We start from the raw sequence: 243,157 nt of genomic DNA, 5'->3' as shown, positions 1-243,157 counted from the left end.
ATCTGACAAGAAAATAACAGCAAAAATCTGATTATTCTCTCTGTTTTTACTGTTTCTGGATGAAAAATGATGTCATTTTTGTGATTGCTTCAGAGATTTCATCAAAACATCTGAATTTCTTCAACATTTTTCTGGTTCTTTTGTTGTTCTGCCGTGATAAACAGACGGTTTAGCTCCAGGTTTGGCATGCGGGTCCAATAACTTTAATACTAAATATGGTTCTAGTTTGGTTTGTCCACAGAGTGCTGCAGAAATAAAAACAAATGTCAGTCAGGAAGAAAGACACAGAGAGAGTTTTAATCTGAAGTAAACTGAGACGGCTTATATTTGACTGTTTTTAACCATAAACATGCACTAGAAAGCTAAAAATCTGATGATTCTGTTTTTAGAGTTTCTTGCTCAAAACAAAAGACAAAAAACTGCAAAAACGAGACTAAATATTACAAAAATGACACACAAAATGACAAAAATGAAGCACAACACGACCAAAAAAAAAAATCAGACAAACGACACGAAACAAAAAAGACACAAAATTTTGACAAAAAGTTACAAAGCAACAAAAAAATGGACAAACGACAAAAACGAGACAAAACCCCCACAAAAAGACAAAAGCTAAAAATAACAAATAAAGCAAACAAAAAGAGAAAAACAAGAAACAAACTGAGAAGCCAGACAAAAAAGAACAAAAGATGACAAAAACAAGACAAAATTTTACAAAAACGAAGTTACAAAGCTTTTAAAAAATGGACAAACGACACAAATGAAAAAACAAAAGCGATAAACAATCCATAAAACAAAAGACAAAATGACAAAAATAAGACAAAAAACACACGCGAGACAAAAAGGAAACAAAACAACAACAAAAAAGTTTAAAAAACACAAAAAAGACAAAAAATTACAAAAATGAGACACAAAATAACAATGAACAATCTAGTATTTTACTTTATGATCAAAACAACTTGTCATGGTCTACAAATTATTTTATATTTATAGTTTTAAATCTACAGTTAATGTTTTCTCTGGAAAATTTACTCTTTACAAAGTCAGGCTGGATTGGACCCTCTGGAGGACCGCTTTTGGCCCACGGACCACATGTTTGACACCCCAGAATTAAAGCTTTAAATCTGTCTGAGTTTTGGGCCCCAGAGAACTGATCAATAACTTTTATTGCTTTGACATTTGCTTCTTCTGCTCTGATAAACACACGGTTTGGTTCCAGGTTTTGCATGTGGGTCCGATAACTTTAATATAAAATATAAATTCTAGTCTGGTTTGTCCACAGATTCACCAGTTTGAGCTGCAGAAATAAAAGACAGATGGTTTTAAATCTGACTCAAACAAAGGCAGAGACGGTTTTATTATATCTGAGACAAACCTGGTTTTGTGTGAGAGAGGAACAAAGCCAGAATAAACGCCCGAACCGGTTCTTCTGGTCTCAAACTGTCTGGACTCGTCTCTATTTATCCTCCACATGTCTGGACTCTCTGCTTCCTCCCCCGGTGGCGGGTCGGTGCAGCGGCGCCCCTCTCTGGCCTGCTGCAGTACTGCGGCTTGTTGATGCCTTCATGCTCCAGTTGCTGCAGTGATTGGGGCTGAAAGCTGCAGAGACGTTCCTCTGACACAGTTCCCATCAGCCGGCGGCTCCATTAAACTTCTCTGGTGTTCAGCAGCAACTTTACAGCTGTCATCAAACGTCTCTTTGTGTTTGTAGAGACGAAAATATTCTACAGTTAACTCTCTGAACCCGCAGGGACAGCTCTGTTTAACTAACCAAGGTTCAGTTTAACTCACCGAGGTTCAGTTTAACTCACGGTTGGTTCAGTTTAACTCACTGTTGGCTCCGTTTAACTCACTGTTGGCTCCGTTTAACTCACTGTTGGCTCCGTTTAACTCACTGTTGGCTCCGTTTAACTCACTGTTGGCTCCGGTTAACTCACTGTTGGCTCAGGTTAACTCACTGTTGGCTCAGGTTAACTCACTGTTGGCTCAGGTTAACTCACTGTTGGCTCAGTTTAACTCACTGTTGGCTCAGGTTAACTCACTGTTGGCTCAGTTTAACTCACTGTTGGCTCAGGTTAACTCACTGTTGGCTCCGGTTAACTCACTGTTGGCTCAGGTTAACTCACTGTTGGCTCCGGTTAACTCACTGTTGGCTCAGGTTAACTCACTGTTGGCTCAGGTTAACTCACTGTTGGCTCAGGTTAACTCACTGTTGGCTCCGTTTAACTCACTGTTGGCTCAGGTTAACTCACTGTTGGCTCCGGTTAACTCACTGTTGGCTCAGGTTAACTCACTGTTGGCTCAGGTTAACTCACTGTTGGCTCAGGTTAACTCACTGTTGGCTCCGTTTAACTCACTGTTGGCTCAGGTTAACTCACTGTTGGCTCCGTTTAACTCACTGTTGGCTCCGTTTAACTCACTGTTGGTTCAGTTTAACTCACTGGGGCTCAGTTTAACTCACTGTTGGCTCAGTTTAACTCACTGTTGGCTCAGGTTAACTCACTGGGGCTCAGTTTAACTCACTGTTGGCTCCGTTTAACTCACTGTTGGCTCAGGTTAACTCACTGTTGGCTCCGTTTAACTCACTGTTGGCTCCGTTTAACTCACTGTTGGTTCAGTTTAACTCACTGGGGCTCAGTTTAACTCACTGTTGGCTCAGTTTAACTCACTGTTGGCTCAGTTTAACTCACTGGGGCTCAGTTTAACTCACTGTTGGCTCAGGTTAACTCACTGTTGGCTCAGGTTAACTCACTGTTGGCTCAGGTTAACTCACTGTTGGCTCAGGTTAACTCACTGTTGGCTCAGGTTAACTCACTGTTGGCTCAGGTTAACTCACTGTTGGCTCAGGTTAACTCACTGTTGGCTCAGGTTAACTCACTGTTGGCTCAGGTTAACTCACTGTTGGCTCAGGTTAACTCACTGTTGGCTCAGGTTAACTCACTGTTGGCTCAGTTTAACTCACTGTTGGCTCAGGTTAACTCACTGTTGGCTCAGTTTAACTCACTGTTGGCTCAGGTTAACTCACTGTTGGCTCAGGTTAACTCACTGTTGGCTCAGGTTAACTCACTGTTGGCTCCGTTTAACTCACTGTTGGCTCAGGTTAACTCACTGTTGGCTCAGGTTAACTCACTGTTGGCTCAGGTTAACTCACTGGGGCTCCGTTTAACTCACTGTTGGTTCAGTTTAACTCACTGGGGCTCAGTTTAACTCACTGTTGGCTCAGTTTAACTCACTGTTGGTTCAGTTTAACTCACTGTTGGTTCAGTTTAACTCACTGTTGGCTCAGTTTAACTCACTGTTGGCTCAGTTTAACTCACTGTTGGCTCAGTTTAACTCACTGTTGGTTCAGTTTAACTCACTGTTGGCTCAGGTTAACTCACTGTTGGCTCAGGTTAACTCACTGTTGGCTCAGGTTAACTCACTGTTGGCTCAGTTTAACTCACTGTTGGCTCAGGTTAACTCACTGTTGGCTCAGTTTAACTCACTGTTGGCTCAGGTTAACTCACTGTTGGCTCAGGTTAACTCACTGTTGGCTCAGGTTAACTCACTGTTGGCTCAGTTTAACTCACTGTTGGCTCAGTTTAACTCACTGTTGGCTCAGGTTAACTCACTGTTGGCTCAGTTTAACTCACTGTTGGCTCAGTTTAACTCACTGTTGGCTCAGGTTAACTCACTGTTGGCTCCGTTTAACTCACTGGGGCTCCGTTTAACTCACTGTTGGTTCAGTTTAACTCACTGGGGCTCAGTTTAACTCACTGTTGGCTCAGGTTAACTCACTGTTGGCTCAGGTTAACTCACTGTTGGCTCAGGTTAACTCACTGTTGGCTCAGGTTAACTCACTGTTGGCTCAGTTTAACTCACTGTTGGCTCAGGTTAACTCACTGTTGGCTCAGGTTAACTCACTGTTGGCTCAGGTTAACTCACTGTTGGCTCAGGTTAACTCACTGGGGCTCCGTTTAACTCACTGTTGGTTCAGTTTAACTCACTGGGGCTCAGTTTAACTCACTGTTGGCTCAGTTTAACTCACTGTTGGTTCAGTTTAACTCACTGTTGGTTCAGTTTAACTCACTGTTGGCTCAGTTTAACTCACTGTTGGTTCAGTTTAACTCACTGTTGGTTCAGTTTAACTCACTGTTGGTTCAGTTTAACTCACTGTTGGTTCAGTTTAACTCACTGGGGCTCAGTTTAACTCACTGTTGGTTCAGTTTAACTCACTGTTGGTTCAGTTTAACTCACTGGGGCTCAGTTTAACTCACTGTTGGCTCAGTTTAACTCACTGTTGGCTCAGTTTTACTCACTGTGTAACTGTGTAAATTCAGTTTCAACTGAATGATTTTACTTTATGATCAAAATGACAAAAGACAGACAAAAAACAGCAAAACATTGCAAAAATGAGAAACAACATGAAACTGAAAAAAATGAGAAAAATGTCACGCAGTGACAAAAGTGGACAATCAACAAAAATGAGAAACAAAATCACACAAAACGACAACATGAGACGAACAACAAAAGTCAGACAAGAAAAGATAAAAAAAACAACAAAAACAAGACAAAATATTACAAAAATGAGACAAAACGATAAAAGAACAATGAACAATTTAGTGTTATATTTTATGATCAAAACGTCAAATGTCAGACAGAAAGACAAAAACAGACAAGACAATGTTTGTGTGAATGTTATTAAGAAACGTTTTTAACATTTCTTTTTTTTCCCAGCCAAAAAATGTTCAGAGTTCCCAAAAATGTTGAAATTGTGGACATCAGAAGTTTCACTGTGAAAATATTTTCCTTTTCCACAAACTTTTTCTTTTTCAAACTTGGAAACAATTTTTGTTTCCTTGTCTGAAACAGACACAAAAATTCAGCAAAAAAATTCCCCAAATTAAAAAAACTTTGCAAAATCTTCAGGAATAAAATTCTAAAAATTCCATAAAAGTTTCCCTTAACATTTTATTTTCTTTTTAAAAAATCCCCAAATTTGGCAAGAAATATATTTTTTTTAAATCTTGTAAATATTTTCAAAAAATATAATCAGTAAGATTCTGAATATTTTCTTGAAGAACATTCCCAAAAAAATCAACACAAATCCAGCAAAATTCACTGGATTTTGGCTGATTTTTTTGTGAATGTTCTTCAAACATTTTTAACATTTATTTTTTTGAAAATGTGGACATCAGAAGTTTCACTGTAGAAATATATTTTCCCCACATTTTCATTTTCAAACAGGTCAATTTGACCTGCAGGACAACATGAGGGTTAATAGAAGATTTGCTCAAATAAATGCCCCAACACAAAACATACACGATCAATAAGACAAAAACATAAAGAAGTAACTCAGACTTTCCCCCCAAAATAAATGAATACTCTTTTGTCTGTTCAGATAAACTTTGTTGGTCTCACCCTCAATTTGTCCTCAAATAGTTCTAATGACAACCATTTACAAACAGAATCCCCTGCAGCTCTAACCCCCCAATCACCATGTCCAAAACAAACACAAAAACCAGGAGGTCACCACTACAATACGACTAATGGCGCAAACTTCGTCTCACACGTTAGAAGCGCAATGTTGGGCCCGCCTGCACGCACACACATACACCAGCCAAGTGTACTCACGATCCGGAGCTCAGTCTGAACACAGTGCAGGCCTGTTTGGTCCAACAAAACATTGAGTGCTGTGAAATAACGGCAGCAATAAAAAAACAAAAAAACCAAACAAACATTGAGTGTGGTGAAAGATAAACGGTCCAAAGGCAAAAGTGGAATGCTAGCTGCCGCGCTAGCATTAGCCGCGCTAGCATTAGCCGCGCTCGCTGTCCACTGCTCTGGTGGTCGGTCCTCCAGCCTCAGACTCACCACTTCTCCGGCTGCGGAACTCTGAGCTTCCTGCTCGTTGTTGTTGAGTCTGTGCTCCCTTGCTTCTGCTTTGCAAGCCACAAAATCCGCCACATTCTGCTTGCTGCTCAGTGGAGAGACCACCAAAAAAAAAAACATTCCCGCACATTTCCTTCAGTGTCACTCCACCGGGTCAGGAGTACCCGCCCCCAGACACACTAACAGCCAATCCCCTTTCGCCATACGGACGGCAGTGACCAATAGGGACAACGTAACACAGCAGGAGTAAAATAATGCAGTGATCTCAAAACAACTTGGAGCATTACTTGCATTAATACTTTTGGATTCACTACTCTAGTTCAACACCGGGCTACACAACAAAAACAACAATGACACACAAAACGACAAAAGCGAGAAACAAAATGACAAAAACAACAGACAAACGGAGCAAGCGAGACACAAACGAGACAGAAAATGGCAAAAACGAGAAACGAAACGATAAAAAAATATAAGGCAAACGACAAAAGTCAGAATGACAAAAACAATAAAAACAAGACAAAAATGAGACACAAAATAATAATGAACAATCTAGTATTTTACTTTCTGATGAAAACAACTTGTCATGGTCTAGAAATTATTTTAAATTTATAGTTTTACTAATTTACAATCTTAAATTACTTTCTTCTCTGGATTTTTTCTGGAACGTTGGACACCCCTGGTTTAAAACCAGTGAGTCTTTTGGGTTCAGAGGAATATTTCTGGTATTCAGAAATCTTCAAAGTTTGTCTCCAACTTCTCAAACATTCTTTGATTCTTTTGTTTTTCTGTGTTGGTAAAACAGACTGTCTATGTGCATCCCATAATATCAGAACTATGTGTCCCAGTCTGGCTTGTCCACTGATTCCTCAGTTTGTTCTGGACTTCACTGGGCTGAAGGTTGAGCCTGTTATGTTTTATAAAACCCAGCAGCAGCCCAGTTTGTTCTGTTATTCAGTCAAATCTGATCAAACAAACTCTGATTTTGGATTCAGTGTGAATCAATGACAAATGAGCTTCTTAAAAAATATCTTCAGTAGCAGAAATCAGTTCATCCAAGGTTAAACTGCAAACAGAAACTACTTTAAATGCAATTAATATTGAAAAAAATAAAAACATTCCACAGATCCCAAATGGATTAATGTGTTTTCTTGCTGCTTTAACTGAAGTAAGATAAAGAGTTATAACAGGACTGACCGATTAATTTACTAAATGCATTCTAATAAATAATAAAAACAAACAATAATTGAAGCTTTTAGTGTTCTTTTTAAAAGATAAATAAACCCAGCATCCTCTGAGACGCAGCTCTTTTGGATCAGAGCCTCATAAAGCAGCAGCAGAATGTATTTCTGAATAATTCCCTGCATGGAAAACATCAACACACGCGCAAATGTATTATTTAAACCAAGTGAGCAGCAGCAGCAGTAGAACTAAAGTCTAACAGAATATTTCAGGCTGTTGATCAACAAACACTGACTCGCTAACGGAGGTTTGAGCAGCTGGAACCAAACAGAAACCAGACAAACTGAATTAAATCACATTCAACAAACATCTGGATCGATGAGAAGCCGACTTTAAAGTTTCATGTGTACAAACTGGGGACTAAACGACAACAAAAATGAGTTTCCTTTAGAGGAATTATTCATATTTATGTCAAAGAACACTTAAAGAGACAACTTTTCTATAACTATGATGACATTTTATATCTTAAATAACCAACTGAAGCCCTTAGATATAATCCTGATTGCTGTGTACTCTGGAAGCAGAGTTTAATTTATTTATGAGGCTCTAAGTAGGTTTTACTTTACTGCTATTTATAGATTCACTGCTGTTTACGCTGAGCCAGTTTAACACACACTGTGTAAGATATAATGCAATTAAATCCTAATTTTTATGGAAAATAAATTCAAAATTAAAGCTACGAGCGGCGTTGGTTGGATCCTCACGTCCTTACTGGTCACATTATGTCACATAATTCAAAATGGCCGACTTCCTGTTGTGTTTTAGGTATGGGTTTCAATTACATTTTTGTGCGTCTTGACGAGTTACGTATTCTTACCAAATTTCATAGCTGCAGGAGACACGTACTGGTCGTTATTCCTGTTTGAAATTTTCCAGGTGGCGCTATTGAGCCATTTTAGCTGTCTCCTGTCTATCATTTTGCATCTTTTTTCTCATTTTGTGTCTCATTTTCTGTCTTGTTTCATTTGTTTTGTGTCTCATTTTGTTCATTTAATGTCTTTTCATGACAGTTTTGTCTCTTTTTTTGTCATTTGGTGTCTTCTTTTTGTTTTCGCCTCACAGTTTTGTGTCTTTGTCATCTTGTTATGTCTTGTTTTTATTTTTTCTGTCTCACTTTGCTATTTTTTCTTATTTTGTGTTTCACTTTCTCTCTTTGTGTCTCCACATGTTGAAGATATTTGATTATTTATATTTTTAATTTGCGTTTTTTATTCCTATCTCGTCTCCTCGCTGCTCTGTGGAAACACTGCCTGCATTAACCTGAAAACTCTGAATTTTTATTAAATGACTGATGGTCACAGCTGAGCCATTAATGGCTTAATTGATGCAGCAGGGATCACAGAATTTTTTGTTTTTTACAAAATCTGATTTGAGGAAATGATTCATTTTAGGCACATTTTTAAATAAGACACGTAGAATAACCTTATCTTGCTGAAAAAATCATGATTTCAAGGTCAGATTTGGTTCATTTTATAGACAGAAGCATCGTAGATAATTAGTTTAAAACATTGAAAATCCAGTATTTTTTTCAGTTTTTACAGTTTCTGACTGAAATAGGTTTACTGAGGGGTTTTTAAAATATAGCAAACACTGATCAATGAGAGTCATTAGTCACATATTTAATATTTTACAGTCGCTGTTATCAAAGCGTTTCATTTATGTGCTGATATCTTTTACTTTTGTTTTTCTTTAATGAAGCATCTGTTTGTTGGTGTGTTCTGAGTTTAAATAAAGGATTTATGAACAGAAAAACTTCTATTTCTGCTCATGTCAGGTCAAATCTTTCCTGAAAACATAGAAAGCTTCTTTTTAGCTTCTCAAAGCGAGACTGGCTCAGAGAGAATCAGAAAAAAAAAGGAGAAAAGCAGCAACTGGACGTGACTTCTGTTTATTTACAACAACCAAATATACACAAAACAAAAGTGAACATTGTGGAGATGCAGAGCGGCATCAGTGCATCAGACGGAGAATCAGAGGAACCAGAACAGAAGAAGAAACAACCAGAAAGCGTATTTACAGGAAACAACAGAATCCGTCGTTAGAAAGACGTCAAAGTGCAAAAACGAAGCAAAGCTCAGACATTCCCATCAGCCACAAGAACATTCAGACAACATTAATGGAACGTTACACTGCTGATATCATTTCACACCATTAGACACAAGAAGGATGTATTTTCAGCTCAAATAAATACAGATCACTTAGTGTTTTCAGCACCAGAAGCCTCAGATACAGACACTAGTTTAGAGATGTAAAGGAGTTTTACTGGAGATGTCGAAGGAGCTTCAAGTACATGATGGATGGACAGATGTTCTAACAGCTGGAAGCTTCATGCAGCTTCACATTCGGCCTCCTGAGGTTTGAATCCAACTCTAATATTCGCTGTAAACAAACAAAACCTGCAGTGAAATCCTAAAACTGAGGAGGTTAACTTTCTGTGGCGGCGTCAGACTCACACAAAGCCATCGCGGTTCTTTATCAACACAAATAAACAGAGAAACAAACTGCAGCTAATTACTCGGAAATCTCAATTTAGAAAGACTGAATCACTCTGGAATGATTGCAGGGGAGCGCATGTGCAGAGAACATTAAAAATCATTTAGAAAAAAGCTTTTCTCACGTCATTCATTCAGATCTTTGCTCAGAATGTTTTTATCCGTCATCATCGTCTCTGCAGCTGAAATATTTTCCTACAACTGGTTTGTTTTTGCAACAAAATCTTCTTTTTCAGTTTTTTTTTACTATTTCTGCTCATTTTATATCAAAACAAACCGCAATATTTAGTTTTTCTGTGATAAATATGGAAAAAAAACTGCAGCAAATTACTTGAAAATCTAAATTTAGAAAGATTGAATCGCTCTAGAATGACTTCAGGCTGGCACACCTGCAGAGAAAATTAAAAATAATTTAGAAAAACCTTTAAAAAAAAGAATTTAGTTCATTCCGATCTTTGTGGTGCCAATTTAATGGTCAAACCAACAACAGCTGCAGACAGAAAACTTGTTTTTATTAAACATCTTTTCACGCAGTTGGTTTTTTTATGCAACCAAATCTTTCTGTTTCTGCTCATTTTGAAGAACATGCTCAATTTATTGTACGAGTAAAGCTGGATGATGCTGGAGTAAAATGATATTCAGATCGTTTTGTGTGTTGTTTTTGTTGTTTTCTGTCTCGTTTTGTTATTTTGTATCTAGTTTTTGTTGTTTTCTGTCTTTTTTTGTTGTTTTCTGTCTTTTTTTGTTGTTTTGTGCCTTGTTTGGTCGTTTTATGTCTTGGTTTTGTCGTTTACATCATCAAACAGTTTTCCTAAAGAATGTGTAGAGCAAAGCTATGCCCTCTCTTCTATTTTTTATATTTTCATCCATTGTCAGCCTTGATTGAATGTCTCCCTCTACCTCATATTATCAGGATCAGACTCATTCTTTGGACTGTTTTCCATCAGTCAGTTTGTCCTCTTGGTCAGCAGTAACAGCTAGCTAAATATCTAGCTTCTACTGCTGAGAAAAAGATCACATTAGCATGGATTAGCAACCCTGTTACTGTGATTAGAGTAGGGTTAGCAAACAAGAAATAAAACATGGAATAAAAATGCTACCATTGGTGTGGAAGCTGAGCCAATCAATCTAGTGTATATCTAGTTTTTCTGTAATATATGCTGAATAAATACAGGAACTTTTAGCAGATGGCTCGATTAACTCTATTTAGAAAGAACAAATCATTCTGGGATGATTGAAGTGGTTTTATAGGGGAAATAAAAAAAATGTTTTACAAAGCAAAAAAGCCTTTTCAGAGTTTCTCTCATGTTTCTACTCAAAAAACTCTTTAAATAAAGTGAAAAATGATCTCTAAGAAGCCGTAAATCAGAGTAAACAATGTCCTCTTGATGGGAAATAAGAATTGTGACGGTTTTGTTTTAGAACAAAGGAGCAGAAAAGCTGCAGCCGGATGTGTTTGAGTTCACTTTTCTTCTTGAACATAGAAGCTAAAAAGACAAATCGTGTAGAAAGAACACAAACGCTGCAGAAACCCAAACATCCGGAGGTTTCTACAATGTGACAATACTTTAAAAATCGTCTAAATACTGAAATATATTTGTTCTAAGGTTCTAAGTTTAGTGCTTTTTCCTGCTCCTGAGTGTCAGAGATCCTCCATGTTGGTTCTATTGTCTCCATGTTGGCTCTACAGCCTCCATGTTGGTTCTGCAGCCTCAATGTTGGTTCTGCAGCCTCCATGTTGGTTCTGCAGTCTCCATGTTGGCTCTGCAGCCTCCATGTTGGCTCTGCAGCCTCCATGTTGGTTCTGCAGCCTCCATGTTGGCTCTTCTACCTCCATGTTTCCCTCCAGCAGCTCAGAGGGCAGTTATTCAGTCTTTTTGGGTCAAGCTTTGGGCTCCAAAACCGGCTTTTCAGGCCTGACCTCATTCCATGAAAGCCCTAAATCCTGCGACCTTCCAACACTGAGGGGAGCTGAGGAGCTGCGACTGAACATTAAACCCGTTCTGATCCTCTTACGGGGCAGAACCAGGAGCTGGCCTGTCAGCAAACACTGTTTAAAGCAGATTACTGGGAACTCTGTCAATTCTTTAAGCATCTCTAAGTGAGGATCTTTTAAAAAAAGGCTGTTTAACTTTAAAAACGGCTCCTAAGAACATAAATTAATAAAATCTCGTTAGTACACTGAGTCGTGCTTCCAGTGTTCCAGGTGTAGCTCTGAGGTTCTTCACTGTTTCTCTGGAGGCAGATCCACCATGGGGAACCTCTCTGTGGGGGACATGGGCGCCGGTTCTTTGCTGTCCGGTAGAGGAACGGTTACCGATTCCGGCACCGTGGACGGAGACGACTTCCCGGCGCTGGCGGCGAATCCCTGAGCGATGTCGTCGAAGGTCCTGCCTTTGGTCTCAGGAACCCTCAGGTAGGTGAAGATGAAGAAGAGGATGAGGAGGACCATGAAGATGAGGAAGACGTACGGACCGCACAGTTCCTGAGAGGAAGAAGAAGAAGAGATGTTCTTTATCACTTTCTCTTTCACTATTACACTTTACAGCTTCCGTAAACAGTTTAGAGACTTTAGTGTGTCTCCATTTTTTTTAACCTTTTTATCTCTTTTTGAGGCAATTTGTCGTCTTTCTATTGTTTTGCATGTTTAAATTCTCATTTTGTGTCTCAGTTTTCTCATATTATGTATTCTTTGATTATATTTTGTGTCTTTTCATGACAGTTTTCTCTTTTGTCGTCTCATGTCTTGTTTTCTGTCTCACTTGTTTCATTTTGAGTCTCTTTGAGACATTTTGTCTCTTTTCTATCGATGTGCATCTGTATTTTTTCTCATTTTGTGTCTTGTTTTGTTCACTTGGTGTCTTTTAATCACAGTTGTGTCTCTTTGCGGTACTTCTGTGTCTTGTTTTTGTTGTTTTCTGTATCACTTGTGTCGTTTTGAGTCTTTTTAAGGCAGTTATTTCCCCTTTCTATTGTTTTGCACCTTTTTTTCTCATGTTTTGTCTTCTTTGGTTACTTTTGTGTCTTTTTTTGTTCTTTTAGTGTCTTCTAATCACAGTTGTCTCTTTGCAGTAATTTTGTGTCTTGTTTTTTTGTTGCTTTCTGTCTTCCTTGTGTCATTTTGACACATTTTAGGATGGTTTTGTCTCTTTTCCATTGTTTCTCATTTTGTGTCTTATTTTTGTCTCTTTTCGTCTTGTTTCATTTGTTTTGTGTCTTGTTTAGTTCATTTTGTGTCTTTTATGACAGTTTTGTCTCTGTCGTCTTATAATGTCTTGTTTTATGTTGTTTTCTGTCCCACTTGTTTCATTTTTTTTGTCTTTGAGACAGTTTCTTTCTACCGTTTTGCATCTCTTTTTCCTCTTTTTGTGTGTCATTTTTCTCTCTTTTTGTCTCCACATGTTACAGATATCTATCTACTTCCATTTTCTCCTCTCTGCTCTGTGGAAACACTGCCTGTAGTTAACCTGAAAACTCTGAATTTTTCTTACGTGGCTGTTGGTCACAGCTGAGTCATTAATGCCTTAATTATTGCAGCAGGGATCATAGAATTTTTAGTTTTTTACAGAATCTGATTTGAGCAAACGGTTAATTTTGGGCAGATTTTTTAGAAGAGACATGTAAAATAAAATGATCTTGACAAAATATCTGGATTTCAAGGTCAGATTTGGTTAATTTTATCGGTAGACGCTTGCGACTGAGAAGGTTAAAAAATGGAAATCCAATAATTCTTTCAGTTTCTATAGTTTCTGACTGATAAATAGTTTAATTGTGGTGATTTTTAAAATACAGCATGCCCTATAATATCAGTAAACCACAGTCTAAACAACCCCTGAAAGTTGAAAGTTGAATTCCTCCTATAGGGTTAAAACGTGAGATAATTACCTCCAGTTTGGGGAAGCCGAGCCCCACCAGGAAATTGGCGGTCCAGTTGGAGCAGCCGGAGATGGCCATGGCGGCCGGTCGGGGCCCCTGGGAGAAGAGCTCGGCCACGATGAACCAGGGGATCGGACCCGGACCCATCTCGAAGCTGGCGACGAAGCCGAAGACGGCCACAATGGCCAGGTAGCTGAGGGACGGGGTGGCCTTCTGCTCACAGGAACAAAAGAGTCAGAGGAGGGCTTTTATTTTGAAGGAACGGACCAACAGGAAGCCCACTTACCACCAGAGACAGGGAGATGGTCATGACGAGGGCGCAGATCGCCATCCCGGCCAGACCAATCAGGTGCAGCGTCCGACGTCCGGCCCGCTCGACCAGGAAGAGCTGCGATCAGGAGGATAAAACCAGTCAGAAAAATAAAAATAAAACGGGATTAAAACTCCCAAAGAGTCAGAAACTCACAGAGACCACGGTGAACACGGTGTTCACGACGCCAGCACCGATGGTGGCGTAGATGGGCTGAGTGACGCCGGCAGTTTGGAAGATTCCAGTCGAGTAATAAAACACCTGAAAGCAGAAGAAACAGGAGTCAATACTGTCCAGAAATATCATTCAACCGCTTCAACTTAAACCTGCATTCAGGGAGTTATTAGCCTCTAAAGGGAAAATCAATAAGCTCAAGATCAAAACCAGCGATAAGCAAACATCTGCAGGAATCCTGCTTCACTGTCAGGACGATGCATTCATTCTACTGTCACGTGATTTTAAACTCATAAATTCAGTCATTTTGGACAAATTCTGAGTCATTTTTTAAAATATTTCTCTGATTTTGGACACATTTGTAGTCAGTTTTGGGGACTTTTAAGTCAATCTGGACAAACTTCAGATCATTTTAGAGAAACTTTGAGTTATTTCTCAAAATTCTTTACAGATTTTGAGCCATTTTGGACAAATTTTGAGTCATTTTGGACGAGTTAAGAGTCACTTTGTACATCCTGGTTTCCTCTTCTTGTTGCATGTTTGGTGTGAACCTGACCAGAACTACCGCAGTGGATGCATAGCCCTGACAGAGAAGCAAAATGTGTTGAAGACATTTCTAGATGCAGCATGAATGTCTGAGGATGAACCAAAATACTGGCTGACCAGATGAGTCCCAGTCTGCACAAGCTGGAAGAAGAGGAAACCAGAAAATGACTCTTAACTCATTCAAAATGATTCAAAATTTGTCCTAAATGACTGAAAATTTGCGAAGAATTCAAAGAAACGTCTCACAATTGTTCTAAAATAAGTTGAAGCTCGTCCAAAATGACTCCAAAGTGTCCAAAAATGATTCAAAAACTGTCCAAAATTAGAGAAATATTTTCAAAAATGACTTAGAATTTGTCCAAAATGACTGAATTTGTGAGATGATCATTAGAGTGAATGCATCGTCCTGACAGTGTAGCATGGAGGTATTTCATGTCTCTTTATGTTTTGCTGGACTCTCTTTATTTTCACTTTGGTTCATTGAGTTTCTACTTGGGATCTTGAATTTTTAACACCGTCTTTGTAAAGTGTTTATTTAGCCGCTGAGCTTCTCTCTGCTGCTGGTGTGTTCTTTTCCTTCCTGACTCTCCGAGGATTCGTTTCGCTGCACAGCTTGAGGACCAGCTCTGGTTTGTTCCTGCTGCTCATGTGGGTCATGACTGTGGAAGCGGAGTTCAGTCGATGCTGCAGCTTCTGGCCGGAGGCTGCAGCTGCTTCACTCCGGTCAGACGCTGACGAATGTGGGCAGCGGGGTTTACGTGACCTCATTAACCAAATATCTGTTAAACACCAGAGCCGTCTCCTCCGCCGACCCCCGGCGTTTGTTCCGGTCGATCGGCTCGGCTCGTCACAAACGCCGGCATCGTCTCAGTGAATGCTCCTTTACAGGTTCAGACTGATTCTACTCACGGCGTTGATGCCGGACAGCTGCTGGGAGAGCTGCAGGATGATGGCGATGATGATGGGCTGCCGGTAGTTTGGAGACCTGAAGATCTCCAGGACGGTGACCTTCTTCTCCAGGGCCATCTTCATGCCTTCCTCCTTCATCTCCTGGATGTCGTCGCTCACGTCTTCAGAGCCGCGGAGTCGCACCAGAGCTGCAGAGACGAGAAGGAGTTAAAAGGCAAAAAAGCAACAAGAAAAAGGCAAAACATTACAAAAGTTAGACACAAAACGACCAAAAAGGAGACAAGTGACACGAAACAAAACAAAAAAGAGACAAAAAATTGCACAAATGACACAAACGATACACAAAACAACGAATAAAGCAAAACTTAAAATGACAAAAATAAGACAAAAAAACACGAGCGAGACAAAAGGAAAACAATAAAACAAAAAACATAACGACAACAATACACGAAACAAAAAAGCGACAAAAAATTTGACAAAAAGTTACAAAGTGACAAAAACATGGACATAAACGAGACAAAAAATGTGAAAGAAAGAAACAAAATGACAGAAAATTGACAAAAAAAGAAGTGAGACAAAAAGGAAACACAAAACGACAAAAACAAGAAACAAAATGACAAAAATCAAACAAAAACAAGACAAAATATTACAAAAATGAGACACAAAATGACCAAAAAGGAGACAAGCAACACAAAACAAAACAAGAGACAAAAAAATTTGACAAAAAGGTTACAAAGTGACAAAAAAATGGACACAAATGAGACAAAAAATGTCCAACAAAGGAACAAAAAGACACAAAAATTGACAAAAAAAACTCTACAAGCGAGACAAAATGGAAACACAATATGACAAAAACAGGAGACAAACAACAAAAATCAGACAAAAAAGACGAAAAAACAACAAAAACAAGACAAAATGTTACAAAAATGAGACACAAAATGACAAAAGAACAATCGACTATTTCACTTCATGATCCAAACAAGTTGTCACGGTCTAGAAATTATTTTAAATTCATCGTTTTACTAATTTACAATCTGCAGTTAATGTCTTCTCTGGAATTTTTACACTTTGAGGGCCGGATTGGACCCTCTGGAGGACCGCTTTTGGCCCGTGGACCACATGTTTGACACCCCCAGTGTAGAAGAAGAACGGACCTTTCCGGGCCTCCTCCTCCTGGTTGAGGACGATCAGCAGGTATCGAGGACTTTCAGGGCAGAACGGCAGCATGATGCTCTGCAGGATGGCAGGAACGATGGTGAGGGCCAGAAGAAGAGGCCACAGGGAGTCTGAACCCAGCAGGAACTCCAGACCGAAGATCTGAACGCAGAAAACAACAACATTAATATTCAGAATAAACATTCGGATATTCGGGTCCAGCCCTACAAAAATTTTTCCACTTTAATGACTACTTTTTAACCATTATCACTCCTGATCATAATTACCAAACATGAATTCAGTTTCAGGATTTCCCTCCTTTAAAGTTTTAGCGTTGTTGTTTTTGTTTTATCTTTGTTTTGTTGTTGTGATTTTGTATCTGTGAAAGGTGCTATATAAATACATTTTACTCACTTATTCTACTCGTACAACATTTTGTTTACTGTTAAAAGAAATGCAAATAATAAAATATTTTCCATGAAATGACAGCGGCACGACGACTCCTTCTGCACCCCCTGTCAAAAGTTTTAGGACACGTTCTCATTCAAATAAATGAGAACCTGTCCTAAAACTTTTGACAGGGGGTGTATTTCATTCTTTTTTTTGGACGATCTTCTCCTACCTGAGCCACCAGGATGCCGATGACGACGCCCAGCTGGTGCAGCGTCCCGAAGGCCCCTCTGACGGCGGTGGGGGAAATCTCTCCGACGTACATCGGCGTCAGACCGGTGCACAAACCGCAGAAGATGCCGATGACCAGCCGGCCCACGATCACCATCTCAAAGGACTGACTGAGGGTGGAGAGTCCCATCAGACCTCCACCGATCAGAGCCAGGATGTTGGAGAGCAGCATGGACTTCCTCCTGGAGACCAGAGAGAAAACACAGCGTCGGTCTGATTCTTCATTCATTCTGCAACCTACAGCTTAAAAATGACCGTTTCAGCTCAACATTTAGAGCTATTTCCTGTTATTTTACAGATTTTCAAAGATTTGTTCATTTACAAATAAGATAAAGACGCAGAAATATCACAAAAATTACCCCCAACTCTGAATGTCCACATCAAAAATCTGCATTTTTATGAATCAGACTTCATTCTTTAAAATGCTTGACCATAAAAATACACACTTTTACTGTATTTAAATCAACAAAAACATCATTATTTTACACACATTTGCTACTTTTGGAAAGATAAAATCTGCATAATAAGAATTTAAAACATTTTTTTCCTATTTTTGTTAAATTACGAATAATAGTAAATAGTAAAATCATAGAAAAATAAATTATTATTTCCTTGTTAACCATAAATGAAAAAGCAAAAACTGTAAATAATGTCTATATGTATAGTTTTATAAATAGTAAATCATTAAAATTGCATTTTTTTGTGGTTTTAGATCAGCAAAACTATCATTATTTAACAGATATTTGCAGTTATCTGAAAGAAATACTGTGTGTAATAAGGATTTTAAAATTTGACTGTTATTTGGTTAAATAAAAGATAACAACCGCTAAAATCACAGAAAAATGAACTATTATTTTCCTTGTTAACCATAAATAAACAAGAACAAACTGTAAATGTCAACATTATAATTTAAAATAGCAAATCATTCTTTTACAATGTTTGACCAGAAAATTGTCCCGCTTTACTGTATTTAAATTAGCAAAAACATCATTAATTAACAGATATTTGCAATTAAATGTCTGGTTTTGTTCAAACATCAGTCCAGATGTTTTTCTGAAGTGTTGAAACGACTCAACGTTTGAGAATTTTAAAGGAAACGAATCCTTCACTTTCAGTAGAAGTGTTAAATAATGAACTGTTCTTGCTGGTTCTCCTCCAGAACGTCCCACCTACCTGCCAAATGTGTTGACCATGGTCCCCACGGAGAACGATCCGATCATCCCTCCCACGCTGAAGATGGCCACGGCGAAGCTCCACACCATGGTGGTGGTTCCAGGACTGAACGGTTCCCCGTAGCGGTCCATGGAGACGTTCTGGAAGAACTTACGCAGCTTCTGGAGAGCCAGAACAAAGAAGAAAAGGTCAGGAACCACCTGAGATCTGGAGCTGGAGGTACTACTACTACTACTACTACACCTGTACACTACCGAATCTACTCTATGATTCGTTGCAGTTTCTCTTTCCTCCACATGGGGGCAGTGCAGCTTCTCTGATGAGTTTAAAAGAAGAAGAACTGCTGGTTCAGGTCAGAATATTACAGAATAAACACAAAACGTGTCTTTAACTGTGTTAATGATGAACTGATTCATCATTAACACAGTTAAAGACACGTTTTGACTAACTTTTAACTAATATAGAGCAACTTTTTCTAATATAGGGCAACTTTAGCTAATATAGAGCAACTTTAAACTCCTTTAGAGCAACTTCAACTAATGTAGAGGAACTTCAACTAATTTTAAATCTACTTTAACTCATTTTAGAGCAACTTTAGCTAATATAGAGTAACTTTAATTAATATAGAGCAACTTTAAACTCCTTTAGAGCAACTTCAACTAATGTAGAGCAACTTTAATTAATATAGAGCAACTTTAAACTCTTTTAGAGCAACTTCTACTAATGTAGAGCAACTTTAGATCATATAGAGCAACTTTAACTAATTTTAAAGCTACTTTAACTCATTTTAGAGCAACTTTAGCAAATATATAGAGCAACTTTAACTATTATAGAGCACCTCCACTCTTGAACCAAACATCACAGATGATATCTTCACCAGAAACTTGTAAACTTGATCATTCCTTGTGTTTTCATGGTTTGTGGCTGATAAATGGGGTCGTTCTGGGTGGTATTTCCTTCACACACACACCTGCTCAGGTGCATTGATGACTCCGGTGTTGTATCCGAACTGCAGCGATCCGATGACGGCCGTGGAGACGCAGAAGAGAAGGTAGAGCGTCACCTTCTTCTTGGGCTGTTGGGGACAGAGACAGGAGTTTAGTGGTCGGGTACAGCCGGTTCCTGCCTCCACAAGGCTCCCGTTGTTGCTGCCACTCTGATCATTAAAACACAATGAGCCTTGTTTTGTGCTGCTGCCGTGGAGCCGAAGCGTTACGACACAACCACACGGGGGTATTTCACATAAGGAGCTAAAGGGAAGCAGTCAGAATCCCGTTGTTTACTCCCGCTGCTCTCAGAATTAAAGCGCTCTGGGCTCACCTGACGTTAATCCCTCTGCAGAATGCAGAGGTGTTAAACTCATTTTAGTTCAGAGCCACATTCAGCCCAGTTTGATCTAAAGAGAGCAGTAAAAGCACGGCATAATAACCTATAAATAACCACAAGTTTTCCCTTTGTTTTAGTGCAAAAAAAGTCCACTCTGACAATGTTCACATTTAAGGAATTATTTTTCACAAAACACCATGAACGATTTGAAATTTCTGAAGAAAAAAAGTGAAATTTCAACAACATTCATCCTCAGTTTATCATTTCCACATTACAACTTCCAGATCACAGAGTGTCTACAAACGAACACAACACTTAATCATCTGGAACTGAACCACACAGGATTTACTTTATGATCAAAACAACTAAAAAAGACAAAAAATACCAAAAAAACCCCAAAACAAGACAAAATATTACAAAAATGAGACACAAAATGACAAAAAATTATGCAAATGACACGGAACAAAACAAAAAAGAGGCAAAAAGTTATAAAGTGACAAAAAATGAACAAAAGACTAAAAAGAGACAAAAAACAACAAATCGATACACAAAACAACAAATAAAGCAAAACACAAACTGACAAAAATGGATGGATGGATGGATGATGGATGGATGGATGGATGGATGATGGATGGATGATGGATGGATAAATGGATGGATGATGGATGGATGGATGGATGATGGATGGATGGATGGATGGATGATGGATGGATGGATGATGGATGGATAAATGGATGGATGATGGATGGATAAATGGATGGATGATGGATGGATGGATGGATGATGGATGGATGGATGGATGGATGATGGATGGATGGATGATGGATGGATAAATGGATGGATGATGGATGGATGGATGGATGATGGATGGATGGATGATGGATGGATAAATGGATGGATGATGGATGGATGGATGGATGATGGATGGATGGATGATGGATGGATAAATGGATGGATGATGGATGGATGGATGGATGGATGGATAAATGGATGGATGATGGATGGATGGATGGATGGATGGATAAATGGATGGATGATGGATGGATGGATGATGGATGGATGATACATGCACACACGCAAACAGGCACACACATTCATACACACACTGCACTTTATCTACTAAACATTGCACTAACTGATGGTTCACTGCACATATATTTATGTTGTAGGTTTGTATATATTAGTGCGTCTCTTTATACTTATATTGTCTTTATGAAAGTGTTTTTATTTTGTCTTATGGCTGAAACCGGGACCAGGGTGTAGTTTTGTATTGTTTCATGTGCAAATGTGGAATGATATAACAATAAAGAACCTTTGACCTTTGAATACGATAGTATAAAGGAGTAGTACTACACATATTATAGTATAAAGGAGTAGTACTACACATATTATAGTACACAGGAGTAGTACTACACATATTATAGTATAAAGGAGTAGTACTACACATATTATAGTATAAAGGAGTAGTACTACACATATTATAGTACACAGGAGTAGTACTACACATATTATAGTATAAAGGAGCAGTACTACACATATTATAGTACACAGGAGTAGTACTACACATATTATAGTATAAAGGAGTAGTACTACACATATTATAGTATAAAGGAGTAGTACTACACATATTATAGTACACAGGAGTAGTACTACACATATTATAGTATAAAGGAGTAGTACTACACATATTATAGTATAAAGGAGCAGTACTACACATATTATAGTACACAGGAGTAGTACTACACATATTATAGTATAAAGGAGTAGTACTACACATATTATAGTATAAAGGAGTAGTACTACACATATTATAGTATAAAGGAGTAGTACTACACATATTATAGTATAAAGGAGTAGTACTACACATATTATAGTATAAAGGAGTAGTACTACACATATTATAGTATAAAGGAGCAGTACTACACATATTATAGTATAAAGGAGCAGTACTACACATATTATAGTATAAAGGAGTAGTACTACACATATTATAGTATAAAGGAGCAGTACTACACATATTATAGTATAAAGGAGTAGTACTACACATATTATAGTATAAAGGAGTAGTACTACACATATTATAGTATAAAGGAGTAGTACTACACATATTATAGTATAAAGGAGTAGTACTACACATATTATAGTACACAGGAGTAGTACTACACATATTATAGTATAAAGGAGTAGTACTACACATATTATAGTATAAAGGAGCAGTACTACACATATTATAGTACACAGGAGTAGTACTACACATATTATAGTATAAAGGAGTAGTACTACACATATTATAGTACAAAGGAGTAGTACTACACATATTATAGTATAAAGGAGTAGTACTACACATATTATAGTATAAAGGAGTAGTACTACACATATTATAGTATAAAGGAGTAGTACTACACATATTATAGTACACAGGAGTAGTACTACACATATTATAGTATAAAGGAGTAGTACTACACATATTATAGTATAAAGGAGTAGTACTACACATATTATAGTACACAGGAGTAGTACTACACATATTATAGTATAAAGGAGCAGTACTACACATATTATAGTACACAGGAGTAGTACTACACATATTATAGTATAAAGGAGTAGTACTACACATATTATAGTATAAAGGAGTAGTACTACACATATTATAGTACACAGGAGTAGTACTACACATATTATAGTATAAAGGAGTAGTACTACACATATTATAGTATAAAGGAGTAGTACTACACATATTATAGTATAAAGGAGCAGTACTACACATATTATAGTATAAAGGAGTAGTACTACACATATTATAGTATAAAGGAGTAGTACTACACATATTATAGTATAAAGGAGTAGTACTACACATATTATAGTATAAAGGAGTAGTACTACACATATTATAGTACACAGGAGTAGTACTACACATATTATAGTATAAAGGAGTAGTACTACACATATTATAGTATAAAGGAGCAGTACTACACATATTATAGTACACAGGAGTAGTACTACACATATTATAGTATAAAGGAGTAGTACTACACATATTATAGTACAAAGGAGTAGTACTACACATATTATAGTATAAAGGAGTAGTACTACACATATTATAGTATAAAGGAGTAGTACTACACATATTATAGTATAAAGGAGTAGTACTACACATATTATAGTATAAAGGAGTAGTACTACACATATTATAGTATAAAGGAGCAGTACTACACATATTATAGTATAAAGGAGTAGTACTACACATATTATAGTATAAAGGAGTAGTACTACACATATTATAGTACACAGGAGTAGTACTACACATATTATAGTACACAGGAGTAGTACTACACATATTATAGTACACAGGAGTAGTACTACACATATTATAGTATAAAGGAGCAGTACTACACATATTATAGTACACAGGAGTAGTACTACACATATTATAGTATAAAGGAGTAGTACTACACATATTATAGTACACAGGAGTAGTACTACACATATTATAGTATAAAGGAGTAGTACTACACATATTATAGTATAAAGGAGTAGTACTACACATATTATAGTACACAGGAGTAGTACTACACATATTATAGTACACAGGAGTAGTACTACACATATTATAGTATAAAGGAGTAGTACTACACATATTATAGTACACAGGAGTAGTACTACACATATTATAGTATAAAGGAGCAGTACTACACATATTATAGTACACAGGAGTAGTACTACACATATTATAGTATAAAGGAGTAGTACTACACATATTATAGTACACAGGAGTAGTACTACACATATTATAGTATAAAGGAGTAGTACTACACATATTATAGTACACAGGAGTAGTACTACACATATTATAGTACACAGGAGTAGTACTACACATATTATAGTACACAGGAGTAGTACTACACATATTATAGTATAAAGGAGTAGTACTACACATATTATAGTATAAAGGAGTAGTACTACACATATTATAGTATAAAGGAGTAGTACTACACATATTATAGTACACAGGAGTAGTACTACACATATTATAGTATAAAGGAGCAGTACTACACATATTATAGTACACAGGAGTAGTACTACACATATTATAGTATAAAGGAGTAGTACTACACATATTATAGTATAAAGGAGTAGTACTACACATATTATAGTATAAAGGAGTAGTACTACACATATTATAGTACACAGGAGTAGTACTACACATATTATAGTATAAAGGAGTAGTACTACACATATTATAGTATAAAGGAGCAGTACTACACATATTATAGTACACAGGAGTAGTACTACACATATTATAGTATAAAGGAGTAGTACTACACATATTATAGTACAAAGGAGTAGTACTACACATATTATAGTATAAAGGAGTAGTACTACACATATTATAGTATAAAGGAGTAGTACTACACATATTATAGTACACAGGAGTAGTACTACACATATTATAGTACACAGGAGTAGTACTACACATATTATAGTACACAGGAGTAGTACTACACATATTATAGTATAAAGGAGCAGTACTACACATATTATAGTACACAGGAGTAGTACTACACATATTATAGTATAAAGGAGTAGTACTACACATATTATAGTACACAGGAGTAGTACTACACATATTATAGTATAAAGGAGTAGTACTACACATATTATAATACACAGGAGTAGTACTACACATATTATAGTACACAGGAGTAGTACTACACATATTATAGTACACAGGAGTAGTACTACACATATTATAGTATAAAGGAGTAGTACTACACATATTATAGTATAAAGGAGTAGTACTACACATATTATAGTATAAAGGAGTAGTACTACACATATTATAGTACACAGGAGTAGTACTACACATATTATAGTATAAAGGAGTAGTACTACACATATTATAGTACACAGGAGTAGTACTACACATATTATAGTATAAAGGAGCAGTACTACACATATTATAGTACACAGGAGTAGTACTACACATATTATAGTATAAAGGAGTAGTACTACACATATTATAGTACACAGGAGTAGTACTACACATATTATAGTACACAGGAGTAGTACTACACATATTATAGTATAAAGGAGCAGTACTACACATATTATAGTATAAAGGAGTAGTACTACACATATTATAGTATAAAGGAGTAGTACTACACATATTATAGTATAAAGGAGTAGTACTACAAATATTATAGTACACAGGAGTAGTACTACACATATTATAGTATAAAGGAGTAGTACTACACATATTATAGTATAAAGGAGTAGTACTACAAATATTATAGTACACAGGAGTAGTACTACACATATTATAGTACACAGGAGTAGTACTACACATATTATAGTATAAAGGAGCAGTACTACACATATTATAGTACACAGGAGTAGTACTACACATATTATAGTATAAAGGAGTAGTACTACACATATTATAGTATAAAGGAGTAGTACTACACATATTATAGTATAAAGGAGTAGTACTACACATATTATAGTATAAAGGAGTAGTACTACACATATTATAGTACACAGGAGTAGTACTGCTAACTAAAAAGTAACTATCTTAAATGTAAACTTGTTCCACTGTTGCTCCAGCAGAACGTAGAGCTTCATAATACTCATAGAACATCATCTTCTGTCTAGTTCCAGGTTCTCTTATATATTTATGTATTATTACATGATCGACTGCAGTTATTACATTTTCAGCAGATTTTTTAATGCTGGACCTTTAATAACCAACCAATAACTTCTGACATTACTGGTTGCTGCTCGTTCTGTTTTAGTTCGTCATGTTTCTGTCTGATTAAACCATCAGCTCTGACTGTTCTAAAGTATTCTCTCTTATCATTTTTTCAGAAACTTCTCACTTCCTCCTCCGCTCTGTTTCATTCTGAGCTGAGTGCTGCTTTCAGATAACTCGGTGATCAGCTGACAGGAGGAAAACGATGCACATTTCGGAGAGGAACGCCGGGTTCTGGTGACTTTATGAGACGGGAGGAGGAAAGAACGGACGGCTAGTTCTGCTCCTTCGTGGTGATAAATCGGTCCGGGGTTAATGAGCGAACAACGAAGCGAACAACAAATGAATTATCCCATCAAAGCGGTGAAACAGCAGCAGCAGAATTTAAAAACTGCTGGATTAAAGTGGATTTCCTCTCATTAATGAGGACGTTTAAATCGGTTCTTACAGGTTTAAAGGAGACGTCCGTTCTGGAGTCAAAGTGAAACTCTGACGGGGTTTTCCTCGTCTGGCCGCACTGAACACGTTTTTTTTGTGTTGGCACGAATTACAGTTGATCTAAATGAAGTAATGTTCAAAAATAAGGACATTTATTAGTTAACCTTTAAACTTTCTCATTTACATTTTCAAAGATTTGTTATTGCGAGGCCATTAACGCGATAATTTATGATATTGTAGCGTTCCTCTCAGTGATGCTACGAGACGTTTCCCAACTTTTCATGGGCTTTATTAACAGCTTAACACAAGCTACTGTAGGCCGTAGCCAACGCCAGCGACACAACAACAGGGTCTAACCTCAGTTCTCGTCCTGTCTTTTTCCGCCAAAAACAAACTCTCCCACACACGCGAGAATATAGCCAGAACATGGCCACAATAACGATAATCTCACCCTTTTCCAGCCGGTGCCTTCACTGACCTCACGTAACTCCATAACTCCTCAACTGTCTTTAACTTAACACATTTCTAACCTGAAATTCAGTCCGTTACAATATTTTTGGATTTATTACATTTAAAATGGCCAAACTGATGACAGTATTTGCAGGTTTTTACGTTTTTATCGAACGTTACAAGAAACACAACCTGCAGCTCCACAAAGAGACGTGAATTTATGGAACAAATCCACAGAAGAGGTGATTAAAAAGACAAACAGTGCAAACATAAAGCTAAAACTTTAAGCTGACACCCCTCCATCGTGCTGCTTCATCTTAACCAGGCGTGAACTAACCGTGACGTCACCCGTTGGTTTCAACGCCGAGAAAATGAAGCCCGGATTTTGCTACTTCCTGGTTGCCGTTTTGGATTTTTTGGAGCCAGTGACGTAAAAAGCGTCATCAAACAGACTGGACCGGAGAGCAACTCGGGGCAGGATTGGCTGAGGACTCTCTTATCCCGCCCACATTTTACCGCAGAGGCTTCTGTTGCTGTCAATCAAGTATAGCCACGCCCCCTGGCTCCGCCAACTTTAATGATTTATTTAAAATTCAGTATTGATTTATTTTAAGATCGGCCACCTGATCTCTCATTTTGACCATGAAAACTAACGGGAAAAAAATCCTCAGCTGCAGAAAATCAGTCTATCAAATTTTATTTTTTCCGGTGATGAATTGGGGTCTATGGCGAAAACGCTTTTTGGAGCCAACCCTATCGGACGGCGTGATATTGCAAGTTTTTGACACTTCCGGGTTGGCTTCAATTCTGGAGCCAGATGCTACGTCCACTATATATACAGTCTATGATCTTAACCTGTGGTGCATCTGGTCGATCAGCTGAGCAGAGCGGATGCGTTTAGGCGTGAGGTTGTGAAACAGAAATTTTAATCTCCAGGATCTGCTGCTGTTGACTCAGGTTGAGGATAGATGTGGCTCTAACTGGAGGGAGTGTCCGGCTGAGTAAGAATGAATCCTGCAGCGTGACTCGGTGTTGCACCGACACGCTGAAGCTGCACAGACACGCTCTTATTGTGCAGCATCCTCACAGCCTCAGGCTTCACTCTGTTTATGCTGCATCGTGTAGGTTAACGACTGATTCCTCAACAGGACACATTTCACAGCCGACAGCGGATCGGGCTCATGGTTGCACAACTCAGAGAGATGCATGAGGATATACAGACGTATGTGGAAATAATCAAACTCTGAATGTTTAGTGAATGTTTTTAGAATTGAGCATGCAGCTGTGATCGACTATCAACTGCTTTTCTTAAACTTCTACATGAAATTAGTATTGAAAAGGTTTAAAATACCCAAAAATGACTTGAAACGTGTCATCTTTTAACTGTTCTCTGTGTCTCAGATTATGTCAAAACCTAAAGAAACCTGCAACCAGCGACATTGTACTCTTACATGAGGCTGTTTGAATGCATTAATCTGTCTGCAGCGTGTCCTAACGAGTTAAACTCTTTAAAAAATGAACTGAAACGTGTTCAAAATGTCTCACATGAGTACTAAATGAGTTATAAACGACCCAAAATGACTGAATGACTGAATGAATGTGTCCAAAATGAGCTGAAAACTGTCCAAATTGCCTTAAAATGTGTCCATCTGTGCAGCTTTGCTCGACACACGCCTGTCTTTTCTTAACCTTCTACATTCATGTCATCTTTTAACTGTTCTCTGTGTCTCAGATTATGTCAAAACCTGAAGAAAACTGCAACCGGTGACGTTTTATTCTCATATGAGTTTGTTTAAATGCATTAATCTGCCTGCAAGCTTTCCTAAATGGTCTGACATGTGTCTAAAGCGAGTTATAAACGACCCAGAATGACCTGATGTTTGGCCTAAGTGAGCATAAAACAGCTTAAGATGACCTAAAATTTGTATTTAGTGAGTTTAAAATGCCCAAATTGGCTTTCAACTTGTCCAGATCACTCTAAAAGTGTCCAAAATGACTGAAAATACGTCCATTCATGCAGCTTTGCTCAACTGACACCTGTCATTTCTTAAACTTCCACATTCATGTCCTGTTGCAACTGTTCTCTTAGTTTCAGACAAAGTCAAAATCTGATGAAATCTGAAGATGAAGCAACTGCAAGAGATGTTTTAATCTCATATGAGACTGTTTAAATACATTAATCTGCCTGCAAGTTAAACCAAAATGACTTGAAACTTCTCCTGAATGAGTTCAAAACAGCTTCAGATCATATAAAAGTTGTGTCAGATGAGTTTAAATACACCTAAAGTGACTTGAAGTTTGTCCAAAACACTCTAAAAATGTCTGACAGACACCTGTCTTTTCTTAAACCTCTTCATTCATGTCCTGTTGCAACTGTTCTCTACGAAGTCAAAACCTGATGTAACCTGAAGATGAAGCAACTCCAGGAGATGTTTTATTCTTACCCAAGGCTGCTTAAATACATTAATCTGCTCACAGTGTGTCCTAAATGAGTTAAACTTTATCAGAAATGACTTGAAACTTGTCCAGAATTAGCTTAAAACTCATCAAATAGGATTGAAACTTGTCCAAAATACTCTAAAAGTGTCCAAAATGTGTCCATCCATGCAGCTTTGCTTGACTGTCAACTGCTTTTCTTAACCTTCTACGTTCATATCATCTTCTAACTGTTCTCTGTGTCTCAGTCTATGTCAAAATATAAAGAAACCTGCAACCGGTGATGTTTTATTCTCATGTGAGGCTGTTTAGATGCATTAATCTGCCTGCATCGTGTCCTACATGAGTTCAACTCTGTCAAACATGACTTGAAATTTGTCCAAAAGACACAAATTTGTCCAAAATAAGTTATAAACAACTCAAAATTACTTGAAATTTGTCTAAAGTGACTAAAAATGTGCAAAAAAGTTGTCCAAATTAGTTAAAACAGCTCAAAATGACATAAAACCTGTATTAAATGAGTTCAAAATGCCCAAAATGACTTCAAATTTGTCCAAAATTAGCTAAAAACTGTCCAAAATGATAAACCGGTGACACTTTATTCTCAAGAGGCTGTTTAGATGCATGAGTCTGCCTGCAGCGTGTCCTAGATGAGTTAAACTCTGTCAAAAATAACTAGAAACTTGTCCAAAGGGTCTCACATGAGTCCTAAATGAGTTATAAACTGTCCAAAATGGCTTGAAACTTGTTCAGAATGGCTGTAAATGTGTCTATTGTTTGACAGACACCTGCCTTTTCTTAAACCTCTTCATTCATGTCCTGTTCCAACTGTTCTCCTCGTTTCAGACGAAGTCAAAACATGATGTAACATAAAGACGAGGCCACTGCAGGAGATGTTTTATTCTTACGCAAGGCTGTTGAAATGCATTAATCTGCCTTCAGCGTGTCCGAAATGAGTTAAACTCTGTCAAAAATGACTTGAAACTTGTCCAGAAGATCTCATGTGAGTCTTAAATGAGTTAAAAACTGCTCAACATGACACAACACTTGCATTAAATGAGTTTAAAATGCCCCCAATGACACCTGTCTGTTCTCAAACTGTCTTGCAGCTACTCCTCTCATTTCAGACGATTTCCAAACCTACAGAAACACGAAGATGAAGCAACTGCAGACGTTTTTCTCAACCCAAACCACAGAGAAGTTCAGTTCGGAGGCGGCAGACGAGTTCAGCCGATTGTAAAACGTTGAATGTTGCAGCTCGCTCTGCTGTTTCCGCCCTCTAACATGTCAGTTCTCCTGATCTCGCCCTCATCCCACCTCTCTGCTCCAGGAACAGAGTCAAGTCTAAACCTGCCGGTCCCACTCCACCGCCTGAGTCATGTCCTGAACTGTTCCTTCATCCTCAGTGGAAAAATACAGGAACCTGCAGCAGGTGAGCTTCTGTCAGAGAGAAGCTCCTCTGGAACAGAACTGTTTGAAGAGTGAAACTGGTTCTGAGAGGAGGAAACGAGTGGAAGGAGAACCAGAGGAGCAGAGGAAGTGCTTACCTTGTCGTCCTCCAGCTGCTGCATCCTGCTCAGGAGATACCAGAAGAACAAGAAGAAGCTCTGAATCTTTAACCTGAAAACAAGCAGGAAGCACGTTATTAATAAACGTCCAGAGCACTGAGGGGTTATTAAGGTGTGAAAAGATCCTCAGTGATGGTTTGAAGCTCACACCTGTGAAGCTGTGAAGGTCTGATCTGTCTGAAGCTCCTTCAGCTCTGAGTCCAGTCGACGCCCAGACAGACAGTAAAGCAGCAACTCCTCCTCCTGTCGCTGCTCCAATTATGAAATTATAACAGAAAAGTGACGTAACTTCATCTGATCTAATTAAATTACAGCCGCTTTGCTTCTTTTCGTGAATGCAGAGAACAGAAGGCTGATAAAAGCTCAGTGCGCAGCAGCAGGTGCACGTTTGGAGAGCTTTTACGCAGCAAATCCGGAACTCTGCCGCTCACAGACACGTTTCTATCGAAGCTGTCAAATTAGAAATAAAAGTTACCTTAATGTGGAGTCGGTTCAGCCTCGGTGCGTCCAGCTAACGGTCTGATCCGGATCTGAGATCAGCGGCGCGTTAATAAAGAGAACAGGACGCGTTGAGCTGCACGTTCGCTGTTAGTCACTGAAGCATCTCCGTGCGTAAAAGTTTCCCACCCAGCCGACGTACTTCGGTTCCACTCGTGTCTCTACGTGATGTCAGCTTCCGACTCGGCAGTTAAGGGAAAAGTTAAGGGAGACTTAACTTAAAGCAGTTTAAACTACATAAAGTTTTGCTTTAAGGACTGTTTTAGAGCTGGGTCTGGTCTAATGTGGTGCCTAAACCTAAAAAGAGAAGTAAAATCTTTAGAATTAAAGCCTCACAGATGTGAAAGTTAGGATTAAAAGTTCCCATATGTCTTAAATGCTTTCACATCATTAATGTGGCTCAGGTTATTTTCACGAATAGAAAATGCAAAAAAAAAAAAAAAAAAAATCTGTCTAAAATAAGTTAAAATGGGCAGAATTAGTTACTGTCCAAAATGTTTTGAAATGTGCCCAAAACAATTCAGTTCTGTTCAAAATCACTTTATGTTTAAAAATAACTTAGAACTTGTGCACAATGAGTTACAAATTGTCCAAAAGTCTTGAAATGTGCCAAATATAAGTTACAACTGTTCAAAATGACTTTAAACGTGTCCTAAATTAGTCAATAGCAGAACAAAATATCTAAAAAGCCTCCCAAAATGAGTGACAATCTTTCTAAAATACCTTAAAACTTGAGCGGAATTAGGTAAAACCTGTCCAAAATGTCTTGAAATGTGTTCAAATTGATTTTTTATTTAAAATTATGCACCATAAAATGACACTAAAAGTGTCAAAAATGACTTGAAACCTGTGAAAATAGAGTTAAACCTGCCTAAACGAGTTCAAAACTGTCCAAAATGTCTTGAAATGTGCCCAATGTAAGTTACAACTGTTAAAATTAGGTTAAACATGTCCCAAATGAGTTAAAACAGAACAAAGTATCTAAAAATCCACCCAAAATGAGTAACAATCTGTCTAAAATAACTTAAAACTTGTGCAAAATTAGTTAAAAACTGTCCAAAATATCTTGAAATTTGCCCTAAATCTCCCATAAATGACTTTAAAAGACTTTGAGATTCGTTCCAAGGATTCAAATCTGTACTAATTGAGTTTGAACTTTTAAAAGAATCATACAAAATGACCCAACTTTGCCCAAAGTTTGACCTTTGACCTTGCATAAAATTATTTTAAATTATTCAAAACGATCAAAAATGTGTTAAAATGTATTTTAAAATGTCCAAAATGACTTAAAACTTGTGCAAATATAGATAAAATCTGTCTAAAAAAGTTTTAAAAAACTGCCCAAAATGTCTTATAATGTGCTCAATATAAGTTACAACTGTTCAAAATGACTTTAAATGCTTAAAAAATAACCTCAAACTTGGATGTTTAAGTTTCCCTGAACCAGACTTCCGGGTTGTGCGTCATGACGTGTCGCCTCTCCACCGGAGCGCTGGCGGAGAACAAACAGAGCCGGTGAAAGGAGGCTCTGTGCCGCCGCTGCCGGCCGGCGGAGGCCCACCGGGGGCGGAGAACAAAAGGCCCGAGTGGCCGCAGCAGCCACACAAAGCTCGGTCACGCAGGAATCATGAGACCGACTCAGTGGGAGGCAAACAAACCGGAGAGCCGCTAATCTCCAGCGTGGAACAAATCTCTGCAAATTCTGCAGAAAAATGTGAGACTTTAAAGCCACTCGGTGGTCTGACAAGTTCCTTTAATTTACACTTTTATTAGAAGTGTTTTACTGACAGCACAGGATTTAGAATAATAAAATACAACATTTAGTCTGACCTGGAGGTTAAAAAAACATTCAGATGCATTTTAATAAAGTTAAATATTGGTATAATTAAAAAAGTTCATATATTATGTTTTTATTCTCCTTTCTTTATTCCTAGAGTGACACCAATGGCTGAAACCAAATTCCTTCTATGTTGTGGATACATTAAAGCTGATTCTAAAAAGGATTCAAAAATAGTTTCAAAATGACTTTAAATTTGTTCAAAAATCACCCTCTGTTCAAAAGTAGCTTAAAAAATCTCACAAAATGACTCAATTTTGCCCAAACTGTCTTTGACCTTCCATAAAACTATTTAGAATTATTCAAGACGATCAGAAATGGACTAAAGTGTGCATTAAAAGTGTCCAAAATTGCTTTAAACCTGTGCAAATACAGTTAAAATTTGTCTAAAATAAGTTAAAAACGTTTTTAAAAGTCTTGAAACGTGCCCAAAATAAGTTACAATTGTTCAAAGTGACTTTAAATGTTTTAAAATAACTCAAAGCTTGTGCACAGTTAGTTAAAAACTGTTCAAAACTATTCAAAATGATAAAAAAAATATGCTAAAATGTACATTAAAAGTGTCCAAAATTACTTAAAACCTGTGGAAATAGAGTTAAAATCTGTCTAAAATAAGTTAAAAGCTGAACAAAATGTGTTGAAATGTGCACAAAATAAATCAGAATTGTTCAAAAAGACTTTAAATGTTTAAAACCAACTCAAACCTTATGCAGAATTAGTTCAAACCTGTCCAAATGTGCCCAGAATAAATTCATTCTGTTCAAATTACATTTAAAGAACTGCACTGTCAGAATGTTTCCATAATTTTACATGACAGTGAAGGAGGAACGTTCTCAAACAAACTAAAAAATGTTTTCAGAACGTTTCCAGGCCTCAGGAGACCGGGCGTTTCTTTAGAAATGTTCCTGTAAGCTGATAAATGTGGAAATATTCCTTCTGCAATGTTCTGAGGATGTTTTTGTGATTTATTTATTTTTTGGTAACACATTATAGAACGCTCTTTCATAAAATATTCTGATAAACGAAGAACGTTCTCTGTGCAGCTTTCAGCAAATGAGAACATTCTGGGAACTAAAGAAAGAAAGAAACGCCCCTCTGAAGTCATTACCCGAGCGTTCCAGAACTTCTGCAGAACGTTTTTAAAACAGCAGCGTTCTAGGTGAGAACTTTCAAACAGAACGTTAAAATGAGAGCAGAAAGGAGAAGGAAGTGGAGGCTGACCAAACCGAAAACAAACCAAACCGTAAATCATGAGGTTTGCAGGAAACAAATCTAAGCCAGAGAGACGTTCCTCTGGGTTCTCTCCCTGATAATCACATCCTCCCTGTCAGACCAGGAGATGCTGGTTTCCGTGGCAACGTGACGGAATCCAGACGGATGCTGAGACCAGAAGAAGACCGTCGGTTCTAGAAGAATCTGCTGCTGTGATGCGTTCAGGGCCTGAACTTCTGCAGCTGGTTTCCGTTTCGAGGTTTGACGTTTTCAGCTTTGATGAAATGACGGTGATTCCCCTCAGAGACGAAGGAGGAGGAGGAAGTCGCCCACATTCGAGGGAACCTGAAGCTTCTGATGAAAAGTCTATGACACAACCGACATCCGGACATTATCCTCCTCCAGCTTTTTATTCGTCAGATTCAGCAGCAGAAAGAAACAAAATGTAGAAATAAATCCAGAAACTAAAAACACTGAAGCATGCAAACTTGTACCTTCTTCTTCTTCTTCTTCTTCTTCTTCCTGTACACAGTCTGTTTGGTTTTTTTTTTTCCCTGAGTTATTCTAAAAAGTAAATAAGTAACCCACGTTCTCCTACGCTGTAAAAATAAATTATTTTTTAAACAATATTCAAGTAATTTCTTAAACAATTTTCACTTATTATAGAGATTTCTCTGTTCATTTGTTGTCTTACAATGTTTAGCTACAAAATAACGCTATTTTAACAGTATTTAAACAATAAAAATGTATTTAAATGCTGTATTTTGATCAACTCTGGCTCTTCTCTGACTGTAAACGTCATAATATAAAATTAATATGATGAAGCTTCAGAGTCGCTGAGGTCAGAAGGTCGTTAATTTATCTCTAAATCTGCAGGACTGTGGAGCTCTGAGCTGTTTACTGATGGAAACTCTGTGTGACAGCGCCGCCTCATGGTTCTGGTCTGTCATTGATCCAAACAGGATGGAAGAAGGAAGGAAGGAGGACAAAGAGAATGAGAAGAAGGAGAAGAAGAAGAAATGGGAGGAGGTGGAGAAAGGGGAGCAAACGAACTAAATTCATTGATGAATTTTGACAGTTTTTTTTTTACATTTTTCCGACTATAAAACTGGTTCCTCTTGTTCCTCAGTGATCAGAGTCTTCATGTCCTCCATCAGTCCACCACTAGTTCTAGTGTCTAACAGTCTTTCTCCAGGTCTCCACTGGGATTTGGTTCCTCCAAGTGTCCGTCTCCGGCTCTTTTAAGGCTTCCAAACAGCTCAAATTCATCATTAATGTCCAAAACAAACCTGCGGGTTCAGATAAAACTCACTCTGATGGATAATTTTTGGTTTCACTGTGTGTTGAACCAAACTGGAGCTCTGTAACAGTCAGAGCTATAAAACATGTTTCAGAGCTAGAAGTAAACATCAGGAGCAGAACAAAAGCCTGAGGAGGATTTATTTGACCTACATATGGATGCAGAGGAAGAACACACCCATCCAGACGTGTCAGGACTCACAGCTGGTTTACGAGGATTGGCAAAGAGGAAAAGTGTGAAGCAACACGGGATGAATTAAATTTGCGTAAGAGTGAGTCAACAGCTGCACATGTTGTCTCTTAAACATGTGGGTATACACCAGTCTGACTGAAGGAAGAGGAGAAAGAAGAGGAGGAGAAGAAGAAGCAGAAAAAGAAAGAGGAGAGGAAGGAGGAGGAGAAGACGAAGATCAAGACAACGAAGAAGAAGAGGCACACAAATCTACATATTTAATGTTTTTCTTATTTATTGTCATTCATTTGGTGTTTTTTTTATTCTGTTGCTCATATGTTATTATTTTCATTTCGTTTTTAAAAAAAATAATTCACCATCCTTGATGCTTTGACGACTTTCTTCACCTGATAAGATAATCCTTTGAAGGGTATTCGTTCATGTCAACTAAACATCTTCAATTAAACTGAGAAGTCAGTACGTAGGTTGATTTTTATACATCTTATTTGTTTTACTTTATTATCTGTACATTTTGTGCGTGTGTACACAAAAGAGGAAGAAAAACTTGGGGTTTGACTGTTTTTTTTTTCATTTTCTTTCGCTTGTTGGGTTTTTTGTTATTTATTTTGTTGGATTTGTTTTTGCATATGTTTAGTTTGCTTTGTTTATAATGTTTTGTTTGTTGTTTTGTTTATTTGTTGTATTTTTGCTATGTTTGTATATATTTGTTTTGTTGTTTTATTCGTTTTATTTAAATAAATTCAGACGTTGTACTCTTCTCTCCCACCAGCAGGGGGCGGGATCACATGAGCCGCCGTGACGCTAAAAACAGGCGCAGAAGAAGAAGGGAGGCGTTAAGGGGCGGGGCCTGGCTGGAGGTAAAACCAGATTCTGTTGCTTCGGTACTTTTTAAATCTTCATTCCGCGGCTCTGAGCGGAATAAAAACTGGAGCTGTAGCTGCAGACGGACAAAAGAAAAGGTATAAACTGAAAACACGGAGAAGCTTCACCCGCTGGCAGCAGCTAAACTCAGCTAACTGCTAATTCTGCTGCAGAAAGCTGCGAGCTTGCTAACAGTTAGCTGCAGCTTTTCCACTGAATAAGTCGTTAAATGTTCTCAATAAACCAACAAATCCGCTGCTTTTATCCACTCCGTCCTCTGCTTCCTCTCTGCTACGGACGTTTTTATTCGGTTTAATGTGTCGGACTGCCGCTAGGTTAGCCGGCTAGCTCTGATCCATTGTAGTTATCCTCCGTTGGTGGGATTTTCAACTTTTTCCTCCATGTTGTTCTTTCTCTCATCCATCATGTTGACAGCTGCTCTGTTCAGAGAAAACAGCAGAAAAAAACAGAAAGCTGGAGACAGTTTGGTTTTTACTGCACAGACGAAGTGTTAATGTTAGCTTGAATAAGTTAAAGTTGTTCACAGCAGATCTCTGGAGGCCAAACTGCTCATTTTCTGCTCTCAGTCCTTTAATTTACTGGGTCAGTATAACATTGAGGGACTTTTGAAGAGACTATTTGTGGTTGTTTTGTGTCGATTTGTTGTTAATTTTGTTTCTGTTTGTGGTTGCTTTGTGTCTATTTCTGGTTGTTTTGTGTCTATTTCTGGTTGTTTTGTGTCGATTTGTGGTTGTTTTGTGTCTGTTTGTGGTTGTTTATGTCTATTTCTGATTGTTTTTTTCTATTTCTGATTGTTTTTTTCTATTTCTGATTGTTTTTGTCTATTTCTGATTGTTTTGTGTCTGTTTGTGGTTGCTTTGTGTCTATTTGTGGTTGCTTTGTGTCTATTTGTGGTTGCTTTGTGTCTATTTGTGGTTGTTTTGTGTCTATTTGTGGTTGTTTTGTGTCTCTTTGTGGTTGTTTGTGTCCATTTCTGATTGTTTTGTGTCTGTTTGTGGTTGTTTATGTCTATTTCTGATTGTTTTTTTCTATTTCTGATTGTTTTTGTCTATTTCTGATTGTTTTGTGTCTGTTTGTGGTTGCTTTGTGTCTATTTGTGGTTGTTTTGTGTCTGTTTGTGGTTGCTTTGTGTCTATTTGTGGTTGCTTTGTGTCTATTTGTGGTTGTTTTGTGTCTGTTTGTGGTTGTTTTGTGTCTGTTTGTGGTTGTTTTGTGTCTGTTTGTGGTTGTTTTGTGTCTGTGTGTGGTTGCTTTGTGTCTATTTCTGATTGTTTTGTGTCTGTGGTTGCTTTGTGTCTGTTTGGTTGTTTTGTGTCTGTTTGTGGTTGTTTTGTGTCTATTTGTGGTTGTTTTGTGTCTATTTCTGAATGTTTTGTGTCTGTCTGTGGTTGTTTTGTGTCTGTTTGTGGTTGCTTTGTGTCTATTTCTGATTGTTTTGTGTCTGTGGTTGCTTTGTGTCTGTTTGGTTGCTTTGTGTCTGTGTGTGGTTGCTTTGTGTCTGTGTGTGGTTGCTTTGTGTCTGTGTGTGGTTGTTTTGTGTCTATTTCTGATTGTTTTGTGTCTGTTTGTGGTTGTTTTGTGTCTGTGTGTGGTTGCTTTGTGTCTGTTTGGTTGTTTTGTGTCTGTTTGTGGTTGTTTTGTGTCTGTTTGTGGTTGTTTTGTGTCTGTTTGTGGTTGTTTTGTGTCTGTTTGTGGTTGTTTTGTGTTTATTTGTGGTTGTTTGTGTCTGTTTGTGGTTGTGTTGGGGTTTTATCATTTTCTGTCTCGCTTTTGTCATTTTATATCTGGTTTTTGTCGTTTTCTTTCTCGTCTGTTTTGGGATTTTCAACTTTTCCTCCATGTTGTTCTTTCTCTCATCCATCATGTTGACAGCTGCTCTGTTTGAAGAAAACAGCAGAAAAGACCAGAAAGCTGGAGACAGTTTGTTTTTTACTGCACAAAGTGTTCATGTTGTTCACAGCTGATCTCTGGAGGCCAAACTGCTCATTTTCTGCAGACAGACCACAACATGAGAAGTCATAGACAGAATAATAAGCTTTTTGAGAAAACCCTCAGCTGATTAAGAAACCTGGACCAGTTTGTTTTGCTTTTTCTATCATTGAGTAAACCCTGCATTACAATTTAAATTGCATACATTTTTCTAGTTCTGCTCAGGACCTCAGATTAGTATTTCATTTTCAACATTTTTGAGGTGATTTTAGTTTGATTCCTCTCATACATTTTTTTTTTTGTCACGTGAAACACTTCTTGAGTAAGTTTGGATGAATTTGAAGTAATTCTGGACACTTTTAATTCCCCTTGAACACATTTCAAGTCTATTTAGACCAATGCTGTGTGTGTTTTGAGAAGTTTTTGCCCCTTTGAACAAGGTTTGAGTCATTCTGGACACATTGTAGTCTCCATTTGTGTCTTACTTGTGTTATTGTGTCTCATTTTTGTCATTTTGTGTCTCATTTCAAGTCTCTGATTATTTTTTTTAAGCATTTCTAACCCGTTGGATGAGGTTTGAATCATTTTGGACACGTTTTGCTCTCCATTTGTGTCTTACTTGTGTTGTTGTCTCATTTTTGTTCATTTTGTGTCTCGGTTTTGTTGTCGTGTCTCTTTTTGTCACTTCGTTTCTTGGTTTTGTGTCTCGTTTTAACTCCTCTTGAACACACTTCAAATCTATTTGGACAGATGTTGTGCGTATTTTGAGCAGTTTCTGCCCTTTTGGCAATAAAATCTTAAAAACAATTCTGAAGTAGACAGGAAGCCAGTGGAGTGAGGCTAAAACTAAAATACTTCTGTAGACGTTTCTGAGCAGATGTGGAGCCAGACCAGCCTGCTACAGGAAGAACATCCTCTGCTGGGCTTTTTGTGTGAGTCCATCCTCTCTGCCTCTTCTCTTAGACCCTCCAGAAAAACGTGATTATGCGATCGCATGAATTCCCGCATTAATCACCAAAATGCCGCTGATTATGCAGGGGTCAATTATTTCCCAAAAGGCCGCATAATACCCGCAAAACAGCACATCATTCCCGCAAGAATCTCACATTTCCACAAAAAAAAGAGAAATATGCGGGTCCCGCTTGATTTCACAATTTCCGCATAAAATGAGAAAACTATAACCAAAATAAATGGAGTTGTGAGTTTTTATGTGATGCCCGGCCTGACGTCATCAGTTCACGCATTCACACCAGGCGTGAACTAACCGTGACGTCACCCGTTGGTTTCAACGACGAGAAAATGAAGCCCGGATTTTGCTACTTCCTGGTCGCCGTTTTGGATTTTTTGGAGCCAGTGACGTAAAAAGCGTCATCAAACAGGCTGGACCGGAGAGCAACTAGGGGCAGGATTGGCTGAGGACTCTCTTATCCCGCCCACATTTTACCGCAGAGGCTTCTGTTGCTGTCTATCAAGTATAGCCACGCCCCCTGGCTCCTCCAACTTTAACGATTTATTTAAAATTCAGTATTGATTTATTTTAAGATCGGCCACCTGATCTCTCATTTTGACCATGAAAACTAACGGGAAAACATCCTGAGCTGTAGAACATCAGTCTATCAAATTTTATTTTTTCCGGTGATGAATTGGGGTCTATGGAGAAAAAGCTTTTTGGAGCCAACCCTAGTGGACGGCGTGATATTGCAAGTTCCGGGTTGGCTTCAATTCTGGAGCCAGATGCTACGTCCATCTTTATATACAGTCTATGATTCACACACACACTAGAAGCACGAGCTGATGCGGAGCGCAGTGCCAGTGTTGCCAACTTAGCGACTTTCTCGCTAAATCTAGCGACTTTTCAAAGCGTCCTAGCGACTTTTTTTTTCAAAAGCGACTAGCCACAAATCTAGTGATTTTTTTCTGCCGTTTTGGAGACTCTGACAGGAAAACTGGGATCATTCTGCAGTTACTGTTTTCAACAAGCAGCAGGTGCTGCTGTGAGCTCCTCCCCCTCCCAAAGTCCAGTAACCCCACAGCAGTCTCAGTGTCTGATTAGAGGACACATCACTCCGCGGCCAGACGGCAGGTGAATCGCGCATATTTTTGCATATTTCACAACTGTTCGCATACTTTGCAACTTTCCGCTATATCCTCGCATAAAATGGCATAAAAACCCTGCATATTTATTCGCATAATCAAGGATTTTAGCCCGTGTTTTTCTGGAGAGTCTATTCTCTACTGATATGGAGTGGGGACTGTACGACTCTCCTGGTCCTCCTGAAGTCTATGACGACTTCCTTTGTTTTGATGCTGCACAACACCCTGCCAGATGTTGGACCTCCTGCCTCATTGGTCTCATTGTTGTCCCTGATAAGGCCTACCGCTGTAGTATCGTCGGCAGACTTTATCGGGGTGTTGGAGGAGTGGGTCCAGGGTGAAGAGGGTAGATGAACAGATGTGTAGGAGATGGAAAGTCTTGATGCTGCTCGGTCAATCTGTCTGTGTGTTTTTTGGTTGTTTTTGAGCAGAAACATGGACGGAGGTGAAGAACAAACCACAGGCAGCACCACTAATGGAACTCCTCAGACCGGTGGGAACTCTCGTGCACCTCAGATAGCGCACATGTCTCTGTATGAGAGGCAGGCTGTACAGGTGAGTTAAAGCTGTGATGATGACCAGGTGAAAGTCGTACGCTGCAAGTAGCATTTAAATGAAAAGCCTCGTTGTTAAAGCGCTGTGTGTTTGTTCAGGCCCTTCAGGCTCTGCAGAGGCAGCCTCAGGCAGCTCAGTACTTCCAGCATCTGATGCTGCAGCAGCAGATCAGCAGCGCACAATTCCACAACCTGGCCGCAGTGCAACAGGTAACCAGGAATACGACGCAAACTTAGAGTCAAAATGTTAAACAGAAGCATCACAGCCTGTTCTGTCCGTTATCTTCTGAATCCAGGCCACGCTCGCTGCCAGCCGCCAGTCCAACACTCCCAGTAACAGCATGCCCCAAGTCGCCACCACTGTGAGTCTCATTATTTTCTCACTAAGCTGGCCTTTAAAAGCAGGAGATCAGTTTTAAACAGAATCCTGCTCCTCTCAGGTGAACATCAGCACCACGTCAGCAGGAGGAACAACGAGCAGCCCTCGTCCTCACGGTCCGGCTACGTCTGCTACGACCACCGCCCTGAACCAGTCGGTGCTGCTGGGAGGAAACTCTGCAGGACAGGGACCCATGTTTCTCAGGGTGAGTTAGAAAGTAGCGTCCATTTAGAAGTACTAAACCATTAAATACCTGCATGTTGCATGAATTCATATCACAGATTTTTGTGCATTATGTTGATATTTTCTGTTATTCATAACTAAACATTTGCATCCTACAACTGTTAGAGTAGAGTACATTTCCATCTTTCTCTGCTGTTCTCTCCAGGCTCTCAGGGCTCCTCTCGCCTCTCAGCTCATCTTCATGCCCGGTGGAACGGCAACGGCTACCGTGGCAACGGTTGCTCAGACTCCGCCACAGCAACAGCAGCAGCAACACGAGGGAGCTTCTACCACCACCCAGTCTGACAACGACCAGGTCAGAGTTCTGGTACCCTTAAAGTGGCATAAAGCTATTTAACCGTCTGAAGTTTATGTCTCACCCTTCTCGTATTAATCTTAGCATTAGTATTAGCATTGGCGTTAGCATTAACAACATTGATTTTGTAAGACTCATTTTATCAACAAAGCTCTAAAATATTAGTCCATGGCATTGTATTTTCAAGGCAAAAACTGAAGTAAATATCAGTGTTGTTAACGCTAATGCTAATGCTAGTAAGACTCATTTTGTCAACAAAGCACTAAGATATTAGCCCATGACGTTGTATTTTCAATCCAAAAATTGAAGTAAATATCAGTGTTGCTTATGCTAGCAATAATGCAGATGTTAACACTAACACTAAGACTGATTTTGTCAACAAAAACACTAATATATTCGTCCATGACGTTGTGTTTTCAAGTCAAAAACTGAAGTAAATATCAATGTTGTTAATGCTAAGGCTAATGCTAGGTTAGTGGGACCTGCCAAAGTAAGACTCTTTTTGTCAACAAAGCATTAAGATGTTAGTCGATGACGTTGTGTTTTCAAGCCAAAACTGACAGACATTTTCTCACCATGACGTCCTCCTCTCAGGTCCAGAACCTGGCTCTCCAATGTGCGTCCACTCCTAAAGCTGCCGCCGTAAAGTCGGAGCTTCCAGAGAGGAAGGACGGTTTTGCGGTCGGCCAACAGCAGAGCTTCCCTCAGACGGCTCAGCAGCAGCAGGTCCAGCCTCAGCAGCAGCAGATCTCCAAAGCCAGCTTCCCCCAGCAGACCAGCTCCAGCCCCCTGACCGTGAAGACCGTCACTCCTGCCGCCTCTGTAGCTCCGTCCTCCTCCTCCTCCACGGCTCTGCCCCTCTCCCAGCTCCTCCTGTCCTCCTCCGCCGCCCCTGTCATCCTGGTGCCCACCTCCAGCGTGCCCACCTCCACCCAGGGCTACCCCATCGGCTCGGTGGCGCCCAAAGCCAACGTCAACACTCAGACCCTGGTGGTCCAGCCGCTGCAGCAGGCCAGCGCCAACGTGGACAAAGGTCCGGTCCCCATCCAGCCCAAGACGGCTCAGGGACACCGGCTACCGGTGCAGCTGCCCCCCCGACACCCTCCCCCATCCTCCCGGCCCCTCCCAGTAACAGCCAGGTGACCTCCGGGGGCCACGGCGCTCCTCACATCCCTGTGCAGCTGGTGGGAGCCAGGCAGGGCCTATCCGGCAGCGCTCAGGCTGTAGCTCTGGCTCTGGGTCGGACCACCACCAGCAGCAGCAGCCAGGACGGTCCGTCTGGAGCTCCAGTCAACAACACTGCTGTGGTAAGACTGAAGGATGTGCTGCTTTAGGACAGATTAATACCTTCATACACTACCATATCCGTTAAAGTTGCTCTATATTAAAGTTGCTCTATATCACAGCGCTCGATTTAAGGCCGAGAGGTCCGGTCGCCCAAATGACATTTTTTGGGCCACCAATATACGTCAATTTAGACATTTTTAGAAGCCAAAATCAACTTCTAGTGGCCAAAAAAATTAATCCTACTTTTTTTGGGGGGTGGGGGGGTGGGGGGCGATTTAATTTGAAATTAAATCTGCGGATCTGCGGAAAATTGCCATCCCTGAAACTTGGATTTGGAGGTCAGTAGCCCAAATCAAAATATTTGGGCCCCTAACCAGCGTGTTTTTTGGCATTTTTGGTCGCCAAAATCGGTTTTTAGTCGCAAATGGCGGCCTGGCGACTGTCTAAATCGAGCGCTGTATCAGTTAAAGTTGGTCTGCATTAAAGTTGCTCTATATCAGTTAAAGTTGCTCTATATTAAAGTTGCCCTGTATTAAAGTTGCTCTAAAGGGGTTAAAGTTGTTCTTCATAAGTTAAAGTTGCTCTATATCAGATAAGCTGCTCTATATTAATTAAAGTTGCTTTATATTAAAGTTGCTACAAATTAGTTAAATTTGCTCTGCATTAATTAAAGTTGCTCTATAGTAAAGTTGCTATGTTTTACTTAAAGTTGCTATAAGTAAGTTAAAGTTGTTCTAAATGATCTAAAGTTGCTCTAATTGAGTAAAAGTTGCTCTATATTAGTTACAGTTGCTCTATATTAGTTACAGTTGCTCTAAATGATCTAAAGTTGCTCTATATTAGTTACAGTTGCTCTATATTAGTTACAGTTGCTCTAAATGATCTAAAGTTGCTCTATATTAGTTAAAGTTGCTCTATAATAGTTACAGTTGCTCTAAATGATCTAAAGTTGCTCTAAATGATCTAAAGTTGCTCTATATTAGTTAAAGTTGCTCTATATTAGTTAAAGTTGCTCTAAATGATCTAAAGTTGCTCTAATTGAGTTAAAGTTGCTCTAAATGATCTAAAGTTGCTCTATATTAGTTACAGTTGCTCTAAATGATCTAAAGTTGCTCTATATTAGTTACAGTTGCTCTAAATGATCTAAAGTTGCTCTAATTGAGTTAAAGTTGCTCTATATTAGTTAAAGTTGCTCTAAATGATCTAAAGTTGCTCTAATTGAGTTAAAGTTGCTCTAAATGATCTAAAGTTGCTCTATATTAGTTAAAGTTGCTCTATATTAGTTACAGTTGCTCTATATTAGTTACAGTTGCTCTAAATGATCTAAAGTTGCTCTAATTGAGTTAAAGTTGCTCTATATTAGTTAAAGTTGCTCTAAATGATCTGAAGTTGCTCTAATTGAGTTAAAGTTGCTCTAAATGATCTAAAGTTGCTCTATATTAGTTACAGTTGCTCTATATTAGCTAAAGTTGCTCTAAATGAGTTGCTGTAAATGTGCTGTCAGATGAAGCCTGCTGTTGGCTCTCTGAAGAGGAAATCTGACTGTGATGCAGTGAATGAGATGACGGAACCTTCAGACTGTGCAGCTGTGAAGGATTCTGCTCCTCCTTTGTCTCCAGCACCCACCAAGGACTCAGGTTTGTGTTAAAATGTGTAAAAAGCGACACATACTTACTGTAATGTGACTGTAACTGCCTCCATCACACCTTAAACTCTCCTTTAACTGCAGGTATCTGTTCTCCATCCTCAGCTCCTCCGGTAGAAGCTGCCTTCTCCTCTCCTCCCACCCTCTCACTGCCTCTCCCTCTGTCCAGAGTTGGAGATAAAGCTCCGGTTCCTCAGGCGGTGGTCAAACCTCAGGTTCTCACTCACCTCATCGAGGGCTTTGTGATCCAGGAGGGAGCCGAGCCTTTCCCCGTGAGTCCCTCTAAAACCTGTGGATGAAGGCTTTAAAGGTGAACGTCTCCTCACTGTGTCTCCTTCAACAGGTCGCCGGACTCCTCAAAGACAGAGACTTTGCTCTGGTGGGCCGAACAGAGAACGGACCTCCCTGTAAGTTCTGCTTCATTGCCTCAGTCAGTTTGGTTCCTTTAAACATGTGGACGACTTTCCAGGGTGGAAAAATTACAGCGTTGTTCATAATGCAGGGTTCCCACGGTCCTTGAAAATTCTGAAAAGTCCTGGAAAAAAAAGTGATCCTGGAAAGTCATGGAAAAGTCCTGAAATACTGCCACAAATCAGGTGGTCCTGGAATTAGGATTATCAGCTAAAAAAGTCATTGAAAGTCCTTGAATTCAGTGTTGCATGGATGTTGGTTGTGCTCAATATTCTACAGTGTGTCATGTCTACACCTATCACATGGCTATGGCAGCCATGCACGTGCACACATAGACCTAAAGTTACTGATTATGAATGTCCCATTATTCACTTTGTATTATGTTACATAATGTATATTAGTAGGCTATTACATTACATATATTAGTAGGCTATCATAGTATCATGTACAATTTATGTGGCCATGACTCTGGAAAGATTGGTGCATTGTTATGTAGTTGTAGAAACGTTCCCTTAAGGTGGTGGTCTGCTTTCTGTTCTGCTGAAATAGCATCTATAGCTTAGTAGTGTGCACAATAATTTTGCTGAATTTTTGTAGTTGGTATTTTACCTGACACTTTAATGTTGTTCTCTAACACAGGTAGACTATATAGCATAATAAAGTGGGTGCAATCGGCTGGCTGTAAGGGGTGGAGGAGGCCAGAAAGATTAGTTTGTATGAGAAAATTGTTTCAGAAATTCCGTTCAAAGTCCTGGAAATTGGATGATTTTTATCCTGGAATATCCTGGAAAAGTCCTGGAATTTAGTTTTCAAATTTCAGTGGGAACCCTGATAATGGTTTACAAAGAGACAGTTCATTACATGTGAACATTACCAGAATGTTTTTTTTTTTTCACTAAAACGGAGGGAAACGTTGGTTATCGATCAGTTTCTATGCTGTGATTTTCCTGATCTGAACTGATTGTGACTCCTCTGGTTGAGCTAAAGCGTCGTTTTATCGTTCAATCAGTGTTGAAGTGTGAGTACTGTGGAAGCCTCGCTCCTGCCAGCCAGTTCAGAGGATCCAAGAGGTTCTGCTCCAACACCTGCGCTAAGAGGTAACGTCTCCATTTCCATCAGTGTGGAGAACAGAGCTTCAGGAGAATGGGACCAGAGTTTGTGTCTTTGTCGTCTTCTTGTGTCTTTTTTTTGTATGTGTGTGTCTTTTTGTGGTCATTTTGTGCGTTTCTCGTTGTTTCGTGTTTCTCTATGGCGATTTTTTTTGTCTCTTTGTGTTCTTGTTGTCTCTGGTGTTGTTTGTTTTGTGTCCCTGCAGTAATTTTGTGTGTTTCATGGATGTTATGTGTGGTTTCTCTGGTTGTTTTGTGTCTCATTTTATCCGTTCTGTGTCTTTTTGTGATTGTTTTGTGTCTCTTTTTGTTTATTTTGAGTATCTCTGCGGTTATTTTGCACATCTTTCCTGTTTATTTTTTGTTTTTTGACATGTATTGCTGGTTGTTTTTGTCTCTTTGTGGTCATTTTGTGTCCCTGCAGTAATTTTGTGTGTTTCATGGATGTTATGTGTGTCTTTGTGCTTGTTTTGTGTCTCATTTTATCCATTCTGTGTCTTTTTGTGGTTGTTTTGTGTCTCTTTTTGTTTATTTTGTGTGTCTTTGTGGTAAATGTTTCTTTTTTTGATTATTTGTGTGTCTCTGCAGTTATTTTGCACAGCTTTCTGTTTATTTTTTGTTTTTTTGACATTTATTGCTGGTTGTTTTTTTCCCTTTGTGTTTATTTTATGTCTCTTTGTGGTCATTTTGTGTATTTAATGGATGTTATGCGTGTCTTTGTGCTTGTTTTGTGTCTCATTTTATCCATTCTGTGTCTTTTTGGTTGTTTCGTGTGTCTTTTGTTTATTTTGTGTGTCTTTGTGCTTGTTTTGTTCCTCTTCGTGGTCATTTTGTGTCTCGTATTTGTTTTGTGTCTCTTGCTGGTCGTTGTTTATCTCTTCTTGTTTATTTTGTGTCTTTCTCTTTATGGTCTCCTGACTCATGACGACATCGGGGTCCAAACAGTCTCTGAAGTTTTTCCAAAATAAAACGAGAGTAAAATAAGACTTCAGGAACTGTAATAAACCGTAGCAGGTGAACAGGTGACAGTGTGAGGTCGATCTTTAATGAATGTTTGACCTTCCAGGTACAACGTGAGCTGCAGTCAGCACTTTAAGAGCAGCAGAGGAAGAGCTGCAGGTCAGACGGCGGCGGCAGCTCCAGCTCCTTCAGAGAGTTCAGCCAGAAGAAGAGGTTCATCACGCAGGAGCAGCTCCAACATCTCCTCCAGCAAGACGTCCAGCAAGCATCTACCGGTCAAGGTGAGCGCCGTGGATGATTCAGCTGATGAAGGCAGTCACATCAGGGGCTGGATGGACGAATCCGTCAGCTGTTTGGTCCCGAAAATAATGAAACCTGTGGATGAGAGTTTCCTCAAATGTCCAGAGATCTTCAGTTTGCTGTCACAGAGGAAGGAAACCAGAAAACGGTCACATTGAAGGAGCTGAAGTCACAGAATTCGTTGTCGTATTTTGTGTTTTAGTGTCACTCCGAGTCCAGTCGCTCTGAGGACGCCTCCAGCGACGGTGAGGAAGAGGAGGACGACTCTCCTTCGCTGTCTCCCAGCTCCTCCCACTCCTGCCGGGCCGACCTCAGCGCCCCTCAGTCCGACAGCTCGGCGCCGGGAAGCCTCCCACCAGAGGGCGCCAGCTTCCTGTCTGCCACGCCGGCCCAGTGGAGCGTAGAGGAAGTCTGCAGGTTCATCTCCTCACTGCAAGGTGGGAGAACATAGACGAGGATAGATTAGATACTGGAATATGTTTTTGTTATGTGATTAATTCCATCCAGATAAATGCTGATCACTGCTGATTTTTAATGAAGAAGAGCAGAAAATGGTTTAATTTGAATTTCTAATCATAATTTATGTTAAAACAACAATTAAAAACATGCATGAATACAAATATCTGAGGAAGAAAAGCACTCAGAGAGCAGTACTCAGCTGTAACAAAACAACCAAAATGAGCAGCAAAAGGACACAAATGTGGTGCAAAATGACAGAAAAGGACAGAACTGTCTTTTTTTGTGTTAATTCTGTCATTTTGTGTGTGTTTTATTGTGTTTTGTGTCATATTTTTATTTTTTTATGTCATTTTCTGTCTGGTTTTGGTTGTTTTCTTTTTTTTTGGGACGGTTTTGTCTCGTTTTGGTTATTTTGCGTTACGTTTTTCTTGTATTGTGTCTGATTTCGGGTGTTTCTTGTCTCTTTGGAACAGTTATTTTCTCTGGTTTTCTTCCTTTTTTGTTTTTGTATTGGGCTTTTCTTTTCAGATAGTCTGTGTTTCTTTGTGGCCATTTTGTTTTTCTTGTGGCATTTTTGTGTAACTTTGTCTTTCCAGTCATTTTGTGTCTTGTTTGTGTGGTTTCATGTCGCTTTATGACACTTTTGTCTGGTCTTTGTCATCATTAATCTCTTTTTTTCTTGTTTTGTGTCTCTTTTTTTGGTCATTTTGCACCACTTTTGTGTCATTTTTTGTCTCCTTTTGGTTGTTTTATGTCACATTTTTCTTGTATTGTGTCATTTTGTGCCTGATTTTAGGTTCTTTCGTGTCTCTTTGGAACAGTTTAGTCTCTTTTCGGTCATTTTTGTCTGGTCTGCGTCCTGTTTTGTGTTTGTTTTATTGTGTTTTGTGTCATTTTCTGTCTAGTTTTGGTTGTTTTATTTGTCTCTTTCTGTGGTCGTTCTCCGTCATTAAATCTCAGACTCGTCAGTTATCATATTTTCTTCTGATTGCGTGTCGTTGCGTTTCCGTTGCCTCCAGGCTGCGAGGAGCTGGCCGCTCAGTTCCTGTCGCAGGAGATCGACGGCCAGGCTCTGCTGCTGCTGCGAGAGGACCACCTCATCTCCACCATGAACATCAAGCTGGGACCCGCTCTGAAGATCTGCGCCTCCATCAACGGCCTGCGGGAGTGAAGCTGAGGGGCACTGGGACCCTGAAGCAGCCTGAGGTCCTGGAGGACGGTCAGGTCAGATGTTTACTGTCAGGACTGTGAATGTGAGACTGGAGCTCCTCGCTGGTTTGTTCTCGGTGCTACGTCGGTTCCTCCAGATCGGGAACGTTGCCTTCTTGCTGTTCTCCAAACGGTGCTTTGACTTCAGCGACCACGTGGAGGTTCAGTCCGTTCATTTCTTCTTTTAGCTGTGTTTTGTTTTTGTTTTTTCAGGAGAACCGGACTCTCTCTCCGCCTGGTGGTTTTTTAGTTCCTTTAGCAGCTGTTGAAGTTTAGTTTTTTGTGGTTTTACCATTTTCTACTACAATCAGAATTATTTTTCCATGGATACGGTGTAGTTTTAGCAGCTTTAATCAACCTAACTACCTGAAATAGGTGTTCCTCATGGCTGGCTCTGTAAGGGTCTGTACATGGATGCAGTACTACCAATAAATAAAACCAGTTACTGCAGGAATCTGACTTTATTCCTCTCACTCACAAACACACAAACGGTTTATTTACACTTCAGAGATGAACAGAATTCATGTCGGCACATCTTCTTCATTCAAACATGAATGTAAACCTTCATATATTAACAGGATTCCTGTACATCGGTCAGATTTACACATTTCAAAGTCTGTTAGTGCAAAATTAGTGGAGCTGCAACGGCTAATCGACCAATCAGATTGTTTGTTTTTGCTTTAGTCACTTCATTCATCATCAGTTTGTTGGAGGTTGAAGTTCTTGAACCCAAAAAGCTGCAAAATTTGAGACTACAACCAACAAATGTTTGGCATTTCTCATTTAGAGACGGTTTAACAGTGTTGTCCGGATGATTTCTCGGGTGTTTATCGACATATTTTTCACCATTTTCTGTCTTTTGAGAGACCAAAAAAATGACGGATCAATCCAGAAAACGATCAACAATCTGAATTAAAATCTTATTCACAGTCCTGATGTGGAAGACGTGAGGACAGTTGGTTGTTTGGCTGTGAAAATATTCAGTTTAGTGTCATTGAGGAGGAAAGAAACCAGAAAATATTCACAAGGAAGAAGCTGCAGTCACAGAATTTGGACTTTAGAAATCTAAATTGTGTGATTTCAGCTTCTTCATTTTGAATATTTTCTTTACTCTGTGACAGCAAACTGAAGATCTCTGGATTAAACAGACATTTGCTCCACATTTTTAGACCCTTTAGAGACAAATGATCCACATATTCCTCTACGATAACACCAGTCTTTTGTTGCAGCCAGATTTAGCTATCCTGTTCTTTATCAAAGGAAAACTTAATGCGCTGGAAGAAACGCCCCTCTCAAAACAAGAAAAAAAAAACACATTTCAAGGAACTTTCACCTTGAAATAAGTGAAAAATCTGCCAATAGAACAAGTGGAAAACGGCTCGGTAAGATTTCTGAAATAAGATGTGATATTTAGAATAATGAGATCTTAAAAATTAGCTGAGGAAACTTGTTTTATACTTTATTTTACCAGAATTGTCACGTTTAGGTGTCTTAATCTTCCCCTTGTTCTCATTTACGGCACCAAAAAAATAACGTTTCCTTGTCTGAAAAAAATACAAAAATTCAGCAAAAAAAAATCCCCAAATTTATAAAAAAAAAATTTGCAAAATCTTCACGAAGAAAATTCCTTAGAAGCTTCCATCAAAAAAATTTTTTTTAAAGAAAATCCTCGAATTTGGCAAGAAATAAAATTCAAAAAACAAAAAAATTGTAAATATTTTCAAAAAATGAATAAAAATCTTCCAGAAAAAAATCCTAAAAATATCTAAAGTGATTCTATATATATCAGTAAAACTTCTTATATTTTCTTTCAGAACATTCAGAAAAAAATCAACCAAAATCCAGCGAATTTCGCTGGATTTTGGTTGATTTTTTTCTGAATGTTCTGAAAGAAACACTTTTTGTAACATTTCTTTTTTTCCATTAAAAATGTTCAAAAATTTTCAAAAAAAAAATGAAAATGTGAAAGTTTTCACTGTGAAATATATATTTTTCCCCACATTTTTAGAATTTAAAACGCATCAATTTCACCTGCAGGACGGCGCGAGGGTTAAAACAAGATATTTAAGATGTGTCGTCTTAAAACGAGTCCCTCCATCTGCTGAAATGTCACTTGTTTGTTTTCTTTAGTGAATTTATCTTAAATCAAGCGGGATGAGACGAAAAATAAGACAAACAGACTTGGTGAGATTTTGAGTTTTTGCAGTGTGTGCTTAACTGTAGGTTTAGGAAGAAAGTCTGAATTTCAGAGGCAGTGTTTAGGAATCTAAGCAGATGAACGCGTATGAAGACGGGTTTTACCTCCCGGCTCGGCTGCTGATTGTCAAGTTTAGGAAACAGAAACTAATTATTAACACAGATGAGATTAAATCCGGTGATTCCCAGAGTTTTTCCTGAGGTGTGAATCTGCAGAAGAACAAACATGAAACGTCTCCGCTCCCGTTGGAACAGTTCCGACAGTTTCTTGGTGCGATCACAGTGTGGGACCTTCGCGCTCGTCCGTAGCGACCTGAAACTCGGCCGGACGACTCGTCATTACGATGTCTACATTCTTGCTCGTCCGCTCGGACGACCGCCGCTCAGAATGACATATTAAATGATTTCTTACCAATTTAAAACAACGAATAACTTCTCGGTTCTCAACCTGCAGGAGGCCGCCATCTTGTGTCATTGCGCATCAGGTTTCAGTTTCCGGTTGGGGTTCGTGTGGATGTTGAGCGATGTCGATTCCAACTCTAACCATTTATTGCTTCGGTTCCCAACTTTCCTTAGGGGTCTCGCTTCTGATTGACAGTACAGAGGGGGCTATAATGGATAATGAAGAGTTTCATTTCCGATTTTTCTTATTATTCGATGTTTGGAGGTTCGATTCCCACATCTCTCCACACAGGTCTCCGTTTGGATCACACAGGTTATTAGGGCAGACGCTTGGGTTTTGTAACCAGGAATATTCTCAGGGATGATGTGGTCTTAGGACTTTTTTGGTGTGACATTTTTGTGATATTTTTGTGCTAAGAGACTTTGTGCTAACTATGTGGAGATACATACAGGGGGTGAAAAACCCCAAAGCTGCCAAGGACAGCAAATTACGGACGACCAGAAATTTGTACGGACGACCAGAAATTTGGATTTTGCAGGAGTTGGTCGTCTGTAATTTGCTGTACGGACGACCAAGGATTTTGACGAAGGTCCCACACTGTGCGATCAGAAGACGGTGTAGCTGTTGGTTTCTCCGTATCCGGCCTCCTGCAGGTACCGCTCGATGTTCACCGGCCCGCCGGCCTTCAGGACTTTATCCGAGGCGCTCTTCTCTGCAGACGCCAGCTTCCTGCCGGCCTCGGCCAGCGTGGGTCGGTCCTGGTCCTTCCACTGGCAGCAGCCCTTGATGACGGCGTATCTGAGGAGGAAGCAGAAGCTTCAGAGTCGGTTTGTTAAAGAGGAGAAGCTCTGATCTGCTTCGGTTCGGGCTCTTACAGCGCGTTGGAGCAGTTGGACGGTTTCTTCAGAGTTTTTCCTCGTTGGTGAAACTGTAGAAGTTCATTGACGGAAATCTCTGCAAACGGAGCTTCACCTGGAGACAGAAATACAAGTTTATCATTCACACCACCGTTCAAAAGTCACTCAGATGTTTGTCTGGTCTTTGTCGTCAGTTATCTCCATATTGTCGTTTTGTGTCTTTTTTTCTTGTTGTGTGTCCGGTTTTCATTGTTTGATTTGTGTTTAAAGCTGTTTTGTCTCTTTTTTTTTTCCCTGTCATTTTGAACTACATTTGTGTTATTTTCTGTCTCATTTTGGTTGTTTTGCGTTACATTTTTCTTGTATTGTCATTTTGTGTCTGATTTCGGGTGTTTTGTGTCATTTTCTGTCTTGTTTTGGTTGTTTTATTTTTGTTTGAGACAGTGTTGTTTTGTGTCTCTGCAGTATTTTTTGTGTGTCTGTGGTGATTTGGCATTATTTTGCGGCCATTTTGTGCCTTCTTGTGGTATTTTTTGTGCAATTTTGTTTGTCTTTGCAGCCATTTAGTGTCTTGTTAGTGTGGTTTCTTGTCTCTTTGTGACAGTTTTGTCTGGTCTTTGTCATTTATATCCATATTGTTGTTTTGTGTGTCTTTTTTTTCTGTCATTTTTGCATCTCATTTTGGTTGTTTCGTGTCTTTTCAGCAGCTTTGTTTCTTTTCGGTCATTTTGTTTGGTCTTTGCCCTTCTCTGTTTGTTTTCTTGTGTTTTTGTTGTATTTTTCTAGTTTTGTGTCATTTTTCTGTCTGGTTTTGATTGTTTTATTTTTGTTTGAGACGGCCTTACCTCTTTTTGTGGTTGTTTTGTGTCTCTTTTCTTTCATTTGATATCTTTTTGCAATAGTTTTGAGCGTCTTTGTGGACAGTTTGTGTATTTGTGGTCGTTTTGTGTCTCTTTGCTTTCAGTTTGTTTGTCTTTGTGCTCATTTTGCATTATATCGTGGCCATTTTGTCCCTTCTTGTGGTCTTTTATGTGTAATTTTGTTTGTCTTTGCAGCCGTTTAGTGTCTTGTTTGTGTGGTTTCATGAGAGTTTTGTCTGCTCTTTGTCATCATTAATCTCCACATTGTCGTTTTGTGTCTGGTTTTGGTTGTTAGAGGCTGCTTTGTCTCATTTTTCTGTCATTTTGCACCACTTATGTGTCCTTCTGCGCCTCATTTTGTTTTGTATTACGACTGAGCAGTACTGTTCTGAGGGCTTTTCTTGTTGTTTTAATGTGCTTATTTGTGTTGACATCCTCAGATATTTGTTTTTAATTGTTGTTTTAACATAAAACTATTATTAGAAATTCAAATTAAACCATTTTCTGCTCATCTGTTTCTGCTACAACCAGAAACACTGAATCAAAGTCAGTTTAATGAGCATCAGGAGGAACTTCTTCAGTGTTTCTGCTCCTACATATCAGAGCTGACTCACCTAAAGAAGCCATTTCATACAGCAGGACGCCCAGGGACCATCTGGAGGGAGACAGAAAGAGAAAGCATGCTGCAGTTAGACAGAACATCTGATGGATCTTTAGAGCGGTGGAGGTGTTCCTCACATGTCGCTGCTGGGGCCGGCCGGCTTCCTGACCAGCAGCTCTGGAGCTTGCCACTTCTTCATGCTGGGATCTTCTCTCTGGGTGGAGTCCTGGTTCTTCCTGCTGTAGACGCCGTGAAGCCCCCACAGCTTGGCCGTGAAGCCCCGGCTGACCAGAACGCTGCGAGCTCGGAGGTTTCCGTGCAGCAGGTCTTTGCTGTGGAGGAACTCCTGATGAGGCACAAACGGAGACAAACCGGTTTAATGTGCAGGCAATGAAAGAATGAACGCTTATGTTCCAGCACAGAAATGAGTTTTATCTCGTTTGGAATGTGCTGATTTGCATGAATGTTCAGAACAGAGATCTGAACTTTGGATAAATCGGCTTCAAAGGTCTTTCTTTCTTGACTTTGACAGATTTTAAATGATGTTCGGCAATATTTTGAGTCATGTTGGACAGATTTTGTGACTCAAAATCGTCTTCAGGCAAGGAAAATGAACGGTAGAAAGAACAAGTTCAACTCTGAGATTTCAAAATAAAACCGATAAAGTTCTTGAACCCAAAAAGCTGCAAAATTTAAGACTACAACCAATAAATGTTTGGTATTTCTTATTTTGGGGCGGTTTAGCAGTGTTGTTCTGATCTCAAAAATGTGTTTTTCTCATGATTTCTCTCCAATGATTGTTTTTTGGGTGTTTTTCACCATTTTCTGTCTTTTAAGAGACCAAAAAAATGATGGATCAATCCAGAAAATGATCACCAATCTTAATTAAAATCTTATTTACAGTCCTGAGCTAGAAGGTGTAAGGACAGTTGATTGTTTTGCTGTGAAAATATTCAGTTTAGTGTCATTTCAAAATAAAACGGATAAAGACAAACCGTCGTCATGAATCTACTAACCAGAGCAGAGGCGACCTGCTGGACCATCGTAAAGATGCGTCTCTCCGTCATTTCAGCCGGAGGATCGGCTTTTTCCTGGAAACAGACACAAGATTTCTGTCGATTTTCATTTGAGTTCACGGTTTAAAAAAATAAGTAAAATATCTTTAGTATTCCAGCAGTTCAGGCATCAAAAACACTGTAATATATACAATGATGAAAATACTAATTACATTATAGGTTTTGTTCTTTTTTTACATACTGCATATTTCTTATATACACCCCCCCGTCAAAAGTTTTAGGACACTTTCTCATTCAAATAAAGTAGAACCTGTCCTAAAACTTTTGACAGGGGGTGTATCTACCAAATTTGGTACACATATGCAGCACATCAGGCTGAACAAAAAAGTCAGTGACAGCCACATTCCAAAGCCAACAGGAAGTGAGATATTTTGCGTTGAATGTCAGATTTTGCCCATTTTTCATTTTTTCTAGAGCGAACTCCTCCTAGGGGGAAACTCCAATTCACCTCAAATTGGGCCAGTACATACAGGAGGCCTTAATGATCCAAAGTTATTAAAATCTTTTTCCAAAGTCAAAGGGTGTGTCCATGGCGGCCTCTGGAATTTTGATCCTTCACCATGAAATTTCAAATGCTGTGTAAATGCCCTGAACATGCTCCAATCTGCCTGAAACTTTACATGTATGATCAGAGTCCTGCCCTGATCACATCCATGTGATGAAATACACCCCCTGTCAGAAGGAGGACAGGTTCTACTTTATTTGAATGAGACAGTGTCCTACAACTTTTGACAGGGGGTGTATTTTGCACATTACATTAGAAATACATTTTACTGCTTATAAAACACTTTAGTCTTTCTGTAAATGTAAACGTGGGTTCCTGACGTTGGCTGTATCTGATGATGAAGGACCGACCTGTCTGCATCTCCACAGGAAGCTGAGCAGGTCTCTGTTCTCCAGCTCCTCCACCACGGTGACCAGAGGAGCTCGAAGCGACACGACGCCCAGGAGCTCCGGCAGGAAGGGATGAGGACCGAGCTGGGCCAGGAAGGAGGCGAAGCCCAGGAAGCTGTGTCTCTCTGAGGCGTCGGCAGAGTCTGAGCAGGAAAACCAGAAAGTCCAGAAGGATGTTTGGTGTGAACCTGACCAGGACCGCCACAGTGGACGTATAGTCCTGACAGTGAGGCTCTACTCAAGCACAAAGTGAAGACCAGGATGTTCTAACTGACTCAGAATATGTACAAACTGACTCAGTGTTTGTCTAACATGACGGAAAAAATGTCTAAAATTACCTAAACTTTGTAAAAATGACATTTTTTCTTAAATGGCTCCAGAAACAACTTAAAATGTATCCAAAGTGGCCCAACATTTGTTAAAAAATGACTGAAATTGATCAAAATGTCTAAAAAAAAATGTCTACAATGACTAAAAAATTGACCAAAATGGCTTTCAATTGTCCAAAATGTATTAAAATATTGTCAGGTTTTCTCAGATTTACTCAGTTTGTTCAAAATGACCAGAAACTTAATCAGTATGCCTCCAAATTGATTCTAAATCTGTCTAATAACTTGTAACTTGGTAAAATGACTCAGAAACGGTGAGAACAGTCTGTCCAGCGTGACTCAAATATGTCCAGTGTGACTCAAAATATGTCTATCGGTAAATATGTAAATCGGTCTAGCGCGCCTCAAGATCCGTCTAGCGCGCCTCAAGATCCGTCTAGCGCGCCTCAAGATCCGTCTAGCGCGCCTCAAGATCCGTCTAGCGCGCCTCAAGATCCGTCTAGCGCGCCTCAAGATCCGTCTAGCGCGCCTCAAAATCCGTCTAGCGCGCCTCAAAATCCGTCTAGCGCGCCTCAAGATCCGTCTAGCGCGCCTCAAGATCCGTCTAGCGCGCCTCAAGATCCGTCTAGCGCGCCTCAAGATCCGTCTAGCGCGCCTCAAAATCCGTCTAGCGCGCCTCAAGATCCGTCTAGCGCGCCTCAAGATCCGTCTAGCGCGCCTCAAAATCCGTCTAGCGCGCCTCAAGATCCGTCTAGCGCGACTCAAAATCTGTCCTGTAGACTCAAAAATGTCCAATATTCCTAAAAATTATCCTAATATCACTTAGTCTGTCCAGCGCGACTCAAAATTATTTGAAATTTGTCTAAATTACAGAAGACGATTCTAAATGTGTCCAGAACTGCTTTCAGTTTGACCTCGGTAACTAAAAGGACAGAGACCGGTAGACGTCCTCACCGTTCAGGACTCGCAGCACCACGTTCCTGTTCTCCATTCGGGCTCGGTACAGCAACACCGAGGAGTCGGACTTCAGCGAGAAGGCGGCCGGCAGCGGAGAGACCAGGTTGAAAGACTCGGGAAGCCGCTGGCGAGGAAGCTCTCTGGGCTGGACGATGGGGGTGAAGACAGGTGGAGGGAGGACAGGTGGAGGGAGGACAGGTGTGGACAGACGCTTGGACTGGTAGGTGTTGGGAGGGTGGAAGGTAGAGTAGGAGCTGGGGGAGTCCAGGGCGATGCTCTCATGTTCCAGAACGTTGATGCCGGGAGGAGCTGCAGACGAAGAGAAGAACGATCGGGTAAGAGATTCTGATTACCCTTGATGTAATCAGATTACTCCTGACAGCAGAGTATTTATGTCAGATTACAGACCATTAGAAATTCAGGCTCCACAGCAGGAACTCAGTCGAACTAAAGTCCTCTGGTTACTGAGGTTCCACCTTTAGTTTTGATTACGAGTCATTTTAGACAAAGTTTTAGTGATTTGAGTCTTTTTAGACACAATTACAGTCCTACTGGAGAAATATCGAGTCATTTTGGACATATTTCAGGCTATTTTGGACAGTTTTCACCTTTGACAAATTTAAGTCATTTTGGACACATTTCTAGTTTAGTGTTAATTTCAAGTCAATTATGGAGAAATTTCAAGTCATTTTAGACACATTTTAACCCTTTAAGCTTCAGTCAATTCCAGCCATTTTCAGTACAAAAAAAAAAATCGCTAATCTATTTGTAAATAAAAATATGACGAGAAATACAGGGAATATTGGACGCGCATCACGAGGTGCATTTCCTCGAAAACGACCGATTCGTGGATTTTATACCGACTTCAGGACATGTTTTGGACAAAATATGTTACTGGCTTGTTTCGTCTGGATGTAAAAGGTTGGATTATGGCCGTTTTTTGTGGAATATTTTCATCTGTGTGTAATAATGAACCCGGAAATGTGAGTCGCGCTGTGTACGTTGAAGCCGTGTATAGAGAACGGATGGATGGATATTTGTTTTTGTCGGACAAATGTGTTTTTCTCACCCGCTATGGTAATCACATCTGAAAGTGGTTTATACCGGCGGATTCATGAGAATCTAAGCTTTCCATCGGCGTATAGTGTTTGTATAATCGGGTTTGCAGTTTTAGACATTTAGCAAATTGCTTATGCAGATCTCAAAGTGTTCCACGGGCGGAATACTGAAGCGCAACGGGTTAAGTCATTCTGGACACATTTCAAGTCTTATTGGACAACATTTTGGACACATTTTAAGCCATATTAAACACACTTCAAGTCATTTCAGACAAATTTGAAAGAATCTTAGGTGATGCTTGAGTCAATGCAGACAAGTTATGAGTCCTTTTGACTAAATGTTGACAAACGTTTGACACATTTTCAACAAATTTTCTGTTGCTTTGGAGCCTGAGTTTTCAGTAAAGTCTTTCTTAAATGTTTTTTCATTTTAGATGTGGCTGATGTGGATGAAGAAGCATTAAAAAGTCTTAAGAAACCATATATTAAATGTTCATTTAGCTCTTTGGGGCTTGAATATCAAATACATATCAAACTAAAGGAGTCATTGGACCTCTAGGATCTCACCATCGATGCCTTGCAGAACTCTCCTGGGCGTGGACTTGGAGGCTTTGGGACGGATCCGGTCGACCTTCTCTGGACAGAACCTCAGCAGGAAGATCAAGACCAGCGTGAAGACGAAGCTGGACAGCAGGACGATGGGAACCACGATCACTTCCTGTTCGTAGACCCGGATCTCTGCGGGACCACACGGTGAGGAGACTCTGTTTGTTCAGAGTGTTTGCTCAACAAATACCTTCTGCTTAAACCTCTAAAACCTGAAATCCTGGAGCTCAGAGGAGCCACAACAGCAGGAAGAAGAGAGAACGAAGAAATGCCTTCTGGCAGTTAGAATAGAATAGAATGGCTTTGTTGTCGTCATACATGGCATGCTGAAAATATAAATGAGAATTTCCTTGATTCTGAGTGACCACAGACGTCCCCAACACTGGAATAAACAGCTCCACACACTGTAGATGTTAACTATTTAGATTTTTACAAACTTAGACAGTTTGGTCTCCTTTCAGTTGTTTTGTTTGTCATTTTATGTCTCGGTTTTGTCGTTTTGTGTCTTGTTTTGGTCAATTTATGTCTTGTTTTTGTTATCTTGTGTCATTTATCTAATTTTGAGTCTCATTTTTGACATTTTGTGTCTCGTTTTGGTCAATTTATGTCTTGTTTTTGTTATCTTGTGTCATTTATCTCATTTTGAGTCTCATTTTTGACATTTTGTGTCTCGTTTTGGTCAATTTATGTCTTGTTTTTGTTATCTTGTCATTTATCTCATTTTGAGTCTCATTTTTGACATTTTGTGTCTCGTTTTGGTCAATTTATGTCTTGTTTTTGTTGTCTTGTGTCATTTATCTCATTTCGTGTCTCATTTTTGTCGTTTTGTCCTTGTCTTGGTCAATTTATGTCTCGTTTTTGTTGTAAAACAGAAACCAGAAATACTAGAATAAATTGAGTATAAACAGTACAGGAGCACCTCTAACAGCTGAGAACAGAAGAGTGTTCGTGAAAATATCACAATCTTGAGGTTATTTTTTAGCCATTTTTGATTTAAAAATCCAACTATTTTGTCAGTTTTTCCCATTTTCTGATCGATAAATTGTGTTATTTGGGGGATTTAAAAAGCCAACACGCCTGTTAAACTGGATTTTGGGGTCCAGGAGGTGAAGAGTTTCATGAATCTAGTTAAACGTTGGTTGAACCGGTTTAAAGTTTCGTGATAAAACTCACCACAGATTGTGTCTCCATGCTGGCAGCGGAAATCTGCTTCTGATAACGAAGACATTCTGGAAGAGGAGACGAGATGTTCAGCAGGTTTATAGAAATAACACATAATTACAGCTGTTCAGTGATGAGCTCAGGGTGTTTTAAAGTCTTTGTTGTGGGTGAATCAGGGATTAAAACAGAAATGAAGCTGCACTGAAGCTCCTTCAGTGTCAGAATCAGTTTTAGTGTAACTCGACTCTGCAGGAAGACGAGCTGTAACTGAGACACCACAGCTTGGATCACCGTCTGGAGCTTTACAGCTTCTCTTCCTGCTGCAGACCATCGGATAAACGAGTCATTCCAGAACTGGAGGACACTCAGGCTTCAAAATGTTTGAAAATAAACCTTCTCTTTACAGTTTTCTGCTCCACATTCATCAAGAATAGGTACGAATTGGCTCATCTTCCACATCAATGGTAGCATTTTTATTCCATGTTTTCTGTGTTGTTGCTAACCCTACTCTAATCCATGCTAATGTGATCTTTTTCTCAGCAGTAGAAGCTAGATATTTAGCTAGCTGTTACTGCTGACCAAGAGGACAAACTGACTGATGGAAAACAGGAAAAAGAATGAGTCTGATCCTGATAATATGAGGTAGAGAGAGACATTCAATCAAGATGAAAATGAGATGAGAGGACATAGCTTTGCTCTGCACATTCTTTAGGAAAACTGTTTGATGATGTAAATGACAAAAACAGGACACAGAATGACAAAACTGAGATATAAAACAACAAAACCTAGACACAAAATAACAGAAATGAAACACAAAATGACAGACAGAAAATGAGAAAAATGAGACACGAAACGACAAAAATGAGACAGAAAATGACAAAAACGACAGAAAATGACAAAAACGAGACAGAAAACGACAAAAATGAGACAGAAAATGAGAAAAAAACAAATCAATAAAAACCTGGCATAACGACAAGAATGAGACAGAAAATGAGAAACAACACAAATCGACAAAAACGTGACATAACGACAAGAATGAGACAGAAAATGAGAAAAAACACAAATCGACAAAAACGTGACATAACGACAAAAACGAGACATGGATTGAGAAAAACGAGACACAAATCAACAAAAACAAGACACAAAATGACAGAAATGGACAAAAACAAGACAAAGACTCCTTAGTTTCTCATATTTCTTGTTTTCTGTCTAGTGTTGGTCATTTTGTGTTGTATTTTCGTGTTTTGTGACTCCTTTGTGTTGTTTTCTATCTAATTCTGTGTCTCATACCCCTTGTTTTGTGTCTAATTTTGCTTCTTACATAATTTAAAAACATTCTTTTCTCAGATTTGGTCTCAGGACAAGAACGTTTACACGACAGCTGCATGTTTTAGTGTTTTCTACGTGGATCATTTGATGGAATGATTCAGATAAACGGACATTCAGCGGTGCTTGTTGCTCCTTTTGTCCTGTTTTTTAATCTTTTATCTATCTGAAGCAGAAACCCCCTCTAACCGATCGTCATTCTGCTGTCAGAAGCTGCAGCGTCACCAGGAAGCTCTCCGACCTCATGATCCTCCTCTGAACCAGTTCATCAGCATTTCTGAGACACATTAAAGCTGCTGTCGCTCTCCACGCCCTCAGGTCAAACACGGATGAACCACGGGCTGGAAACACTAAAAAATAATCCCTGAACAGCTGCAGTTTTAAAGTAAGAGTCCGTTAAATGAGAGTAAAGAACAAACTGACCTGTAGTCGTCTCTAAAAGCTCTTATCTCATGTTCCAGTCCTCACGTCTTCATCGTCTTGTTGTTTCTGTCAGACTCGGGGGATCGGCGTGCTGCTGTTTGTCTACCTGCCTCCTTAGCTCCGCCCCCCTCACCTGCAGCCGCGATGCTCTGGCTGCTATCAGGTGCGCCGGCCACATTTTTCCTTTGTTCAGGGAACTGGTCCCGCGGCTCCTCGTCAACCTTTTGTTAAGCGCGTTTTACTTCTCTGCTCCAGAACTCGTCTGACGAGCTTCTGCCGCCCTGGAGGCTTCAGTCGGTCGCCAATAAGAAACCAATAAATCCCTCCAGCTGCAGTGAAAGAAGAGTTCAGCTCCAAATTATTCATCCTTAGGCCAAAATATTTAGATTTATATCGAATTTAGATCTGATTAACTGTTTCCTCTGGCTGGAAAAGGTGTAAAAAAATGACAGAAGACAGGATTGTCTCATTTTGTGTCTCATTTGTCATTTTGCATCTAGTTTTTGTGTCTTGGTTTTGTCTTCTCTGCTCTCTTTTTTGTCGTTTTGTATCTTGTTTTGTGTGTCATTTTGGTTGTTTTGTCTTATTTTTGTCGCGTTCATTTAAGACTAATTTTTGTAAGTGTAGATTTTGTTGTCGACATTTAGTTTTGCCCTGTTTAACAGTAAAATGACATTTTTTGATGATTTAAATAGCTTAAAATAGAATTATTCTACTGTCAAACAAAAGAACAAATTAATATTTTTTTTAATATTGATTTTTTAATGATTATTTTCTGTAATCTACCAAAACAAGAAAAACTTGTAAAAAAAAAAAACCCACACAAATAAATGTAAAATATTAAATTAATCACCAAATATATAGACAGTCAAACATTTTTAATTAAGTTTTTAACAATTACAGCTTCTTAAATGTGAATATTTTCTGGTTGACAACAAACATTTTCCAACATTCTGATATTTTATCGACCAAATAATCGATTTTTACAGAAAACAGTCATTAGTTGCAGCAAAAGTTAACCAGCAGTTCAGATTTCCCCTTAAACTGCATTTAGAACAAAAGCAGAAAGAGTTCATCTGCTGAACTACCTGAAGCCGATTCGTTAACTTCAACAGGAAATGTTTTGTTTCTGAAGGCACGGCAGAGAAGAGCTGATGGTTGTTTTTTTTTTTTTGTTCTAGACAATCAAAGGTGAGAATCTGTGAGCAGATCGACGCTTCATCTCACAGTTTAGCTTTGTCTGGGTTTGGCCCGAACCACTTCTCTCCTAAGACAGAAAAAAGAACAGAGTTAGAACCTCTGAGCTTCAGCTCCACAGAAACAGAGAGTGTTTTACATTTTTCTCACCGATACAGTGGGCCATGAGCTCAAACCGGTCCGATCCGAAGAACATCTCCGGCTTTCCATCCACGTGACAAATCATCATGGGGAAACCGAACGCCTGCAGGACAGAGGGAGGAGAGAAACTGTTGATTAACCCCACAGAGCCCAGGTCCCTGAACGCCTCACAGTCATCAGTAGAAGCCACAGTTTCCAGATGTTCCCTAAATGCCTCAGTCATCAGTAGAAGCAACAGTTTCCAGATGTTCCCTAAACGCCTCACAGTCATCAGTAGAAGCCACAGTTTCCAGATGTTCCCTAAACACCTCACAGTCATCAGTAGAAGCCAGTCTCCAGATGTTCCCTAAATGCCTCAGTCATCAGTAGAAGCAAGTTTCCAGATGTTCCCTAAACGGCTCAATCATCAGAATACACCGTTTCTAAATGTTCCATAAACGCCTCATAATCTACATGTCACTATGCTGCGAGAAGCCAGTTTCCAGATGTGATGTGACTTTCATCATCATCCACTGACCCCATGCTTCAGAGCTTCCTCTGTGCAGGACTTGAGCTTCTCCTTGATCTCCTTGGTAGTGCACATCGCCAGCGCTTCTTTAATCTCTACGTCAGTCAGTCCTGCTTTCACCGCCGCCTACATAAAAACAAAAACACAACCAACGTGAGACGAACACAGAGGACGTCATGTTTAAGTACAAACCTGCTGCTAAATAAAAGGTGAAGATACCTCTGACAGAGACGCCGGCTCAGTGATGTCTTTGTCTTCGCTCCAGACTCGTCTCCACAGCTCGCGGGAAACTTTCTCCGTCTTTTTGTCTCCACCTTTCTCGTGAACGGCAGCGACGAATCGCATCGCAGTCAACGAACCTGGAAGAAGGAAACGGTCGGAAAATGCCTCAGTCATCTGTCGAAACTATGTTCCCAATGTTCCCTAAACGCCTCACTCATTTGTAGAAACTGTATGCTCCAGATGTTCCTCAAACACCTCACTCATCAGTAGATTCTCCAGTTTCTAGGTGTTCCCTAAACGCCTCACAGCCATCAATAGAAGCTGGAGTTTCAACATGTTCCCTAAACACCTCACTCATCTGTAGAAACTGTTTGTTCCAGATGTTCCTTAAATGCCTGATAGTCTTCAGTAGGAGCTGCAGTTTACAGATGTTCCTTAAACGCCTCACTGTCAACAGTAGAAACTGCACTTTACAGACGTTCCCTAAATACTTCACTCATCTGTAGATGCTCCAGTTTCTAAATGTTCCCTAAACACCTCAGTCACCAGTAGATGCGGCAGTTTCCAGATGCTCCCTAAACGCCTCACTCATCTATACATACTCCAGTTTCTTGATGTTCCCTAAACGCCTCAGTTACCAGTAGATGGTAGTAATTTTTTTTATAATTAAGCTTCACTCTGCTGCCCTCTAGTGGCTCAACCAGTAAATGATTGTTGCTTTTTCCTCTAAAATGGCTCCTGACATCCTCATTCTGAGGTTTTTCTTTCTGATGTTTCTTTAATCTGCAGATTATCTCTTCATTAAACATCGACGGTGGGAAGACGTCTCTTACTTATGACTTCCTGTAGCCAAAGATCATTTATTCGAAACCCAAAAATGTGAGCATCAGATCCTCACATCTGACAATTTTAACTTGGAAATGTCAATTTTTACCTGAAGAACTACAAAAACGATAATTACAATCCGTCTTTATTATCTCAGCCGATGGTGCAGCTGCTACATATTTGTTTAGTGAAATTAGCCCAAAGCAAACCTGGACTAAAGAGGGAATGTTTGGCCCTGACAGTTTAATTTATTTGAGTTCTGATTGATCCACATGATGCTGCCTTCATGTACCTTTATTAAACATGACCTCTGCCGGGTCGGATGGCTGCTGTAGCGGGACGTTGAAGTATTCTGCCAGGCGCCTTATGTCGTCCTTCATGTACTGCATTTTGTTGAAAACGAAGCCAGGAGGCTTGTTTCCTGTCGGAAGCAAACGACGTGAAACACGACAGACAGAAGACAGTCGGTGTTTAAAATGTTTAAAAGTTAATCTACGTCTGCTGACCTGATCCCGCCATGACGCCACTGAGAAACGCAGGACGCAGCTTCAGATCAATGTTCCACACATTCCTGTAGCGACACATCACCTGCAGACACGAAGAACACGAGAACCTTAAACTGACAACAGCTCAGCCCAAAAATGACTCATCCCCATGTCAAATTTAGATTTATAATGATTTGACCAACAGGTTTCTTCTGGATCTAAATGACAGAAACGAGATAAAACACAGTCAGACGTTGTGTCTTCCTCAGTGATCAGAGTCTTCATGTCCTCCATCAGTCCACCAGTAGTTCTAGTGTCTAACAGTCTTTCTGCAGGTCTCCACTGGGATTTGGTTCCTCCATGTGTCCATCTCCAGCTCTTTGAAGGCTTCCTCTCCATCACTCTGCTCTTCAGTTCCTCCACAGATTCTGGATGGATTCAGGTCTGGATCTTCTCATTCTTTTTTCTTCACCACTTTGGCTCCATGTTTCACATCGTTGTCTTGTTGGAAGCTCCAATGCTGTCCAAGCAGCAGTTCTTCTGCAGACCAACTGATGTTCTCCTCCTGATGCCGTTTCCTTTGACCAGGCTGCCCAGAAACAGCCCAAAGCATCACATTCCCAGCTTCACCATGTTGGACCGTTGGATGCTTCTCCTGTCTTTGATGAGTCCTCCTTGGTGTGATCCATGGAGACCAGCCTTGTTCTTCTCATGGACATGTTGCTACCAGAACTGCTCACATTCATCAGGATGCTCTTGGAGCTGATCTTTGGATTCTTCTTGGCCTCTACCGTTCTTCTTCCTAGCAGCCCTTTGACATATTCCACAGTGTGGAGCTCCTTGGACTTTTCCATCAGGCTTCAAACTGAGGACACTGGACCTTGAAGACACCTAGATCTGACTTTACAGACTTTAAAGGTCTTGTAAGCAGCAACGATGTGCAGTGATGGACCCTAACAGCAGCTCACTGAGCTCTTTACTTTCAGACACGACTTGGAACTGACTAGAGAACTATCAGCTGTTCTACCTTCATAATGGACTAGAACCTGACAGAACATGGAGGGAACCAACAGGAACATCTGACATAAGATAGAAGCTGCAAATTTCAAGAGATAGACATAGTTTCAGGCAGTGAAATGTAGAAAAACACAGACTAAAATAGTTGAACTCCACCATTTAACATCTCTAACACAACGTTCTACTGTGTTTTGTCTTTTATTGATGCCATTTCCAACCAGAAGATCCAACCTTTAGATTAACAGAAAATTTCATGTAAATCAAAATTTGCAACGGAGAAGAGCAATTTTGTTGCTTTTTGGGACAACTACAACCGACTATAGAACTACTGCATAAGCTGTTCTACTTTTATAGTGGACTAGAACCTGATGGAGGGAACCAACAGGAACATCTGGAATGAGATAGAAGCTGCATTTTTCAATATAATGTAGACAATGAAATGTGAAAAACACAGTAAAACGGTTCAAATCCACCATTAACATCTCTAACGTCGTGTTTTACTGCGTTTTGCTACTTTTTTAAGTCATTTCCAGCCAGAAGAAACCTGTTGGTCACCTGAAGATTCCCTATTAATCAAAATACGAGTATGTCTGCAGCACAAACTAACTCTGAAGTCAACAAACCTCGAAGCTCAGCCACGAATAGGGAGAAACCACGTCGTAGAACAGCTCGACCACTTTCCTGGAGCTCATCTTGCAGCTTTGCAGTTTACAATGATTTGCAGAGATAACTAATGCGCTGTCAGGTCACCGCTTCACTGTGTCAAAGTTCACCTTGCCGAAGCTCAGGTGCTCCTCTGCAGGGGAATGCGAGCAGAAAACAAAACTGCAGAGAAACGAGACGCCAAAAATCGCAGAATTAGCAGCTGTCGCAGCAGAATTAGCTCCGAGCATTAGTTGAATCTTACCGGGACAGTTTGCTTTAAGTTAGCCGCGGTTAGCTTCAGCTACACGGACGCTCAGTGGCGCTGTATGACCGCCAGGAGGCTGAATTTAATCAGACAAACACACCAAAACATCACCGCCCTCCCCTGGACAAGTTAACCGTTAGCAATCAGTTAAGGTCCCTCGTCTTTATTGACCTTCTTCTTCTTCTTCGGCTCTGTTTCGCGGAGCAGCGACCGCATCAGAGGCGCTGCTGCCCCCACAGGCCGCTGGTGGAATTACATGTTCACTGTGGAACTCCTGCTGCATAAAGGAGACAAACTGAGCTACAGATTCTGTTGCTTCTCTGTGGTTGATTGATTCACACTTTTTTTAAAATCACAAACTCTGGATATTCAAAATATCTGTGAAATCTTGTTGTTATAAGTCAAATACTTTCAAATATAAATTGTTTTAAAATGGGCAGTTTTAGCTTTTTTTTCTTCCTTACATTGAAATCTGAGATTGTATGAACAACATCATCTGAGAAACTATTGAAGATGAAAACCTGAAATTTTCTCTGTTATTTCTCATCATGTCACTGATTTAGAATATTGAATATTGGACAAATGAATCAAATAATCTCTGGTTATGACTGAGTTGAAAGATGGAAAAACAGATTTCATGTAATTTTAGACAACCTTGAGTCCTTTTTTGTGCAATTTTGTGCCATTTTATTCACAGATTTAGTGTCATTTTGGACACTTTTCATTAATTTTGGAAAGCTTCGAGTCACTAAGGTAAAGGAACACACAATTTTATCTCTGATTTGTATGATAAAATATGGATTTTTATAAAACATACTTCTTAAATTACATTTGGTTTATAGTTGTTTTTTTTCCTCACATTTAATATGCTTCAACAACAACATATGAGGAACTATTCCAGATAAAAGCCTGAAATTTTCTGTTATTTCTCATCATGTCATTGATTCAGAATCTGAAATACTGAACAAATAATCTCTCATTATGAGTGTGTTCAAATATGAAAAAACAACTGTTTTGTGAAAAGTGAAATTTGTGAGCTCATTCATTTAAAATAAATGATAATCAGAAGAGAACTACTGATATTTTCTGAACCAGGTGTAGCTGCAGGTCACAATAATACAAAACTAAACATGTAGAATACTTTAATTTGAAATACTGGGTCACAAAAATGAAGAAAAAAGTTCTTTTCATAAATCCGAATTAAAGTAGAACAGAGCTCTGAGATTTAAAAATTTCTCTCCAAATATAAATAAAAAAAATAATTTGCAGTTTGCAGACTGGAGAAACACAGCGCAGCGTTACCAATTATAATTATGATTTGTATACTTATTGGAGGAGATGCTTGAAAGTTAGCAGATCCTGTAAATATACAGTTTAATAAAACTTTTCAAGAATCTAAAATTTCAATTGATGCTATTTTAAATATATTAGATCAGAGCTGGTCAAGCAGAGGGAAAAGACAGATAATCAAACTCTTTGTCATCTTTTTATGTGACATGTGAATTCCGAATAACCTCATTCTCCTCGTTTTTCCTTCCAGCAGTGTAAAATCTGCTGTGGTGTCGGGAAGTATCTGAGGTTGTGCTGCCGGTGTCGTCTTTGTCCTTCGTACAGATGTAAGTACAGATGTTCTCCTGGTTGTGTGAGGGTTTTCTTTCCACACTTTGTGCATTTCTAAGAATTATCACTTTGTAGATATTTAATAAAAGAAAAGAGAAAACAAACAGAACATGAGAACTAGACGTTTTCTTCAGTCCTTCAACTTGTGTTTCTGTCGATAATGTAACTGAATATTTGGTGTTGACAGAAAATAATAAAACCCTCATCATTAGTGAGAAAACCCCAAACAGAGCAAACCAAACGTAATGTCTCAGTGGGACTTTCACATGCACTAGAAATCATTCACTCCCTCTGTGAGCATATTTGTGCTTCAGTGCAGCAGATTTACACCACCGTTCAAAAGTTTTGGGACAATTCCATGAAAACTCCCACTTTTATCCATGTGCTAACATAACTACACAAGGGTTTTCTAACCATCAATGAGCCTTTCAACACCATTAGCTAACACAATGTAGCATTAGAACACAGGGGTGATGGTTGCTGGAAATGTTCCTCTGTACCCCTATGGAGATATTCCATTAAAAATCAGCTGTTTACTGCTAGAATAGTCATTTACCACATTAACAATGTCTAGACTGGATTTATCATTCATTTAATGTGATCTTCATTTAAAAAAATGCTTTTCTTCCAACAATAAGGACATTTCTAAGTGACCCAAAATGTTTTAACAGGAGTGTATCTGTTCACAAAATCATAAATAAAACATGAGGTTCGACTATGAATTAAGGATAAACTGATTTTTTTAAAGCACAATGTTCAAACATTTGTTCCAAATTACTGATCATATTTTATTGGTATCATTAAACCCATCTTTAAAACAGTCTTTATTTTCTATACATTGTCCTACTTTCAGTTACACGTCTGCCACTGTTTCCTTCACTGTCAGTTTTATGTCAAATTTTTCACTAAAATACAATTTCAAGATTCTCATTAATCTAAAATATCACTGCAATGACAGTAAAATATTTGTATTTTCAGAAAACTATTTACTTATATTCTCTATTTACATATAAATCATCCACCAGGATAATAAAGATGTAACCTTAAAGGCTAGAAATGTCTATATTCATATTTATGTCTATAAATCTACATGTGAATATTGTCTTTTATGTCTCTTCTTGAGGACTCGTTTGGTCTCTGTGTTCAGCTGAACAGTCGGAGATAGGCGGAAGTCCTGGAGGTTTGTCACTGGAAAAGACACAATCACAATCATATATCTGGGATTTTTCTCAGCTTATATATATATATATATATGAACATTTTTAACAGTTTATAAGAGTCTCACCTGTCGTATTCTTTCTCCGTCTGTAACAGAAATAATAGAACATTAGATCTTTTTAATAAGCAAATACAGAATGCAACAGCAGTGAGGACGTCCTTGCACAAGATCACTTCAAAGTGGTTATTTCGAAGTTGAGCAGCAGAATATTTCCTACTAAACAGTCAAAAACAAACTCTTTATAAAGAAGATATTGAAAATTTATCCCCCAAAGTAGAAACCCAAAGAACCAAAGTGAATCCAGCTGTGATTTTAATCAGTCTAACTGCATTAACATGGTTCTAAAATGAGCTGTGAACAGCAGAACCTTCTCAGTTCTGGACCTATGGACTGGGTCTATCTATGTCTGCATCATGGCTCCACATAGAAAAGAACTGAACAGAAGAAGAGAAAAATCTGACTGAGAGACTCGACAAAGATGGAAAAAGATCCAGGAAGATCAGTGAGCAACTAAAAACCAGTGAAGCACAGAGTCAGCAGGAATCAGGAGGTCTAGAAGGAGTCATAGTACCACTAATCAGGAGGTCTAGAAGGAGTCATAGTAGCACTAATCAGGAGGTCTAGAAGGAGTCATAGTAGCACTAATCAGGAGGTCTAGAAGGAGTCGTAGTACCACTAATCAGGAGGTCTAGAAGGAGTCATAGTACCACTAATCAGGAGGTCTAGAAGGAGTCATAGTTCCACTAATCAGGAGGTCTAGAAGGAGTCATAGTTCCACTAATCAGGAGGTCTAGAAGGAGTCATAGTTCCACTAATCAGGAGGTCTAGAAGGAGTCATAGTACCACTAATCAGGAGGTCTAGAAGGAGTCATAGTACCACTAATCAGGAGGTCTAGAAGGAGTCATAGTAGCACTAATCAGGAGGTCTAGAAGGAGTCACAGTACCACTAATCAGGAGGTCTAGAAGGAGTCATAGTACCACTAATAAGGAGGTCTAGAAGGAGTCATAGTAGCACTAATCACGAGGTCTAGAAGGAGTCATAGTACCACTAATCAGGAGGTCTAGAAGGAGTCATAGTTCCACTAATCAGGAGGTCTAGAAGGAGTCATAGTTCCACTAATCAGGAGGTCTAGAAGGAGTCATAGTTCCACTAATCAGGAGGTCTAGAAGGAGTCATAGTACCACTAATCAGGAGGTCTAGAAGGAGTCATAGTACCACTAATCAGGAGGTCTAGAAGGAGTCATAGTAGCACTAATCAGGAGGTCTAGAAGGAGTCACAGTACCACTAATCAGGAGGTCTAGAAGGAGTCATAGTACCACTAATAAGGAGGTCTAGAAGGAGTCATAGTAGCACTAATCACGAGGTCTAGAAGGAGTCATAGTACCACTAATCAGGAGGTCTAGAAGGAGTCATAGTTCCACTAATCAGGAGGTCTAGAAGGAGTCATAGTTCCACTAATCAGGAGGTCTAGAAGGAGTCATAGTAGCACTAATCAGGAGGTCTAGAAGGAGTCATAGTTCCACTAATCAGAGCTCCTAAAGTGACTCCACAGACAGTGAACTACTTCCCCAATCCAGCTGTTAAAAACAGACTTCAGCTGCTTCAGACTTGGATCAGGGGTTCTCAATGGAAACCAGAGTTAGTGTGAAGCTCAGACAGTGAGAAGGAACCTTCAGAACATCAACCTCTATGGATGGAGGACAAGAACTGAACCTGGTTGCTGCTCAGAACTAAATTTCCAGATGAAAGTTTGCTGGAGAACATGAGAAGAAGCCTGATGGATGTTGGAGAACATTCTTTGGTCAGATGAAGATAAATGAGTTCAGATGGAGTCCAGATGTTTGGTGTGAACCTGACCAGGACTACCACAGTGGATGCATGGTCCTGAGAGTGAAGCACGGAGGTGGAAGTGTGATGATACAGGGCTGCATGAGGTCAGAAGGTGTTGATGACATTTCTATCTGCAGCATGAAGGTCTGATGTCCTTTACTGTGAATTTTTACCTTCAGTCTCTGTGATGTGTTTGCAATGATCTTTCTTTGAACCCCGAGAGTATCGAAGGAATGACTCCGAACTCTGATGGCTCTCTAAGAACAGAGGACAAATAACCCATAATGAACATATTCAAGTCAAACATGATGCAAGTTTTGATGGATGCAAATGTTCACCTTAAAGTTTTCAATGAACCCTCCACTTCCTTCAGATGTTCCTCGGACTCCTTCAGACATCAGAGGAGCCAGAGATGGATCTCCCATCATGACCTGTGAACGACTGAAGAGTTCAGACTGCAAACTCTCCAGCAGCGACGAACGAGTACGAAGCTGTAAAAGAGATATATAAGATAAGGTGAGATAAGATGAGATGAAGATACGAGATGAGATAGAGATGAAATGGAATGGGATGAGATTAGATACGATACAGACAAGATGATATACAATGAGATTAGATGAGATAAAATGAGATACGATATAATGAGATGAGATAGAGATAAAGGTAAAATGAGATGAGATAAATTGAGATGAGAAGAGATAAAGATAAAATGAGATGATAGAAATAAAATGAGATGAGACAAAATGTGATGAGAAAGATGAGATGAGATAAATAAGATGAGATTAGAGAAGATGAGATAAAATCAGATGACATAAGATAAGATGTGATAAAATGAGATGACACAAAGATAAGATGAGATGATTGAGAAAAAATGAAATGAGATTAAATGCGACAAGATAAAATAAGCTGGGATATGATACGATAAGGTAAAATAAATGAAATGAAAAAATGAGATAAGACGAGATAAAATGAAATGTGACGAAATAAGTTAAGATGAGGTGAGATGAAATGCGATGAGCCTTTATTAATCCCACAGTGGGGAGATTTACAACAAACTAGCATAGTGCAAACATTGAAAGAATATCAATACAAAAATAGAGAATAAACCAAAATCTATATAAATACTAGCTGTAGCAATTCCAGTATTTCATCAGTGGTATCGCACAGATTCTTTCATGAGTAGAAATACTGAGAGCAGTATTAATATTTTGTCAAAAGGTTGTCTATTTTAAATGCTTTTGCTGGTGTGATGCTTCTTTGACTAATGTTCGACAAATTTTTCCAGTTTTCTGCCTCTTGTAGTAAATATCATTAATACAGATTGTTTCTCTACCTCCAGTCTGCTGAACCGTTCGGCCTTGTAACAAGAAATCTCTGCGTTGATGAGTTTGGTGAGAAGAAACTCTCTCAGCTGGAAACGCTGAAACATCAGAAGGAAAAAACAGAAGTTCAGGTGAGTTCAGAATCAGAACAGGTGAAGGTGGAGTTTACTGGATCATGATGGGGTATGTTAAGAGGCAAAGCTGGACTGAAAAGAGCTTTAGTGTTTTCAGTTTTAACATTTAATGTTGTGAGAAAAGAGCAGATATTTTAATGATGGTGAATTAAACGTACCAGTAGGCAGACAGTACAACATTATGTTGGAGATGTTAATGATGAATTTCAAGTGTTTATACATTTTTACTTTGATTTGAAGCCGTTTCAAGAGATATGAATAAAATTAGATGGGATGAGATAATGAGATCAGATAAGAACAAGAGATAAAATGATATGAGACAGAGAAAAGATTAGATGAGATACAATGAGATGGGACAAAGATGAGATGTGATGAGATAAAGATAAGATGAGATGATATAGATAAAAGATGAGATGAAATGCGATGAGATACAGATGAGATGGTCTAAAGGAGATGGAATAAATATAAAATGAGATGAGATCAAATGGATGAGATAAGACGAGATCAGATCAGATAAAGATGAGATAAAGATCCGATGAAATGAGACAGAGATAAAATGAGATGAGATAAAATGAGATTTGAACTGATTTTAGATTTTACTTTGATTTGAGGCCGTTTCAAGGAGTGTGAATAAAATGAGATAAGATGCAATGAGATAAAGATGGTATGAGATAAAGACAAGATGAGATTGAGATAAGATTAGATAAAATGAGATGAGATAAAGACAAGATAAGATGCTAGAGATTAAATGCAATGAGATGAAATGTGATGAGACAAAAAACAATGAGATGAGAGAGATAAAATGAGGTGAGATTAGATGAGAAAAGTTGAGATGAGATGTGAACCAGAAGTTCAGGGTTTGTGGACTCAGAACAGGTGAGTCAACCGGCTGCAGGAGAAACATTAATAAAGGAAAAGCAATAATGAAAATGAAACCTTACATCTGTGAAGATGGGAGGATCTGGGAGAACCGGACCGAAGGGAGGAACATCTTCTCTGGCTGTGACAGACACCTGAGAAGAAAGAAAATATTAGAACCTGTATGAGATCAGCTTAGGGAAAGTCAATCCATCAAGAGCCATGACATTCAGTGTAGGCGATCATTCCTCTCCATCTATTCCAATCTTTTTCTTCCTGAATTGTGACTGTTGTGACTAAGTTTATGAATGTTTGGAACCATCAGAATAAAGCAGACCAAAGCTGTAAAATGTGCTCAGTTTAACTCTGATGACGGTCACCTGATAAGCAGCTCCTCCTTCCTCCTCGGCCCTCTGGATCCTCCGGACCACCAGGAAACAGTGCAGGAAGTGAGACTTGACGACGTCGGACAGAAAAGGAGTCTGACCCTCCTGGTAGACCAGAGCCACGATATCGTTACCGATGTGTCTTTTCCTCTGCAGCTGGAGGTGAAGAGGAAGAAAAAAACATCGTCAGAGTCTAACGGAGCTGCTTTATTACAACTTAATCATCAATTCTTCAGAACTATTTCTGCTCCAACATCTCTGATTTGCCAGAAACGCTTTTTTAAAATCATAAACTACAGATATCTAGAATGGTATCTGTGATGTTTTAGGTTCACACGTCAGTGCTTTCCAGGATTAATATTTGTTTAACACTGGTATAGAAATCTGCAATATTGGACAAATAGACCAAATAACATAAGACTGGTTTAGCTTCATATATTAAATATTTTCTTAAATACTTTTTTAAAAAACTGTTTGTTGATCCACTTCCATCAGTTTTTTTTCTCACATTAAATCTGAGTCTGAGCAACAATGTCTGAGGAAGTATTAAAGATAAAAACCTCAACGTTTCTTTCTTATTTCTCATCATGTCATTGATTCAGAATCTGGAATATTGGACAGTAGATCAAATAATCTCTGATTGTGGCTGAGTTGAAATGTGAATTTTACAACTTTGAGTCCTTGTGGACGAGTTTTGAGTAACTTAAGGCAAATTTTCTACAATTTTATTGACATATTTACCCTCATTTTGGACACTTTTTGAATAATTTTGGAAAGTTTCAAGTCACTAAGGACAAGAAACACATAATTTTATCTCTGATTTCTCTGATTTGTATCATAAAATACAGATATTTAGAAAGCACTTAAATGATAACTTATAATACTAAGGACATTCTAGATTCTGACTCAATGACATGATGAAGAATAAGAGAGAAAATTCCAGGTTTTTATCTCTAATAGTTCCTCAGATGTTGTTGTTCAGACTCAGATTCAATTAGAGGAGAAATTGCAAAATTCATTATTTATTTATTTATTTATTTATTCTTTATTCTCTCAGAAAGTGCTTCAATGCATGAATCTAAATTTTCAGACATGTCTTTGTAAATATCTAGATAATAAACTACGAAACGTTCAGGTAAATCAGAGCTCTTGGAGGAGAACTTCTCTGAGGATCTGAAATGATTCTGAGATGTTTGTGAGACGATTCTAAGATGATTCTGAGCTGCTGAGACGTGTTATCAACCTGCTGTGGGTCTCCGTCTGTAAACGGAAGCTTGGTGGCGACGTGAAACATGATTTCTCTGCCGTGGAAAGACGTGAAAACGGCTTCAGTTCCCGTCTGACCGTGAGAAACGTCCAGACCTCCTCTGAAGCTGAGAGAACAGAAGCAGTCCTGGAGTGATTAGAGCGCATCTTTATCCAACCGAGTGTCACCATCAGTGAGTCTGAGGTTTATTTAGGTTTATTTTAGTGTTTCTTCCCCTGATTTATCTTCTTTTTACCGTGTGAATCCCTGCAGCTGGATGGTTTCTCCCAGAACGGACAAGAACTCTTTAAACTCTTCGCTCTCCTGGTTGTTGCTCAGTATTTCCTCCTCAGTGAGCTGCTCACAGACATTAATAATAATAATCAGATTATTCTTATTAAAATACAGCAGCAGGTAAACCCTCCATTAGTTCTCACCTGGCCATCCTTCTGGTACAAAACACCAAACTTGAAATTAGGAGAAACTCGATGTTCGTCAAATGTGGTGATAAGTTCTGGAGCCTGAAGGAGAGAAAAATGAAAAAACTTTAAGATGTGAATAATAAATACACCGAACCACGGCTGAGTTCCATTTAGATGCTTCAAGTTCTGGTCTTATATCTTACTGGGACGTTTTATTAAAAGTCTATGATGTTTTTCTCTGGTTTCTTCTGTATGACTGTATGAATATCTTTGGCTTGTGGACAAATCATCTTCTCATCTTGGGTTTTGGATCAATATTTTTCACGATTTTAATAGTTGATTAATCAGTTTTTGGTTAAAAAGAGTCCAAATTATACAATTATCCTCTGATTTCTTCTGTCTGAGTATCTTTGGATTGCAGGCCAAACATTTGACGTCTTTCGGAAACACTGATCGATATTTTTCATTGTCTTGATCATCAGCTGCTCAGTTTTTTTGGTTTTTACATGAATCTCACCTTCAGATATCCGACCACATCAAACTTAGAGACGGTCACTCTGTCACAGAGCATCTGGAGGAAACAGAAGCAAAGTTTAGGGACAGTTTTACCTTTTCAGTGTGTGAAAGTAAAATGAACAAAGTTTCAGTTCATTTTTATCTGATTCTAAACTGAGACTCCAGAGAACTTGTCAGAGGGAAATTCTATCCTTTTAAATCCACCATGTTTTTAAAAAAACTAAAATAAATTAAAGCTGCAAGCAGCGGTGGTCGGGTTCTCACATCCTTGCTGATCAGCGAAACCAAGCATGCCCACCAGGTGGCGCTGGGACGGAGAGTTTAGTTTGACCTATGAATGTGACGAGGACTGGACTCTGAGCACATTTGTAAAGTTTCAGGCAGATTGGAGCATGTACAGGCTAGATATGCAGCACTTCCTGTCCATCCACCAGGTGGCGCTGTCTCTGTGACTGTCTATGGAATTCATCAGGGCCAGACTCTGATCACACATGTAAAGTCTGAGGCAGGTTGGTGTGTGTACATGCTAGTTAGACATCACTTCCTGTTTCATGGTGAAACATCCAAAATGGCCGCATTCTGCTGGTGACCATTTCCACGACCTTAGACTTCTGCAGCGCAATATTATAACTTTTGATCACCCATGCTCCTGGACAAATTTGAGGTCTGTTGGGGTTTCCCCGTTTGAGTTTATAGCTTTTGAAAATGTGCAAAAATGTGTCCAAAATCGTCCAATATAGGACACACAATTCAAAATGGCCGACTTTCTGCTGTGTCTTTGGGATGGTTGTCAGTTACATTTTTATGCGTCTTGACAAGGTACATGTGCCTACTAAATTTCATAGCTGTAGGTGACGTGTTCCTGTTCCACTGAAATATACATTTTTTAAATTCTAATATAATAACTAAGTTTTTTTACTGACAGTACTATTTTGCACTGCAGTATTGCTACTACTACTACTTGAGTTCTGGAGGTAAACACTTGGACACCTTTGCTAATTCGACGGCAGACGGGATGTTTGGGAACAGAGACAAAGAGAAAACTCCATGCAGAGAACATTCCTTCATCCTGGGAGAGAAAACACAACAGTTAGTTTCTTCTAATTAAAAATTAACATGCAAAGAATATAAATATGAGACTACAGTCTGCGTATGATTAGCTTTGAATCTTTCTTCCAATGACCTCCAGTCTGTTGCCGTCATTAAATAATCCACTTTTAAAAATGTTGAAGACATAAATTATCTCGTTTTTCACTAAAAAATCCATTTTCATTGCATGTGGTCTGGAGGTTTCAACTTATCTCATTACATTAGCTGTATATCTAACTAGTCATAAAGTAAATGCTGCCACAAACTAAACTCAAACCCAACCAGGACTACCACAGTGAATGCATGATCCTGACAGTGAAGCATGGAGGTGGCGGTATGATGGTACGGGGCTGCATGAGGTCAGAAGGTGTTGATGACATTTCTATATGCAGCATGAATTTCTGAGGATAAACCAGAATTACTGGCTGGACTCTAATAATGTTTTTGTTTTTTTAAATAATGATTCCTTTAATTTGTGCAAATACTCTACTGTTAAACTCACCAGTAATCTGATTACTGTAAGGTGATGGAAATTAGAATACTTTGATATTTAACTAATGTTGCACTGGGATGTAGTTAACCCTCGTGTCGTTCTGCGGGTCAAATTGACCCATTTTAAACGTTAAAAAAAATAGATTGTCACTGTGAAACTTCTGATGTCCACATTTTCAACATTTTTGGGAAATTTTTTGAACATTTTTTGATGGAAAAAAAGAAATGCCCAGCCAAATCCGAATTTTGCTGGATTTTGGGTGATTTTTTTGTGTGAATGTTCTTGCAGAAAACCGAAATTTTACTGTAATCACTTTAGATATTTTTATGATTTTTTGGAACATTTTTTTGCTGAATTTGTGGATTATTTTCAGACAAGGAAACAATATTTTTTGGTGCCCATAAATGAAGATAACAGGAGGGTTAAAAAAAATATCAGAAGTTTTACCGATATATATATATATATATATATATAGATAGATAGATAGATATGTAATCACTTTAGATATTTTTAGGATTTTTTTGGCATTTTTTGCTCATTTTTTGAAAATATTTACAATAATTTTCTTGGCAAATTTGTGGGACTTTTCTAAATAAAACTTTTAAGGGAATCTGGGGGAGATCTTGGGGATTTTTTTTTTTTTTTTTGCTGAATTTTTTGATTTTTTTCAGACAAGGAAGAAATATTTTTTGGTGCCTGTAAATGAAGACAACAGGAGGGTTAATGAAACGTTTTTGTCTGTGCTGCAGCTGAGACGCTACAAAACCAGTGTCAGGTTAAAGTTTCCACAGATCTGGACCTCAGTATGACCCGTAGTTTGTTCTCCTCTTCTTCCAGACACACCGACAGAACCAGCGGGCCCAGAGCTGGATCCACTGCAGTGAAGGAGTGATGGTACTGAAGGAGACAGCAGATAAAAAAACCATGAAGACCAGAGCGGGAGGAACATCACGCTCTCCTCCTGGCTCGGTTGAAGTCCACCTACTCTGGACCTGAAGAAGTCCTGGTAGTTCCTGGCCTCGCCGTCCCTCTCCATGATGTCGTAGCGTTCTGGATCCAGGCCGTGGTGGGAGGAGGTGGGGCTGACGTCCACCAGCCTCTCCACAGGAGGGTCGGTCCAGTAGCCTCCAGACTTGGACAGCAGGATGAGCGGAAGTTCTCCGGCGATGGTCAGGAGCTGAGACTGAAGCAGAGCGACCGGGTGAGGCCGATGTTTGTTGTGGTAACAGATGTAAAGGTCAGTGTCAACACGTCTGAGAGAACCGGGAGATCTGCTGGTTCAACAAGGAGGTGATCATCTTCATTTTAAATCTCTTTACAGAGACAGAACCAAAATATATACCATTTACATTTACATAGTTTTCAAAAAAAATACACTAAAATGTTTTTAAAAAAATCAATTTTACACTGCTAAAATATAAAAATTTACAGGTTTTCCTGTTTTTGTGAAATTACAGATAAATATAAAGAGAAATAAATAAAAAAAATAAATAAAATACATACATAAATAAATAAATGTGGGAATATAAAGAGAAATAAATAAAAAAATAAATAAAATACATAAATAAATAAATAAATGTGGGAATATAAAGAGAAATAAATAAATAAAAGGAAAAAACAGAAAAGGGAAAAGCAAAGACAAAAGTTTCCTTTTTTAAATTAATTTATTTATTTCTCTTTATATTTCCACATGTATTTATTTATTTCTCTTTATATTTCCACATGTATTTATTTATTTATTTATTTCTCTTTATATTTCCACATTTATTAATTTATTTCTCTTAATATTTCCACATTTATTTATTTATTTATTTATTTTTTCTCTTTATATTTCCACATTTATGTATTTATTTCTCCTAATATTTCCACATTTATTTATTTATTTATCTTTATATTTCCAAATTTAGTTTTTGATATTTATTCAAGAGAGGCACTCACAGCCGTGTGTTCTGCATGTGTACGTTATGTACGGATGCCGGATCACGTGACCTAAATATGTAGCGTGTGTCAGGAATTGGGGGGACTCAGAAACACCCCCACATTTGAATCAGTTGTTCCTTGGATCATTTCTGATGGATAAGTCCTGATAAGTCCTCAGAGGTGGATTTGTAGTAGGATCACAATCAGCTGATGTAGCGTTCCCTTGTTGTCATGGTTACAGTGACGCCGTGCTGCTATTTGGCAATGATACAGAAATCTTTAACAAATCCGTGAATCCAGACTACAAACTGCATCACTGACAAAATCTAATCACTTGGTTCTTGTGTCATTTCTGAGCTTCCCTGAAAATTTCACCCAAATCTGTTTTTGAGTAATATTGCTAACAGACAGACGGACAGACGGACAAACCAACACCAATCGTTACATAACTCCACCGTGTTTCTTGGTGGAGTAATTAAGTTACTGCAGATAAAGAACCAGGTGGTTCTGAGGAGGTTCTGACTGATCTTTAGACTTTCCTAAATCAAACGCAGCTTCTATAACATTCTGATCTGAACTCTGGAGGTCTATATTCATCTCTTCCTCTTCAGCCTTCTTTATTCCACTGATCTTGATGTTATATTTAACACCAGCAGCAGAACTGAAGCTTCAACAGCAACAGACCGACTTTCACCAGCAGCTTCACCTCTTCCTCTTTTCTGCCTCTTAAAGACGGAACCTTGTTCCTGTTGTGGAGAGTTTCCAACCAACACATTCACTCAGCTATTCTGAGAAACAAATCGCTTTCTTCAGTCCACTTCTGGGTTTATTTGAGCCGATAAAGAGAATATGAAAGACCAGAGAGCAGCTGAAGGAGTGTTTTCATGAAAATAATCTGTTATCAGAGTGTGAAGCTGCTGCGTGACTTTCTTCTTGTAGTTTCAGTCTAAATGTCCTGATTCCTGCAAGTCACGTTCACAGCAGAACTCAGAACTTATCTGCTCCGTCATGTGATCCAGGAAATACCGTCCAGAGTGATAAGTTCACCTGTTTGATGGTTGATAGGTCAACTTCAACTCATTTAGAGCAACTGTAACTAAACTAGAGCAACTTTAATTAATACAGAGTGACTTTCGCTGATATAGAGCAACTTTAACTAAAATAGAGCAACTTTAAGTCATTCTAAAGCAAATTTAACTAATGTAGAGCAACTTTGCCTACTATAGAGCAACTTTAATTAATACAGAGCGACTGTAGCTAATCTAGAGCAACTTTAATGCTTGTTCGAGCAATTTTAACTGACATAGAGAAACTTTAGCTAAAATAGAGCAACTTTAAGTCATTTTAAAGCAAATTTAACTTATGTAGAGCAATTTTAACTCATTTTAGAGCAACTTTAGCTAACGTAGAGCAACTTTAGCTAATATAGAACCATTTTCATTAATGTAAAGCAACTTTAACTAATACAGAGCAACTTTAACTCATTTTGCAGCAATTCTAATTAATATAGAGCAACGTTAACTAATATAGAATAGCTTTAGCTAATATAGAGCAACTTTAAGTCATTTTAGAGCAACTTCAGCTAATATAGAACAACTTTAGCTGATTTAGAGCAACTTTAGCCAATATAGAGCGACTTTAATTCATTTTTGCACAACTTTAATTAATATAGAGCAACTTTAACTCATTTTAGAGCAACTTTATCTAAAATAGAGCAACTTTGGCTAATATAGAGCAAATTTAACTCATTTTAGAGCAACTTCAACTATTATAGAGCAACTTTAACTAATATAGAGCAACTACAACTAATATAGAGCAACTTTAACTCATTTTAGAGCAACTTTAACTAATATAGAGCAACTTTAGCTAGTATAAGGCAACTTTAATTCATGTAGAGCAACTTTAGCTAACATAGATCAACTTTAACTAATTTTAGAGCAACTTTGTCTAATATCGAGCAACTTTAAGTCATGTACTCTACTACAATAAAACGGTGAGCAGGAGGCCTGTGATGTGTTCAGGTGCAGTAACTCCTGCTGGTTCTTCTGCATCCGTCGTGGATCAAACTGTGTTGTTGTCGTCTTTCAGACTCACCTTCAGAGGCGGAGGGAACTCACAGCGCTGCTCATCGATCCTGCTGCCCTGATGGACAAGAACAGCGAAGGTAACAAAGGTCTGCTCGGCTCCACCGCCTTCACAGCACGATCAATGAAACTCACCTGCAGCTTCTCAATGATCTCGAACAGCTCCGTGTCCTGCTTCAGAGAACGGCAGCAGCAGACAGACGGCAGAACGGGAAGGAAGGAGGAAGAGGAACATGACTTCAGCCGGACTTCTCAGAAAAGGCAGGATGTGAAGGTTCATTAAGAGCATTTAATTCAGATTAAAGCGGCGTAATGACATCACCCTGCTGCTGCTGGACCGAGGCACCGGCTGGCTGTCTCTGGATTCAGACTCCAGGATGTTCAGGATGTTGTTCCCTGCAGGTTCAGCTCTGCAGCAACAGGTTGATTCAACACAACAACACAACGTAGCTCAGCTTCTACAGCAGAATCATTCTAGGTCAAATCAGAGCATAATAGCCTATAAATAACCACAACTCTACATTTTTTCCTTTTTTTTAGTGCAGAAAAGTACCATCTGAAGAAGTTCACACTTAATGACTTATCTTTTTACAAAACATTACGAACAACCTGAAATTTCTTAATAAAAATAAGTGTAATTTCAACAACATTGTGCCACAGTTGATCATTTACACACTAAAACCTACAGATCACAGAGTGTCTGCAAAAATTACATAAAAACAACCAAAACAAAACAAAATATTACAAAAATGAGGAACAAAATAACAAAACCGAGACATAAAATGAGATAAACGAGATGCAAAATGACAAAAATGAGACATGAAAGGAGAAAAATGAGACAAAAAATGAGAAAAATGAGACACAAAATGACAGAAACGAGACATAAAATGAGAAAAATGAGACACAAAATGACAACAACGAGACACAAAATGACAGAAACGAGACATAAAATGAGAAAAATGAGACACAAAATGACAACGAGACACAAAATGACAGAAACGAGACATGAAATGAGAAAAATGAGACACAAAATGATAACGAGACACAAAATGACAGAAATGAGACACAAAATGACAGAAACAGGACACAAAATGACAAAAACAAGGCACAACATGACAAAACGAGACACAAAATGACTAAAATGAGACAAAAAATGACAAAGCTGAGATACAAAGCGACAAAAACAAGACACAAAATGACAAAAGGTGAGACAAACAACGTGAAACAAAACAAGAAAGAGACAAGAAATTTTTTTTAAAAGTTACAAAGCGCAAAAAAAAATGGACAAATGACAAGAAAGTGACAAAAAACTACAAAAATGATAAACAAAACCACAAATAAAACAAAACTCAAAAGACAAAAATAAGACAAAAACACAAGTGAGACAAAAAGGAAACAAAACGATAAAAACATGAGACAAACAACAGGAAACAAAACAAAAAAAGGACAAAAAAATCACAAAAAGTTAAGAAACAACAAAAAATGGACAAATGACAAAAATGAGACACAAAATGACAAAAGCCAGAAGCAAAACGACAAAAAAGTGAGAAAATCGCTAAAGGTCAGACAAACAAAAGACAAAAAAATCAACAAAAACGGGATAAAATATAACAATAATGAGACACAAAACGACAAAAGAACAATCTAGTATTTTACTCTAAGATCCAAACAACTTGTCCTGGTCTAGAAATTATTTTAAATTTATAGTTTTACTCATTTACAATCTGCAGTTAATGTCTTCTCTGGAATTTTTACACTTTGTGGGCTGGATTGGACCCTCTGGGGGGCCAGTTTTGGCCCGCGGGCCTCATGTTGGACACCCCTGATCTACAGGTATAAAACATAAATTAAGAATTTAAAAGCTTCCTCACCTCGTCTCGTCTCCACAGGTGAATCTGTCGTCACTGTAAACAAGGAAGTGACACCGAACTCTAAGACTTCAGCTCCAATATTCCTGCTGTTAAAGTGAGCGTTTGTGCAGAGTGAGAGTGTTTTTACTCACCCGCTGTAAGCACCAAAAGTCAAACTTCTCTTCCTGGAGGAGGACCAGTGGTTCCTCTTGTGTCCCTCCATGCTGCCGGTCTGAGTGTTGATCATCGGGCTCTGGTTCAGGTTGGATTAATTCATCCCTCCTCCTCCTCCTCTCTGCCCCCTGCCTCCCACATCCCAGCTTCCCTTTCCTCCCCCCGTCTGTCCTGCTGCTTTAACAGAGGCAGGTGCAGCAGACAGAACCAGAACCAGGACTAGGACCAGAACCAGGACCAGGACCAGAACCAAAACCGAGCTGCCTCACCTCCTCCTCCTCCTCCGCTGCTTAATCAGGATCCTAAAAGAAGAGCTGCAGGTGGATAAAGAAAGGTCGGAGACATTTTCCTCCGGACCTGTTACCCTTTGAGTCGGTGAGAATCATCAATTATTGACAGGACTCACGGTGAGGGTGAGAAGGAGACGGCAGGGGGTGAGGAGGGGAGGAAGGGATGGAGGAGGAAACAGAAAGAGGAGGAGCGACTTCCCTCCACATCGCCCTGATCTCCGTTTAATAATGTCAGCGGAAACAGGAGCATCAGAGAGGAAGTTAATCCTGAATAAACTCATTAAAGTCGACGAAGACATCAAACATGGTAAAAAAAAACAAAATGTAAAAGAATTTAAAAATCCTCCATGAACAATAAACGATGATAAACTGCTTTATTCCAGAATTGGAGAACAATTAGGCTTCAAAATATTTGAAAAATAGGAAAAAACAAAACACAAATGACAAAGATGAGACACGAAATGAGAAAAACGAGACAAAAACGACAAAAGCGACACACAAAGCGACATAAACGAGACACGAAATGAGAAAAAGAAGACAAAAACGACAAAGATGAGACACGAAATGAGAAAAAGAAGACACAAATGACAAAGATGAGACACGAAATGAGAAAAAGAAGACACAAATGACAAAGATGAGACACGAAATGAGAAAAACGAGACAAAAACGACAAAAGCGACACACAAAGCGACATAAACGAGACACGAAATGAGAAAAAGAAGACACAAATGACAAAGATGAGACACGAAATGAGAAAAACGAGACAAAAACGACAAAGATGAGACACGAAATGAGAAAAAGGAGACACAAATGACAAAGATGAGACACGAAATGAGAAAAACGAGACAAAAACGACAAAGATGAGACACGAAATGAGAAAAAGGAGACAAAAATGACAAAAGCAACACACAAAGCGACATAAACGAGACACAAAATGAGAAAAACATAAGACAAAATAGGAAAAACTGAGACAGAGTGAAAAAAATTAGACAAAATGACAAAAACAAGACACAAAAGCGAGAAAACAAAATGAGAAAAACGAGACACAAAATGACAAAAAAGAGACACAAATTGACAAAAACAAGACATGAAATGACATAAATTAGACCGACAACGACAAAAATGAGACACAAAACGACAGAAATTACCCAAAAAATTAGACACAAAAAGACAAAAACGACAAAAATAAGACACAAAATAAGAAACTCTTGCATTCCAATAGGGTGCTGTTATTATAAATTTAGAATTGTAATGTTGGAGTTAATTTAACCAATAAATAAACCACTCAATTAATTAGCAAAATTAATAATACTTTATGGCCTTAACCTCTATAATTAAACTTGTGTGGTACATTTAAATTTTTATTTTGCATAATATTGTTGAGTTGCAATTTTATTTAATTTAATCAGGCAAATCTACATAATTAACAACACTGTAGGAGCTTAATATGTTAAATAAGTTGGGTAAATTTGCCTAAATAATAATATTTTAACGTCCTAAAATTAATATTTAATCTTACCAGTTTATCAGGTAATTATAATAATAATAATTAATAATACTGCAGGATCTTAATCCGTGATGTCTTTAACTTAATATTTCAACTTAAATTCATCCCAGCAGTCTCATTTCTTTATTGAAAAACACTTTGACTTTACATATTTACATCACTGCATGTTTTAAACCTTTTCTTATAGGATTGTGAGTTAATTTAACCGTATCTAGAGTCAATCTTTCCTGTCCTTATCAAAGCTCCTCTGTATCTGCGGGCTGCTCGTTTCCTCGCTGAGCTTCTTATCAATTGGCTGTTTATTTACAGGAAAAATTCAAATTCAAAATCCTTCATATCATCACTTCACATTACTTTACCTCGGGGGGCAGGCTTTAAGCCCGATGATTGATGAATCACAACGTCACTCACCCTTTACGGCGTTTTCATTGGCCAGAATCCTGAAAATTGCCCATGTGGCCCCGCCTCTCATCACAAGCCGCGGAAGTTGCTTTGCAGAGGATGTCGCTAATTTGGTTGAAACAGTGACGGACACGGAGACGGTTTGCGGTAGTTTTTTTCCTCGGTTTTACCTTCTGTTGCAGGAACACGGTAAGAGCCAGGTGTGGATGGTTTTCTTAAAACCTTCTTTAACCCTCAGAAAAAGTCAAAGTTAGCCTGCTAGCTAGCTAGCATCGCATTTAGCCGCCAGCGGTCAGGTTAGCGTAAATAAACTCCCAGGCTGCTGAAACGCTAATTTATATTTAACAATATCGATTTCTTAACGTCCTGTGTGGTGTTATTAGTTGCTTTGTGTGATTCAAACCTGCACTGCTTGGTTTACTTTCACTGCCTCTGACAGGTTCTTTATTTTAACCATGTAAATGTCTCTTTAAGCTAAAAGTTGTCCAACAGAGAGTAAAAACTACAGCAGTACTGCAATACTGGCAGTAGAACCAGATAGTAGGGACAGAAACACCGGAGACACACCTGAGGATTTGTTGTGATTCGGTTCTGATCACATACACGGTTCTGTCAAGTCCAGCAGCGTTTAATTTAACCTGAGAATCTGCAGAAATTCTATTTATCTCACAGTTATTCTGAATAAAAATGACAATTAATGCAATTTTTTTTTGGACCAGTGGTTCTGTAACTGTAAGAATTAATCTGATTTATGATGTAAAGGTGCCTTTGAATTAATTCTAAACTGTATTTACCACTAATCTGCCCTTTAAATAGTCCAGAAGTAGAGAGAGGAGCAGGTCCACCCATAAAAATATCTGCAACCTCAGAATCAGCTTTAATGACAAACACAGCATGCAAGGAGTTTGGTTTCGGCTGATGGTGTCACTCTATAAATAAGGAGAATAATAAAATAACTCTCAAGAAAAAAAATTATAGTATTTGTACACAGTAGTGTAAAACAACAATTGCTAAAGTGAGAATTGTGCAACAACCTGTGCTAAAATACTGTCCAGATGCAGAAAGTTAATAAGAAGTGAGCAGTGTTTTAGCTGATCTTAAATTCTGTTTGTGTTTAACTGATGATTTAACTGCAGCAACTAAACCGTAAAACAGTAATATGTGATTTTATCGTCTCTCAGCAGCCTGTTGTCGTATTTTAGTTAATTTAATAATTACAATATGCAGCTACAGACAAACACTGAATAACTTTCTGTCATATGTATATATATGTATGTGTATATATATATATATGTATATATATATATATATCCTGGCGTGAGAGAATTGTTGTCCTGTCTTGTGTATATTTGTGGTCGTTTAAAGCCGATTTGTGGTTTAGTGTCTCTTTGTGGTTATTTAGAGTTAATTTGCGGTTGTTTAGAGTTTATTTCTGGTTGTTTTGTGTCTTTTTGTGGTTGTTTAGAGTTGATTTCTGTTTTTTGTGTCTTTTTGTGGTTGTTTAGTGTCTCTTTGTGGTTATTTAGAGTTGATTTGTAGTTGTTTTGTGTCTTTTTGTGGTTGTTTAGTGTCTCTTTGTGGTTATTTAGAGTTGATTTGTAGTTGTTTTGTGTCTTTTTGTGGTTGTTTAGAGTTGATTTCTGTTTTTTTGTGTCTTTTTGTGGTTGTTTAGTGTCTCTTTGTGGTTATTTAGAGTTGATTTGTAGTTGTTTTGTGTCTTTTTGTGGTTGTTTAGTGTCTCTTTGTGGTTATTTAGAGTTGATTTGTGGTTGTTTAGAGTTTATTTCTGGTTGTTTTGTGTCTTTTTGTGGTTGTTTTGTGTCTTTTTGTTGTTAGGAGCCGATTTGTGGTTATTTTGTGTTTATTTGTGGTTGTTTTGTGTCTTTTTGTTGTTAGGAGCCGATTTGTGGTTATTTTGTGTTTATTTGTGGTTGTTTTGTGTCTATTTGTTTGTATTTCCACGTTTTAACTAACAGTAAAGTAAACACAACAGAGATATTTGTTTTACCTGAAAGCAGCATTTCATGGCGGGATTCTTCTGAATAATGAATTTATTTATTCATTTATTAATGCCGTCAGTATATATTTATTACCATGGCTTTTATTACTGTTTATACGTCAGAGGACAGTAAAATGCAACCCTTCTTCTGAGATCATGCTCTTTCTATGAAACATTCAGGGTTTTGTCCTCTGGTTCTGACGCTGTTTTCTGGTTCTTCTGCAGACGGATCATGATGAAGTGTGGGATGTCGGATCGGGACCGGCAGGCTCTGAAGAGGCGTTCAGCAGATCTGTGCAAACAGCTGGTGGTGGACGAGCTGCTGGTCCAGTCGCTGCAGGCCGACAGCATCCTGACGGACGGCATGGCGGATAGCATCCTGGTAGGTTCACCTGGATGAACGGTTCGTCAGCAGCCAATCAGCTGACAGCAGGCTGCTGATTGGCTGCCGGGGAGGTGAGAAAGGTCCTGGTCAAAGTTTGGACTAAAGCAGGGCATCAGAATCATTTTAGTTCAGGGGCCTCATACAAACCAATTAAAAAATAACTAACATAGAGCAACCTTTATAGAGAAACTTTAACTAAAGCATTACATTTTCTGAGGGAGCCCACACTTTTGAACAGTAGTGTAAATTCTATAAGTTGTGCTTCAGTTTTGATGGGTCGTTACAAGATGACCAATTCCGTCTGAATTCACAGATGGGGGGGTTGCAGCACCATTTTCAATTTGGCTGTGGGAGATCATGATAAAACAAACACTTTATGTGCAAAATTACAGGCATCTACTCCCAGTAGTTTTTGAGTTATGGCATTTTCAAATTTTAATAATTCAGGCCAAAATGCCCTCCCCCCAATCCTCGCCTGGAATTTTTAGGTTTTAAAATGCTTATATCTCTGCTTCTGGGTATCACAGAGACTTGGATTTTTTCTCCAAGCTCTCTACATGTTGGTGATGTCCTAGAAACAACAAACATACTTAGGAGAAGTCTCTACAGAGCGGGGGGGCTTGCCCAAAATGTATAAATTATTTGTAAAAACCACTCGCGAGTAGGGTTAAGGGTGTTAAAAATACTAGAAATCTTACAGATGAATGTCTTAGCATCATTTAGTATTGCTCTAGACCAGACTGGCTTATAACTTATACAGGGGGAGCCCTCTAGGCACATTATTTAGAGAGATATGGATGCAGTGATGGCTAGAAGTTGGGACTTTGCATGGCTATAGTAAGAGGATGGATGAGTTTCTGTGCAAATTTGCAGATCTCTACCACCTGTGCTACATTGACTTCAGGGTCCTTGAAAATTAGGCGCTTTTCATGGGGGGCAATGTTCAGCAGTCCATATCTCTCTAAATAATGTGCTTAGAGGGCTCCCCCTGTATAAGTTATAAGCCAGTCTGGTCTAGAGCAAAACTAAATGGTGCTAAGACATTAATCTGTGAGATTTCTAGTATTTTTAACACCCTTAACCCTACTCGCGAGTGGTTTTTACAAATAATTTATACATTTTGGGCAAGCCCCCCCCCGCTCTGTAGAGACTTCTCCTGAGTGTGTGTGTTGTTTCTAGGACATCACCAACATGTAGAGAGCTTGGAGAAAAAATTAAAGTCTCTGTGATACCCAGAAGCAGAGATATAAGCCATAACTGAAAAACTATTGGGAGTATAAGCCTGTAATTTTGCACACAAAGCTTTTTTTTTTTTTTAATCATGATCTTCCACCACCAGCACCCACAGTAAAATTGAAGATGGTGCTGCAACCACCTTCCTGAATATTTGGTGTTTTGGGATGGAATAGCTCAGATGAGACGCTGATAACATGAATCTGTAAAACCTCCGACACTGTTTAAACCCTCGGTCAGACGTGATCATAGACTGTATATAAAGATGGACGTAGCATCTGGCTCCAGAATTGAAGCCAACCCGGAAGTATCAAAAACTTGCAATATCCCGCCGTCCGCTAGGGTTGGCTCCAAAAAGCTTTTTCTCCATAGACCCCAATTCATTTTTGGAAAAAATAAAATTTGATAGACTGATGTTCTACAGCTCAGGATTATTTTCCCGTTAGTTTTCATGGTCAAAATGAGAGATCAGGCGGCCGATCTTAAAATAAATCAATACTGAATTTTAAATAAATCGTTAAAGTTGGAGGAGCCAGGGGGCGTGGCTATACTTGATAGACAGCAACAGAAGCCTCTGCGGTAAAATGTGGGCGGGATAAGAGAGTCCTCAGCCAATCCTGCCCCGAGTTGCTCTCCGGTCCAGCCTGTTTGATGACGCTTTTTACGTCACTGGCTCCAAAAAATCCAAAACGGCGACCAGGAAGTAGCAAAATCCGGGCTTCATTTTCTCGGCGTTGAAACCAACGGGTGACGTCACGGTTAGTTCACGCCTGGACGTGCTGCACAACAGAAATTGTAAATTGCGGCTCACTTATATAGAATTTGAAATCAGTGTATTTTCCATCTCTGCTGTTAGATTAAATGTACGCTACTTTTGAATCTTCCTCTTTCCTGCTCTCTTGTAGGCAGAACAAACGTTACAGAAACGCAGCTGGCGTTTGCTTTTTCTTTTACCGAAACGAGGACCTCGAGCCTTCAGCAGCTTCATCTCGGCTTTAAATGAAACAGAACAGCAGCACCTGAGCGACCTCCTGACACAATCACCCGAGAGAGATGTCGATGTGAGTTAATAAACCTCTGATCATCCAGTTTTGTTTTGAGATAAATCTAATTTGTGACCTATGATACGGTGGGAAAAGTGATCAGTTTGAACCAAAAAGACCAAAACTGACTGTTTTCTGCTCTCAGAATCTTTGTCCTGAGGAAGAACCGGAGGGAAAGTCGGGACGGCTGGTCATGGAGAGAAGAGAGAAGAAGAGAGAGGTGAAATAATTTTCTGTTATCACTGAGGGGATTTTCACTGTCGACATCTCACATAAAACTGACACGGAAGGAACTCAAACTGTCAGGAAAAGTGGAGTTAAGTGTCCAGAACTGGTCCCAGTATTCTAATTTCAAGAGAATCATTTTAAAAAATCTAATTTCGGTTCTGCTTATCGATTCTTGAACTAGTTTCCTTCATGACAGATTTAAATATTTTGTAATATAATTCTCAAACCTTCTGATGCTTTTGGGTTATTTCATCTCAAATAATCCGTATCCATCTGCTCCATCAGCTCTGATTTGCTTTAAACTTTTGAGATTAATTTTCCAACTGCTTTCAGAGATTTTTCTTTTAAAAATTGCCCTTCCACTTTTATTTTTTGCACATTGAAAGGTGAATCTGTTTAAGTGAGAATGTTCCAGAAACTGTTACAGATCAAAGGCTGAAATTTTACCGTTTTACCTTCTTTGATATCTGGCAGTGTTTTTGTTTTTGGAGTACAGCTTGTCATACTAAAAATCTGATTGTTTTACAGACACTTGCAGTTATTTTCACAGTTTAGAAATAGCAGTTTTCCGCTGTCTATTAACAAATTTTTCTGGCACCTTTACTGTCAGATATCCACTAATTATTCTTTATTTTTTGCAGTATGGATAAAACTATAATAAATCATATTATTCAGGGTCACTGAGGGTTTGTTTTTCCTGATAGACAGAGAAAGTATTCAGATCCAGGAAAATGTCTCCTGTGATTGTTGTAATATACACCCCCCGTCAAAAGTTTTAGGACAGCTTCTAATTTATTTGAATGAGAAAGTGTCCTAAAACTTTTGACAGGGACTGTAACACAGAATATTCTGTTCTTGAATTATCCTGATCGTAACTTTAACCTCCTGACCCTCAAATAAACAGAGAATCATTAAAATACAAACAACATCCAGCTCTGAGGAAACCTTTGTCTGTTGGGGAACGTCTTTCATAGTTCAGTTCAGTTTCCACAAGAGTTTAACCCTCCTGTTGTCTTCATTTAGAGGCACCAAAAGATATTGTTTCCTTGTCGGAAAAAAATCCAAAAATTCAGCAAAAAAAAAAAAATCCACATATTTCTGAAAATTGGTAAAACCTTCAGGAAGAAAATTCCAATAATTTGTTAAAAACTTCCCTTAAAAGTTTTATGTAAAAAGGAAAAAAAAACAACAAACAAATTTGGCAAGAAAATTCTTGTAAATATTTTCAAAAAAATGAGTAAAAATCTTCCCAAAAAATCCTAAAAATATCTGAAGTGATTACATATATATCAGTAAAACTTCTGATATTTTCTTTAAGAACATTCACAAAGTAATCAACCAAAATCGATTTTTTTTGTGAATGTTCTTAAACATTTTTTCTCTTTTTTTCCACCAAAAAAATGTTGAAAAGTTTCCCCAAAATGTTGAAAATGTGGACATCAGAAATTTTACTGTGGAATTTTTTTTTCCCCACATTTTTAATCTTTAAATTGGGTCAATTTGAGCTGCAGGACGACAAGAGGGTTAACGGAGTTTGAGCTTCGGTGTCGTGGTGTTTTGCAGACGTCCTCGGTAGAAGAGAGCAGTGAGGGGAGCAGCTCCTCATCAGTCCAGCTTCAGGCCTCAGATATCAGCTCAGATTCATCAGAGAGGCAGAAATCGGCAGCAGATAAACAGCCAGACGTGAGGATCACCGTGTTTTACGTCCTCGCAGCTGACAGGATGATAGTTAATTCAGATAACAGATGAAACTTTGACACAGCAAACGGCAGCTTCGTCTGTCCGTCTGTTCAGCAGCTTCTGTCTCGTTTCTGATTTCAGAGGTCTGGAGATTCTTCTCTTCCGCTTCCAATTCAGGAGGAAGTATCAGCGAAGCGACAGAGGACTCAAGGTGAGCTGCAGAGATTCCTGTTTTATCAGATTCAAACAGAGGGCTGAAATACGAGGGGAGATTAGTGGGTTTGCAGGTATGATGAGCCCAGAGTCAGAGTTTATGGTGTCACGGAGGTGTTACGGTGCTTTAACCTGCTAGATCTCCATGGTAACTGATGCTGTGGAGCTAGATCTCCATGGTTACTGATACTGTGGAGCTAGATCTCCATGGTTACTGATACTGTGGAGCTAGATCTCCATGGTAACTGATGCTGTGGAGATAGATCTCCATGGTAACTGATGCTGTGGAGCTAGATCTCCATGGTAACTGATGCTGTGGAGCTAGATCTCCATGGTTACTGATACTGTGGAGATAGATCTCCATGGTAACTGATGCTGTGGAGCTAGATCTCCATGGTTACTGATACTGTGGAGCTAGATCTCCATGGTTACTGATGCTGTGGAGCTAGATCTCCATGGTCACTGATGCTGTGGAGCTAGATCTCCATGGTAACTGATGCTGTGGAGCTAGATCTCCATGGTTACTGATGCTGTGGAGCTAGATCTCCATGGTTACTGATGCTGTGGAGCTAGATCTCCATGGTTACTGATGCTGTGGAGCTAGATCTCCATGGTTACTGATGCTGTGGAGCTAGATCTCCATGGTTACTGATGCTGTAGAGCTAGATCTCCATGGTTACTGATGCTGTGGAGCTAGATCTCCATGGTAACTGATGCTGTGGAGCTAGATCTCCATGGTAACTGATGCTGTGGTGCTAGATCTCCATGGTTACTGATGCTGTGGAGCTAGATCTCCATGGTTACTGATGCTGTGGAGCTAGATCTCCATGGTTACTGATGCTATGGTGCTAGATCTCCATGGTAACGGATGCTGTGGAGATCTATCTACGACAAAAACAAGCCATAAAACGAGAAAATCCAAACACGAAACAACAAAAGTAAGCCAGAAAACGGCAAAAACAAGACATAAAATGACAAGAACAAGACGGGAAACGATAGAAGCAAGACACAACACAATCAGAATCAGAACCACCGTATCAGCTAGATCTCCACAATAACTGATGCTGTAGAGCTAACCTGATCCGGAGTAGGCTGTGTTCAGAGTTTAGGATTTAAATCGGCCGTAAGAAGCGTCTCAATTTAACCAAAGTGTTTCCTGATGTTTATTTATGAGCGATACGGATTCTGAGGGAAAAGTTCTGCCCTCAGGTTTCAGTGTTTGTTTCCTGGAGACTCCAGGTGGTATATGGACGAAACGGTACACCTGCTGTCCAGTTTTAAGAAAGCTAACTGACTATATGTGAACAGGAGAACTGTTCTACCCAGCAGCTGCTCAGCGAGTTCAGTGTTTGAACTCTAATCGGTGAGGAGTGTTTGGCTGCTGTCTGCAGACGCCACACCCAAACAGTGACTCATTCACAGCGTTTGTTGTACAAAGTTTGTGGTTACATCACAGCCAGCTGGAGGCATCGCTGATCTGAACGCTCTCAGAGATTAGAGCTGTGGTTGCTGTCAGGGAAGTATTACACTGACTCAGATCATTAGACGGAAAAACAAACACACTGCTGGGTGAATTTAATATTCTATACAATATGGAGGATCACAACACATCATTGCAATGTGGAAGATCAACTTTAGTCGTCTCTCCTGAAGAAAAATAAGAATTCCAGCTTATTTGTAACATGGCAGCATTTCACTCATGACTTGTAGTAAATAAATTTAAATCTTATTATGTGGTTTTTACATTTCTGCATTATTGAGAGAGAACAACTGAGGTTTCTCCTTTGATTTAGGAGGACAATAAACCTCTTTAGACTAAAACTGGAAACCTAAAAAACCCTGAAATGCATCATTTATCGTCGTCTTTTTTACATCTAAGCAGATGTCAGATGATTAACGTGTAAATAAATTAACTTTAGAGCCTAAAACTGATTCTCCGTCGTGTGTTTTTTCTGCAGAGTCCATGGAGTTCAGCCTGGATGCCGACAGTCCCATCAACACTCCCGTCCTCCCCTGCACTCCTGACTTTTACCTCTCTCACTGCCAGCAGGTAAATGTCTTCACCAGGTGAGCTCTGCGATGACTCACCTGTAGCCTGTGGAGAAACGAACATCTTTAGAGTCACACCAGGTGTTTGGATACGAGCTCAGACAGAGGACAGGACACAACAGTTCAACTGCATTTGAGTTGGGGAAAAAGACGACTCCCTTTGGAACTGTTCTCTTTTGAAATATACATTTTAATGTCGATAAAATATTAAATCACAGCAGACTACAGCTTTGCAATTATAAAACTAAATGGTAACTTAATCTAAGGCGTAAGTCTTTTTTAGTTGTTTTAAGACACTTTTGTGTTTTCTGTTGTTTTGTCTGATTTTTCTTATTTTATGCCTTTTTTTCTCATTTTTCTCTTTTTGTGTCTCATTTTTCTCATTTTATGCCTCATTTTGACATATTTCTCATTATGTCTCATTTTTTCCATTTTATGTCTCATTTTTCTCTTTTTATGCTTCATTTTGATATATTTCTCATGTCTCATTTTTTCCATTTTGTCTCATTTTTCTCTTTTTATGCTTCATTTTGACATATTTCTCATGTCTCATTTTGACATATTTCTCATTATGTTTCATTTTTTGTCATTTTATGTCTCATTTTTCTCTTTTTATGCTTCATTTTGACATATTTCTCATTATGTCTCATTTTTCTCATTCTTTTGTTTCATTTTGACATATTTCTCATGTCTCATTTTTCTCATTTCATGTGTCATTTTTCTCATTTTATGCTTCATTTTGACATATTTCTCATTTTATGTCTCATTTTTCTCATTTCATATCTTGTTTTTAGTGTTTTATGTCTCACTCGTGAAATTTTGTGTCTTTTTGGCCAAATGTTCTCTCCTTTTTGCCGTTTTGTTTTACGTGTCTCTAGGACAGTTTTGTCTCTTCTCTGTTGTTTTGCGTTTCATTTTTCTCATTTTGTGTGTTGTTTTTGCAGAATGAATTCATCTTTTCTTCTTTCTCCAGTCCTACAGAATGAGCTCGTCTCCTCGTGGCTTTGCTCTGGTCATCAGTAACGTGACCTTTGACTCTCACGCTGCCCCTGACCTGGACCCCAGGAAGGGAGGTGAGGTGGACGACGAGGTCCTCAGGAAGGTCTTCACGGAGCTGGACTACGTGGTGGCCGTCCACAGAGACAAAACTGCTCAGGTAGGACACCTCGAAATAAAACATGCACCGCCGAATCAGGTGAGGAGAGGACATTGGAAACCTTTTGAGCTCAGCATCTCCTCATCTTATTGTTTAGTTTTAACAGCACACATGTCCAGACTTAACTCTTCTTTTTCCGTTCAGGGCATGAGGAGCTGCATCGAGAACTTCTGCAGACGTCCGGAGCACCAAACGGTGGACAGCTGTGTGGTGTGTTTGCTTTCTCACGGTGTGGATGGAGCTGTTTATGGGACAGACGGACAGCTGCTGCAGGTCGGTTCCTCTGACGGACTAAAGGTTTGATGTATGCAGCGTCTTTTTTCTGACATTTAACTCGCACTGCTTACTCTGTTTCAGCTGGACTGGGTGTTTCAGTCCTTCGACAACGCTCACTGTCCGCTGCTGCAGAACAAACCAAAGATGTTCTTCATCCAGGCCTGCAGAGGAGGTGAGGCTCACTTTCATTAGCAGAGCTCTGTTAAATCTGTTGTAATGTTATGAAACCTGTTCAGAGCAGGAGGGAGCCTCTGTTGGTCCTATAACCAAATCCATAGACATGATTAAAATCAGCGACTTACTATCTTATAACAGTCCAGTTGAAATGGTAACAGAATGAGTTTTTAGTTTATCACAGGATGCAGCGCCGATGTCCGCGTTTACTATACAGCTGTATCTAAATGTGGACATCCGTGCTGCATCGTGCATACATAATACATGCACGATGCAGCGCTGATGTCCGTCTGTGTTCTGTGCTCCGGTCGGACGGTGATTTCTGTTGCATTGCGCGCTCACTTCCGCTTTTGATGACGTATCGTGCTCAGACGATTAGTTGACGCCCTATTTCTAACAACACAAAAGTGCCTCAGCTCCTGTATTGCTCTAAATATGGACTAATACCTGCTGGATGCTGAGATCTGAACTGGAGCCGTGTCTTCCAGAGGAGATGGACTGTGGCGTGGAGCAGATGGACGGACCGGTGAGGACCGGTTCTCCCAGCTGTGAGCAGCGGGACGCTGGGAGGGAAGGACAGGGAGAGTCCCGGCAGAGAGGAGATCTGGGGATCAAACCGAGGATCAAACTGCCCCAAAGGTCCGACATGATCTGCGGCTTCGCTTCCCTCAAAGGTCAGACAATTTGTAAGTTTGTCCCGTTTGTCTTTCTGGGGCGGGTTAATTCATGAGATGTGCAGCTAAATCATTCAGTCATTACTCTTTCAAACATGCCGACAGGTTTTGGGGCTCAGAGTGTTATGGTCATGCTCCTGCTCCTCCCCTTTTCCTTCCTTTCCCCATTGTTGCCCTTCTGTGTGTGTTGTGGCTTGTTTGCCTCTGTCTCCCCCTGTCTGTCATCCTTCCCTCCTGTCTCTCCCTCCTGGTCGCTCGCCCTCTAGCTCTGCCAGCTGATTGCTGTCATTGGCATCAGCTGCAGCTAATCAGCTCACCTCACTCACCTGTTCCCCTCACCTGTATAAACTCCCTTCTCTGTTGGATCATTGCCTTTGTCACACGTTGCCACAGCATCTGTCCCCCGCAAGATTTCCCACCTATGGGCTACTTCTGCTTTTTCCCCTTTGTGAATTCCCTCCCTTGGACTCTGTTGGATTAACCCCCAGCCTGTTTGCTCCTTTGATTATTAGTTTCCTCTGGTTTGTGAGTACCACCCCTTAGTTCTGTTATATTAAGCGTTTTGGTTTGATAGCATTAGTTTAATTTGGTTTCTGTCCTGCCTCCCCAGTACTGGTTCCGGTTATTGTGTTTTTGGAATTTTCCTGAAATAAAACCCTTTTTCGTTATCACGTTTTGGCCTGTCTGTCTGCGCTTGGGTTCCCCCACCTTCCACCGTAACACAGAGGGTTAAACGCTGATCAAAGTGAGAATGAAAGCAGGTCAGAGGGATGAAGATGTAGTAAATAAGGCAGGAAAATGTTGATTCATTTAAGACGGTAGAGAACAAAAGTATAGATTTTGCTGGAAAATAACCAAAACAATAAGAAATGTTCTTACTATCCATCCCTATATTAATCTCAGCGGGGATCAGGAGAAATAAACATCAGCAGGTAAATGTGATATTGATTTTTAACGGACGGCGGCTCGTCTCGTCCTGATGTTTGAAGCTTTTTCCGCCTGATCTGTTTCTCCTGAAGGCACAGCAGCGATGAGGAACACCAAGAGAGGATCCTGGTTCATCCAGGAGCTCAACTCTGCTCTCCGCCTCCGCTCCAGAGACACTCACCTGGCCGACATCCTGGTGCAGGTGAAGCCGATTTTCATTTACGTTCACACCGCTTCAGGTGAGCGTATCGGTGTCATGTCTGAATGCACGCACTGCAACACCACCGCTCTCTTGAGCTCATCTGACGAAGCCGAGTCAGATGAGTTTAGAGCGAGCGCACACACACACACACACACACACACCTAAAAATATTTTGTTTATATTTTGTAAGATATATTGTTCCGAACCAAAATGTTGGCTTGTGTTGTTTGTTTGTAAATAAATGATTTAGCTAACAAAAGGTTAAAAAGTTGACCACAAAATGCTTTTTCCGAGTTGTTTTTGTTGTTTCATATGAGTAAACAACTGTTCAGTTGTGTGGGATGTCACTAAACCAAAAAATATTGGCATCAAAGTGACTGATGTGCCTCTCTGTACAAAAAGCTCGTTATCTCTGTTTTTGGTCAAAAACAGGTGTTTTTGCTGAAACGACCCTATGTTCTGCTGCCGATAACTTTAGAACCGAAAATGCTAGAAACAAACTTTTCTTTTTCCTGATGAAAGAAGAGAATCTCGACTTTCTTTCGGTAGTTTCAATGTTTATGTAGTCTTAAAACTTGATATTCTGTAGACCTTGAAAAATCTGTCTAAATTCTTAAAAACTCTGGGAGTAGGGGGCTCTTTGCTCTGAAAACAGCTGGCAGCCAATGAGTTAATGTCCGGATACCGCCGCGAACGGATATTCGGGTCCAGCCCTACTAATCTGAGTGATATAGTGTCGTGTCTTTCCATTATTGTGTTTTTAGTACTTGAATGAAGCTGTAAGGAACAATAATGGAAAAGTGACGTCTGTCTGAATGACTTTAACGGATTGATGAAGCCAGAAATGTTCCGTTCTTCCTGTTTGGAAGTTGCTTTTATTTAATTCTTATTTAAGAAAACGTATAAACCTGGAATCAACACGTTTCCTCAGACGTTCCCATCACTGGAATAACTGCTTCCACATGCTGTAGATATTTAACTCTTCACGCTTTTACAGCCTCGACAAATTCCAAAAACTATTTTATCTCCTCTCTGTTCTGTGTTTCGTTTTATGTCTCGTTTTCTGTCGTTTCTTGTCTCTTTGGTACATTTTTATCTTCTTTCTGTCGTTTTGCGTCTTTTTTTTTCACTTCACTTTCTCATTTTTCTTAGTCTTTTTTTCTTGTTTAATGTGTCTCTCAGACAGTTTTGTCTCCTTTGTTTTTGTGTTTCATTTTTTTCATTTGATGTCTCACTATTCTCATTTTATGACTGGTTTTTCTCATCCTGTGTCTTGTTTTTTGCAGTCTTTGTTTCTTTGACAGTGAAATGTTGTCTTTAGGAAAATTTTTCTCTCCTCTCTGCCATTTTGTGTCTCTTTTCTTATTGTGTGTCTCTAATCCTGTTATGTCTTGTTTTGGTTGTTTCGAGTCTCTTTGGGACAGTTTTTTTTTTCTTTTTGTGGTCATTTTGTTTCGTCTTCTTTCTATTGTTTTCTTTTTTCCTCTGTTTCATTTTTCTTTAGTTGTTTTACGTGTCTCCAGGACAGTTTTGTCTCATTTCTGTTGTTTTGCATGTCTTCTTTCTCATTTTCTCTCATTTTTAATCTGTTTTGCGTCTCTGGGAACACATCACCTGTCTTGCAGTTTCTTTTCATCCTGCAGTCTTGGTGTAAACCTGATATATTCACCGTTTTAAAGTCGTGACTGTGATCGTGTGTTTTTGTTCTGGCTCCAGGTGAACGCTCGTATAAAGGAGAGGGAAGGTTACGCTCCGGGAACCGCCCACCACCGCTGCAAAGAGATGTCGGAGTTCACCAGCTCGCTGTGCAAAGACCTCTACCTGTTCCCCAAGCACCAGCCCCAGTATTAGAAAGCAAATCTGCACACAAAGCATTCCTCTGCAAACTGCCACACATTCCCAGTTACCAAGCACAGACACGGATCCAGCAGAGGGAAGCTTCATCTACATGGACTTATTAGCATACAGTGCGCTCATATATGTGTGACGATGCCAGTTAGAGGGTTTACTCTCTAATCCTTCCCAGGTTTCTCTTTTTAAGATGTATTTTATACACAGATCTATTTTTGTGGCTTTTATTTTGTACAGAGTTTTTTTTTGTAAGTATTTTTACGCCTCTTTTTACCTGTACGTAATGATCATTCCCTGTTGTTGCTGCAGTGACAGGCAGGGGGCAGCAGAGCAGAGTTTAATGCATTTCACCACCTCCATTATTCAATTTATCTGCAAAAATGAGCTTTATTGTGACAGAAGTTACAGATTTACCAGGTTTTTGACGAATCATTTGACTTATAAAGAGGGGGGGACGGCTACAGGGCAGCTTTAAGTGTTCGGATCGTTTTTTTTCCCGCGTCGGGGCATCCAGAGCTCCCCCTGCTCCTGTGGTGGTGGTGGTGGGCCGGACACGGTGCTACATGTAGGGTCTGAGCTTTACTAACTCTAGTGTTTCCTCCTGAGTCGTATTTTACTGTAGCCGCTACAGTAAGTCTTCCACACCGACATGCCATGTGAGGATGATCCGGAGAGTAAATTTATGGCCATGGCGGTGCTTCCTCGGTGTATTTTGTTCGTTTGGCACAAAGAAATTTATCCCTCGGAGCTCCGACGGTGCTCGGAAAAGCTCCCGAGTGAATTTACAGCAGGGTTGTAAAGACGGAAACAGTGTTGATGCTGAGGAAGGTGGAGGCTAGAGAGTTTATCCCTGCTCTCCTCCTGTACCAGGGGTGTCAAACTCCTTAGTTCAGCTCGTAAAATCGGAGCGTAATGGCCTAGAAATGACCACAACTCCATAGCTTTCAGTTTGTTTTACTGCAAAAAAGTACACTCTGAAAATGTCACTTTTGAGGAATTATTTATTTATAAAATATGATAATCGACCTGAAATTTCTTAAGAATGAGTTAAATTTCAACAACATTATGCCTCAGTTTATCATTTACGTATTAAAGCCTACAGGTCACAGAAAGTCTACAAAGGGACACATTTAGTCATCTGGAACTGAATGAGTTAGTATTTTATTTATGATCTAAGTGACAAAAAAACAGCCAAAATAAGATAAAATATTACAAAAATGAGACATGAAACGACAAAAGTGAGAAACAAGATGACAAAAAAAATGAGACAAAAACGTTACAAAGCGACAAAAAACAAGCGAGACAAAAAGGAAACACAAAATGATAAAATGAGACAAGCAACAAGTCAGACAAAAAACAAGAGAAAGTATTACAAAATCGAGAAACGATGACGAAAATGCGACAAACGACATGCTGAACAGAAAATAGGCAAAAAAGTTACAAAGTGACAAAACTGAAGCAAAAAATGACACAAACGATACACAAAAGAATCAAAAGCCAAACATAAAATGACAAAAATGAGACAAAACACACAAGAAAGACAAAAAGGAAACACTAAATGACAAAAAGCACGAGGCAAGCGACAGAAGTCAGACAGAAAGCAACAACAAAACAAAATGTTACAAAAATGAGAAATAAAATGACAAATGCATGACAAGCAATAAAAATCAGCCAAAAAAGACAAAAACTAAAGTGGGAACCATAAATAAAGAAGATTAAGTTTTCTTCTGGCCGGATTAGACCCTCTGGAGGGCCGTTTTTGGCCCGTGGGCCTCATGTTTGACACCTCTGTTGCGGTTTTTAGAGTTAACGAACTCAATTTGAAGAGAAAAGTGCTGAAGCGGTATTGAAGCGGAGTTTTTCTGCAGGATGAAGGATTTAGAAGGTCCATATGTGCTGCCAGGTTCTGTTCAGGAGGCGTGGAAGGATTTTTTTTTCTGTCACTAACTGCCAAATGTTCTTCACAATAAATGGACCGTGAGTTTTAAACAGGTTTCACGTTTTATTTCTCTGAGTTGTAGAAATGTGTGTCTTTCCACTTAGCTCACGTTTTTCATTTTGTCCATCTCTTTGGAAACACGACCTGCAATTCACCGAGAATCTCAGAATTTTTCTCACCTGATGGTTGGCCTCAGATGGGTCAGTCGTGGCTTTAACGTTGCACCAAGAAGCTCAGAATTTTTTGGTTTTTTACATAATCTTGCTCAACCCAGTGCTTTATTTTTGGTTAATTTTTAAATGTATGAATTTGAGTTCAAATTTCGTTAGTTTTCATCAAAAGTCAAACATGATTAGTTTAGGAACCATCTGAAAGTTGTCCTGCTTTTATGGTTTCTGTCTGATAAATGTTGCAATTTTGACATTATTTTTTTAAATATGACGTCTTCCTGCAGGTTTCTGGGCTCACAGGGTGAATCTCTGCCTGATACATGTTATAATTTTTAATGTTTTGGAGCCTGAAAGGTGACAATCTTACAATTTCTTACTCGAGGAGGGCAGATTTCGGGCTGTTTTTTTACTTGATGAGGGCAACTTTGGGAGCAGTTTCAATGAGAGCAGGTTTGGGACTGTTTTACTTTGAGGGTAGATTTGGGGGTAGTTTTACTCAGGGACGGCAGGTTTAAGGGCAGTTTTACTTGTTGGCAGGTTTTGGGCTGTTTTTTCTCATTAAGGGTAGATTTTGGGCAGTTTTACTTGGTAAGGACAAACTTTGGGCTATTTTTTTACTTGGAGGGGTAGATTTGGGGGCAGTTTTATTGATGAGGGCAGGTTTTGGGCTGTTTTTTCTCATTAAGGGTAGATTTTGGGCAGTTTTACTTGGTGAGGACAAGCTTTGGGCTATTTTTTATTTGGAGGGGTAGATTTGGGGGCAGTTTTATTGATGAGGGCAGGTTTTGGGCTGTTTTTTGCTCATTAAGGGTAGATTTTGGGCAGTTTTACTTGGTGAGGACAAGCTTTGGGCTATTTTTTACTTGGAGGGGTAGATTTGGGGGCAGTTTCACTTGTTGAGGGCAGGTTTTGGGCTGTTTTTTGCCAGGGGCTGGTAGATTTGGGGGTAATTTTTCTCATTGAGGGCAGCTTTTTGGGTAGTTTGTCTTGGTAAGTGTAGATTAGAGGGGAAATTTTGGACTTTTTTTTTGCTTTTTGTTTTACCAGGGGAGGGCAGGTTTGAGGCATTTTTACTTGGTAAGGGTAGATTTGGGGGCAGTTTTACCCAGGGAGAGCAGGTTTAAGGGTACTTTTACTCGAAGAAGGCAGGTTTTGGGGTATTTTTACATGTTAAGGCTAGTTTAGGGGGCAGTTTTACCAGGAGAGGGCAGGTTTTGGGCTTTTTTTTTTACCACACTGTAAAACATGAGAGCTCCATTAAGTTATGTGAACTTGTCTGTTTTCTTTAACTCAAATTTTCATGGTAGGTTTTGAATATTGAAGTCAAGTTTTTAAGTTTTAGAAAATTAAACTTAAAATAATTAATTGTCTTGACTGTAAGTTTTATCAGGACTGTCAGTGTTGATTTAACTTATTTCTGTAAGTTATACCTTGAATAAAGAAATGGGTGCTGGGGGGGGGGGGGGGGGGGGGGGAGGAGTCCTGCTGAAGAAATAAGTAGGCCCAAACCTGCCCTCCTTGGGTAAAAAGCACCCCAAATCATGCCCTCAACGAGGAAAACTGGCCCAAATCTGCTTGTTTCAGCAAAATAAAACAGCCCAAAACCTGCCCTTCTCTAGGAAAACTACCTCAAACCTGACCTCCTGTAGCAAAACTACCCCAAAACATGCCCCCCGCAGGTAAAGCTGACCCCTAAACTACTCTTACTAAGGAAAGCCAACCTCAAGCCTGCCCTCCCTGGGTGAAAAAAAAGCCCAAAACTTGCTCTCCCTGGGTAAAACTGCCCAAAATCTACCCGCAATGAGAAAAATAATCCCCGAACCTTCCCTCCTCCAGTAAAAATACCCTCAAACCTGCCCTTTTTTAATAAAACTACCCCCAAATCTTCCCTCACCAAGTAAAACTGCCCCAAATATGCCCTCAATGAGAAAAACTGTCCCAAACCTTCAATCAACGAGCAACATTGCCCCAAACCCACCCTCCATTAGTAAAACTACCCCTAAATCTACCCTTACCAAGGAAAACTGCCCCTAAACCTGTCATCCCTGAGCAAAAAAAACAGCCCAAAACCTGCCCTCAACAAGAAAATTGCCCCTAAATCTACCCTCCTTGAGTAAAACTGCCACCAAATCTACCCTTCTTTAGTAAAACTGCCACCACATCTGCCTTCCCTGGGTAAAAAAACAGCCCATAATGATTTAATACCATCCAGAATCCATTTAATCGGTCTGCTCTCTTTCAGACTTTGGGGTTTTAGTTGAACTACTTCGTCCAGAATGAGTCAAAAACCGTCCCTGAAAGGTCCGAGCCCCTCGTGTTAAGAACCCCCTCGGACAGACGGGTTAATCTGCGGTTCCTCCTCTGGTTCCCGCTCTGACAACCACAAAGGCACACAAACAGTGCCAGATCCCCTTAACTCCGCCTCGCTTTGTGGTCCACACGCTAGCGCATAGCGGGCTAATCTGAGCGCTGCAGCGGAGCAGCGTGAATGACTGAGGACAGCTGGCCGGGCCTCCATCTGATACACTCCATTATCAGCCACATGTCCCCATCGCAGCGAGGACAGACCTGAGCGCAGCGGAATAGCAGAGGTCCAGTTATACTACACCTGAGAGCCACGACAAACAACCACAAACACGGCAACAAGCGGGATCAAGTAAAAGTGGAGCAGCTAGAGTGGTACATGCAGGCAGAGGTGCACTATGAGAGGGAAGAAACCTGCAGGAAGATGCTACATTTAGAGGAAAAACATCGAATTAACTTTTATCAGGCAGAGATTCACCCTGAGAGCCCCAACACCTGCAGAAACATGTTAAATTTAAAGGAAAAACATCAGAATTATAACACTTATCAGGCAGAGATTCACCCCGAGAGGCCCGAAACCTGCAGAAAGACGTCAAATGTAGAGGAAAAACAGAGGAATTACACCGAAAACTGCAGAAAGAAGTCATATTTATAAGAAAAATATCAGAATGACACCAAAACCTGCAGAAACATGTTACATTTAAAGGAAAAACATCAGAATTATAACACTTTATCAGGTGGAGATTCATCCCGACAGAATCGAAACCTGCAGAAAGACATTAAATTTAAAGGAAAAATATCAGAATCATAACATTTATCAGGCAGAGATTCACCCCGAAAGGCCAGAAACGTGCAGAAGGACATCAAATGAAGAGGAAAAACTGAGGAATTACAACAAAACCTGCAGGAAACGATAAATTTAGAAGAAAAACTGACAAATTACACCAAAACGAGCAGGAAGATGTTAAATTTATGAGAAAAAACAGATAAATTACACTGAAACATGCAGGGAGGTGTTAAATTTATGAGAAAAATATGAGAATTATAACATTTATCAGGCAGATTCACCCTGAGAGGCCCAAAGCCTGTAGAAAGACGTCATATTTATAAGAAAAACATCAGAATTACACCAAAACCTGCAGGAAGATGTTAAATTTAGAGGAAAACATGAGAATCGTAACAATTCTCAGATCTTCACACCAGGACCCTCTTCTTCAGATAAGATAAAGACATGAAGATAAAAAGACTGTCATTCTGCAGAAGTACAACGAAATTTGTTTGGAAGAACACGACATTTAGCAGCAGTGTAAGTAGGAATAAAAATAGTGTAAAAAATAAAAAAATCTAACCTCGGTAAGTCTAGTTTTGGTTGCAGTTTTACCCAGGGAGGGCAGCTTTTGGGGTAGTTTTCCTTGGTAAGGGTAGTTTTGAGGGCAGGTTGGGGCCGACCTGCGGCTCCATGTGAGCTGGGGTTGCCTCGCTGCATTGGCTGATGAGGTGTCGTGTGGAACCTTCCTGCCTCCTCACGTTGCAGGGGCAGCCCTGTGGGGCTTCCAGCTCCCACCCCTGTACAAACACAACACACACACCTCAGGTCTGGCGTGTGTGAGTGTGTGTTATTAGGCGTCTGCAGTTCTAATAAAGGAAACCTCTGCGTCCTTCGCTCCTCATCAGAGCCTCTGCTGTGTTTTGTCTTCTAGATCTGAGGATCACCTGCAGCCTTCAGACCGACCTGCTGCTTCTGAAACTTCAGAGGATGTTTTCCTGCTGGTCTGAGCTGCTGTGAACAGTGTGTGTGTGTGTGTGTGAGAGTGTGTTGTCCACGCCGGTGGAAATGCTGGGGTGTCCAGCCGGGTTATTTTTGGATCAGTGACAGCGTGTCAATGGCTGCAGATGCGTCGCAAAGGAACGCTCTGAGATACCAACAGACCCTGGTAGGTGTTCGCTGATCTTCTGCTTCATGTTCTGGAAACTCTCTAACTCCTCTAAAGACTCTCCTGCTTCTATCTCCATCCACTCACATAGGTGGAAGAAGGTGAAGTAGCCCTCACCTTCTTCTTTACTCTTCCTCCTTGTGTTCATCACGTCTCCTCATCCATCAGATCAAACTCTTCCTGTCTGGTCCTCAGTTACATCAGGGCAGATTTCGGGGCAGTTTTACCAAAGGAGAGCAGGTTTAAGGGCAGTTTTACCCGTGGATGGTAGATTTGGGGACAGTTTTACTCATTGAGGGCAGATTTAGGGGTAGTTTTACTTGGTTAGGACAGGTTTTGGGCTGTTTATTGCTCGAGGAGGGTAGATTTGGGGTTAGTTTTCCTTGGTAGGGGTAGTTTTCAGGGCAGTTTTACTTGGTTAGTGCGGGTTTGGGGCTGTTTTTTACCCAGGGAGGGTAGATTTTGGACAGTGTTTTACTTTTTGATGGCAGATTTGTGGGTAGTTTTACTCATAGAGGGCAGGTTTAGGAGTAGTTTTACTATAGGAGGGCAGGTTTTAGACTGTTTTTAACACGTGGGCAGATTTAGGGGAAATTTTACCCAGGGAGGGCAGGTTTGGAGCCGTTTCTTTTTTACCTTTCAAGACCAAATTTGGGGGTAGTTTTCCTGACTGAGGACAGGTTTGGGGGCAGTTTTACCTGAGGACACGTTTCGGACTGTTATTTGAGTCATTGAGAGCCGATTTAGGGGCAATTTCACTAGAGGAGGGCAGGTTTAGGACTGTTTTTTAAGGCAGGTTTGGGACGGTTTGTTACCCAGGGAGGGTAAATTTGGGGGCAAGACCCACTTGTTTTCTCTTACATTTGAATCCTAAATTGTTTGTTTTACTGATGTCTTTTTTATTGTTCTGTTTTTATTATTTGTATTTTTATCTGTTTTTATTTCTGTGTACAGCACTTTGACGGAAAGCGCTTTATAAATAAAGTTATTATTAATTTTAAACAGAGGACAGGTTTAGGAGTAGTTTTACTAGAGGAGGGCAGGTCTGGGGACAATTTTAGTCACTGAGGGGTCGGTTTTTTACGTTTTTTTACAATTTGGGGGTAGTTTTACTCAGAGAGGGCAGGTTCAGGGGCAGTTTCACTCAGTCTTCCTGCTCCACGTGTGCTTTCTGGAAACTCTAACTTCTCTGAAGACTCACCTGTCTCCATCCACTCACCTGTTACCTCACCTTCTTCCTCTCGTTCTTCACTCTGCCTCCTTGTTTTCATCACGTTTCCTCATCCATCAGATCAAACTCTTCCTGTTTGGTCCTCACAGGACCAGGTTAGTTTTACTGGAGCTACTACAGTTTTTTTTTCTTCAGTATTTGCACCACAGATGGACACTAAATGTTGACTGTAGGTTTTAAAATATTGGTAAATAATCAAACTAACTTCATTTATTGTATTTGTGTTGTTCTGACGGCGTCGTCCTGAACAGAGACTCTGCAGTTTGACGAAGACCAGAAGATAAATTCACTTTAAATTGCATTAAGATGATTAGACTCTGATGTCCAGAGGGTCTTTGTTCTGCACAGAACGCCTCAGACATCAAAGTGAGTCCATGAAGACTTTAGTTTCTGTCTTCTGGCTGCAGGTTCTGGATCTGTCTGCCTTTTTTTTAAGTCATTTTGGGCAAGTTTTCGGTAATTATCCTAAAGTTTTTACCTCATTTTGGACCAGACTAAGGACATTTTGGACAAGTTTTGCACCATTTTGGAAACATTTAGGTCATTAGGGACAGTTCTAAAATTATGTTTGGACAACTTTGAGTCATTTTTCTGAAGTTTTGACCTCATTTTGGACCAGACTTTTCATCTTAGATGGTTTATGTGTCACTTGGAAAGATTTAGGCCATTAAGGACAGTTCAAACATTATTTTGGAGAAGTTTGAGTAATTTTTCTCAAGTTTTTACCTCATTGTTGACCAGACTAAGGACATTTTTGGCAGTTTTTGTGATGTTTTGGAAAGATTTAGGCCATTAGGGACAGATTTAACATTATTCTGGAGAAGTTATGAGTGTTTATTTTCAGGTTTCTACCTCTTTTTGGACCAGACTTAAGTAATTTTGGACCAGATTTAAGACAATTTGGACCGTTTCTGCATCATTTTGGAAATATTTAAGCCATTAAGGACCGTTTTAGGAACACAAAGTTTTAGGGACATGAAGGAGTTGTTTAAGAATAATGGAAGCTCGTGGATGGAGCTCTGGTTCTATGTGTAGTTTGTGTTTCCTAGACTTCAGACCTCTTCTTGGCTTCGTTCCCGCTCAGCTCTGCTCTTCTTCTAACTGAGATTTCTGCGTCTTCAGATCGACTTATCAGCCCTGGAACACTTTGAGTCTCCACCGTTTCTCACCGCCCACGCCGGTGAGCGAAGGCGATAAATGGAAAGCCGATGAACAGGACTTTTTCTTGTTGTTTTTTAGTGAGATTAGATGTTTCCTCCTGAGGGACACCTGCTGGAGCTGCAGCCCAGTGAAGTCCAAGCTGTTTTCATGTTGCTGGATATAAATACAGAAACCTGAGCGCTCAGGTTAGATGAAGTCATGTCACTGAATCCTGCACTTCATCTGTTTTACAGCTCATCAGCCTGCAGCATCTCCTCAACCTCCTGCTGTTTAAAGTCAGCTCAGTCTGACGGGACTCGGAGCTCCAGACGGTTTGTCGGTCAGCTGATGGACGGCGGGTCGGATAGAAATAGGAAATCTGAATTAATCACACAGTTTGGAGGCTCTCAGGTGTAAAGGAAATCCGAGGAGTTGACGTGTGGAGCTGTTAATAGATATCGGCTCTTTATTGATCGCAGCAGGTTGTGCTGGTTTTTATTTTCAGGTCGATGTTTGGCTGCTTCACAGATTCACAGCCTGTCGACAGCAGATTCTGTTTGTAGTAGGAATGGGACTTTAACACGTTCGTTTCGATTACAGTGGTACCTCTGCTTACGAAGTTAATTGGTTCTGGAAGTAGTTTCGTAACCTGAAAATTCCGTAAGTAGAGGCGCGTTTTCCATGTAAATGCACTAATCCGTTCCCCCAAAATTCTGACATAAATTTTTTATAAATCATAAAAATGCATCAAAACATGTAACAAATACATGTTACAATTAGATTACTGCACAATAAATATAAAATGAGAGTTGTACATAATGAAAAAACAAAGAATAAAGTAAAGAATAAAAATTATGTTCATTTACCTTTTAACTGCTGTCGTCGTCACCTTTTGCCTTCTTTGGTTCATGTTCTCTCTCAGCAGTGGTTTTTGCCTGACGTTTTTTAAAGAACCGATCCAAGGACGTTTGCTTTTGTCGGCTTTTAACAATCCTTCAAAAATGTGCAAGGCAAACCTCATCATAGTGAGCGATAGCCCGACTGGTGAACACTTTTTCTGGGTGATTCTTTTCAACAAATTCCGAAACTTCGTAGATGTATTACGGCCATATTCTTTGGCGAGATCAACCAAACGCATCCTTTTTTCATACTTTTCTATTATCTCTTGCTTTGTTTGTATGGACAAAAAAAAACTCTCTTCTTCTTCCTTTCTTCTTTCCACTTTTCTCCATCACTTTCTTGGGGTCCATAGTGAATCAAAGTTAATACACACACGTAAAACTGTCCGAACACTTCGTGGCCCGACGGGAAAACGAAGAGGATGCTGGGAAACACACATACACATAGAGCAGAGCTCTAGAGATAGTAAGAGTTGCGACACTCATGCTCTCGCAGCGGGGCGGTCACGTGGTTCATGTAAGCCTGAATAGTTCCAAACAGGCAGCGCTGTCATTTCCTTCTATGGGACTGAGAGCGGCGATTTCACGGTAAAAAAGGAATAAAATCACACCTCCAAGTACTTGTTTGATTATTAATTCATTGGAGTATGTATGTAAATGTCAGTTTTACATTTTGAGGTGACATATTAAAGACACTTTTGGGGTTTGGGAGGGAATGTTTCACATTCGTGTTAGCATGGAAAATCAACTTTTACACAGAAATGTAAGATGATTGAAGATGTTAATTTTTGCCCAGCTGGATTATTGTATTTCCAGACAATGTCTGTATTTCTCTGATTCACTTACCTGTAGTCTGGGAGTTATTGAAAAGCAGAGTAACAACAGTCCATTCAGCAGATAGTGTCCAGTCACTTCTGATGAGGCAGGAGTTGACTCACTATAACCATTTTAAGACATACACAAAATATATATATTCAAGAATAACAACTCATTATGCTTTGATGAATGAAATAGTATGTTTTATTGACAATGGGAGAAACAATGAGGGTCTTCGTGTCTTCAGTGAGGGCTCTCGGGATACTGGAGGATAGATAGATACGATAGATATTAATAAATATATTTGTTAAATACTTACAAGCATAAGTTTATGCATTATAAAGGGTCTCATATAAAGGACGTAGTCTTGACAATTAAAAAGAGGTAGCGATGTAGCTAGGTAGCTTTCAAAGAAAAGCTAACAAACACATGGCAATGCCTGAAAGTCGGTCATCTGCCAATATTCACAAATACAGATAAATGTATGCACCACAAAGGGCTTCTGATATAATATAAAGACGTTAAAATTAAAAAGAGGTAGCGACTCATCAACAATTAATCCGTCAATATATCCCTGGAGATAACTTCACAGCTAACAGCAGAGTCGAGCTAAAAAAAAGTAGCAGAAATTCGGTCGTCTACCAAGATAAAAAATATATATAATTACGCTGCGCAAATACAAATAAAGCTCAGCATATGCATCATAAAGAGCCTCTGATAAAATATAGGCAGTTGACAATTCAAAAGAGGAAGGCATTTCATCCACTTACCTCCACATATACTCAACAACCTGCAGTGCAAATGAACGGTGGCTGTCACTGTCGAAGCGGTGCTAGGAACTAAACAAGCCTCCACAACCCGGAAGTAGACCGAAAGAAAGCGTACAACGCCACCCTATGGGAGTGTCGCAACTCTTACTATCTCTAGAGCTCTGACATAGAGGTTCCTCCTAGCCAATGGGATGCCAGGAAGATGCTAAGCGATAGCCAATGGCAGAGCAGCTACAAGTATGTTTACGTTCGGTAAACTCTGGGAGCTGCGAGTAGCAGCGCGTACTGTATTTTTGCCTTTCGTATCCTGAAATTTCTTTCGTAACAAGAGGCAATATTTTCCCGTTGAGGTGTGCCGTAACCTGAAAATTCCGTATGTAGAGACGTTCATAAGTAGAGGTACCACCGTAATTAATTACAGAAAAAAATAACACACCTTTCTCCTTATCTCTGGCACACCGCTAACACTGATGAGCACTCCAGCCCAGTAGGTGGCGCTAATGAACCTAAAGTCTTTCTTCCAGCCGCAAAAAGATGCACAGAAAGTTTGGTTAACAGTGAAGGAAAAGGAGACCGCATTGAGCCTGTCGGGTGGAAAGTTTTCTTTTAAAAATCTTGCCGACGTCTCATCTTCCTTCACTGTTCACCACACTTTATTGACGTCACTCAGTGCGTCCTGTGGATCTTCTTCATGCCTGCGAAACAGACTTTAGGTGCATTAGCGCCACCTACTGGGCTGGAGAGTTCAATATTGAGGCTGCAGCAGAGTTCACAGGCCGGTGAAGAAACTGAGGCGTTCAAGAGCTGAAAGGGAGTATTTTATCAAAGAGGAGGGGTGGAGGAATAAGTCAAAAAGGTAAATGCAGGTTAAATGTTTTTAGTTTTACTGCACAAATAAAATGGTTCCACGTATAACAGCAATTCTAGATTATTTTCTGTAGTTTTGGGTCATTTTCATCAAGTTTGTATCTCATTTTGGATCAGACTTAAATCATTTTGGGAAGTTTTGCGTGTATTTTGAAAGATTTAGGTCATTATGGACAGTTTTAACATTGTTTTGGCAAAGTTTCGAGTAATTTTTCTGAAGTTTTTACCTCATTTTGGACCAGACCTTAAGTCATTTTGGACTGTTTGAGTAATTTTAGAAAGATTTAAACCATTAGGGACAGTTTAAGATTATTTTGGAGAAATTATCAATCATTTTTCTGAAGTTTTTACCTCATTTTGGGAAGATTTATGCCATTAGGGACAGTTTTAGCTTTATTTTGGCAACGTTTTTAGTAATTTTTCTCAAGTTTTTACTTCATTTTGGACGAGACTTTAGACATTTTGGACCGTTTATGAGTGATTTTGAAAAGTTGTAATATTATTTTGGAGATGTTTTGAGTCATTTTGCACAGTTTTGTTCAGCCATTGGTCAACGGTTTGTTTCCAGAATTCTTCAAAGACATTTTGGACTGTTTTTGAATCATTTTGGAAAGACTTAGGCCATTGGGGACAGTTTTAACTTTATTTTAGAGAGGCTTTGAGTCATTTTTATCAAGTTCTTACCTCATTTTGGACCAGACTTCAGACATTTTGGCCCATTTAGGAGTCATTTTGGAAAGAGTTAGGCCAATAGGAACAATTTTAACTTACCAGAAATTAGGTAAACTGAGAAAAGTGCGATTAAATGCATTATTTTTTCTGTTTTAATCAAAATTAATGCATTAAATCCTAACCCTAGTATTTCCACAAACCCATCAGTGCAACCAAAAAGCGCTTTTAGAACTGGTGAATGTGTGAAATGTTAGTGGAACTCCCCAGAATTTATTTGCAAAAAGAATGATGGATCTATGTTATCTGGTTTAAAATCTACCACCAATCAGAAATGAATACGCTGGGCTCCACAAGGTTAAAGCTTCTGGCTGATAAATGGTGTAATTCGACTGTTTTTTTGGCGATAACCAGCTTCTCCAACCAGCTGACGGGTTTCGGTTTTAACCTCCACGCCTGAACCATCCGATTAAGCCTCTGATTACTTCCGAGTCACACTGGTGTGGCCTTAACGAGGAGGAAGCTGCTCAGAAAGCGCTTCCGTGTTTCCGCTAAAATCGAGGTTGCGTGAGGAGACGAGTCTCGATCTGTCAGGATGTCAACAGCAGTGAAATCCATCCCAGAAGTCTCAAATGTTGGGCGACTAAAAGCACCAACGTTCGGATGCCAAACGCCGGCAGACTGGAATGAGCACCACGTAGACGATTAAGCCATTAAACTTCATCCGATAGGGCGGCCAGTTTTCCAATTAGGGGTTAATTATAAGGTAATAATGAAGGCGTTACATCGGGACGGAACGGGAAGACGGTGTGGATAACCAGCCGTAAAGGTTAAAGCTCCATCTGTGTGAACAACCGGCCTCCTGGGAGCGTCGGCAGAAGTGTGTCGGGGAGCTTTGGGTCACACTGCTGCTAAATTTATCTCGAGTAAAGTTTCACCTCCTGGTGGGGGTTTACTGAGGAGGAGGAGGAGGAGGAGGAGGAGGAGGAGGAGGAGTTCACAGGACGGTGAAGAAACTGAGAGTGAGGTGTTCAAGAGCTGAAGAAGTCAATAAAATGGGTATAAAAGGGTTTCATGGAGCATTTTTAACTAATGTTGAACCAGACTTCAGACATTTTGGGGAGTTTTTGAGTCATTTTGGAAAGATTTAAGCCATTAGGGACAGTTGTAAGATTATTTTGGACAAATTTGAGTAGTTTTTCTCAAGTTTTTACCTCATTTTGGACCAGTGTTATGTCATTGTGGGCATTTTTTGAGACGACTTCAAGAGCAGAAAATTCTAGAAAATGGGTTTAAAAGTGTTTGATGGACCATTTTGGTAACATTTAGGCCATTAGGGGCACTTTTAACTTTATTTTGGACAAATTTTGAGTCATTTTGAACAGATTTTACCTCATTTTGGGCCAGACTTTAGAGACTTTGGTCGATTTTATCTTTTTTTAGATACGTTTTGAGTCAGTTTCCTCAAGTTTTTAATTCATTTTGGTCCAGAAATAAGTCATTTTTTACAGGTTTTTTTTTAAAAGTCATTTAGGAAATATTCAGGCCATTAGGGACAGTTTTAAATATATTTTGGAAAGGTTTTGAGCCATTTTGCACAGATTTTACCTAAATTTAGACCAGACTTTTGACGTTTTGGGAAGTTTTAATGTTATTTTGGACAAGTTTTGATCATTTTTCTCATGTTTTTTCCTAATTTTGAACCAGATTTTAGTCATTTTGGAAAGATTTAGGCCATTAGGGACACTTTTAACTTTATTGAGGACACGTTTTGAGTAATTTTTCTCAAGTTTTTATCTCATTTTGAACCAAATTCAACCACACTTTAGTTTTTGTCGTCTGGCTGCAGGTTGTGGGTCAGCCTGGCTTTTTGGGAACGTTTCAAGTCATTTTACTAGTTATTATTATTGTTTCCCTTGCAAATTTTCACGCGTTTTCAAGTATTTAAACGCCTTTATTTTGTCGGACGAAGAAAATCTAATAATAAACCCATGGGTTCCAGTTGGGTCTTCGTATCCTTGGGCCCAGAATAGCAAACACAGCAAAAATCAGAGATGGGACCAAGTCACACATGTGCAAGTCTCAAGTAAGTCTCAAGTCTTAACCTTCAAGTCTCAAGTAAGTCCCAAGTATTTTTTTTCTTGGGCAAGTCAAGTCAGGTCACAGGTTATGTCAAGTCCTGTAATAGGTCAAGTCAAGTCCAATTCAAGTCACATTATTGTAATTTTTCCTGCAGAATATGATCTTAATAAAGTGAAAAGACAAGATATAAGTAACTGTCAGTAAACATCACTGGCTAATGTGCCCAACATGTTCAAAAGACAATGTAAACGGGCTCTGATATTAATAACAAATTGACAAGCACTTATGAAGAGAATAACATTTTTTAGTATTATTGATTGTGTGACGGCGCACTTTACCCAAGGCAGCAGCTCACCCCCCCCCCCCCCCCCCACACTCCTTACTGTCATATTAAGCTAACATTAGCTAAAATGCTAACTAACCAGACGATGTAAACAGGCTCTGATATTAAAAACAAATTGACAAGCGCTTACTGGACCGAATAGGTCTTCAAATGTCGGACGAAATCTGATGTTGTCGTCTGACTGTCTGTGATTTTCACGTTGCACGTCTTGCAAACTGCTGTTCATCGTTTACCGTCTTGATAGAAATCCTGATACCCGAAAGTTATGATTACCTTGGGTACGGCTGACATGTTGATATCCAGCGGTGGGCGCTGCCATGGAGCCCCCACCCCCCCCCACCCCCCACCCCCACCCCCACCCCACCCCCGCCGAGGGGCTGATTGATACGGCAAACCGATTTCAAATTAAAAGCCTATGTTCGACGATCCAGAATTTTACATATCAACAGCGTCATTCAAACTGAAAACATGATGCGAATAATAAAAACACTCAAGTCATTCAAGTCATCGTGTCTCAAGTCAAGTCAAGTCCCGAGTCTTTAACTTCCAAGTCCAAGCCAAGTAGCAAGTATTTTTTTGAAGTCAAGTCACCAGTCATTAAAACAGCGACTCGACTTGACTCGAGTCCAAGTCATCAAGTCTCAAGTCCCCATCTCTGGCAAAAATTGAAACTGAAGGTCTATGAAAGTCGACCTGTTGACCTTTGCTGCTCCACGTCTTTCCTCTCCTCTAATTTACCGCAATAAAGGACCAAAATGTACAGAAAACGTAGAGATAACCTTGAAGTATGGTGTTGAAATGTTCACTGTGACGGCAGCAGGAAGGGCGTTCAGTCTGTTCAGAGAAGCAAACGTTTTTTTACTGCAGTAAAAACTAAAGGCTGCTTCCATCGTGTTTTTATCTGCTGCTTCTTCTCGGAGCAGATGAATCGCAAATGAAATCCACCGAAATATCCTCACAAACGCTGACAGCAAAGCTCTAAATTCTGCAGCTGCTGGAGATAAAATACCAGCAGGAACACAAAACTGAACGTGTTTTAGACAAATTTAAAACAAAAACCTGCAGCTTTCTGCTCCCTGGAGATCCTAAAATCAGAACCACAGACATTGAAAACATTGAGGTTCACAGCTGGACATGCAGCATGACAAAAATTATTCCTCCCTTTTGCCCCAATCTAGATTTATAGCGAGTTTTTATTTGACCAGCAGGTTTTTTCTGCAAGCAAAAGAAAAAAAAAAACAGTAAAACTTTCTGTTACTGATGAATCCTAATGATTTATTAATTAATTTAAACTATTTAAATATTTTTTTGAGTTTTCTCACCAAAGTTTTTGCAGAAACTGATGCATTTTCTACTTTAATGAGCTGAAGAAAATGATGATTTATCATCATTATTATTCTAAATTATCATGTCTACATAACACGCAATATGTTGTTCTTGATAATTAAGCAAACATGTTTTGAAAACCTGGATTTTAAAGCATCCAAGTGCCAAAAATGTGGATATTATTGTACTAAAAGTGTGAAAAATTTGGAAATTAACAAACAAAAATACCAACAACCTGATTGGTTATGTATAAACAAATATCTATATTAGCTGAAGTTCATGTTAGTTAAAGTTACTCTAAAATGAGTTAAAGTTGCTCTAAAGGAGTTAAAGTTGCTCTAAAGGGGTTAAAGTTGCTCAAAGATGAGTTAAAGTTGCTCTATATTAGTTAAACTTGCTCCATTATAGTTAAAATTGCTCTATATTTGTTGAAATTGTTCTATATTAGTTAAAGTTGCTCTACATTTGTTAAAGTTGCTCTAAAATTAAAGTTGCCCCATATAATTTACAGCTGATCTATATAAGTTAAAGTTGCTCTAAAATGAATTAAAGTAGCTCTGTTAGTTGAAGTTACTCTATATTAATAAAAGTCGATCTACATTAGTTAAAGTTGCTCAAAGATGAATTGAAGTTGCTCTCAATGAGTTAAAGTTGCTCTAAAGGAGTTAAGGTTGCTCTATATTCGTTAAACTTGCTCCATTATAGTTAAAATTGCTCTATATTTGTTGAAATTGTTCTATATTAGTTAAAGTTGCTCAAAGATGAGTTGAAGTTGCACTAAATTAGTTAATGTTGCTCTAAGTTCGTTAAAGTTGCTCTAAGTTCGTTAAAGTTGACTACACTATCGTTCAAATGTTTTTTGTAAAACCTCGATATTAAGGCATCAATGTCCCACTAAGCTGCATATTTCCAGATAAATATCACAATAAATGAATATTTCTGGCTTTTTTAGTTTCCACTGGGGTTTGTTCTGTTTTTAGTCTTTCTCCAGATTTTTCCACAGATTCTGGATGGATTTATTCTCTTATTTATGTCGTTTCTATCCAGAAGAAACCTGCTGGAGAAATCAAACTTCACTGTAAATCTAAATGTGGAGGAATATTTCTGTGTTTTATAGATCTTGAGGTTTTAGGGATCGGTGTTAAAGCGTTTGTGTCCAACAATGTGATCCGACCCGGTTCTACCGCAACATGTGGTCCATGTGAAGTCCGGTCTAGCTTCACCTTCAGCTCCGTCAGCAGGTATCGTTTCCACCGGTCCTGATCCTGCTGCTGGAATCTGCTCTGAATTAAGAGCTGCTGACACTTTATTGTCTGCATTAACCTCCTCCTCCGACCCGATCTGTCACCGACTGGACCGCACGAGGCGCTGGAGTTAGAGGACAGATGTAAGACGCAGATACCAGCAGGAACAGGGACGGCAGAACCAGCAGGAACAGGGACGGCAGAACCAGCAGGAACAGGGACAGCAGAACCAGCAGGAACAGGGACGGCAGAACCAGAGCAGAACCCAGAGCAGAACCAGCAGGAACAGGGACGGCAGAACCATGAGGGAACGGATCAACACCTTTCAGACCGTCCTCAACATAGATCAGTTCCTGGTAAGATGTGGCAGTTTTATTACTTAGTTTCTGCAGGAAGTGATGCAACTTTAGACTTTACTGAGCAGAAAAACTCTTTAATTTACCTGTTTAATCAACAGAAGAAACAGTCTGGTTTACTGAGATTACTGCTGCAGGCTTTTAGTAATTCATGTAAATCAGGTTTAGACCAACGGAGCTCTACAGGTTTTGTGATTTGCAATTTGTCTGAAATTGTCTAGTGATTTTAAAGCTGTATATCCTTCCTTTAAGTGATGCTATAACTCATTATGCATGCATAAAGAAACTTATTTTGAATGATATTTTGGTAAAATGCATCTGGAACTTGATATTTCCACACCAAAGTGGAAAAATCTGGGCATTACTGTATAAAAGTGTGAACACTCTTGATATTAACAACGAAAAGTACCAAAAACTTGAATGTTCGTGTATTAAAGTCTTAAAACAAAGGTATTAATGGACAGCAGTAACAGTAACTTCTATATTAAAGCACCAAATATTGAATAAACTGGATATTAATGCAAAAAAGTGTCAAATCTTGATATTAACAAACAAAAGTACCAAAAACCTTAATGTTAATGCATTAAAGTCTTAAAAGCAAAGATATTATGGGCAGCAGTAACAGTAACTTCTATATTAATGCACCAAATATTGAATGAACTGGATATTAATGCACCAATGTGTCAAAAAACAATATATTATTAGGCAAAAGTATGAAAAACCAGGATATAAACACATCATAGTTCTACAGATCTTTTAACACATAAGAGTAACCTTGACAGTAATCTACCAAAGAGTCCAAACCCTCAATATTATCATTCCAATGTGACAAAACAATGCCAGATTTTTCCATGAAATGATGCATTCATGAGCTTAATACTAAAACCTATTATGTATGCATTTAAAATTGTGTGGTTATTTAAGCAAAAATGTGAAAGAAACCTGGATATTAACACAGCAAAGTGTTTAACCTCTTAAGCCCTGGCCATAAAAAGACATACCCAAAGTAAATGAAGAATTACTCCACTATAAAAAAGTTCATACGCATGTTCTTGGTGTCCTTGGACATCTAGGGACTTCAGAGAATGTATTCCTGGTGTAAAAAATGTTGTGTCTCTCACTATGCCTGAGTAAATTGGAATAGACCAGAGGAGAAATGTGAAATTTCTATCCTCACCTGATTAACCCCCCTATTTGACAGAGGATAACACGTTGGCATAGATGGTGTGAAATCCGCGGATTTCACAGCATCAAGGTTTAAAATCATCTGTAAATACTAACGTTTGCACTAAAATGCACATCCGAGCTTATTTTGTGACCATTAGAGTGTAAACTTTGATCAACAATTGAAATTAAACACAGTTGTCCTGTTTTACTACTTTTTTTACTGTGTGTATTACTTCCGGGATTTCTTCGGCTCACCTGTGGGCCGACTGGGCTTAAAAGGTTAAAACACTAATATAATCACTTTGAGGAGGGAAAAACATTGATATGCTTGTAAAAATGTGTGAAAACCTAGATACTGACTAGCAGAAGTATTAAAAACTGGATATTGATGTATCAGTCATAGACTAGTTATTATACTAATGTGTCAAAGCCGTATATATTATCATAAAGTTTTAAAAACTCGATATGAACACAGAAAACTATCAACAGCCTGGATATTAATGCAAAAAAAGTCAAAAACCTGGATATTAACAAACTAAAGTACCAGAAACCTGAAGGGTAATGCACAGAGATAATAACTAACATCAGTGAACCAACGAGTCAATAACCTGGATGTTACTCTACTGACTTGTTAAAAACCTACATACACTGCCTGTCCAAAAAGAAGTCACCACTCGGATTTAACTCAACAAATAGTTCAGATCCTTCCATTGGATAATTACTGCAGTGATGAAACAACTTCTTTAACTCTAGCTGATGCAGTGAGGAGCTTCTCATTTCTTAAAAGTTGGAAGACATTTCCTGTGGTCATGGAAAGGATGTTAATCTGTCTCAGAAGGATCAAATTATTGGCCTGCATCAAGCAAAGAAAACAACTAAGGAGATTAAACGTCCAACGCATTATTAAACCTGAAGGATAGTGGAGAACCATCTTAGAGGAACAAACTCTTAGATGATGGTAGGAAACCAACAGTAGAACTCACAGCTGTTTAATAGTGAAAGTAAGAACATTTCCACATGAAGGGAACTCAAAGGATTGGGACTAAACAGCTGTAGGTCCAAGAAAACCACTGATCAGTGAGGATGATCAGAAAAAAGGCTTCAGTTTGCTGTGGAGCATAAAGGTTGGACTCTGGATCAATGGAAGAAGGTCATGTGGTCTGATGAGTCCAGATTTACCCTGTTACAGAGTGATGGGGGCATCAGGGTAAGAAGAGAGGCAGATGAAGTGATGAACTCATCATGTCTAGTGGGGGTTAGGGTTATGATCTGGGGTTGGTCAGGTTCTCCAACGTTATGTTCCCAAAGAATGAGGTCGGCTGAAGATACTGAATGAGCAGGTCTTTACATCAGTGGAGTTTTCTTCATGTTCCAAGATGGTGATACCAGGATTCATGAGTTCACATTGAGAATGAGTGGATCAGGGAGATGAGATGGATTGACCTCCACAGAGTCCAGACCTCAGAACCACTGAGGATCTTTGGGATGTTCTGGAGAAGACTTTGTCCGACTCTCCCATCATCAATATGAGATCTTGGTGAAAAATTAATGCAACTCTGGACAGAAATAAATGCTGTGACTTATCAGAAGCTTGTCAAAACGATCCCACAGTGTGCTGAATGTGTGTCATTCTCAAAGCTAAAGGTGTCCGATGAAATTATGAGTGGACGACTTCTTTTTGGCTGGGCAGTTTATATTATCATACAAAACTTTTAAAAAAACTATCAATAACCTGGATATTGATGAAAAACGTGTCAAAAATCTGAATATTACCACATCGCAATGTTAAATTCTTCCTATCACACAAAAGATTGAACAAACTGAATATTCACAACAATAACCTGAACACAAGCAAAGCATCAATAACCTGAATATTAACAACAATAAGGTAAATATTAACAATTAACTAAACATTAGCAATGCAAACTATCAGTTACCTGAACATTAACATATAAAACTATCAATATTCTGAATATTAACACGATTATTAATACCAATAACCTGAATATTATCCTATAAAAATGATAATAAACCCTCTCTGCTGGCTTCACTGTGTTGTTTTCTGAATGTTTCTGACTTTACTGAGCAGAACTGTCCGTCTGATTCCAGCCTCCAGTCGTGTTTCTTGTCGTAAACACTCCGGTATTCTGCTGTGTCTGTAATAATTCCCTTTTAACAAGAATAATAATTGTGTGTAAACAGGTTTAGTTGGGACAAAAGGATTTTCCTGCTTTAGCTGCAGCCTCGTGTGTTCGACACACTCCGCTTTGTTTTCCCCCTTTGGGCCGCTTTAATTAGAACATGACAGCCTGAACAGAGGCATGGAAACGTTAATTAGTGGGTGAATACACACACACACACTCTGCAGGAATGTGTGTGTGTGAGAGTGTGTGTAAGTGTGTTTATAAGTGTGCGCTAAATGAAAATGTGTGTGTGAGGCCCGACAACAGTGCAGGTTTGTCTGCAGCAGGAGGTTAATGATAAAATCTGACCTGCTCACTGACGGACAGATCAGGAGATTAGAGACATGCACACACGCACACACACACACACACACACACACACACACACACACACACACACACACACACACACACACACACACACACACACACACACACACACACACACACACACACACACATACACACACACACACACAGATATGAATATGCAGCTCCTCCTGACACACCAGAATATTCTATTATTTCTTTAATTAAGTCTCAAAGTCACTCCGTCCTTCACCCTGATTCTGGATCAGCTCCACTCTGACTCCCTCTGCTCACCGTTTATTTACACCTGAACTCCCCCACTTCCTGTCCGTCACAGGTACATCCAATCAGAGCTGTTTATTTACACCTGAACTCCCCCACTTCCAGTCCTGTTCAGTCTTTGTTTTCCACCATTTTTATTCCAGTTTTCTACCTGTTTTATTCCAGTTTTCTGTCTGGTTTATTCCAGTTTTACACCAGTTTTATTCAAATTTTCTAACAGTTTCCCCCCAATTTTCTACCAGTTTTAATCCAAGTTTACACCAGTTTTATTCCAGTTTTTTTTTACCAGTTGTATTCCAGTTTTTGTTTTTTTTTACCAATTTCAACTCCCTTTTACACCAGTTTTAATCCAGTTTTCTACTATTTTCTTTCCATTTTTATTCCATTTTCATTCCAGTTTTACACCGGTTTCCTACCATTTTTATTTCATTTTCCCCCCAGTTTTAGAACAGTTTCATTCCAGTTTTCTACCTGTTTTATTCCAGTTTTCTACCAGTTTTTTTCTTCAGTTTTACATCAGTTTTATTCAGTTTTTAACCAGTTTTAACCCACTTTTATACCAGTTTTCTACCTGTTTTATTCCAGTTTTCTACCTGTTTTTTTCTTCAGTTTTATTCAGTTTTTAACCAGTTTTAACCCACTTTTATATCAGTTTTGTTCCTGTTTTATTCCGTTTTTATTCCACGTTTATTCCAGTTTTCCTGTCTGCTATAGGTACGTCCAATCAGAGCCTTTTAAAGCTGAGATGAGGTTTGAGCTGGACGGAGGTGTGGAGCAGCGAATGACGAGAGGCTTCTTACTTTAATGTGTTGCTGAGAGATTATGGAGGGAGATAATGACGGAGGAAGGGTGAGGAAGAGGAGCTGGAAGGGTGAGGAAGGGTGAGGAAGAGGAGCTGGAAGTTTCATCAAACATCCACAGACACAGAAACTGACTTTAGAACCGTGTGAAAGTTGTGATTCAGCGTTCGGACGCTTGACAAGGTCGCACAATGACACAACGCAAACACCAGGCTGAGAAACACAAAGTCATCAGACATCGGCTTCTCACGCTGTCGGAGACTCTCAGATCCACTTTATTTATCTTCAGCTCTTAGGATTTACAGTTTGGGTTCCAGCTTTTATAAACTGAACACAGAGTCCCTCCAAGGGGACTTCTTGTGACCAAAAACTGCAACTGGAACATTTTTTAAACTTGGATTTTACTCCAGTTGGTGAATCTTAAACGATGCTGGACTCGATGATTCAGTGATCTGCAGATTGGATATTCTTCATTGGAATTATACTATAAATAACTTTATTTAATCAGGAGAAATCCCACTGACATTAACAGCCTCTTTTTCAAAGGAGTCCTGGTCAAGATAGGCAGTAAATAAAATATGTTTTAAGAAAACTTTAAGCAAAATTGCAGATTATGATAAATTCTAATCTTTCTTTTGACAATCTGTTGGGGTTTCCTGCTCCGATACGTTCAGTTTTATTCCAGTTATGTTCCAATTTTCTTCCAGTTTTCTACCAGTTTTATTGCAGTTTACACCAGTTTTATTCCAGATATTAATGCATCAAATGTAGACATTGTAACACTGTGTCAAAACCTAATATATTGTCATAAAGTAAACTAAGTACTGAGACAAATAGAATAGATTAAAAAAGTATAAATTAATAGTAAAATCCAAAACAGTAGTAACTAGAAAACCAACCAGAGAATGTAGTCCTCCTCCAGTGCTGCTCATTCCCCGTATGTCAGAAATGTAGCATTTATTTATTAGTTACTGTTGATCAGAAACCACAGCAACATTTAATATACATGTACCCACAAACAAAATGACCTTGGTCTGAGCACAGACGCGTGTTATGCAGCTGATGTAGTGTTCACTTGTTGTCATGGTTACAGTGACGCCGTGCTGCTATCTCACAATGATGCAGAAATCTTTACCAGATCCGTGGATCCAGACTATAAGCTGCATCACTGCCAAAATCGAATCACTTGGTCCTTGTGTCATTTCTGATCTTCCCTGAAACCTTCATGGAAATCCGTCAGTTTTTGAGTGATGTTGCTGACAGACGGACGAACCGACGTCAATCGTCAAGTAACTCCGAGTAATAATAGAAATAAAAAAGCAGTTAAAATCAAAATAAAGTCAGAATATAATTTCTTCTGCTCTGGAGATTCAGTTATTGATCAGTTTAACAGTAAAATATTTCTATTGTTTGAATGTGAATGTTCTGTGGGAGCTGAAAGGTTTCTGTCTCTGAGCCGTGCAGAGGTTCTGCTGGTTCTGGTTCCTGGTGTCTCTGGTTCTTGTTCCCGGTGTCCCTGGTGTCCCTGGTGTTTCTGGTGTTTCTGGCTGTGCTTGCAGCTGTTTGATCTGCTGCTGATGGATGAGTTGTGGAGTTAATGAGTAGAGGAGCAGCAGTGAAGGAGATCAGAGGATGAGAACAGACTCAGAGCAGCTTCATGATGACGGACTCCACGGACCAGGTAAAGATCTGAACATCACAGGAGCCTCCAGCTGCCTCCTCTCGTCTCATTTTCATTCAGATTTCTGCTTTAATGCTTTATGCAAATACTGATCTGTAGTATTTCAGCAGTAAAGTGAATTCTCTGGCCTTAATTTTACACGAGATCATGAGTATATTTTGTCTTTTTAGTCTTAATTGAGAGATTTTTATGCGTTTGGAAAAATAATAGTAAGATATTTAATTATATAGACCCCAGCACTTCTGTTTCTTTCAATTCTTACTGATTATTTAATTTTTTAGATATGTTTGAAAGATTAAACTTTAAATTTAGCATCATCATCTGTTAAATACAAAATGTGGTTATTCACAGTTACAATTTTTTAATGTTATTTTACATCAGATGTGTGAATTCACGACTGTTTTTTAAATCCATTTTTTTTACAGAAGAAAGCAGTAAAATTACACATTTTCGTGTGATTCACTGTTTTCTTCTTCTACCAGCTAAAAAGGTCCTTCTAACATGTTGTGGGACATGTTCCATGCATAATAATTATTATTTAAAATATTGTTCTCATTAAAAAGACACATCAATGAAAAATACCACCGAAAAAGGAGATTTATATTTGATTTTAGCGGTTTTATTAGAGGTCCAGTTTGGTCATCAGGGGGCTGGGACAAGAGAAAAATGTCATTTTAGGGGAACTCCAGACTTATTTGGTGTTTAAAACATTTTCAAACATTCTTTTCTCCTAGTTTTTTTTTTTAGATTTGGTCTCAGGATAAGAACATTTACACAACTACTGCATGTTTTAGTGTTTTGTACATGGATTATTTGAAATGTGAAGTTCTGGAATTACCCATATCTCTACTTGAAATTCTTCATTTTAATTTCCAAGATAGCTATCTTCATTTCGAGATGATGTCTCAGTGAAACTCCAAAACAGAGAACTTTATTTTATTTTGCTTAGCGTCCAGGTAAATGTTCTTTAAATCATTTAAATATTCAGATCATTCACATTCCTAGACAGTTTTAAACTTAAACCTAAACTGAATCTGTGGAGTAAAAAATAGTGAAGTAAAAATATATAACACTTATTATTCTGCATGTGAAGTAAAGTGTTGGGGAAAAAAACAGTTTCTATATATATTTAAAAGTCTAGGAAGTTTCAGGAGATGACTGGAACAACTTTATTTGGAAAGAATTAATAATTCAACAGTGACTGCAGTGGTTGTTCTAGGGGAGTCTGTCTGCAGAGAAAACAAAAAAATAAACCCGAAAACAACCGGAACAGCAGACAGAGAAGCTGTTTGTGTTAAACATCATCGTCTCTGCAGTGAAATGTTTACATACAGCTGATTTACTTCTTCATTTTCAGAGTTTCTCTCCTGGTTCTGCTCATGTGGAGCTGCAGGTTCATAAACTTTATTTATTTTAAACGGAAAATGCGAAATGAGAGTTTTATTTTTCTATCAAGCAGCAGAAAAAGCTGCAGCCTGATGTGTTTGAGTTAATATATGTTGTGCAGTTCTGCTACATTTTAGATCTTTTATGCAAAAAAAAAAAAATCATTGTTTAATTAGCTCGCAATAGGCCTTGAAAACTGCGAAAAAAGTCGGACGAAGACAATAAAATAACAAACCCCTGGGTTACAATGGGGTCTTTGCACCATTTGATGCTATGATGATTGAGGAGGCGTTTAAGTCCTAAAAATAATCTTTAACTATCACTGTGATTGGAACTGTTTTCCCTGTCACCAGACTACAACTAAAAGAGGATTAATAGAAGTAATATTGAGCTGTTTTTCCTGTCTGTGCTGATGTGAGTAATGAGCTGTCAGCAGGTCGGCATAGTTCTGAATAACAGTTTGTGGTTTGGAGTGTTTAGTGAGATTTAAAATAAACCTGCCGGACCATTTGGAGGCTTGGGAGGTTTTGAAAAGCCTGCAGCAGTAACTGACGGCCACCTGCTGGATACGTGGATTAATTATAAACTGCTATATCCGTCTCTTTGTCATGTGGTGTTTGAGTGGTGTTTCTGTTTGACAGAAACTCTGAGGAGATAAAGTGAACGTTTGAGCCGAGTCGGCCTCGAGGCTCCGTCTGTCGTCTCTGCTTTCCCTTCCTGTGAACATGAGACAGAAATGCGAGGCGGGCGTGCGGCTCTGCTGTGATTTGAACTCCGTGCTTCGGTTTCAGCCGCACGTCGCGGATCTTGCAGCTTTTTACGGCTTCTGCGGTTTTGAGGCTGCAAACCGATCGCCGGTCACGAGGTGTGTGTTTCTGCGGTTGTAGCAGCGACGGAGGGGAAGATGAGGAATCTCCTCCTCTGGCCTCCGTCCAGCCTCTCTGCAGCGGGGAGGGCTTTTTCCGATCTCTATGCCCGTTTTGTCTATTTCTGTCCGCCGGGTATTCAGGTTGGTGTGGATCCTTTACACTCACGCCGCACATTCCCCTTCGCTTTCTCGTTACCTCCACGCTCTTCAGGCTGGAGCTGGTTTCATCTTCCCGCCAACTATTTCCTCCTCTCTGTCTTCTCTGCGTTCTGGTGTCATGTTCTGCTTCATTATGTCCAACAAACATCTCGTTCCATGACTTTTTAGTGCCAGATTAAACCCTCTGCAGACAGGAGAGCTTCATCAGTCGGTTAAAGCCGACTTCAGGTTTTCAACATCAACAAGAACCTAAACGCTGAATATTTCTTGTATCATGCGGTAAAACAAATTTGCTCAGTTTCTAGTTTAGTGACAAACATTCCACCAAAACACTTCCTCCTGTTGCTGTTTTTCAGGGGCACCATCACTGCATCCTGGGCTAAGCTCCGCCCACCACAATTGTGATTGGTTTATAAAGAAATACAAGTACAGGAGGTCCTCGGTTTACGACGGCCTTGACCTGCAGCATTTTGTTGTTACGTTTTTCCCGTAAATCATCATTTAAAAACTGCATTTTGTGTTTACTTTGTTAGCTCGTTTAGCTCCGTTAGCTCAGTTAGCTTCGTTAGCTCGGTTAGCTCCGTTAGCCCAGTTAGCTCTTTTAGCTCCATTAGCTGTTCTGTTAGCTTTGTCCTGCTGGAGGAGTGACAGTTGAAAGAGAAGCTGTGAGTGATGGTACTTGGATTATCTTTGTATGACATTTGAATTCATTTGATAATCTCTAACATTTAAGTGAGGGAAATATTCAAAAAATAAGAATTTAAGCAGAGTAAATACTTTCCAAGGCACTCGATATGGTATACTTTATCGCCTCGTGAGATTATCGACTTCAACAGGGAAGCGAGCAGGAAGTTCTTCAGATGATCTGTTCTCGCTGCTTCACTGTGTTTTTCAGCTCTACGGTGAATACAGGGAGCAGCTGGGAAACTTCGCCCGACGGGAAGCCGCCCGTCTGCTGACCGAGAGACAATGGAGGCGACGGGCCGGGGACGACGGCTCGGCTTCAGGACAGAGAGGCCGACGACATCAGCATCATCACCCGGTTACCCTGGAGACACACAGCAGCCACGCCTCCTCCTGCAAGAAGCCCCGCCCCTATTCCAAATGCCAAGGTGACCGACAGCGACGTTTACAAAACTGTTCTCCGAGCATTTCTGTCCCTTCATGAGAACTTTATCGTCTGCAGAGACACAAACATCCATCTGGAGGGTTTTAATTTCTGGTTACTTTGCACATTATGGTTTTACATGCAACACGATGAGCTCATAAAATATGATGCACTTTAAATATGATTCATGAGGCTTATCACCAGCAGACTTCACCTTAATTTACCTCCTGGGACATTTAAACCTGCAGCAACAGGTGGATTCAGTTCCTCACTCATGTTTTCTCTGCATTTTATTTCCCATCAAAAAGATTTAAACACAGATTTAGGGGAAAAAAAGTTTGCTTTTATGTCTGTTTTTATCCTTAAATTTGTAGAAAACTGAAGTCAAATGAAACTCTCTGCTTGTGTTTTTCCGTTTTATGAGTCGAATTGATTGAATACACAAATTTATAAACTAAGATTTTTACTTTTTGTGGTTGATGCAGTATCAAAGAATGTCTTTACAATCAAGCTTGAACCTTGTTTATGTATAGTTAATTAAATTTATAGTGAAATTTTATTCTTCTGGCTGGAAATGACATAAACAAGGATAAAACACAGATGTTAATATTAGAGTTTTTTTTAAAGTGGCATGTCTGACATTATTCGTACACTTTGAAATTGATCAAAATTTATGAGAAAGTCCAACTTTTATACTTTTTAAAATGTTCCTGACCTCACCTGAGCAGCGCTGCGGTTCTACCTGTCAGAGATGTACAGATCTCAGGTTAACTCGGTGTTTCTGTCCCAGACTGTTTGGCTCGTGTGCGGCGCTACATCATCACCAAGATGGGTGAGGACTGGATCTTCCTGGTTCTTCTGGGCCTGACGATGGCGCTGGTGAGCTGGACGATGGACTACGCCAGCGCTAAGAGCCTCCAGGGTACCAGAGATACGATTGTCACCGTCAGACAGAGCTGCAGTCTGTGGCTTCATGTTCTCCTTGCTGATGTTTCCGTTTCCTGTTTCAGCCTATAAATGGATCCACAGCGAGCTGAGGGGCAACGTTCCGCTTCAGTACCTGGCCTGGGTCACCTATCCCATGATCCTCGTCATGTTCGCCTCCCTGTTCTGTCACCTGGTTTCCCCTCAGGCCATCGGTTAGCATCACCGAGTTCCTCTGCTGTGAAACTAACCCTATCCCTAACCTTAACCCTCTCACAGGGTTCCTACAGGACGCAACATCTTTATTGCTAAATGTGAGAAAAATCAGCTGGTTTTTAGCCACATTAGTTATAAAGTCTGACAAATGAAGCCTGAAGTATGTCAGCAGCTGAAAGATCTCAGCTCAGGTTCCTGGGATGAACTCTAACGGAATTATTTAGTCTCTGAGTGACCAAAACAAACAGCGGTAGCTCTCAGAAACAGAATAAGAGAGATTTATGTCAGAATATCTGGAGAATTTGGACTCATTTTGGACTTTTTTTTTTAACTTTGGGCAACTTTCAGATCATTTTAGAGCAGTTCAGATTATTTTCTAATCATCTGGTCACTTCAAAGTGTTTCACACCATGATTAAAAAGCATCTCCTCCATCTTTCCCTCATCTTCTTCATCTCCTCCTCCATCTTCTTCTTTTCCTCCATCTTCTCTTCCAACTCCTCCTTTATCTTCTCCTCCATTTTTCCTCTGTCTTCCCTACATCTTCTCCCCCATCTACTCCATCTTGTGCTCCTCCTTCTCCATCTTCTTCATCTTTCCTCCATCTTCCCACTGTCTTTCCTCCATCTCCTCCATCCCAATTCATCTCCTTCTCCATCACCTCCTCCATCTCGTCCTCCATCCCATCCATTTCCTCCTCCATCCTCCTCCTTCATTCTCCTCCATCTTTCCTCCCTCTTCCCTCATCTTCCCCTTCATCTTATCCTCCAACTTCTCCTCTATGTCGTCCTCCATCTCCTCTTCCATCTTCCCTGCATCTTCTTCACATTTTCCTCCAACTTCTCAATCTTTCCTTCTCCTCCTTCTCCTCCATCTTCATCCATCTTCCTTGTCTTCCCTCCATCTTCTCCTCCTCCTCCATGCCCTCTTCAATCTCTTCCATCTTTCCTCCATCTCCACCATCCTACTCCTTCATCTTCTCTTCCATCTCCTCCAGGTTCTGGTATTCCTGAGCTGAAGACCATCCTGAGAGGCGTTGTTCTAAAGGAGTATCTGACCCTGAAGGCGTTTGTTGCTAAAGTCGTCGGTCTGACGGCCGGTCTGGGCAGCGGGATGCCGGTTGGAAAAGAGGTGAACCAACCTTCATCTGCTTTCTCTGAGCTTCAGGATAATAAATCATCTCGTGTCACATTTCTGGTCCGTCTTCATCTCTGGGGACCAAATAATTCCGGTCCTCTGAGAAGGACAACATTGATTTCCTGGTTTTATTCTGACAGTCTCAGTGATTAATCTGCTGTGAAGAACGTCCCAGTTTAGGTTCTGTCTGTCCGTCTCCTGCAGGGTCCGTTCGTCCACATCGCCAGCATCTGTGCAGCGGTTCTGAGCCGCTTCATGTCCATCTTCTCTGGAGTCTACGAGGTAAGACGAGGCCCGGACCAGAACGGACCGCGTTACCCAGAATCCTCCTCTCTGGACCGACCTCCGGCAGCATGTTGATGTGGAGCAAGAAATGTGGTTTTATTTGTGGCTGTGTTGCCGTCTGCGTTTCAGTCACAGGGTTCCTACAGAGAGAAATATGAATCTGTACTGTTAAACATGAGAAAAATTTGCTGTGTTTTAGCCAAACTGGTGATAAAATCTGAGGAATGAAGTAAAGTCTGTCCCGTCAACATTTAAAGGCGTCTTTCCAAGTTTCTAGAAACAGCCTCATATTTACATGGTCGGAGTCTCTGTGGACAGACTTACTGTATTTGTGGATGGGTTTCAAATCTATTTGCTGAAGAATTAAGTCATTTTGAACATATTTCAGTCAGTGCTTGTTCATTTGTAGAGTCCAGGTATGTAGAACTCAGAAACAACAGAACATCTCAGCTGAATGTGAACCAACACTCTGGAAACGGGATTGAAATCCTGTCTCTGTCCTGTACGTACGGCAGGATGACAATAAAGTTGACTTTGACATGTTAGCATGTTAGCATGCTGCTGTTAGAGCATCAGTCTGACAGCAGCTAAAGTCCTGCATCATGTTGGTTCAGTCATCTCTTTGCGTTTCCTTCAGGAACAGATAAAGTTTTGGTGATGTTCCAGAGTTTATTACTTAGAACCAGTGGAACTCTCTTGGTTCTATCATCTTTGTTTTCCTTCAGTGTAAAGTCTTCATTGTATTTTTAAAGTTTATTCTTTAGAACCGGTGGAATTCTGTGACTTTAACCCTACAGTCTGTTGGTTCTATCATCTTTGTGATGTTCTATAATTTATTCTTTAGAACCAGTGGAACTCTGTGCCTTTAACCCTGTTGATTCTAATATCTTTGAGATGTTCTATCGTTTATTTTTTTTTAGAACCGATGAAACTCTGTGACTTTAATGCTCCAGTCTGTTGGTTCTATCATCATTGTGGCGTTCTGTAGTTTATTCTTTAGAACCAGTGGAACTCTGTGGCTTTAACGCTATTGGTTCTATTATCTCTTTATGTTTCTGTCAGTAGAAAGTCTTTGTAGTGTTTAATCTGTAGAACCGGTGGGAGTTTAACCCTGTCGGTTCTGCCATCTTTACGATGTTCTGTAGTTTATTCTTTAGAACTGGTGGAACTCTGTGTCTTCAACCCTCAAATCTGTTGATTCTGTCATCCTTGTGTTCTATAGTTTATTTGTTAGAACTGGTGGAACTTTGTGACTGTAGCCCTGTTTGTTCTTTTATCTCTTTATGTTTCCTTCAGTATAAAGTCTTTATTGTGTTTAATCTTTAGAACCAGTGGAACTCTGTGACTGTAACCCTCCAGTCTGTTGGTTCTACCATCTTTGTGAAGTTCTCTAGTTTATTGTTTAGAACCAGTGGAACTCTGTGACTGTAGCGCTGCCGTCTGTCTTGGTCGCTCTGCTCAGTGTTTTGTTGTGTGTCTGTATTAATAGTGTGTCGTTATGCCTGGCATGTTGTATTAACGCTGACCTCCCCTGTCTCCCCCCTGCCTCCCCCGGCTGCCTCCCCCCTTTAACCCCAGAATGGTTCCCATAACCAGGATCTTCTGGTGTGTGCGTGTGCAGTGGGAGTGGCCACCTGCTTTGCCGCCCCCGTGGGAGGCAAGTCCCGCCCCCTCGCCGTGACGCCTCAGATAAACCCAGACAGATGCTCAGATAGACCAGTATGGAGGTTAAATCTGACCTCAGAGCAGCCAGGTAGACCCAGATAGACCAGTATGGAGGTTAAATCTGACCTCAGAGCAGTCAGACTGTTAACCAATAGAAACACAGAACTCTCTGTCGATGTTAAAGGAACAATTTCATGTTTCTAAAAATCACATTTTCTTCTAGTTTCTTCTTCAGCTTTCAATCAGAGATCAGGATCTGAGGAGAATGTCATCACTGAGGCTGTTCTCTGGTTGCTATGTTGCTCTGGTTGCTATGTTGCTCTGGTTGCTGTGGTTGCTACGTTGCTCTGGTTGCTGTCGTTGCTCTGGTTGCTCTGGTTGCTCTGTGGTATTTCACTCTTTATCACTCAACATTATTTATTCACTTTCTTCCATTCTGCCGCCTTCTTCTGTTTTCTGCCTTCTGGGACCACCTTCCTCCCCTCTACCTTCCTCTCCCTCTGTCTCCCCTCTATCTCCCCCCTGCCTCCCCTCTACCTCCCTCTATCTCCCCTCTACCTCCCTCTATCTCCCCTCTACCTTCCTCCCCCTCTGTCTCCCCTCTACCTCCCTCTGTCTCCCCTCTCCCTCCCTCCCTCCCTCCCCCTGCCTCCCCTCTATCTCCCTCTCTCTCCCCTCTACCTTCCTCCCCCTCTGTCTCCCCTCTACCTCCCTCTGTCTCCCCTCTCCCTCCTCCCTCCCTCCCCCCTGCCTCCCCTCTATCTCCCTCTCTCTCCCCTCTACCTTCCTCCCCCTCTGTCTCCCCTCTCCCTCCCTCCTCCCTCCCTCCCCCCTGCCTCCCCTCTACCTCCCTCTCTCTCCCCTCTACCTTCCTCCCCCTCTGTCTCCCCTCTCCCTCCTCCCTCCCTCCCCCCTGCCTCCCCTCTACCTCCCTCTCTCTCCCCTCTACCTTCCTCCCCCTCTGTCTCCCCTCTACCTCATCCCTCTGTCTCCCCTCTACCTCCACCTGCCTCCCCTCTCCCTCATGCCTCTACCTCCCTCTATCTCCCCTCTACCTCCCTCTGTCTCCCCTCTACCTCATCCCTCTATCTCCCCTCTACCTCCCTCTGTCTCCCCTCTACCTCATCCCTCTATCTCCCCTCTACCTCATCCCTCTATCTCCCCTCTACCTCCCTCTCTCTCCCCTCTACCTTCCTCCCCCTCTGTCTCCCCTCTCCCTCCTCCCTCCCTCCCCCCTGCCTCCCCTCTATCTCCCTCTCTCTCCCCTCTACCTTCCTCCCCCTCTGTCTCCCCTCTCCCTCCTCCCTCCCTCCCCCCTGCCTCCCCTCTATCTCCCTCTCTCTCCCTCTACCTTCCTCCCCCTCTGTCTCCCCTCGACCTCATCCCTCTATCTCCCCTCTACCTCCCCCCTGCCTCCCCCTGTTTCCTGCTCAGTAGAACCCGTATGGGTACACAGATATTCTGACGGTGGGCTGTGCTGTGGGGGTGGGCTGCTGCTTCGGGACTCCACTAGGAGGTAAAATAGATCCTGAACACTGACCTGAAGCCGACATGTTTCAGCCCGACCTAAATATCAGCTCTGCTGTTTAGAATCACCGTTTTATTCTGCAGCATTAGCGTTGGTAGATCAGTTAAATCTGGCAGGATGAAGCTGCTTTAAACCCTCTGAATTCTCAACAGTTTCTGGACGTTTTTTTCTTCTGGAATCCACCTTTAAAACCAGCGTTTTATCAACAAAACACTGCAGATGGTGATAGTTTAACTATTTCCATTTTTTACCATCTCACAAACTCCGAGGGACAGTTTTGTCTCATTTCTCTTTGGAACAATTCTTCCTCCTTTCTCTAGTGTTCAGTCTTTTTTTCTTATTTTGTCTCATTTAATGTGTCTCTGGAACAGTTTTGTCTCTTTCTGGTCATTTTGCGTGTCTCGTTTTTGTTGTTTTGAATCACGCTTGTCTTTTTTTTGTCTCTTTGGGACAGTTTTGTCTCTTTCTTGTCATTTTGTGTCTTGTTTTTGTCATTTTCTGTCTCGCTTGTGTCGTTTCTCTTCTCTTTGATAGTTTTGTGTCCTGTCTGTATATTTGAGTCTCTGTTTTTCTCATTTTTTGTCTCATTTAACGTGTCTCTGGAACAGTTTTGTCTCTTTCTGGTCATTTTGTCTCATTTTTGTTTTCTGTCTCGCTTGTGTCATTTTGCATCTGTTTGGGACAGTTTTGTCTCCTTTCTCTAGTTTTAGTTCCTTTACTCTTAGCTCGTGTCTCATCTAATGTGTCTCTGGGGCAGTTTTGTCTCTTTCTGGTCATTTTGTCTCATTTTTGTTGTTTTTCATCATTTGTTATTTTGTGTCTTTGAGACAGTTTTGTCTCTTTGAGGTCTGTTTTCCTTTTTATGTCTTGCTCTTTTTTTCCTATTTTTTTAAATTTTGGACCTGCTTTTGAAAGTCTTCTCGTTTTGATCTTTTTTTTCTCCACATTTGTGTTTTGTTTCTTTGGTTAGTTTTTAAATGAGACATGGAATAAAGTGGAACTTTTCTGACAAAGCTGCACGTCACACACATTCACAGTTCTTAGATAATTGATAATCTATTCTTGATAATTATTCTCTCTGGGTTTTATACAGTTTCTGGGTGATAAATTCGATCATTTTGATGATTTTGGGGTTCAGAGGGTCAAAGCTGAAAGTCTTCTGTCATCTCAAATGTCAATTTGCTGCTTTGTGTTTGTTTTCTGCTGTTGGAAACTATTAAAGGATGGTATTTGGTTAATCAGACTCAAAAAGAACTCTAAAGAACTTCCAGTACTTTATCAGGAAGATAGTCTGGTGATGAATCAGTAAATCATCATCTGCAGTCCTTCTCTGTAAATCAACATTCAGAAACAGAATCGTTTGTCAGTAAACAGATCTGTGCAAAGGTTTGAGGCAGTAAAAGTAAATTCCATGAATAACTGACATCATTTTAAAGCCTGCAGGATCTTTGATAGCCTCCAGCTCAGATCAGCTCCGTCAGTTTTTTACTTATTGTTGGGGATGTTTGTTGTGAGACGTCTTTTCTGTTCTGGTTGGATTTATCTGACAGCTGCCAACAGAGAGTTTCTGACAGAACCAGAAAAGTTCTCCTCAGTTCTCGGTTGCTAATATTCTCATCAGGGAGTTTGTTCCAGCATCTCTGAGAACTTCCACAGTCTGGTGTGGTTTGGGCTTGATGTTAGACTGGGTCTGGTCTGGTCTAAAGGTCCTTACACACCGGGTGCGTTTTTTTCGGACGTCAACATTTTTTTTCGAACCTGTATCCTGTCAATACACGCGTTCACATTGGCAACGTTTTCTCGCTCAGCGATTTTGCGGCATTTATTTTTTCGCATCACGGTCGATTTTTCTAAAGTTTCGCGTTCTTTGTGACCACTTCTGACCAATCAGAATGCGTGTTGTTGCGATGTCCCATTCACCGGCATATCCAACATGGCTGACCAGCTAATTGTTTATGTGTCGGAGAACCGAGTGCTCTTTGACAAAAAGCAAAAAAAGCTGTTTTTTACAACCTCAACCTCATTTCTGGCAGTAATTACTGTTGTTTTCTCGAACTTGAAGCTGCCAATACCGGTGCTAACTTACATGCTGTTATTCCGGCAGATCTGGCAATTAAAGGCATTATGGAGGATGTTTTTTTTGTTTAATTTGATTCACATAAAATGAATATACTGACCTTTAGTGGACTTGTATGTATGGTTTCTAAAAAAATAAGAAATTAAAAAAATAACTGTGGACATGGCAGGACCTGAAAAACATCAGCCAATCAATGCGCTCGGACCGAGGCGTTTGGTTTGCTCCCTTTCCTGTCAATCAAAAATCTTCCGGCTCAGGCCTAGTTACGTAGATTACGGACGCCTTGGACTTACGTGTTTTGTGTATGTGTTGCTTTGGTATAGCTTCGTAATTAGCTGGCGACTTGTTTTGCTCATCTTTTTTTACATGATGGCAGATAAAGATCCAGGGGGACCCAGCCGTAAAAGAAAGGCATTTTTTGATGTCAGAGAAAATAAAAGACAACTGGATCGCGAGAATGCAAAAACAAAAGTGATTATTGGCGAGTCATTTGGGCGATGGCGTCAGCTCAAGCAACAAATGGACCGAAAGACAGATGCCTTGGTTGCTAAATTCCTTCTGGACAGGTAAAATGTATTATTGTATTATACTGCGGCTCTAGGCAACTTCACGAGTCCTACGATAGTTTCTGGAGGGGGGCGTTTCTTCGTAAATGTTAAGAGGGGGGAGGTTGTATGTGCGCATGCGCATGCTACGTTCAAAGTCGTAGGAAATTAAATCTCCTCTAATGCCTTTAATGTTTAGTTGTTTATGATGCCAGATGCGCAAAGATGCACGGGCTCTGTGGAGAGGTCCACTCCAGCTGCTGCTGTGACAGGTCAGTGACACTGGATTTCTGCTTACAATCGGTGATCTCTGAGATCCAGACATGTGTAGGCTTTTAAAGAAACTGTCAGAATGGCGGGGTGTTTCGTTTTGTTTTTTTGTACACGCAGCTAGAACTGTGAACAATCAAACAGAACTTTCCGCTCATTAAATACACACATTATAAACAACTGTTGCTTACCTCAGACACACGGCCAGTCGCTGCTCCGGATCAATCGGCTCCCTGAAATTACTCCTTTGCTTCTTCAAACTTGGAGCTAGCTGTTTCAGAAGAACCTCAAACTGGCCGACGGACATCCGAAAATAAGTTCTGAAGCGACCGTGGTATAGTTTAAGCTCCTGAACCAAGCAGTGGAACTCACCAAGTTCTCTTTTTTTTTGTAGTATTGGGTGCACCCATGTGCTGCGCTTCTTTTTCTTTTTCTTTTCTTTCTCGCTTCCTCCTGGGACGCGTCTTCCTCCCCTTCGGAAAGTCACAAAAATGCATCGTGCTTGATATGTATGGACAGGTGCGTCAAAACTCGCATCCGAATATTTCGCAATCTCGCATCGTTTATTCGCATCGCTCCCGGTGTGTAAGGACCTTTAGACTGATTGTAGTCTGGTTTTTAGACTTGCTTCAGCCTGGTTTTTCACTTGGCTTCAGACTAGGTTTAGGCTTGCTTTGGTCTTGGTTTAGTCTGGTTCTGGACATGATTTTTAGACAAGTTTTGGTCTTTTTTGGGTTGGTTTGGACTGATTCTGGACTTGATTTAAAACTAGTTTCAGTCTGACTTTCAACTGGCTTTGAACTTGGTTTAGGACTTGTTCTGGACTGGTTTCAGTCTGGTTTTGGACTGATTTTGATCAGGTTTTGAACTTGATGTAGGTCTGGTTTTAGTATGGTTTTGGACAGGTTCCCATCTGGTTTTAGTGGGGATTTATGTTTTGTTTTAGACTGTCTTATCGTCTGGTTCTGGACTAGGTTTAAGACTAGTTTTAGGCTTGTTTTGGCGTTGATCTTAGACTCCATTTTCAGGTTGTTTGATTCTAGTTCTGGACAAGATTTTAGACAAGTTCTGGACTGCTTTTGGGCTTAGTTTGGACTGGTTCTGTGCTTGATTTAAGTTTAGTTTCAGTCAGATTTTGAAATGGATGTGAACCTGGTTTTGGACTTTATTTTATACTTTTATCATCTTGTGTTGGACTGGGTTTTAGTCGGGTTTTGGACAGGCTATTGTATAGTAATGTACTTGGGTTTTAGTCTAGACAGGTTTTGGGATGATTTTGGAGATGGTTCTGGACTGGTTTTTGAGATGTTTTAGATTGGTTTTGGACTGGTTCTGGATTAGTTTTGTGCTTGGTTTTAGTCTGGTAAAGGATTTTATTTTTTTAGTTTTGGAGGTGGTTTCAGTGTGCTTTTGGAATGCTTTTAGCAGAATGTTGGCGGATGAGTCTCCAACTGATGAGAATCTAAAATGTCTTGAAGCTTTTGCACAGTTCTGTACTGAAATTAGAGAATATTAGGAATGTCATGAACTGAAATCAGCGATGCCATGATGGTTCTTTAGAATTCATCTTTGGTGTGTTTGTTCAGAATTACATCTCAGAAGATCTCATGATTGTTTCTGTTTGATTCTCTTGCTGTGTTTGTGGAATAATTCTGCTTTTTAACCTTATATCTGTTCCCCTTCTCCCTCCCTTCCTCCCTCCTCCCCCACCAGGCGTGTTGTTCAGTATTGAGGTCACGTCCACCTACTTTGCGGTGAGGAATTACTGGCGAGGATACTTTGCTGCCACGTTCAGCGCCTTCATATTCAGGGTTCTGTCTGTTTGGAACAAGGATGCCGGTGAGACTCGCATCCAACACCGAGGCAGCTGAGACAGCGTTTTTTAAAGCAGCTCAGGAATATTTGCTGCTGTAGATAAACCACAAATGTTTCAAGTCATCACCTACAGTATAAAAGCATCCGGCTGCACCAGAGTGTAAAATCCTCACACACCGGTTTGCATTTAAATCACCCTCACAGCATCTCAGTGTCACTTTCTTACAGTTTATATTCATCTTTTCCAAATATTTTTATACATTAGATATGATTCATGGAGAGAAGATCGCCTCATGTCATGTTTTTATGAATTCACACATTGACTCTGACTGGAAATGAGAATCTACAGTGTACATAAACAGTCTCCAAATTTGTGCTTTTCAGTAGCAGATGCAGTTCAGACATCAGTCAGACTCATCATCCTCACAAACATCCTACAAACAATTTGAATTTCTCACAGTTTATAGTGAATAATATGCTCGCATATTCCTCCATATGTTCCCCCTAATTTTACTGAAAATATGTTAATCTGATCATCTCAAGAATTCAACTTTCAAAATGTATAAATTTTATGGAACTCTGATTATCAAACCAAACACACTACCTCCACCATTAAGCACGGTGGCAGCATCATGATGTGAAGCACGGTGGTGGAAGCATCATGATGTGAAGCACGGTGGTGGAAGCATCATGATGTGAAGCACGGTGGAGGCAGCATCATGATGTGAAGCACGGTGGTGGAAGCATCATGATGTGAAGCACGGTGGAGGCAGCATCATGATGTGAAGCACGGTGGTGGCAGCATCATGATGTGAAGCACGGTGGAGGCAGCATCATGATGTGAGGCACGGTGGTGGCAGCATCATGATGTGAAGCACGGTGGTGGAAGCATCATGATGTGAGCCACGGTGGTGGAAGCATCATGATGTGAAGCACGGTGGAGGCAGCATCATGATGTGAGCCACGGTGGTGGAAGCATCATGATGTGAAGCACGGTGGAGGCAGCATCATGATGTGAAGCACGGTGGAGGCAGCATCATGATGTGAGGCACGGTGGTGGCAGCATCATGATGTGAAGCACGGTGGTGGAAGCATCATGATGTGAAGCACGGTGGTGGAAGCATCATGATGTGAAACACGGTGGTGGAAGCATCATGATGTGAAGCACGGTGGTGGAAGCATCATGATGTGAAGCACGGTGGTGGTAGCATCATGATGTGAAGCACGGTGGTGGCAGCATCATGATGTGAGCCACGGTGGAGGCAGCATCATGATGTGAAGCACGGTGGTGGAAGCATCATGATGTGAAGCACGGTGGTGGAAGCATCATGATGTGAAACATGGTGGTGGAAGCATCATGATGTGAAACATGGTGGTGGAAGCATCATGATGTGAAGCACGGTGGTGGTAGCATCATGATGTGAAGCATGGTGGTGGCAGCATCATGATGTGAGCCACGGTGGTGGAAGCATCATGATGTGAAGCACGGTGGTGGCAGCATCATGATGTGAAGCACGGTGGTGGCAGCATCATGATGTGAAGCACGGTGGAGGCAGCATCATGATGTGAGGCACGGTGGTGGCAGCATCATGATGTGAAGCACGGTGGTGGAAGCATCATGATGTGAAGCACGGTGGTGGCAGCATCATGATGTGAAGCACGGTGGAGGCAGCATCATGATGTGAGGCACGGTGGTGGCAGCATCATGATGTGAAGCACGGTGGTGGAAGCATCATGATGTGAGCCACGGTGGTGGAAGCATCATGATGTGAAACACGGTGGAGGCAGCATCATGATGTGAAGCACGGTGGTGGAAGCATCATGATGTGAAGCACGGTGGAGGCAGCATCATGATGTGAAGCACGGTGGAGGCAGCATCATGATGTGAAGCACGGTGGAGGCAGCATCATGATGTGAAGCATGGTGGAGGCAGCATCATGATGTAAAGCATGGTGGAGGCAGCATCATATTTATAATGTTGAAAGTAATAAAGGAGGAAACTTCTCTGCAGTGAATCCTTTTTTTCGGCTATGTAAGTGAAAACTGTCACTCTCTTCTTGTCTCCTGACTCCAGAGGATTGAAGCATCTTTTAGCTGTTTGTTTGTTTTCTTGCAGCTTCACTGTTTGTTTTATTTCACACATCAGCTGGTTGTTTTTTTACAATAAAGCCTGAAGGAACCTGCTGTTTATTACGTTCTAAAACAGCGTCTAAGACTCAAATATTTCCCTCCAGAGCCGCTGCAGACTCAATATTGGACTTGATTCTGTTGTAAATAAAACAGATGCAGGGTTCTACAGTCTTTAACACGACGCTCTTGTTCTTCTGCTCTTCCTCCCGGCAGACGTCTCTTTTTATTGTACAGATGAAAAAAAATCAAACTGAAGATGCTGTGCAGAGATCGGCAGCCGGAGATCTCGTGTCGGTTTGAGGTTCACGGCTCTGTGATGTTTATTTCTCTTTCAGTCACAATCACAGCTCTGTTCAAAACCAACTTCCGCATGGATTTTCCCTTCGACCTGCAGGAGCTGCCGGCATTCGCCATAATCGGGTGAGAACGTTTGGGAGCTTCCAGCTGTAGCCTGCTGTGGCAAATTAATATTGATTTTCAAACAGTATTTTGCATCCAAGTCAAAGTTTATTTGTTGATATAATTAGAAGATGCTACTGATGTTTAAATACCAGAGTTTGTTCACAGAGAGTTCCTTTCATAGCTTCCTTATCTAACATGGATATTCTCCATGGTCCAGGATCTCCTGCGGCTTCCTGGGAGCGTTCTTCGTCTACCTGAACAGACAGGTGGTTCTGTTCATGAGGAGGCCGACCGCTCTGACCCGCTTCCTCACCAAACAGTAAGACGCACAAATAGACGAACACATGTACAGAAAAAAAACAACACAATTAAAGCTGCAAGCAGCGTTGGTCAGCAAATCCAAACAAGTCCACCAGGTGGCACAGCGACTGAGTGTATATCGACCTACGTATGTTATCAGGGCTGGAGTCTGGTCACACATGTAAAGTTTGGGGCAAATTGGAACATCTACAGCAGTGATCATCAACTGGCGGCCCGCGGGCCGAATCCGGCCCGCCGAACCGTCCAATCCGGCCCGCGACTGGATTCCAAAATTGTGAGGATCAAAGAGAAAATATCATGTGGTCCACACTATTAAAGCAGTCAGTCCAGTCATTATTAAAGGATCTGTTTTCCACATCAACTTTTCGTTTCGTGGCCTTAGAGAGTGCCATTTTACCCGTGTTAAGAGGCCTTTTCCTGTCACTTCTGCGGTGTTTCTTTTTCAAGTGCTCTGTGAATAAAGTTGACTTGAGATGAGGCAAAATATCTCTATCACTCCTAGTGGTTGACTGTGGTACAGGTGATAGGAGCACTGACTCATAAAGGCTAAAAATGCCTTCAGTTTTGTAATGAAATGGAAAAAATATAAAAAATAAACATCAAATAATAATGTTATGCCAAAATTCGATTTTTATTTAATTTTTGTTTGAGGGTCCGGCCCCCTCTGGCAAATATAGTTGGTGACCCCTGATCTACAGGGTAGTTAGACAGCACTTCCTGTTTCATGACAGAATTCTGCCAGCCACCATGTCTGTGCACTCAGACTTTTCAGGAGCATTTTGATAACTTTTGATGATCCATGACTGGTGTACATCCTAGACAAAAGTTGCTCTGTATTAGTTAAAATTGCTCTAAAATGAGTTAAAGTTGTTCTAAATCAGTTAAAGTTGCTCTATATTAGCTAAAATTGCTCTAAAATGAGTTAAAATTGCTCTAAATGAGTTAAAGTTGCTCTATATTAGCTAAAATTGCTCTAAAATGAGTTAAAATTGCTCTAAATGAGTTAAAGTTGCTCTATATTAGTTAAAATTGCTCTAAAATGAGTTAAAATTGCTCTAAATGAGTTAAAGTTGCTCTATATTAGCTAAATGGATTTCAAGAAGTTCCTACCGTTGATGTTCGGACTCGAATAAACACAAAAACACAGCAACCTAATAAACACAAGAACAGAAAAACAAACAGATCACTGTTTGTTGTTTTTCTGTTCTTGTGTTGCTGTGTTCTGTTCATTCAGGTCCAGTTGGTTCTAGTTCTGCTCCTTTAACATCCTCTAATAGAATCAGTGACCTGCTGAGTCAGACGTTGAACAGCAGCAGGTCTGAAGATCACTGATAACGGAGGTGTGTGTGTGTGTGTGTGTGTGTGTGTGTGTGTGTGTGTGTGTGTGTGTGTGTGTGTGTGTGTGTGTGTGTCTTCCAGCCGTCTCATCTATCCCGGTGCTGTGACTCTCATCATCTCCACCTTCACCTTCCCTCCTGGATTCGGTCAGTTTATGGCCGGAGAGGTGAGACTGGATCCACAGTAAACAAACAAATAAAACATGTTTTTGTGTATTTATGTGTATATGTGTGTGTGTTTTACGTGTATTTGTGTGTATTTCCTGCAGCTGATGCCCAGAGAGTGCATCAACTCCCTCTTTGATAACTTCACCTGGACCAAAATCTCAGATTCTCCTGCTCCTCCGGGTCTCGGTCGCTCCTCCATCTGGCTGCATCCTCAAGTCAGCGTCTTCATCATCCTCCTGCTCTTCTTCATCATGAAGGTACCTCCTCTTCCTCATCTGCCTCCTCCTCCTCTTCTTCCTCCTTAGTCTCCCTTCTTCCTTTTCTTCTTCCTCCTCTTTTCCTTCACCTCTTTTTCCTCTTCTTCCTCCTTTTCCTCTTCTTCCTCCTCCTCTTTTTCCTCCTCTTTCCTCCTCCTTTTCCTTTCTTCTTCTTCCTCCCTCCTCTTCTTCCTCCTCCACTTCCTCTTTTTCCTCCTCCCCTTCTTTCCTCATCCTCCTTCCTCCTCTTTCTGCTCCTCCTTCCTCTTCTTCCTTCTCCCCCTCTTCTTCTTCCTTCCTCCTCTTTCTACTTCTCATTCCTCTTCTTCCTTCTCTTCCTCCTCCTCCTCCTCCTTTATCCTCTTCTTCTTCCTTCCTCTTCTTCTTTCCTCATCCTCCTTCCTCCTCCTCCTCTTCTTCCTCCTTCCTCCTCCTCCTCTTCTTCCTCTTTCCTCCTCCTCTTCTTCTTCTTCCTCCTCTTGGTCCTCCACCTCCTCTTCCACTTCCTCTTTTTCCTCCTCCCCATTCCTCTTCCTCCTCCTACTCATCCTCTTCCTCCTCCTCCTCTTTCCTCATCCTCCTTCCTCCTCTTTCTGCTCCTCCTTCCTCTTCTTGCTCCTCCTCTTCTTCCTTCTCTTCCTCCTCTTTCCTTCTTCTCCTTTATCCTCTTCTTCCTCCACGTTTCTTTATTAATCTCATCAGACACTTCTGGATTCTAGTTCTGGATGTCAGCCGTTTCCACGACGATGCCCATCCCCTCTGGAGCCTTCATGCCGGTCTTCATTCTAGGTGAGGAGCTTTAGAGATGAGGGCAGCTCCTCCTGCTGAGCTCCGTCTTCACCAGCGTCTCCTATCTCCTCCTCCAGGAGCTGCCTTTGGCCGTCTGGTGGGGGAGATCATGGCCACCCTGTTCCCCAACGGGATCCTGTTTGATGGGATCGTCTACCGCATCCTGCCGGGAGGCTACGCCGTGATTGGTCAGTCCGATGACCTCAAACAGCTCCTATTGGACAGGAGGCTTCAGGAGGGCGTGTAGATTTCAGAAAAAGATAAATAGTCCTTCCAGTGAATGGAAAGGCAAAAAAAATTTGCATTACTGATAGAATTTTTAATTTTTTGCTAAATATAATCATAGTAAACGTTTTATTTTTTTACTTTTTTGAAATGAGACATGTAGAAAGTGAAAATAATTTTGATGAAATGTCAAACTTGGATTTCACAACAGAATCGTACATCACTTTTGTTGATGATAAACTATGTAGTTTTTTTTTTTTTTTTAAGAAGATAACTTGGCATTCAAACACTCCGGTAGGTTTTTGGGGCTCAGAGGGTTAAACAACGTCCACATTTGTCTATTTTTATCGACAATACATGAATTAAAGTTGCTCTATATTGGCTACAATTGATATTATTTGTAAAGATACTCTATATTAAAGTTGCTCAATTTTAGTTAAAGTTGCTCTATATTAGTCAAAGTTGGTCTATAATAGTTAAAGTTGCTAAATATTGTTTGAAGTTGCTCTAAATTTAAGTTGCTGTATAATAGTCAAACTTTCTCTAGTATTTAAAGTTGCTCTATATTAGTCAAAGTTGCTCTATAATAGTTAAAGTTGCTCGAAATTAAAGTTGTTCTATAATAGTTAAAGTTGCTAAATATTGTTTGAAGTTGCTCTAAATTACAGTTACTCTATATCAATTAAAGTTGCTCTATAATAGTTAAAGTTGCTCGAAATTAAAGTTGTTCTATAATAGTTAAAGTTGCTAAATATTGAAGTTGCTCTATAGTCGATAAAGTTGCTCTACATTAAAGTTGGTCTTAATGAATTATAGTTGCTCCATATTAGTTAGTTGCTGTATATTAAGGTTGCCCTAAAATGAGCTAAAGTTGCTAAATATTAGTTAAAGTTACTCTGAATGAGTTGAAGTTGACCGACATTACCCTTCAAATGTCTTAACAACGTTCTTAAATTATCGAGTACATTTATGACATTATAACATTTAAAGTGTTTGATAATTATTCTGCTTCCTGTAGGAGCGGCGGCCCTGACGGGCGCCGTTACCCACACGGTTTCCACGGCCGTGATCTGCTTCGAGCTCACCGGTCAGATCTCCCACATCCTGCCATGATGGTGGCCGTCATCCTGGCCAACATGGTGGCCCAGGGCCTGCAGCCGTCGCTCTACGACTCCATCATCCAGGTGAAGAAGCTGCCCTACCTGCCTGAGCTGGCCCTCGGGCACATCAGGTAAACACCGGTCTGGTCCTCTACCAGCTGAGGCTTCCAACGGAAAACTTCATTCACCGTCGTGTTTCTACGTCTGCAGCAAGTACAACATCTTCGTAGAGGACATCATGGTGCGCAAAGTGAGGTTCTTGTCTTCTCAGTCCACCTACCGGGAACTGAACCACCTGCTGGAGAACACGACGCTGAAAACCATCCCGCTGGTCGACTCCAAGGGTAGGACGGACTCAGTTATCACCTTTGTTACGTCTTTAAAAGGCTTGAAAAGAAAAAAATCAAACATCTGTCCTCAGAGTCGATGATCCTTCTCGGGTCCATCGAGAGGACGGAGCTTCAGGCCGTCCTGGACTGGTGGCTTTCAGCAGAGAGACGAGTGTTTGAGAGAGGTCAGAGTTCTCCCAGCTCCAAGGTCAGCTGGGAGTCCTTCAGCTTTGTGGACGAGGAGGGAGGAGACGACAAGGTGGAGAAAACAAACACACTTTTAAGTACAGACAGTAGCTAATGGGGTCATTTTTTGTTTTCTCATTTGTGTGGCTTTGTCTGATTTTTGTCACTTAGTGTTTGTTTTTGGTCATTTTGTGTCTCGTTTTTGTCATTTTGTGTCTCGTTTTTGTCGTTTTGTGTCTCGTTTTTGTCATTTTGTGTCTTGTTTTTGTCCTTTTGTGTTTTGGTTTCTGTCATTGTGTGTCTCGTTTTTGTCATTTTGTGTCTCGTTTTTGTCGTTTTGTGTCTCGTTTTCGTCTTGTCTTGTTTTTGTCGTTTTGTGTTTTGTTTTTGTCATTCTGTGTCTCGTTTTTGTCATTTTGTGTCTCGTTTTTGTCATTTTGTGTCTCGTTTTGTCGTTTTGTGTCTCGTTTTCGTCATTTTGTGTCTCGTTTTTGTCATTTTGTGTCTCGTTTTTGTCGTTTTGTGTCTCGTTTTCGTCTTGTCTTGTTTTTGTCGTTTTGTGTTTTGTTTTTGTCATTCTGTGTCTCGTTTTCGTCTTGTCTTGTTTTTGTCGTTTTGTGTCTCGTTTTTGTCGTTTTGTGTCTCGTTTTCGTCTTGTCTTGTTTTTGTCGTTTTGTGTTTTGTTTTTGTCATTCTGTGTCTCGTTTTTGTCATTTTGTGTCTCGTTTTTGTCATTTTGTGTCTCGTTTTTGTCGTTTTGTGTCTCGTTTTCGTCATTTTGTGTCTCGTTTTTGTCATTTTGTGTCTCGTTTTTGTCGTTTTGTGTCTCGTTTTCGTCTTGTCTTGTTTTTGTCGTTTTGTGTTTTGTTTTTGTCATTCTGTGTCTCGTTTTCGTCTTGTCTTGTTTTGTCGTTTTGTGTCTCGTTTTTGTTGTTTTGTGTCTCGTTTTCGTCTTGTGTCTAATTTTTGTCATTTTGTGTGTTGGTTTTTTCTGTTTTTGTGCTTTTCTGTGTGTTTTTGTCGTTTTGTGTCTAATTTTTGTCGTCTTGTGTCTCGTTTTTGTCGTTTTGTGTCTAATTTTTGTCGTTTTGTGTCTCGGTTTTGTTGTTTTCTGTCTTTGTGCTTTTTTCTGTTTTTTGTCGTTTTGTGTCTCGTTTTTGTCATTTTGTGTCTCGTTTTTGTCGTTTTGTGTCTCGTTTTTGTCATTTTGTGTCTTGTTTTTGTCCTTTTGTGTTTTGGTTTCTGTCATTGTGTGTCTCGTTTTTGTCATTTTGTGTCTCGTTTTTGTCGTTTTGTGTCTCGTTTTCGTCTTGTCTTGTTTTTGTCGTTTTGTGTTTTGTTTTTGTCATTCTGTGTCTCGTTTTTGTCATTTTGTGTCTCGTTTTTGTCATTTTGTGTCTCGTTTTTGTCGTTTTGTGTCTCGTTTTCGTCATTTTGTGTCTCGTTTTTGTCATTTTGTGTCTCGTTTTTGTCGTTTTGTGTCTCGTTTTCGTCTTGTCTTGTTTTTGTCGTTTTGTGTTTTGTTTTTGTCATTCTGTGTCTCGTTTTCGTCTTGTCTTGTTTTTGTCGTTTTGTGTCTCGTTTTTGTCGTTTTGTGTCTCGTTTTCGTCTTGTCTTGTTTTTGTCGTTTTGTGTTTTGTTTTGTCATTCTGTGTCTCGTTTTTGTCATTTTGTGTCTCGTTTTTGTCATTTTGTGTCTCGTTTTTGTCGTTTTGTGTCTCGTTTTCGTCATTTTGTGTCTCGTTTTTGTCATTTTGTGTCTCGTTTTTGTCGTTTGTGTCTCGTTTTCGTCTTGTCTTGTTTTTGTCGTTTTGTGTTTTGTTTTTGTCATTCTGTGTCTCGTTTTCGTCTTGTCTTGTTTTTGTCGTTTTGTGTCTCGTTTTTGTTGTTTTGTGTCTCGTTTTCGTCTTGTGTCTAATTTTTGTCATTTTGTGTGTTGGTTTTTTCTGTTTTTGTGCTTTTCTGTGTGTTTTTGTCGTTTTGTGTCTAATTTTTGTCGTCTTGTGTCTCGTTTTTGTCGTTTGTGTCTAATTTTTGTCGTTTTGTGTCTCGGTTTTGTTGTTTTCTGTCTTTGTGCTTTTTTCTGTTTTTTGTCGTTTTGTGTCTCGTTTCTGTCATTTTGTGTCTCGTTTTTGTCGTTTTGTTTTTTGTCATTTTGTGTGTCATTTTCGTCTTGTGTCTTGTTTTTGTCGTCTTGTGTCTCGTTTTCGTCTTGTGTCTAATTTTTGTCATTTTGTGTGTCTTTCTTTTGGTTTTTGTGCTTTTCTGTGTGTTTTTGTCATTTTGTGTCTAATTTTTGTCGTTTTGTGTCTCGGTTTTGTTGTTTTCTGTCTTTGTGCTTTTTGTGTGTTTTTGTCGTTTTGTGTCTTTTTCTCTCATTTTTGTCTTGTCGTCATCTTGTGTCTCGGTTATGTCATTTCATGTCTCATTTTGTCTTTTTCTGTCATCGTTTCTCTCATTTTTGTTGTTTCGCCTTGTTCTTTTTTCTCAGTTTTGTCTCGTTTTTTAATTGTATCTCCAACCGCTTGCTCCTCTTATCACTGATCTGATTAATTTTATTGATCTAGGCTGATAGACGGTGAAGTTAAATTGCTTTTAAACCCATCATGTATCATCCAGATGTCTAATCACTGACTTACTGTGTTTTATCTCCAGACCGTGGCTCCGGTCCAGGAGGAATGTAACGGACCGGTCCCGTCCCCCAAACCCCCAGAGGTGTCCACCAACCACACGGCTTCAGGTAACGACACGTCTCCTCTGGTCCAGACGTCCCTTTCTCTCTGATCTGAACCTCCTATCTGTGTCTGCAGACAAGAGAAAGCTGCCGTCTGTCAGGAGAACCCTGCAGAGACTCTTCTCCTCCACGTCCTCCTCGGGTCAGACGGAACCTCAGGTAGTCCACAGATCTGATCAGAGGTCCGCTGTAGGTCTGACAGCAGCATGAGTCCACTGGGATAGAAGCAGAATGTGGAGGGAAGAGCTTCACATGATGCGTCATACATGTTCTCTACTGAGCTGAGGACCAGCAGGGGGTGTCTGACCAACTGAATGATCAATATCTTCTAGAACAGGGGTGTCACAATCATCTTAGTTCAGGGGAAGACCAGTAAAATCACAGCATAATAACCTATTAATAACCACAACTCCACATGTTTCATTTGTTTTAGTGCAAAAAAGTTCACATCTAAGGAATTATCTTTTTATAAAACATTACGAGCAACCTGAAAATTTTACATTAAACAAAAAAAGACAAAAAATGATACACAAACAACGAATAAAGCGAAACACAAAATGACAAAAGTGAGACAAAAAAGGCAAAATCAGCAAAAACAAGACAAAATAACACAAAAATGAGACACAAAATGACAAAAAATGAGACAAATGACACGAAACAAAATGACGAAAGTGAGAAACAGAACGACTAAAAAATAGGCAAACACCACAAGCGAGTAATAATTTAATTTTAAGATTAGTAATTTAAATTAATTTGTAATAATTTAATTTCTTGTGCAGTATTTCATTTTCAGGTCTAGTATTTCAGTTTTTTTAAATATTTAAATTTTAGGTGTAAAATCTGGATTTCAGATGCAGTATCATTATGTGTAATATTACTTAATTACTTTTTGCTGCCTTATTTTATTTTTAGTCCTGTATCGTACTTATAAGTTATTGCTTTTATAATGAACGCTACATTTATTCTGTCAGGTAATTTTTCTGAGCAAAACAAACACTCTTCCTTCAGGATCAATAAAGTTCTAATCTTCATCTTCCTCCTCAGGAGACCACACCTCCTCCGCTGACGGACTCCATGTCTCCAGAGGAGGTACAGTAGATTATTGATCAGAACAAAGAGCCGACAAATCGCTGCGATCGATGATTGGAAACTCTGTGCTCTGATTGGCTGCTGCAGATCAAAGCCTGGGAGGAGGCGGAGCTGGACAAAGCGATCGATATGGAGCAGATACGTATCGATCCGTCGCCGTTCCAGCTGGTGGAGAGAACGTCTCTGCACAAGGTGAGCAGCGCCCCACCTGGAGATGCGACATCATTACAACCAGTCTCATCACGCAGGAGAACGTTTCATACAGATTTTAAAGACGTATTTTAATATTCTGGATATTCTGTGTTTAAGGAAACTAATTCTGCACCTTTAAAAATCTTTAAAAATGAAAACTGAGGTGTTAAAGCTGGAGTATGGAGCTTTCATCGCCCCCTTCTGGCTGTAAGAACAACTACAAAACCCAATATTTTTTTCAGGCTGTAATTCCACAGACAAAAGCGAGACACAAAACGAAAAAGTGGGGCACAAAATGACTAAAACGACAAAATTGAGACCCAACACGATAAAATCAAGACACGAAACGACAAAACGAGACAAGACCACAATAATGAGGCGCAAAACAACAAAAACGAGACACAAAATGACAAACAAAACACAAAGTGACGAAGATGAGACGGAACACAAGAAAAACGAGACACGAAATGAAAAAAAAGAGACATGAAACAACGAAAATGACAACAAAAACCAGACACAAAATGACAAAATCAATTCCCAAAATGACAAAAATGCTGCATTGTGCAACTTTTGTCTCCCCCTTCTGGCAGTAAGAACAACTACACAAACCCAAAAGTCTCAGATTATTATTCTTTCATAGTGTTACACTTTTCTTAGATGCCGCCTCGGTTGTTTTCTCCACTTTATACTGGGAAGAAATATGTTTTTGACTATAATTATTTCCCAGATTTTCCCTGTTTTGTTAAATTATGATAACTAGAAGAAAATCACAGAAAAAAATAATTTACATAATGACAGTAAAAAACTAAATTATTATAGAGCAACTTTAACTCCTTTAAAGCAACTTGAACTCATTAAGAGCAACTTTAACTAATATCGAGCAACTTTAACAACTCGTCTGGTGACCCCAAAACTTTTGAACATTAGTGTATAAACAATGTTTGTTGGGATTTTTTGGTTTCTAACATTTTTTTGATAAATAAACAAACCCCAGGAGCTTCATTGCTGCTTAAGCTTGATTGATTGCATTGCATCATGGGAAACGTAGGCTCCGGTGATTCGTAGACTCGAGATGTCAGAATGGATCATATGCAGTATTTCCTGTTTTCTGAGCACCAGAACCGTCAGAACCTGTCACACTGACGGCTCTCTGTCATCTCTCAGACCCACACTCTGTTCTCCCTCCTGGGCCTCAGTCACGCCTACGTCACCAGCATCGGCAAGCTGGTGGGAGTCGTGGCTCTAAAGGAGGTAAAGTCACCGTTTTTGCTCTTTCATCTGCATGTTTTTTTTGTCACCTCTGTAACGATGATCTCACTCTGTGGGCAGCTGTTCTGTCACTGGATGCTTCATTCTTTCACTCTGATTCATGCATTCTTCCATTAAACGCCTTCGCACTCATCTAGAGGTTCACAAAACGCTTCTGAGATTTACCGTTTGGACGGCGGCGGTGAGTGGAACGCTGTTATATCACCTAAATGTCAAACGATTCTGAGCCACGTCAACTCGATTACTGCATTATTTATAGGCTGAACTACAGAATGTGTTAACAGCAGGGTTCTAAAAGGAGCTGTGAGCAGCAGAACTTTCTCAGTTCTGGACCTCTGGACTGGGTCTATGTCTGCATCATGGCTCCACATGGAGAAGAACTGAACAGAGGAAGAGAAAAATCTGACTGAGACTCGACAAAGATGGAAAAAGATCCAGTGAGCAACTAAAAACCAGTGAAGCACAGAGTCAGCAGGAATCAGGAGGTCTAGAAGGAGTCATAGTACCGCTAATCAGGAGGTCTAGAAGGAGTCATAGTGCCGCTAATCAGGAGGTCTAGAAGGAGTCATAGTGCCGCTAATCAGGAGGTCTAGAAGGAGTCATCGTAGCACTAATCAGGAGGTCTAGAAGGAGTCATAGTTCCGCTAATCAGGAGGTCTAGAAGGAGTCATAGTACCACTAATCAGGAGGTCTAGAAGGAGTCATAGTACCGCTAATCAGGAGGTCTAGAAGGAGTCATCGTAGCACTAATCAGGAGGTCTAGAAGGAGTCATAGTTCCGCTAATCAGGAGGTCTAGAAGGAGTCATAGTTCCGCTAATCAGGAGGTCTAGAAGGAGTCATAGTTCCGCTAATCAGGAGGTCTAGAAGGAGTCATAGTAGCACTAATCAGGAGGTCTAGAAGGAGTCATAGTACCACTAATCAGGAGGTCTAGAAGGAGTCATAGAACCACTAATCAGGAGGTCTAGAAGGAGTCATAGTACCACTAATCAGGAGGTCTAGAAGGAGTCATAGTAGCACTAATCAGGAGGTAGAAATGAGTGGACTCGGGTTTCCTCCATGTTGAGGAGGATTGAGTCTGTCATCAGAAATAAAGGAGGACATACGAAGGACTGAAGGAATCAAAGGACTTTTAGAGTTCCTGGAGCCTGAATTAACCCTCATGTCATCCTGTGGGTCAAAATTTATCAGTTTAAGGTCTGAAAATGTGGGGAAAATAAATATATTTTCAGTGAAACTTCTGATGTCCACATTTTTGGGAAGTCATTGAACTTTTTTTTAAAATGTTAGTTTCTTAAGAGCATTCACAAAAAAAAATCAACCCAAATCCAGTGAGTTTTGCTGGATTTGTTTTTTGTGTGTGAATGCTCTTAAAGAAAATATCAATTCAGACAAGGAAACAATATTTTTTGGTACTGAAAATGAGGACAACAGGAGGGTTAATAAGAAATCTGAACTGTAGTTTGTAATCTGAGATAAATACTCTGCTGCTAGAAGTAATCTGATTACTCTTCCCTCCTGTTCTACACTGTGTTTCTGTCTCTCAGCTCCAGAAGGCCATTGAAGGCTCCACTCGTAGCGGGGTGAGGCTCCGTCCTCCCCTTGCCAGCTTCAGAGACGCCAGCAGAAAAACCAAGAAGCACCAGCCTCCCTCCTCCACCCCGTCCTCCCCCACCAGGGACAAAGACCTGTGGGGGGAGGGCGACCTGGTGAGGAAGGAGTCCAGGGAGGATTCCAGGGGGAGGACGTCCACCTCCAGGGCGGCTCCAGGGGGAGACACCACCGCCCCGTCCTCCCCTAGCAGCGGCACCACCGACGGGGCCGAAGGCAGCACCGAGGAGGCCGCCTCCCCCTCCACATCCTCCCCTGCCTCCCCCGGCAGCCCCGTCCTCACCCTGTCCTCCCTGCAGGAGGAGCGGGAGAGCGAGGAGTCCGATGAGCCCGTTTAGGAGGACAGACTCTCAAACGCTCATCAAACTCTTAGAACTGGAAGCTTTTCTACTCCACAGTCTGACTCTTTTCACTCTTTGAATCTCAGGTGTCTCCTTCTGACGTTCACCCACATCTGGACCTGCTGTAGCCGACCACATCTGTAGCAGCTGTTCGTCCTCTCAGCGCCTCTGAGCGGCTGATGGCGGAGGATTATATGCTAACGGAGAACGACTTATCGACGAATCACACGAAGATCACAGGTTTACTGATTGAGATTAATTTTAGCTACATTTGTCGCATATTTCCTGTACGGTAAATATTTAAATCATTATTATCAGTTTGTAATTTTAAAAAATAATAAATGGTAAAATTGTCGACTAACTTTCATTTATTTACAGGGATAAAAGTCACGCTGTGCTTTGAAAAATTAAAACTTTCAAACCGTTTTTAGCTCTAATTTACTTTAAAAATTTACACTTTAATAACTAGAAAAGCACTCAGAGCAGTCCTCCTCCAAGGCTGCTCATTCCCCCTTATAGCGTTGTCAGAAATGCATCATTTGTTTATTAGTTATCGATCAGAAATCACGACAACATTTAATGGAGATGTACCCACAAACAAAATCACCTTGCTCTGAGCACAGGCGTGTGTTCTGCATGTGGACGTTATGTACGGATACCGGATCACGTGACCTAAATATGTAGCATGTGGCAGGAACTGATGGGGCTCAGAAACACACCCACAGTTTAATCAGTTGTTCCTTGGATCATTTCTGATGGATAAGTCCTGATAAGTCCTCAGAGGTGGATTTGTAGTAGGATCACAATCAGCTGATGCAGTGTTCACTTGTTGTCATGGTTACAGTGATGCCATGCCGCTTTCTCACAATGATACAGAAATCGTTAAGAATCTGTGGATCCACACTATAAGCCGCATCACTGCCAGAATCTAATCACTTGGTCCTTGTGTCATTTCTGAGCTTCACTGAAAATTTCATCCAAATCTTTTAGTTTTTGAGTGATGTTGCCAACAGACAGACTTTTTGTCTGACTTTTGTGGTGTGTCTCGTGTTTTTGTCGTTTTGTTTCCTTTTGTTTCCTTTCTGTCTCGTTTGTGTTTGTCTATTTTTTTAGTCATTTTGTTTCTCGCTTTTGTCTTGTTTTTGTTGTTTGTAACTTTTTTGTCAAATATTTTTCCTCTTTTCTTTTGTTGCGTGTCTCTCATTTTTTGTCATTTTGTTTCTTGCTTTTGTCTAATTTTTGTAATATTTTGTCGTGTTTTCATTGTTTTTAGCCTTTTTTGTCTGACTTCTGTCATTTGTCACGTTTTTGTCGTTTTGTTTCCTTTTTGTCTCGACTGTTTTTGTCTTATTTTCGTCATTTTGTGTTTTGCTTTATTTGTTGTATTTTTTTGTCTGATTTTTTTTGTTTGTCTTTTTTTGTTTTGATTCTCGCTTTTGTCAATTTTTGTCTTTTGTCATTTGTTCATTTTTTGGTCACTTTAAGTTTTTGTCAGGTTTTGTCTCTTTTTTTGTTTTTTGTGTCGTTTGTTTCATTATTTTGGATATTTTGTTTCTCGTTTTTGTCATTTTGTCTCATTTTTGCAATATTTTGTCTTGCTTTTGCTGTTTTTTGTCTTTTTTTGTTGTTTTGATCACGCAGTAGTATCCTGTTTGGTTCAGTTCCAGATGACTAAATGTTGTGTTCCTTTGTAGACACTCTGTGATCTGGAAGTTGTAATGTGTAAAGGATTAACTGAGGCTGAATGTTGTTGAAATTTCCCTTATTTTTCTTGAGAAATTCCAGGTTGTTCATAATGTTTTGTCGAAAGATAATTCCTAATATGTGAACATTTTCAAAACATATCTTTTTGCGCTAAAACAAAAGAAAAATTTGGACTTTTGGTTATTTATAGGTTGTTGTGATTTTACCAATCACTTGAGATCAAATTGGGCTAGATATGGAACCTGGACTAAAATAACTTTGACACCTCTGATTTAGAGGGAAGTTTTTGTATTTACTTTGAGAGGAATAGAGCCATCTTATGAGTAGTTTTAACTAAAAAAAACCCCAACCTGACATTTGCACTAGAAGAAAACCATCCATTTGTGTGTAATTTCTTGATATTTCATGTATCCACCAGCCGTCCTGCAGCCTGTGAGGGTAACAAAACATCAGAATATCTCAGAGCGAATCTCAGCATTTTAGTGAAGGTCAGCGGAGTGTTTGAGGCTCTGATTCCTGTGTGGGCTCCAACAAACAAGCGACGAGTCCCTGCAGAGGAGGCCCGTCTGCCACGATCCGTCGTTGATATTCTCCTTGCATGAAACCCCCGATAAGCGGCGGAGAGGAGTGTTTGTGGAGGAGCCTGACAGGCCGGATTACCTCTGAAGCTCCTTCAGATAAAAAACACACCGACGGAGAAGGAACATGTGAGAATGCAGGTAGAAAAAGACTTCCACACGTACGAGATGCTGTTTGTTGGTTCGTTTTATTTGCTCTTTCTCCACCAGAGGAAAAGAAAGGAGGCAGAGGAGCCGAGAGTGGAGGAGGTTCTGTCGTGCAGGAGAAAGAGGGGACGGGTAGAAACAGAAGAGAGAAGAAGTGGGAACCACGTGGAAGAACCATCCCGTGACAACCGTCCGACTAGCATGCATAGGTGAGTGTTCGGTGTTTGGCCAGAGAAACCCAATCTGATGCAGACTTTTACAGAAGCCACACAGCGGTTTGTACAGCAAATTAAACGGATTGCTCCAAATCCACCCTTTTAGATTTGACTGAGATTTGTTTATTTTTTTTCCAGGCAGTGATTCTTCCAACGAGACAGCAGACGACTTACAGTTAGACAGACGGACGGACGCATACAGGACGATACGAGGAGACAGACGGAGGGAGGAGAAGCAGATTTGGAGCATCATGCCTGCAGACCGGAACTCTGGAAGATGGCAGTAGGATCATACAAAAAGACCAACTCGGCTGGTTTAACAAAGATCGGTAAACCTCAACGTCCACGGAAATGTATTTGGCTTCTTCTTATTCGTTTATTCATTCACTTAAACTTTAATCGACAAAAAAAAAGAGCAGTTCAAGAACCCGAAGAGTCATTCCATCCGTGACAAAACAACCAGAACCTCCTCAAAACCACCTGGTTATCTCCAATTAATTAATGATCAAAGTTCTACCTTCGTACTGGGGATATCTCCAGAGTTGCAGGTCTTTCAAGTCCATAGAGGAGAACGTCCCCTGTAGAAAGTTCTAGAGTAGTTGTTGGTAGATAAACTCTAGAACTTTCTACAGGGGACCTTCTCCTTTGTTGCTTCCAGTCTTTTAAGTTTAGTCGCATTTAGAACATTCCAGATCCTTGAAGTCCATAGAGGTGGGTCCAGATTTCTCACTTTTTAATGGACATTTTTCACCATATCTGAACCTCAGAACTTCATCAGTACAGCAGACAGACACAGGGCATTTAGGAGGAAAAACATGTTGGGGTTCTGGTAAAGGTTATTGCTATTTTGGACAATTTTCAAGTCATTTTGGACAATCTTTGAGTGATCTTAAACAGGTTTTTGACATTATGGACATATATTGTCTCCTTTTGGTCAAATTTCGCCCCTTTTTCTAATGATTACGTGCCTTCTTTTGGTGAGTTAATGTCTTTTTGTGGCATTTTCGCATATTTTGTGACAAGTTTTGGTCTTTGTGGTAATTTCCCCTGTTTTTGTGGAGGTTGTGCGTCATTTTGTGCTGATCTGCTGTCAGTTTTAACCAGAACTCCAGCATGTTTTTCCCACTGACTGTATATATAGTGGACGTAGCATCTGGCTCCAGAATTGAAGCCAACCCGGAAGTGTCAAAAACTTGCAATATCCCGCCGTCCGCTAGGGTTGGCTCCAAAAAGCTTTTTCTCCATAGACCCCAATTCATTTTTGGAAAAAATAAAATTTGATAGACTGATGTTCTACAGCTCAGGATTTTTTTCCCGTTAGTTTTCATGGTCAAAATGAGAGATCAGGTGGCCGATCTTAAAATAAATCAATACTGAATTTTAAATAAATCGTTAAAGTTGGCGGAGCCAGGGGGCGTGGCTATACTTGATAGACAGCAACAGAAGCCTCTGCGGTAAAATGTGGGCGGGATAAGAGAGTCCTCAGCCAATCCTGCCCCTAGTTGCTCTCCAATCCAGCCTGTTTGATGACGCTTTTTACGTCACTGGCTCCAAAAAATCCAAAACGGCGACCAGGAAGTAGCAAAATCCTGACTTCATTTTCTCGGCGTTCAAACCAACGGGTGACGTCACGGTTAGTTTACGCCTGGTTTTTCCTCCTAAATGCCATGTGTCTATCTGCTGAACTGATGAAGTTCTGAGGATCAGAAATGGTGGAAAAAGTGATAAATGTGGAGCCACCTCTATGGACTTCAAGGACCTGGATCTCTAAAATATTCACAGCATGAAGGTAGAACTCTACATGATTTCTAGACATAAAATCAGCTGATTCTGAGGAGTTTTGTTCAGATTTGGTTGATTTTTTTTTTTATCTGGAATGACTTCTAAGTGAAGCAGTCTTTTCTAAACAGTCAAGCCCAAATAAACCGTGATGGTTCTCCATTAGCGGACATAAAAGTCTTTCCTCCACATTAAACTCATAAAGAAAACTGCTCCGAGGATTCGGTTCCTCCATGAAACTAGAGACTCTGTACACGCCGTCGCATCAGTCCTCCCCACCGAGTAATTGTTCAATAAATAAATTAATATGTGCCGCCTGGTAAAGACGCTCTGCTGGCGGGTTTTGAGCCCTCTGAGCTTGTTTTTGAGTCTCTGAAGTGAAATAAAGTCACGGCTATGTTTATAACCGAGAGCTGCCCAAATATCTTTAAACCTGAGAAGCTCAAAACCATCCGGAACGGGTCGACTTCACCTCAGCGGCACCTATTCTAACTTATACCGGAGGGGGTTTCGACAAGTCAGTAGAAAAATAAACATTGTCACCAACATTGCATAAAGAAGCAATCAGTAAATAAATTCATTCAAGTCAATAAACCGGAACTTTGTAGTTTTGAAAAGTTTCTCACACAATCATCAGTGGGAGGAGAAGCTTCTCCCCGACAGGAACAGTGTTTGTAGTGAGTCATGCAAGAGTGACAGATATCCTAAACGAAGCCTCCGACGACATCGCTCTCTTCACAGTAAGAACGCTGAGCAGGAAGACACCGATCGGCTCCACGCCTCAGTCTCCCGTTCCCTGATTGGCTGATCGATCAGCCTCCGTTTCCGAGCCGTCGCTCCGTCCAACATTCCTCCGTTAGTCTTTAAGGAGATTCAGGCCAAACTGTGAGCTTGATCCCAAAGTAAAGCGGGACTGAAGGTGTAGAAAAATAAAGAAATCATACGGTAATAAAGAGCCGTGACTGAGTGGAGGCGACTTTAGAATCAGATATTTACATCTAACAGCAGCCGACAGCAGCCTGGAGCTGCTCGGCTGCTGCCTATTGCTGGTTACAATTTAGATATTAGTGTGGAAATCAATGACTTTCTTATACAACCAAACTGCTTTTCTAATTATTTTCTCCTCAAAAGATAAAACTGTGACACAGATGGAGGAATTAAGACCTTCAGGTTCTTGTGGAACAAATGTTTGGTTCAGTTCAGGAACCAAAACTATGAGATGTTCAGGAGAACATCAACATTTGGGTAAAATATGACACAAGACCTATCTGTTCTGCGAATGTTCTGCAAGTTCCACCAAAATTTTGAGCAGGAAGTTTTCTAATAGTTCCCAGATTGCTCTTCTCGAAGGCAGGGAAGACGTTCTAAAAATGTTTAGTGAGAACATCGTTGGACTGCTATGCTCCTAAAGTTCTCGAAACTGAACGTTACATGGAGAACCTTCTTACTGTGTTATCATGGAACATTGCAGGAATGTTTTATAGATGTCATCAACAAAAGATCCTTAGAACGTTGCAGTCAGAATGTTCTACCTTGGTTAATATGTAACATTGCAGGAATGTCTTGTAGAGGAACATTCTGTCATCTGAGCTCTCAGTAACATCTGGAAAACATTCTCCGAATGTTAGTTTAAGAAGTTCTTGCTTTATAGAACATTGTGGAACATTTATAGATTCTACAATGTGTTCCCTCAACAACATCCCAACAACAGCCTCAGAACTTTTCACCATTTGTTATTACGTCACATTATAGGAACATGTTATAGAGAACGTTCAGTCTTCAGAAGTCTCAATAACATCCAAATGTTTTACAAATGTTGCCTTCAGAACATCTTTACTATGCTACTATTGTGGAAACACTTTATAGAAGGACGTTCTAAGATGTATTCCCTGAACAAAAAAGCCAAATGTTCCACCGTTTTTTATTACGTCATGTTACAGGAACATCTTATAGTGAACGTTTAGTCATCGTAGGCCTTGATAACATAATGGAGACATTTCCAAATGTTGCATTAAGAACATTCTTCCTTTCTTAGCATTGTGGAAATGTTTTATAGAAGGGTCTTCTATAATGTGTTCCCTTAACAAAAAGCCAAATGTTTTACTTTTAATATCACATTACAGGAACGTTATGTCAAAACATTTTGCTATCTGGGGTTTCAGTAACATTCAGAAAACATTTTTTGAATGTTGGTTTGAGAATAGTCGTCCTTCCTGTCTTATAGAAGAACTTTCTATAAGGTGTTGCCTCTAGAACATCTTCTAAACATCCTCAAAACATTGCAGGGTTAATGTTCCACCTTTGTTATGTCACACTTTGGAACTTCTCACCACAAAGTAATGTTCTCCATGAGAATCTACGGTTCCCTCATTGAGGAAGCAGTTTAGTTGTATAAGAACAGATTTTTGTGCAGACAGTGTTGTGTGTGTTGTTGTATGCGTGTTGTTTTTGTTGTGTGTGTGTGTAAATGAGCCAGCAGCGAATCCGTTTCCCAACACGTTCCGTAGTCTCTTGGTAATCTCTGGTTCTGTCCATGTGGACCTTTGGAGGTCCGGCGGTACATTCAGGTTAGTGGTTATCATCCTGGTCTGTGGAACAGAAAGCAGCTGAGGGTTTGTGTTGTTAAGTGGCTCGGTTTTGGTTCTCGATGGTGCTGAAAGCTTTCAGAGTGGGAACTGGGGAACGTCAACAGTCCAAAGGCAGCCTCTGATCTGTTGGATTGCATCAGTGCAAAGAGATTCGCATATGCAGCTCTGTCTTTACGTCTCCGTCAGGAAACCTGCAGCTCGAGCCCAAAACGGGCCCCAAAGGAGGTCCACCGCGGGTCCAAAGGAGGTCCACCGTGGGTCCAAAGGAAATCCATTGTGGGTCCAAAGGAGATCCAACTCAGGACAAAAGAAGGCTCACTTCAAGCCTATGTTGACCCACACCAGGACCAGTACAGGGTCACTGCAGGTCTACAACAGGATCAAAGTAGGCCCACCTCAGGTCTAATGCAGGTCCACTGTAGGCCCAACTCAGGTCCAAAGTAAACCCTCTTCAGATGCAAAGAAGATCCAAAGCAGGCCTAGTGTAGGTCAACAACAGACCCAAAGTAGACCTCCCTTTGGTCTCGTGAAGATCCACGGTAGACCTACTGTTTTCCCAAAGTAGACCCAAAGCACCCACAACAGGTCTAAAGTAGACCCACTTCAGATCCACTGCAGGCCTGAAGCAGACCCACCTCAGGTGTAGTTCAGGTCCACTGCGGGTCCAAAGTAGATCCAACTCAGGACAAAAGTAGACCCGCTTCAGGCCCAGTGTAGTGCCACTGCAGGTCAACAACAAGACCCAAGGAAACCACCTCATGTCTAGTGCTGGTCCAAGGTAAACCCACTTTAGACCAAAATAGACCCACTACAGGTCTACCTTAGATCCACTGCAGGTCCGAAGTAGACCCCCTCTGGTCGACCTCCGGCAGGCCTCACCTGGGATACTATGGTTCAGTGCAAAGTCTATACAGTGCCGTATAGTACAGGTACTCCGTCGTACTCTGAAGGAACATGCATACAGAGTATGGGAGCAGGAAGCACACTGGACAGTACAATCCTTTTCTGTGCAGGTTCTGAGTGTGCAGTCAGCAGGGCGGTTCTGACCTGGTTGTGCCTCGGGCCTCACGCAAGAATCTATTTTTCTGCATTTCACTGAAACGCCGACATGTTCTGTGAAGTTGTCGGGGTTGCCATTAGTAACGTATGATGATGGAATGAGTCGGATTAAACACTACCTACCGAGTGGAGTAACAGCTGTAAACAGAGGAGTTCCCCTCAGGAGAACCGGTATCTTATCTTACACTTATACATAGATTCTTGTTCTTTTTTTTTTTTGCTTTCTTACAAAAGTATTCTTATTATAATGTTTTATTATGTAGGTTTTCATTACGGAGTCGCTTGTCTCCATAAAAAGCATGCATGTTTCCGTTCCTCCTGGTGTCAGCGTGGTTCGTTTCCTGATGGAAAAGCTTCAGTCCGTCCTCCATCAGTGTTCTGTTACCTTTGGGATGTAAGGCCTGAAGAGCAGCAGGTGTTCTCCTGGTGAGTCCACGTCTGGAGGATCCTCTGATACCTGAACGGATGGATTAATAGACATATATTGTGTTGTTTACGCTCATTCCTGCTGACTCCAGGTCAGTTTGTACTCAGAGTCTCCCGACAGACGGGAACTCAGTTGGTTGCCATGGAGACGGGCGGCCCGTCGTCCTCCTTCTCCTCTAGTGTCTGAATGAGGCCCAAGGTGACATCAGAGGCCTTCCGCTCCGTGATTGGCTCCGCCGGCGGTTGCCCCGGACTGCTGCCTCCGGAGGCGTCGCCTTGTTGTGTGGGCGGAGTCAGCGTGGCCGACTCAGGCTCCACGCACAGCGTCACGTCTTCTTCCTGGTCGGACAGGAACAGGAAACGGGATCAAACAGTGGAGGAGCTCCTGAGAACTGCTTTTAGATATTTAAACTATCTTTCAAACGTTTACAGTCGCTTAAGAATGTCCTCATTTTTAAAAGAAAAAACTTTTTTTCCATTAAGATCACTTTAAATGAATGATAAATCCAGTGTAGACATAGTTAATGTGGTAAGTGACTATTGTAGCCGGAATATCTCCATAGGGGTACAGAGGAACATTTCCAGCAACCATCACTCCTGTGTTCCAATGCTACATTGTGTTAGCTAATGGTGTTGAAAGGCTCATTGATGGTTAAAAAACCCTTGTGCAGTTATGTTAGCACATGGATAAAAGTGGGAGTTTACATGGAAAACATGGAATAGTCTGGGTGACTCCAAACTTTTGAACAGTAATGTATGTGCTATGACTGCTTCTGCATTTATATTTTATGGTACAAAAAAAACAATAATTAAGATTTTAAGTGACTGAAAATAAGAGTTCAACAAAAAAAAAATCACTGAAGTGTGATTTCAGAGCATTTGATTGTCGTCTAGATTGTCCAAATGAGGTAAAATATTATTTTAAATTTTTTTCTACATGTACATATACTTTTATTTGATGTCTCTAGACTAATATAACTAATATAATTTATTATCAGCTGCATTATTCTATCATCCTCCATCATAGCTTCATTTTCCAGCATGAAGGACTTCACTCATCAACCAGATCAATTTTGTCCGAACCAGCTAAAGGTCTGAAGCTCTTCTGGAGCTTTTGATCGTTTGGTTTTTCTCAGTTGAAATGTGACCTTACAGGTTGTTCTGGGGTCAGCAAATAACTTTTAATCCTACATTAATCTCCTTTAAGATCCATAACAGCCATTGTTTGGTAGTTTCTGGTTACTTTCTGTGAATCAGTCATATCACGGCGCTGCAGCAAACACCAGCAGGTTTTTTTTTTTATAGTACGTTTTGGTAGCCTAGCCGCGCTAGACAACCCACGGCAACGAATTTAATGCTCTGCCGGGGTGGGTCTAGTTACCCTCCATAAGGCTCGAGGCTGGATTCTCCTAAAACTGGCCGGACCAATCACCATGAAGTGTAGAGTCAGAAGGCGGGCGTAACTAAGTGACGACAGAGGCGCGACGATTCTGACAGAAACAACCGGAAACAATAAACAGTTATCTTTCGACTCGGCTTTGGCCACAGCCCTTAAAGATTTGAAGCTAAAATTCAACTTGAAAGATAAACAAAGGACGGCACTGAAGTGTTTCATTGAGAAGAGAGACGTATTTGGACTTATGCCGACGGGATATGGCAAATCCTTAATATACCAGTTGGCTCCGCTGGTTGGGAAGCTAATGGGACTTAGCCACAATCCGCCAGCGCTCTAGGAACTCCATCAGCCTATTCGTTGCGTTGATTGGTTGTATACCTACCCAATTGCTGCAGAGGGTTTTGATAGACAACCTTTTAGCCCGCCTCCCTCCCTGTTGAGCGGCCCTAGACCCTTGTGCCGTCAGAAACATGGGTGTAGCATGGCTAGGCTAACGTTTTGGTGAAATGAACCCGAAGACGACATGAGGTGGAAAAACCGGCTGCTGGTTGTTCTGTGAATTAAAAACTGTTTCTGTCACACCTTTTACAGAATATTTTGTTAAAGTAAAAGCAGTTTGGGTTCCTGCCAAGAGTTTGGCTGTTTTCCATCTACATCCTCTCTTATTTTCTGTCATTTCTCCATTGCTGGCTGCAGAATAAAGGCACCACTGGACCACCACTGGACCATCACTGGTTCTGCTCACCTTGACCTCCTCCTCCTGTTGCTCCAGCAGCGGTGAGTGTTCTGTTCCCACCATCTCGTCTCCAGAGGGAACACAGAGGCTGGGCTCCACCACCGCCGCCACGCCCATGTAGCCCCCGGCCTCGGCCTGGTAGGCCTCCATCTGGCCCGTGTTCCACAGGTCCACCAGTGGGGGGTGGACCTGGTGCACCAGGCTGTGGATGGTGCTGTTGGGCGTCGCTTGTAGGGATTGGTTGGCGCTGTGCAGCCGGTGCTCCAGAGACTGGAACACAAGGAGAGAACGGAGAGCTGATGTCTGAAACCAAACAGTGAACATCAGAACAGCTGAGAGGAGATGAAGATGCAGTGGACCTCCTGCTGACGAGGGTTCTGATGTTTCTTGGTGCAGATATGAAGCTGTTTCTGATCTAAGTTTGAGCTTCAGCAACTTCAGCAGTTTCTATCAGTTTTTCCTCAAAGTCGATTCACGGAAACATCAGAACTAATTACTTTAATAGTCGATTCATCAGTCTAAATTCTGTGATTTCAGCTTCTTCACTGTGAATAGTTTCTGGTTTCTTTCTTCTGTGACAGTAAAGTGAAGATCTTTAGACTAAGCCAGACATCTGAGGAAACTCTGATCCACATTTTTAACCATTTTCTAACATTTTAGAACCAAACAGCTGATCGATTAATGGAGAAAATAATCAACAGACTAATAGATAATGCAAATATTCATGGTCAGTGCAGTTAGTTCTTGGTTTGACATGATTTCAGCATGAATTTAGGAGAAGCAACCATTAAATCTGTATTTTCAGCCTCTAAATTCTGTGATTTCAGCTCCTGAAATGTGAATATTCTGTTTTTTTTCTTCGATGATGGTAAGCTGAAGATTTTTTTGACTAAACAAGACATTTGAGGACATTTTTCACCATTTTCTGACATTTGAGGTCCAAATAACCAATCAATAATCCACATAATGATCATGTTAACAGTTGTTTGCAGCCTCCACTGTATCTGATCTGGGGCTGAAGCGCCTCCGGCTGCCGTCGCTCGGTCACCTGTTGCTGCTGATACTGCAGCAGCTGCTGTTGCTGGTAGTGTTGGATCTGCTGGATCTGCTGCAGCTGCTGCAGCTGGCTCTGCTGCTGGAGGTTGAACTGCTGCTGCTGCTGCTGGGACAGGAAGTGGGCCGCCGCCTGGCCGTCGTAGCCGTCCGTCCCCATCACGTAGGAGCCAGCAGGGGGCGACGCCACGCCGGAGGGGTCGCTGCTGATGGGCTCCCAGGCGTCGGAGGAGGAGAGGCAGTAGTGTCCCTGGGAGACGTAAGTGTGAGGCCACACCTCTGCTGAGGAGTGGTGCAATATCTGATCTGGAAAAGATGAAAAATTCAGCAGCTGCTATTAGTGCTCTCAGAGTGGGAGAGCAGATGGATGCAGAGCAGCGACTCACGACTCTGCAGAGGCACAAAAACCGAATCCTCCTCCTGTCAGGGAATATGTTTACCTTTATGTAAGGCTGCGGGTTTTCTGGCTTCAGATCAGCAGGTTTAGTGGAGAAAATTCAGCTTCTAGCATTTATCGGTCTAGGATATTTACTGGTTTCAGCTCAAATTAACCAAATCTGGAACCTTCACTTGTGCTGGTCGATCAGACGTTTAAAAAGCTGGAAAGTCTAGAATAAAATAGAACAGAATGTGCTTTATTGTCATTACACCGCGTATGAGATTAGAGAGCTTCTCCTTTTCAGTACAAACATAGCACAAGATAAAAGCCTTAACCCTCCTGCTGTCCTCATTTACAGGCACCAAAAAATGTTTCCTTGTCTGAAAAAAATCCAAAAATTCAGAAAAAGAAAATCCCCAAATTTCTGAAAATTTGAAAAACCTTCAGGAAGAAAATTCCATTAATTCCTCAAGTTTCCCTTAAGAGTTTTATTTTGAAAAAAAAAATCCCCTAAATTTGGCAAGAAAATTCTTTTAAATATTTTCCAAAAATGAGTAATGATCTTCCAAATAAAATCCTAAAAATATCTAAAATGATTACATTTATACCAAAACTTCTGGTATTAATTTTAAAGTTTGAAAATGTATTTTCACAGTAAAACTTCTGATGTCCACATTTTCAACATTTCTGGGAATTTTTTTAATGTCTTTTGGTGGAAAAAAAGTTAAAATGTTTCTTTAAGAACATTCAGAAAAAATCTTTTTCTCTGAATGTTCTGAAAGAAAGAAGTTTTACTGACGAATATGTAATAACTTCAGATATTTTTAGGATTTTTTTTGGAAGATTTTCATTCACTTTTTAAAAATATTTACATTTTTTTTCTTGCCAAATTTGAGTGAATTGTCTTTTTTTAAAAATAAAACTTAAGGGAAATTTAAGGAATCTTTTGAATTTTCTTTTTGAAGATTTTGCAAATTTTTTATAAATTTGGGGAATTTTTTTGCTTAATTTTTAGATTTTTTTCAGACAAGGGAACAATTTTTTTTCATGCCCATAAACGAAGACAACAGGAGGGTTAATTAATATGCACTGTTCCATCCCAATAAATAAATGGAATGAAAAACAGCCGAATGCAGGCTGTAACACACTCCTAATGACTCACAGTTTAGCGTTTTAGATGGAAGCAGGTCTGACTGAGCTGCAGAGACTCAGCAGAAAAGCTGAACGAGTGTTTTGACAGAACTCTCCGGTACGAACAGTTTGAACGCTGACACACCTTCACTGTTGAGTCATCACTCCTGTCAGCCTGAATAATGCAGACGCAGCCTTGATGCTGTTCTCTGTTTCTGTTCTCTGGAGGGAAGTAAAAAACGAGCCCAGGCGTAAACACAGCCTCTTATTATCACCCTGTTTAAGGTTTATTTGACCTGAAAGCTGGATAATTTGATGTAAATGCATGAATGAAGCAGCAGAGGAGGATTCTACTGAACTACAGAGGAAGTGAGGTTACCTCTGTGTTTTATCGTTTCAATGTCAAACTGAAACTGCTTTATTTATAAGTAGATTAAAAGAACGTTTCCTCTGAACAACCAAGAAGAAAACTGTTTATAGAGTTGACATTGAGGATTCAGGCTACAAAGTAGAAACTGAAACTGAGTCCAGATGTGATTCTATTGAGTCTAACTGATGAACATGGTTCAAAATGAGCTGTGAGCAGCAGAACTTCCTCACTTCTGGACCTATGGGCTGTGTCTATGGCTGCTCATGGAGAAGAACTGAACAGAGGAGGTGAACGTTGCCTCAGCTGCAGCCATGTTTGTAGTCCTTTACCTCTACTGGTGATGCTCTCCTGGTTGACCTCGCTCAGGTGAGCCACGCTGCCCTGGTTGGATCCCGACCGCGGACTCTCGCCGTCCATCGAGGACCAGGCCAGGAGCGTCGCCTCGGAGATGGCAAACTGCTGCAGGATGCCTGAGGAGAGAGCAGGACAGGTGAGAATCCAGGTGAGGTGCTCGTAATGCTAACAGAGTATTAACCCTCGTGTTGTTCTGCGGGTCAAATTGACCCGTTTTAAAGTTTGAAAATGTGGAGAGAAAAAAAATGACTTTCACAGTGAAACATCTGTTGTCCACATTTTTAACATTTTTGACAAATCTTTGAAAATTAAAAGAAAAAATGTTGAAAAAAATTTCTTAAGAACATTCACAATAAAAAATCAAACAAAATCCAGCAAATTTTGCTGGATTTTGCTTGATTTTTTTGTGAATGTTCTCAAATGAAACAATAGTAGTTTTACTGATATATATGTAATCACTTTAGATATTTTTAGAATTTTTTGGAAGATATTTACAAGAATTTTCTTGCCAAATTTGGAGGATTTCTTTAACCTTCGTGTCGTCCTGCGGGTCAAAATTGACCCGTTTAAAGTTTGAAAATTTGGGGGAAAAAACTGATTTTCAGAGTGAAACTTCCGATGTCCATGTTTTGAACATTTTTGGGAAATCTTTGAACATTTTTGGTGGAAAAGAAATTTCATTGGATTTTAGTTGAATTTTTTGCTAATGTTCTTAATTCTCCTGTTGTCCTCATTTACAGGCACCAAAAAATATTGTTTCTTTGCCTGAAAAAAAATCCAAAAAAATCAGCAAAAAATTCCCCAAATTTCTGAAAATTTGCAAAACCTTCAGGAAGAAAATTCAATTAATTCCCTGAAAGTTTCCCTTGAAAGATTTATTGAAAAAAAATCCCCCAAATTTGGCAAGAAAAATCTTGTAAATATTTTCAATAAATGAGTAAAAATCTTTTTTAAAAAATCCTAAAAATATCTAAAGTGATTCCATATATATCAGTAAAACTTCTAATATTTTCTGAAAGAACATTCACAAAAAAATCAACCAAAATCCAGCAAAATTTGCTGGATTTTGGTTGATTTTTTTTGTGAATGTTCTTAAATGTTTTTGATATTTTTTTCCACCAAAAAATGTTTAAAGATTTCCCAAAAATGTTGAAAATGTGAACATCGGAAGTTTCACTGTTTCACTTTTTTTTTCACATTTTTTCACATTTTTAAACTTTACAACAGGTCAATTTGACCTGCAGGACGACATGAGGGTTAAAGAAAATATTGGAAGTTTTCCTGATATATATGGAATCAGTTTATTTTAGGATGTTTTTGGAAGAATTTCTGTCATTTTTGGAAAATATAAGAATTTTATTGCCAAATTTGGGGGATTTTAAAAAAAAAAAACTTTTAAGGCAAACTTTTAGTTTTCTTCCTGAAGTTTTTGCAAATTTTCTGAATTTAGGGGAATTTTTTGCTGAATTTTTGGATTTTTCTCAGACAAGGAAACTATTTGTTGGTGCCTGTAAATGAAGACAAGTGTGAAGGTGTTTCTGCCGTCCTGTGAGCTGATAAACGCGTCATTCTGCTAACTGTGCTTTAGTTTCCGACCTGCTGCGAAGCGAGCCTCCTTCTCGCCGTCGCTGAGGTCGCTGTAGGCGTCGTTCTCCAGCCGCCGCTCCTTCTCCCTCTCCTCGGTGCTGATGCGGGCCTGAGGGAGGCCTCCAGCTCCCACCGTCTGCATGCCCCAGTTCTGCCACTCGATCATGTGGGCGACCCGACCCTGAGCCATGGCCGTGGGTTTGGTTACTCTCTCCTTCATGGTGCGAGTTACTCCTGCAGGACGAGGAGGTGACAGATTAGAGGGTGACAAAGAGAAGGTCAGATGGAAGGAGGAGGAGGTGATGTCAGGTAGATGTTAGCGTCTGGTGTAAGCTGTGATATCTGATGATAATGTGGATCCAGAGGGTTTGACTGATAACTGGTTCAGCTACTGGAGGCTGGAACTCATAATTACTGCAGAAGAAGTTTCGTTATAGTTCAGACCGTTTGGGTTTTGCAGAGCGTCTTGAGGCAGTCTGAATTGTAATTGGTGCCGTATAAATTAAGAAAAGCACTCAGAGAGGGCAGTCCTCCACCAAGGCTGCTCATTCCTCTGCAATGCAACATTTAAAGAACCCCATCGAGGCTACGCTAACATCTTAGGTGCATCGAGACTCACTGCCTTCCAGAATTTCCAAATGAGATGAAATTTGTATGTATTTGTATTTTTTTACTCAGCCAAGGAACGCAGCAGAGTTGTGTGATGATTGGCATGCGTTTGTCTGTCTGTCTGTCTGTCTGTCTGTCTGTCTGTTAGCAACATTACTCAAAAACAGACTAACGGATTTGGATGAAATTTTCAGGGAAGGTCAGAAATGACTCAAGGACCAAGTGATTAGATTTTGTCAGTGATGCAGCTTATAGTGTGGATCCATGGATTGTTAAAGATTTCTGTGTCATTGCCAGATAGTGGCATGGCGTCACTGTAACCATGACAACCAGTGAACACTACATCAGCTGATTGTGATCCTACTACAAATCCACCTCTGAGGACTTATCAGGACTTATCCATCAGAAATGATCCGAGGAACAACTGATTAAACTGTGGGGGTGTTTCTGAGTCCCATCAATTCCCGCCACCCGCTATATATTTAGGTCATGTGATCTGGTATCCGTACATAACGTACACATGCAGAACACATGGCTGTTCTCAGCACATGGTCATGTTGTTTGTGGGTACATCTATATTAAATGGACACATTCTATGTTGCCGTGATTTCTGATCATCAGTAACTAACAAACACATGTTTCATTTCTGACAATGACATATAGGGGAATGAGCAGCCTTGGAGGAGGACTGAGCTCTCTGAGTGCTTTTCTAGTCATCATGGTTACAGTGACGCCGTGCCGCTATCTCACAATGATACAGAAATCTTTAACAAATCCGTGGATCCAGACTATAAGCTGCATCACTGCCAGAATCTAATCACTTGGTCCTTGTGTCATTTCTGAGCTTCCCTGAAAATTTCATCCAAATCTGTTAGTTTTTGAGTAATGTTGCTAACAGACAGACATACGCCACTTGTCGCATAACTCCGTCGCGTTCCTTGACAGAGTAATAAAATTGTAGTTTTGAAATTAAAATTGCAGCAAGATTTCTCTGATCTAATACTCTAAAACCTGCTGCTGTTTGTTGTTTTAATGCAAAAATCCCACCATTTATTGACTAAAACCGTCGAAACAGAAGGGATCATCTTGAACTTTTGGAATCAAGTGAAGTTCAGCATCATTCAGGAAAATTACCCAAATCTGGTTTCCAATTTAGATATTTCATTGAAATTTGTTTCTTCTGCAGGCCTCAATTTTTTTTAAAAAATCATCGAAAGTAAACTGTTGGCGATAAAGAGATGCTAGATCAGTAGAATAAATACAGCTTTTGTTTAAAAACACTAACCAGAGGAAAAATGAGCGATGGAGGGTTGGGTGTTATTCGTAAGAGCGCCTCCTGTCCTGTTTCATAAACTGGTGCTAAAATAAAACTCGAGGAAACGCCGAATAACTGGACGTCTCTGGATGTTCGTGGCAAATAAAAATGCTAATTTCTATTAAAATGTGAACTATTGGCAGCTTCCCCAGAGACAAACCAGTTACGAAACCAGTCAAACCTGCTGCAGAGGAGCCGTCAGCTGTCTGTGTCTGACAGAGGTGCATTGTGGGAAGGATGGGGTTGATCAGGGTGAGGAGTAATGAGAGCTCGTTTCACACCTCTGCTTGTTCTGGATCAGCGGAAACCTTCATCCTGCCTTCAGCTGTCTCAAACTCCACCTCTACAAACTTTATTTAACCCTCCTGTTGTCCTCATTTACGGGCACCAAAAAGTATTGTTTCCTTGTCTGAAAAAAATCCAAAACTTCAGCCAAAAAATTCCCTAAAATTTCAGAAAATTTGCAAAACCTTTAGGAAGAAAATTCCAAAAATTCCGTAAGTTTCCTTTAAAAGTTTTATTTTAAAAAATAGAAAAAGTACCCCAAAATTGTAAAAAAAAAAAAAAGTCTAAAAATCTTCCAAAAGAATCCAAAAAATATCTAAAGGGATTGAAGATGCATCAGCAAAACTTCTTTCTTCTTTTCTTTAAGAACTTAAACAAAAAAATCAACAAAAATAGATTTTTATGTGAATGTTCTTAACCCTTTTGTTGTCTTCATTGACTGAAACCAAAAAATGTTTTTGTCTGAAAAAATCCAAAAAATCTGAAATTTTTTTTCCCATATTTCAGAAAATTCCAATAATTCCTTAAAAGTTTCCCTGAAAAATGTTTTTTTTTTAAAAATCCCCAAATTTGGCAAGAAAATTCTTGAAAATATTTTACAAAATGAGTAAAAATCTTCCCAAAAAAATCCTTAAAAATATCTAAAGTGATTTCATATATATATATATATATATATATATATATATATATATATATATATATATATATATATATATATATATATATATATATATATATATATATATATATATATATATATATGTATCAGTAAAACTTATATTATTTTCTTTCAGAACATTCAGAAAAAATCAACCAAAATCCTGAGATTTTTGCTGGATTTTTTTCTGTGAATGGTCTGAAAGAAATACTTTTAAAAAAAATAAAAAATTCCACCAAAAATGTTGAAAATGTGGACATCAGAAGTTTCACTCTGAATTTTTTCCCCCACATTTTCAAACTTTAAAGCGGGTTAATTTTGACCCGCAGGATGACATGAGGGTTAAACAAAGGAGTCGTTTCCTGCTCTGCGCTTTGCTCCATATTTCATGTGACGACACAAACCGTACCTCTCTGGGTGTTTGATTCCCTGCCATGAATGAAGATGAGACTCATGAATAAATAATGAGGTGAATCTGTAGAAGAGCAGCGGCTGCACTTTAATACACTGGACTGAAACACAGTCCACTGGGATGCAGTAAACAGTGAGTACAAACCTGCTCAATACCATCGAAATGTCATCACCTCGCAGTAATCTGATTACTTCTAGGAGCAGCATATTTATGTCGGATTACAAACTAAAGCTCGGATTTCTTATTTTAAATTCAGGTTCCACAGCAGGAACTGTAAAAGTCCTTTGATTCCTGAGGTTCTTTGAATGTCAATCAGGTTCAGTTCTTGTCCTCTGTCTATAGAGGTTGATGTTCTGAAGGTTCCTTCTCACTGTCTGAGCTTCACACTAACTCTGGTTTCCATTGAGAACCTCTGATCCAAGTCTGAAGCAGCTGAAGTCTGTTTTTACAGCTGGATTGTGGAAGTAGTTCACTGTCTGTGGAGTCATTTTAGGAGCTCTGATTAGTGGAACTATGACTCCTTCTAGACCTCCTGATTAGTGGAACTATGACTCCTTCTAGACCTCCTGATTAGTGGAACTATGACTCCTTCTAGACCTCCTGATTAGTGGAACTATGACTCCTTCTAGACCTCCTGATTAGTGGAACTATGACTCCTTCTAGACCTCCTGATTAGTGGAACTATGACTCCTTCTAGACCTCCTGATTAGTGGTACTATGACTCCTTCTAGACCTCCTGATTAGTGGAACTACGACTCCTTCTAGACCTCCTGATTAGTGGAACTATGACTCCTTCTAGACCTCCTGATTAGTGGAACTATGACTCCTTCTAGACCTCCTGATTAGTGGTACTATGACTCCTTCTAGACCTCCTGATTCCTGCTGACTCTGTGCTTCACTGGTTTTTAGTTGCTCACTGATCTTCCTGGACCTTTTTCCATCTTTGTCGAGTCTCTCAGTCAGATTTTTCTCTTCCTCTGTTCAGTTCTTTTCCATGTGGAGCCATGATGCAGACATAGATAGATCCAGTCCATATGTTCAGAACTGAGAGCGTTCTGCTGCTCACAGATCAGTTTAGAAACATGTTCATGCAGTTAGGCTGATTGCATTCACAGCTGGTTTGAGTTTGGTTCACTGAGTTTCGACTTTCGATCTGAATTCTCAATATTTTCTTTGTTAAAAGCTTATTTTTTTATTGTTAATCGGAGGAGATATTTTGCTGTTCTTCTTGGAAATAATACACTTACTGAGAGGCGATACAGTCTAGAATCTGTTTACCTTCAGGTGATATTGAACAGGTGAGTTCTACTGGACTGAACCGACATCACTGCACTAAAATCAAACACTAAACTGCACTGAACTCAGGAACACAACCAGTCAACATTAAAGCTACACTCACCTTCTCTCAGAGCAACAAGCTGCGTGATGACGATGGAGTGTGTGTGTGTGTGTGTGTGTGTGTGTGTGTGTGTGTGTGTGTGTGTGTGTGTGTGTGTGTGTGTGTGTGTGTGTGTGTGTGTGTGTGTGTGTGTGTGTGTGTGTGTGTGTGTGTGTTTCTGTTGTGTTCTTTCCATCAATGCCTCATGAGGAGTCATTGACGCAGTGAGACGGGAAGTGATCGGTTTGAGGGGAACCCGGGTCGGGTACCATGCTGACGGCGCCGGGGGGCGGAGCCAGCATGGGGGCGGTTACCAGTTACAGCACAGACACACACCTGACACACCTGACAGAGAAGACTTAGCCAGAGCTCCGATGCCGTACGCGTTGGAGTTCCTCTTGAGCCGCGGCAGGATGGACGTGGTGTCCTCCATGGACAGCTGCAGGGGACAGGACAGAGGGATGGAGGAGGCGTGGACGGAGTGACGCACATCCAGCGGGTGAGTGTGGGACAGGTGAGTGGACAGGACAGGTGATGGAGGGTTAATACCAAACAACCTGGACATCGTCGTAACTGTGCTCAGTAAGAACGGCAGGAGGACCGTAAGGAGGTGGAGGTGATCAACTGAAGACAGATCAGAGCAGGGGTGTCAAACCGTTTAGTTCAGGGCCACAATCAGCCCAGTGGACCGGACCAGTAAAACCAGAGCTCAATAACCGATAAATAACCACAACTCCTCATGTTTCCTTTGTTTTAGTGCAAAAAAGTTCACATTTAGGGAATTATCTTTTTACAAAGCATTATGAACCTGAAATTTCTTTAGTATAATCAGTGAAATTCCATCCACATTCAGCCTCAGTTTATCATTTCCACATTACAACTTCCAGATCACAGAGTGTCTACAAAGGAACACAACATTTAGTCACCTGGAACTGGTGATACAGTGTTTAACTTATGATCTAAATGACAAAAGTCAGACAAAAAAGAGGACAAACTATTGCAAAAATGAGACAGAATGACAAGTGACAAACAAAATGACAAGAAATGAGACATGAAGCAAAACAAGACAAAAACTTGACAAAAGTTACAAAGCAGCAAAAAGCGAGACAAGATAGAAAACGACAAAAAAGAATCACAAATTGAGAAAAACATGAGACAAACGACACAGACAAAACAAAATATTACAAAAATAAGTGACAAAACTGAGACACAAAACAACAAAAACAAGCCACAAAACCTCAAAACGAGACGGGAAATGACAAAAATGAGACGCAAAATGACAAAACGAGACAAGGAATGACCAAAGCGAGACACAAAACAACAAAAACAAGCCACAAAACCTCAAAACGAGACAGGAAATGACAAAAATGAGACGCAAAATGACAAAACGAGACAGGAAATGACAAAAGTGAGACACAAAACAACAAAAACAAGCCACAAAACCTCAAAATGAGACACAAAACAACAAAAACAAGACACAAAGCAACAAAAACAAGCCACAAAACCTCAAAACGAGACGCGAAATGACAAAAATGAGACGCAAAATGACAAAACGAGACAAGGAATGACCAAAGCGAGAAACAAAACAACAAAAACAAGCCTCAAAACGAGACACAAAATGACAAAAATGAGACACCAAATGACAAAACCAGACAAGAAATGACAAAAGCGAGACAGAAATTACAAATGTGACACACACACAACGACAAAAGCAAGAAACAAAATGAGATAAATGACATGAGACAAAACAAAAACAATAAACCTGACAAAAAAGTTACAAACGACAAAAAAGCCAAGACAAAACAGAATATTCCAATAATGAGACACAACAAAACAAAAGAACAATCTAGTATTTTACTTTCTGATCCAAACAACTTGTCATGATCTAGAAATGCTTCTAAATTTATAGTTTTACTAATTTACAATCTGCAGTTAATGTCTTCTCTGGAATTTCTACACTTTGAGGGCCGGATTGGACGCTCTGGGGGGCCACTTTTGGACCACGGGCCTCATGTTTGACACCCCTGGTTTAGAGGAAGAAAACGTAGGAAGGAATGACGCCACCACACTTACATTGATTCCTTCCCATGAAAACTCAGAGCGTCCATGCTGAGGAAAGAAGAAGGAGGAGAGAGAGGACAGAAACATCCACATGCATCAGGAGGAATCACAGCAGACATGCAGACGAGGAAGTTCAGGAGGAAATAAAAAGCGACGGGTTTTTCCAGGAAAGGCAGCAGTCAGAGAGCGGGATGAGGAGGAGGAAGATCAGACTGAGTTTATATTTGTTTAGTGATGTACAGCAGAGTGAGTACGCTACGGATGAACACTTTCCTCTGCGGTTACACGTGCTGCCAGGAAAGCCAACAGACAGACGTAGAGCCGCAGAATGAGTTCATGAAGGCGGGTAACACCGACCAGTCCTCCTATCAGCCTGTCACTGGCTGGACTGGGAACACTGGTGGCTGCTGATGTGTTTTAACCGTTTGTAAAGATAACCAGCACTAAACTACAGCTCTGTTTGTTTTTAAACCACTGAACCTAAAAAACTATTCACTATTTATCATCCTGACACTGTGCAACACAAGAAAATCCTTGTTTTTAACTTTCTGACAGTCCTTGAACGCATCGTTTGCAGCATGCAGTTCCATCAGGAAAATTTTACTGTGAGGAGACAAAGCGACCTCAGTGAGACACAAAGACCAAAATAATGCAGAACCAGACGAAAAACAAGAAAAGTTACACACAAAACGACAAAACCGAGATACAAAACGACAAAAACGAAGACAAAAACGAAAACAAAAACAACAAAAACGTGACACAAAACGTCAAAACTGAGAAACAAAACAACACAGAGAAAGAAAATGACAAAACTGAGACACACAACGACAGAAACTAGACACAAAATGACAAAAACGAGACACAAAATGTCAAAAGCAAGATACACAACAACAAAACTGAAACACAAAATGACAAAAACATGACACAAAACAACAAAATTGAGACAAAACGACAAAAACAAGAATGAAAATGTCAAAACCCGAGACAGGAAACGACAAAACTGAGACAAAAAGACAAAAGTGAGACAGGAAACAACAAAAACGTGAAACAAAATGTCAAAATCGAGAAACAAAACAACACCGAGAAAGAAAATGACAAAACAGAGACAACGACAAAAACTAGACACAAAATGACAAAAACGAGACACAAAATGTCAAAAGCAAGAAAGAAAATGACAAAACTGAGACAGGAAGCGACAAAACCGAGACACAAAATGTCAAAAGCAAGATACACAACAACAAAACTGAAACACAAAATGACAAAAACATGACACAAAACAACAAAATTGAGGCACAAAACAACAAAAACAAGAATGAAAATGTCAAAACCCGAGAGAGGAAACGACAAAACTGAGACAAAAAGACAAAAGTGAGACAGGAAACAACAAAAACGTGAAACAAAATGTCAAAATCGAGAAACAAAACAACACCGAGAAAGAAAATGACAAAACAGAGACAACGACAAAAACTAGACACAAAATGACAAAAACGAGACACAAAATGTCAAAAGCAAGAAAGAAAATGACAAAACTGAGACAGGAAGCGACAAAACCGAGACACAAAATGTCAAAAGCAAGATACACAACAACAAAACTGAAACACAAAATGACAAAAACATGACACAAAACAACAAAATTGAGGCACAAAACAACAAAAACAAGAATGAAAATGTCAAAACCCGAGAGAGGAAACAACAAAACAGAGACAAGATGACAAAAACATGACACAAAACAACAAAATTGAGACGCAAAACGACAAAAACAAGAATGAAAATGTCAAAACCCGAGAGAGGAAACAACAAAACAGAGACAAGATGACAAAAACATGACACAAAACAACAAAATTGAGACGCAAAACGACAAAAACAAGAAAGAAAACGTCAAAACCGAGACATGAAATGACAAAAAAAAAACTCCACGAAAATGAATTCTAAGCTCAGATTTGGTTCATTTTCTCTCCTGATCCACACGTCATGATACATTCAAGAAAAGCCGAAAATCTGACGGTTTTTCTTCCGTTTCAAGCGTTTCTGGCTGACAAATGGAGTCATTTTGTTGATTTTCTTTTAAAAGAACACAGCCAGAGGAAAAAAGGAAACGACTCATCACTCGGGGGTGTAAAGAGAACAATCAGACTTCACGACGTTGGTTCAGTTTGATTGTTTTGCTGTTGCATCCGTTTTCTCCTCTAAAGTTTAAAAAAAGTGAACATTACTTTCACATCTTTGCTGGACTGCAGCTCAAAGACTGAAACATCCAGCCTCCTGTGATTAACACATGAATAATGTTTGTTTTATTCTCTCTTTCAGGTTTCTGGACGTCCGGCAGAGAGTCGACGATGTTTCTCCTGCTGCCAACAAACAGTTTGCTTCATAAAACCCAGCGGAGCCAAAATATCATGCTTCTACACCCTGGATTCTGATTAAACAAAGGAGACAAACTGTGGATTTTACTACCTTTGGAGAGACTCAGAAAAATCATCTCCAGCCACTGCAGGTAATTAAAAAAGGCTTTTATTCATGAAACGAGTCATTCCAAAATTAGAGGGCATTTGGGCTTCAAATGTTTGAAAAATAAACCTTCTCTTTACAGTTTTCTGCTCCATATTGATCTAAAATAGGTAATAAACTATCAAAGGCTGGATTGGCTCAGCTTACACATCAATGGTAGCATTTTTATTCCATGTTTTCTGTGTTGTTGCTAACCCTACTCTGATCCATGCTAATGCTAGCTGTTTCTCAGCAGTAGAAGCTAGATATTTAGCTAGCTGTTACTGTTGACCACTGATGGAAAACAGTCCAAAGAATGAGTCTGATCCTGATAATATGAGGTAGAGAGAGACATTCAATCAAGGCTGACAATGGATGAAAAGATGGAAAATAGAAGAGAGGACATAGCTTTGCTCTACACATTCTGTAGGAAAACTGTTTGATGATGAAAACAACAAAAACAAGACACAAAACAACAAAAACAAGACGGGAAACAACAGAAACAAGTCATAAAGCGACAAAAACAAGAAATAAGTTTACAGAAATAAGACAAAACGACAAAAATGAGAAAAAATGACTTTCACAGAATAACAGAAACTAAGCATTAAACGACAAAAACATCACACAAAAGGACAAAAACTACGAAAACGAGACACGAAACGACAAAAGTGAGACACAAAATGACAGAAACAAGACGGGAAACGATAGAACCGAGTCATAAAGCGACAAAAACGACACAAGATTAGAGAAATGAGACAAAACGACAAAATACAAGACACAAGATGACAAAAACAAGACAGGACCGAACAGAAAGGAGACATAAAATGGCAAAAACAAGACACAAAACAACAAAAACAAGACAAGAGAAGACAGAAACAAGTTATAAAGCGACAAACACAAGACACAAATTTACAGAAATGATACAAAATAACAAAAACAAAGCATTAAACGACAAAAACATCACACAAAAGGACAAAAACTATGAAAACGAGACACGAAACGACAAAACAGAAACACAAAATGACAGAAACATGACGTAAAATGACTAAAACAACACACAAAATGACAAAAAAGACAAAAAAACGACAGAAACGAGACAGAAAATGACAAAAACGAGATATAAAACAACCAAAACAAGACACAAAATGACAAAAACAAGATGGGAACCAACAGAAAGGAGACATAAAATGGCAAAAACAAGATACAAAACAACAAAAACAAGACAGAAAACGACAGAAGCAAGTCATAAAGCGACAAAAACAAGACACAAGTTTACAGAAATGAGACAAAATAACAAAAACTAAGCATTAAACGACAAAAACATCACACAAAAGGGCAAAAACTACGAAAACGAGACACGAAACGACAAAACTGAAACACAAAATGACAGAAACATGACATAAAATGACCAAAACAACACACAAAATGACAAAAAAAGACAAAAAAAACGACAGAAACGAGACAGAAAATGACAAAAACAAGACAGGAAACGACAGAAACGAGTCATAAAGCGACAAAAACAAGACACAAGATTACAGAAATGAGACAAAACGACAAAATACAAGACACAAGATGACAAAAACAAGACGGGAACCAACAGAAAGGAGACATAAAATGGCAAAAACAAGACACAAAACAACAAAAACAAGACAGGAAATGAAAAAAAAAAAAACTAAAACGTCCTCCAGTTCTGGAATGACCCTTCTGTACAGCTACTTTGATACCGATAGAGAAGTATTAACGCTGCACAGCTTTATCAGTAAATACAGAAACCCTGATATGACGAGCTGTGTTCTCTGTTTCCAGCCGGTCAGTAAGCAGAGGTAATCCAACGCTACATTAACGAGCTAACGTCTCCATCATGTTCATCAGTATCGGCCTCTTCCTGCCTTCCTTCACTCATTTCCTGTAATTCTATTCTGTGCTGCTGTGGACTGATGGGAGCTTTAACAGCGGCTCCTCCACTGTGTTTCCTCTTATATTTATTTATATACGCTTTCTTTCCGCAGGACCGAAGGGCGTTCTGGGGCACGGTGCATAAATAAATGATGCAATCAGTCCACAGTGCATTTGGCGGAAAAGTCGAGTCTCCACACTTCGGCCCAAAATGGTTTCCTCTCCAAAGAGAATAAAAACCGAGAGAGGAGGACAAGAAAGACTACAGACTGAATGTAAGCAAGTATTTCACCTTTAAGCACTGAATTATGGTCGATTTAATTTGAGTTTTTAGACGAGAATTTGCAAAAAAAAAAAAAAGAGTAAACGTTCAGATTCCTACAAAGCAATGCCAGCTAATTAGAAATAAAAAATAAAGGATTGCATCAGGATAAAGTGACTTGAATAGAATAAAAATAAAAGTCCACTCGTTTTGCTCTGTCCCATGTTTGACCAAAGAGAAAAAAAATGTCCATTGTTGGTGCTGGAACATTTAGTGGAATAAAGAAAATCTGAGGTCAGTGAACGCGTCTCAGTGATCATTAAAAGACAAATCTGCTCTTACTTTGACCTTAAAGAGTCTGTTTTTGTCAGTTAGTGTCATAAAAGCCAGATTAAATTGACCTTAATTCAACTGATTTTGATTTCTAAAATCAGCTTCGTAATGGGCACAGCGACCTGCACTCTGAAGATGACCGTTTTTCTAAGAATTTACACCGCCGTTCAAAAGTCTGGGCGCACTTAGAAATGTGCTTATTATTGAAAGAACGAAAAGAAGTTTTTTTCAATGAAGATCACATTAAATGAATGATAAATCCAGTGTAGACATTGTTAATGTGGTAAATGACTATTGTAGCTGTAAACAGCTGATTTTTAATGGAATATCTCCATAGGGGTACAGAGGAACATTTCCTGTGTTCTAATGCTACATTGTGTTAGCTAATGCTGTTGAAAGGCTCACTGATGATTAGAAAACCCTTGTTCAGTTATGTTAGCACATGAATAAAGGTGGGAGTTTACATGGAAAACATGGAATAGTCTGGATGACCCCAAACCTTTGAACGACAGTGTACAGGAATACTATGTAATAATTAGGGCTGGCCCGAATAATGGTTTCTGGTCTCCGAATATTCGGGCCCTATTAAAGACAAATATCTGAATATTCGTCCGACGGGTGCGGGGGGAGACGGCCCGAATATTCGGATCGAGCCGAGATGAGCCGAAGTGAGGCGAAGGGAAGACAGTAACGCCGAATATTCTTTCCGCCCGGTAACATCCGACCTGGGGGCGAATATTCGGATACCAAAATTAATATCCGGATACCACCGTAGCGAACGAATATTCGGATATTCGGGTACAGCCCTAGTAATAATGATGGCGAATCATGAGTGAAGCTTCTGGTGTTCTACTCTGAAGCAGCAGACGACCTGAAAACAGCAAACAGCCGACCAGACGTCCAGCTCCACCTCCTGGACGGACAGGTGAGCCGGACGGACAGGTGAGCCGGACTGGACGTAAACTACGTCTCTACTCTGGAGCAGAAGCTGCTGTGAAGCTCAGCAGCCATGTTGGTTCCTCAGGTGGAGCCTCCTCCGTCTGAGGAAGTCATGACAGGTGAGGACTTACCTGCTCTCCATCCTTCTGGACCGGAACGCCGTCCGCCGCTGAGACACCACAGAAGAAGAAGGAGAAAAGGAGACAGAGAGAAAGGTGATCAGTTTTTATTCTTTATCTCAGTTTAGGGACAAAGTGTTCATTAATTATAAAATTGTATCCAAAATTCATAATTTTCCAATTTTTTTATGCTTTTTAACCACTTTAGGATCAAATAAAATACAAAAAATTACACTATAATTTTTTTAAAAATACAATAAAAAATGTTAGAATACTGTAATGTTCAAAACTGTAAAAATAAAAGCAAGTATCTGTTAAATTATGTAAAAATTAAATTTTACAGTCAAACATTGGAGAACAGTTTTGACCTGTTTTATTTATTCATTTATTTATTTTTACAAACATGTAAATTAAGTTTCAGAGCAACTTTAATATACATATTAAATACATATATTATATTATTCTTCTAAATAAAATAAATCTGTTCAAAATGTTTTTTCTGATTTAAAAACAGTAAAAAACAATAATTTTACAGTCAAATGTAAAATAAAAATACTATTTATTAAAATATAAAATACAAATTCTGCATCTTCTAAAATACATTTTCCAAAATTCATTATTTTCGTCATTATATTTCTGCTTTTAACCAGTTACTGATCAAATAAAATACAAAAAAACTGCACTGTAAAAAATGTAAAAACACAATAAAAATGGTCGAATACTGTAATGTTCAAAACAGTAAAAGTAACAGAAAATGTCTGCAAAATCATGAGATTTTTAGTGGATTTAAATAGAGTAAAAACCTAATTTTCCAGTCATACATCGGAGAAGAACAGTTTTGACCTGTTTTATTTAGTTGTTGTTGTTTTTTACACACATGTAAATTAAGTTTAAAAAGTCACAATTTTTCAGTCTTTAATGTATGCAATTCTTCTTTTAAATAACCTTCAAATAGATGTATTAAAATTATGATTTTGCTGATTTAAAAATGGTAATTTTTTTTGCAAATTTACACTCAAATGTTGTAAAAAAAAAAAAAGAAAAAAAGACCTGATTAAAATACGGAGATAAAATACAAATTCTGCATAATCTAAAAATGTGAAAAAATAATAAAAATGTAAAAATGAGATGACCGTAAGCTGCTTTTGAGTCATTATTATTCTGCATGTGTAAAGTCAACTATTAATTAAATTCTATGATAAATCAGGATAAGATGGATTAGCGAGAATGGATTAAGCAGAAAGTTGACAATAATCAGTTTGTAATCAATAAAATCGCTCCAGTTACAACATGAAGAAGAAACTCCAAGCATAAAGAGGCAGAAATCTGATCGTTTAAATCTGTTAAAGAAGCCGTCAGTGAACATGTGCAGCAGGGATTCTTCTAGAGTACATCTGGGACGTTCTTCAGGCTCGTTATAGATCATAACCGATCCCATCTGGAGTCAAATAAATCACATTAAAGTGGGTTTAATGCTGGCAGCGGTCGAAGCTGTTCATCACGTTTTAGCTCTGACCTCATCCATGTAAATATGAACACAGCCTGGTCATAAACGTTTACATCCTCCATCATCACCGGTTAGACGCAGCTGCAGCTTTTACTTCATATTCCTGCACGGTTCTGAGGTACTTCATTTCCATGCTTCATCCGCCCACATGTCCGCGTTCCTGAGGGGACGTTCGGCTTTTTACGACGTTAATCTTCGTCCAGAGTCACAACCCACGTCAGGATTTTACACAAAGGCAGCTGAAATAACCGGCTTCTGGTTGGAAGACGCACGACTCCAGTTTCTTGGTGTTTATCGCGACAGAAACGACACGGAAGAGAGCGCAAGTGAGACGGTTTGGTCCAGTTTTTCTCACTTTGTCTAACATTTGTCGTTTTATGTGTTTGTTTTGTTGTTACGTGATGATCGTTGTTGGTTTGTCGTCCGCTCCGCTCGCCAACTAGTTCCACGTTACCAGTTCTGGCGTAACGACGGAATGCTGTAGGTCGAAGACGTCGTAAAGTGAGGACCCCCTGAACATTTATATTTATGTATTAGAGGAAGTCTTAGCTGAAAACGTAGGCAAAGTATGTATGTGTTAATTTGGACAGAATTCATTTTATCCATATTTCTTACATCTCTTTACTTACTATTGTATTTTATTTTATCTGTTCTTGCACTAAGAGCACCAGAGAAAATTCCTTGTAAGTGTTAAAACCTACTTGGCAATAAAACCGATTCTGATTTCTAATGTGAGAATTAAACTCTTTCCTCCAGTTTCTCTGTTGAGGAGATGTTCCTACATACCGTATACATGCATAACACACGCTTTTGTTCAGTGCAAGGTCGTTTTTTATCAAAGATTTCATCCGTCAGAAATGATACAAAGACTGAGCAGCCTTGGCGGCTCTCTGAGTGCTTTTCTTGTTCATTCTGTGTTGCTGTTTTCTGCCTCCTTTCAGTCGTTTTGCATCTCTTTTTGTGTCTGTTTTGTGTCATTTATTGTCTTTTTGGGACACCTTTGTCTCTTGTGATACAGTTCACCTGATTTTTTTCACCATTAAGTGTTTTAAGATGTTGACAAAATGTCGCATATGATCTGTTAAAACACCAAAAGTTGGAAATCTGATCTTTCTTTGGTGATTTCGTTAAATATTAGATGTTGTTCGAAGGCTCAGTTGGGATCCAGATTCAATTTAAAAGCTGGAATCAGTGTTTTGATGCATGTGAGAGAAGTCTGGGTGCAGTTAGTGGGCAGTTTATGAGCAGTTTTCCTCTGAAGTCAGGCGCTGTAAGCTGGAAAACGTCACATTTTATGTCAGGAAATCTTCAGAATTCATTACTGATGGTTTTTCTGTATTCCTTTTGCCTCTGCAGTGTTCCGGTGTTCTCGTCCTTCTCAGCTGAACGTTCCGTCTCGTCTCGTGAAACAACGTAAGCGGGTTCGGGGGGTTAAAGAACGTTCTGCTAATGACACTTCTGAACTTGTAGGATTTAAAGATTCCTTCCATAACCTCCATAAGTACGCTCCTCTCCTCATTAATGCCACCTGACAGGCTGGATGTGAGCCGGTGCTCTGAGCCGTCGGTGTCTCTGCCGGATGAATGAACGTTATTATCGCGTGTCGTCCAAATCCTAATTAAAGCGGAGGTTTAATTAGAGCGTGTGTCCTGTAATGGAGTTAAAGCGTCGGTCTCTGGGTGCAGCTCGCTATCACAGGCTCCGGGCTCTTCTGGGATCTGCTCCGTGTTTGCGTGTCGGCGGCGTTTCCTCCGAGGAGCTGTTTGGCTGTGAGGACGTCCGGCCCGGTCTGACCCACTGACCCACTGATTCACTAACATCAGCGCCGCTCACATTAGCTTCCCTCTGAACTGCATCCAGTCACATCAGATCACAGTGACGGGAGAAACTCTTCATCCAGGAATCAGCTGCTGCAGTGGAGCAGAGAGATTCAGACCTCTGAGATCAGGGTGTCGAAGTGGTTTTTAGTTTAGGAGCCACATTCAGCCCAGTTTGACCTCCAGTGACCAGTAAAATCACAGCATAATGACCTATAAATAACCACAACTCCTAATGTTTTGTTTGTTTTAGTGCAAAAAAAAACACGAAACTTTTAATCACAGGTATCTGGAAGTGAATGATAGTGTTTTACTTTATGATCAAAAGGAGAAAAATCAGACAAAAAAGACAACAAACAACAAAAACAAGACAAAATATTTTTTTTTAAAAATAGAAAAAAGAATTGCCAAAAGTGAGAAACAAAACGACAAAAAATGGACAAATTACACAAACGGGACAAAAAAAACGAAAGAAAAGACTAAAGCAAAACACAAAATGACAAAATCAAGACAAAATGCACAAGTGAGACAAAAAGGAAGCACAAAACAACAAAAACAAGAAAAAAACGACAAAAAAATGAGAGAAACGACAAAAGCAAGACAAAATATTGCAAAAAGGATACACAAAATGACAACAAAATGGACAAATGAGACAAAATCCCCGGACAGAAATGATACACAAAGCAACGAAAAAAGCAAAACACTAAATGACAAAAGTACGACAAAAAAATATAAGCAAGACAAAAAGGAAAAACAAACGAGAAATAACGCGACGAAAAAAGAGAGGAGCAACAAAATAACAAAAACACGGCAAAATATTATAAAAATGAGACAAAATTACAAAAATGAGAAACGAAACTAAACAATGAGACAAAACATACAAAAATACAAAAAATGGATAAACGACACAAGTATGACAAAAGCGAGAATCAGAATAACACAAACCAGACAAAAAAAACCCCACAAAATGACAAAAAAGACCAAAAAACAACGAAAACAAGACACAATATTACAAAAATTTGTGGAAAAAATGGCAAAAGTGAGAAACGAAATGACAAAAAATCAGACAAACAACACAAGCAAGACAAAAAAGAACAAAACAAGACTAAATATTACATGGACAAACGACTAAAAAGAGACAAAAAAATTACAAAAACGAGAAGCAAAACGGCAACATAAGCAAAAAAAACAAAACAAAACAGCAAATAAAGCTAAATTCAAAATGACATTAATAAGACAAAAAACACAAAAAGGAGAAACAACACGACAAAACACAAGACAAATGACAAAAGTCACAGAAAAAAAAACAACAAAAACAAGACAAAATCTTACAAAAATGAGACCCAAAAGAACAAAGAACAATCTAATGTTTTACTTCATGATCAAAACAACTTGTCATAGTCTAGTAATGATTTTAAATGTATAGTTTTACTAATTTACGATCTGCAGTTAATGTCTTCTCTGTAATTTTTACACTTTGAGGACCGGATTGGACTCTCTGGAGGACCACTTTTGGCCCATGGGCCTCATGTTGGACACCCCTGTTTTAGCTCTTCTGCTTTCAGTTCTCCAGAATCACGTCTCTCCATCAGAAAGTGATTTATTCTGCTGCTCCGTGTGACTCTTCTAAACTTCCTGTTGTTGCGTCCCGTTAACAGCTGTTAGCAGGAACATTACAGGACTAAATGTAGCTTCCAGCGATCCTCCGCTGCCTCTAAGTGTCTGCTGCACAGCTTGTCCCAACATCTGTCCTCCACGGTGCTGCAGAGACAACAGCATCTCCTGGAAGCTAAATGAACCGCCGTACGCTTTATGTTTGGAAACAAACTCATGTTCTGCCTAAAACGAGCCACAAAGTTCACATGATGAGGAACAAATCTGCAGCAGGAGCCGTAGGATCCATCAACTCCTCCGTTCATCGTCTGTGGAAGCAGCGATGCATTCTGGGATGAAGACGTTCAAGACCCCCATCGGTTGAGATCTTAGGAGCATCCAGTCAAGACTCTCCGGCTTCCAAAGCTTCCAAATGAGATGAAATTTGAAGGTATTTGTACTTTATTTCTACTGCAGTACACTGACATCTACAGCGTTTTTTCAGGGTATCTTACATCAAGGCAGATGTTCACAGCTTTAGCAACCAACTTTTTAGTTTCAACCCTCTGAATTCTAAATGCTTTGACAGTCTGGAAAGCAGTGAAATAAACACAATCATTTGTTGATCATGAACTTAACTAGAAAACTGACTTTAACCTCAGTTTGGACTTTCACACCACAAGTTCATGTTTTTACCTCAAAGCGCACGATATTTACATGCAGTGAAGATGTTTCCAGCACCAGTGAAGATGTTTCCAGCTGCAGTGAAGATGTTTCTAGATGCAGTGAAGATGTTTCCAGTTACAGTGAAGATGTCTCCAGCGGCAGTGAAGATGTTTCCAGATGCAGTGAAGATGTTTCCAGTTGCAGTGAAGATGTTTCCAGCTGCAGTGAAGATGTTTCCAGCTGCAGTGAAGATGTTTCCAGCTGCAGTGAAGATGTTTCCAGCTGCAGTGAAGATGTTTCCAGCTGCAGTGAAGATGTTTCCAGCACCAGTGAAGATGTTTCCAGCTGCAGTGAAGATGTTTCTAGATGCAGTGAAGATGTTTCCAGCTGCAGTGAAGATGTTTCCAGTTGCAGTGAAGATGTTTCCAGCTGCAGTGAAGATGTTTCCAGTTGCAGTGAAGATGTTTCCAGTTGCAGTGAAGATGTTTCTCGATGCAGTGAAGATGTTTCCAGTTGCAGTGAAGATGTTTCCAGCACCAGTGAAGATGTTTCCAGCTGCAGTGAAGATGTTTCTAGATGCAGTGAAGATGTTTCCAGTTGCAGTGAAGATGTTTCCAGTTGCAGTGAAGATGTTTCCAGTTGCAGTGAAGATGTTTCTCGATGCAGTGAAGATGTTTCCAGATGCAGTGAAGATGTTTCTTGATGCAGTGAAGATGTTTCCAGATGCAGTGAAGATGTTTCTAGGTGCAGTGAAGATGTTTCCAGCGGCAGTGAAGATGTTTCCAGATGCAGTGAAGATGTTTCTAGGTGCAGTGAAGATGTTTCCAGCGGCAGTGAAGATGTTTCTAGGTGCAGTGAAGATGTTTCTCGATGCAGTGAAGATGTTTCCAGATGCAGTGAAGATGTTTCTAGGTGCAGTGAAGATGTTTCCAGCTGCACTGCAACAGCTTCATCACAAAGCCTACTGATACTGACATGAAGCGAAAGGTATTTAAGATTTTTCTTGAAGCTTAAGACTGAAATTATCATTTCAATATTAAATTTATATTTAAAATGAATGATCCAAACTTATATTACGTCCTGCAAAATGTCAGCATTCAATAGAAAGAATAGTTGGAGAAAATGACAGAGCTACACAGGACGGATGTTAAATGAACTCAAACACATGACAAATGATGTTGCTGCTTAAACAAAAAAAACCCTCATGATTCTCATTTTCCATGATTCGACTACAAGAAAAATCTAATATAATCTAGTAATTAATTCTGATTTAAGGTCATTTTTTCAGCTTATTTTTAAAAGATACAAAGTTTGTTGAGAGAATCTCTGAAAAGGAAGATTTAGCTGCAGAAATAAATCCTATTTCACTGCAGGAATTATGACATTTAATAAAAACAGATTCTGCAGTTTTGTGCTAAATGAATCCAAAGATAAAAACTATTCTGGCTTCTTTTTTGAGCTTGAATTAAATTATTTTTCTGTTTTCTTGCAGATTATCTCCACAACAAAACCATTCATTCTTTACAAATACAGTTATTCAGGTAATCTTCCTTCATTTTTCTGTATATATAGCAGATAAACTACATATCTGGTGTCTGCGTTTCCGTATTTAGCGGCTCTCCTGCCGGTTGTTGCTCTTCCAGAGAACTGAGCAGCTGTGAAACACCTTTTTTATGTTAAACTAGTTGTTCCTGAAAACACATCAGCTGGTCTCCTCTCTGAACCAGACTCTTTATTTTCACAGGGACACATTAATATTCAAGCTCCACTTTCCCGATTACAGATGAACTTTGAGCGACCTCGGTAGAATTAGTCAGCCGTGTGGGTTTTTGGCGCCGTGGACTGTGAGGTGGTTACTGATGGGCCGATATCAGTCAAACAGAGGAACGCTTCAGATTGTCCCACATTCTCCTCATTCGGGAGGAAAATCTGCCCCGAAAACACAAACTATACGTCCTCCTCCACGCCTCCTCCTCCCTCCAGCCTCACCCTCCTCTTCCTCCCTGCAGCCTCCTCCTCCTCCTCCATCTCTGGAGCTTTCACAGCTTCTGCAGCCTCGTTTGGCCAATTAGGAGATTAGAGTCGCATGAATCACAGAGAAGAGTCGGACTGAAGCCCTGCAGCCGTTTACACATGAAGAGCAGCGTCAGCCACGATGTGACGAGATCACATCAGCTGTTAGCGTGTGTGTGTTAGCGTGTTACTGTGTGTGTGTTGGTCCTTGTGAAGCTCTGCAGCTCTTTTTTTCTGCTGCTGCCTCCTCCAGGAAACAACAGCCCATCACGTGACCGGAGCACTGCTGCCTCCCCCACTCCTCCCCCACACAGCATCTCCCCCGAGGCCACGGGGGGAGGAGGGAGGAGTCAAGGAGGGAAAACAGGCAGCAGAGCGACGGTGCAGAACCAACAGCCAGAGATCAGGAAGCATCTGAGCATCTTTGTGCAGCCGGTGTCCTGCAGCAGAACGGAGAAGCTCCAGAAGCTCAGTGGAGATGTTTACAAATGCAGTGATGATGATTCCAGCTGCAGAGAAGATGTTTAAAACTGCAGTGAAGATGTTTCCAGCTGCAATGAAGCTCTAGACACTCAGTGGAGCTCTTTAAAATTCCAGTGATGTTTTGAGCTGCAGTTACGATGTTTCCAGTTACAGCAAAGCTCTAGATGATCACTGTAGCTGTTTCCAGATGCAGTGATCCTGTTCCCAGCTGCAGTGAAGCTCTAGAGGCTCAGTGGAGCTCTTTAAAACTGCAGTGAAGATGTTTCCAGCTGCAGCAAAGCTCTAGATGCTCACTGTAGCCGTTTCCAGATCCAGTGAAGCTCTAGAGGCTCAGTGGAGCTCTTTAAAACTGCAGTGATGATGTTTCGAGCAGCAGTTAAGATGTTTCCAGCTGCAGCAAAGCTCTAGAAGCTCACTGTAGCTGTTTCCAGATGCAGTGATGCTCCAGAAGTTCAGTGAAGCTGTTCAAAACTGCAGTGATGATGATTCCAGCTGTTTCCAGCTGCAGTGAAGCTGAGTGATGGACCCAGCCTGGATGAAGCCTCTCCAGTGTACAGATGTTGGTTTACTAAGTGACAGAGTTGAGCAGAAACTCAACTGAGGACCAGAACCAGATGGTTTGTGATAGAAACTGAGCTCAGCGACATTCAGACTGACTGAGACTCATCGCCAGTTTCTATCAATAACTGGGAGTAAAGACTTTCCAGTTTAAATGCTCCATCATCAGGAAGCTTCCACTGCTGAGCTGATGTTTACAGCAGCTGCAGTTTCAGCACCACATTCCTCAGACCTCAACAGAACCAGCTACTGAAATAGAAAACTAAAAGCCAGTTCATGCTTTCTCCGTCTGAATGATTATTCTGACTCACTGGATGTAGGACGCACATGGAAGCCACTGATCTTTCCTTCTGCTGCATTTCCTCTTTTCTTCACTCCAGAAACAAGAACAGCAAACTACAGACTGAAACCAGCAGTTTATCAGAGCAGTAAAGCAGCTCTGATTCTTCCATGTTAATCACAGAGATCATCTTCCTCATGCAGCAGCTCGGTGCAAGAAATAAAAAGCATCAACGAGGAGAAACTTCATCTGACTTCTGGAGGTTACAGATGTGAATCTGCCATTAGCTGCACATTTCACACTGTTCACGGACGCATTATACACAGCCTTCTGCACAATTCACTTAAAATATATTTACAAGCTAAATTATCCAGAAAAATAATCCCGTTTATTCCAACACAGTCGTCATTAAAGTGAACAATTAAATGAGGTCATTAAAAAGAGCTTCCAGTCAAACACAGAAACATTCGGTCACTTCAGGACAGAGAGGAGCTGGAATTAAAAGAACACTGGGAACTTATAGAACCTTAAATTCTACTAAAATCACCCATCTGTGGTCCGAACTGTTCAGATTTAATCACTTGTGCCATCAGATATTAACAGCATTCAATTGTATCGCCACAGATGGAACATAAAGAACCCGACAGGACACACAAACATGTCTTCCATACAGAGAAGTTTGTGGGTTATGGACCTCCAAAGAATCAGATTCTGGTCCAGAACAACAATAGATCAATAAATCAATCACAAAGCATCCTGATAGTCTAACACAGAGGTGTCCAACATGTGGTCCACGGGCCAAAAGTGGTCCTCCAGAGGGTCCAATCCGGCCCTCAAAGTGTAAAAATTCGAGAGAAGACATGAACTGCAGGTTGTAAATTAGTAAAACTATAAATTTAAAATAATTTGTAGGCCGTGACAAGTTGTTTTGATCATAAAGTAAAATACTAGATTGTTCATTGCTCTTTGTCGTTTTGTGTCTCATTTTTGTAATATTGTGTCTTGTTTTGTCATTTTCTTTCATGTTTTTGTCATTTTGTGTCTCATTTTTGTCATTTTCTCATTTTTGTAGTTGTCTCATTTTGTCATTTACTCATTTTTGTAGTTTGTTTCATTTTTGTCATTTTCTCATTTTTGTAGTTGTCTCATTTTGTCATTTTCTCATTTTTTGTAGTTTTCTCATTTTGTCTTTCTCATTATTGTAGTTGTGTCTCATTTTTTGTAGTTTTGTCTCATTTTTGTCATTCTCATTATTGTAGTTCTCATTTTTGTCATTTTCTCATTTTTTGTAGTTTTGTCTCTTTTTTGTCATTTCTCATTTTTTGTAGTTTTGTCTCATTTTTGTCATTTTCTCATTTTTTGTAGTTGTCTCATTTTGTCGTTTTCTCATTTCCTGTAGTTTTGTCTCATTTTTGTCATTTTCTCATTTTTTGTAGTTTTCTCATTTTGTCGTTTCTGTCTCGTTTTTGTTTTCTGTCACGTTTTTTGCCTCGCTTGTGTTGTTTGTCTGATTTTTAGTTTCTCGCTTTTTAATTTTTTGTCTGATTTGTCATTTAAGTAATTTTTTGTCATGTTCATCCATTTTTTTTGTTTCTTTGTAACTTTTCCATTTCATTTTTTTTGTCTGTTTTGTGTCGTTTGTCTCATTTTTGTCACTTTGTGTCTCACTTTTGTTGGTTACTGGTTTTACTGGTTACTGGAGAACAGATTGGTCTGAATGTGGAACCTGAACTAAAATGAGTTGGACACCTCTGATCTAACAGAACAGCACTGAGGACTGTGAACAACCTGGACCGGGAACTTATCCGTCTCCAGAACCGTCCCAGAGCACCATGTTAGTTTACCAGCTTCTATGTTAACTCAGCGACCAAAACCCTGATACATGGAGAACATGTGGACCTGCTGTAGAACATCACTGACCCGTTAGAGGAGGAAGAATCCGCTGCTGACGACCGATAAAACGCCTTCTTTTCTTCCTCTTTGATATTCTAAACAGACTTCCCCGTCTCCCAGAGCGTTCTTTTTTTAAGTTTTATCAGCGGTTGGAGGCTGCAGATACGATCAGCTGCTAATGTACACAAACCGAGGATGAAATGTCCTCGTTCTCATCATGTTTCATTCCTCAGTCTGAGTCACGTTGTTTACTGACAGCTGCCCACACACACTCGGTTCTCCTCCAACACCAACATATAGAACACATAGAACATCTACAGAATAGCACACCAGCATCCAGAACGCACCAATCACCACGGTACTGCTACACTGAACCTCCAGGAATCTATAACCTATAATCGATCCTACTCTACTGTGACGGCTCCTAGAGGAAGACAGATGTCAGAGCTGAAGGTCGTAACCCTCAAGGTCGATCGATAACGCTTCATCAGAGCCAATAACGGTTATTGATCACTGATATTTGCAGGAGAAATGAAATCAGACTGTTAGGATTTAGAAAAACGCGAAGTTTCACTGAAATATCTTTGATTATTGATGTTTAATTCAACAGCGTTAGTCCCTCAGTGCTGATTGGCTGATAATTACAACCTGCAGCCAATCAGATAAAGCTGCTGGTCAAACATTAGAGATAGAAAGTCACATTTTCATGCCATTCTCCAAGTTTTCAGCCATTTTTAATCATTTTTCAGTTCATTCTGAGCAGATGTAAGTAATTTTGGAAAATTTTTGAGCCATTTTGGAAGATTGTTGTCATTTCTGACAAGTTTTCTGCAATTCTGGGTCATTTTCAGCCATTTTAAACTAATTTTGAGTCATTTTGGATGATTTCTAAACCATCTTGGACAAATATACTGACATTCTGCCCATTTTCCATCATTCTGGATTATTTTTAATCATTTGAGAGAAATTCTGACTGATTTTGGATCCTTTTCCAGTTATTTCTAGACGATTTTCATGTCATTCTGAACAAATTTTTGTTGTTTTAGATCATTTCTAGAGATTTTTCTGGAAACTGACTAACTGGTTCTGAATCTCCAGACACAAATTGATCTTTGTTTTAACGGTTCATCGGGTTAAATAAAACTTCACTGACTTTTGGTTTTTCTTCTTCTCAGTTTATCAGACTGCCAGGACATGATTTCGTGGACGTTTACATGTTTCTGCAGCCTGTGAGTACATTTCCTTGTAAAACTAGTTTAAAGTTGTCTAAAAAAATCCAAATCTGATGGAGGCAAATTAAATGAAAGACATTTAATTAATGAACACATTTAAACCACAGTTACATCAATAAATAAAAGTTGTGTTCGTTCCAATCTGGCTGGATTTTTTGTTAAGTGAACTACAGATACGTTCTGCTCTGAGCTGCAGCAGTCGATCCATTAAACACCAGCTGTTTGATCAGCCATGAAGCAGTTTGAGTCTTTTTTCACTTAAAACAGTCTAAAATTCTGTGTTTTCAGCTCCTCAAATGTGAATATTTCTGGTTTCTTTCCTCTGTGACAGTAAACTGAAGATCTTTGGACTAAACAAGGCATTTGAGGAAACTCTGATCCATATTTTCTACTATTTTATAAACCAAAGACCTCACAGATTAATTCAAGGACTAATGGAAAGTCAAATTAATAGTCAGAGTCCTTCTTACAATAAAACCTGCCTGTGTTTTGCCAGTGTCAGCAGAACTAAACCAGAACCGTTGATCCTGGAGTGTTTTCATGTGAGGCAGAGACGTGGAAGCTGCTTGTATGTTTAAAATAATTCCTCCAAACCTCATTAGACCAAAGTCTGACAAAAAAAGACAAAATGTTACAAAAATGTTACAAAAATGAGACATGAAACAAAACAAAGAGACAAAAAAAATTTGACAAAAGTGTTACAAAGCTAAAAAAAGTTAGACAAGCGACAAAAATGAGACAAGACACGACAAAAACGATATACAAAACAACGAATAAAGCACAAAATGGCAAAAATGGGACAAAAAAAAACAAGCGAGACAAAAAGGAAACAAAATGACAAAAAAGAGACAAAGACATGAAAAAAGCAAAGAAAGTCAGTAAAAAAATTACAAAAACAAGACAAAATATTACAAAAATGAGACACAACGGCAAAACCGAGAAACAGAATGACAAATGACATGAAATGAAACAAAAAAATGACACAAAAAGAGACAAAAGTCAAACGACAAAAATGAGAAAAAAATATGCAAAATGACAAAAACACAAAATGGCAAAAAATAGGATGAAAAACACTAGGGGGCCAAAAAGAAAACACAAAACGACAAAAACGAAAAACAAAACGACAAAAAATAACTAAAACAAGACAAAATGTTACAAAAATGAGAAACAAAACAAGAAAAACTAAAACAAGACAAAATGGTACAAAAACGAAAAACAAAACGGCAAAAAATAATAAGACAAAATGTTATAAAAATGAGAAACAAAACGACAAAATGTTACAAAAACGAGAAACAAAACGACAACAAATGAAACAAACGACACGAAACAAAACAAAGTAGACAAAAATGTTATAAAGTGACAAAACAAATCAGACAAACGACAAAAATGAAACACGAAAAAACAAAAAAACAGACAAACAAGAAGAGTTTTCCCAATTTACAATCTGCACTTAATATCTCCTCTGTAATTTTTACACTTTGAGGGCCGGATTGGACCCTCTGGAGGACCGTTGTTTCACCCCAGGCCTCATGTTGGACACCCCTGCTTTAACGGCTCTGTGTCTCTTCGTGACTCTGTGTTTATTTTCCATGAATCCTGTCCGTTTAGCTGCCTGGCGCTGATTCTATTCCATGCGTAAGTGAAGCATCGATCAGCGTTTCCACACCGATATCAGGCTGCAGCTCAGCAGATCGTGTTTCTGGAGGTGAACTCATCCATCCAGCTGCTGCTCATCTGCTGCCAGCTGCAGTCAGGAGGCCGATCGATGGCACTCTGGAGCTTTATCAGCAGGACCAACAGAAACAACCACGCCTCTGTCCGGCTGCTGGCAGGAAAATCACGCGGGAGCTGCTAAAACACATCTAAGGTCAGTTTGAACTGCTTTATCTGAAGAATTTACTGTCGTTTTATGAATTTTACCTGTTTTAAATGCCATTAGTTATGTGTTAAAATCACAGTGGAGCTGCTAAAACACATCTATGTTCAGTTTTAACTGCTTTATCTGAAGAATTTACTGTCATTTTATGAATTTTACCTGTTTTAAACGCCATTAGTTATGTGTTAAAATCACGCGGGAGCTGCTAAAACACATCTATGTTCAGTTTTAACTGCTTTATCTGAAGAATTTACTGTCGTTTTATAAATTTTACCTGTTTTAAATTACATTATTAATCCAATAAAATCACACTAAAGCTGCTTAAATACATCTCAGGTGAGCTTTACCTGTTTTATTTATTAATATGCTGCTGTTTTAATATATTTTAACAGATTATTTTTGCAGGTTATTTTTACATATTTTTTCCAGATTATTTTTTACAGAAATTTTTAATAAATTACTTTAACAGATAATTTTTTTACAGATTTATATTAACTGATTATTTTTAACTGATTATTTTTTTACAGATTATTTTCCCGATTATCCTTAACACATCATTTTAAAAAGATTATTTTCACAGATTATTTCAACAGATAATTTTACAGATTATTTTAAAGACAATTTTACAGATTGTATTTTTACTGATTATTTTTAACACGTAATTTTTAAAAGATTATTTTTACTGATTATTTTACTGATTTTTAGCATAATTTTTAAAAGATTATTTTTGGAATAATTTTAATAAATATTTTTCCCTATGATGCTTTACAGATTATTTTTACTGATTATTTTACTGATATTAACATAATTTTAAGATTATTTTACTGATTTTTAGCATAATTTTTAAAAGATTATTTTACTGATTTGTAGCATAATTTTTAAAAGATTATTTTACTGATTTTAGCATAATTTTTAAGATTATTTTACTGATTTTTAGCATAATTTTTAAGATTATTTTACTGATTTGTAGCATAATTTTTAAAAGATTATTTTACTGATTTTAGTATAATTTTTAAAAGATTATTTTTGAAATAATTTTAATAGATCTTTTTCCCTATGATGTTTTACAGATTATTTTTACAGATTGCATTTTAAAAGATTATTTTGACAGATTATTTTTAACGTCTTCCACCTGAACTCACTGAGCTTCTTCCTGTCCTCCTGCACCTCATCTTCCATCTCTTCTCCAGCCTCTAGAATCTAATCACTCTTCCGGCAGACTTATTAAACTCGTGCTATCGCTGCTCTGAAAGTGATCCTTGATGTTCTGGAGGCTCGGATTAAACTGGAGCCTCCATGAGCTCCGGTGTTTCCAGTTCACACCTGCCTTCTAAGTGTGTCGCCGCTCGTTCTGGATATTTTTAAAATCGTGAAGGATTTAGGTTCTGACCCCGTCGACTCCTGAAGCTCCTCATAGAGACTCACGGTTCTTAAACATGTTTAAACTGATGAGTTAAGTGGAGCATTAATATTTCACCAGTCTGTGCTTATTTTTACCTTCAATCCTGCAGCACTGAGATGCAAAGCTGCAGAATGTTCATCATGGAAGAATTAATCAAACGCGTAAAGACAGAACTAAAAATATTTGGAATCGCTTCTCTCAACTACCAAAAAAAAAAAAAAAAAGAAATTTTCTGCTTGATAAATTTGCTAGAGTGCAGTTTGTACAATATAACGTCATATTTTCTGTCATAATGAACATGATTAAACCAGCTTGTATTTTCTAAATATTTAATAACATTATTACATTTATTAGAGTTAATCTAGTTGACGATCAACTAAACGGGAAAAAAAATCTGTTGGTGCAAATTAATGTACTTATGTTGAGTCAACACCATTCATTACAGTTAATTCAACTCATTTCTAAGGGTTGGAACTGACTTAATATAATCTATTTGGTTTTAATTAATTAAATTTACTCCAGTAAATGAAGCTGATTCTACAGAACAGCTTAATCCTGAAAGAAAACTATTTACTTGTGTGTAAATACTTTAAATGACCGTTGCTTTCTTAAATATACTCTCTAAAAAAATCATGTCTTGGGTCAAAAAAGACGACTTCCAAAGAAATCATGTTTAACAGAAAGAAAACCTCTACCGTTTTAGGGTAATTCTTATAAAATGTAGCAGTATATCCACATTATTTAAAGGATTTTTAGTGTTATGTACCTAAATACAGTATTTATGAATTTATACTTCAAAGATGGCAAATGTAAGAACAGTCAGAAAGCAGTCCTCCTCCAAGGCTGCTCATTCCGTCATATAGCATCGTCAGAAATGTAGCGTTTTATTTGTATTTTTTGTATTTTTATAGTTTTACAAATTTACACTTAATGTCTTCTGTCATTTTTAAACTTCGAGGGTGGATTGGACCCTCTGGAGGACCGGTTTTGGCCCGTGGGCCGCATGTTTGACACCCCTGATCTAAAGCATTTCATTAATATCTGCAAATTTAAAAGGTTTATCTAAATTAGTAGATTTCTTTTATTGCAAACATGCAGGAACATGTCCCACTAGTGTCACACCAGCAGGTTTAACTCAGCTGTTGTTGGTTTGTATTTTATTCATAGCCCCTTCAGTCATTATTTCCAGAGTTATTCGTGTCATCTGCTGAAAATTCCTGCTTTTTTTCCTCATCATTTATCACAGAAACCCTGCACCTCCCTGTCAGTTTTTCCACCACCTCCTGCAGCACATGTTTACCTGGCTCTGGTTCTGGTTCTAGTCCTGTCCAGCCCCTCCCAGTGTTTTCCTGCTGAGCTCTTAACGCAGGAGGTTCCTCACCTGAAGCCCGCCCCTCCTTCCCCTCCCTCCTCTTCCTCCCCTGCCTCCCCCACTCCCCCATCCTCCTCCTCCTCCTCGGCTACTCTCCATCCTCATCACCGATGCAAATAACAAAGTGTGCGGACGCCCCTGAACACAGCTCCGTCCCCGTTTCCCTCCCAGCCACGCTTCCCTATAAATAACTCCCCCTGCCTCCCACTCCCGCACACATATACGTCCTGACAAACAGCATCATAAATCAGCGGGGGGAGGCGGGGGGGAGGCGGTGGGGGATGCAGCCGCTCGTTTCAGCACGTATCTCCTTTGACATCTCAGCCGTGCGATTCTGTGCGTCCACAGCTTCTTTCACACGCCGCTGAGAGGCAGGAAAACAGCTCCAACACATGCAGGAAAACACCAACGCTTCCCAGTGCAGGACCCCTCACCTCCTCCATCCCTCACCCCAAACCTCCCTCACCTCCATCCCTCACCTCCTTCCCCCCCCACCTCCAAGCCTGCAGCGACAGAAGGCAGAGCAGCTTACCCAGCCTCCTGGAGCCGATGCATCCCATGGTGTATTCACAAAGGCCCTGGACTCAAGCGTGGAAGTGTTGCCCAGACGCCGAGCATTCTCCTGCTTCCTCCTGCGACTCTCCTCTTCTTCTTCTTCTCCTCCTCTCTCTCTCTGCTGCGCCGCTCGATCGCTCCCTCCCCTCACCCTCTCCTCACCCTCCTCCCTCGCTCTCTCCAGTGCAGTGTCTTAGAGGATCCGGTTAGTAAGTCAGTATGCCTGAGGGAGACGGATAAAGATCCGCCGCATGTGTGTTTGATTAAATTGCAGGAGGAAAAAGCTGCAAAATTAAGCTTCAAATCGCCTCTAAGAAGAAGAAGAAGGAGAACGATGAAGGAGCCGGCCGGACCTGCTCAGCACAGAGAGACGAGGATGTAAATAACGTGAGATCCCGCTGTAGTAGGTTTCTCTGCACTGCTGTAGCATCGTGCAGCTAAAATGGGGGATTCTCTGTGTGCTCAGCCTAACAATGCACTGCAGCGGTTCCCTCCGTCGCCCTCCTCCTCCTCCCCCGTCCTCCCTCGCGCTCAGACGCCGCACTCATCTACACCCATATTAAAGCATCCCAGAGAAGCCCGGCAGAGGAGGGTTTTCCTCCTCCACCGCCGAGTCTCCACCTCTTCCTCTGTCATCTCACGTATCGATCCACCCACAGTCGTCTCTGCACCTTTTCTGTTCCCTGGATCACACCTCAGAGCTGCTTCCCGGTGAGAAAACGACGACATTCCGTCTTTTCTCCACGTCTCCCGTCTGCATCTCCGCCAGCGCCACACCTAAACCTCCACCTGCATCACTTCAGCTTCATCGGCACTCAACTAATTCCTCATTTTAGTTCGTTTTACTGCAGATACGAGGTGCAGAAAACAGCAGCGACTGCAGCATCAAATGTCAAATAATCCTGAATCTGATGACCAAGAACGGCAGAATGTTTCCTCTGATGAACAGCCAAAAACAAACTCTTTAAAAAGACGATGTTGAAGGTTCAGGCTCCAAAGCGGAAACTCAAAGAACCAAACGGGGTCCAGCTGCGATTTCTATTCAGTCCAACTGATGAACATGTTTCTAAAATGAGCTGTGAACATCAGAACTTCCTCAGTTCTGGACCTGTGGACTGGGTCTATCTATGTCAGCATCATGGCTCCACATGGAAAAGAACTGAACAGAGGAAGAGAAAAATCTGACTGAGAGACTCGACAAAGATGGAAAAAGATCCAGGAAGATCAGTGAGCAACTAAAAACCAGTGAAGCACAGAGTCAGCAGGAATCAGGAGGTCTAGAAGGAGTCATAGTTCCACTAATCAGGAGGTCTAGAAGGAGTCATAGTAGCACTAATCAGGAGGTCTAGAAGGAGTCATAGTAGCACTAATCAGGAGGTCTAGAAGGAGTCATAGTACCACTAATCAGGAGGTCTAAAAGGAGTCATAGTAGCACTAATCAGGAGGTCTAGAAGGAGTCATAGTAGCACTAATCAGGAGGTCTAGAAGGAGTCATAGTACCACTAATCAGGAGGTCTAAAAGGAGTCATAGTAGCACTAATCAGGAGGTCTAGAAGGAGTCATAGTTCCACTAATCAGGAGGTCTAAAAGGAGTCATAGTAGCACTAATCAGGAGGTATAGAAGGAGTCATAGTAGCACTAATCAGGAGGTCTAAAAGGAGTCATAGTACCACTAATCAGGAGGTCTAGAAGGAGTCATAGTAGCACTAATCAGGAGGTCTAGAAGGAGTCATAGTACCACTAATCAGGAGGTCTAGAAGGAGTCATAGTACCACTAATCAGGAGGTCTAGAAGGAGTCATAGTTCCACTAATCAGGAGGTCTAAAAGGAGTCATAGTTCCACTAATCAGGAGGTGTAGAAGGAGTCATAGTAGCACTAATCAGGAGGTCTAGAAGGAGTCATAGTAGCACTAATCAGGAGGTCTAAAAGGAGTCATAGTAGCACTAATCAGGAGGTCTAGAAGGAGTCGTAGTTCCACTAATCAGAGCTCCTAAAATGACTCCACAGACAGTGAACTACTTCCACAATCAAGCTGTAAAACAGACTTCAGCTGCTTCAGACTTGGATCAGGGGTTCTCAATGGAAACCAGAGTTAGTGTGAAGCTCAGACAGTGAGAAGGAACCTTCAGAACATCAACCTCTATGGACGGAGGACAAGAACTGGACCTGGTTGCTGCTCAGAACTAAACCTACAGATACGTTTGCTGAAGAACTTGAGAAGAAGCCTGATGGATGTTGGAGAACATTCTTTGGTCAGATGAAGATAAATGAGTTCAGATGGAGTCCAGATGTTTGGTGTGAACCTGACCAGGACTACCACAATGGATGCATGGTCCTGACAGTGAAGCATGGAGATGGAAGTGTGATGACATCCAAAGAACATCATCACACAAGAACTTCTCCACTGGAACAAAGTGGAACCAGGACCTGGACCGTGTGAACCCAACAGAACTTTTGTGGTATTTTCCAGAGGAAGGTAGAGCAACACAACCCTTGATACCACACCAGGAAGTTCTCACTAGTGTTCCATCACCTCCACCTTTTCTAATCTGTAAAAACTGAATGACACTCGATACCAAGAAGCCTTTCAGTCCTGCATATGATTGAATTTTACTGTCATTATTCCCTCTGATTCCTCTCCTGTAGCGTCTCTTCTCTGTCTGCTCTGGTTATAAATGGATGTTTCTGTCTGGACAGTGAGATCCTGCATGTGTGGTCAGTCGTGCTCCACTGACTCGTTGGACAAAGAACAGAGAAGCAGGACAGATGGGAGGACGAGCAGAGAGAGAAGAGGACATGGACAGATGGGAAGTGATGGAAGCAAAGAGAGAGGTGTGAAGTTCACACTCCAGAAAGACAAAACCACGGCGCTGAACCAGCCAGAAACAGGACGGTTCAGGGGTTACTGCATGAGTCACGTATTAGACATTATTCACTGTGATAAATTAATAATACAGTCAGATCCTAACAGCAGTGTTCTGAAGCTGTTCTAGAGCCGAAAACGACAACGAACGTCACAACTGATGCTGCAAACTGAACAATAAAACTCTTGGAACCCATTATAAAGCAGCATGATGAATATTATTAGTAAATTTACCCTAAAATAGGGCATTTTTATTATATCAAGCTCAATTATTTTATCAATATTTTATTTTAAAAGAATAAAATTTAATTCACAGTGGCACCATGATATAAATACAGCACTGTATAAAAAATACCTTTTCTGGCTGCAAGAATGGCAGAAAAATATGTTAAAAACTGTTAAATACTGTATCTAATATTTTCAATAAAATATTATATATATGTATGTATATATGTGTGTGTGTGTGTGTGTGTATATATATATATATATATATATACACACACATATACACACAAACAAAATATATACAAATTTTTTATTTTTTAAATGAATTTGTTTTCATGTTTCTGTGATTTTTAAAAAAAATTAATATGTTATATATATTATATAGTAATGCAAATGAAAATAGCACCAAACAAAAATATGTTGAAAAATATTAAACACTCTAAAATTTAAATTTAAATAAATTATAAAATTGTATATATTTTTAATTTGTTTTCATGTTAATATACACCCCCTGTCAAAAGGTTTGAGACAATTTCTCATTCAAATAAATTAGAACCCGTCTCAAAACTTTTGACAGGGGGTGTATATTTAATATTTTTTATTTTTTATAGTGTGTGTATATATATATATATATATATATATATATATATATATACACACACACAAATGTGTATATATACACGCGATGCAATGTGAAAATCGCATCACATTGCATCATAGGAACGGAATTCTGACGTAAATTGAGACCCCCTGTATACAAGGTGTAGCTAAGAAACATTCATCCATCTTCTGTACACCGCATAATCCTCATTAGGGTTGCGGGGGGGATGGAGTCTATTCCAGCTGACTTGGGACAAAGGTGGGGAACTCCTGGACAGGTAACAGTCTATAGGCACTTTTCCACTAATAACTACTGGGCTCCACTTGGTTTAGGTCATTTTCCATTACAGTTGAGTACCACCATTGTGGATGGAGTCGTCATAGCACTACGGCCTGGAAGTCCCTTAACGTCATTTGTGTGCGACACAAACGCAACACAACAATGGAGGACATCGGTCTATGGCTTTGTGGTTTTTTAAATGACAGGTTTCGTTTTCGTGAAGGAGTCGCTCTCGTGTGTCGTCACTCGACTCGGCTCACTGGAACCCCGGCTGAGTAGATACTAAAACAGTACCTGGTATCAGGTACTACGTCTTAATGGAAAACCTCACAATCCAAGCAGAGCCGAGTCGATGCTAGTGGAAAGTGCCATATCACAGGGCTACATATAGCATTCCTGTTACACGTCACTCCTCTCCTATACAGTCGGTGACAGCATGGTGATCCATGATGTGGACCATCAATGTGAGACAAGGTCAAACACGGAGGGAGGAAATTCTTGACACTAATCTCTCCGGTCATGCATCGGCCGGTGACAAAGACTCCTGACGCTCAGCTGCTCTTCAGATCAGCACAAAGCAGCGACATGAAGCCGCCCCACAACACATGAAAAGCACCAAACACACGACTTCTATCATGTTCCTGTCAACACGCCGCTTGTTCCCTTATCTGTTCGACGACGCTGCTCTGAATTTAAATGCAGCCTGTTTAATATTATCTGGGCGACCCACTCCCACGTAATTCCTGTAATCAGTGACTTTCATGTACGTGACTATCAGCTGTGGCTGCGGGGATAATGAACACTTCAGGCTGATGGATGCAGGCGGTCCGACTCACTGTCCACCGCTTCGGTCCGGATTCTGTGCTCTGCTGATTCTAACTGGCGGTTTCTACATGTGTTAATTGGAAGCACATTTTACACATCTGTTAGCGGGAGAATGTGCAGGGAGGAGGTCCGACAGCTGGCCAGCGTTGGGTTTCACTGTAGAAAAATGTAAGAAAGGCAGAAGAAGTGAAATGCTGAAGGAGATGGAGGGAGTCAGGTTTGTTTTTAGCAGTGAGGAGGAGGAGGAGGCAGCCAGGGAGAGATAAACGCTCAGAAAAGACTCTGATAAGGCCTCTAATGGTGCCGTTTATGTGATTAGCTTTGTTTTAGCCGCTGGGACGCAGACTTTATGGGCTGTGGTTCTTCAGAACTCACATTATTTTGTTGTTTTACATTTGTCTTTGTTTTCATGATGTGTGTGTTTATGCACTCCAGTTATACAAGACAAAACCTCGTACCAGGAGTTCCCAGCTCTCCTCTATTATTTACCACCTCCTCCCGGCTCTGCTGCTATTAGCACACATTCCCTGCAGCGTCTCCATCCAACCAACAGAGAAGCTTCATGTCCAGCTTCTCCTCACATTTCCTTTCACAGTTCACGTCTGAATCTGAGGTTTCTGCTGTATTTGTCACGTCTGCAGCTGATTTGCTTGCAGTCAGATTGAGGGGAATCTTCCAACCTGAAGGTTTCTCAGTGAGCAGCTGTGGATCAGTCTGACCCCTGCTGGTGGCAGCAGGTCACTACGCTCTAACTCTGAAGGGAAACGGCAGAGAATCTTCTTTTTTCTGTTGTGTTTCAGGTAAACAGACTCCCACCCTGCAGGAGAAACACCTGGACTCTCTGACTATTCACCCTGAAGCTTCATCACATTCTGTATTTATAGTTTTCTGAATTTCTAAATCACTAAACCTCAGTCTCTGAACCAAACTCTTACAAACTCTGACAAAACACCTATTTCAGCACAATTTAAAAAGCTCATTGACTCTTTCTTCCCAAGCTCTAAACACACAGTGACTCATTAAAACACATTTTGCACTGTGATGCTGTTGTGATGAATATTAGTAACCACACATCAAGGAAGTTTAACACAGCGAGTCAGAATTAATCACATTTGTTGCTAAAGGTGTGATGAAACTAATATGAGTCGTATCAGAGTGCATGGATAGAAACGACCAGAGAGGATGAGGAAGAACAAGACCAAGAACAACAAGATCAAGACCAAGAAGAAGACCAAGCACAATACCAACATCAATGTCAAGACCAAGACCCACAACAAGATCAAGAACAAAGACTAAGAACAAGACCGAGACCAAAAACAAGTTCAAGAACAAGACCAATACGGAAATCAATACCAAGATCAAGGAAAAAGCAAGTCCATGAACAACAAGAAAAAGTTCATGAACAATTCCAAGAAAAAGACTACGACTGAGACCAAGGACAAATCCAAAAATGAGAACAAGAACAAAACTAACAACAAGACTAAGAAAATTTCCAAGAAAGAAGACCAATGAGAAGACCAACAACAGTAAAAAGACAAAGAACTCCAGGAAACGTTCAAGAACACCAACAAGAACAAATCCAAGAACAACAGCAACAATAAGAAGACCAAGACCACAACAAGATCTAGAACAAGACCAATGCCAAGACCAAAAACAAGACCACAAACAAGAACAAATCCAAGAACAAGAACAAATCCAAGAACAAGACTGAGATCAAAAAGCAGACCAATACCAAGACCAAGGACAAGAATAAGAACAAGTCCACGAACAAAAACAACAGGACCAGGATCAAGAGCAAATCCAAAAATGAGAACAAGATCAAGACTAACACTGAGACCGAGAACAGGTCCAAGAAGGAAGACCAACAACAAGACCAACAACAATAAAAGACCAAGTCCAAGAACAAAAACCAAATTAAGAGCAATAACAAATCCAAGAACAACAAGAACAGGAATCACTGATGACCCCAGAATGAAGACTTGATTCTGGTGCAGACTGAACCACTTGACTTGGATTTTACAGTTTCATTGAAGTTACATCAATGTTCTTTTTGCTACATGTTTTTTTCTTCTTTTAGCATTCTGAACAGTTTCTTTTGTTTCTTTCATCAACTGAATCTCTCACCTCAGGGTCCATGAATTCAAACCTGCTCAGCCTTCCCCTTCTGTTATTATGTGGACGGAACAGAATAATAAAAAACACCTGCCAGTATAAAGCAATAAAACCATGAAGATGAATAAACAACACTCTGGAACGTTTTCAACAAAACCCAAAGTGTATGAAAGTAGAATCCATTGCAGGACTGTTTTACACTGCATCAGTTTGAGCCATAGTTCAGCCTAAATTATTCATACTCAGAACTAAACTTGATTTATAGTGAAGTTTTATGTGACCAACAGGTTTCTTCTGGCTGGAAATGAGGTCAACAAAACACAGGAAGACTTTGTGTTAGAGGTGATAATCTATTTCTAGAAATTACCAGGAACATCTGGAAGAAAAGCTGCATTTTTTCAAAAATCTGCATCCCAGGTAAGTGAATAATTTTGACATTTTTTTGTCAAAATGTCAAAATTGATCATCCACATCTTTAATACTTCTCACTTTGGTTTTCTCTGGTTTCATGTCATTTCCAGTCAAAAGAAACCTGCTGGTTGGATTAAAAAAAATCACTATAATCCAGATTTGGCATGGATATGAATAATTCTGAGCTCAGCTGTACCTAACAAACTAGTAATTTAGTGCATATTATCTTGTTGGATCATAATCATTGATGCATTATTGTGCAGTTTCATGCAGCTGATGGTAATGATGGAGCTAAATATATACTGCTGGGTGTTTTACGTCTAATCTTAGACTCTAATAGTACTTTTCATTATACGACATTTTGTGTTTACAGCCTTCATCTGTAAACTAAAGTTATCACGTTTGCTGCCTGCCTCTGAAGATTTAGATCTGTGTTTCTGTTTAGACAGATCAGTAATTATTAGCTCTATAACTCTTATTTTCCAACAGGGCTGCATGAAGTTGGAAAACCCTGGCTGAAATTGTGACATTTACTTTTGTTCTGTGATATGTATTGGAAAAAATGTAGGAATTTTCAGCAGACGATTTGAATAACTCAATCATTTTCAGATGACTGGGGTGATTTTGTAGGGGGGGTTCATCTGCAGAGGAAATTTAAAAAAAATAGTATAAAAGAAGTTCAAAAAAAGCAGTCAAGACATCTGGGATATATATTTTATTTTGCTTTAGATGTCCATCCATCCATCCATCCATCCATCCATCCATCCATCCATCCATCCATCCATCCATCCATTTTCTTCCATTTATCCAGGGAAGTGACCCAGCAGATGAAGCAGGTCTTTCCGGTTTCCCTCTCCTGGCAATGCTTTCCAGTTCTTTCTTCGGGATCCCAAAGTGTTCCCTGGCCAGACGAGATATATAATCCCTCCAGTGGGTTCTGTGTCTACCATAGGGTCTCCTCCCCGGTGGACATGTTTGGAAAACCTCCAAAGGAAATCTCCCTGGAGGCATCAGAATCAGATCGTCAAACCACCTCAACAGGTTCCTTAAGGGGTGAAGGAGCAGCAGCTCTACTCCGAGCTCCCTCCAGATGTCCAAGATTCTCACCCTATCTCTAAGGCGGAGCCCGGCCACCTTACTAAGGAAGCTCATTTCCGCCACTTCTATCCTCGATCTCATTTGTGTGGTCACTACCGAGAGCTCATGACCATAGGTAAGGCTTGGAACGTACATGGAGTGGTAAATAGAGAGCTTTGCCTTGTGGCTCAGCTCCCTCTTCACCAAGATGGTTCCATACATCACCAGCATTAATCTGTCTGTCCATCTTTGGTTCCATTTTCCCATCACTCATGCACAAGATCGCTAGATACTTGAACTGCTTCACGTGGGGAAGCAACTCATCCACAACCCAAAGGGATCAATCCATCGGTTTCCGGCAGAGAACCATGAACTCGGACTTGGAGGTGCTGATCAACCGATTGTTGAACCACAGCTTTAGATGTCATTTCCATTCAAACATCTGTGGATGGAGAGCCTGTTTTTATTAGACATCATCATTTATGTGGCTCCGGTGGTAGAGTGGGTCGTCCGTTAATCGTAAGGCTGGCGGTCCGATCCCCTTTGCATGTCGAAGTGTCCTTGGGCAAGACACTGATGGCAGCAACACCGTGCATCGAAATTCTGTCGCCGTGAACATGTGAATGCAAACACTTTGTAAAGAGCTTGAGAACCATTAAGGTCAAAATTTCTCTCCTGTTTCTGCTCATGGTAAATGGTCTGTATTTATATAGCGCTTTACTATACCTGCAAGGTACCCAAAGCGCTTTACATGATACATCACATTCACCCATTCATGGCGGAAGCTGCCATGCAAGGCGCTAACCACGACCCCATCAGGAGCAATTCGGGGTTAGGTGTCTTGCTCAGGGACACCTCGAACACGACAGGGCGAGGATCGAACCGGCAACCCTTCGGTTACAAGACGGCCACTCTACCCACTGAGCCATGCCGCCTCATGTGGAACTGCAGGTTAAGTAGAAACTCTGTCTTTAGATAAAGTTTAAAAACTCCAAGAACCTTAAATCAGAGTAAATGGTGTTCTATCAGTCAGACTTTGTGGAAAATAAGAACTGTGAGAGGTTTTGTTTTTTAGATTAAGCAGTAAAAATGCTTGCAGCCTGATGTGTTAATTTGTGTTTCTGCGCATCACGATGTCGATGCTGAGATGATGTCTGCAGCCTGATTTATCAGTTTTCCTTTGTGGAGAAAATGAATGCATTCAGAGAGACCGTGGCTGCGTATGGATGGGAAATGATTAGGATATTAACAATAAGCACGGAGGGATTATGTTCTGATTCATGCACAGTGGGAGGTGGAGGGGGAGGAGTGGAAAAACAGAATAAAGTGCAGCGTCAGGAGGACGGACGGACGGAGAAAAATGCAGCGTTACAGAGAAATATGGCAGCGAGGGGGAGGAACCGTTCATTCCAAGGTCTGGCTGCATTCCAGCCTGTCTGGCTCTCGTTCTGGTCCTGTTCTTTCTGCTTTACCTTCACACTCTGAATCAAACTGCAGCCGACACCCAGCCGCTGCACAAAGACAGAAAAGAGAGTCAAAACACAAAGCTGGAGTGGAAGAAATCTGCAGAGACAAACTGACACCTCGTCTTCCTCTTGTTGCAGGATGGAGTCAGACTGCTGTGGAAACCTCCGAGTGGAAATCGAACACTTTTTTATCCAGTGGAAGTTGGGAGACTGGAAAAATTCCTGAGTGGGACAATAGGCTATCAGCCCTGATGACCACTCCCTGCAGGCCACATCCACACAACCAGTCAGCAACAGGTTACACAACCAAAGCCCAGAAAAGACCTTTGCTTCTGCTTTCACAACCTGAAGGAAATCGGTCAGCGTCGCCATGAGACAACCTGCAACCAAACACCAGATGAATCATTTCTGAACACTGTCACCAGGAGATAAAAACAAAATGTGACAAATGAGATACAAAAGAAAAGTGACACATAAAGCAATACAAACAAGACTTAAAATGACAGAAAGGAGACAAAACCGAGACATAGAAACAAACAAAATGACATAAATGAGACACAAAACTACAGCTAGACAATGCTGATTACGTTATTGTAAAGTCTAGTTATAGTATTAAACAATAAACCTCATATTCTACTGCAGAGACTGTAATCAGTTACACAGTAATTAACTAAATAATACAGTAAAACACTGGAGCCCACAGCTGCCAGCATTTTACTGAAACTTTACAGGAACGTTTGTCACAGTTTAGTCTAAATCATAGGCAAACCTTCAGACACTCAATATAAATGACCAGCATAAAGACCCTGAAACATACTGGGAACCAGTTTAAAGGAAGTGAAACATACTGGGTGTTGGTTACAGAGGCTGAAACATGGGTTATGTGCTCATACCTCGTGGTTGTGTTTGCTAAGTGGCACTATACAAACAATGCCTACACCTGAAAGTGTGACCTGTGTGAGTCTCTGTGGTGACACATTAAAGGATGTTGCATCATAGTTACAGGATGGGAGGAGTCACTGGAGCACCAGGTTGAAGGTGACCACTTCCTGATAAAGAGGAACAACCTCAGACTGAAAATGTTGTTAATAAAGAGTCACCAAGCAGAAACAGAGAGGTGCTGCATATATGTATATTTACTGTGTTAGTTCCAGAGATGTTACACAGCTTTCTGTACCTTCTGATTAGTGGTATTATGACTCCTTCTAGACCTCCTGATTAGTGGAACTATGACTCCTTCTAGACCTCCTGATTAGTGGAACTATGACTCCTTCTAGACCTCCTGATTAGTGGTACTATGACTCCTTCTAGACCTTCTGATTAGTGGTACTATGACTCCTTCTAGACCTTCTGATTAGTGGTACTATGACTCCTTCTAGACCTTCTGATTAGTGGTACTATGACTCCTTCTAGACCTCCTGATTAGTGGTACTATGACTCCTTCTAGACCTTCTGATTAGTGGAACTATGACTCCTTCTCGACCTTCTGATTAGTGGAACTATGACTCCTTCTAGACCTTCTGATTAGTGGTACTATGACTCCTTCTAGACCTCCTGATTAGTGGTACTATGACTCCTTCTAGACCTTCTGATTAGTGGTACTATGACTCCTTCTAGACCTTCTGATTAGTGGTACTATGACTCCTTCTAGACCTCCTGATTAGTGGTACTATGACTCCTTCTAGACCTCCTGATTAGTGGTACTATGACTCCTTCTAGACCTTCTGATTAGTGGAACTATGACTCCTTCTCGACCTTCTGATTAGTGGAACTATGACTCCTTCTAGACCTCCTGATTAGTGGAACTATGACTCCTTCTAGACCTCCTGATTAGTGGAACTATGACTCCTTCTAGACCTCCTGATTAGTGGTACTATGACTCCTTCTAGACCTTCTGATTAGCGGTACTATGACTCCTTCTAGACCTTCTGATTAGCGGTACTATGACTCCTTCTAGACCTTCTGATTAGTGGTACTATGACTCCTTCTAGACCTCCTGATTAGTGGAACTATGACTCCTTCTAGACCTCCTGATTAGTGGTACTATGACTCCTTCTAGACCTCCTGATTAGTGGAACTATGACTCCTTCTACACCTCATGATTAGTGGTACTATGACTCCTTCTACACCTCATGATTAGTGGTACTATGACTCCTTCGTGGAGCCATGATGCAGACATAGACACAGTTAGTCTGACTTTTGACAATTTCTGGGTCATTTTGGAGGATTTTTTTAGTAACTTTGGACATATTTTACTAATTTTGGACAAATGTTTAGTTCCTTCTGACAAATTTGGGGGTTTTTTGAATAAATTTTGAGTCATTCTTGACATTTTTTTAAAACTTATGTTGGACAGATTTTTAGTTATTTTTGACTAAGTTTAAGTTATAGATGAATTTTGAGTCATTTAAAAAAATAGCTAGATTTGGACACAGTTTGAGTGATTTTGGGTTTTCTGGTGTTCACTGATTTTTTTCTGAATAAACTTTTCTTCTCTTCCTCTGTTCAGTTCTTTTCCATGTGGATCCATGATGAAGGCATAGATAGAGACAGTCCATAGATCCAGAACTGAGGAAGTTCTGCTGCTCACAACTCAGTTTAAAACAATTATTTTTTGTAACTTTGGTCAAATTTGAGTAATTTGGGACATATTTTTAGTTCCTTCTGACAAATTCTGAGTTGTTTTGAATACATTTTGATTCATTCTTGATATTTTTAAAATTATATTGGACAAGTTTTGAGTTATTTTTGACTAAGTGTAAGTTACTGTAGATGATTTTTGAGTCATTTTCAACATTTGTAGGTAGTTTTAGACACATTTTGGGCTTTCTGGCTTTCTGTAGAATAAACTCTTCTTCATATTCTGTGTTCAGTTCTTTTCCATGTGGACCCATGATGCAGACCTAGATAGAGACAGTCCTTAGGTCCAGAACTGAGGAAGTTCTGTATTTACAGCTCAGTTTAAGTTTAGTTTCACCGATCACAGTTGGACTCAGTTTGGTTCGTTGACTTTTTTTACTTTGGGGCTTTGTAAAAAGTTAGTTTCCGACTGTTCACAGAAGGAAAAAGTGTTGTTCGACGTGGAAATAAAGCAGCTATAGTTTATGTTGTATACAGTAACTCTGAGGACTTTGTTTGGTTTTGGTGGTTCTGGAACATCTTTACAGCCTTATCCTGAGCTGACTTTGTCGAGAACCAGTCCTGTAACTTCTCTGCGAGCATATAAAAGTTTTTTTTTTCCCCCAGCCTGTGAGAACATACTTTACTCCGGAGTCTGCATCTAATCAGCCTCCAGCCCCATTACCGAGCCTCCCTCCGGCCCCAGCTCGGCTTGACCTTACAAGGAGAGGCGGCGAGCTGATGTCATCCCGTGAAGAATGCTGCAGGAATCCGCGGAGCTGCTGTTTACTCGGGACCAGAGAGGACTTGTCGGAGGGCTGGTCTAGTTCCTGCTCGGGGGGAGGGTCTAATTGCTGCACAGTTGCCATTACAGCAGCAGCAGCGGCGGCTCCGGGCAAAGAAAGAGGAACGAACGGCGGAGATCCACGGAAACGGTGAGTGCTCTACCTGCTGCGGGTCCGGTGGGTTAGTCAGTCCGGTTACAGGTTAGCTACAGCCAGGTTAGCGGGCTGGTGACATGCTGCCGGTGTGTCACATGGCTGGTTTGAATTAACCGACCCTGGTAGTGGGTGTAGTTCCCCCCGCTCCAGGAGTCTGATCCAGCGGCTCATCCAGCTGATGGACCCGCCGATAAGGCTCTGCTATGCGGAAACTCCGTCAGGATGTGCCGGTGCACGGTTGACCCAGCTTGGTAGTTAGCTGTGCCGCTGTAGCTTCAGTCCGGTGACAGTTAGCCCAAACCGGCTGAGGTTTTGGTCCGTTTCCCTGCAGCCGAACCTGCAGGGGGCGAAGGGGGTGGCAGCTGGCTCCCCGGGTAGCAGTTAGCACAGCTCGGTCAAGCTCGGTCAAGCTAGCCGCCAGTCCTCCGCTCCCGGAGCGGTCAAGCTAGCCGCCACTCCTCCGGGAGCGGAGGACTGGCGGCTAGCTTGACCGAGCTAACTGCTACCCGGGGAGGAGACCGCAGCTAGCAGGGGACTGTGAGCCGTTATCCGGTGTAGGGGAGGACCAGGCGGTTATCCGGTGGTTTAAACCTCAGAGTGTGGGGGAAGGTTTAATGTGGTTTAACTGGTGGAGTTATGGGTGAAAAAGGTTTCTTATTTAAGCTAACGGTTAAAGTTAACCGATAAACTGATGGGGTTAGCTTAGCTAGCAGCTAGTTGCTAACATCCATCAGTTTCTGGATGTTAATAGATAATTATAGAAGTACAGTTTAATTAACACGGCTGCCACTCTAATATAGTTAATTTATGTATTTATGTGATTGTATATGCATAGAAAGTATACATATATCTATCTATGTGTGTAAATGTGTATTATTTATATTTACGTCCATCTCAAAAAATTAGAATAGTATATAATCTACAAAATATAGATATTTCTGTAGTTAAATGAAATTCTGGCTCGAAATTGTATGTGGTGTTGTAATATTTAGCATCAAAAAATACCAAAAGACCTTATTAGCTTTATTTGGAAAGAATGAATCAATGTAAGCATTACTTAAGAAAACCTTTCCCTGCATTATGGTCAATTTTCATTCCTTCTTTTTTCAGTTCTCTGCATGAGTTTGCAATGGAAATGTCTGTATTTATGTAAAACAAAATGTTGTATCGCACATATAATTGACAGAATGACTTTCAGACATTCTCCTTTCAAATATTTACCCTCCTGTACATCAACTTTTCTCATTAAATATTATCCTGCTGAGTATTTACAGGAAGGATTCTCCTGTCTTTACTTTGGAGCAGTAACCTGGTTTAAATGACAAGGTGGGACCTTTTTCTCATCAGTTATTTTTAAACTCCTGGACTTTTCTAGGTCGGATGTGTTTCGGCACGATTTCTGCTCGGGTTTAAAACTGTCGGCACATTCCAGACATATCTGTGTTTCACATACGGAAGAGAAACGATGTTGTGTCTGTGGGCAAACATCAGAGCAACGTTTTAAAATCAAGATCCTTTATGTCTTTTATTTAGGACGACAAACGTACTTGTTCTTCTTGATGTCGTGTGCACAGAACTTGGCCTCATAAACAAACAAAACAATCACCAGAATTAAAAAATAGACTAAAATATACTTGAATGTACAAGTAATAATTAAGAAACTGCGCTGGATTCTGCTCGTTTAAGTGGCGAATCGTCAACCAGCGGTGGTGTAAACGAGCAGGAATGTGAAATGTTGGCAGAAGAACAGATTCTATTAGGAAAACACTAACAGCAGACAGATGTGCAGACGGACAGTGAAAGGTTGTGTCATGGATGACGGTGGTTATGAGGTCAGAGGTCAGATGTCTGACACCACGGCAGCTCCTAATTAACCCCTCAGTGAGAGCTGTTCATTTAGTAATTATCTTCTGGATGAATCAATCAGCTGTTTTCTTCTATAGATTGTCAGAAAAAGTGAAAAATGTGTGAAGTTTTCATCCACAACCTGAAAGTTTACAGTTTACTTTCATAGAGGAGGAAAGAAACTGGAAAATAATCACATTTAAGAAGCTGCAATCACAGAATTCACTGTTTTTAACTGAAAAAAATACCAAAACTAATTAATTCATCATCATAAGTGCTGCAGCTTTGGTGAATTAGTAAAGCTGGCAGATTGCAGGGACTTGAGGCTTTTGTAGAAATGCGATTTTAGAGTTTCTACGACTGTGAGAATGTGTAAATCCTGTGATTATCGGGGAGCTTTAACCCAGTAAACACCCAGTTAAGAAGCCGTGTTCAGGAATAAGTTGTGTTGAGAAGCTTCTAGTCTGAGGTCGGTGTGGTTCTGGAGTTTGAAGATGGGATCACGGTCACTGACGCCTCACATCCAGATCAGTGAATGAGGGATGAATGTGTGACTGCGGCGCTGAGGAATCCTCTTTAATTGCCGCCTCTGTGAGTCAGAACACAGCAGTTATTTCAGAGCATCGCTTCGCCTCACATCACTGCTCCGCTCTGATTTTCTCTCTCGTGTCTTGTGACTCTTCTCTGGTGTTAATCTGAGGGTCGGACAGCAGACTGGGTTAGGGTGAGACCGAGTCCACTGGTTCCTGTTATTACCGCTACTGAAGAGACCACTGGCTCATGTTCTGAAGAGTCTGCTAGTTCACATGATAACAGTTCTGAAGAGTCCACTGGTTGGTGTTTTTTCCAGTTCTGAAGAGTCCACTGGTTGGTGTTTTTTCCAGTTCTGAAGAGTCCACTGGTTGGTGTTTTTTCCAGTTCTGAAGAGTCCACTGGTTGATGTTCTGAAGAGCCTACTGGTTCTTGTTATTACCACTGGTTGGTCTGGAGTAGGGCTGCAACTAATGACGCCTGGACTAATCGTCTGACCACGATATGTCATCAAAAGCGGAAGTGAGCACGCAATGCAACAGAAATCAGCATCCAACCGGAGCGCGGAACACGGACGGACATCGGCGCTGCATCGTGCATATATTATGTATGCACGATGCAGCACGGACATCCGCGATCTATGTAAACATGGACGTCAGCTGTTACTATATAGCTGTATCTAAACGTGGACATCCGCCCTGCATCATGCATACATAATATATGCACGATGCAGCGCCGATGTCCGTCCGTGTTCCGCGCTCCGGTTAGTTGCAGCCCTCGTCTGGAGCTGCATACATGTCCGCTGACCTGTGAGATGGGACTCTAAAGGCCCGTTTGTGGCAGCATTGGTGACCCCCGGTCCAGACACGCTTTCCCAGAAACCGGGTGTGCTATTAACATCAGAACAATGGAGAGTTTCATCAACAACCCCTCCAGTCACCGATACAACCGCCGAGCAGACGGGCAGGAATTTACTGGAGGAGCTGTCAGAAATTCAGGTTTTCTACAGGCTGGCTATCCCACTAACAAATGTGGAATGAACTTTCCGTTGACTGTTTTTACGTCATTTGAAGAAGCAGTTAAATGATCACTAACATCTGACCAAGAGAAGACCCGCTTAATGTTTGTTTTTCTGATGAGATTAGAACAAAGAAGGCTTCAGTTCAATGAGACTCTTCTATGTGTGACGGTTTTAAGAAGCTGCAGCAGAACAGAAACCACATTTAGTTCCTCTGTAATCACAAAGCAGGAACCACTGCTGAGTTCAAAGTTTGCCTTTTTAAAGCGGGATGAGTTCCTCCTCAACAGTTACCGCATAGACCAGGGTGTCAGAGTCATTTCAGTTCAGGTTCCACATTCAGCCCAGTTTGATCTCAACTAGGCCGGACCAGAGAAATCGCAGCACAACTCCAAATATTTCCTCCGTTTTAGTGCAAAAAAGGTACATTCTGAAAAAAAAATCACATTTAAAGAATGATCTTTTTTACAAAGCATTATGAACTACTGGAAATTTCTTGAGAAAAATAAGTAAAATTTCAACATTATTATGCCTCAGTTTATTATTTACACATTACAGATCACAGAGGATCTACAAAGGAGCAAAGCTGTTAGTCATCCGGAACTGAACCATATAGTATTATATGATCAAAACAACCAAATCTTCTAAAAAAAAAGACAAAAAAACAACAAAGACGAGACAAAATGCTACAAAAATGAGGCACAAAATTACAAAAAACAAGAAACAGAATGACAAGAAAATGAGACAAACGACGTGCAACAAAACAAAAAAATGACAAAAGTGCGAAACTAAACAAAAAAATAGACAAATATCACAAGCAAGACAAAAACATGAAACACAACAAAAGTCAGACAAGAAAAGACAAAAAATACAAGAGAAAATATTGCAAAAATGAGACAAACGACACGAAACAAAGAAAAAAAGAGACAAAAACAATTAGACAAAAAATTACAAAGTGACAAAAAATGGAATAAAACTGAGAAAAAGAATTACATAAATGACAAAAAGCGAGAAACAAAGCGACCAAAAAATAGACCTCAAGCGAGACAAACCCTCCCTAAAACAACAAAAACGATACATAAAATAACTAATAAAGCAAAAGACAAAAAATGACAAAAATAAGACGACAAGCAATGGCGAGACAAAAAGGAAACACAAAATGATCAAATCGAGAAGCAGAAAGACAAAACATGAAACAAATGATGAAGGTCAGGCGAGAAAAGAGCAAAAACGAGACAAAATATTACGAAAATCAGAGTTTATTATGTCTGTAAATCATCATCAGCTTCTGTTCCACCAGCTTTAATTTGTTCGAAACGTCTTTCATCGTAAATTTAGTGTTTTTAAAATATCTGTACAAGTTTAAATTGCTCTACCTAATACTTTGAGATATCTGTAATTTTGTTTTTTAGAAACATTGCCTGTGAACCTACTCTCAGCAGGCTTTTTTTATCTACTTATATTTTTGTTTTTGTGCTCCAACTTGTCAAACCTGCTCAGTCTGTTCTGAAAGTTTAATGAAAACTTTACTTTCATGTTTGTGACCCAGTATTTTATATGTAAAGTCTTCTGCATGTTTAGTTTTGTATTGTTGTGATCTGCAGCTCAGAAAATATCGCTGGTCGACTTTTGATTATCAGGTTTTATTATTAATGTGTTCAAGTATGGAATATTTTATGATGGCTTCTATTTTTTGTCTAATATTCCAGATTCTGAGTCAATGACAGAAGGAGAAACATCAGAGAAAGTGTCAGGCTTTTCATCTTTAATAGTTCCTCAGATTTTGTTTGATTTGTCTGTAAAAAACTTCACACATATCTTTATTTTATGCCATACATTTTTCAGGCCAACCAGAGCTGGTGAAGCAGAAACTGTTCTAGAAAAGTGATCCGAGACTGAATATTTAAAGATATTTCTGCCTTGAATTTATGCAGAAAATGATGCCTCAAAATGGGCTAGAATGCAGAAAATGAAGTGTTTTCTGTTCAAACCTTCCTGGCTCAGAACGTCCAGACCGTGTTCACGCCAAACTGAGCCACAACACCCCGACTTACTGCCCCAGCGACACGGTGTTCCTGCTCACTGTCAGCACCAAGACACAACACAAAGATAACACAAGCTCAGCAGTTTAGTTTTACTCTGCTTTGGGACCTGAAACATTCATGTCTGTCTGTGAAGAAGCTTCATGATGAGTTCAACAACCCGGCTGGTTTTATACCCTTCAGGGTAGTTGGGATGATGACGTGCCCCTCTGTCTGCTGTAAATTAGGTCCTGATATGAAGGAAGTTAAACCAACTGTGGCTGCTTACAGACGGAGTTTTCTAAGTCTGTAAAATCTGCCCCGCCGTGTGGAGTTTGTCCAGAGTTCAAAAGCCCCAGAGAGCAGTTTGTGATTCGTGCCGAGGCCCCGCGATGTCGTGCGACAGCACAGCTGTGGAACACGAATGATGAAACGCAGCCTCGAGTGATGTCATCCAGTTCAAGTGGAGGGTCAGAGAGGAGCGATAAAAAAACACGAAGTTTATCTGACGGAGATACGAGACGGCAGTCCCTCCTCGTTAAAGCTCTGAACTCTGAGCCGTTTGTCTTTCGCTGCCGTCGGTTTACTTAGAAATGTCCTCTGTAAGGTATGAACAACACAAATCAGAAGAAAAGAAGAGGAAATCTTTATTTTACCTAAAAAATGGAAAAATGAATTGGAATCAACATTTTACCAACATTGGAACAAACACAGGTTCCACTTACTGTAAATATTTAACTATTTACATTTAAAAAATTTTGTCTGAATCATTATTTGCTTTGTATTTATAATGAGGAGCTTTAACATTTTTATTTATTTATAACGGCACAATTTCAAGCAAAGATTTGGTTATTTTTCCCCGACTAAACTCTGACAGCCGTGATTAGTTCAAGGGATGTTGGAAAGATAAGAATCTGACATTTGGTTCAGTTTTTTTCCTCGTCTCTGCTCATCATCTGTAGAAAGATGTTTCTCCATGCTGAATGAATCTCCAACAACCTGCTCCTCTGTTCACTGTTTCTAAACCATGCTGCAGTTATTTTATTCATCCAGTAGCTTTGATTTTATTCTACAGTTGTTCAAAAATTATGTAAGACTTTACTACAGCAACATTAAATTGCCAAAAAATGGCCTAAAATGGTTCAGAATGACTCAAAACTCATCTAAAATAACTTGAAACTTGTCAAAACATGTCCAGACTAACCTCAAACCTGTCACAAATTACTTGAAACTCATTAGAAATGACAAAAAAATGGTTCAAAACGTCACATTTGAGCTATTTCTACAAAATTTAGCTCATTTTTCAGTCGCTCATCATCAGCAGAAAGATGTTTCTCCATGCTGAATGTATCTCCAACAACCTGCTCCTCTGTTCAGTGTTTGTGAGCCATGCTGACTTTATTTATTCATCCAGTAGCTTTGGTTTTCCTCTCAGAAGTTGGGTTTCCGTTACAGTATTTCGCAAAATAAAAGCGATATTTCTAAAATTTCGTCAAAGTATATTTGCGCTTTGAACGTGTTTCCATTGAAGGTTGTTCTGGGCAGAAGCATCGTAACTCTCGTAAAATATCATCCCCCGAGATTTCACTGCAGGAAGATGGACGCCCAAAACCTGTTGTGTGTAGGTGTTGTTATGTTTACATCGACTGCTGTTTGCTGTCTAGTATGGCAGTGATGTTTTTCTCAAGAATTATGGCAAGAAAAGTCTCGGTCTCCTCTTCTGTCCACACGTACCGCGTCATGTTTACTCCGAGAGAACTGGTCATGTGACCAGGTACGTCGCGTCCGGTGACGTATAATTGCTGAAAAAGTGTTTCCGTTGCGCTTTTGCGATATTTTTCAATATCGAAACGTCTGAAAAACCACCTCATGAGAGCGTAAAAACTTTTTAGCAATATTTTAGTCCTTTTTCGAAATTCAGGTGTTTCCATTACCAGTTTTTTATTGCGCTATTTATATTTTGCGCATATCTAAGGGTAATGGAAACGCAGCTAGAGTCTCTGCAGTTCAACCTGAAAACTCAGATTTTTTGTCACGTTGATCAGTTAGTCGTAGCTTTGCAGTTGCTCCAAAAAGCTGTTCTTTTTTTTAGTTTTTAACGTGTAAAATAAAGCAATTTTGATGAAATGGCACAATTTTAAGTTCATATTTGATTAATTTTCCCAACACAGTCCAACAGCAGATTTAAAAATCCAAAGACTTTTTCTTGTTTTTAGCTATTTTTAAAGACAAATGTTGGAATTAAAGCATGCATTTCAAGTGAGAATGAAACCTATGCAGGGACAAAGCATGAAAACCTGAGCGGTTGATGCCACTGGGTTGTGGTTTTTCAGTTGAGGCTTTCTGGTTCAGGTTTCAGATTGATTCAGGATGTCTCAGATGAAACCTGACTGCACATCATCTTCTCTGCTGAATAATTAAAAGCATTGATGCGTATTGCTGTTAATGAAAAGACAGTCGATGCTGGTTGAGTGCTGTTTGCAGAAGGCCGTGACAGACCGGAGTGGTAGAGCTTTATCGGCCGTAAACGGTCTGGGTTCCCCTTCAACGTAAAGGAGGCTTTAATACGAGGTTAAAAACTGAACATCACCTGTTGTTGTCTTTGTTTAATGCCTCCATGTCTGTAGAGCGTGCACCGTAAATCAGATCAGCTCCATTAGAGCAACATCTGCTCTTATTGATCCAAATATCTGAATTATTTAGGTGGATAGGAGCTCCGACTGTGGATGGAGATGATGGATAGTTGATGAATCCTAAGACAGACGCTTCAGAGGTGATCAATAATTAATAATTTTCTATTCAGCTGCATCATCAATTATTGCTTGTCTAAGCATATTTCTGTCCCGTTTCGTCGGACAAAAATGACTCATGCCCCGGTGCGGTTAACAGTTTTAACATATCCATAACAGGAAGTGACACAACGCGGCAGCCGACACCTCTGAGCAGCGTGGCTCTGGACTTATATGGTTAAAAGTGTGAAACGTCAATAAATCTTCAGCGGAGGAAGAGAAAGCGCTGCCTTCTCATCAGAGGCGAGTTATGTCATGAGCTTCAGTCCTGTCAGAACTTGACGAGCTGCAGTTTGTCCCAACAACACGATCAAACAGACTTTTACTGACTGCTTCAACTTTCACAGCGAAGAGAGAGGATCTCTGTGTTTGAAGGTGTTAGATCTGAAACATCCGAAGGTCTACATATGAAGCCAGACAAAGTTTTCTTCTGCTTTAGAGGATCTAACGGCGTCAAAGTGAAACTAAAGCTGCAGTAATTCCTCCACAACAGCAGGGAACTGGTCTTCTTCCAACCCAAAATACACATTTAGCTCTTTATTTCACTCTCCTGTGCAACAAAGACTGTAAATTCTGGTTTGTATTAGTTTTTCCTCCATAAATCTCCACTTTTTGAGCAGCTCCTCCATCCAGCAGTCTTTCTGCTTTTATTTCTGAAGGTTTTTACTGCAGGGTTTGTTCACGCGTCATTCACAGCCTGATTTATTTATCCGTAAAAACGTGGAGAAAATAGACCTCTCTGTAGAAAAACGTTAACGGATTTTCAAGCTGACTTATCCAGTGTTCAGTAGGGCTGGCCTGAATAGTGGTTTGTGGCCTCTGAATATTCGGGCCCTATTAAAGACCAATATCCGGATATTTGTTCCGCCCTGTAACATCTGATGGGGGGGGGGTATTCGGATACCAAAATTAATATCCGGATTCCGCCGTAGTGAACGAATATTTGGATATTTGGGTCCAGCCCTAGTGTTCTGTTTTCTGTTCTGGAAATTAGTGCAAATGAGTGCATTTCTAATGAGATTTGAATAATAAAGCAACAATTTCAGGAAACTTGTTAAGCAATAAATAATAGTTTAATGCCAGCAATCAGCTGAGGAAGTTTATTGCTGATTTGTTTGTTTACTTGCAGTGTTTTACCTGAAAGTGCTCCTAAAATCTGATAATTCCTCCTATTTTTTTAACTATTTCTGACATATAAATGATGTAATTTTGATGATTTTTTAAGGTCGCGCTGAGAGAATAAAAACAATTTATTTTATATTTTTATTTCTGGTGGAGTCTGCAGTGTGTTTTATTTTGAAAAATGACTCAATCGTCTTCCTGTCGCTTCCATCTGTGCTTGTTTCCCCACACTTGATGTTTTAATTAATAAAAAACAAGCGTCTCCGAATAGCTTCTTTTAAAAGAGGGAGAAACTTGATGCTGACAGAAGAAAAAGGAAGTAAATATTTAGCAATAAGTCTTTTTATTTGTTTAGGAAGACGCCAAGGAACGTGGTGGAGTGATGTGACGATCGCCGTTGGTTTGTCTGTCAGTCTGTCTGTTAGCAACATTACTCAAAAACAGCGTGATAGATTTGGATGAAATTTTTAGGGAAGGTTAGAAATGACTCAAGGATCAAGTGATTAGATTTTGATTTTGGCAGTGATGCAGCTTATGGTCTGGATCCACGACTTTGTTAAAGATTTCTGTGTCATTGCCAGTGCAACATCTTTTTGTTTGTGGGTCCGTCTATGTTAAATGGACACATTCTTTGTTGCTGTGACTTGTGATCATCAGTAACTGGGTCATTCCGTATGAAATCAACCAATTTTAAGAAAACGTCCCACCTGACCGATCTTCAAATTCATTAATTAAAATACATTAAACATACATACATTAAACATAGAAGGGTTTATAGAAGCAAGTTGTGCTTGGTGTCAAAATTTAGGCAAATTCCTGTAATTTCACATGGTGTCTTTTATTTTTTGATACCACCTATCCCACATGCTGATACTGACCTTTGAATCCGAAGGTCGGACAGATATTTCTGATTTTTAGCTGTTCATATTTCATGCATTACATACCATAGCACTTTCATTTTATACAGATCCAATCCTTAGATAGCCAAATTATACCACATAAAATCTCTAATGGATATGATGATTAGTTTTCGTGTAATGGGTGGCCAAATGTAGCCGTTTAGAAGTTCATGATGGACAAAATCGCAACTTTGTCATTCTCTGTAACATGCAATTATAAATATAAAGTAAATATTTTCACATTTCTGAGGACTATAGGTCACTGTGAAATGATTCTGAAAACTTCAGATCTCTATCTTTTGTTGTTCAGAAGTTATAGAAGTCTGAAAATGGTTGAAAATTTAAAGTCTTCATTTTGGCCGCAATAATAGGGTACCCCCTACCTACTTCAAATGACCATAACTTTGAAACTAATGACAATAAAGCATTCAAATTTTGGATTTTCCCATCATATATAATGTACTAAATGTATGTAAAAACTTAAAATCTGCGAGGGTCAGGTGGGGACCACTGGTTGAAATGATATGGAATGATCCTACTAATAAATAAATGCTGCATTTCTGACATAATGGGGAATGAGCAGCCTTGGAGGAGGACTGCTCTCTGAGTGCTTTTCTTGTTATTAATGTTATTATATTCTGCTGTTTACAGCCTCCAGCGGGTTTGTTTGGTGAATGTTTGAGTCCAGGCAGCCTCGGTTTGTACAGATGTGTGTTTGTGTGTGCTGGAGAAGAGGCCTCATAAGAACAACTGTGCTTTTGAGTGAAGGTCAGGGTGGGGGTCGTCAGAGCCTCCGTGAGGAATCCTGACGGACGCTGAAGCAGCATCAACATTTGTTCAAGCGCCGCCGTGTGTGGAGTAAATATTTGAGCTCGGCCTCTTCTCCATGGAGCTCGCAGGAAAACCGTTCTGATGGTTTTGCGTCGTCCCTGCAGCGGAGCGGCGTTTCATGTGTGTAAACAGCCGTGTGTTGCAGATTGTAAATTGTCTGTGGCAGCTGCAGAGCCACTGAGTCTGCAGCTCAGAAACATGGCCTCAGGACGTTTCACACACTCTCCTCACTCCTACAGAGAATATTTGCCAAAGCCTTTTTCTTTAAAGAGCAACTCTGGATTCGCAGGATGCCTTTGGGTTATTTTCTTCTTTACTGCTCTTTCACTAAAACCAGAAATAGTCCACACTGCATTTTACGACACGCTACAAACCACAATAAACCTCCAGTTTAATTAGTTTGACAAAACTCCAGGGATCAAGGGTACGATAGGTACCAGTCCTGACCTACAAGTTCACGTAAAACATGGTAAAGGCTCTTTAAGATGGAGTTCATTAATCAAACTGTAGGTTTAGGATGTTCGTGAGAGATTTAATGTTCAAATAAAGCTGAACTTAAAGGATGTTTTTATTGAGCTGCAGGAACAGGAGAGAATCTGTGGATGCAAAAAGAAACAAAAAGTCAGCTGTAAAACTGCAGAGTTAACAAAATATTATAATTTTAACTTCTCACAGTTAAACGATCAGTTGTGTTGTTGATGTTTAACGTGCTTAGTAACAGCAAACAGTCCAGGTAGATAAACTCACCTGGTTTCAGGTAAATGTGACATCAGAACTTCTTATTTGACTCTTTTCAAACTAGTGTTTGAAACATTACTGAGCTGCTGCAGTAACTGGTGAGTATAGAGAAGCGTTTAGGGAACATCTGGAAACGGCAGCATCTACTGATGACTACGAGGCATTTAGGGACATCTGGAAACTGCAGCGTCCTCCGATGACTAGTTATTTCTGAACATTACAGTTGGTTTCAGTTGTTGAACCTGCAGAAACGCGTTTATTTATGATGTTTCAGTCCTTCCAAATGGTTTGTTATGAGGATCTTAAACAGCTGCAGCTCTACAAACCCTCAGATCCCCCACGAACCCAACAAAGATCCTAAACACCATCTAACTGAATGACAGTTTTCACTAAAATACACAAAGCCAGAAAACTCTCCATGTGGCAACAATTAGAGCAAAACAGCTTAAATTAAATCAGTAGAATACTCTGAGGGTCATTCCAGAACTGGAGGACATTTTACGTCCCACCCGTCAAATTTTGAATAATCTGAGCACTAAAACATGCAGTTGTTGTAAATGTTCTTATCCTGAGACCAAATCTAAAAAAAATAGAAGAAAACAGTGTTTGAAAATATTTCATAAATACCAAATAAGTCTGGAGTTCCCCCTAAAATCTCATTTCTCTCTTGTCCCACCCCCCTGATGACCAAACTAGATCTCTAATAAAACAGTTAAAATGAAATTTAAAATCTTTTTTGGTTTTATTTTTTTCATTAATGTCTCTTGTAATTGTGGGAAGATTTTTTTAATCAATATATTTTAATATTGTGTCTCGTTGTCGTTTTGTCTCATTGTTGTCGTTTTGTCTCATTGTTGTCGTTTTGTGTCTCATTGTTGTCGTTTTGTGTCTCATTGTTGTCGTTTTGTGTCTCATTGTTGTCGTTTTGTGTCTGGTCGTTTTGTTTCGTTGTTGTCGTTTTGTGTCTCGTCGTTTTGTGTCTGGTCGTTTTGTTTCGTTGTTGTCGTTTTGTTTTGTTGTTGTCGTTTTGTGTCTCATTGTTGTCGCTTTGTGTCTCATTGTTGTCGTTTTGTGTCTGGTCGTTTTGTTTCGTTGTTGTCGTTTTGTGTCTCGTCGTTTTGTGTCTCATTGTTGTCGCTTTGTGTCTCTTTGTTGTCGTTTTGTGTCTGGTCGTTTTGTTTCGTTGTTGTCGTTTTGTGTCTCGTCGTTTTGTGTCTGGTCGTTTTGTTTCGTTGTTGTCGTTTTGTTTTGTTGTTGTCGTTTTGTGTCTCATTGTTGTCGCTTTGTGTCTCATTGTTGTCGTTTTGTGTCTGGTCGTTTTGTTTTGTTGTCGTTTTGTTTTGTTGTTGTCGCTTTGTGTCTCATGGTTGTCGTTTTGTCTCATTGTTGTCGCTTTGTGTCTCGTTGTCATTTTGTGTCTCATTGTTGTCGTTTTGTGTCTCATGGTTGTCGCTTTGTGTCTCATGGTTGTCGTTTTGTCTCATGGTTGTCGCTTTGTGTCTCATTGTTGTCGTTTTGTGTCTGGTCGTTTTGTTTTGTTGTTGTCGTTTTGTTTTGTTGTTGTCGCTTTGTGTCTCATGGTTGTCGTTTTGTCTCATTGTTGTCGCTTTGTGTCTCGTTGTCATTTTGTGTCTCATTGTTGTCGTTTTGTGTCTTGTTTGCTTCGTTTTGTCTCATTTGTGCCACTTTGTGTCTAGTTTTTATCATTTTCTGTCTCTGATGATGAGAACCTCCAGGATCCAAATGCTTTCCCCAGAAATCTTTAAAATCTTGCAGTTTTCACATGTAGAGGAAACAGAAGTGATTGTGTCATGAATAAATGTGTGACGTTATAAACTCAGTCTGGTTGCAGATGTTGTGTGGTTTCCAGATGTTTTCCTGATGCGTCACCCCTAATCCGTGCAGTCAGCTGATTAATGTGGGTTTTATCAGCAGGAATCCTGGATCTGTTTGAACCGTGTCACACCTTCTGCTTATAAAACAGCTCGTATAAGAAGCTCAGTGATCGGTTTGTTCCTCTGCTTGTTCCTCAGATAAAAACAGACCATGGAGGACTCCAATGGCAGCAAACCCTTCATGGTGACATCTTCTCTGAACTTCAAAGTCACCACGCCGTCCTTCTACAACCAGCCAAAGAAGTTTGCGTCGGTGGCGCCGCCGCGGCCCAAAAGTCAGACTCCTCCGTCTCCGTCGCCGACACCAATCCCCATCGGCTCCGGAGTTATCGGCCGAGTGGGAGACCTGCCGCCTCCACCGCCTTCCCTCTGCGATGGTATTTACTCTATCTTCAGTTAGATCCTCTACATGTCCACGTAATGCATGCTGAGCTTCATGACATCACACTAATGGAGGTTTTAGTGACGTGTACAGATGATCTCAGACCCTTAGAGGTTTTTGCTTTTAGAGTTGGGCAAAATTATGCCAGCTGTGTTTCAAATTATAGGTAGTCTGTGGAGTTTTAATGCATGAACAAGCACGTTATTTTAAGGACTGGACCCGAATATCTGAATATTCGTACGCTACGATAGTATCGGATATTAATTTTGGTATCCGAATATTCGCCCCCCAACCCCCCAACCCGGCCGGACGTTTCTGGGCGGAACGAATATGCGGCGTTACTGTCTTCGTTCTGCCTTCGGCCCACATCAGATCATATCGGCTCCTCTCGTCCTGTGATCACATAAACATATACACATATGTCTATGTGATCACCCCCTCCTCCCCCAGACGAAAATATTCGGAGCTCATCTCTTCCCTTCGCCTTCGGCCCACTTAGGCTCATCCCGTCGTGTTCGGCTCATCTCGGCTCATCCTTTCGTGTTTCTTACCTCCACCTGAATGTCCGGGTTGCTGCTGACTCTGAAACCACGCTTCACTTCGTTGCATAGACACAAGACAAGATGCTGAAGACCTCCACTGTTTGGGAATTCTTCAGTTTAGCTGAAGACAAAATGAAGGCAGAATTTGGACCCGAGAGACCAGACGAACGGATCCGAATATTTGGGCCGTCTCTACCACAAGCCGCCGCCGTCCCCCATCGGACGTTACGGGGCGGAATGAATATTCAGATATCCGTCTTTAACAGGGCCTGATCATTCGGAGGCCAGAAACCACTATTCGGGCCAGCCCTAGTTATTTTTTCCTTTTATTGGTTTCACATTTTGATTAATAGTGCAAAGAAGTTTAGAAGTTCACCTGTTAAATACTGTGAAGAAGAACGAGAAAACATGGATGGAAATGTATTTCCAACAAAAGGAAGAATTTAGTTGTATCTGAAGGATTTTGGTTCGAACCACAATCACTGAACACTGTGACCCCAAACCTTTGAACAGTAGTGTAGGTCAACCTTAACTTAATTAGAGCAATTTAGCTAGAATAGAGCAACTTTAACAAAAATAGAGCAAGTTTAACTTATTTTTGTGCACCTTTAGCTAATGTCATCTTTATCTAATATAGAGCAACTTTAATTCATGTAGACTGCCGTTCAAAGGTCTGGGGTCAATTAGAAATGTTCTTATTTTGAAACAAATATTTTTTTTCAATGAAGATCACATTAAATGAATGATAAATCCAGTGTAGACATTGTTAATGTAGTAAATGACTATTCTATCTGGAAACAGCTGATTTTTAATGGAATATCTCCATAGGGGTACAGAGGAACATTTCCTGTGTTCTAATGCTACATTGTGTTAGCTAATGGTGTTGAAAGGCTCATTGGTGATTAGAAAACCCTTGTGCAGTTATGTTAGCACATGGATAAAAGTGGGAGTTTTCATGGAAAACATGGAATTATCTGGATGACCCCAGTCTTATGAACGGTAGTGTAGATGAGGAGGTTTCCTCATATTCTCAGCAGACATGTTAAGAAGCCTCCAATGGAAGAGCTAAAGGACAATAAATAGATTTCAAAACAGTCTCATATGTCCAAAAGTTTCCTCTTCTTTATTGAATCGTTTTATTTTTTTGCTGTAAACACGTTATTAACCCTCTGAACTCCAAAAGCCACAAGCAGGTTTAAGAAAACTGTTTACATTTATCAGCCAGAAACTGTAAAAACAGAGAGAATCCGAGGTTTTCATTATGTCAGACGTGTTCTTCTGTTGTAGTGTTTCATCAAACATATTTTACTCTACAAGCACCATTTTAAAAAAAATACTCAAAAATATTTCGTCCGCTTTCACCAGATTCTGTAAAAAACAAAAAATTCTGAGCTCTTTGGCGCTGACCATGAAGCTATGACTGACTGAGCTGTGGTCAGAAAATGGATAATAAAAATTCTGAGAGTTTTCTGGTGAACTGCAGGCAGAGCAGAGAGGAGCCGAGTGTAAAAACTAATTACAAACAGTAAAATATCTACAGTATGTGGAGACGACACGTTCTCCAGTGTTTTAACATCTGTGGACACTTGAAACCCGTTGGCCATGTTGGTTTCTGTTTTATACATTTCATCAAAGAGACGGCTTATAAACTGAGTTTAGACCGTTGAAGTATGTCGACGTTTTAGGACATAAACTTGTTTGTTTTTTTGCAGCTGCACACAAGTAAACTCGTATTCTGAAAAATAACTCCAGATGTCAGATCATGTAGAGACATAAAAACTTCAATATTCACCTCAGGAAGGTCATCAAATGGAAGAATAAAGTAGCTGAAAGTACAAATACCTCAGAATTTCACCTGATATATACAGTAATTTTCACTGTAATATGAAATATTGCACGTCTGTGGAGAAATGAGCTGACAGGGAGTCAAAACAAGCCCACAGTGATGATAAACGAGCCCACAACGATTAAAAACAAGCAAACAGTAAGGAAAAACAGCCTACAATGAGGAAAAAAATGACCCCACGGTGACTAAAAATGAGCCCACAGGGACTTATAGCGAATCCACAGTGAGGAAAGATGAGCCCACAGTGATTACAAACAAGCCCACGGTAAGAAAAAAGAGCCCACAGTGACTGAAAACGAATCCATAGTGAGGATATGAGTCCACAGTGACCAAAAAAGGAACCCACAGCGATTAAAAACAAGCCCTTGGTAAGAAAAAAGAGCCCACAGTGACTGGAAACAAATCCACAGTGACGATATGAGTCCACAGTGACCAAAAAAGGAACCCACAGTGATTTAAAAACAAGCCTACAGCACGAAAAAATTAGCCCACAGTGACTAAAAACGAGCCCACAGTGAGGAAAAATGAGCCCACATTGACAAAAAACCAATCAACGGTAAGGAAGAAAGAGCCCACAATGAGTAAAAATGAATCCACAGTGACAAAAAACAGGCCCACAGTTGAGAAAAATGAGCCTACAGTGACTAAAATCGAACCCACGTTGACTACAAACGAGCCCACAGTGAGTAAAAGTGAGTCCACAGTGGGTACAGTTGATCCCGAGTTGACCAAAAAAGAGCCCACAGTGACGAAAGACAAGCCCACAATGAGTAAAAATGACCCCGCGGTGATTAAAAACAAGCCCACTGTGAGTAAAAAAAGAGCCCACAGCGACAACAAACAAGCCAACCGTGAGGAACAAAGAGCCCACAATGAGTAAAAATGACCTCACAGTGACTAAAAACTAACCCATACTGACAAAGAACGAGCCCACAGTGAGCAAAATGAGATCGCAGTGGGTAAAAATGACCTCACCTTTACTAAACCCCCCCCCCCCACAGTGTTTAATAATGAACCTGCAGTGAGTGAGTTCAGAGGGTTAAATCAGCTGAAGAATGATGTCATTGCTTCATCACAGCTGTTTAACCAATCCCATCCCTGCTTTCTTTTTTTTTTTTTCTGTCTGCATTTATTCTCATTGTTTAACTCCATGGAAGGGGTGTCAACACTTTATGAGATTAATGCATATTTTAGTCTTGCAGACAAATATTTTATTATTTAGTGCATGCGTGTGACCATCACCAGCCCTCCCTGAAAGCTAAGCTGACACTCTTTATTACATTTCCCTGTTTAAGAGCCAGGGAGGGCAGTGCTACACCTCAGTGGTGATGTGAGGGGAAATAAAGGGGTGGACAGGATGAGAGGGGACGGACAGGGACTAGCAAGCGGTGCTATTACAGCTGAAGAATATCAGGTGTTGTGTTATTCCCAACTATCACACATCCCTGCTTTCTGTCAGACTTCCCGCCCCCTCCTCCTCCTCCGCTGGATGATGACTTGCCAGCCCCTCCTCCTGAATGCCAAACCACACCCACCGCTGATGCTCCGCCTCCCGCCTTCCCGGCGCCGCCACCGGTGGCCGACGACCTGCCCCTCCCGGCCCCACCTGAGGAGAGCACCTGTCGACCACCCACCTGTCCCTCCCCTCCCCCTCCGCCTCCCCCTCCACCTGTCCCCAGTGCTGCTGGAAACCCTCAGGTGAGTCTCAGGTTCTGTCTGACTGTTATTACTCCGATTGTTGTTATTCTGACTGTTTTTGTTCTGTTATTTTACTGTTGCGTCCACTGCTGGCAGGAACCACCACGTTGAGAGATTTTCCCACTAATTAAGTTATCATTAGTCCCAGCTTCATGCCTCTAACAGGATTATGGTCGTTTTCTGTTGCTGGAACAGTTTGTAGACTCTGGAAGGTTTATAGTCGTGATGTTTATTGTCGGGCTGCATTAGTTCCAGCTGGTTTGTCAGAAAACAAAAGCATAAGTAAAGGGATTTATACGGCTTCAGTGTTAAAGACATTAAAACAGCGTCCATATGACCTTCATAGTCATCATTAAAGGGAATGTATTATGCTTTTTCTGACATGTAGAGAACGAAATACTGATCAGTTCACTCGGAAATGCATTCACAGTTTACCCAGCAATGTAAATGAGCCCAGTTTCTCCCATGCGCACTTAAATTGAACTTTTTTTTTCATATGCAGCTTGTGATTTAGTGACTAGTCCACCGTTATGTTGCGTTATTATCAGGTAGTATTTCCTAATATCTGCTGCTGACGATGTTCCTGCCATCACTGTCATGTTCCACATCAGTTTGTGGCTTTAAAACATTCAGATGTTTTATAGAAGCTGCTGTTTCCAGTAAAGAAATGATGTTGTTGCTCACAAGCCCCTCGGCAGGCTTCCGGGAGTCGACCAATCGGATGAAAGCAGGTTTTCAACTTTAGCCCAGAGCTGAGATTGGCTGTTTTCAGATTGTAGAGTGTCTACAAAACATGTTTGTCACCTCTGGGTCTGAAAACGTGAAGCTTTAAATCTCATTCTCTTGAACAGCCAGCAGGGGGCGACTGCTCTGGTGGTCTGACTGTATAAATGATGCTGCTTCTCTGTTGATCTGTTCCCTCCCTGAACATTTTCCTGATCAGTTTATGATCTCAGCCTTTAGTTTAAAGATTCCTTCAACACAACATGGAGTTCGTTCAGTAATTTGTGGTTCCCTTTAGAGGAAATTAAACCACAAAGCAGCGTATTCTGCAGGGTTTGTGTCGTATATTCAGATTCTTTGAATTCTTTTACAGAAGGCTGCCGTAGAAATGCCAAAGTTGAGCCTCAAAGCAACAAATAACGAACCGCTGAGTAAGACCACGGTGCAAACGTCCATCCTCGTACACAATGAAGAGCTGCAGAACAGCTGTGTGATGGAAATAATGATGTTTGTACCATGAATCATGTTGAGCTGCTGTAGTAGAGTCCCAGAATAGGAATATAAATCTGTAAATAAACACAAAACGTCCCCTTTAATCACCTCACTCTACGTTAGTTTGTCATCGTTCTTTCATTCTGGATTTCCATCTCCGTAGCTACGTTTCTTTCTGCCTCCTTCATCAGATGTGTCACCGTAATATCTCGTTAAAATGTAGTTACTGTCTGTCTTCATCCGCCTCCATCCTGTCAATAAATGCTTTTTCTGACTGTTTTCCTCCATCAGAGGCTGGTGGAGAAGCAGACGAGCTTCGACAAGCAGCTGGACTCTCTGACCGACTTGCTGTCTGAGATGGAGACCAGAGGACCCTTCAATCCCAAGGTAAAAATCCATACCAGACTCTGAGTTCTGCAGATGAGAAGGAACATGACAGCAGGCTTTGACTCAGAGGAAACTGCAGAAAAACAGAGTGAGTCACTGAGTGAAGAGGGAAAAAAGCTCAGCGGGTCAGTGGAAAGAGTTTGGAGAGGCGCCCAGTTGGTTTCGCTCGTCTGTGCAGGTCGAAAGCTCAATCAGGAGTGAAGCGAACACGGCGGGCTGAAACAGAAAGTTGGATATGTGGTGATTCACTGATGCCAGAGCAGCAGTTAGAGGCCATAAATGGAGAGAATCTGGACCGGAGCGGAGTCCTGTTGGCTCTCAGCTCAAACAGAAACGTCAGAAAGATGAAGCACTTCTGATAAGTTCAAACTGTGAAGTTCTGAGTGTTTACTTTAATCAGAGTTACTCATTTACTATATTAAAGAGTCTGCAGCTCACAGTGTTTGCTCTGGACTCCAGCTTCCCTCTGCTCAAGGATAGTTGAAGGTGAATGTAGGTTTTATCTAGAAAGTAAGCCTGTTTTTCTGTGTGCGTTCGTTAATAGTGGAAAAAAACTGACATTTTATTTTCCTGCAATATGAAAGAAGGCAGGAATTTTCAGCAGATCACTTGAATAACTGTGTTTGGAAAGACGGAAGCATTCCAGAAGTGATTTAGTCAAAGAGAGCATCTGCAGAGAAAACAGAACATTATGTAGAAAAGAAGCTTTCTCATCTGGTGGAGATCTGACACATCGGAATAGTTTGATTCTTTCACATCTTTGTGCTGCTGATTTAAATGATCAAACTAACAACAGCAGCAGACGGTTTTGCTAAACATCTTCCTTCCTGTAGTGAAATATTTCCATCCAGCTGATTTATTTCCTTTTCAGCGTTTCTCTCTTGTTTCTGCTCATGTAGAGCTGAAACAAAAAACATCTTTGAAACAAGAAAAGCACTCAGAGAACGCAGCACTCCTCCAAGGCTGCTCAGTCGTCGTATCATTTCTGATGGATGAGTCCTGACAGACAGACAGACAGACCAACGCTGATTGTTACGTAACTCCATCGCGTTTCTTGGTGGAATAATAAAGTTAGAAGAAACTCTGTGTATCTAAATCAGAGGAAAGGACGTTGTATCAGCTCTATTTCCAACATTAAGGCAGTCAGTAACATCCTAAACCCACAGTTTGATTAAATACGCCACCAAGGAACGCTGTGAAGTTATGTGATGATCAGCATTTGTTTGTCCGTCCGTCCGTCCGTCCGTCCGTCTGTTAGCAACTTTACTTAAAAACGAGCCAACAGATTTGGATGAAATTTTCAGGGAAGGTCAGAAATGACACAAAGACCAAGTGATTAGATTTTGGCAGTGATGCAGCTTATAGTCTGGATCTACGGCGTCACTGTAACCATGACAACCAGTGAACACTACATCAGCTGATTGTGATCCTACTACAAATCCACCTCTGAGGACTTATCAGGACTTATGTATCAGAAATGATCCAAGGAACAGCTGATTAAACTGTGGGGGTGTTTCTGAGTCTCATCAATTCCTGCCGCCTGCTACATATTTAGGTCACGTGATCCGGCATCCGTACATAATGTACACATGCAGAACACATGCCTGTGCTCAGAGCAAGGTGATTTTGTTTGTGGGTAAATCTATATTAAACGTTGCTGTGGTTTCTGATCATCAATAACTAATAAACAAATGCTGCATTTATTAAAAAAAAGCATTGCCATATGTGGGAATGAGCAGCCTTGGAGGAGGACTGCGTCCTCGGACTGCTTTTCTCGTTAATTCTGTGGAGATGGTTAAACATTGTTGGTCCAAAACTTTACTATCTTTTACATTAACTTCTAGACCAGGACTCTGCAGTCTGGTACTGATAGATCTTTGTAAAACTAATTAAAATGGAGGTTTGTCAACAAACTGTCAGATTTTCTTGTAGATGAGTCACTGAAAATGGACACGTTTTCTTTTTGTGTTGAGCAGCAGAACAGTTGCAGCCTGATGTGTTGTTTTACTTGATGTTGTCGTCATGTCCACAGTTACCGAACCAGTACTCCTCAGCACCAGCTCCCAAACCTTCAGCTCCTCCTCCGACCGCTCCCAAACCGGCGCTGTCCTTCCTGCCTCCTCCAGAGATGGGCGACCGGCCTCCTCCTGCTCCGTGGGCCGAGGAGCTCAAAGCCAGAACCAACCGGCAGAACAACCACGGCTCTGCCGCCAAGGCTCCGCCCGTGGTGCCGAAGACCGGCTTTGGAGGACGACCCACGACGTCGTCTGCGTCTCTGGCACAGAAACTGAACCAGAACCTGAACCAGAACCTGAACCAGCAGCCCAACCCCATCAGCAGCGCTCCCAGACCTTCTCCTCCAGCCTCCAGCTCCTTCCCTCCTCCTCCTGCAGCTCCTCCTGCAGCTCCTCCAGCTCCAGCTCCAGCTCCGAACCACATAAAGAGTCCTGGTTTTACCGCTCCGGTTAATGCAAACCAGAAAGCTCCAGCTGCTGTTCCTCCTCCTCCTCAACCCAAGATGCCGTCTCCTCCCTCCTCCTTCAGCCAGCCCATGAAGACCACCCCCGCATCCACGGTAGGCTCAGAACACCATCCTGGTCATCCAGTTTATTGTCCTGAACATGTTTTTAAAGGTGAACTCAGACTGAGTGAAACCATAAACATCGTTCCACTGCAGAACTCAGTTTAGGTTCTGAGATGATGTTTCCATGATCGGTCCTCTGATCCTCCTCCAGTCCTTCTGTTTCCGCTGCAGATCCAGCAGCTTGAACATGATCTACAATAAATAGTAATTACTGGATTTAACTGCAGTTCTATGGAGGAAACAGAACAAAGGAGGTTTGTTCTGTTAGACAGTGAACCGTTTTTATCTCTAATAGTTCCTCATATTGTTGTTCAAACAGACTCCGATTTAATGTGAGGAGAAAATGTGATTCAATCCCAGACACTATTTGATGTATTAACCTAAAATTGTACAAACGTCTTAAAAATATTCATACATTATGCTATAAAACTTTCAACTAATCAGAGACGGTTGAGCAGAAACTCTTCTTAAAACGTTCTGGTCTGAGATGAAAAATCTTCCTCCTCAAAAAAACACATATTTCCAGTGTGCGATTTAATACTACAGGGTTGGTGCAGTGGAAAATAACCTGATGTAGATGATAAATGCATGTGCACTGATGGTTTCTCCTCCTCTTCCTCCTCTTCCTGTGAGCAGCCTTCTCCTCCAGCTCCGGTTCCGATCCCAGGTGGAGGAGTTCCTCTGAACATGAGGGAGGTGGAGGAGCTGGAGAGGATGACCAAGGACTTCATCAAAGACATGGACACACACGCACCTGTCATCACCTCCCCCCCCACAGGTAACGGCTGCACACATGTTCACCAACACACACATGTTCACCAACACACACATGTTCAACAACACACACATGTTCAACAACACACACATGTTCAACAACACACACATGTTCACCAACACACACATGTTCAACAACACACACATGTTCAACAACACACACATGTTCACCAACACACACATGTTCACCAACACACATGTTCACCAACACACACATGTTCACCAACACACACATGTTCACCAACACACACATGTTCACCAACACACATGTTCACCAACACACACATGTTCAACAACACACACATGTTCAACAACACACACATGTTCACCAACACACACATGTTCACCTACACACACATGTTCACCAACACACACATGTTCACCAACACACACATGTTCAACAACACACACATGTTCAACAACACACACATGTTCACCAACACACATGTTCACCAACACACACATGTTCACCAACACACACATGTTCACCAACACACGTTCACCAACACACACATGTTCACCTACACACACATGTTCACCAACACACACATGTTCACCAACACACACATGTTCACCAACACACGTTCACCAACACACACATGTTCACCTACACACACATGTTCACCAACACACACATGTTCACCAACACACACATGTTCAACAACACACACATGTTCACCAACACACACATGTTCACCTACACACACATGTTCACCAACACACACATGTTCAACAACACACACATGTTCACCAACACACACATGTTCAACAACACACACATGTTCAACAACACACACATGTTCACCAACACACGTTCACCAACACACACATGTTCACCTACACACACATGTTCACCAACACACACATGTTCACCAACACACACATGTTCACCAACACACACATGTTCACCTACACACACATGTTCACCAACACACACATGTTCACCTACACACACATGTTCAACAACACACACATGTTCACCAACACACATGTTCACCAACACACATGTTCACCAACACACATGTTCACCAACACACACATGTTCACCAACACACACATGTTCAACAACACACACATGTTCAACAACACACACATGTTCAACAACACACACATGTTCACCAACACACACATGTTCAACAACACACATGTTCAACAACACACACATGTTCACCAACACACACATGTTCACCAACACACACATGTTCAACAACACACATGTTCACCTACATCACTAGTCTTCCTCTTCTTTCCTCCTCATCACAGAATCATTCTTTCTCTCGGCTCCGTTTTCTTTCTGCTGCAGATGAACACTGATCATAATTCCAGCCATTAAGTCACTGATAATTTGCTCATGTTGCACAAATGCTAGAATAACTATTGAATTATTAACCGCACACACAAGAAGACAAACTATTTTCTCATCAGTTTAGTCGTAAATACGGACTTCTTATGAGCTGATATTAATTTATTCTTTATGTTCTGTAATCTGAATGTGTTAGTTTCTATCTGTGAAGCTGAAGTCCTCACCTGTGTGTGTGTGTGTGTGTCTGTGTGTGTGTGTGTGTGTTCCAGAGGTGTGTGGGAAGTGCGGTGAGGCTCTGTCCAGGACTCAGCCGGCTGTCAGGGCGATGGATAAACTCTTCCACTCCACCTGCTTCTGCTGCATGAGCTGCCAGCGCCCCCTGCAGGGGATGCAGTTCTACGACAGGGACGGGTCTCCACAGTGTGAGGACTGTTACATGGTGAGGACTCAGACAGACCATAATAACCCTGCTTTGTTCCACATTTAACTTTTTTTTTTATGTTGGAACAGTTTTATAAGATTCTACAATCAGAACATTTTGGATCAGTTTCATTTCATTTCAGGTGTTTTTAGTGAAAAACTTAAACGCATAATTGGTGCAAACAGAAAGAAACAAACCGTCATCTCCAGGTTATTAATCCTCTAAACCAGAGGTGTCCAACATGAGGCCCGTGGGCCAAAAGTGGTCCTCCAGAGGGTCCAATCAAAGTGGAAAAATGACAGAGAAGACATTAACTGCAGATTGTAAATTAGTAAAACTATAAATTTAAAATCATTTCCAGACCATGAAAAGGTGTTTTAATTATAAGATAAAATACTGTAATGTTCTTTGTCGTTTTGATCATTCAGTAAAACACTCCATCATTCAGCTCCAGATGGCTAAATGTTTTAATGTGTAAATAAATGATAAACTGAGGCTGAATGTTGCTGAAAGTTCAGTTTTTTCTTTAGAAATTTCAGGTTGTTCATAATATTTTGTAAAAAGATAATTCCTTAAATCAAAACCTTCTGGTGTTTTTCTCGTTTCTCTTGTTTCTTGTCAGTTGTACCTCCTTTGTCATTTTTAGTCCTGTGTTTTTTGCTTTGTGTCTCATTTTGGTGAATTTTTCTCTCTTTTTGTGACAGTTTTGGCTTTTGTGATTTGGTGCAGATGCTTTATTTTGGAGACTTTTGAAATGAAACATGAAGAAAAGCGTGATTTTAATAAAATATCAGATTTTCTTATTCTCTGACAGAGCTGGACGTCACTCAGGATTGACTGTCAGATATCTGCACGTGTGATGATTCTGTGCAGATAAATGGTTTTATTTCACAGATGACTTTCCTTCCAGACCCTCTTTAAGGTTTAAGTTTTTTTCCTCCTGCCGTCCTCAGAGCTCTCTGGCCATCTGCTCCAGATGTGGAGAACGGATCACGGACCGGGTCCTGAAGGCCGTCGGTCAGTGCTTCCACGCTCAGTGTTTCCGCTGCAGCACCTGCTCCTGCATCCTGGAGGGGGCGCCCTTCATCACCGACGACAACAACAACCCCTACTGCGTCCAGGACTACCACAGGTTACCGGATCGTTCCAGCTGTTTCCAGAACTGATTGATCAGCTTGAGCAGCTTTTGATTAGATCATCTATGGTCATTTCTAATCACCAACATAGCTGCAGTCATCCTCCAGCAGGAAAGAAGCAGAGTTCTGTGGGACATTCTAAGCAGCAGGTGACACTGATAACCGACGTCTAACTTCCTGTCTGCAGGCGCTTCTCTCCGCTGTGCGTCAGCTGCAATGAGCCCATCATTCCTGCTCCGGGCAGCGAGGAGACGGTCCGAGTCGTGGCTCTGGACAAGAACTTCCACCTCAAGTGTTACCGCTGCGAGGTGAGAAACTCTGGGAGTCCATCAGCTGGAGGTTCATCAGAGGTTAGAGGAGGAGAGTTTACAGCAGAGCTACAGGAAGTCCTGGTTCAGCATCAGGATGAGGGTTAGAGACACGAAACACACGGAAACGTAGAATGTTCTGGAAACTGCAGCGTCTGCTGATGACTGTGAGACGTTTAGGGAACATCTGGAAACTGCAGACGTTAATTTATGTTCAGCTTCTAGGAGATTCTCTGCAGATTATTTTTGGTCTGATTTTCAACGTTAGCTTGACTGAAGCTGAACAGGAAGTGAAAACAGAATTATGTTTAATTTAATGTTAATATTTCATCTGTAAAGTCAGTGAATATTTCTGGAAAGTGTTGATCATTTAGTCCATAAAGCTGCAGCTCTGGATGTAAATGTTTCGGTTGTGTTCCACCACATGAGGAAGGTTTTTAAAAATATTTCTTTATTTCTGATGCAGAAGCATTCCCTAAAGTCATTACCAATCATTCTACTGTGATTTATTCTTTACATATGCAGCTATTTAAGTCATCTGCTGGACGTTTCTGTATTTTTCTGGTTTCCATTATTGTGTATTAAATGTTAAATAAATGTTTTCTTCCGTCTGCAGGACTGCGCTCGGCCTCTGTCCATAGAGGCGGATGAGAACGGATGCTACCCGCTCGACGGTCGGATCCTGTGCATGAAGTGTCACACTCAGCGGGCCAAACGCGCCGCGCAGTGATTGGCTAACGCAGCAGTGCCGCGCAGTGATTGGCTAACGCAGCAGTGCCGCGCAGTGATTGGCCGACGCAGCGCCGCTCAGTTTAATCATGAACCAAACCCAGAAGCACAGAGTTCATCCAGCTGCCTTTGCAACAGGGCTTTATTCTGTGTGTGTGTGTGTGCGTGTGTGTGTGCGCGCGTGTGTGTGTGTGTGCGTGTGCGTGCTGAGCGGTGTATTCCCTTCCTTCCTGTCCTCTCGGTGCAGAGGTAATGTACTGCACTGACCGCCAGCCCTCTCTCTGCGTGAGTCGGAGCCTCGTTTTCGTGCCAATTCTATGTTTACGCTAAAAAAACTCCCAGCAGAAGTTGCACAAGAAGATCAAAAGAGCGTCTGAATTAAAGTTGCCTTCCTCCGCGTGTCGCCTGAACACCCCACCAGTAGCACCGTGAGCCGAACTGAGCCGCATGTCCAAGCTTCCTGCCTCCCAGTGCTTTAATCATCGGCGCCTGAACATCGTTTAGGGCTAAAAACAAACAAACTGCAAACAGTGAATGTCGCTCTCGTGATTAATGACCTAAAGGCATGAATTCTGTCCCGTCGCTCCGTTTGATCGTTCAAGATTAGAACCAAAATCAGCCGTTTTCTTCTCAACAACAAAAAAAACTAAAGGCTGATTAATGAGTATTTGTAGATGCATGGATGCAGATTGTCTCTTTAAACCAGCTGAGTTCTTCAAAGAGGACCTGTCGTTGCACATAGTGAAGTGAAACATCTTCTCACTTTAATAGAAACATAAAGTAGCTTTTGATATGCATTCCGTAGAGCCTCTTGCTTTAAATAATCTAATTTATGGACCTATTTTTATTGAGTATTAACGTGTATTGGCGCTAGAATAACCCGTAGAGCAGGGGTGTCAAACTGTGGGTCTGAGTGTCCACAAAGGAAGAGAACATTTGGTCACAATAATCTGGAACTGAATGGTGTAGTGTTTTACTTTATGATCAAAACGACAAAAATCAGACATTAAAAAAGACAGAACGACAAAAACACGACAAAATATTCGAAAAATGAGACACAAAATGACAACAGCGAGAAACAGAATGACCAAAAATGGGACAAACGACATGAAACAAAACAAAGACAAAAAAGTTACAAAGCAACAAAAACATAAGCAAACGAAATAAATGAGACAAGAAATTCCATAAATGACACAAATGAAATGAATATTGCAAAAGTAAGAAAAAAAATGGACAAAAATCAACAATAAAACACGACAAAATATTCAAAAAAATCAGACACAGAATGACGAAGACGAGAAACAAAATTTTGACAAAAAAAGTTACGACAAAAACGAGGCAAGTGAGACAAGAACAAGAAACATAACAACAAAATAGACAACACAAGCACGACAAAAAACACAAAACAAAAATTATGCTTAAAACAACGAATAAAGCGAAACAAAAAAGGACAAAAAACAAAAAACAAGACAAAATATTAGAAAAGTGAGAGAAAATAACGAAACAAAATTACCAAAAAATGGGACACAAACTACACCAAACAAAACAAAAAAAAGAGACCAAAAAATTTGACAAAAACGTTGCAGTGACAATAAAATGGACACACGGCAAAACCGAGACAAAGAATTCCATAAATGACACAAGCGAGACAAAAAACACAAAACAACAAAAATTCTGCTTAAAACAACAAATAAAGCGAAACAGAAAATGACAAATAAAGGACAAATATTACAAAAGTGAGACACAAAATGACAAAAACGAGAAACAAAATTATCAAAAATGGGACAAACGACACAAAACAAAACAAAAAATTTAGACAAAAAAGTTGCAATGTGACAAAAAAATGGACACATGACAAAAACGAGACAAAGAATTCCATAAATGACACCAGTGAGACAAAAAAATTACAAAAGCAAGAAACAAGAGGACAGAAAAATAGACAACACAAGCGAGACAAAAACAAAAAAACAACAAAATTTTACAAAAGTGAGACACAAAATGACAAAAGAACAATCTAGTATTTTACTTTATGATCCAAACAACTTGGTGGTCTTGAAATGATTCTAAATTTATAGTTTTACTGATTTACAATCTTCTCTGGAATTGTTACATTCCACAAAGTGGGGCCGGATTGGACCCTGTGAAGAGCCGCTTTTGGCCCGCGGGCCGCATGTTTGACACCCCTGCCGTAGAGGCTGTCAGTAGCAGTTAAACACAGCGACCAAACACTTCAGTTACTTCAGTGTTGATGTCTGTGTTGGAGTTCTGTCGTTACCACTATACTTTACATTATTCCACTTTTGTACTATTTTATCGTTCTGTATTCCACTGATGTTTGCTTATAACCTGGAGACGTGCCTTTTCTCCGCTGTCGTTCCTTCTAAAGTCGAGCCACAGAAATGAATTAAAAAAGGACAAAAAACAGAACTCGATCCGAGTCGACACGTTGCTGCATGTTGGTCGTCCCGTGATCTTACCACGATGCCTTCACGGTCGCGTTTCTGGGCATCGCATGGTGTTACGTCGTGTTACATGTGGATGTCTTTCATATAACTTTTTATACGTTTGATATGTGTGAATGTTTAAATCCATCATTTAGCCCCGACCCTCCATCTTTGGCTGTATCCAGATAAGAACTAATAAAGAAAAATGCTGAATACCAAATGTTCCTGCCTGATTTTATTTTTGTCTAAGTGATGTGTTTTTAGCGTAGACGCGTCCTAATCCTGAAGGTTTTAGCTCCACGCTGCATTTCCAACATGTTGACTCCACATTACTTTCTGTTCCAAATCCAAAAACAAACCTTTCACTTTGTGGGAACACAGCTTGGTCTTTTGAATTCCAGAGGAGAGGACAAACTCAGATAAGAACAGAACTCTCTCCTCTCCAGCACAGAACAACCCCCCAGTTTCTGGAGGAACTGGGATGCATGTATTTCTTTATTGCTTTCAGTTACAGGAACGGACATTCAGACCTTCTGCAGAAGGATGGAGTTCCCTGCAGAACACCTGGAAGAACCTTTTTGAAAGACGAGGACTTTCACTTTATGCTATGAATGTTTTCTTTTAATCAACTCTCCTGCTAAAACCCCCTTCAGGAATGCCATCTCTGCCTTCCTCCACGATCAGATAAGAGTTGTATCATTTTATGACTCTGCTGGAGACTGGTGGGGACTAGTACCAACTGCTTAAACTGAAACAGAACATCTTCAACATCTTTTACTCGGCTAACGCCTGAGAACCAAGTGACTTTTCATCAACCGGACACCATCTCCCTCAGCTGTGAACACCAGCAATCCGCTAGCCCAGATCCATTTGGGCCGAATCGAGCTCCCACGGCAGGACGTCAATGCGTTGCCATAACGACGATATACACTCCGGGACCAGCAAGTCCAGAGGCGTTGTAAAGACGTCCCAGCCAGGAGGAGACTCTGACAGTAAGAGACCGGCTGAGCTTTTTCTGTTCTGAGTTGGGTTGATGTCACTAACCACTTGATTACCTAAATTCAGCCACTCCGTTTATTCTTTTACCAATCGTTCTTAGTCCAAATGA

General features: G+C 40.1%; 9 protein-coding genes and 4 long non-coding RNA genes across 25 annotated transcripts; 7 read left to right on the top strand and 6 right to left on the bottom strand.

Annotated features, from left to right (window-relative positions):
- Window positions 1-1,073: 1,073 nt before the first annotated feature.
- LOC127536420 (uncharacterized) lies at window positions 1,074-4,616 on the top strand. Its single transcript, XR_007945416.1, has 4 exons — window positions 1,074-2,074; window positions 2,159-2,493; window positions 2,660-2,805; window positions 3,665-4,616. It is a non-coding gene; the product is annotated as an uncharacterized LOC127536420 (long non-coding RNA).
- Window positions 4,617-8,982: 4,366 nt separating this feature from the next.
- Window positions 8,983-31,037, bottom strand: slc2a3b (solute carrier family 2 member 3b). The gene is made up of 12 exons (XM_022201155.2): window positions 30,869-31,037; window positions 30,544-30,645; window positions 30,373-30,445; window positions 19,397-19,501; window positions 18,427-18,587; window positions 17,195-17,435; window positions 16,572-16,734; window positions 15,418-15,605; window positions 13,945-14,049; window positions 13,765-13,866; window positions 13,488-13,691; window positions 8,983-12,087 (listed from the first exon to the last, which is right to left on the bottom strand). The coding sequence occupies exons 3-12, from the start codon at window positions 30,394-30,396 to the stop codon at window positions 11,827-11,829; spliced, it is 1,554 nt and encodes a 517-aa protein (XP_022056847.1). The 5' UTR covers window positions 30,397-30,445; window positions 30,544-30,645; window positions 30,869-31,037; the 3' UTR covers window positions 8,983-11,826.
- Window positions 31,038-36,239: 5,202 nt separating this feature from the next.
- On the top strand, window positions 36,240-49,642 carry phc1 (polyhomeotic homolog 1). The gene is given in 15 exon segments (XM_051956707.1): window positions 36,240-36,391; window positions 40,769-40,892; window positions 40,991-41,101; window positions 41,188-41,253; window positions 41,332-41,475; window positions 41,659-41,808; window positions 42,403-42,916; window positions 42,919-43,115; window positions 44,600-44,732; window positions 44,846-45,012; window positions 45,084-45,147; window positions 46,161-46,248; window positions 47,327-47,501; window positions 47,723-47,957; window positions 48,999-49,642. Coding segments are annotated over 14 exon segments (2,316 nt in total). The 5' UTR covers window positions 36,240-36,391; window positions 40,769-40,772; the 3' UTR covers window positions 49,151-49,642.
- A 1,416-nt stretch (window positions 49,643-51,058) lies between these two features.
- styk1b (serine/threonine/tyrosine kinase 1b) lies at window positions 51,059-62,687 on the bottom strand. 2 transcript variants are annotated; one of them, XM_051956712.1, is made up of 10 exons: window positions 61,936-62,687; window positions 60,199-60,254; window positions 58,987-59,157; window positions 57,359-57,670; window positions 56,037-56,218; window positions 55,122-55,196; window positions 54,243-54,451; window positions 54,119-54,159; window positions 52,663-52,759; window positions 51,059-52,585 (listed from the first exon to the last, which is right to left on the bottom strand). In XM_051956712.1, exons 2-10 carry the CDS (start codon window positions 60,251-60,253, stop codon window positions 52,393-52,395), a joined length of 1,335 nt encoding a protein of 444 aa, XP_051812672.1. In that variant the 5' UTR covers window position 60,254; window positions 61,936-62,687; the 3' UTR covers window positions 51,059-52,392. The 2 variants fall into 2 exon arrangements, with proteins under 2 accessions (XP_051812672.1, XP_051812671.1); XM_051956711.1 differs by lacking the exon at window positions 61,936-62,687 and having other exon boundaries at window positions 60,199-61,736.
- Window positions 56,181-62,098, top strand: LOC127536419 (uncharacterized). Its single transcript, XR_007945414.1, has 4 exons — window positions 56,181-56,301; window positions 59,003-59,172; window positions 61,723-61,897; window positions 62,009-62,098. It is a non-coding gene; the product is annotated as an uncharacterized LOC127536419 (long non-coding RNA).
- Window positions 62,688-62,798: 111 nt separating the features above from the next.
- gstk1 (glutathione S-transferase kappa 1) lies at window positions 62,799-67,437 on the bottom strand. Of its 2 annotated transcripts, none has more exons than XM_022201157.2 (8): window positions 67,238-67,437; window positions 66,954-67,155; window positions 65,335-65,416; window positions 65,121-65,249; window positions 64,001-64,140; window positions 63,791-63,907; window positions 63,283-63,376; window positions 62,799-63,202 (listed from the first exon to the last, which is right to left on the bottom strand). In XM_022201157.2, the coding sequence occupies exons 2-8, from the start codon at window positions 67,020-67,022 to the stop codon at window positions 63,159-63,161; spliced, it is 675 nt and encodes a 224-aa protein (XP_022056849.2). In that variant the 5' UTR covers window positions 67,023-67,155; window positions 67,238-67,437; the 3' UTR covers window positions 62,799-63,158. The 2 variants fall into 2 exon arrangements, with proteins under 2 accessions (XP_022056849.2, XP_051812686.1); XM_051956726.1 differs by having other exon boundaries at window positions 66,954-67,126.
- A 1,999-nt stretch (window positions 67,438-69,436) lies between these two features.
- Window positions 69,437-84,784, bottom strand: rap1gapl (RAP1 GTPase activating protein-like). Its single transcript, XM_051956710.1, has 19 exons — window positions 84,385-84,784; window positions 84,254-84,286; window positions 82,705-82,792; window positions 82,518-82,553; window positions 82,393-82,440; window positions 79,364-79,561; window positions 79,178-79,275; window positions 77,787-77,865; window positions 76,798-76,851; window positions 76,296-76,379; window positions 76,115-76,215; window positions 75,856-75,985; window positions 74,607-74,768; window positions 74,310-74,381; window positions 73,246-73,332; window positions 72,251-72,403; window positions 72,086-72,169; window positions 70,146-70,165; window positions 69,437-70,048 (listed from the first exon to the last, which is right to left on the bottom strand). Exons 1-19 carry the CDS (start codon window positions 84,477-84,479, stop codon window positions 69,967-69,969), a joined length of 1,704 nt encoding a protein of 567 aa, XP_051812670.1. The 5' UTR covers window positions 84,480-84,784; the 3' UTR covers window positions 69,437-69,966.
- LOC127536417 (uncharacterized) lies at window positions 70,438-202,231 on the top strand. Its single transcript, XR_007945411.1, has 6 exons — window positions 70,438-71,071; window positions 71,106-71,309; window positions 71,344-71,377; window positions 71,446-71,479; window positions 200,549-200,616; window positions 200,651-202,231. It is a non-coding gene; the product is annotated as an uncharacterized LOC127536417 (long non-coding RNA).
- casp2 (caspase 2, apoptosis-related cysteine peptidase) lies at window positions 86,651-102,684 on the top strand. Of its 3 annotated transcripts, none has more exons than XM_022201160.2 (12): window positions 86,651-86,805; window positions 88,830-88,986; window positions 91,128-91,283; window positions 91,411-91,485; window positions 93,315-93,384; window positions 95,345-95,436; window positions 96,409-96,591; window positions 96,736-96,864; window positions 96,949-97,039; window positions 97,530-97,727; window positions 98,735-98,844; window positions 100,561-102,684. In XM_022201160.2, exons 2-12 carry the CDS (start codon window positions 88,837-88,839, stop codon window positions 100,693-100,695), a joined length of 1,389 nt encoding a protein of 462 aa, XP_022056852.2. In that variant the 5' UTR covers window positions 86,651-86,805; window positions 88,830-88,836; the 3' UTR covers window positions 100,696-102,684. The 3 variants fall into 3 exon arrangements, with proteins under 3 accessions (XP_022056852.2, XP_022056851.2, XP_022056853.2); XM_022201159.2 differs by having other exon boundaries at window positions 86,652-86,794; XM_022201161.2 differs by having other exon boundaries at window positions 86,653-86,794; window positions 97,530-97,715.
- On the bottom strand, window positions 111,304-112,044 carry LOC127536422 (uncharacterized). The gene is made up of 2 exons (XR_007945418.1): window positions 111,899-112,044; window positions 111,304-111,392 (listed from the first exon to the last, which is right to left on the bottom strand). It is a non-coding gene; the product is annotated as an uncharacterized LOC127536422 (long non-coding RNA).
- Window positions 127,261-154,023, top strand: clcn1b (chloride channel, voltage-sensitive 1b). Its single transcript, XM_022201162.2, is given in 24 exon segments — window positions 127,261-127,602; window positions 128,516-128,732; window positions 129,519-129,650; window positions 129,739-129,867; window positions 130,865-130,998; window positions 131,209-131,286; window positions 134,392-134,470; window positions 139,088-139,213; window positions 141,655-141,739; window positions 141,939-142,040; window positions 143,462-143,546; window positions 143,649-143,804; window positions 144,524-144,593; window positions 144,671-144,781; window positions 145,837-145,926; window positions 145,929-146,049; window positions 146,129-146,262; window positions 146,340-146,506; window positions 149,089-149,173; window positions 149,244-149,326; window positions 150,212-150,256; window positions 150,344-150,448; window positions 151,613-151,699; window positions 153,264-154,023. Coding segments are annotated over 24 exon segments (2,928 nt in total). The 5' UTR covers window positions 127,261-127,497; the 3' UTR covers window positions 153,666-154,023.
- Window positions 156,120-200,046, bottom strand: fam131bb (family with sequence similarity 131 member Bb). Of its 9 annotated transcripts, none has more exons than XM_051956718.1 (9): window positions 199,149-200,046; window positions 181,937-181,974; window positions 175,901-175,936; window positions 174,173-174,266; window positions 169,180-169,404; window positions 167,559-167,699; window positions 165,345-165,655; window positions 164,306-164,566; window positions 156,120-162,503 (listed from the first exon to the last, which is right to left on the bottom strand). In XM_051956718.1, the coding sequence occupies exons 1-9, from the start codon at window positions 199,174-199,176 to the stop codon at window positions 162,294-162,296; spliced, it is 1,344 nt and encodes a 447-aa protein (XP_051812678.1). In that variant the 5' UTR covers window positions 199,177-200,046; the 3' UTR covers window positions 156,120-162,293. The 9 variants fall into 9 exon arrangements, with proteins under 9 accessions (XP_051812678.1, XP_051812677.1, XP_051812681.1 ...); XM_051956717.1 differs by having other exon boundaries at window positions 174,164-174,266; window positions 199,149-200,044; XM_051956721.1 differs by lacking the exon at window positions 175,901-175,936.
- A 10,209-nt stretch (window positions 202,232-212,440) lies between the features above and the next one.
- Window positions 212,441-242,269, top strand: zyx (zyxin). The gene is made up of 10 exons (XM_022216068.2): window positions 212,441-212,585; window positions 226,419-226,657; window positions 230,510-230,748; window positions 232,255-232,350; window positions 234,383-234,925; window positions 235,571-235,712; window positions 237,281-237,450; window positions 238,386-238,564; window positions 238,756-238,876; window positions 239,493-242,269. Exons 2-10 carry the CDS (start codon window positions 226,432-226,434, stop codon window positions 239,604-239,606), a joined length of 1,830 nt encoding a protein of 609 aa, XP_022071760.1. The 5' UTR covers window positions 212,441-212,585; window positions 226,419-226,431; the 3' UTR covers window positions 239,607-242,269.
- The last annotated feature ends 888 nt before the right edge of the window (window positions 242,270-243,157 follow it).

Source organism: Acanthochromis polyacanthus, chromosome 12, assembly GCF_021347895.1.
Source record: "Acanthochromis polyacanthus isolate Apoly-LR-REF ecotype Palm Island chromosome 12, KAUST_Apoly_ChrSc, whole genome shotgun sequence".
NCBI lineage: Eukaryota > Metazoa > Chordata > Actinopteri > Pomacentridae > Acanthochromis > Acanthochromis polyacanthus.
The sequence above is the reverse complement of the archived record's forward strand: the minus strand, read 5'-3'. Positions and strand labels throughout refer to the sequence as shown.

Excerpts from the sequence above, each read along its gene's own strand:
- slc2a3b (XM_022201155.2), bottom strand. The coding sequence starts at position 30,396 with ATGCAGCAGCTGGAGGACGACAAG. Across the intron at positions 18,588-19,396 it reads TCATCAATGCACCTGAGCAG|AAGCTGCGTAAGTTCTTCCA; the intron begins GTGTGTGTGTGA and ends CTGGCTCTCCAG. Across the intron at positions 17,436-18,426 it reads ATGGTCAACACATTTGGCAG|GAGGAAGTCCATGCTGCTCT; the intron begins GTAGGTGGGACG and ends TCTGGTCTCCAG.
- styk1b (XM_051956711.1), bottom strand. The coding sequence starts at position 60,301 with ATGTGTTATTTCTATAAACCTGCTGAACATCTCGTCTCCTCTTCCAGA. Across the intron at positions 57,671-58,986 it reads AGTTCTGCAAGGCATCGATG|CTCCTCCCGGCATCAACGTT; the intron begins GTGAGATCCTAG and ends CTTCGTCTGCAG. Across the intron at positions 52,586-52,662 it reads TCCAACTGCTCCAACGCGCT|ATACGCCGTCATCAAGGGCT; the intron begins GTAAGAGCCCGA and ends CTTCCTCCTCAG.
- gstk1 (XM_022201157.2), bottom strand. The coding sequence starts at position 67,022 with ATGAGCTCCAGGAAAGTGGTCGAGCTGTTCTACGACGTGGTTTCTCCC. Across the intron at positions 65,417-66,953 it reads ATTCGTGGCTGAGCTTCGAG|GTGATGTGTCGCTACAGGAA; the intron begins GTTTGTTGACTT and ends TCGTGTCTGCAG. Across the intron at positions 63,203-63,282 it reads GCTCATGGCCCACTGTATCG|GAGAGAAGTGGTTCGGGCCA; the intron begins GTGAGAAAAATG and ends TTTCTGTCTTAG.
- rap1gapl (XM_051956710.1), bottom strand. The coding sequence starts at position 84,479 with ATGATCAACACTCAGACCGGCAGCATGGAGGGACACAAGAGGAACCAC. Across the intron at positions 70,166-72,085 it reads ACACATCACAGAGACTGAAG|ACGGAGAAAGAATACGACAG; the intron begins GTAAAAATTCAC and ends TTTCTGTTACAG. Across the intron at positions 70,049-70,145 it reads ACGGAGAAAGAATACGACAG|TGACAAACCTCCAGGACTTC; the intron begins GTGAGACTCTTA and ends TGTCTTTTCCAG.
- casp2 (XM_022201160.2), top strand. The coding sequence starts at position 88,837 with ATGATGAAGTGTGGGATGTCGGATCGGGACCGGCAGGCTCTGAAGAGG. Across the intron at positions 91,284-91,410 it reads CACCCGAGAGAGATGTCGAT|AATCTTTGTCCTGAGGAAGA; the intron begins GTGAGTTAATAA and ends TTCTGCTCTCAG. Across the intron at positions 98,845-100,560 it reads TGGCCGACATCCTGGTGCAG|GTGAACGCTCGTATAAAGGA; the intron begins GTGAAGCCGATT and ends TTCTGGCTCCAG.
- fam131bb (XM_051956715.1), bottom strand. The coding sequence starts at position 174,392 with ATGTCCAGGTTGTTTGGTATTAACCCTCCATCACCTGTCCTGTCCACT. Across the intron at positions 167,700-169,179 it reads GGAGGCTCGCTTCGCAGCAG|GCATCCTGCAGCAGTTTGCC; the intron begins GTCGGAAACTAA and ends CTCTCTCCTCAG. Across the intron at positions 164,567-165,344 it reads TGCAGTATCAGCAGCAACAG|TCTCTGGAGCACCGGCTGCA; the intron begins GTGACCGAGCGA and ends CTTGTGTTCCAG.
- zyx (XM_022216068.2), top strand. The coding sequence starts at position 226,432 with ATGGAGGACTCCAATGGCAGCAAACCCTTCATGGTGACATCTTCTCTG. Across the intron at positions 230,749-232,254 it reads GTGCTGCTGGAAACCCTCAG|AGGCTGGTGGAGAAGCAGAC; the intron begins GTGAGTCTCAGG and ends TTCCTCCATCAG. Across the intron at positions 235,713-237,280 it reads CATCACCTCCCCCCCCACAG|AGGTGTGTGGGAAGTGCGGT; the intron begins GTAACGGCTGCA and ends TGTGTGTTCCAG.